The sequence below is a fragment of the Plectropomus leopardus genome, chromosome 2, assembly GCF_008729295.1.
Source record: "Plectropomus leopardus isolate mb chromosome 2, YSFRI_Pleo_2.0, whole genome shotgun sequence".
NCBI classification, from domain to species: domain Eukaryota; kingdom Metazoa; phylum Chordata; class Actinopteri; order Perciformes; family Serranidae; genus Plectropomus; species Plectropomus leopardus.
Genome location: NC_056464.1, coordinates 9116257 through 9400343, shown reverse-complemented (window position 1 = coordinate 9400343; position 284087 = coordinate 9116257). Strand labels below are relative to the sequence as shown.

Genomic DNA, 284087 nt, shown 5'->3' with positions numbered 1-284087 from the left:
CCATTTCCAAATAAACCTTTTCACTGTCAGACCAACATGTAGTGATAGTTTCCTTTGCAGCTGAGGAGAAAACATATAAACATTACATAAACTGCATGGCACGTGGCGCATCTATAGCTAATAAAGAAGGATGTAAACTGGGTCAAGCAGGCATCTAAATCTGGACGGAGCTGACTGTCAGCTTCTCATTGACATAGCGTACCCATGCGCAAAAAAGCGCGTGGGGGCGCACATGGGCACACATGCAGTAGATACACATGCACAAAAATTAAATAAAGAAAGCATGACTACTCTGCAAACACATCTAGACTAGGCTATATTTACGATGAAAGACCGCAGATTTGCGAACTAGCTCTCTGTATGACATCTATGACAAACTGCTCCTAAGAGAGGCAAGATCTCAAACAAACAAGGAGAATCTCATTACTTTGAATATTAATATACAAACCTTATGTTGTCGTCACCCCAACAGTGACCTGACCACTCCTGCCCAGACAGACTCGCGCAGTCCCGCTTCGTTCATGCTCCCGCATACCGTTCCCATGACGACCGTGCATGCTCCCGCACAATGTTTATAGTTGCCATAACAACCGCACCGAGGGGAAACAAGACGCTCCTGCAGGTCTATGAAAAATCCTGCCACCTTTAGTCATGCGTTAAAGAAAGTGGATCACTTAATCTGACGCTATCAGTTGCAGTGTGGTTTACACGTTTAGGCGTCGCGCACGAGCGCAATTAAACCTGCAGCGATACACTTGTGCGCGGACGCATCCGACTGCAATATGAACTCAGTGCTTGGACAGCGCCAACTGTCTGTAGAGCAACCTGCTGAGATAAATCCAATTAAATGTTTGTTGCAGGTGGAGAGGCTGATATTTATTTTTACTTTTTGATGGACAGAGTTCATGCTGAGGTCAATGTAAGGTTGCTCAGTTTAATATTTTTGCTTCCTTTTCACCACAGCCGACCATCAGCAGAGGTTACACAACCTCTGCTGATGGTCTACTTGTCCTTCGTTTTCAATAATCAGCCTACACGTGTTGCTGTCACCCTGTGAGACGTGCACATGGGATTTATGTCATGTACATGGATTATCGCAAACATGCAGCATATACTGCTTTGCGCAATGCTTTACCTCCCCACAAGGTGGTGCCCAAGGCCTTCTAGTGTGATCTACTGTGCACGACAGGCTCAATAATGTCAATGTTCTTTCTTTTTGATTGTGTTCTCACTGCTCACCTTTGCAATCATGTTGTACCACTGAAGACTATATCTTATTTCCATGTATTTATTAGATAATCTACAGGATAAATGACCCATACCATATATATTGTATCAACACTGATGTTACACACAGGCCTTTTCCAAGAACTACAGTATACTGTACTGTACTTAAGTACAATTTGAGGTAGTAATAAAAGGTAATATATACTATGTATCAACTCTGATGTTACACACAGGCCTTTTCCAAGAACTACAGTATTCTGTACTGTACTTAAGTACAATTTGAGGTAGTAATATATTACATTATATTTTTTACTTTTAAAAGCAGGAGAAATGATACTTGTAGTAGAGTTTTTATTTAGGGCTGGGCAATAAATCAGTGTTTTATCAATATCGTGATATGAGATTGGGTATTGTCTAGATTTTGCATATCTTTCTATTTTTAGTGTTGCCTTTTCCTGGTTTTAAAGGCTGCATAACAGTAAAATTATGTCATTTTATGAATTTAACAAACTGGACTAGTTTTTATAATTATTTACCCTTACGCACTTAGTAATCCACATTACTGATGATTATTTCTCATAAATTCTATTTTGTAAATATTTTGTGAAAGCACCAATAGTCAACCCTACTATTTCATCGCAGTATCAACGTTGAGGTTTCTGGTGTATGTGTATATATATATATATACTGATTTTTATTGATTGATTTTTATTTTTATTTTTTCCCCACATCACCCAGCCTTATTTACTACTTATGTAGCCTATAAGCACTTCTTTCAACACCACTTCTTTCCACAAAAGAAAATAAATAAGTGAAGAAAAACACATAAAGAACATATAAAGTTTTGTCAGCATGTATTATTCATTTTTTGAGTTTTATAGCTGTGTGGATATAGAGTGTAGTATGTTAAAAAAACAAAAAACTGCTGAACATTTTCTGTGCACAATGGTCCTGCACTTTTTAGCAGCTGAAATATGAGAAGCTGCCAAACTGGACATTATATAGCGTGACGTAGCTCTATAGGCTTATAATAGTCTTGGCTTGTGTTGGGTAGCAGCAGTGCGTCGCAGCCCGTTGTGCGCCTCTGCGCTCTGATTGGCTGAGGCTGCAGTGATGCTCTCTGCATCCTGCTCCCACAGCCAGGACAGGAGGGAGGGGAGCTGGAAGCGCGGCCGGGAAAATCATCATAACACGGGGGGCACAAAATTTATCCTTTCTACCGTTTACCTCATCTGGGGAGGAGATGTTTACTCTCATCATGTCTGCGGAAACAGAAATAGTTGTTAGCAACTCGTGACTGCTTTTTCAAAACGTCTAGCGCTGAGAGGCTCGTCAGCCCCCTGAGAAAGTATCACCTGTGCGCTCCGTGAACACTGAGCAGGGTAACCCAACGGCCACGAGCATGCCAGTCAACGACCCCGAGGGCATACTGAGCTACCAGGTAAAGTGCCCTTTAAATGTCTAATGCATGGCGCGTTGCTTTGACACAATGGGATGGTAAAGACCAGGCTGCACACAGGCGCCTACAACTGTAGTTTGAAATACTCTTTAAGAAATGCATCATTTGCAGCTGAAACGATGGACTGTGCAATATATCAGGGACTATTTAATGACAACAGTTCTTTGCCACTGTTGTATTTCCTCGTGCATGTTCCAGCTTGCTGCAGTGTTGTAAATTTATCTTTTCTTTGCACGTTTAAGCAGACTCGGTGAATGTTCTCCCTAGATGCTATAAGTTGCATTAGGTCTCTTGCCCTGCAGAGTGATGCTGTATGCGCAGGGTGTTGTTGATATTGTCATTCCGAGGTACCAACACGTGTAGTAATTCCGGGGAGCGTTTCACATTGCGATGCACTCAGAAATCACAGTCATCTCTGAACTGCTCCTCAAGCACACGTGAAGGTGTCCTGGCCACATTCATGGGAGATTGCAGCATTATTGATACATTTAAAAACACGTTAAAATGTCAACTGATCGTCCTAAAGTAGTGCGAGGAACAACAGCAGCGGGACAGTTCGCTGTGTTTTCAGATGCTGCTTAGACGGCGTGTTGTTTTCTCCGTTACCCTGAAATGACCTTGACGCCATCCTTACACCGTGCACTGAGCTTCTACATGTGCGTTATTAGCCAATCATGGCAGCGGGGGGGAGGGCAGCCTGTGGTCAAGTGAGGTTTGAAGGGGAAAAAGGCATGATCTTGTTGATATGTGATCCATTATCAGATCCTGGGTCAGCTGATGAGATGGAGGTAAAGGAGGAAGCAGTAAGGACAAATGGACCATTCAGCTCATGTTTCTTCAAGCTGACATGCAGTAATGTTTGATTATGACCACCATGGTGTATCATTGCTTAAATGACGTAACTCAACAGAGTCATGTCATGGTGATTTATAATAACATCTCATCAGAGGGCAGGAGACAGATGGAGAAGGACCAGAGGTGAGCTGGGAAGTCTCTTATATGATTAGGCAGCTGTCAGACAGGCAGGGGAAGTTGCCCGGAGACTCACTCTTCAGACATTAGGGTGATGCCAGTTTACTGTCACTACAAAAAACTTGTAAGTTTGTCTCTCCAACATTTCTGTGGCAGTCAGCATGGACTGGGATCTTTGCAATTCTCCCACTAGAAATCAGTTGAAATGTTTGCCAAAGTGCTGCTGAGGTGTCCAAAGTAGTTAGAAAGGCAATCAGATCATTTGCTGGAGGAAAAACACCAATATGACGATGTAAAAATATGCAGTTAGCCTACGAATAAAAGTTCTGTGTTCAAAAATCCACTATATTGCTTTTGATATGCAAAAGTACAGAGACCGACAAAGGCAAAAATGGCCCAAAATATTTCCATTTGAAAAAAACGTGCTGCAGCTCCAGAAACAATGTTAATTTAAAAAAAACAAAACAAAAAAAACAACCTAAACGTGCCACAAATACAGAAATGATGCAATGTAAAAAAACACAAAAAATCCCAAAACAAGTGCAGCACAAAAACACAGCACATCCAGTCAACATCAGAAGGTCTCCAGGCCTCTAGGGGGAGTGCTAAGTGGAACAGCTTGACTTAAAAATTATGTGCGTCATTCTATATTACCTCTTTACTTCAATTTTTTTGTGTTTCCATTATAGTGTATACGTTTTGGATTTCTGCACTTGTCTTTGAATTGGCATTGTGTCTGAAGTTGCAGCACGTGTCTCCTAATGCAAGGGTTTTTGGCAATTGGAGCTTGTTTGCAAGTGATAGAAATGGCCCTCAGCTTTCATAATAACTACAGACACATTAGTCGGGCAACATCATTAATTCTTTTGACGATAATATTCTCAAATTATTGTATGCGCTATACAATGTCTGAAATCACTTAAAAATGGCCGTAACAAACTCTTCGATCTAACGCTGTTGTCTTTGAACAACTGACCGAACCATATTGTTTGTGTTTGTAATGTGTTTGTAAAGAAGTACAGTCATAAAAGTGCCCAAAAAGACTTCAACTGATTTGTGCATCATTCCTGAATGCACAGTTGGACATTTTTTGCAACACATCAGTTATGTTTTGTAACAAAATTGTTTTTGAGAGCAATTCGCTTCTTACAGTGTTTTCTATTCCACGCATGAGTATCACTGTGCACTTATGTGCTTGAAAAAAAAATCTGTTTCTGTGCTCAAAATGTGCGATTGTACACTTAGTATTGAAGCACAACTATAACTCCATAAAAAAGCAGGTCCTCTGCTTTGCTTTTAAGTTAAGTAAATACTCATTCATTTTAACTTTTAGTGTTAAGAGCTGCTCAGTGGCCAGCAGTATAGAAAACAAGGTTAACATAAGCATGCCCGAGGTGCAGGTGAATGAAAACACATAAGCAGCCCTTCACTGGCAAATACATAATTGGTAACAAAACACAGAATTGTTAGTAATTACCAATAAACTTATCTTTTTGATTCTGCAAATGTATGCAGAATTTGTAGACGAGAAGACTCAGAAGTTTTCTGGTATCAAGTTGTAGTCTGTTTGTAGTTCGAGTAGCATTGACCAAACATGTTTGAACAGCAGGCGGAGAGGCGGAGAGGCGGAACACACTGGTCGAAATTCAACCTCAAAACTCATCAGCTATATTCTGATGAGGATTGAGCTTTAGGCTATATTAGCTTTTTTAAAAAAAAATATGCATTCATATGCACATACCTGTTTCCACAAATTACCCAAATTGACCGTCACTAGAAAGAGCAAGTCTTGTCCAGGATATCTGCTGACTACACCGGATTAGCCCAGAATATATTCCCAATTGGGAACAACCTGATAATTAATGAAAGTTAATAAGCATAGTTCCCGAGTAACTCTAATCGAGGACTATATGTCTGATAATAATGACTTACTAGAGAACAGGCTGGAAGATACTGAATAATGATTCATTAGGTAACGATTAGTTCATGAATATCTGTGAATCAACATGCTTACCACTATGAATCAGCCACTGAGCAGCTCAAAAATGAGTAGTGACTCATTAATTACTCGTTACTTGATCAGCAATTACTCTTTATGTTCATCTCGCTGTACAGCAGTACATCATACTGAGTGGTTACATCTTACATAGTACTGCGAGTGCCATCAAAGAGGAGCAGATGTATAAAGCAAACCCTAAGACTAACACTGTATTCTCTCTAGTGCAGGTACACAATTAGGTGCAGAACAACAGCGTCTTCATTTTCAGTGGGTATTGAACACTTTTTAGTGCCATTGTTGCATATTGCATACCTGCACCACAGAGGAGAACTGTATTAATAGAGGACCTCCCTCTTCAATCGCAAAACCTATTCTCTGCACTTTTATAACCATGCAGAGAGGCCTAGGAATCAATAAGTAAAAATAAACAAAAACAAGCAAAGAGACACAATCTCACTGCAGTGCAATGCAATAGTGTGATACAAAATACTACTTCTGTTGGCGTCACTATCAGCCCCCAAACAGCAAGAGTGCAACTCTAATTTTGTAATAATTTATGACACTGACTTTATGACACACACATCAGAAATTTTCCCCTCAACACAATATCGTCACAGTTCCCGGTTTTCAGCCCTTTCACATTAGCTATTTGGCATCTCTCCCAAGCTTTCATTTTAATCAGTTTGGAGTCCATTTCCTGAGAGTGATCCATAGTCGCCTATCAGGCGAATGAAAGCATATTTTAAAGAGCAACACTGTAGTTTTGTACAAATCTGAAGGAAAAAGTCCATCTAATTCAATCAGTTTGACTTCTCAATCTGCGCATAGAGTCTCAAAACTCTCAGTTGGATGTTTGAAAGTAGTCAGTGCAACCACACCGTGTTTGAAAACTATTACAGTAATGCGGCATATGCCCAAAGCCACCATTTAATGGGTTCATTTAGTTTGAAAGCACACTCATTAGAGTGAGAGATCCACAGAGGTTTGAACTCCCAACCACTTTTCAAGCAGCAGGTCCAATAGCAACTCACACAGGTACTTAAAGGCATCAAAAATCAACCCACAATTGACAATTGGGTCCCATGAATCTTTGTCATTTTTTGAGGATATTATTTAACCTTCTGTGTCTTAAACTGACATATTCTGCATGGCGTCACTGCAGAAATCTTCAGCTTTAATTTGAGATTAACGTAACTGAGGCTGAGGCAGCAAAGAAAACAATTAGTGAGCGAGGGCTGTGGAGAGGCTGAATTGTATGTGTGGTATTGAAAAAGGTGTGTATGACTCATGCTGCCCGTGGGCTGAAGCAGTCAAAACAACCGCCCCTTTCATCCCATCTCCTGCAGCTCTCTCCACTCCTGTCTCCCATTTTCACCATTACCTCACCCTTTCATCCATTCATGTTAACCCTCTCCTCTCCTTAATATGTCTCTACAGGAGATCGTTGAAGCTGCAGTGCCATGAAGGCACTGTGGCTTTGGCACTGAGCGTCCTACCCTGCCTCTCAGACATGAAGCCTGATCTGGAAGTGACAGGCCCAGTTGTCTGAGTCAGGATCTGTGTCGCTGCTGTCAGTTCAGGGTGCTTGTGGGAAGGGAGGAAAGACGGGTCAGCTCCCAAAAAGGAGGGGGAGGTTTTTGTCGGACAGAATCACAATCGAGAGAAGTGGCGGACGTTGAGTTCAGAGAAATGCCCAACAAGTGTTTTTTTTAGAGGGAAAGAGATGATCGTAACGATCAGTTGAGTCAACAGTGACAGACATCTCGAAAGACCGGAAAGCCCACGCTGTGCTGCTGAATCATGGATGTACTTTTATGAATCTACCATTCACTGTCCTGCTGTGTTCACTGTTGATTATTGTATTCAGACAGAGAGAAAATCTTCTGCTCTTACAAAAATATGAGCTCACTCAAATATAGTTTCTGCTGCTTTCTCATGAGAAACTAGCCAGTGTCTGATGTGTCTTGTCAGTTATCCCTCTGGATTTCAAGCCACTTCATAGTAACCAGTAAGCCTTGTTCCTCTAAAGCTCCCCTCACAGCTCCCTCCCAATCCATGGAGAGCAAGGCCTTTTTAGCGTGGCACATTGATTGCCCCTCTCCGTCCAGAGACTGGGATGCAAATCATTGCTGCTCTATTTGTTTAGGGCAACGACCAGTTTATAGTGTTTCACTGCATGTTCCTCTGATTTTGCCTTAAGTTGTTGCCAACAAAAAAACAGTCTTACCTTAGAGAAATTTTGAAATGCAAGAACTACAAAAGACCTCTAACCGCTCAGTGACAACACAGCCTCGATGGGTTTTCTCAACAGCAAAGTCATGAAGTTTCAGGACAAATGTTTAATACCATTAGTTTGAGGAGCTATGTTGATTTCTCTTCTTTGTATGCTATCGTACAGATACTTTTACCTTACAGTGTATACATTAAAACCAATATGAAGATGTTTCACTTCACTTTCTGCATCAATGAGAGGGTTATCAGCATCATAAGTAGGACACTCTGTGTGACTGCAGTATCATATTCTGCTCTGTGAATCTCAAATCTTTCTGGGACAATCTGCCCTGCCAGAAAATTAATCTTGTATTTATTTGGTAATCAAACATAGGCGAGTGATTGTATCTGTCTATTTTTTGCTTCGACAACGACATAAAACATTTTTTTCCCTTCTTTTAAATGCATGTGTGCCTTTGTATCATTCTGTATCCCCTCTACAACTTCTGAAGATTTTGTGGGTCTGTGAATGCAGCACAGGCGGGCTCTCCATGAGTTCTTTTTCTTTTCTTCCTCAGCAGCAGTTTGTGAGTTATGGTTTGGATGATTGATCTGTCAGTCTGTTCACATCTGATTAGACTAGATTTATGGGTTAGAGGAGCAGCTGCTGCAAATGAATTCAAACTTTTAGATCCAGTAAAAAAATGAACAGTTAAATTTCACTTCAAATGTGCATGATGTTTTGCTTCTCTGTCTGTGTCCAGGGTGCGTTCTGCGCTCCAAGAGTGTGCAGTGAATAACCAAACAATATATTTTAACAGCACTCCTAATGAAGCTCCAAATCTAGAAAAAACTATATGTGATGATGGATGTTTTAATCAAAGACTTGAAAAATGTGAACCTATCCCTTATAACCTTTATGATAACAATCTGGAGAGCCAATATGAATCTTTCGGGCTGTAAATACTTTAGCACTAAAGGTGTAATGTTTATTTTTTTGCCCTTTGTAAATTCCCACAACAGTGTTCTCAGGTCATTTGATTTGGCACTATCCTGTTCCTCTTTTCTCCTATCCAGCCACAAGGCAGCTCCAGTGTGTTTCCCATGGGTGGTTACCACTGATATGCTCATAAAGGATGGAAACTCAAGGACAGGCAGCCATTTTGGGGCCAGCTGTGGGCCGCCTCAGTGGTGCAGTGGCAGTAATCTGTGTGGAAAATTATTTTTGAGTCATAAACCCTCCCAAGCACTGTGACTGATGCGAAGCTAGAGGACAAGAGCGGAGAGAAAAAAGGGACAGTTGCCAGGAGATAGAAACAGGCTGCAAAACACAAATTATGTGCGCTGTCAGTGGAAAATCACGCACACGTGCATGCTTTGGGGGTCACAGATGTGCTCACCTACACAGAGAGCGCAAACAAAACTTGAAGTGCCATGTGAGCTTTTAATTAGCTGAAGCACATAATGTGACACAAGGGAGGTGAGTTGTGAATGACAGGGAACCATTAACCTGTTGAAATAACAAATACCTGCATGAGTTTGCTATTAAGTGGGTGCTCTGGGGGAACTGTGACTCCGGGCTGTGAGTCATATTGTGTTATATGAACACGGACACAGGAGAAGGAACAGCATGATCCCAACATGGATATTAAGTAGTGATGTCATCCACAAAAGACGATCTAACAGAGTATATATTTCTGTCATGTCGTCCTCTAAAACACAATTTCACCCACTCAGTAGTTACAGTTACAGTTATTGAATGAGCCTCAGGAGAAAGATCTTTTGTGTGTGTGTGTGTGTGTGTGTGTGTGTGTGTGTGTGTGTTTGTGCACACAAAATGGATCTAAACTAATTGATGATCTGATGTTCTCCCGTCCTTTCTGGGACAAAGAGCTTTTAGAGTCTCCCTCTCTCACCCATTCTCTCTTGTTGTGTGTCTATATGTTTGATAAAGCTCCAGTTCTAATGGAGCCGGCTGCCTCCAGCCTGAGCCCAAACCCACACACTGCATAGCAGCTGTAATTCACCAGCCACAGCTGCACTCACTGATAACACTGTGTGTGTGTGTGTGTGTGTGTGTGTGTGTGTGTGTGTGTGTGTGTGTGTGTGTGTGTGTGTGTGCGTGCATGTGTGTCAGGGTTACATGTGTGAGCAGGGAGAGAATCACCAAGTAGATGTGCATCTACACAGGATTGTTTTCTTTATAAATGGCTGTAATTGATGCATTAAAATACACATGTATCAAATAACGATGACGTGAAAACAATGTGACAATGTGAGAGGCATCAATTGTAGTGATGTGCAGGGAATTATCACCTAAATCTGCAGCTCCCCTTAGCTTTATAGTTAGTTTCAGCCCGATGTTTATCTGTCCAGCCGGCAACCTTATTGTTTTGGTTCACTCTCACTGCTCTTAAAACATCATTTACAGCTGAAGATGGCAGCAATTTTCGGTGAGAAGATTAGATTTTAAAAACCCACTGTACACTACCTGCTCAGCATGAATTGGCAGACAGACAAAGTTAATAGCTAGCTGGTGAATATTTAGGACTCAAAAGGTTGTGGTATAAATGTATAAGTGTAATTAAATCACAGCTAAAGAGTGTTGTTCATGAAGGGCTGACAACCCCCTTAGCTGACACAAAACAGTTACCAAGTATGGCCATATAAAAGTTACAGACACATTCCAATTAACTGTTTTTATTAACATGTGCATAAAGCATTTATAAAGCATTGTTTTCACCAAGCAATAGGCCCACCTAGCTGTCTGCATACAGTTCAATCCAATTGCTATGAGACATACTTTGTTCACTAGCTCCCCTGGAGAATTGAGAATAAGCTGGGGCAGCTCAAAAGGTTGAGCAATGATAAGAAGATTGGCTTTTTGATCCCCAGCTTCCCCACTCCAATGTCCAAGTATGCTTGGCCATGATACTGAGCCCCAAATTGCCCCAGATGGTTGTGACATATGTGTGGGGGCGTGTAAATGGTTAACTTACTCAACCTCGGCCACCAGAATGTGTGTGTGAATAGGTGAATGTGGCAGGTAGAGTAAAAGTGCTTTGAGTGATTGAAAGATGCTATACAAATGCAAATCCATTTGTCTGTTTTAAGTAATCTTCTAATATTGACGTGTGATGAACTGCTGTGTCAAGTCATTTCTTTTCACAACAACGTGATATGTTACATGCTATGTTTTTGAGGACACTCCAGGGACCAACCGACCAAATCCTTTTTCTGTATCTCTGCATGTTGCATGTTTTATTTTGGGGGATTTTTTCTTCGGAGATATGCACTGTTCAATTTACTCCTTCATAGTTATCTCACTATGGAGGTCGAATTTGGCCCTCCTTCACTGTTTCCATTTTGTAGCATTATGTTAGCTAGCTAACTAGTTTGTTAGGCCAACTATTTCCCCTTATCACACGCAGAATGACACTGAATTGTGAAAGGAATTAGATATCATTGTTGTTATTACATTACGTCTACCAATCAGCCAATCATGATTTGAGCTATTCGTATTATAGTATGGAGTATTTTGCAGGGCGTCAGACATTTCGCCCTGCACTTGGCTGAGACCAAAAACAGAGCTAAAAGATAGTCAATACTGGACTTATGTTCATCTATTTAAATAAAAACTAAAACGTTAGGGATTATGTTGCTTCTGCTGGATGTGTTAATACACAACTGGAGTGGGTGATGATTCTTAGTAAGAAAGATGAAAAAGATGCTCTTATGTCATGTAGTATGATTTATAGTTTTACTTCTAGGAGCAGCAGTACAAACACAATTGTAGCTGCTCTTAGTGAACGAGTATCTCTACTCAACCAAGCGCTGGTTTAGGGCCATGCTTAGAGGCACTTTGACAGGAAGAGGAATGTAAATACACATCCAAAAGTCTTTTCTTCTGTCACTGCACTTCCATCCCTTACATAAACGTAATTATACAAATGCGAGTCACATGCAGTGTTTGGCTTGAGCATGTATTCCTAATTAAGTGGCCTTATACTTTACAAGGACAGAATTGTCTCGGGATAAAGAAGTGCTCAGTCATGGAAAGAGAAAGAAATCCCACTGCACTGATACGGTGGTGAGGGTGTGAAAAGAGGCAGAAAGGCAACGTCAGGCCACCCACACCTGTGAATTAAGAGGATGTCTTGGGATCCCAAAGCTGTTTTAAACTGTTGTGTGAATTATAAGTGGCCGTTTGCACTGATATTAGAACAGTTACTGTTGAAAAAAATTACAGAGCTTTTTGGAGTCTAATTTTTTTGCTTCTAATCAGGTAAGAGATTTATCTGTCTGCATTTTAATTAGTTTTTTTCTTATCCCAATCTTGTGTTAATATGCTTAGCTGCTCAGTTTTAGAAGCATCAAGAGGCTAAATGAATGAGCAGAAGATTTAAAAAAAAAAAAAAAAAAAAAAGCTTAGGGATTTTAGTGTGGGTGTAAATACAGTCCGAGATAAAGATAATACACACACACTCACACACACATACATACAGCACCATCCCCATTTATCACATTTCATAACTGCAGGCGGAAACAAGCATGATTCAAAAGTGGGTTTTTTTGTCAATAAACTGTGCGTGGTGTTTTATCAGCCAAATCCCAGGAGAAGTAAGAAAAATCACTGCTCGCTCTCGCTCCATACACACAGTCATACACACACACACACACACATACGCAGTGTGCTTTAATGTAGCTATATATCCTGGAAAACTTTAATAAAGGGGACCAATCACTCTTATTAAAGGGACACATGGTTAAATATTTCTCATAAACCAAACTGCAATGTTTTGTTTTTTTTATGACCAGAATAGATACTGCTCTTCTGCTGCTCTGACAGACAGGAATATTTTCATTTCCTACTCCACGGATACAAATTCTTAGTTTCCTCCAACAGTGCTTCAGGAGGACAAATTGCAATTATTTTTTCCTCCTTGGCCGTCATGCAGCAGCCTGAGCCGCAGTGTGTGCTACGTTCACTGCTTGCTGGATACTGGACTGACCAATTACAGTAAAAGACTGCATGGCAGAGACTGTAGATTGTCAGTTTTCCTCTCAGTTTCACCCGTAAGGGGAGACTTATTGAATGGGCTGTTATCATTCACACATCCATCTTTTGATAAACACCCAGGCTAACACACATACATATATATATACACGCAGTACATTCAACATGCATGTGAGCATTGGTGTCAATTATGAGTTTCAGTGCTGAACAGATGTATAATGTACAATATATATCCTTTAAAAATCATTGTGATGTCAACTTGAACAGTAGACACATCAGATGACTGCAATACTGTAAAAATGCCCTTTAAAATGCAAATATTTGCAATTTTCAAAGAACTTTGGCAATAATTTAATCTTTTTTCATTATTATTTGTATTACTAATTCATTTTTTTGTTGTTTCTCATATCATGCAGTCCTATTTTGTCCTCTTTTGCAACAATTTTCTGTATCTATTAATTTGATCATCATAAATATTTCATTTCCAAACGAATTCCTTTTTTTTTTTTTGAGAAGTTTAACACTCTGCACAGTTAATCATTATTTAAGAGTGGGTGTCAGCTTTGCCGAATGGCAGATATCAGCATATTCTGTATTCACCACCCTAACACACTCTTAGAAACACATCAGATCATGTGTTCATATTGAGTGGGTGGAAACATCCATTATGTCGAGAACTTCGTTTCTATACCAGTGTGCCTGCATGTGTCTCCGTCAACCATTTATTTATAGATTTTAGCTATTGATCCAAACAACTGTAGCCAGCTTTTACATACTGTGCTCACATACAGTAGGTTCACAGGGGTAATGTAGCGTACAGCTGTGTGTCTGTCATCCTGCCTGGGTCAAAGGTTACATTAACATTTTGGAAATTAAGTTATGGTTTTCACAGGGTGCCACTGTGGTACACACTCTAACAGCATGTGGGAGGTCGTCAGAGATTAGAATTTAAAGATTTACTGTTGCATGCACTTGAGTAATGAAGAGAGATTGTGGAAACAGAGACACTGCAGCAGCACAGACCTCCAGAGCCTATGTAGAGGTTCCTGCATCACTCTGCCCTCATTATCATAGGACTGCTACATGACCACGGAGATCACTCGCCACTGCACTCGAGCAAACAGCGCTGTTTCTGATAATAAAACACAGTGACATCCTGCAGCAGCCTGACCACAGCTTCAACCCTGATGGATGTGGCTTTCAGCTAATTTGATTTGATTTCCCCTCGATAGTAGAGCCTAGCACATTCTCCAACTGACTCATGCTCTGTTTACCTCTGGCATGTGTGTGTGTTAAATATGGACGTGTGCGCGTGTCGGGCGGCCTGTCCTTCTCTGTGTATCTGTGCCAGACGGTCTGAGAATAGACTGTCTGGAATTTGATGCGCATTGTTGAAAAGCTGTTGCCAGTTTGGCCAATTAGTGGCTCTGTTACAGTGGGAGCCGTTTGTCTTTAACAGGACAATTCTGGATGTAATGACCTTTTCAGGTTTCTTTTCACGGACTGATCTTGAATGGCTTAAGGTGTTCTACAAAGTTAAACTTTTCCATGAGGACAATATGACTGCTGGAAATGAAAGGGCATTGCAAAAAAAAGAAGTGTAATTTGCACTGAATATCACTGAAAAAAACAGTAACATTATTGTGACATGTGTTTTGTCCATCAGAGGCCAGATGAGGAGGTGGTGGTGGACCAGGGAGGGACCAGCTCAGTGCTTAACATCCACTATGAGAAGGAGGAACTAGAAGGTGAGTAGCATGCAGATGAAAAACGTAACTGAAACCGCCTACCCAGGCATGTTATAGAGTATGTAAACCTAGGACTAATGGTTTTCCCTTGACACGTTCTCATCACAAGTCGTCACATATTGCCACTTTGCAATGTACTTCCGCATCTTCTGCGTCTGCTGTTGACGTTCTGGGATGGCGCTACCATGATGTCAACAAATCCACATGATGCTGCACATGCTTCTGTTGAGGCAACACAAGCACAGGGCAACCAATGCCAGGATGTCAACAAAAGCACGTGCTGGCACGGATGGTTAAGTTTAGGTATTAAGACACTTGGTAAGGTGAAGGAAACAAAAAAAATCACACTCAGACAGTAAGCCTCCCACATGAAAGTCCAGGATTTGTTTGATCATGCACCTCCCCTCCTTATATTATGTCGTTATCAGCAGCATTTCAATGTAGCGCTGTCCGGTGGCATATCATGTGGACGTGACAGGTTCTGCCGGGCTGCATTCTCAACTGACACCGACTGTCCACCCATCATGCGGACACAACACGTGCTGTCTGGCCATCCACTGGCATACAGTAACACCAGAACGGTTTTGTCCTGCCACATTCTCAGCTGGTGCCGTCCAGCAGCATATCATGCAGACCTAAAAGGTAGCTTTTGGTGTCTGGATCTTATGCTAAAAGCACAGCAAAAGCAGTGGCATTTGACAACTTCCAAAAGAGAACAGGCTGTTTCCCCATATAAAAAAGAAAAAAAAAAGGTATAAACTCCTGATATGGGGCCTGAAGCAGATCTGCTCTTTCGCCCTCTTTGAAAGGGGTAATCTGGCCTTGTGCCGTGCCCACCACTGCTGCTTATGCTAGGCTTCGTTTTCGTTTTCCGCTTTCTCCAGTGTTTGTGTGGGGCTAAAACCCAGCAGCAACCTTTGAGGCTGAAAGCCAAAGCAGAAGTGCAAAAAAGACGCAGTTCCTCTAATGGTCATTTGATGCTGGCCCTAAAAGTTAGTCCGCCCCCATAAACCATCAGGTTAAAATGCCAAAATGTAGTATCAATCAAAAATAAACATGTTCACAAGTTTTCGTCTCAATAGCTAACTTTCCTCTCCATGAGTTCAATAGATGTTTTGCATGAAAAACTAAAATTTGTAATGTAACTGCATTTATCAGATTGCATAAAAAAGTAGCGTAAAAAAATGCATGAATGTATTTTCCTCTGAAATGTAGTGGAGCAGAAGTATGGCACCTTAAACAGAGAAGTTCTTACACTTTTATCGTTGTACTTGATGAGGGACAGTATACTCTACAGTTAATTACCTTACATGACCTCACATAGACGACAGCAGATCTACATGTATAATTTACGAGACTATAAATATGATGGAGAAAAATTTCCAACGTGATTGAGTCATTTCAATTATTCTTCTGGGGAATGTGTGTGTGTGTGTGTGTGTGTGTGTGTGTGTGTGTGTGTGTGTGTAGCTAGCTTACAATATGAGTTGACTTTAGAACACAGGGATGTTATTTTGTCTCTTTGTCAGGTGGAGATGAATTGAACAAATAATAATGAATCCTCCATCTATCTGAAGGAGGCTTGAGGGTTGATCTGACATCAGTGGATGGAGACAGGTGTGTGTGTGGGTCATTCAGGCTATTTTTTTTTTCTGAAAGGGATGATGATGAACACATTCAGAGATGGAACACTCAGCTTCAGCTTGGTAGCTTTGTATCCTTGTTGCACCCCAAAACATATTTGCACAAACACAAACACAAACACCTCTTGTTCTATTTTACTTACAACAATTTTCCAAACCAATTCCATAAATTGCTTGATTATTTCAGCTGTTAGGTCTTTAATTTTAGATGGCTTTGCTTTGATATTTGCATAAAACTCTATTATCGTCATTGTCATGTGCAGTCAGTCTCTTATCACAGTGCGTCACATTCGACATTGAATGCGCTGATGATAATTACAGGTGGCAGAGGTTAACAGTAGTGTGGGACAGAGAATTGACGACCTTACCCTCACTTTCAGTTACTTCAACCATGTGAGCTGAGAGACTACAGTGTCCCTCAATCAACTCTGCATTAGCAGCCGTTACATCTCCTTCTGGAAAACAGGAAAATGCCAAATTTATCCAGAGCTACTTAGGACTTAATATTATCTTATGATAAAGTCTGAATTGAAATGTCTGAATTGAAATGCACTTATGCATTTATAGAAAGTGAAAAAAAATTACACAAACACCACAACCCAATGGCAGGAAAGTGATACAGACTAAACACAATTCCAATATGCGCTACAGTATTTTTCAGCTTTAAAAGAGGTGCAATAATTGACAGACAGCTTTCAGAGTGTATAGGACAGACTGCAGTCATATGGTTTAAACATTAAAAATTAACTGCCAAATTAATAGACAGTAAACAACATAGCAACAAAGAGAGTACAAATTTAGAAGACAGATCAGATTCATAGGTAACAAAAATGCAGAAGTAAAAATTGGAACACCCTCTCTTAAAAATGACCTGTGATTGGCCAAAGTCTGCCTCTTTTAGAATTTCTTAAGCCTGAAAACAGAGCCAAGAGGAGGCGCTGAAATCTACTTTTCTCCCGGTCCTATTTAATTACAGTATGAGAAAGGTTAACAGATTTTTTTGTATAATGACACCAAAATAAAAACTTCAAGTTGCAACCTTCTGCAATACAACTTGCCAAGACTTTTTGGTTTTGCAAGACTTCCTTATCATATAGACAGTTTGGGAAGGCCCGAGGCTCATCTCAAATTAAGATAAAAATTAAGATAACATAAAGATAAAGATAAGATAAGATACTCCTTTATTAGTCCCACAGTGGGGAAATTTGCATTGTTACAGCAGATATGAGGTACAGGATAAGCAGTAAAAGAACAGTACAATAGTAAAAAAAAAAAAGCTTCATTCCATATCAGATTCCTTATCAATACTCTTTATTTATCTACTCTGTTTTCTCCTAGTTGCAATCACTGAACACTGCAAAATCTTTCAAGGCATTAGTATCACCTTGATATTTTTTTCCTTTCAATGATCTGTTGAACAGTAATTTAATTGCACTTAAATGATTCAAATGTTTCTGTATTTATATTACAGTAAATCATGACACTACGTATGTTTATAAAAGCATAATAGGCCACTGGTGTGAATACTGGAGTCAGAATGCAATTTTTTTTTAACATGAAAACATGAGACAAGCAACATGCTTCCTTCTCTTATTTTTGCCAGAAATTATTCAGCGATATTTCAGTACTTTACACTGTATTTTCCTCTGTACACTTCTTGCCATAAACCCATTACCAGGTCACATAATCACAACGTAACCAAAACAGTGCAAACAGAACACACAGTGCACTCTCTGTGTTGCAATAAAATCAATTGTGCCAGTCATTACGGGGGGCAACTAGTGGGCTGAATTTAGTGCTGTTATAGCTAAAGGGAAAGGACTTTTTTTCAGTCTGGAGGTGCAAACATAGAAGGCCTTTTAATGTCTGCCAGGTGGAAGGAGTTCAAACAGACGGTGGAATGGCTGTGTGGGGTCCCTACAGATGCTGGTGGCTTTTCTGAGGCAGTGTGTGCTGCGGATCTCCTCCAGGGATTAGACCTGTATCCCAGTGATCTTCTATGCTCTGGAGACGACCCGCTGATGAGCCTTCCTATCGGCTGCTGTGCCTCTGAGATACCACAGAGAGATGCAGGATGTTAAGATGCTCTCTGTGTTATAAAAGGTCACCAGCATCTGTTTAGGCAGACCAGCTGTTTTTCCAACATCCTCATAAAAAACTTTCTTTCCTGTGCTTTTTTTGACCGAAGCAGTGTGTGTCCGCCCAGAAATCTAAAGCTGGACACACTCCATGCTGTCCTGAGTGTACTCCTCATTCTGTGAACTGTCAGCATTGATGATTAGCATCTTCGTCTTTGTTGCATTGATGAACAGGTGTCGCCGGGTTCTGCATCTCCGCTCTGTAGGCTGTATTATCGCTGTTGGAGATCAGCCTGATCTCTGTTGTTTCATCTGCAAAATAAATGATGGTGTTAATTGGGGATGCAGGAACACAATCATGTGTGAAGAGGGATTAAAAGATAGGGCTCTAAACTTTAGTGTCCTCAATTAAAAATAAAACATATTTTCTCCAAGTTCCTTTGGTCTACTTCTTAGAGCTTTAAAAGAATACTTCACCCACAAAATAACCATTTATACATCAGTTAATCACCCAATGTTATGCTGAATTCATGAGGTTAGTTTTTCCCACATGCCTGCACTGCACGACTTAGAAATTGGGTCTAAATTGTGCTGGAGCACACAAACTTCATTAGAAACATTAGTCCCCTAATGAAGTTTGTTGTTTCAAGTCCACATGCTCCAGTGTACTTTGGACTGAATCTCTGAAGTCTCCTGATACAAGATTGCCCACCTTTGAGAGCACTGGATACACCTGTTATTTCGTGTGAGGTGCTTGAAGCGCTTTAAACCTCTTCCCTCATTCAGACCACCTGGGATGTTTTGATTTAGTTGTTAAATGCAGCTCTCTTTGACTCTATTTCGACAAGGATAGTCCTCGTTTTTGGGTTCTTTGTTCACCATGGAGGTGTGAAAAAATAACAAAGTGTTCTTCAAGAACACAACGTAACATGGGGTGAGTAAATGATATACAAATGATAATTTTGTGGGAAAGCATTCCTTTACTAAGTGCAATGTTAGCAAATAAGATTGCTGAAAGAATGGCTTACACTAACCCATGTTGAATACTAATCTGATAGCAAAATGGAAAAAGATAATCATTAAATACCACAGCTGGCAGGAGCAATTACACCCCTAAACTTCAATGAAAAAACAGGAACTCACACAGCTCCTCTGTACCAATATACACATAAAAGCTGCAGAAAATATACAAAGGTAAATCACATAATGTGACCACACACTGCTTACAAAAGCATGACTAAAATCTCCTTCTCTCGCCTTTTTCTCAGGTCACAGGACTCTGTTTGTGGGGGTTCGGATGCCCAGGCAGAGCCACCGTCACCACAAGGCCCACGGCTCTCGCCATCGCAAGAGAGACAGAAGGGCAGGAAGCATCGCAACACAACAAAGCGGGGAAAGTGAGACAACCACCTCCATTCATGGTAACACACACACACACACACACACACACACACACACACAGAACCTCTGCTCAGGATTCTTTTGAAATGAAAGTATTTTTTAGGCTCATCTAAGCATTTATCGGTCACAGAGAGAGAGATGGTAAGAAAAACAGACAATTGGTCACGGCTCAGTGGAGAACATGCATGGATACTTGCAAACCTGATTCCCAGAGAGGAGGGAGTAGTTGTCAAACAGAGCTCATCAATACAGGGGGCACTTCACACACGTGCACACACACATACATCACTTCAGGCTAAAATTGACAAGCCCGCTAATTAGCATCCAAAGAGCAAGAACTAGTCAGCATGCTGTATGTGTGTGCATGGATTTGTGTGTGTGTGTGTGTGTGTGTGTGTGTGTGTGTGTGTGTGTGTGTGTATGGACTCAGAAGTCTTTAAAAAGACATGTTCTGACAAAGGAAGCAGTGTTGTGTATGCTGGTGAAAGTCCTTTGAGAAGCACAGCTCACCTCTCATTCCTCCCTCACATCCTCTCGCCTCATCAGACACGCCATCCCAACGGGTCCAGTTCATCCTGGGCACAGAGGAGGATGCCGAACATGTGGCCCACGAGCTGTTCACTGAGCTGGATGAAATCTGCGTGAAGGATGGCAAGGATGCTGAGTGGAAGGAAACAGCCAGGTCAGGATCTCCTCTGGGAGCTGTTGGCAACAATGCTTGGCAATAAAGCTTCTGACAGCCCGGCAGCTCTACAGCTGAATTGTTCCGACGAGAGAGTGGTAGTTACATTTAAAGCTTAGTGGATCATTTTTTGGTCGGTTTGCTCAAAGGCTCTGAAGAGAGGAGTGACACGAAAACACTGCTCTGATCTCATTCATGCTGCCAGGTTCACTTTCTTAATGTCTTCCCTCATGTTACACGGTTGATATTCACGTTAAAAGCATCCTCCCTGAGAGGAAATGGTGTAAACCACAGTGTCAAAGATCTAACGCTGATGTTTGTGTGGGATGGGAGACATCTTTCCTTTTAAGGTTTAATGCTCCCCTTCTTCCTGTCTGCACTGAGCTGATGTGGCTCTGCATCGATCAGACCTTTAACAATTACACTAAAGACACAGTATGGGAGTAAAATGTTCTCCACTTAGTGTAAAGAATAAGACATGTTCATCAAGCAAAACACCTTAACCTACAGCGAATCATAGAATAACACTTTAGGAACAACATATGGTTTAGCTACAGTGGCTGCAGAGAGCCGAAACAAATACACAAACAGCAAACATGCTACAAATGCAGAAACACTGCAAAGTCAAAAACACAGACACCTTATAAAGAGCTACATAAATCTGTTGCTCTTTATAATATTGTAAAGACTAAAGACAAATATGGAAAAGAATACATACCATTTTTTGTCAAGTTTATCCAGTTATGACACCTCTTTACTCCACTTTTCTTTCCGTTTCAAAAACAAACACTCATCTGGTCTCTTGGGTCAAAATTGAGCTGTTCCACGTAGCGCTCCTCCTAGAGGCCTGGAGAACCTCTGTTGTGTTGGCTACATATGCAGTGTTTTTCTGTTGCGTTTGTTCTTTGAGGGTTTTGTGTTTTTGTCTTTACATTGTTTCTGTATTTGCTGTGTGTTTTCTGTTTATGTATTTTTTGGCTGTCTGCAGCAGGCTTTTTCAATTGCAGCACGTTTCTGTTATATTTTTTGTGGATTTCCTTTTTTTTTTAAAAAAAAAAAAAAAGAGTTGGCATCGTTTCTGAAATCTGAAAAACATTTCTCCTGATGGAATTTGTTTTGGGCAGTTGTAGCACATTTGCCAATGTTGGCCAGCATACTAATCACATGTAGGAATAACCCCATCAGAGACAAGGATTTATGCTAAATCTCCCATATTGTTAGTTCTTTTTGTTAGTCTGCAAAGAATACAACTTGAATTCTTTTCTCCAATGGCATTTAACATGTGAGACAACAATCTCACATATTTGTTATGTAATCATAGTAATTCATTAATGAGGACTGAATCATAGAAAAAATGGCTATAATAGAAATAAACTGTGATTTTTTTAAATATTAAAGATAAAATATGAATGCCTTACAGTTACTTCTTAATTACAAACTTTTTGTCCATCCTCACATCTCAGGTGGCTGAAGTTTGAGGAAGACGTGGAGGATGGAGGGGAGAGGTGGAGCAAGCCCTACGTTGCTACTCTCTCCCTCCACAGCCTGTTTGAGCTCCGCAGCTGCATCATCAATGGCAGCGTGTTGCTTGACATGCGTGCCGACAGCATTGAGGAGATAGCAGGTGAGAATCTTTCCAACTGACACATATTAATATCTCAGTACCAGAGCGCTATCTATTCCTGGAGAAAAAAAAGACAAGCTCTGCCTGAATGATTTTTCATAAAGTCACTGTGAGAAATCAGTTTTTATCATTGCTGTAAGTGACTGCTGTCGCTTCTTCAAATGGATATATGATACCACAATTTCCCGCCTTTGTATTTCCTTCCCTATAAAGTCTCTTCTTGTTGCTGTCCTTCAGTAAATATTACATCCACTGATATAAAACAGGCTGTATATCTCAGCCGAGATGCCCGCTGGATGTCTGCTATAAATCGATTTATCCTCCTGAGAGGAGAAACACGGACAGCACAGGCCTGCAGGGGAGCATCATCATTGAGCTGGATGCAGAATCACACAAGCAGTTATCTATTGCAGAAAACTCTAAATGACTTTATTTAGATGTAACGAGCTCAACAGAAAGGCTCGGTTTGTGCCATTGAGCTGCGTGGCTGCTAAACTTCTGCTGAATCTGATTTGCATTCAAATCCATAATTACATAAAGCTGCTTCTCATTTGCATGTACGCAATTAACTACGCACCTGTAATTTGCATGCAAGCACATGATTGGATAAGTACAGACCACGTAGGTCCATGAGTGAGTGCATGACCACATTTTTAAATCTGCCTGATAAATAAATGATGTATACAAATTCAAACAAACAATCACACACACAAACATACTGGTTTCAGCACACTCCTCGCCACTGCCTAGTTGCTCCAAGTTGCTCCATCAGTCAACCTTCCTCTTGGTCACATTATGACAGGTTTACACCCTGACTGGCCTTGTTGCCTGCCTCCCTCTTCTTAAGCTCTCCACTGCTCCTCTCACTTCCCTCTCCTCTCCATGTGATTCCTGCCAGCAACACCTGGACTCCAAACAGGAGCCAAGATGATAGAAAAAACAGACAAAAAAAAAAAAAAACTCCTTCATTCTTTAAGTGTTTATTTTTGGAAGTATGGCAAACTGACACCAAGAGAATGTAACACAAAAAGCTTCAAGTTGCATAAAAAGCATAACTAATAATCCATGCACTAGTTCTTTGAACATGACAGATATTACTGAATGTATCTCATTGTGACATGAGTAACTGATGGCTACCAGTCAAGTGATAGCGGAAGAAGAGGAGGCGGAGCTGTTGCTGCAGTCTTAAATTAGAAGGAACGCGATCCGTCTCAAGTCTATAGAGTGCGAGTGGAGGCTGTGTTAGATGTGCCATTTGTGGGTTTGATTTAATTTCAGCCATTTCTCTTGTCGCTGTCCTCATTAACATTGCTGATTATAATGGCACTGAGCTCGACACATTGGCGCTGGCCTTGAAGTGTGCTCAGAATGAATGCAGCCACTGCAGTGTGTGTGTGCGTGTTTGTGTGTGTGTGTGTGTCCAGCAGACACTTTGACTGACCGTGGAGGATGGAAGGAAATAAATAAGGAAGGAAAGATCCCATGCTGACTCAGCAAGTCAGTTAAAAAAGAAAAGACTGGGAGAGGGAGGAAAGGAGTGAGAGAGATAAAGAGATGGGGATTATTCTCTGCAGTCCCACACGGCCTGATATGTTGGACACTTATTGACCAACCAATGCCAACACACGCTTTCTGCTCAGCACTGTGCTAGGGTTGTTTTGTGTGTGTGTGTGTGTGTGTGTGTGTGTGTGTGTGTGTGTGTGTGTGTGTGTGTGTATTTGTGTAGAGCTTATTGATTATAAATGGATTATGACTGTGGTTAGAATGACACAAAATAAATACATACGGCACAAATAAAAGCTGTCTGATGCATGTGCGCATGTTCTTTGCCGTGTTGCAGACATGGTGCTGGACCACCAGGAGGCGTCCAAAGAGCTTGACGACATTGTGAGAGTGAAGGTGCGAGAGGCTCTGCTGAAGAGACACCACCACCAGAACGAGAAGAAAAAGAACCTGATCCCCATCGTGCGCTCCATCGCTGAGGGAACCCGCAAACAGTCAGAGCCCCATCTGACCGGTGGGTTTTAAGTTACAACAAACACACATTAAATTTAGCATTAATACATCTTGGTATGAATGGAATGCAGAAATACATTGTCTAGGGACAGACTTAGTTTACAGAAATACTTTACCCTCAAATCCATCATTTTTATATCAATGACTCACATCGTGCTACCTTGAATTTGTAAGGAAACTTCTCACATGCCTCCATGGTGAACGAAGAATCCAAAAATGGAGAAAAGTAACAGTTTACATTTAATAGCAAGAAACTATATCAAAACTTTAGAATACAAATTTTCACACAACTCATGCAGTATAATCCAGATTTTATTTATCCAGTGGTATGCTCAGTACTTCCCAAACACATAATAAAAAAAAAAACACCCCTGCATAAGAAGCACAAGTGTTTTAGCAAAAATACATGTGTTTGGGAAGAACTGAGCATACCACTGGATAAACGAGACTTGGTATGTCAGGAGTTATGTGAGAGTGTGTAAATGCATGTCTTGATATAGTTTTGCTGTCGCTAATTATTGCCCACAATATCAAGAGATTTCTCCCTTTTTGGATTCTTTGTTCATTGTGGAGGCATGTGAGATAAACAAAGTGTTTTTCTTACATTCAGTGTAACATGGGGTGAGCAACTGGCACACAAATGATCCTTTTGGAGGTGAAATATTCCTTTAAGGTCTGAAGAAATATGAGTTGAATTATAACATCTTTAGTCAAAGACAGCTCTTCTTGAAAATAAGATTACTATTCATTTTTCGATCAGAATGATTGGTGGAGAAACACTGGGGAATTAAAGTAGGCAGGAGGAGACTAAAAGCAACAAGATTAAGTAACAGACAGACCCGTAGACAAGCTTGATCTCTGAGCAGTGGCACTTATGCTTTCAGGGACAGACTGCCAAAAACGGTTCCAAGCAAATGGGCTATATTGGCAGCTAAGCATTTCTGCCATCATAGATTTTTAGATATATGCACTAACCCTGATTCTCTCTCTTTCAAACACACATACACACACATATGCCCACCCACATTTTTGCTGTCTAACAGGGTCAGCCACATCTCCACAGCCTCCTCCAGCTGTAGAGCCCGCTAAGAATGGTGGCGGACAGGACAGCACCCAAGTCGACCTCAGCAAGGTAAACAAGCAGTTTTCCCTTTATTAAATGTGTGCAGTTTCTCAGTGCACACTGTTTACTCACATGGATTGGCGCTGTGAAGACAATAGACTATGACTTTCCGAAAGGGTAGATATAAATAACACATCTGACAGCTTAAGATCTTTTTTTGGTTGTACGGGGACATCAGCTCTGCGCATGATGTTCTGTAGCATCCCGCTAAGATCTGTAATCAATGTCTGGTGTGCTGTCAACGTCATCAACTAGGTCACAGAGTGCCCCCTGTGAAATAACAGGAGAACTACACTTGTTCAAAGTGCATCCCGCAGCAGCAGCACATCACTGCAAAGACTGATAAGAAGAGCCACACAGGACACAGATAAAAGCTTCCATTTAGCCATTAATTCCACCAGAGATTTCGAGTGGATATAATACCCCAAGCACTGAAATGCTAGCTCCGGTTCTCTGGCATTAGGCTGCACCTGTGGTGGGCGAAGGCATTTCCGTTAGCACTGTTAGTTCTAAAGTTACAGAATGCTAAAAAAAATATAATAATTGCCTCTGTAGGTATGAAGTATTTTTTAATGTATTTTTAACTGACCTTGACTTTTGATTTGTTTCACCAGGTGGACATGCACTTCATGAAGAAGATTCCAGAAGGTGCAGAGGCCTCTAATGTACTGGTAGGAGAACTGGACTTCCTAGAAAGGCCAATTGTGGCCTTTGTCCGCCTCTCTCCGGCTGTGTTGCTCACCGGACTCACTGAGGTCCCCATACCAACCAGGTAGACGGCAACACAAACAATGGTTTAGTCATAACATCTAATTATGTGGAGTCTATAATCACAGGATGATTTACATATTCTAAATCATCTGCTGACAAATGTCAGGTTCCTCTTCATTCTCCTGGGCCCAGATGGAAAAGCTCAGCAATACCACGAAATTGGACGCTCTATGGCGACCATCATGACGGATGAGGTACAAATGCTCTGTTAATTAAAATCTTTTTGTTTTTCTTTATTTGGTTTCACTTACTAGCAACAGTCACACAGTCATCGTCAGTTAAGTGCATTTACAGAGTGAACCGTTTTTCTTCCCTGTCTTTTTTTTTATAACCAGGTAGAAACACAAATAGAACAAACATAGAACATGGGGTGCTTTGAATTTGACATAAATCAAAATGCAATTAAAGCGCTTATTTTAACAAAGGAAGGCCATATAGGGGAATATACATTTTTCACTTTTTCCAAATTTGCTAAAATTCCCGAAGCCTCTTTAAAAAGCAATTCTTTCCATTGCAAAGATTTTTATAAATGATATCATACCAGATCTCTATAGATGGGGCATCTGGCTGAAGCTATTTCCTTGAAATTGCTTTTCTAGCAGTTAAACTCAGTATTCCAATTAAGTATTTGGTTTTAATATTTGTAGGCGTTGAAAGTAAAAGTCCAAAAAGGAGCTCATCCCACTTAAATTTAACTGTTGTCACCAAAATAGTCGCTAATCCTAAATAAATCTTTTGCAAAAAGGCATTTACTTTTGGACATGCCCAAAACAAATGGTACTGGTTAGCTTCCTGAAACTGTGCTAAGACTTATTAGCAGGTGTGATCAATTTTTTTTTATTAGCTTTGTTGATTAAAGTTTAATTTCATAAACCTTCACTGAACAAATAAAATCTCTGGATCTGTGGTGCAAAGCCAGGTGGTTAAGTTTCCTCTGTCCCTCACTTTTGTCTGGACCAGATCTTCCATGATGTAGCTTATAAGGCAAAGGACAGAGGTGACCTGCTGGCTGGGATAGATGAATTCCTGGACCAGGTGACGGTCCTACCGCCAGGAGAGTGGGACCCCTCGATCCGCATCGAGCCCCCAAAGAATGTCCCCTCTCAGGTACACAGCTATGATGTCACAGAAATTTATTTTTTGGGTTTGAATTTTAGCTACAACTTTGATTAGGTGCAGTTTAACCAAGATGGGTGTCTGTTGTCTGTTCTTGAACTGTTATTGGGTGTCTACAGGAGAAAAGAAAGATGCCAGGAGTCCCTAATGGCACAGTCTGCCAAGTAGAGGAAGAACTACATGCAGAGCACCACGGGCCGGAGCTGCAGAGAACTGGAAGGTAATTCAGACTGATTGTACAAGCTTGTTGCCTCAGTATCGGCGTCTTTAATACATGGAAAAAATATAGAGGCTAAATTTAGGTGTCAAAAACAAAGATGTTATCACCCACAAAATGTGAATATGATGATATGCTGTCATAAAAAAAAAAAAAAAAAACTTCTCTGAAAAAAAAAGATTAAGCGAGGGGCAGAGCCAGATGTAAAGATTCAGCCCAAACTTTGGAAGGTATGGAGTCATGCTCCCCTGGGGAGATTTCTTTCCCATTTATGGCAGCTTTATGCACTATTCTGAGATAATAGAATGTCTGTATTTCATTTGCGGGAAAACATGACAGTTTCCAAAAAAATCATCCCGTAAAGCCTACATCCTATTTGGGGTTCATTCATAAATTTAATCTGATGCTCTATAGTTAAATAAGAGAGCTGTTGTTTAAAAAAAAAAACAAGGAGCGTTCTATGGTACATTCCAACAGTGCTCTAAGTTTGTGCCAGAGAGCGCTTCGGCACTCTGAACACACCCTTAGTATCTCATTGTTCTCTTAATTATTCTGAAACACAACACAACAAACATTATGGATGACTAAATTCTATACTTGCCACTTAGAGAGGCAAAGTGGTCTGATGTTACTATTTTTAAGTAACATAACAGGGGAGGGGTAGAAATTTGGCATACACAGCATTACTTAAACACACATATACATTAACCTATTTTGCTTTAATGCGCTGTGTGAGATGCAGAGCTGGTTGACCCAAATGCAGAGACTGCAGTTCACAGGGAACTTAAAAGACCACTTTTTATGTCAATGAAACTGCAACTGAACATCACACAACCAAGTCAAGGCTCCAACAAAAACTGAACTGAAAACCAGGGCTTAAATACAAGTCTTCCAAGTGAAGACAAAGACAAACTAATGACGGCAACTGAAATAAGTCTCAACACTTAGTCCAGTCTTCCCAAAGGTCTCAAAGCATCAGGACACAGCAGACTGTGACAGCTGGAGTAGAGTTCATGTTTATGTGATACATCTTATCAATATAAAAAGGTCCCATATTGTAAGAGTCAGACTTCCATAATTTCTTTCTTTATAAAAGGTACAGAGTGCCCCAGCAAAGATGTTTTTTCTGTAGGCCAACCCAGAAGCTTACGTCGCCCTGCTTCCCTCATCAAAAAGCCTATGGGATTTTTACTTTGGAGTTTGAATCATTGCAGAAAATAAGACAACAAACAAACATTTATGATACTTATTTTTTTTAAGCCTAAATCTAATCACCAGATGTAAAAGGCTATTTCTAGGTTAAAATGAACTACACTACAGTTGTGTCACCACCGCTAAGAGAATGTAAAGCCGTGTTCAGCACAGCTAGGCTTGATGACGTGTCATTTAGCCACTTGTTAGCAACTGTCTTTTTCAAGACAAATAAAAGCTTTAAAGTTTGCAAGTGTAGTACTTACTGACGTATTTTATGTCGTAGAACAAAATGTGAAAATCTCTTAAGCTAATGTTAACCACAGATCTAATTTAAAGCTTGTAACCAAAAACCCATTCAAAAAATCCATTGACTTTGAGATCCAGGAACTGGAGGTGCTGAAATGAAACAGATTTTAGGACTCATTACTGAGGTTCTCTATAGGTGCTTTATAAATACTGTGAGAAGTGTAAAAACCACTCAATCCAAAGAGGAATGCACACAATCAGTATTCAGAAACTGACTTTAAATGAGCCGTCAGGATTTACAGGAAGTTGTGATGTCGCAGTTCTATATAAAACAGAAACTGCTGCTACAGTGTTGTGACAGTCATTCCAAGCTGTAATGATGGCGCAAAGACATCGAGAGCGCAGATGTGAAAGAGCCGGAAATGCTGAGCAATGAAAGCAGACTGGGTTTTCAGGAGTGGGGAACTTAAAGAGACAGGCACTGAAATAGAGTGTTTCAGAGGGTAAAACAGAGAGCAGGTATATTCAGAGAGTGTGAGAAAAAAATATGTCTTTTGGAAAATGTAATTATGTTCTAGTAGAAAGCCCACATATAAATATGAGCCTGCAAATTAGCATGACATGGGACCTTTAAATCCATGCCATAATAATCTGAGCTGCTCTGACTGTGAATTGAAGATCTCCAATGATGCCCAGCAAATATGGTCTTCAATACTCTGAATTGAATTTTAGGTCAGCAAAAGAATATCTATCCACTTATATAGATGTCCTAGCGAAATAACACAGTAGGATAAACAATGTCTGCATAGGTTATTATGTGAATGAAACAAAGTTGAAGGTATTTTAAAAACCTAAAAGACTTGTCAAAATATTGAGGGCTAGAGCCCCAGAGCCCTCCACCCTGTACACTGGCCTTAGTTTTAGCACTTGTTATGCTCACTGCAGGGATGTGTGAAAGCCTGAGGCTAAGATAGCACTGTCCACCGTGTTTGACAGTTCCTGGGGCAATCAAATCTAAATTTGGATTAGTGAGGAGCTGAGGTGAGACAAGCAAGTGACAGCCCAAATGTGATTGCCTGAAAGACAAACACACCAAAACCAAGTAACATTCCCTGAAAAAAATGTTTTTCAGACTTCCTGTGGTTTAACTTTTCACCATGATGAAGTGATGTAGAAATGTACTTCTGGATACTGTGACATCACTGATAGGTGTAAATACAGGTGCAACAGAGAACTCTATCAAACACACCGATCTGTGGTTTTACGATGTATCAATTCAAAATCTCTTAACCAAATTGTGTTCTGAACTTTGGGCACCTATCTTCTTTTGTTGTGTGCTGTGACCAGGTTGTTTGGCGGACTTATATTGGACATCAAGAGGAAAGCTCCGTTCTATCTGAGTGACTTTAAGGATGGTCTAAGCCTCCAGTGTGTGGCCTCCTTCCTCTTCCTCTACTGTGCCTGCATGTCTCCTGTCATTACCTTTGGAGGACTGCTGGGGGAGGCGACAGAGGGACGCATTGTAAGAGCACACACACACGCAGACAAAGTCACATACTGCATTATAATTACACTATGAACAGTGCAGATGCTACTGCATACAAGACATACACTGTTTCCACTATGTGTTGTAGAGTGCCATAGAGTCTTTACTCGGTGCATCTATGACTGGAGTAGCCTACTCTGTGTTTGCTGGTCAACCCCTCACCATTCTGGGCAGCACAGGTCCTGTGCTGGTTTTTGAGAAAATCCTCTTCAAGTTCTGCAAGTACGTATTACAACAACGGTGACATTTTCATTATCAGCACCGCAGTCCTTTGCTGACAGATTATATTATCCCCGTCATTCGTCTCCTTTCCCTTCACATCAGGGACTACGGCCTGTCCTATCTGTCGCTGAGGACTTGCATTGGACTGTGGACGGCCCTGCTGTGTTTGGTGTTGGTTGCCACTGATGCTAGCTCTCTGGTGTGCTACATCACTCGGTTCACAGAGGAGGCCTTTGCAGCCCTTATCTGCCTGATTTTTATCTACGAGGCCTTGGAGAAGCTCTTCCACCTGGGAGAAGTCTACCCCTTCAATGCACACAGCGATCTGGACAAACTCACAATGGCGTAGTGAGTAACCAAATGTTCATTCTGCTGGCTCACCTGGTAGATTTTTCATTGTTCATTGTTTTTTTCTGTGCATTGTTCTTCTCTAACCACTGGATTCCAGTGGGACAGCTTCCGCATTACAGCTGCAACATAGTTGCTGGATCTAATCAGAGTTACTGTAGACAATGTTTGTGATTCCACCAGACAGACTGCAGCACGTTTCAAAAGCTTCTCAGAAAAGTCTTTAGACTCTGCTCCATTGAAAATTATAGACAAAGTTTATTTCTGATGGAGTTGCAATATGTTGCCTAGGGCAAATCCTTCCAAGCAAGAAGTGGAACTGCATCTTCTGGTCAATTTTCAAAATAAACAATAAACAGAGAACAATTATGAGGATGAATGTATTTTAACAACTAAAAGACAACAACAAATCTTTGATGCATGTCATTCAGTACTAGACTTTTAACTTGGCTACAGCAAAACAAAGTATGAAATAAAAACAATGAATTGAAACAGAAAGAGAAAAAAGTAATTAACTACAGATCAATCAATAACTTTTGTGAAATGTGATCCCATCAGCTTCATAACTTGTGCACTGTAATGTAGTCTTTAGTTGTGTCTTCTTACATTGTTGGCTGCTGCTTTATAATTGTCCATGATTCCTCATGGGTCTGGTGATCAATGACCTCTGGTTGGGTAATGATTTAACTGTCACCACATCCGGACCTCAACATGTTGGCCATATGGTTGCTCTTCCGAATAAAGTCTTTGAACAGCATATAGCAATGACCCACAGCAGGAACAGGACAGCACCTCACATTCCAACCGAGACACCAGTCCTTATTTACTGCAAAGCACATACCTCCTTCTCCTGCTCTCACTAGAGTCCTCTGCTCTCCTAGGTCAGTATATATAGAGAGAGTCATCAGGTTGAATGTCGCTGGTTCCCATTAATTCTCAGTCTTTCCTCGATGTTTACTGTTGTTTACAGTGGAAAGCCTCCACCTGGTTAGCTAGCAGCTGGCTATCTAGAAGTCGGCAAAGGAGAGTTTACAGACTGGTGAGTTGAATTCCTCATGCTGATGAGCAAATCACAGCTACACCCTTCCAGCGTCCAAAGCCAACAACAAAAAGCAACATCAAAACTTGCAAAATAGACACAAGGGCCTTAATTTAATACAAGTTTAGCGAAGCTGACAGAGAGGCAGCTGGAAACACTTGTGCACATCATGACATAGCCTACTTATTTATGGTACAAGCACATATATATCAAGGTAAAATGACTATATCAACAAAATTTGCAGGTCTACAAAATCGGGTAGGCAAAACACTCTGCTTCTGAAATGCTCCCTGTGTGGTATGACACTGTGCTGAAGGCAGGACAAAAGCAGGTCACAGTGGTTACACCGTGCTGCTAAGCTGGGGGAATCCATGGCTAATACTATATAACCATCGTTATTTCTTGAAGCATCTCCTCTCTTTCTGGCTTCGCCCTTGTTGTCTCCTCTTTTCTGCTCTCCTCTGCAAGCCTTCAGATCACATCCTTGCGTGCAGCTGTCTTTATGTCTGGCCTTATCTAAGTGAGCATGCAAGCCCATCATTTTAATGTAAGTTATTTTGTAAGAAAAAAAATACAGATTTTTCATGTGTTGTGCTGTCTGTGTAGCTGTAGGTGTGCAGAGCCTGATAACCCCAGTAACAAAACCTTAGAACTGTGGAGCGAGAAAAACATCACACCCTCTGCTGTACCCTGGACCAACCTTACTGTCAAGGTAACGTAACTATGTGGAAACACACACACACACACACACACACACACACACACACACGCTTTCACGCCTAATCTCAGTGTGACTTCCACATGAGAGGACACACTGCATTTGCTCCGACGTGTTTACTTTTGTTAACATTCAACTAACCCCCTCACCTTCCCTTGAGCAGCTAACCTCTCTTAAGGACCTTTGCAAACACTGACAAGGACACTCAATCGATTAACCTTTTACTGCTGTGTGTGTGTGACTGAGGACACCAAAGGCTCCTCATTTCTTCTGTACTGTGTTTTTTCTTTAAGCTTTGTAGACTCTGTTGTCTGTCAGATCATTTAGATAAAACATTCTTTAGATCTATTTTTTCTTGAGTCAACTGAGACAAATTTGTTCTTATGTAACCTCTGTGAATCTCTGCAGGAGTGTATCAGTCTGCAGGGCCACTTCGTTGGGACGGCTTGTGGCCACCATGGCCCCTACACCCCAGATGTTCTCTTCTGGTCTACCATCTTGTTCTTCTCGACCTTCTTTATGTCTGCCTTTCTCAAACAATTCAAGACAAGTCGTTATTTCCCGACCAAGGTAATCAACCAGTATGACTTAGCAAAGGTGTCACCAGACATTGTGAAACTCAACAGAGGGAATTTTTCATTTGGGTGGCCAGTTTTGGGGCCAGTGAAAATTTTGAGTGACAACAAACCAAAAGTCATGAATTACAGGGGTTGCTATGCTGTAGTATACAGGCTAGTTGAAAACTATGTCAGTATAGAGAGTGAAGCAATAGTTCACTGACATACTTTGTTTTTTTAATTTTACAGTTAATATCACTAATTATCTGATGTGCATAGATTAATACCAGTACAGTACAGTAACATTTTGAGTTTAAAAGCAGTTTTTACTTAATGGTCAATTGTGTAGGATTTAGGGGGATATATTGGCAGAAATTGAGAATAATATTCATATCTTTGTTTTCATTAGTGTAGTCACCTGAAAAGACGAATTGTAGCGTTTTTCATGAGCTTTGAATGAGCTGTTTATTTATTCCACCTCAACAGAGTCCACCTTGTTGTTTCTACAGTAGCCTAGATTGAACCTGATACTGGCTCTAGACAGGGCCAATTGCAGTCTTTCGTCGGCCATGATAGTACTCCTACATGCTGAGAGAAGTTTCAGATGTAATCTACGACATCAGTGCTTGATGCCACTAAATCCTACACACAGGACCCTTAATGTGTTATGTTTCTATACATGTTTTGCCGTTCACTGTTTGCCAAATAGGCTTGTCCTTCTTCCTTAAAAAGACAAATATACAGCTGTAATTTGAAGCAATACATTGATTGGAAGGAACAAATAATTTACTGGGAATAAGCCCACTCAAGTTTAGGGGAGACTCGGGGAGACCCGTGGGTACCCACAGAACTCATTTTTATTCACATATCTAGAGATAAGAGCTTAAGAGATGCCTTTGAAAATGACCATGCCAGTTTATTCATTTGCCAAAATATAGTATAATTTTGGAGTGTAATTTACACCCCCTCCCCTTTCTTCAAAGCTATGCAAACATGATTGCCACCAACCCATGCCTTAGGCTGTCTAGTTTCACCAGATTTAATTTTTTTTAGCTTAAAACATGAGCGTGCCACAGCCTTACAGGCAGGATGGTCAGCCTTCAGATATTTCTGCCACAAGGATCCAGCAATTGCACCATGGTTACCATGGCTCCCTTGGCCCTCCTGTCCCACCCTTGGTAGCGCCAGCCCTTAACATACCACATTGGTAACCACTGAGCTCTGTTTGTTCCTTGTCTCCCATGTCAAGGTGAGGTCCATGATCAGTGACTTTGCAGTGTTCCTCACCATTGCCGTCATGGTTCTGCTCGACTATGCCATTGGAGTGCCCTCCCAGAAGTTAAAGGTGCCCAGCAAATTCAAGGTATAGAGGAATTTCTGATTAGAACCTTGCTATAAAATGCCACATGGTTTAGATATGGACTAACTCTTTTTAATATGATCCCGCAGCCGACCAGAGATGACCGAGGTTGGTTTATCAGTCCAATAGGACGCAACCCATGGTGGACAGTCCTGGCTGCAGCTATTCCTGCTCTTCTCTGCACCATCCTCATCTTCATGGACCAACAAATTACTGCCGTCATCATCAACCGCAAAGAGCACAAACTGCTGGTTAGAAAAAATACAGCTGACCTATGAACCTGTATCAATGCACTGTTCCCTCCAGCTGCAGACCATAGCTCATGTAACAATCTGTCCTCATCTCTATTATACAGAAGGGCTGTGGGTATCACCTGGACCTGCTCATGGTTGGGGTGATGCTGGCAGTGTGCTCCATAATGGGCTTGCCCTGGTTCGTAGCAGCCACGGTCCTGTCCATCTCTCATGTCAACAGCCTGAAGCTGGAGTCAGAGAGCTCGGCTCCAGGAGAGCAGCCTCGCTTCCTGGGCATCAGAGAGCAGAGGCTCACCGGCTTGGTCATCTTCCTGCTCATGGGCTGCTCTGTATTCATGACTGGAGCCCTGCAGGTCAGTCAGACAAGCTCCGCAATGCTGCCCTCCTCTGGCTGGAATATTTTTGATCTTGTTACTCATCAGAGGTCACTGGTGTATGTTTTTTTCCCCCTCCAGTTCATTCCTATGCCAGTACTGTATGGTGTTTTCCTTTACATGGGAGCCTCTTCCTTAAAAGGCATTCAGGTAATAAATGACATCTGTGAATATGACACAGGAAAATTACCCTCCATGGTGATGATGATTCACAGTAAAGCCACTATGAGTACAATTTCAAAATGTCTGATTTTAGCATCCTCTAGTTTTAGTGTCAGTGAGTGTCTATTATTTACAGTCTAAAATCTATGAATAATTTGCAAGATGCTATAATCACACCATCATGTGAACAGGTGTATTCAACTTTTTATATATTAATAGTTATTATTAAGAGTAATTTAAGCACAAAATGCCCCGAGTTGTTCTTTGGCCCTCTCCATCCCAACCTCTTATTAATGTGGCTGTCCCTGTGATGCCTTCTCCTGATCCAATTAATTCCGGCACAATTCAATGAGGCCTGACAGTTAATTGTCAGACTAATCTAACTAAATTTGTCATTCATAATCACTTTCTCTCTCTTGTCATATTCGCCATCTGCCTCCCTGCTCTGCTCTCATTAATTCGTCTCTCTCCTTTACCCTCTCTGTCTCTAACGTCCCCCACCACCTGCATTCACTCCTCAGTTCTTCGACCGTCTAAAGTTGTTCGGCATGCCGGCGAAACACCAGCCTGACTTCATCTACCTGCGCCACGTCCCCTTGAGGAAGGTGCACCTGTTCACTGTCACCCAGCTCACTTGTCTGGTGCTGCTCTGGGTCATTAAGACCTCACCTGCTGCTATCATCTTCCCAATGATGGTGAGTTGACCACCACTATCATCCCTTTTCTCTTATCACTACACTGGAAATGTCCACACATATGTTAAATTTGTACAATCCATATATGTTGGACATGTTTTCCTTTATGTTTCACATTTCAAACATGGCTGGTCATGTCTCAAACTCTTGTTAAAAAAATACCTAGTTTTGTGGCTACAAACTGTTCAACTCAGTTCAGAATGAGGAACCAAATGCAGAACAGCAGGTAGATCGTTAACAAGACGCAAGTTTTAATGCTTGTAACAGCTCCAAAACAGGCAGGCAAAAAAACTTTAAGTACAAAGGAAAGAGGAGCCAAACTAAACTGAAAACCGACCAGGATGACATGACAAACAAGGGAAAAAGTTGGGAAAGAAATCCAAAACTGAAGACAAGAGACGAGGCAGGAAACGGAGCATTACACAACGGCATAAACATAGGGATAATCACAATGAAGAACACAGAGAAACTTACAGGGATACAGGTATTTATATACAAGGACCTAAACACAAGAACAAGACACAGCTGGGGTAGGTAGACATGGGCAAAAGGAGGGGGAAACAGAGTTTGGCTAACAACAAAGATGTGGCAGGGAACACTAGGGTGGAGCAAACCAGACTGACACAGAACAGGTGTGCAGGTGAGACTCCGGGAACAGGGAAAGACTAACAAGACTGATAGAAGACAGATGAGTCAGAAAACAAGTGAGAAACAGACAAAGGCAGGAAGTAACACAAGACATGAGATATAAGGAGCTTGACTTTTAAAGTAAAACACGTTATAAATTACAACAAAACCTAAGATCATGACACAAACACAGCTGGAAAAGTCCCGAACTCTAATTATAAAATATCCAATGCAACCAGGACTATACATGTCCCAATCTCTTGTTAAAGAATACCCAGTTGGTTGCTGCACCATGCAGCTGGACATGTCCTGAACTCTAGTAAAAACAAAAAACAAACACTTTTGTTGCTACAAACACACTTGGACATGTACCAAGCCCTTAAAAAATACCCAGTTTAGTCACTACAAGCTAAAATATCATGATTGTTCATTAAAAAATAGCCAGTCTGGTCGCTATAAACATGTACATGTCCCAACCTCTTGTTAATAATACTCGCTTTTTATGCTACAAACATGGCTGGTCATGTTCTAAACTCTTGTTTAAAAAACTACTTGCTTTAGTCACTACAGACATAAAAAGGACACTTCCCAAATTCTTGTACAAAAAGAATTGCTTTTGTCGGTACAAATACAGATGGGCATGTCCCAAACTATTGTTAAAAAATACCTGGTTTGGTTGCTGCAAACATGGTTAGAAATGTCAAGACCTCTTGTCACACCATCTACTGTCCCCTCAGCTCAAGTACATGAGATCTGAACTATGTCATACAAACAAAACATACAAATGTCACATATTTGTGGTCTGGCATTGGTACAATGCCGACATTTTAATCTGGTGACTCGACTGTCCATTTAAATAACAGATTTTTTTCCCTCCTGTGCCTGAAGGTGCTGGCTCTGGTTTTCGTCCGCAAACTGCTGGACTGGTGTTTCTCCAAGCGAGAGCTAAGTTACCTGGATGACTTAATGCCTGAGTGGAAGAAAAAAAACCTGGATGATGCCTCCAAAACAATAGAAGAGGTAGTCTAAATGAAATCTTAAAATACAAAGATGAACATAAATAAATGTGCACTTAAGCACTTATGACAGGATATGTTTGTGGCACGGTCTTGTAGGAATCGCAGGTTATGCTCAGCTCAAAGAAAGAAGATACAACTGTTGTTCAGATTCCCATGGAGAGCAGCAAGCCTGTTCAGACCCCCAAAGCACATGACCCCAGGTGAGCACACACACATGCACCTACACACACTCTAAAGTGGACCAGATGGACATCAGATGACTGGAGTGGTGAGATTATGAGAGATGCTCCACCTTCATGTTTATCTATTGGCATGCTTGTCTTGTTTGGTGTGTGATATTCTGTTTTTCGAGTGCCCCCTGTGAATAATAACACACTGTGACCTCCCCCTAAGCCTCAGCTCACTCCCTATACTATCTTCTTTCTCCTCTTACCCTCCTTTTCCTCTCCCTGTTCCTCAGGTGTGATCCCTCTGATATTAATATATCTGATGAAATGTCTAAAACCACCGTGTGGAAATCCCTCAACTCCAATCAAAAGGACACTCGTCCTGTGGTTGCTAAGAAGGCAAGGCCATACCCTCTTTTTCCTCCCCCCCTGCTGTCATATGGAAATATTCCTGCTTCACATTATGGCCACTCGCTTCTTTTGTGCCTTGTGATTGTTGCCCCTACTGGTGGTTGTAAATCTGGAGCAGCCAAACTTTTTTTCTGTGCTGTGTTAATTTAGAGTTTCTTTGTTTTTCTTTATAGGACTGAAGGGATCGCGTTCATAGACGAGTAAAGGATGTTTGCAGTCCTGACAGACTGTAGCTCTGGACCACAGGACGCTGCAATTTGGCTGCTTTGACTGTCAGCCACTTCAGTGCTTAGAGAAACAAGTCTGGATGATTTCTACCAGCTAACCGCATCACACTACTGTCTGCAAACATACAAGCAAAGAGAAGGAAGTACACTTTCACGCTCATAGACATACACATGCACTTCTATCTTAGTGAGGACTGCAAATATTTATAAGATCTTATTTCCCTAAAACAAAAACCAGTGCTAACCTAATACAAACTCTGACCCCTGAACCATCTAAACTAGTTAACAAGTAAATCTCAACCATCATTATCTTTCTACTCTCAGCCTTCTACTAAACCAGACAGGGAAGAAGGTCCTTTGTGTTACACTGCCACTGGCTTTCCATCGTAATTGCGAGGTTGAAGGATGACAAAGGATGAAACTTGGGGCATTTTCTCCTGTAGCAGCATCCACTAGTGAAAATTCAATAGTATCGAATATCTCAGCTTTAATTAATTTGTGGCTGATAATGTAATCTAGAGACACATCCTGGAGCTGCTTCCTGCACGCTGACAGTAAATAATGGAGGACACCGTGACAGCTGCTGGCAGACCTGGAGATTTCACTGAGATATGGAGACATTTTCTAATTCACACTTGAAAGGCGTCCATTTATTTCAAACTCATTTACACGTGACATCTCAAACAGCCTCACAACACACCAGTTAGTCAGTCAGTCAGTCAGTCAGTAATTCACAGTGTCACTGGTCTGTCTCCTAAAATGTCAGCCAAAAAGTCTGCATGGTTTGTTTTTAGCTCGTGGTGACACAGCTGCTGTTTGTCTATAAATATCGACTTTACTGCCAAACATCAACGAAATAGCTGTAGTAAATTCTTTTCATTTAATACTAGAATAAACTGATCCCTAGCACAGATATAAACTAGGAATATGCCCAGTTGTCATTTTAAGTGCATCTAGCTAAAACTGATGCAGCCTAATGCAACTGCCCTGCAATAAATCATACCCTCATCAAGGTTATAATGTCCTGTTCTTATTTAAACTATTTAAAAAAAAAAAGTGATGATTCAACTTTGTAATCATTTTGGAGAATGAAATATGTGGCAATGTTTAATTGTAGTGTGTTTTAATTAATGTTTTTATTATTTTGTCCACCTTATTATAATGAATGAGGACTAACAACTGCATTAGTTTAAATGTGCCTATTAAATCTTACTACTGTTTAAAAATGCATAATATTTTAAAAAAAATTTTGGCCACTTGAGGGAACCAAAAATAATATATAAACCCAATATGGACATATTATCACATTTTAAATTAATATTGCAAACTTATCAGCAAATAATTGCTTATTTACACATCACAGATTCAGAGCAACATTATCATTCATCCGATGTTTCTGGCTCCCCTATGAATGAAAGTCAAATATTTACTCCGCTTTTAGCTCTGTTTTTGGTCTCTACCAACTCCTAGAGGATATATCTGTCTATTTAGCTGCTAAATGCTACACTGTGCTTACCAGCTAGTAGCTAACTTAATTTTTAGCAGTTTGGTGGTGAGCAGTTACTCAAGCTTTTAGAGCTCTTTTGCTAAAAATCTACTGGATACAGCTAAAAACATAGAAGTGAAACAAACTAGTAAAGCTAGACTGAAAAAAAGCTGTAAAGCTCCCTGCTGAGGGGGAGTGCAGAGTTGGATGATAATTTATTGTCAATACATCACAAGTGATCCCTTCCAAATACAAGTCTTTTGATCCACTTTTGATATAAGAATATTAAGTATCCGTGTTAAAGGAGCTGCATACAACATTCAGAGCATATCTATGATTCAGAGTGTGATTCAGGTTGTGTGCACATGGTTTTCAACATGGTAGTGGCTGAGCCAGCATCTAGCAACAACGGTGCTAGTAGCTAATGGTGCTAACAGCGATTAACAACAGCGACAATGCTAAGAGTGCTAGCAAACCTAAGGAATTGCTGCTTTTGGGTCGAGATGGTGTTATAAACATTAACTGATATATGAAGATGGCGACAGTGATTAGCTAGCCAGGGATACACACACAGTAACTCACTTGCACTAACATGCATGCACGGCTGGACCTTCAACTACAACAACTAACGGAGGAACTTGGACTTAAAACACACAGAGGGAGCGTGACTTAATTTTCTGCTCAGGACACCATTACTCCACGATATTCTTACATAGGAAGTAGCGGTTTGCTTCTATATTAATGCTCTAAATGAGATATTGAGCTCCTTTAAGGACATTTGATCCTCACAAAGATAGAGGTGCACACAAACATACACACACAAACATGCATATAACAGCAACAACCTCTCTTCTCCCCTTTGTTCATCAGAAACAACACCCAAGTTTCACCTCTCCACTGTACACTTAGCTGGGCTATATGATGGAGAGTAAATGCTCCTTTAAAACCAAACCAGGTTCTTTTAATTAATGTAAGTGGGTTTATCAATCACCATTCCTTAAATCAACTAAATGTCTTTTTAATTAATGTGCCATGAGTGTGTTCTTTTTCTAATAGTGATGATGTGGTTGATTTTTTTTGGTAGATTTTAACAATACATTGCAGGTTGAGTAACACATGGACAAATCCTCTTTGGGAGCATAAAACTTTGTGTCAGTTTTGTGTGATGATGTGAACTGAAAATTGTAAATGTTAGAAGACCCACTTCAGCTGAAGCAGCGGCATTAATAGTGTGTTTTTTGAGGTGTTGTCTTTTTCCCTTTATGGATGTTTGTCTTTGAACTGATGATTGTGCAGGATGGCGGTCGTTCTACAGCATATTCGTCATGTGTTCGTACAGTGACTTATTTCTTTACCTCAGACAAGTAATGAATGCTCCTGCAAGGCACTTTGAATGGGGTCAGGTGAGAAGAAACCAGAGCAGCGAGATGGTGTGTTGTGTGTATATGTATGTGTTTGTTCAGCATAGTGAGGACTGATGATTTTTACCGACAAAGTCAGGACAGTTTTGGAAAGCGGGGACATTCTGACTAGCCCTCACTTCTTCAAAGGCCTGTTTGAGGGTTATGACTTGGTTTTAAGGTTCATCTTACAATTAGGTCTAGGTTAGGCATTCAGTGGTGCTGTTTAAAGTTATGGTACGGGGCTAGAGAATGCCTTATGTAAATAAGGGTCCCCACAAAGGCAGAAGTACAGAATGTGTGTATATTTGTGTGTGCGTGCCTGTGTGTGTGTGTGTGTGTGTGTGTGTGAGAGAGAGAGAGAGAGAATGAGAGAGAGACAGAGGGAGAAAGAGAGAGAGACAGTGAGTGTGTGTGGCCCTTTAAGTATCAGATAAAGTAATAATTATTTCATTATTTTTGAGGTGGTTGATGTACTTTCTTTTAAGCAATAATTTACCCAAAATCCAACCCCAAATCACCTTACTACAGCTGTTTATTTATTAAGGTCAAGGTTGCCAATGCAACTTTTCTTTTTTTATCCATCCCTGTTTTAAATAGAGGCATTTCAGGAAAATGCAACATCTGAAGCCTAAAACACTTTTGCATGTGCCAAAAAAGTACAAAATTCCACACTCAATTAAAAGGATACATTTTGACATTATCACACGTTCCTTCATTATGTGGATTCCTGAGACATGTCAGTTCAGATAAACACAGTTTTGTAACGTGTGCACTCTTCTTTTCGATTATCAGAGTCAAATCTTTACTTACTTTAGGACAAGACTCTTCTTGTTGAGTTTCACACACACCAGTGTCACCTCAAAGCTCGGAGAGCCAAAGGGAGCAGAGATTGTGGTGTGAAGGAATGACCTCCAATAATACTTTATTTGTAGTTGCACTTTCTGTAGATAAAGAATTTGATATATTTTCTTTTAAAGACGTCTATTAAGCAATTAAATGATTTTACAATCATTTATTAAAGTTATTTATTTTTAGATATGAAATTCCAATGTGTTCTCTTTACTTTCTGTATATATTGTAATAAGCAAGATGAACTAAGAAAAATAAACGCTTATAGGAATGAATCCAATAAAATATATTTAATGGTTATCAAAGGGAGCAAAGAGCTGTGATGGGAGACATCAGGGGTTTGTCCAATAAACAGTGATTGTCCCTCTTTTGTCCTCGATGGAGGAGCCTTGAAACTGCTCATAAATCAATGATTGATACATTATTGGAAAATAGAAGGAAAGACTAATGAGAGACTCAATACAAAATAGATAAATAAATCTATGAAAATGATCCGTTTAAAATATTGGATGCATTAATTAAAAAGATTACAGTAGTCATGTTTAAAATCTAGAAAGTCCTTGTTTGACTGTCCAATTAAATATCAATCCATGAGTTGTTTTATTAGGATTTTCAAGGCTATTTTCTCCAAATTTCCCTTCATTTTTATTCAAGTGACTTCAGAGCAAAGTGCACAAGTACAGTAATCTATCACTGTAACACCACATGCAGTAATACCTCCTCCAAGACGCGTATGAAAGTTTTGTACATCGTGTTGCCGTCATGTACTCCTGCTTTGACTTTTGAATGTGAATAGTCTTGTGTGTCCAAGGACCCATCACTAAACTAATTAAATGGCATGACTAAATATTATTCATTGTGTAAATATATATATTCTAAATAACATGAGTGAGTGCAAATTAACTGTGTAAATTGAGAAAAGCATTTTTAAACATCCAATGACTGTAGAAGTGCTCAAACAAAAGAACTGAACTAGCAATTGTTGAAGTGATTTTAATAAGCATCATGTGTCTTAAACTTGATTTTCAAATCATTAATGTATATGTGAATGTATGGTAAGCATACTGTTATACTGTAGGTTTACTGCATATACGTGTGACCGAGAAGGTCATACACATTTCGATGGATGTGAGTATAAATATACGTGCAGTATGTGTGTGCCTGTCATAGAATACATAACCACTTCCTGTTGTGCTGTCATTTCTGACTCTTACATCCAACCAAAAACAGAAAAGCCATTAATGAGGTGCAGGCTGTCTTGAAAACTTCAATGTCACGGTGTCCCCATTTTGTACAGTTTCCTCGTCACATAAAAATACAGCTAGAGACTCTGTTTCAATTTCTCTCCTGCCAGAAGACTTCATTTTTACATGTAGATAAAAGTGAAGACTGTGCACTGTGTGAGGCTATGATCTATTGAATATAAGACTTAACTTGTGTCTTTTTCAAGGACAAAGTCAGGGTGACAGGAGAAGAAAAGGATGAAAGAGACAGATAGAAAAGCAGGAGGCTTTCAGGGAGAAGAGAGCCTGTTTTGCAGTAACCTTAATCTCATAGTCTTGGAGCCATAGACAGAGCGATACCTTGTCTCTGCAACCACTGAATGATTAGTCTGGAGCAAAATTATTCTACATGTTTTATATGTATATGTAATTTAATTTTTGACGATGGAAAAATAAATAATTCCAGTTGAAATGAAACAAACTCTTGTTTTACTTATTGCTTCGTGTCTTTTTGGTTAAATAGTCCGATTGGGCAGTCAGAGATGCATGTGTTTACATGTTTGAGCTTTTATATATATTCAGTACACTGCTGTATTTAAGGACTTGTCCCACTAGGAGGCAGCAGAGTAACAATCCTTTCAAGTATATTCTTCATTGAGGACTTTGCCCTCCTTACATCAGTTTAAACTGAAGTTACATAATTTGAAGAAAGACAAACGTTGGTCCCATCACTGTATCCTGAACATGAAGGTTCTAAAGCTCCTTCCTCCCAAACTCTTGGAGCTGTTTCCATTTTCATTACGCTGTCCTCTCCCTCTTTGTGCCGCACCCCTCCCCTGTTTTTTTTTTTTTTTTTCATCCTGAGGTGAGAACACAGTGTGCACATCTGGAGGTGATCCTGGCTGCAAAGGAGTAGCCTTTGGGAAGGGGTGTGAGGTTAAAGATGCACTGCACTGTGTATGTATATATCAATGTGTGCATGTGTGCCTTGAGGGCGTCATGTGATCCTGACTCCCAAATGCTCCTGATTACAAACAGCTGGCGGGCTTTGGCCTCGACCAATTGGATGAGCTGTTAGCTGTGACATCAGGTGGAAGGAGGGAGGTGGAATAAATAATTTAGGTTTTTTTCTTTAACCTCATGAATTCAGTCAGCAACATCAGACTGATCCGTTAAGCTGTGTTGAAACCCCCACACAGCGTTTGAATGTTGTCATCATATTTATCCATTATGTACTTTGAGCATGTCTGTTCTGTGTACTGATTATTATCATGTGGGTCCAGCATCATTATGGCCCATGGCCAGCACAGGGCCAATCAGCTGAGAGACCCTGGCGGTAATGTCTCTGTCCTAAGACTTAAGCATTCAAAGAAGTCCTTTGTGCTCATGTGAAGGTCCTGTGGTTTTTGTCAAGGAAATCTAAAGAGCCAACGGGAGCTGGAATGCAGACAGGAATGCATTTTGCCACTGCCACAAAATGCTTAATGATTAGCAGTCATTAGTGGGTATTAATTATGTTTAAAATAGTCTGTAATGTCTTTCATTTGCCATGGAGCATCTGAGCTAAATAAAGATTGCATGTGAGTTATCCTGTGCAGTAAGAGGTTTCCACAGCAGTACAAGCACAGGTGTAACCAATAACATTAATGATTCTGTTTCCATGTAGGTTTGCCACTAAGGCATGAAAGTGAGTCTAATGCAAAATATCTGAAAGTGAAACACCTGAATGGAATGGGGTTTTATACAGCTGTGTTTGACACTCATACTCATTGGAAATATGGTTTGAAATAGTGGGAAATATGTATATTCGCATGGTAACACTTTGGTTCAGGTGGTAAAATTGTGAGTTGCTCCTCAGCAGCAAATGAGGAATAAAAGCTATTTGTCCTCTTGCCAAAAGTTAGATGAGAAGACTGATACCAATTTCATGTTGGTAAACACACTCAAATGAATTATTTGTTCTATTGTCAGGATTATGTATTACAATTACATATAAAATACCATTTATGTAATTGAATTTAAAAAACAACAGGTTAATAGACTATGAGATTTTATTAATAGAATTTACTAGGGCTGTTAATTTTTTTTATCACAGAATTTCAATACTTTTCATGATTCATCGCATTTTGTAATCAAATGATTTCAAATCCATTATTTTGCATTTCAAACAGTTTTGAAGTGCATATTGACAAGGTGAAGTAATTCTTATCAGACTGTCTTGATTAGGAATCAAAAAACAGCAAAAAACTTCATAGGACTAGCAAAAAGTGGGCATGTCTGTAAAGAGGAGACTCATGGGTGCCCATAGAACCTATTTTCATTCAGATATCTTGAGGTCAGAGGTCAAGGGAGCCCTGTGAAGTGGCCATGCCGGTTTTCAATTGCCAGAATTTATCCTAACTTTGGAGCGTTATTTAGCCTCCTTCCTGAGAAGATCGCATGACATGGTTGAGTACCACCAGATTTCTTCCGTCTTCTAGTTTCAGGTGATATCAGTGTCATCACTCTAGTTCAGAAACTTAGCCCAGTACGTTCTCTTTAATACAAGAATGTTGGCCAGCAATTACTAAAATTATTTTTTGTTTTTTTGTTTTTTTTTTAATTGTGCATTGTGTACGTATATTAACACATTAATGCGGAACGCCCTAGAATTTACTTTATACAATAAAGTAAATGTTACTACTGCTAATAAATTTGAAATTCATAGAATTTACCAATATTAATTTCATTAAAACTATTACAGTAAATTAGGTCAAATATATTAGCTAAACTAACATATATTCTCATAGTCTATTCAGTCTCTGTTTTATTTAATTATAGTAATTTTTGGTCTACTTGACTTAATTAGATGGAAGTTTTATATGTAATTGAAATATGTAAATCTACTCTAAATAATTTGAGTATATTAAGCTACAACCAGCAACTGGTTAGCTTAGGAGAAAAAGACCAGCTTGGCTCTGCCTAGAGGAAACACAATCTATCTACATGTTGTTTACACACTTGGGGGGTTTGTACGCATTAAACAAATGAGATGTAACTTTTTAATTAATGAGCTTTAGAGGTGCTAGTAGAGGGATCGTTCGGGCAGAGCCTGGCTAGCTGTTTCCAGTCTTTATGCTAAGCTTAGCTTATTGGCTGCTGGAAAGAGGTTGGATTCTGAACAAGAAAACTCATGAACTAACAAGGGCATTTCCCACAATGTGCAACTGTTCCATTTGGAAAGAAAAAAAATCTTAGTTCTGCTTATGGTTCCTATTTGGTCAGCATTAGCTCAGTTTTGTTTTTGTTTTTTGTTTTTTTTTTTTACATTTTGACAAGAACTGGTATCACAATTAAACTTAATTATTGCTAGATTCCATTTAGCTGCTTCAGTTTCAGTTCGCTGTCAGCTTACAGCTTACTGGGACAACTGAATACAAGAGCCATAATGATAATGTTGTTGTCATTAAATATTATTTAATGTCAACACCAACTCCTACTATGACCAGGCAAAATACCTGCCATGAAGGCCTGTTTCTTTTGCTGCTCCTTAAAGTGTCATTTGTAAGTATTCAACATATTGAGTATGAACAAAATAAAATGATAAACAATATTTTTTGAGGTACCTTTTGTGGTTACAACAGCTTAAAATATAAAAGAGTATGCCTCCTACAACCTCAAGGACAACATTGTGATCATGTGTTGGATCCAACCAAAACAATCCTTTCTGTTTTTTTTCTCTTTTCTGCTTCCATTTGAGTCACTAAGCTGTTGTCCTCTTTTCTCACTGAACAGAGGCGGCTCTCGACTCGTCCCTCCCCTCCATCAATCTCTGTCATAAATCTGTCAAGCGGAGAGAAAGGGAACTGCTGAATACAGATTTGTCAGCAATTAATCTAACCTCTATTACTAGACTTGGATATTGTGTTCTCTATACCAGAGAACAATAAGCCACTCTAACATGGAGCACAGCGCTGCATCTGTGTGTGCTGTGAAATCATATGTGTGTGTGTGTGTGTGTGTGTGTGTGTGTGTGTGTGTGTGTGTGTGTGTGTGTGTGACTGTGAGAGGAGAGTGCATGTGTGTGCGTGCATGCAGAACCCCTTCACTGGGTGGTGGTTCAACTGTTTTGTCGATTGAAATTAATCAAAATCCTCTTTAGTCCACAATGTCTTGCTAGGTGTTATTCTTTATGCTTTACTGCTTGTATAAATAAAATTACACATCAGTTAGAGATTCTGGCAGAGAGTTACCTGCCATTTAACCTTGAAGAGACATACAGTATGATAAATGTGAGGCTGGTTAATTGACATTCTGCACTTGATTAGAGGAGAGGACACATGATATTAGTGTGTGCATACGCATGTGCATGTGTGTGTGTGTGTGTGTGCGTGTGTGTACCAATGTGCTTTTCTGCTCTGTCATATTGATTTTCTTAAGGATATGGATTAGAGTCAATATCATGTTTCCCAGACATGGCGACCATGACAATAAAAATTCAACGAAAACATTAGCATTAGTAATATTAATAGCATAATGTCTGTATAGTCCTCTCCAGTTTCTATACATTAAAAAATGCTTGTTTATAATAAATTTTAACAAATTAATCAGAATCAGAATCAGAATGTAATGAAAAGACCAAAACCAACAATGCATCAGTTTCTGACCTTCCTAACCTGCTGCACTCACCCAAGTGCATTTGCTCTTACGAAAGAAGTAAATCTTTCAAATCATTTCATGCACATGTAGTTAGATTTTTCTAAAAACAGCAGAGAACATGAGATGGATTACTGAACAGGCCTACCAGACACAGGCCCAGGGGCCATAAATGTCAGCGGCCCCCTGGCCTTCACCTGAAAAATGTCACTCAAACGTACCAGCCAGGAAGAAATTCAAAATGTCCACAAAGATATGCAAAGGAATTTCAAAGAGACACAAAATAACAGCAAATAGGGGCAAAACAACCACAAAACAACACACAACGACAAAATGTCACTAAATTACCTCGAAGAAATACAAAACACACAAAACAATGGCCATAAAATGAGGCTTAACAACTATAAAGTGTGTGTTTTGCTACTGTGTAGGAGAGGTGGGGGTGGGGGGGCATGTTGCACTCTTTGCCCAGGGACCCATAGCCTAATAATCGGCCCCGGCTGAGAGCTGTATTTTGCAGCAAATGTAATTCAGACAGGAGTAAACAGTGTATTTGTGTGGATTAGTGCAAGTGTGGTGTTTCCTGCACATGTATATGCAATTGATTGAACATAAATTACAGTACCAAGTGCCAACCTCTGGAGCTGAAAAAAAAAAAAAAAGCCAACGCAGAAGTGCCAAAAACAGTAGTTCTTTGAACAGACACAACTGAGTCAATCCCTACAGACCCCCATGTTAAAACTTTACAGCAAAAATAAACATGGTTCCTGCCCGATGCAAAAAAAAAAAACAGTTCTGGTCTCTATAGTAATAATTTCAAAATTCATGACAGCTGTGAGGGGGTTGAATTTTTATTTAACTCACCCGTATTAAGGCTTTAAAGTACACACAATTAATGGTGCGGCCACTTTGAGTGACAGGCTGTCTGCTATTAGTGTCCTCTGCTTCTCAGTCAGATCCACCCCTCACTCCTCTACAGCTCCAGCCTCTCGTACAAATATGGTCACTTCTAGCTCAAAAAAAAGAGAAGAAAAGAAAAATAAGGAAGCCAAAACGCCAAACTCGATGCTTCAACAAAAGGGAGTCCGTAAAGTAATATGTGACCTCGCGGTCGCTACTTCAGTTATTTACACTCTATGAATAAGATCCACCCATCTCTCCTTCACAGCCCCACCAACTTGTCTAAGTATGTTCACTTCTGATTCCAAAAAAACAAGATGGCGACGACTAAAACGCCCAACTCAAGGGTCTATGTACAGTACCCATGTTTGTTTTAAAGAAGGAATATATCAACCAGTGCAACAGTGTGACTCACTAACATATTTTAATACCTTTTGACCAACAGTGGTGTAAGGTAGTTACCATGGGCCCTGGTGCACGCTATAGTTGCTAGTTATAAAGGAAACAGACACATATACATGCAAACAGGCGCACACCATTAGGCATATACTGTATAACCTAAACTAGCTACCATATATCATATTGTCTAAAATAGAGACTTGACATTGGACAACACCAACATACATTTTACCCAGCAGTCGTTGCATATGCATATATGACAAAAATACCAAAGAAAATGTATTGAATAGTTATGGATTATTTAAGAATGTTGAATAAGTATATAATTTTTACTATAGACTGCTACTATGTTACAGAAGACAACAACCGTGACAATGATAGATTTGCCTTTTCAAGGACAAATATAGCAAATTGGACCATTATAAATCTGAAGTGAGTTCTGTAAACACAGGTGTATTAACACGTTGGGGATATAAATCACTCACAAGGGTCTGTTGTACACCCAAAACATTGTCAAATGCCCTGCTCTCTCCACAGCCTTCACCCTACAGGCTCCAGTGCAGCCGCATTGCCTGTTCCGTCTATAAATATGCCCCTCATTGGAGCTCAAAGCACAGGCAATATTTGTTAGTAGAATCAAATCATCATTAGTTTTGGTCTTGTCTGTGGTTGATAGTTGGAAAAATATAAAATATCACAGGACTTATCCATTAAATACAAGCGCAGTACTTTGCTGACACTAACATTGCCTGTGGGAGACAATACACACATTTCCTGTTCTTTTCCCAAATATTTCCTGTTCCTGTTTTGCCCTCTATCTCGCTCTCTCGGCCGCTCTCTCGGCACCATAATTCACCCCTCAAATCATGTATGTGAACATGCTTAGGCATGTGGAAATAAAGGTTGTACTCCAGCTATTTAACTCTGAAGCAACACCAGCAGTCCAGCTTTTGAAGGCGTGGACACATTTTCATCATTAACCCCATTCACTCTATACACACACTCACACACACACACACACACACACACACACACACACACACACACAATTATCATTACTGGGACAGTTCAGTGGAGCAGTGGGTCAGTGCTCAGCTGCTTGAGACAGAATTAGAGTGGCAAACAGCTGAGCTTCTCTGGGGTGCTATCATGTGACCTATCCCACCCACAGGGCAAAAGGGACCCACGTTTAGAGTTACCATGTCCAATTTCCAGCATAGGCGTCATGTGCATGTGTAGTTAAATGTGCCTTCATGTGTGTTATATCTGTTCGAGTAGTTAAGTCATGAGTGGAATTTCTATCCTCTGTCTCTGCCAGTAAACTTGCTTTCCAACCTGCTGATAGCCGCACCTTTCTGTCCTCCTGACGTTAGCACACACTCTGCCCTTTGTCCCTCCGCCTGTCTCAGTGACCTGCTCAGGGCCGCACAGCTACATTTAGGTGTTCCTGACGTAACAGGAGACCACATCTGGGGCGCTTTGCCTCGACAGTGAGAATGTATCAAACAGCCAACCTTATCTCTGATGAAAAGAAAAGCCCCCGCAGCACATTTGGGATTGTTTAGATGTATTGTTTCCTCGCCTGCAAAATCACAGCGTGGCTTTTTTTTTTTTCAGTGTCTGTCAGCAAAGCAGGTAAGGGGGTAAAAAAGCTGAGCGCTGCACTAGCCATTACTCCTCACCTGATGAAAGGTCTTGTAACAAGCCTCCGCCTCCACTGCCATTATTGGAAACAATCATGGTACTAACAGATTATAGTCCACTTATGGCTCACAAGTACTCTATCTTCATAAATCAAAAGGATTGCTATCAACAGCCTCTTTTACACTGCCTGCTCAGAAACGGGCAGCAATATCCTCCTTCTGTATAAAAGGTACAATTGCGTAATGGGGGACAGAGTTGTCTTGACTTTGAGTTGGCAATGGAGGTAATAACAGCGCCAAAGCTGTTGCCCTTTTTACGCAGAGATCGCACTTTAGGGGCGCCACTAAATCCCTTCTATATGGCGTTTTTGCATTTGTATATAAAACCAAATGACAGCAGCATTATGCCACTCCAGTGTGTGATTTTAAATAGCATCCGGTATTGTGGAAACAAATGAGGCGTGACAGGCATGATGTTAACACAACAGCGTCAGCATCTCATGTGTCAGATAACATATGATTGTTGTTAAACACTAACAATGGGATTAACATGGGGATTACACTCATTTACTGTACCTGTCATATGGCATCTGATCTCTTCCTCTGCTCAGAGGGTAAGGAGGACATGAATTCCATTGTTTTCCCAATTTGTAGTTGTTACAGCTGATGTTCTTCGTTGAGTTAGCTGCTAACTGCTTCTAGCTGATTTGTAAATCCATTGTTGGTCTCACACATAACATGCCTTCAAAACATCACACCTGTGCCACCCATGATCCCATCCTGCCAGCTGATCCGTTTTCACAGGTTTCTGTGCTGTTATTACCTAGCGTGGCGAGACAACTCTGTCCCCAATTCCGAAGCTGTACATTATGTATAGAATGGCAAGGCAGTATAACGGCACAACATCCCCCCCTTGAACAGGCAGTGTAAAAGTGGCTAGTGTCTGTGTAAATGGGGCAACCAGCAGGATAGGACCATTGTGGGATGTTTTGACAATGTATTATGTGTGTGACCCATGGCAGGAGATTTAAAAAGCAGTTATTAACAATAAGCAGCTATCTCAAAGAAGAGGAATATCAGCCGTAAATGTCCACAATTTGAGAAAAAAAAAAAGGTCAGGGAGCTCCTTATCCTCAGAGCTGAGGATGAGATCAGCCACCACATATTTGGCCATTGTTATTGTCTATAAAGTGCTGCTGAGGCATATACTGTCACACTAAAGGCAGATGCTGCTGTGGTAAACGTCACACCTGTCATGCCACTTTTGCTTCCGCAATGCTGACATGCTGTCTAAAATCACACACTGGAGTTGCATGATGCCACTGTTGTGTGTATAAAGAAAGGACTTAGTAGCAGCCCTGTAGCACAATCTCTGTGTAAAAAGGGCTTACCACTTTTACCGACGCTTACCGACTGTTTATTATTTGGTCTTAGAAAATTAAATTACAAAGGAAAGGTATAGTTTGAGCTGTGAATGACCGCCCTCTGAAACACGGCTCACACATGTCAACCATGTGGCCGTATGTGTGTGTGTTTGGAATAGGGCCCAAAGCAAAAGGAGTGTGTCCTGCAGGGCCTTGAGTGTTTACAGCAGAGAAACATGAGGAGCGGACTAGCTTGTCCCGCCTCCTCCATAACTCTAAATGCAGAACCACAGCTGTGTTTCTATGCATGAGGGACTGGGGAGCAAAATAGGGACAAGAGGGAAAGAGTTAAATAAGTTCTTGCAAAGAAAATAATATAAAAGCAGTGTGAGTTTATATTAGAATATTAGACACTGATACATTTCAGGTGAAGAAAATTTTAACCATTTTGTTGGTCAAAGGTTTGAGGCCAATGTGGAGGTCATCTGCTGCATCCATACATGCGCAGGCTAGTGTGTATGTGGGGTGGTACCGCAGGAATTAGGTAGTATTGACATGGTTGTTTCAACTCCACCCTCCCAACACCGCTAAGATCAATGTACCAGATCAATAGAAGTCATTGACAATAACTGAACTTCCCATGTGGTCAGCGAAGGAGAAAATTCACTATTTTTCAGTGGCGTGTGATGCTCATTCATCAAACCGAAGGTCTACAATCAAAAAACTTGCAGTGCACACACTTGCAAATTAGATCACACACAAAAATCCATGCACACACACAGCAGCAAGGGGAAACGGGCTCTTCTCTGACACTGCATGATTGGTCACTTTTTCCCTCTCTCTCCCTTCCTGCTGAAATAGTTTTAACAAAAGAGAGGGAGAAGGAGGAGGGGGAGGGGTGGCGTAGTTGGGGGAGGGGATGTATGTGCTGCTCTGTTGTCACTGGGCGAGGGAGAGAGGGGGGAGGGAGAAGGGAGCTGGAGGGCGAGCGAGGGAGTGTAGGAGAGAAGGATAGGGTCCCACAAGAGAGAACAAGCCTCACACACACAAATACACATTCACATCGGCTACCCAGTTGTACTTTTTGGAATAGTGGATTACTTTTCAAACTGACGCATTCATCGAGCACATCCAGGCATGATCAGGTCAGTACTCACTTGTTGGAATAGATTTTGCCTTAATCTCCTTTCAGCAGAAATGACAATGTTTCTGCTGCTTCTTGCACATTCCTGTCATTTTCAGTGCTCTATATTGTCTCTTTTTGTGTAATATGCCCTCTTTTACTTGCTGGTGACTCAACTGTGCATGCTATAGTTTCGTTAAACATGTGTGTGACATTCTCACTAGTTTGTCCTCTGTATGTCAAATAAGATTACATGTCCATGCACTCTCCTGTTCCACCCTCATTCTTCATTTTTTCCCCCCTCTTGTATTCCATGTTAGAAGTGATAGTTTCCTGCTCTGCAGTGTACAAAATTTCTTTCTGCTGTTGTGGTTTGTAGTGTTTGCGTTCAAAGAATTAGAAACTTGTGTGCGCTGGCCGTGTGGTTTCGTGGTCAGAGGGTAAAAGCCCCCTCTCTGTCAAGATTTAGCGTTCAAAGTCTGTCTTGTTCGGTCGCTCACACACGTGCAAGCACATAAACAGACTGAAAAAAAAAACTGCAGAAAACAAAAGTGAGTGCATGACAAACTTATTTCAAGTCAGTATCAGTTCCTGCTTTTCAAGTATATCCTAAAAGTTATTTTCACAGTATTTTTAATAGGACTAACTTAACAAGCAAGTAAATAAGGGCACTTTTTAATTATTTGTATTTTACAAAGTTGTTGATTTCTTAAAAAAAATCTCTGCAATTTGGGTTGCTGTGATCAAAACAAACCCTCTCGTCTTCTTCACTGCATCTTATGGTTCTGACACTGGCATCTGTGTGCTCTTCAGGTGGCAGCGTGTCGGAGCGGAGTTGAACTGTGAAATGAACCATGGAGGGGTCCGGGAGGCCAGTCACTAGCCGAGCCAACAGCCGCACAACCACTACCAACAGCAGCAGCAGCAGGAGAAGCAGCAGCCCGGGGAGGCCCCGCAGCATGCAGCTGGGCCCCCAATAGCACCAAGTGGACCCGGTCCTCTCCTCTTCACCTGGGGCCAGGGCTGCAGAATGCTCAGTCCTGTCACCCCATACAGTATGTCTCCACTTCTTTTATTTCTTTTTAAATATATGTACTTAGGGTTAACCCATCATTGGTCAGGTCCCATGCTGGCTCTGTACAATGTGACCCAGATTGGTCTGAGTCTGTTTTTCTGTACAGCTTCTTCTTCTGGCTCCTCTTTTGTCCATCTCCTGTGGCTCAGCAGAGGGAGGCGAGGGGCTGGGGGGGGGGGGTCTCTGAGAAGTCATTTTGAGAAGGCAGATATGCTAATGGCTTTAACAGCTGAGTCTCCGGGCTTTGCATTGAGGAATTTCACAAAAAGCGTTCGGTCGATGTTTTTTCAGCCCCTCCATGTGAATAAAGTATAGTAGCAATTTGTTTAGACAGATGGCAGCTAAAGCCCCACTGTCTAAGGAGCAGCATGAACATAGTCAAGCAGCTGACTGTATACAGAGCTGGTCTTAAAGTATTTAAAGTACATTAAATGATGGTTATAATTATTTTTAAACAATGATAGTGCCATTACACATGGGGACCCCCTTGCTGTATGTTTATTTAAGGTAGAAATAGCCTTTTCAATATTTAAACCATGATGATGGTGTTCAACTTGGTAACATTTTTTCCCAGTGTTATCAGAGTGGATTGATATATTTTCCATTTGCAACATAAAAGCTGATTAAATCCCACAAACCTCTGTGACACATCACATCACAGGCCTCACTTGCATATGTGCTAATCACGAGAGGTTGCTATCCATGCTGATGAATATGCTTATATTGATTGACTGGGTTATTGATTAGGCCAAGCTTTAACAGGATTACATCGCTAACCTGATTGGAATAATGCAACAGGGATTTACTACGAGGTTTTTTATATTCTAAAGAGCTATGCACAGAGATTTAAAAAAAAAAAAAAAAAGCGGAAAACTGCTAAGGAGAAGGAAGGAGTTTTCTGAGCTGACAGTTTCTAGTAACGTACATGTGTCACATTCCACCCTCAAAACGACTCACAGTGTCATGTTAGATTTCTTCGCACAGACACTTCGACGACACACAATCCTATGGTGGCTTTTTTTTCTTTAACAACTACAAATTTCATAATCAATTCTTGTCCATTTGCACAGATACACACACAAACAAGTAAATATACAATCACTCACACCTCATTATGAACCCTGTCCATACTAATTATTAGAGGTTTTAGCCCTTTTTAGCTGCCAGTTACTAGGGTGAAGCGATTCTGTGAATGAAAGCCAGATCGTTAGTAAGCTAGTGTCACCAGCTCCTCATTAGTCCTGAATAGAAAGGCAAATAAACATCAGCCTCCATTCACACACACACACACACACACATTATCCCTCCATCATGAAAGCTTGTTAAGGCAAATTGCAGCACACCTTCAATTCTCATTAGCTGTTAAAAGTAAAGGACCTGTGCTGGTGCTAGTGGTGGTAAAATGACAGAGAAAGAGCAAAGTGAAGGGCAGATGGAGGGGACGAGAGGACGGACTGGTCAGCTGCAGCCTGATATATGAGTGGACACAATAAGCAAAGAGGGGCCAGGCCAGCCTCTGCCACATGTGTGTGTGAGCTAAAGGAGTGGGGGAGGGGGAAACTGACCACACAGGCTCGGACACACGGGCCTGTCTTTACTACTGCACGAAGAGAAGGAGGGAGGCCTGACAGAGTAAAGACTTGGGGGCAAAATCAGAGTCAAGGGAAAGTAAATAACATAAAATAGGCAGAAAAGGAACTAGTTTTTCAGTAGTGCTCTGAGATAAATCTATGTGATTGATTGTGTCTAAGTGAGAAGAGCCACATTCTTGAGTTAAATTGTTACATGATTTGTCGTAAGAAACGAACTGTAGGTTAGAGATGTGTAAAAGCTGAATCAGATATGGTACAGTAGTTGATTGGCTGACAGCAGTGTGGCCTGGTGGACTGTGCAGGCCTGGAGTAAAAGGGGGAAGGGGAATAGAGGAGGGAGAGGGAGGGTTTTCTTCCTCAGCAGATCCTCCTGCACGCTGGCTGCAGCGTCTCACACTATGGTCATTCTTACATAACAATCTAGCCTTCATGTTTGCAAGGAGGGCAAAGAGCCGTGTGGTGTGGGTAGTCCATTGTCCATTGCCACATGCTTGATGACTATTCATATGCCATTCCCCCTCTCATGTGCTCTGTATTGATCTTACAAGCAGTGGTGTGAATTAACCCGAATGCAAACAGCTGATCGGGTCATTTATCAGCACTGTAAGTAAGCATGTTCTTTCCCTCCCTGCTTCCTTCAGCCTGAGAGTGGACAGTGCGTGTTGAGCGTATGGAGAGGATATGTGCTTTGTAAATAGATCTCAGGTTGGATTCCTGAAATTCCAGCCGCCTGACTCATCCGATAGATGACCAAGGAGCTCCTCTGCCTGTTGGCCAGCTGAGGCTAAACACTAAAAAAAACACAATATAGCAAGTTTGCCTCTGTGTGCATCTTGGTGTGTGTATTTTCAGAGAGTCTGTCCATCCTCAGGAAATGTAAGGCTTTTGTTTATTGTGAGTGGACTAAAGAGCCCTAACAGAGGACCTTTCAGATCCAAAAAGATTTTTGTTTCCACTCCACATCTTGCTGCACTAGCAAGCCGCCCTCTGATGCCTCGCAACCCCCAAATCCCCATTCCAGTCTGCCCCTTCCCCCAAGCGTACTTTCATCTAATTAACCCCTAATTACTCATACTGACCATGCAGTGGACCACGAGTCGAGCTTGCCTCCACTGACGTGCAGAAAGCAACCATGACTTGCATTATTGTGCTTCCTTTAAGAGATTTGGTGATGTTGTTACATATCGATGACAACACTTATCAATAAGTAATGGTTAGAGCACTGAAACCGGTTTTAGTTGGGGTTGTTGACAGCCGGTAAGAGAACTGGGAGAGTCATTTCATCTATTTATTGGCTGAATCAAGCTCCTACCTACAAGCCCTCTACTCTCTCTCTGCTTTTGTTTGTACATGCACTGCATATTTTGTTGTTTAGTGAACCCTAATGCCATGTAACATCCATGTGTAAAGGTCTTGATGAGGAGAGATGAGAAAGAGTTTCCACAATGCTGTAATTTTACCTCGCTTTATGCTCTGGGTAGATCAAAGGAGACTAATGTGCTTGTGCTGGGCCGATTAATTACGCGCACACTTAAAGCAGATTTGAGTGTGTGTGCCATGGCCGCTACACTGTCGGTGACTGTGGCATTTTTTTGGTTCACAGAGGATTTCGATGCAGCTTCTAACCACATGTATATAGCTACATGGTGTACATGGTAGTACATAGTGTCTGCAGGATTGCTCTGCTTGGGATATTTCCCTCCAACTTGCTTGATCCCCTCCTGCCCCAACACGTTCAGAGCTCCCACAGGCTATCTCCTGGTCTGATGTAATCTCGCTCCTTTTAATAATGCTACACAAATTGGTTATTTTTCATAAAGAAATGCCATTTTGAGGCTGAAGCATTCTCTGAAGTTCAACTGTTATGTAAGAGAAGAAACTGAAGTTAGGGTAAACATAACTGTTTGGATTCAGAACAATGCCTAACAGCAACAGTAGTCTACAGTGACTCACCAACCTTGTTACTCACGCACGCATAACTAGGGTTGATATGATATGAGGTTTCCACGGTACAAAGCAGTCAAAGAAAATAACATGGTTTCATGGTCTTACAGAATTATTAATATTATCAGTTACAAGGATCTTTTAATGAACTAAAACAGAAGGCTTTTTAGATGAGAACATTTACACGGTATCACAACCGTCCATTTTGTACCACAGTATACCTTGAAACCAGCATATTGCTGCAACCCTAATCATAACAGAATTTGGAGTATCTGAGCCATTGCAGGCAGCTAGCAGGCAAGAGGTGGCTGCTCAGATTATCATTCAGATTTATTGCTGAGCGAAAAGTTTCTTCCTTAAGTTATCAGCTTCTAGTTACAATTATCTCCTTAAACATGTCACCTGAGATAGGTGTCCAAGTTGTCTGCGGAGGTACAGTATAAATAATATGTCTACATTCAGACCAACATTACTAATGTGTCAAAAAACACAGCAGGCAAGAAAATTCAGGATGCACCATGCTGTTGATATACACTGCTTCTTGCAAAAATCACAACTGTCATCTGAGCATGGAGCATTACACAAGCAGTACAACCATATTTGATGAAGACATTTCAGTATGTTTGAAACATTGAACATTGAATTCGGGTACCACAGTACCAATACCCTTAAAGTGATACTGATACCACAAGAGTACTACTATCACATTTTATGCATTTCTTATTATCAGACACCACAGGCATGTAGCATAGCCATACTTTAAACATTTTCGTTAAATAAAATAAATTGACTGGTGAAGTTTTGATACTTCTTGGTACTGTGTTATAACGGCCAATACCTCAGTATAGAAATGTTGTGTGAAAACGTCCATGGATGTTTTGATGGCTTTCTTCTGTATTAACATGTCACCATTGGGCATTCAGTACAATGTATGTTGCACTGTTACAGTGGCGTTTGACTATAGTGTGTCTCTAAATTCAAGGTCACTTAACATTAAAAGTGACACTGTTGAATCAGCTCTGTAAATGCTTAGAGCCTACACAAATTTATAAACAATATGACGTAGACACACATAGGAACTGTATAGTGACAGCACAACATATATAATACGTAAACATTTTTTTAAGTTCATAAATCAACTGGTCTAATTGATTTCAACATTCTCTCATGTTCTTGTTTCAATAGTTTCTCACTCCTGAAAGCTTTCGCTTCATCTGATGTGTCCAGTAGCTAAACTACAGCAGGACAAAGAGGCAACACTTGTGGTGGTCGACACTGTGGTAATCACAATGATTAAGGAAAGCTGTCATAGTAGCAAGCCGGCTTAGCACTCATCTTGTCTCTTGTTAAGCCAAGCATGGCCAAGAATGGCGAGGTGTATCCAAGCCTCTAGCCAACATGATGTGCAAGATTAGGGTTAGGGGGTCCCTCACCCATCCCTCCCAATACCCAGACCCCTCTCCCTAATATCCTCACTCCCACACAGATGTCCGATGCTACAGCCCTACATAGTACAAGGTTTTAATCTGTCAAAGGAAATCACGTTTCATCTTCCTACCAAGTAGCCATGGTTAAAAAATAACTGCAACCATCTTACTGAGTACAAAGAGTGAAATTTTGAAGGAACTTAAGCTACAAGAAATATTATGTTAATGTAACTGAATGCATAATATTGGCATTTTCTTTTCTCTGTTCTTCTTTTGTTTGTTTTCATTAAAATGAAATCCTGTGATTATCATTCATTTAAAGACATTTCCCAAGACCGGTTGGATGCTCCAACTCTATGTTTCTGTCAAATGTGTTACAGATGTGGCTGCCATTCGTACTTTTTTTTTTTTCCAGAAATGACAGGCACAATTTTCATAAAAATGTATGTAAGAACACCTTCAAACATTTATAGGAACTTATTTCAGCAGTACCAGTAGCTGCATTGTCAGAATTGCTAGCTGCACTGGCAAAGCAGGTGTTGTCAAAGTCTGTTCCCTCATTGAATAATGTTTTCCTCCTGTTAAAATGAGTTAGCACTGCCCTCATTAGTTAAACAAAGGAAAAGGTTTGGTTTAGATTTAGTAACATGGAAAACACATTCATGGGGAAACCATCTTCGATACAACACCTGCATGCCGTTTGCCGTGGATCATCAAGTGCAGTAAAACACACAGTGCTTAAGCATTGTTAATGGTCACGAGAGTGAGAGTTCTTGTTCATAAGTTTCAAAGGAATATGTTCAGATCATTTCCCAAAAATATGATCATGTTCAGTGAACGCACATGAACTACACTGAATATTGGTAAGTTGATAGAGATCAACGTTGTTTATGTAGGGACACTAACAAACTGTAGTCTCAACTGGTGCTTTATTATAATTATAGATATTATTAAGTAGATCTAGTGTAAAATGGCATGTGCCTACAGAAAGAAATAAACCATTTTTCTTTCAAAAATAAAGAAATAGGTGGAAATTTGACAGTGGAATGACTACTAGCTTTAAAGCAGAAGTCACTACAGCGTTGAAACAGTTTTAGTTTATAGCTTCATATTTGTCACAGCCTACTCAAAATCTCAAAAAAAAAAATAATAATTTTGAGTTGCACAATATTGATGCATTGCCTTGGAATAAAGCCTTCCAAAGTTACAGGCTTACAGCTAACATAAGGAGTAAGCTCAGCAGTGGTGATGCCTCTTTAATTCTTGTCCACGACTGTCAGATTGTGACAGAGCACCAACAGTCCCATAAGCTTTGTGTGCTTTAATCCTTCTTTAGTCTGGTTTCCTCAGGCTGGTCCTTAACCCATCCAGACCCTCCAGTTTTCACATTCCTCTGCTTCATTTTGATGAAAATTCCAGACACATTAGATTACTGCGCTCTAATACGTCTTGGATAGATTATATACCATCGGGTGAAGATGGGGTGACACGAGTAGATTGAAGGCGAAGCAGAATGATTGGCTCATGTCGGCATTCAGTATGGTACAGTGAGTATCAGCTTGATGACCCTGTATGTGTGTGTACATATGCATGACACCAGGATTGGAATGAGTGTTTTAACGCTGCAACAAGGTCACAGATTTATTCCACCTCATAGTTTTTGATTCTTCGTATACTGATGGACTTTACATCATAGATTAATGTTCTGTAATTTTGCAAGATGTTTGTATTTATTTAAGTGTTTTAATGAAATTAATATGTATTAAGCATCTGGCTGAAGTCTGCAAAGAGCTGCAGACAGATTCTCAGTGGGATCAGCAGAACAAACAAACTTTTCAAATACAGGGAGGAATGCACTGTAGCTTCAGAAAAAACTGTGCACTGTTAAGTTGTTAAAAGATATTTTTTTATTTACAAAACGTACTTACTTCTTGGACTTATGCGGGCAAAATGCCACAAAACCTTTCACTAATTTCACTGGTGTCCTTAAATTCAGATGTCGGATAAAATCATTGAGGTCTTACTAGAGTTGTGGTGCACCCCTGTGATCTTGATTGTTTGGGGGTTAAGTGGTTATTAAATGTAGTCTGCACTGTCTTAAATCGGTTTTCTCATCTTGACGTTCTGATAAATCAAAAATGTTTAATATTAACAAAAGTTTTCAATTTTGGCTCACGAAAATTGTGAAGTTCAATAACTTTAGAACATTATCAACAACCGATAGGTACGCTTTCTCCAGCACAAAACAAAGCACCAAACAGGGAAAACAGTAAACACGGAGGAGCTATCTTCATAAATGAATATAAATCCTCTATGAAAACTTATAAACAATACAATCGTATGTATCATATGATTAAAGCGAGAATACTTCAACTGAAACGTGCGGTTAGCTTGTAGACTTACAGTAAACTTTCCAGTAGCTTACGTTAGCTTGCAAGTAGCCCCTTTGGATATAGTGGTTAGCTAGCTAGCTTTAGCATATAGCACACTCAATGGGAATTCCAAGGGCTTCAAATTTGTGAATCCTAGGATAGTGGAGGAATGACCTGCTTTAGTCTTCCTATGGGTGGCTAGTACTTGTCTGGATTAGTTGGGTTTAGGCAAGAGAAGTGGACTAGTTTGGGATAGCAAAAAAATGTCAGGGTAAGCCAATCAGAGCCAGAGTAAGCCAGAGCAAAGTAGTCCATTTCTTTGCCATCCAAGGATTCGCATATTCGCTCGAGGGCTGCAGTTTTTTCTCTCGACTTTTTCCACTGTCCAAGCTTTCAATTTTGCGTATAGTGATCCTGCAAGATACCCAGTCTTTGCAAACTCTTACAGTCAGTGATTATAAACTCTGGCATGTGATTCTTACTCTTTAGATCTAAGAGGCTGTCAGACTTAAGTCTTTTAAAATAATTTAAATCCATCAGCGTATGGTAGGCATTACAGTGTTACCCTTAGATACACTAAGGTGGCAGAGAAGATGATGTTCATCTTGTCATCACAATATCCAAAGCTGAATGCGTACACTTTAGCTAAAACTGGGGAGGTAACAAAGAAGAGCTATTTGAAAGGGTTTTTCAGCTGGATGCCTGGAATAAGGTCTGTTGTTAACACAAGCTGAAGGGACTTTCACAATTTGTCCTTCAACATAAAATATGTCAGTAAATACCCCACTCATCAACTCTGAAGCTTTTAGCTGTCTTAAAAAAGGTGGTTGCTAACAAGTGGCTAAATGAAACAATAGAGCATTATCTGGTCAAACTGCGCCAGATGCGGCTTTACAGCTTGTTTTGGTGGGAATGTCAAGCAACCGTAGTATAGCCCAAAAATAGCCTTTTTACATCTGGCCATTGTATTTAGGCTTCAAAAGTCATAAAAGTGGTGTTTATTTGTGAAGATTATCTTGCTGGACAAAACATGTATCAAGAACATTTGCTCACGGCAGAGCTTTTTTTCTGCAATAATCTATAGTCCAATGGAAAAATCCCATGTGCTTTTTGATAAGGGAAATTAGGGCTACATGTTCACTGGCAGGAAATACTCAATCAAGTTTTTTCACAATTTTGTCCCAAAGAGCTTTATAGCCTGCTCAGTAAATACACACCCTATTATTGTAGACTCTTAATTCAGAGGAAGAAAGCTGTGTCAGTACAGACAAAAAAGCCTCAACAATTCCAGAAAATGTAAAGAGATAATGGCTTCCTCTGAAGATACTATGATGGCTTTTTCCTTGTGAACATTTAGTTTACTTATTTGAGTTTTTCAGAAGGGCTTTTTGTGGGCTCTGATATTGACATGAATGACTGAACCTTTTGGCTCTGTACTAAAAAATGTTAATAACAGTCGCTTCATAGCAGGCACTGTGGTTAAGGGTTAGGGGGCTTAGAGGCTCCCTAACCCTGTGCCCAGTAGACCCATCCAATAATCCAGCCTTGATCTGTAGATTACTGTGAAATACAATGATTCAACACCCTCTGTTCGGGGTTAAGTATTTTCCTGGGTCATAATATATAGTGATTTTACTTCTAAATGACAAAAGTATCTCACATCTTCCTTACTTTTGAGTTTTTTTGTGGCAATATGTTTGCTCAGGTATAAATGTATGTTGTTGGGAGTATAAGCCGTTTTTCCGCCCTGTGCCAATTATGTTTTTGTGCCCGAGATGAGCACCGTGACCAGTCAGAATTCCCAGAAGAATAGGGATTTCCCCGATGCAGGGTGGAGCTTGTGCTGGTCGAGAGCGCTGCGATCCCTGGATTGGATGAGTGGGATTATTGGGCTGAAGGCTCATTTAATTTAGGGATCAACATGTGGCCCGTTTGAGGCCCATCTGGTGGTCTTCGTGGACATGTGACACAACCTGACATAATCCACAGTTTCAGACCAGACATGTGAGTAAGTGCGCATATAAACAACTACCAATGCTACTATTATTCCCTGCTTTTTTACATTTTTCTTTATAAAGTCATAGTCAGGGTCGATTCATTACGTTGACAACCTGGATGGAGAGGGGCTAGAATAGAGTTTAAAAAGCGGGTTACCTGAACAACCAATTTTGATTATTCTCATTTTTCAAACACAACTACCAGACATTTTCTGTGTCCAACCTCTCCAAAGGAAGAATTCACTGTTTTCCTTTGTTCCATAGACTCGTAAATTGAACATCTTTTGGTTTCAGAAAGTTATGAGAGGTTTTAATGAGCCTTTTCTACTGTTTTCTTACCTTTTGTTTATCAAAAATTATTTATCAGTAAGTCAAAAGAAAAACTGGCAGATTTATCAACGACAAAAGTAATTGTTAGTCACAACCCTATCCTGAAAAACTAAGCCAGACCATCACAGTACACTTCCCATGATTGCAAGACGATTATCTATGGTGTACATACTGTTATCTGTCAAACTGAAGAGAAAAACATTCCTCAAAATCGGAACAAAAAGAAAAGAAACAATTAATGAATATACCTCATTTACTTAAAAGCTATGATGATGGTGTGTTAAAAACTGCAGAGTCTGATCCATAGAAGGCACATGACCAGAAATCCAAACACAAAAGATAAATTTATACCCAAATATTGCAAAAGAATGCACCACGATTTTGGTGCCAATTTATTGATAACATATGAGGCACTAACTTTTTTCTCTGTCCAGTGCTGTTGTAGGGAAGCCTCAGGCCTGGGGTCAGGACAGTTTAATAATACTCTGCAATGCCTGGAATGTCAGCCTAATGCCAGTTCAAAAAGACAAGCCAATCAAAGCCCATGACCGCTAAACCAGCGGATTACTATGTTTGTGTAAATGTGCATGTATAATCACACATGGCACATGAAAATCTGACTTTTTGGACTGCTTTATCAATCAGTGTACTTGTAACTGAAAAGATGAAAGATGTACTGGTCTATACTGCAGTATGATGAACAACTACTGTGACCCCCCCCCCCCCTCCTCGGCCCTCCTTGTCACTCCCCCCACCCTCTATCCCCCCTTTTCAGCAGACCCCTGAGGTTTGGGCCGAATTAGATCACACGCTCGGTGGGGGTGGCTCTGTGGACTAAGAGAGTCACTGAGACAACAATGGCCCTAATGTGAGAGAGGCAAAGGCAGCGGGCAGCTCGCAGGCCGATAGAGGCTTATCGCCGTGGAGACCAGGCTGGGGGCTATGTTGCCGGCTTCACATAAAGATTAGAACAGTTGTCCCCTGCCTGGATGAAACTGTGTAGAAGAGCACAGGCTAAGCATTGACATGATTCTGGAAAAGGGTCAGTGAGCTGATGTGATTATGAGGGTGGATATTCATGAAGCCAGGCTCTAGCTTGCTTGTGAGTTTTGGAAGACAGCAGAAGTAACCACAAGGGATGCTCTTTTAAATCAGAGATTCAAATCATCAATCGGAGCCCCTCAGTTGACTAAGATTACTTCATGTCGAGCAGTCTTTATTTTCCTAGTTAGTGTGCTGTGCAGTGTACCTCTGGAGACATTTTGGTCTCCAGTGAATGCTCTACTTTCACACCACTCTTTGGTTCAAGCACTTGCACTGCGGACATGCAATTGGTGCCACTTAGGAGATACTTGGCACGGCGGGAGAAAGAGACTTCTCTTCTGTTTAGGAGTGGTGGGATTACAGCTCACAGCAAGTTAAGACGTTGCAGTCTCTTGCTTTTGTTTCATATCTAGTGTTGGCAAAAAATGTTGCCGTTGTTAGCACTGTTGGCTTGTTTTTATATTACATGGCTGCCACTGTCACACTGAACACCTGGCTGAGCCCGCTCACACTTCAATGCCAAATCAGATTTGGTTGACAAACACCTCAAATATCTGATCTGGACAAAATACTGCTTATAAGTACTGCTAATTTAAAACACATTTTAGCTGACACATCAATTTATGATTACGTGGACTAATCCAGCTTCTTGCTTCTGTCAGGTCTGTTGAAGATGCACTGGTCCCCGGAGCACGCTGCCCCCTTATCTCAGTGGCCTGAGCAGCACCTAGATGTCACCTCGACCACCTCACCGCCGTCGGCTCACAAACACGACCCCTACACTACAGCTGCTCGCCGCAGCTATGCCCCTGCAGGTTACCCTTGGGCCAGTGATGATATATCGGCCCTTACTGCGTCTTCTCTGCTCAAACGCTATGCTGAGAAGTACTCAGGCTTGGAGCTGTCCTATGAACGCCCTCCGACAGCCGCTTACTCAGAGCCTGGAACTTTTCTGAAAACTGAGTCTGAGCCGTGGGCTCTGGGTCAGGGCATGGAGTGTTACCCTGGACTGGAGGCATTAACTGGCACCAAGGTCGGCTCTGCATCCGTGGGCATCCCGGCCACAGGAAGTGTGACAGTGGTGAGCAGTAACTTGGCCTCTGAGGCAGGCTACAGTGGCGCTGGCTCCTGCAATGCCCCGTCATCTCAGGAATATCCTCCTTCCTACAACAGCACCTACCTGTCCTCAGGATACTGCCCTCAGCCCAGCGCAGCACTTCCCCCTGCCCCGCTACACTCTTTGCAGGCTGCACCCACTTTAGTGCCCAGCTACAGCGCCAGCACACCTGTCTACAATTACCCTCCAGGGTGCTACCCCCAAACCAGCCTGTCCTCTGGATACAGCCACCCCAGTGCCTCCTACCTTCCTCCTGGGATCAGTGCACCCACTCCTCTGGCCCCCAGGGCCACCATGGTGGGGGGCAGTTACAGTTACCCCTCTCACAGCCTTGGAGGGAGCTCCGAGGGAGGGGTGCCACTGAAACGTAAGGCCTTTGAGATGTCAGAGGAGGGACAGGAGGGAGCGGAGGTGGAGGGCTCACGCTACAGAAAGTATGGCAACGGCCATGGAAACAGTCATAGCAAAGGGCACGGCAACGGGCACGGCAATGGCTACGATATGAGCGGCTCGGCCTCAGACCCACAGGCCTACAAACCTGGAAAGCCCATGATGTCACCCCCTTATGGCGGGGCAGGGGACTACAGCCCACCGTCAGGCCTAGCAGGAGAGAGCGTGTCCGGGGAGCACAACTTTTCTCAGCAACAGAGAATGTCTATGAAGATACCTGCATCGCACACACGATCCGAGGACCCCACTGCAGGGCACTGACAACACTGGTCAGCATTTAAGAGGATTCTCTTGCTTTTTGAAACCAACCAGGGTTCTTAAACCAGACAGACTTGGGGGGAACAAAATTGGATTTGCCAATGAAAGGTTTCATTTCACAAGCAGACACATGAAGGCACAAGACTGGGACTTCTTGTGCATTTTTTTACATTTTTCATCATTCATGTTTTCCCAAAGATTCACTGGGGCCTTTTGCCCTGTAACATTGAGGTAAGTCTTAGGGGTTAAGGTTAAGGCATTCTCTACATAGATAGCGTTAAGACAGTCGTGTCTGTTTCTCTCAGGATCCTATTTATTTCCATTCTGCTACTGCGGCAGCAGCACTGCAACGTTGCTGTTTTAGAAGTTGGTGTAATTATTTTGTGGCCATTATGTATGCAAAAGGCCTTTGACTGCAATACGTTTTACCACATAAATCATTACCGACCAAAAAGTAAGGAGAGCAATAACTGAAATGGTGAGGTTGCCATACTACTTCAGCACAATCACTGCTACTTTACACAGCTGACTCCGAGGCTCGGTTTGTCACCTGGCCTCGAGAAATGAATGTTTCCCTGCTCATCCCTCGCTTTCCCCTGACCTTTACTCATTTTTTATTTGTTTTTCAGTTTCCTTAACCCCTTCTTGTCATGTACTTTATCTTATTATATCCTGGTGTCCTGTTTCTTGTTCTCAACCCTTTTTCATAGCTGAACAAGTTTTTATTTTTGTCCAGTTTATACAGAAGCTGCTTTTCGAATGATAACATAGTATCCATGAAGCCGCCCTCTAAATTTTTTTGATGTGAAGAACGAGTGGGGAAATAAGATTTTGTGTTCATTTAAAAAATGTATTTAGCATCCACACAATGACAGCATAAGTATATGCAGATCGTCTTCAAAGCGTGTTGTTTACTTGCAGATCTCTGCTGACCATAAAACAAACAGGTATATTTTCAAAAGAATCTGCAAATAGCAGTGCAACTTACACCTTTAACATTCAAACTTTAACAGGAAACAATCACTATACAAATCTCTAAAACAACCATGCTTAAGTTTGCATACTGCAAAAATTCACTCAGAGCAAACAGTTTGAAGGTGTTTAAGCTTGACTGTTATTCTGTTTGGATGCACTGCGCTGACTGAGAGGCATGTGGGTCTCATTGGAGGACAAATGCATCTGAGTGCCTCTAACAACTGCTCAACATTACATTCTTTATGAAGACCTACCTGCTTGTCTGCAATAGGATTTGCTTTTTTTATATATATATGCATTCTCTTTACTTTTGCCTCTCAAAAGGATGATTTATAGTCGTGTTATTGAATACTCAGGAAGATTATTGTTACCTCAGAATGATAAAATAAGAATGTATGTTATTACCTTAGGGTGTTTGTAGGGAGCTTTATGGAGCGAGAAGAAAACGGAGCCATGGCTTTTATTAAGAGAGAAACATACTCTGAACACTTCAGGGAAACAATGAACTTACAAGGCCTTTGATACTAAGTAGAAGATGCACATACACACACATGCATGCACACACAAACACACACAGACACACACACCATCCACATGGCTTGGTAGCTCTGGGAAAATTAAACTTGAGGTTTTTGTACCAAGGCCTGAAATGTTGAATGTAATTCAGATATTTTTTTTAAAAAGGACAATACATGCCATAATGTACATCAATGATGTTTTTAGATATATGAAACATATTTTCTTCATGTATAGATGTAATTCTCTTATAGGTTTTGGTGGAGAAATGAATGACATGTTAAGTGTTAGTGTAGTTAGCAGTGGGGAAAACGGTTTTTGTGGACAAACTGTCAAAACAAAGCACTCCTGATAAACAACTTTCTACATATCAAGACGTACACATGCTACAGTTTATGCTCTATAATAGTTTAATAATGTCTTAATAACATGTCCAATTTCCATTTTCCCATATCAGTATTTTAAAACTGTTGACACAGCGTCACCACTCAATCAGCTCATTCTGAGCTCTAACATGAACTGACGCTATGAAGAAGGGAGAAGTTAAACATTTACCAAGTACGTGCACTGTCAGAAAATATGTACAGTTACAAGTGTAAACCTTAAGTTTTTCGCCAAGTTGTAGCTTTGTTGCTCGGCTATGTGATCCCTTCATAAGTTGTGCCATACTGACATTTTAATAAAGTTAAACAAAGTCGATCTCTTGCCTAAAAGCATGCCCATACAGTGAATCCCCTTTAATAGTAAGATTTAGGCTGAAATGCAGCTTCAGATTTAGTCGGGAATTAAATGTGATTAAAAAGTATTTTAATTTGGAAATATAAACGTATTCATAAAATTGAGCGTACTCAGAATGTGGTTGAGTGTGGAAAAAACCTCACGCAAAGATTTAGCTTCAAAATATGCTGGAGGGGAAAAAAAACAAATTAATAAAAAGGTGTTTTGCAAATAATAATAATGTATTGTTACCCCCTGATTTTAAAAGTATTTAAGCGCTTAGCTACAACAATTAAATGCTCTTCAATGCCACACAAAGGATGTGCTTGATATAAACCTACACACTGAACAGCAGTGTTTGCTGTTTTTTTGGTGTCACTGATTCATTGAAGTAAATGAGAGTTAAATTTGTCCAACTGATGGAAAATGGCATTTCAGTGTTATCTCTGCAATTCAGTTGTACTTTTGTTGTATCTTGTACATTCTCTGTAACCATTTCTACCTCATTTTGAAGACATTGTACATGGAAATATTTATTTCATGTCATTTCACATGCCAGTTAAAGGAGCATCGTTTCTAATTCTTGACCTGTTATAGTCTACCTCACTAAAGACTGTTGTGTCATGGAAATGAAGATATCACCAAAAATAGTTTGTCTTTTTGTCTGTGTAATTCAAACATGTCTGAGCATCCTTATCGTTCACTAAAATATACTGTTGTCTATATACAAAACTACTGACACAGTTGATGGCTGCACAATATGCAAAAAAAAAAATAATAATCATAATAATGCATTTATTTTGACAGATATTACAAGTGCGCTATGAGTTGCAGTTTTAGTGGGAATGGTCATTTTTGCATTCCATTGAAAAAAAGGATAAAAATGATGATGTGATTATTTCTGGGGTCTTTACCAAACAAGCATGTTCTCATATGTCTGGAATATGGTTTGTAGGCATCTCGCTAACAAAGCAATGCTTCATTTATAATTTTACCTTTATCAAAAAAATGCAGCTACTGAGTTTTGGATATTGCACTTGGCCATCCTGCGCTTTCAATAATATGTTGATTAACTGTGCAGCTCTAACTAGGTCCAATTGCGTAATGCAGGGTGACTGTAACATATAAGGTGAAGGAACTGCACCTGGTGTTGCAACATCAATGCGACACTGACAAAACTGTTTGCTGCATCAGTTTCCTGTTGACATCAGTATTATTTTGTTTGTAGGTGGACTCTGCAACACTATGCCACATAGTGCACTATTTGTATTTACTCTGATCCATTCCACCAGTGAAAATTCTGAAAATGCCATACTGCAAATCTTGGTATTTTATATTACTGGTTTATATATTCATGGCAACTTCCTAATAATTTCCCAAGAAGCTTCTTGGAAAGAACCATGTAATTTGGCACTAATTACATTCAGATGGCACATTAACCGATTAATTAACCTAGAGGCTTTTAGTCAGTAGACAGATGATCAGCTTAAAATGCAGAAAGTAAGCAAATTGTCTACAGGCTGACATTTCTACAGAAGCATAGTGGATTCACTTTAAAAAAAAAAATCTGCTCTGTTTTCTGTATTAATGAGGTCATTATCTCATTAATTCAGAAAACCAAGAGACTTTTTTCACTAAAACATTTCTCACAATTTTGAGATAATAATCTCGGTAATGAAGAACAACAGGGAAAAGTTTTTTGTCTAAAGTCAATGCAATACACTTATTAATTATATGAAGAGTAAAGTTCCCCTGAATAAATGAAAGACAGAGTTTTTCTTTCTTTTTTTGAGGCTTTAAATTGAGCAGTTCTGTCAAGAAGACTTTTCTTGGAAGCAATTTGTGCTTTAAAACTCAACAAGGTAAACTAATTAAACTACCAGACTCTTTCCCTATATTACACAAACCCTTCTTGAGAAATTATTGAGAAATAATGGAACAGTAAAATCACATGTATCCTGAAAATCAAACTTATTTTGAGTCAAAGTTGTAAAACTGGTGAGGAACCACGGGGCTATTTGTGTTATGTAAAGACCCATAAGAAGCTCAAGTGAGCGTAGAGAAAAGGACAGGAAGAGTGAAGAAGATCCTGACCCCCTTCCCCTGGACACCACCCCCCATCCACAGCTTTATTGTCTGGAGGGCGGAGGGCATGCGCTGGCGTGTGACAGATGTCTAAAACTTTTGTCCCTCCATCCAAAGTGAATTTAACCCTGCTGCAATGTCCGAGAAAAACCCTCTTAACCCCAAACCGTTTTATATGAAACTTATGTTTAACTATAATGACCATTAGAATCAATCACCAACAATACTTCATCATAAACACACCTCAAACCACAATTATGACACTGACTGCAAGAAATCAAAGCAGCCATCCTCACTCACACCTTTCGATAAGAGCAATCTATTAACCTCAGTTCAGCAGCCTCACACGCCCAGCATCAGCTCTTATTCTGAGCAACCAGCTCTGCAAACAGTCCAAAAAGTAGCTGTATTAAATTGTAAAGTTCATTTATGTCATTTGTGTAACAGATAGATGCCAAAATGCATCTCTGCCTGTCGAATCATATCAATTTCCTGCCCAACCAACACAAACAACAGCAGCTGCACAAGTGCCAGATAACAAGTGTAACAGTGACACCTACAGGTGCTTATCAAGAAGTACATCATTGTACCAAATAACTGAGAAAACAGCAAGAATAACTGATAGACAACTAAAGAGAAAAGTGCATGAAAGTCATTCCAAAAATATAGTGAAGATGGAAATAAATATAAATAGCATATATTCAAGCACCTACTGATGAAGTTGTGATACATTTTATAAACTGTCAGCACAGACAGTTAGAAGCAACATACGCAAGTGAACGAAATATGACTTACAGTTTCCAGGCTCAGTTTGTTCTTTGCTCTTCAATTTCTGTCTTTTGCCGCTTTCTTCTTGTCATTTCTGGGCTGGGTTTGGATCCACGTTTAGAGTGTTTGCTCTCCCAAAATACACTTGCTCTCCAAAAGTAGGCGCAGTTTGAACTGAAGGTATATTAAAAGAAAAAGAGTCAGGATAAAAATAGCATAATATGACTGGTATCTACTTTAATATACAGTGGACTATGCACTACACATGGCCATGTTCATTCATTAAGTCCACACTGTTACCCTGATGTTTCAGGATCTTACCGAGTGGTGACACTGTATTGTTGCTGGCTGCTGTGCAGACCTCCTCCTTCAGGCTGAGGTGAAACATCAGTGTGTCCTGCACTGAGGTGGATGGGACTGCATAGTCTGTAGAACACAGTAATATTTGTTTCCACGAGTTCTTGAATCAAAAATGTACAAACTTACTAAGAAGATCAAACTTAAAAGGGAGAGAGGAAGTACTCAGATCCATTAAGTCAAATTAGAAAAAATAGGTTTCAAAATCACTCTATTACCTGTAAAAGTCCTTCCATTCAAAATTCACTTAGCAATAGTATGAAAGAATTAATAGAAGATGTTCTAGAAACATTCAAAGTAATTATAGTCATTATGCAAACATAGTGGCCTCTGTAAAGTGCTCCAGGGACGATGTTTTTCTGTAGGTCAGAGTTTCCCAAATCTCTCCTTGAGAACCACATGTCCTGCATGTTTTAGACCTGTCCCTGCTGCAGCACAGCTGAATTAAACCATCAGCTTGTTATCAAGCTGCTTCAGGAGATCATAACTAGTGTGATCATTTGAATCAGCTGTGCTGGAGCAGGGAGGCATGCAAAACACCCATGGAGCGGTTGGTTAACACCAAGCAGGCCAATGCAGAAGTTTGCATCATCCTGGTTCCCTTGTCGAAGAGCCTATGGGATTTTCCATTGGATTTTGAATTATAGCAGAAAATTAACTCTGTGGCATACAAATGTTTGTGATACTTACACGTTCTGTTTAGAAAGATAATCTAAACACTTTTAAAATAGTTGAAGCCTAAATGTAATTGGTAGAAGTAAAATGCCTATGTTCCTAACCACAGATGCATGCATCACAACCAAAACAAGGCTGTAAAGCAACCACCTTTTTAAGACACCGAAAAGCTTTAAAATTCGTGACTGGGGTATTTACACATTTTATGACATAGACAAAAACATGAAAGTCTCTTAAACTTGTGTTAACCACTGACCTCACTTCAGGCATCTGTTGTCAACTGGAAAAAAACCCATTGACTTCCAGATGAGGGAGAGTGCAAAAATGCAAACTCATTTCCAAGTTTTAGGAATCATCCATGCAGCACTCTATTGTAGTTGAGACCTAAAAAGTCTATTTACACCTATCAGTATTATAGTATCACATTATTGGTGTACTGTCACTCACATATTAACATGAATCTGTCAACTTTAAATATTGTTGCAATAGTTTAAAATTATCTGTGAAGTAGCAATTATGGATGCTTAGGTAGTGAAATTTAATATAACTCGTGGTTATACTCAAGCGTAAGTAGCAGAATACTTAAATACAAATCTTTTAAGTAGATTTATTGGTGAAAGCAGTCAATATCAAGAAAGGCATGACCTCATCTACCTTGGCCATGCTTTAACAAACATATACAGCAGCACATGTTATGGTTGGTTTTAAGTTATATGCATAAACAAACCTTTCTGTCGCATTTGAATTAGCTAAAATGTTCCTCTTGACTATATTATACTCGGGGTACATTTAAGCAATGCCTCCAGTATTTCACAAGTACTCCTCATTACTCGCAGTGATGTGTAAAAAGTTAGGCTCCATCAGGCAGACTCACTGTAGCGGGGAGCTGTGGATGTTAGCTGAAGCTAACACCAGAGGCGAGCTGGGGACTCCCTGCTCTGAACTGGAAGCACCTGTGACAATACACACATGTACCAATAAACACATTTTCGGTCAAAAATAAGCTTTGTCAGTTTTTAGTGGTAATGTTGTGACTACATAAAGTTGTTCGTACCATTTGAAGCTGTCATTTCAAACCACTCAAGGCCGGAGATGGGGTCTGTAACATCGGGTACCTGAGGAGCAGGAGAAGGAGGTGGTGGGCCGCGAGTCTGCCTCAGAAACCGACAAGCGGGTGAGCTGTGAAGGTTTGGTAATGCAAGTCGACTTGTGTCCATTTAAAAGTAGTCTATCTGTATTGTTTAACTACTGTCTATTCAGTCTAACAGGCCTGTTCACTGAAGCAACACGGGAGGCGAGGAGCGGTTCATCTTTTAAACAGGGCGGTCTAGTTTTGACGTTTGGACGGTTTTTGTGAGCCCTCAAATTTGTCTTACAGGTTAACAGGTTAAGAAGGTTCCAACTTCAGGTTATTTTATCTTTCAGGATATTTTGAACCAATAAAAGCTCATGTATTTTAATCAGTCTGTTTGAATTCATCCATTTTAGTTTGTCTTTTAATTCATTTTTTAATGTATTCTTTTATTCTGTTTCGATCGTGTTTAATTCTATTATTAGTACTATATTTTTTATGTTTACTGCTTATATTCTCTGAATTGTATTTCCTTTTTTTGGTATGGGTTGTTGTTATTTTTGTTTTGTTGGTCTCTTGTATAATTCTACCCCTAAATTCCTTAGTTGGCCTTAGTTTGGCATTATTGCTATGTTGCCTCTGCAAGGAACCCTTCTTGCTTCTGCTTTGCCATGTTTGTCAAAGCACTTTGTAAACTTGTTTTTAAAGGTGCTATAAAAATAAAGTTATTATTATTATTATTATTATTATTATTATTATTATTATTATTATTATTATTGAAGTTTTCTGCAACCTTACTGCTAGATATCACGAAATCCTACACACTAGATTTAAGATTACATTTAAGTAGTAGGTTGAGTAAAGTTAGGTGAAACCAAGTGAGTTTTGCCTGTGAACCCATCGCAAAATACTTGGATTAGGCCCCATTTGCCTAATAGCTGTTGCACCTAATATTCATACATCATACACTATACCACCACCACCTTGTGACCACAAATCTGAATCATCCCCCTAAAATATGGCAGTGACACAGTTGTCTCGAGTTACTCCCTCCGAGTCCCACTAGAGGGTGTTAGATAGCTGTAAGAAGTCATTTGAGGCACTTCACTAATATCTGCTGGAGGGGTTTCAGCAATACACACAGTAGATAAAGGCTGTGATCTCTGCAGACACTTTCAGGGGCATGGAAGAAAAACACAAATCCCATACCAACAGGAGCACACAGGGCTATGCTCTATGATGGATGAGGCTGTGGCGACACAGAGCAACAAACAAGGGATAAATCAGCATAAATCTATCACATCTTTTATTCCATTTTAGCTAAAGGAATTAATTTAAATTCCTCTTAGCTAGGGTAATAGAAACTATGTGGAAAGCGCTGAACTCAAGACAATAGGCCCTTGTCATCGTGCATCTTCTCTTAAACTGAGTGAAACTGGATTTATGTAAATAAATATTTGATCTATGCAACCTCTGCAGTGTAGCAAACATGACACGGAAATAGAAAAATATGAACAACCATTGCCTCACTCATGCACTTGATCACAGCAACACTGCATATTACATGTTATTGATTCCTGGAGGACAACCTATCTCCCTCTTTCTGTATCCCTTACACACACTTCCTTCCCTCAGTCTCCCTCCCTCCTTCACACAAACTTGCTCAGACAGATCACACCAACGTCCTACTTAATCCATGTCCCACCTCTGCAAGTCCTGCTGTTCAGATGGACGCAAGGAGGACAGAAACCTAAAGGGAACAAAAACAAGACAAAGCACGTGCACAGCTCAGGCATATGTGACATTTTGATGCCGTCTGTGGAGGAAAACCACACATTTAGACAATTAAAAGGATGAAAACAACCATTTTTTCCACATAAATTATATATAATAAACAGTTCAATTTGTCAGAATTATCCAAAATGGATCATTTCAGAGCACTAAAATACTGATAATCCTATTTTCCAATAACCCAGCATAAGACGCTGCATCAAACTGTACAAAATAATGTGCTGCATTCCAAACGCATGCAGCACTGCAGGTAGGAGGTGAAGGATAAATCCATAGCAACAGACTAGCCTTTCTACTGTGTGTGCCTCTGTTCATTGTTCTCATTTACTTTTCATCTTCCTGCTGTAACTCTCTCTCCCTCTGCTCACTTGCCGTGGGTAAGGAGGTGCTATACAGTGCACTGTACAGTCTGAGCCTATTGGGAACATGCTGCTGACTCAGCCCAGGCCACTGCATTCATCTATCTGCACTGCAGTGCTGTCTCTGCTTACTCCCCCCTCCCCTCCCTGCTCCTTCCCTCATTCAGTGCGCCACCTTACACACACACACACACACACACACACACACACACACACACACACACACAGACAGAGGAGGGGGAAGGAAGGAAAGAAAAACACATTCACGCGCACACACACCAACCTGCTTTTATAGTCATTTCAGTGCTGTTGCACCATGACACACCCAAACACATCAACTCCAACAATAATCTTTGTAAAATATTGTTAAACATGAACAATGTTTTTTAGGGCATTTCTGAAGTGAGTTTCCAAATCCAAACAGTTTTCTCTTGCTGCTCTGTCTCTTTCCCTCCCTGTCCTGTGTGGCAAATATTTTCTCGGCCATGTTTGCAACCATGGGCGTATTATGAGACGATGGGCCCCTGGGCACAGACATGCAGGAGGCCAAGCACTTCTCCTACATGGGAGCAAGTCACACAGACTTTGTGGTGATTTTGCTGCATTTTTGTTGTTGTTTCTTTGCATCTGTCTGGTCATTTTGTGTTTCTTTTCGGTTATTTTGTGTTTCTTTTCGGTTATTTTGTGTATTTTTTGGTAGTTTTGTGTAACTTTGTAGATGTCTTGTGTCTCTTTGAGGCTGTTTAGTGTCTTCTTATGGTTGTTTTGTGTCTATTTCTAGTTGTTTTTTTTCTCTCTTTGAGGTAATTTGCAAAATCTTTTGTTCGTTTGTGTCTTTTTGTGGTTGTTCCGTGACTATTTGTGGTCATTTTGTGTCTCTTTTGAGTTGCTTTGTGTGTCTGAGATAACTATGTGTCTTCTTGTGGTTGTTTTGTGTCACTATCTAGATATTTTTTGTCTTTTGAGGTAATTATGTGTCTTTTATGGTCACATTGTGTCTGTGGTTCTTTTGCCCCTTTTTTGTAATTATTTCGCATATCTTTACAGTTCATTTGCATCTACTTGTTTTCTTTTTGTGTCCCATGTAGTAATTTAAGTCTTGCTGGTCAGTGCATGTTTTTGAGTGACATTTGGCAGGTGAAGGCTGGGGGGCCCTGACGCTGTGCCTGTGCCCAGTAGTTTCCAAGTTTTTTCCATATATACAAGCAATTTTCATGATTTTTAGCATAAAAATGCCAAAAACATAAAGAAAACCCCACAAACAAAATTGTTTCATCATAGCATCAATGGCACTTACAAAAAAATATCTCACATTTACATTCTCATAGTCAATGAGATGGTTAAAGAGCAACAAAAACATACATTGCCAGACATGTTGAAACATTTTCTGCGTGACAGAGTGACATTCATTAAAGTTATATCCAAAAATGACACCAGCCAGAGGTATAACTGGAAGGCTGCTTTATTGTTTGGAAATAGATTCGTGCTCAAATGAAGATATTCTTTCACTGATTCTCACTTAATCGTCCCATGTTGTTGTGCAACACACGTCCTCTCTCTGACTGTATTAGTGGCAAGAGATAATGACAGTCAAAAGATTTTTTTTTTTCTTTTTTTCTCAGTTAGCCTATTTTCAGGAAAGAAAAGAAATTTATCTCAGTCATGCTACAAAAGAATGGCCTCATATACCAATTGGTAAAACCAACATTTTGGAAATGAACAGAAGTGTAAAACAGAAGGCAAGCTGTTCCCTTACTAGCCCAAGAGCCGGTAAACAGAACACACAGAGAGAGCACTTGTACTACATGACTCTACAAGATGTTAGTCCAGACAGTCTAATCTAGGTGGTGAGTTTTTCAGTTTACACGTTAATTTTGAACTCAATACATCATTTCTATCGTGCTCCGTTTTGATTCACTCCCATGGGTTTTGAGATCCACGTTGCTGATTTTATTGACAGACTAAATAGGAAGCTAAAAAGGCACGTGCCGTTAAGAGATATTGCACCATAAACAAACACACAGACAGTTAAGACAACTAACCTTTAAATCATTAGATATATCATATTGAAAGTGACAGCAAAAAAACATTAAAGATCAACTCCAAACTGCAGCAGTGTGTTTAGGGGAAACATGGAGGAGGGTTAGAGCCGAAACGAGCAAAACGTTGCCACACAAAGTGAGCTCATACTGGGCCACGCTGGTTAACCAGCGGTTGCCTGCAAAAGGCTATGAGTGTGTAAGTGTGTGTTTGTGAGTATGTGTCTGCATCTGTATCATTTTTGTGTGTACAATATAGGAAACTAGGGGCAAGACATCTTCACACATGTACAAAAGGGTATGCTGGTAGTGCAATCCTCTCACCAAGGCAGGCTCCACAATTCTCAGCAAGCAGCCAGTACAACACCATGCATTGTACGCAGGTACCCAGTATGCAGAAGTCCTGGGCAGGCCAGAGTTTTGGTTAGTCTCTGAACATACCACACAAAGAAAGAAGCATGATCAGTTACACTCTGTGGTTCTGGTATCACCTCAATGCAAGGAGTGGACGGGAGAGTATATATACTATATATATATATATGGTAGAATATATATGTAATATATCTCTGTATACTGTATGTATGTATTGATTTATACAGTTTTAAATATGCTTTTTAATATAGATTCTTTTTGGCTTACTCCCCTTTTTTTGTGAAAAGTGACTCAAAAAAATCTACTCCATCTAACAAAATATGTCACAGCCTAATGAGTGTGACAAGGGTGTCAGCTGAAAGCCATTCTATTTACGGTTATTAATATTTAGTGTTAGATTAATAGCTGTAGTTTTTTAAGTAATCCTGTATTTACAAAAAACTACACATGCCGTTAAAATAAAATAATATATTACATTATTTATAGTTTCTTAAAAAGTCCATTCTTCATTTTTGCAGTTTGTGCCGTATAGAACATAGCCTGAACTGTATTTTTTTTTCCCCAAATGGATGTATGTGTGTCTATTTTTTTCTCTTTTTTTTTTTTTTTTTTTTTTTTTTTTTTTAATGTTTCATTTGTAATACGCAACTGTATACCCATGGTGATCTTGGAGAAAATGGACGGCGGTAGCTGTTATGCTTATCATTCAGAGTTTTATTTGGTTCAAGGTAACACCCACACTGATTTCGGAGATCTCATGCAGCAACTGGACCATAGAACTTGAGAACGGATGAGGGAGTTATTCATAAACAGGAAGTGACATCACTGCACAACAGGAAGTGCAAAAGCTGTGGTGTGGTGCTTAGGCTCACAGTACCATTTAGAATGCATCCAGTGCTCTGTTGGTTATTTGGTATTTGTTATGCAATAGAGCAATATGAGGAAAAAAATGGCAAATGAGAGGCTCAGAGCACGTGTTGTTGTTGTTAAAATCTGGGGCCTATCCACCGAGCAAGCCACTTCTGCTTCGGAACGTGTGCTGCTCAAACCAACATATCCCAATTCACTCTCATGACATCTCCTCACAGTGTTTCCTATATCTGTGATTGCAATGGGGGGGGGTTGGGCGGTGAACATTATTATTTTGTTTAATCGAACTTAATTGAAACCAGACTACAGTCCATAATGACTTAACCACAAATGCAATCTGCTATCAATATAAACGCCGCCATTACAAGCGAGCGAAATGTTGCTGTTTCACTGAGATGCTTCTAGCCCTATAATTCTACGCGTCATAAGCAGGAAGCGCCAAACTGGCCCCTGACCGGGCGGCTGCCCATTTATGGCGAGCCAGCCGAGATCATTGTCCATCAACATGGCATAAAACACAAAAAAGAGTAAAACATGATTTCATAAATACTCCCATCACATTCACTTGCATTTTGTTGCAGAGCTCATAATAGTACATCTATAATATCTCCTGAGAAAAAGGGATGAATTTTTCAAGCATTGCATACATTTCTAGGGTCTCTCTGTCAAAGAATGACAGCGAAAAAACTGAATGGGCAGGGCACACTTCACCCAATCCCACTCCATGGACAAAGGGCAACAAGGGATAACAAGGCAGATCTCTTTGGCTTCTCCACACACAATGTTCTCATCACCCATTCATCGTTTCTCGTTAAAATAGGATACTAACAACGCCCGACATTTTCCAGCACAAGACCCTCGACATCGTCTTAGATGTGGCTTATTATATAAGTGTGTAAAATAAGACTCATTAGCCACCAAAACATAACAATCACAACAGGGAATCAAACAATTAAACATAAATAAGCTACATGACATTAAATGATTTAAACTGAACGATAAAACTCTTCTCAGCCCCTCCAGAAAGGTCTCACCACCCACAGAGAAACATCAGAAATAGAAAGCCGTACCTGTGAAATCCCCACAAACCACTTAGAAACCAACAGTTGGACTCCCAAAATGCCCGCTCACACGAAACTAAAGGCAGATGGTATGGAACATTACATAGGTGCATACAAATTATAAATATAAGCATTTCTTTTTAGTTTCAAAGTGTTTGCGCCCTTGAAAATATTTCAGTCCAAATTAACAAACATTTTCAGTCCCATGAAACACACAACATCCGTTTCCACATCTTACACACTCAAAATCCCCAGAGCAGCAAATAATTGTTTGGATTTCACCCACTAATCCATCAACGCACTCCACTCTCCTGTCGAACGAGGCAACAATTTAAACATTTGAAATGTGTCGAGAGATGAGATTTAGAAATTCGGATCCGTGTCAGATTGTCAACCCCAATATCACTTATCTTTGTTAAACAAATGACTCTGAACTCTGAGCTTTCAAATTTTTAGACAATGTCTCAATCTTACAGTCGAGCCACTGTTGTGGTCTGAGTATTAGTGTCTTGTGGACTATGATAATTCATGCAAGATTTCTGATCAAAACATGCCATCATGCAAGTCATTTCTATGCATTGAACAAGCACAATTATTTATGTATTTGTTTGGAAATCTTTCTGAGTAAATGTAAGCCCTTGGCCCGAGTTGACCCCATAATAAACAGACCCTTAACCAATTGGTGTGAAAGCCCATGTAAAAAAAGCGTTTTTCGATGTGGGTATAACAAAGATAAAATGAGTAGAAGAGTTAAGTGACATGGGCAAAATGTTGAATATTGTTCTTTTTTTTTGTCTGTTTGCATTTTTGCTGCTCAAATGAACAATTTCTAGCTTTAATAAAACAGAAAAGTACTTCCAACGCTCTGTCATTTGTGTCTTTCACTCACCAGTCATCCTTCTGTTTGCTCTCGTGTCATATTTGCTCCTCTAATACATTTCAGTACTAAATGACACAGAAGCCCTCGTTGGCTGCTTTAAGAGGACAATTCTTCAGCATCAAGCAGCATCCTTGTTTTTCCTTCACAACACTGTCTTCCATAGGAATCCATTACTTGCGTCCAGGCGCTGGATTCCTTTAGTGTTTTTTTTTTCATTCCACCTCTTGGTGTAGAGTTACTTGTCTTAATCTGTAGACCAGTGGTAAAGTGAGCAATCTGCCTTTCAGCAGACACAGACATTTCCTTGTCTGTTTCATTCCCTTTTGTTAAGATCAGAAGTCTAGATACAACAATGTCACACAGTATGCTGATTATGTTTGGTTTTGACTGAAGTTCAAGAGTCTTCAAGCTGTAACAGACCAAGCTGCTTCCCTCCGCATCAATATAAGAATGAAGTCTGTAAACAAAATTATTGAGTAGTATTTTTTTCTGACTTGCAAATGAAATAATCTGTACATCTGTGTGGGTGAGTTTCCTCTCGCTTTGCTTGAAGTTACATTATTATAATTTTTATTGTTATTACTGTGATTATTATTCCAATGCTCTAACATTTAGATTCCCTGATGTCTTTTTGGTTTCTTCCTTTCTCTTTCCTCCCTCCCTTGCCCTCATTGTTGTCATCCTGTTTCTCCTTGTCAGGTTTGGTTACACTGTCATAAGAGGGCAGGGAGGCAGTTGAGGGGGTGCCCTCCTTCTTTTCTTGTTCTGCATTGTTCCCGCCGTTCTCCACTTTGTTATTGGCTGGTTTGCGCTTACAGACGAAACCCCGCCTGGCCAGGTAGGAGCGGTAGGCCCTCTGAATGATTCTGGCTGAAACATCCTCCTGCTTGCGCCTCAGGGTGGTGGTGATTGGCTCGTATGAGACCTTGGAGGGATTGGCGGCCACAAAACGCTCCTCCATTTGTTGCCTCAACATGTCCAACTCGCCGCTGTCTCCCAGCACACGCTTAGTGAAGGCAAACAGGATGTCCAGGCAGTGGATGCGGTCGCCGCTCACCATAGGCATGTCCATGGCGATCAGTTCAATGGTGTTTGGCTTGGGGACTCGGAGTGGGTGTTCAAGTGCGTCAGCAAAGTCAGAAAGCTTGGCGTAGGTGATGAATTGAGACGCATCGGGGTCAAACTTCTCCCAAATCTCATAAAAGGTCTCAAAGTCATCCTCGCTGAGTGGGTCTGCACTCTCCTCTGTGGCCACGCTGAAGTTCTCCAGGATGATGGCGATGTACATGTTGACCACAATGAGGAAAGAAATGATGATATACATGACAAAGAAGAAGATGCCCACAGAAGGGTTGCCACAGTCTCCCGTAGCGGGGGTGCCAGCGTTCTCCAGATAAGGGTCACAGTCTGGAGGGTAGTTGAGAATGGGCAGCAGCAGGCCGTCCCAGCCAGCTGACGTGGTGATCATAAACAGAATGATCATGCTGTTGCCGAAGGTCTCAAAGTTGTACATGTCATCGATCCCAGCCCCGTGTTTCACATAGCCAAAGTTGGACATGCCAAAGATGGAGAAAATGAACATAACCAGGAAAAGCAGGAGGCCAATGTTGAACAAGGCGGGAAGTGACATCATCAGGGCAAACAGCAGAGTTCTGATTCCTTTGGCCCCCTTGATGAGACGTAGGATCCTGCCGATACGAGCCAGACGAATCACCCTGAAGAGTGTTGGTGACACAAAGTACTTCTCGATCAGGTCAGCCAGAAACATTCCTGAAGTTGAAAGGAAAGAAAAAATAACACAACGTACATACATTTGGTTAAAATTTTGTTACAGAAATGCTGACCATTGACTGCTTTATTTAAAGGAACATTTCACCCTAAAATCAAAATATGCTCAAAATTTCCTCTTACCTGTACGGCTATTTATCAATCTAGATTAGATCAAATCTTTTTTGGTTTGAGTTGCCAAGTGTTGAAGATATTGACCATAGAGATGTCCTACTACACCCTCCAACTGTATCACCACCCAGAAGGTAACACTAGCTCACCACGCACCACTGAGCTAGCTAACATTACAGCTCAGCAGAAGAAGATGCCATTAATGTTTACACCTTGTGTTTTTAGGAGCATGAGCCTCTCTTCCATGAGTAGATGCACACTTCCTTCTGCAAGGTGATATGGTTGGCAGGTGTAGTTCAGTAGAAATAAAGTAGTTCCTACAGAAAACTGGTCTGTGGATTATCTTGAGTAACCTGGTCGTTTCTGGAAAGAGACATTGCTGTTGAGTTTTCCAAATATATTTTTTGACACTTTGAGCACCACAAACCGAGTGCCATTTAGTTCATGATATTGGAGAGACGGTAGACATCTCTACGTCCAATATCCCCAGCACTCTACAACTCACATCAGAACAGATAAAAAGCACTACAGGTAAGAGGAAAAATATGTATTTTTGATTTGGGGGTGACCTGTCCCTTTAATACACATTACATTATTATGCCTACAAGCCAGAACAGCACCTTCATAATTTTGTACAAACTGCAGAAGATATTAAGAGAACCAAAGAACCATTTTTAACACATCATATTGGGGGTTAGTTATTTTCTGTAGAGAGTATTGAAATAAAAACTGTTCACAATGAAGTGAACAGAGCAGTAGAGTAATGGAGGACATATATGGATAACATATTGTGGAACATGGAGCCCCAAAAAGGTCAAAAAGCAGTACAACATTACCAGACAAATCAAAAATATAGCTGAATATGTCCACAAATACTACTGTCTTTTTAAAAGCATAAAATAGCATAAAAAATGATATATATATATATATACATATTTTAATTTATTTATTTTATTTTTTATTTTTTTTATTTTATTTTTTTTTTAAATTTATTTATTTATTTTTTTTTTTTTTTTATTTTTATTTATTTTATTTTTTTTTTTACATCAAAAACACCAATCATTTGGAAAAAATGGACTATCTTTCACTAGTTCATTTTATTTATTTCTTTCATTGTCTTTGTTGTTTTTTTTAGCTTTTTAGTTCAGTGTTTTTGTCTAAGTACATGGCTAATTATTTATCCTTTTTTAACTGATATATTCTGTTACGATAATTTGACTTGTCTATCACTTTTTACTGCCTTTTGTCTGATTTGGAGATCCATACACTATTAAAGTTTTATGGGGGGAGAAGCAGAAACTCATATTTTAAAACTACAATGACCTGCATGGTTTGAGGAAAGTGACAAAGTATCAAAAAGTGGCCCTTTAATCTGTCTGTGCCACCAAAACCCATTTATATGGGCAACATCTGAGCTATTTCCAATCAAGCAGACTCACACTTGTTTTACAGTTCATAAATAAGTCTTTGAATACTTGCCCACAATTGAAAGGATGACCACAACCACATCAAAGATGTTCCAACCGTTGGTGAAGTAGTAGTGCCGCAGTGCGAAGAGCTTCAATAAAAACTCGCCAGTGAAGACCACGATAAAGATGAAGTTGACCCAGTAAAGCACTAGTTCCGTGTCCTCCGTCTGATCGTCTGTCTCCACCATCATGGTGACCATGTTGAGGCAAATGAGGATCATGATGGAGATGTCAAACACCTGCTGCGTCACAAAGTCAAACACCATGCCCTGGATGTTGTTCTGAGGAGAAGTAGAGGGAAAGGAAGGAGGCATGTTTGGAGTCATTTTTTTGATCTCTAGAAATGAACAAATACATACCTGCTCAGCGATAAAGTTGAAGAGTGAAATATTTACCTGAGGCCTGGGGATTGGTTTTTGTGGCTTCTTTGACCCTAGTTTCTTCATGGCATTGTAATATTTCTTCTGCTCTTCCGTCATGAAGATATCCTGACCTCCAAAGTAAAGGGGCAAAAACAATTTGGTTACAATTTGCAAGGATTTAGACCTCCAATTACAGTAGTTATCCAAATACAGTCTAACATTTCAAACTGACTTTGTGTGTAATAAAAACAATGCCCCTTGTATTTGTTTACAATGTTCAGATTTTGAGCTTAAAGTAATATTTTGAAATTTCTTGCTTATTGTTAGACCACTCAGTACTTTCATATCTCTACAGTAAATATGAAACTATCACCAGTGGCCAGGTAGCTTAGCTTAGCACAAAGATTGGAAACAGGGAAATATTTAGCCTGGCTTCATCTAAAATAATTCAGTTACAAAAAAAAATAGTTACAATACCCTCCTACGAGCTCCTCTAAAACTCATGAAAAAAATACTTACCATTTGTATATCAAATACTCATCTTGTATCATCTTAAATTCTTGAAGAAAACTGCTTTTCTAGCATGAATGCAAAGAGAGACTATTTGCTCTCTTATAGAGGTTGAGAGTTTGAGCGAGGTTTGGTGGGATCTTTAGGGTGACAGCAATATTCATGAAATATAGTGAACAAACAAAGTTAGCCCTTTGAGCTAATGTATAGTAACTTGATAACAATGGATCAGAAATGAGCAACACTTTTTGCCAACACCAGATATCAAACAAAAGCTAGAGACTGAATTCTATTAAATCGCAGTGAGCTGTACAGCAAAACAGAACATTAGCGGCTTCTACGCAGAAAGCAGAGGTAACGTTATCTCGGAGCCCGACAAGGCAGCTGCCTCCATTTGGGTCTGCAGCCTACTGATGCAATTTGCTCACCTTGAAGAATCTCAGACCACTGAGAGGTATCTGACTGATGATTTGAATCTTTCCCTTTCAGAGAATGGATTTAGCGAAAATGCGTGTTTGGAAAGAACTGAGCAGAAGAGTGGATAAATGAGACTTGGATTATACTGCACAAGTTGTGTGACACAATTTGCTCAGTTTTGAGATTCTTAAAGAAAGATAAACCAAGATTTCTTTTTTAATTCAATCAAACTACAGAGTAACTGATATACAAATCATCACTGGGAGTAAAGTATTCTTTCAGTTAACATTTCCCCTCTCTCTTCCAGTCATTATGACAAGCTAAGGTACCTGGTTGCTGGCAGTGGTTTCATATTTATTGAACAGAAATCAGAATGGTATTCTATATTCTCATACAACTGGCATCTAGAAATCGGATAAACATATTTTCCAAAAATATCACTTCAAAAAATCTGCAAAGCAGCTTATTCTCAGAAGATGAAAGTGAGGAAAATTAGTCTTATCTTTTTCTTTTGTTGATTGAAGTTATCAATGATGACACCGATGAAGAGGTTTAAAGTGAAGAACGATCCAAAGATGATGAAGATGACAAAGTAGATGTACATGTACAAGTTGTCCTCATAGACAGGCTGGTCCTCCACCTGTCAAGTGGCAAAAGTGGAAATTGGTACAAAAATGCACTACTACACAATCCAGAACTCTGTCTTTAAAACGGCAAAGAGCGTACCTTTCTAGAATCTATTGCTGCATACATGATGTCCATCCACCCTTTAAATGTTGCCTGTTCAGTGGGCAGACACAGTGTGAGACATTGTAAGAAAACAGATTAAACACATGATATCAGAGGAAAGAAGCAAATGTGAGGTGACAACAAAGGTTTCTCACCACTTGCAGGAGCGCCAGGTATCCTGCACCAACATTGTCAAAATTGATCTTGACGTTTTTCCATCTGACTTCAGTATAGTTTGCATTAATGAATGCAAAACACTCCGTTTTATTGTTGACGACATGGGGGAGGAAGTTCTCCTCAGCTGTCTCGTTGTAACAGTAGTAATACTTTCCAGCAAACAGGTTGACACCCATGATGCTGAAGATGAGCCAGAAGATGAGACACACCAGCAGCACATTCATGATGGAGGGGATAGCACCCACCAAGGCGTTCACCACCACCTGAAAAGGACAGTAAGGAGACAAGGGGCGCTGTGACTCAGCTATCACAGACCAACTGCACAGAGATGTTCACACATAAACGTCAACACACACACATACATAGAAATGCACATTCTCTCCCTCCATTAGAAGTGTGTTATCTGACTTCCTGGGACAAGGTGAAGTCATGACAATAAAATACTTGGGACGTAACAATATTGTCAGTTCATGGTAAGGCACAACACAATTCAGAGTCATGGTTTGTTGCACTCATGATATTTTGTTGTCGGAGTTAAGTTGGAGTAAAAACAAAATATGAGCATCCAAGCGAGACTACTGTTTTCTTAAAATCAGGGATGAACACGACTAATGTTACTGAACGGTTATTGGCGGGTTAAATGAAAGGACAAGTCGTCAAGTGTTACTTTGTTGGGACAGTTAAACGGCTCATGTTAACCAACTAGACGTTGAACTGACAAAAAGGGATGCGGCTTTTTACTCCAGAGAAAGTCCTTCAGCAACGAACTTATCTAATGGCAGCAACAGAAAGTTTGCAGAGTTTTTGGTTTGATAGGCAAATTAAAACCTGTTGTTCAATAAATTAAATTCAAATTGCACTTGTTTTGCGTTGTTGGCTAATCTACATTTCTATGCTTATGTTAGACCTTTTTTTTTGTTTGTTTTTGTGAGTATTTGAGTACCCTTTTAATAATTACATATGAGTACTTGAATAATATGAATATATAACTTAAAATGCCCATCCCTACTTTCAATGTGTTGCTCTTAAAACATTATTTCTTATAAGTTTGGTTAAAAAAAATAATAAATAAATACAATCCATTTTCAGCATCCATATCATCTAATTTTTGTATAGCAAAGTATTGTGCCGCCATAAATTGTTACACCCCCAAATAAAATGCAATTATTCTTTACCTAAATGTCCAAATACTGTACCTACGATTGTTTGGATATATTATGTAACTGTATACAATCATGTCACTGTAGCAGTCAGTGACTCTTATGCTGAGTTATATCTGCAAAGCTAATATGATTAATAATGCATTTGAAGACCAGTGAATTTTCATTAAAACTTTGGGCTGGGCAATATATTGATAATATTTCCATATTGTGATATGACACCAAATCATGTCTAAGACTTTGGATATTGTAAGCGTTGTCTTTTCGTAAAGGCTGCATTACAGTAAAGTGATGTAAATTTCTGAACTTACCAGCCTTTTCTAGCTGTTCTATTATTTGCTTTGCGTCATTATATCCACATTACTGCTGAGTATATACAAAATACCCATTGTGTAAATGTTTTGTGAAAACACCAATAGTCAACCCTACAGTATCATTGCAGTATCAATATTGATATATTTAGTCAGACGTATCATGATATTTGATTTTCTATATATTGTTCAGCCCTGATTCAATGTAAAGAAAATATTGCTGAGCATCCCCCAATAATGACTGTCCCTAAATAGGGTTACATATATTGCCAATTGAGCATATGAATGTGATTTATATAAACTACTCTGCTCTGAAGCAGTGTATGCATGTTAGAGGAGATAAGATAAAGTTTAAGATTAAGGAGGACCCCATATGAATGTGCATTTCTAAACACAGAGGTGCCATGGTAACAGAAAGCTAAATAAACCAAAACTTAACAAGCAGACATCAAATATCAAAACTCTCTAGGTTTTCTTTTCATTTCAGAGTTCTGTGTAATAATATAGAAACAAAGCATCCACATGATCAGTTCTTATTACTACTGCAAAATGGAGATCATGAAAATCATGGTGGTGACATTCACTGAGGAGTGGTGAGCGAGGATGGCGAGGGAGGGGGATATGCAACCAGAAGTTTGTTAATCTTCCAGTGTGACAATGCCAAAGCCAAACTGTGATAGAATCAGATAACAGGACACTTGAGGCAGAGCAACAGTCAGAGGATGCTGAGCTTAGACACTGACAAGATTTCTTTTTTAAGTTTTTTTTGCCCAGCAACAACCAGATGTTGATCAAACCCATCACACAACAAAATGATCAGAAGAACCCAATTAGCATTGCAGAAAGAAAATGTCTTTCTTTTTAGTACAGAGCCCTCCAGGGGCCACATGGTATCAAAGTGACTAATGTAGAAACTGTGCACACGCTCAAGGATTAATCAAGAGTGTGCATACTGTAAAATAAATGTGCACACACAGATTTATTGACCATCTGCACTCATTTCTATGTCAATTTGTTTGTCAATCAAATGACAACTGGGGGGCTCTGTAGCTAAGAAACCCTTCAGTTGGTTTACTTCACTGGACTGCATGACTTCACTTCACATTAACCCTGTCCTGTGACTCGGTTTTGTGTGATGGTCCATGCCAACCTCTAGTTGTTCTCTCAGCTGATCACTTCAGAGCTCAGGAATTATTAAACGTGTTGCATCATTCAGGTCAAAATCGCTGCTATTGTTTAGTGTTTCATAAGGCATAGGTGAGAATTTTTAGGTGTTTTGTTAATATTCTTAATGGGTAAATCACCGCATATTGCCTTAACATAGCACTTAATTTATATGAAATGAAATATGATAAATCAAATCAGATGTATTATGACCATCTGAGATGATCTGCATCCATGCAAAAAAAGCTTCTCACTGATAAAAGCTTTTAGCTAAAAAAAATTTCCCTTTAGCAACATTTTTGAAAATCTGCTATATTGCCATTTCTAGCATGCGTTGATGCTTTTATTTAATCGGCATGCAGAAGGACCAGCTGTCCAGTATCTTAGGTCTTACCCTCATCCCTTCAAAACGTGACAGGGCCCTGAGGGGTCTCAAGGCCCTCAGTGTCCTGAGTGATTTAATCGGGCCTAGATCGGAGTAGCCCAACGCATTAGCTATAAGGCTGACTATAGACACCTACACAGATAGGGACAGAAGGAGAGGGAAAGACAGAGGCAAAGGAAGAGAGGACCCACAAAGTTAGAGGGGACATAGAGAGAAAGGTGGGCCCTTAAATATACTGTCAGGATGGCTGAATGGTTATATACAGATATATATAAGTACATATATAGTTTATATATGTGTAAATATATGTATCTATATGACATACGGTTAAACAGGGGTTATTACAATAGACAAAGGTCAATAAATATGTGACCCAAGTTTTCTTTGTTGTTTTTTTTTTGTGTTTGTTTGCTTATGTTTGGTTTAGTTTGGCAAGCCAGTCTAGCGTGATAACCAGCTTAACAGCACAGTAAGCACACCTGGAAAGAAACTTGTGGTTGACACAGTGAGAGGGAGAGAAGATAAAGAGTCAAACAAAGGGAAAAAATTAGAGGAGAGATGTATTCACAAACACTAAATCAATGTGACACAATAATATACACACAGTACACAGTACAGAACAGTACAGTTTCCACACCAGAGAGCGTCTTATTTAAAGAGGGGGAGAGAAAAACGCAGAAGGTTGAGGACAACTTTCAGGGTTAGAAGAGAGAGGATAACCTGTGAAAGTAGGAGTCCCAACACAGCACACAAACCTTACCCTGGACCCTCAAACATCGACCCCCTCAGTCCCTCTCGACAGCTGCACAATGTCTCTCTTAACTTAAAGAGAGACACAGTTAGAGGCACCTGCTGTGAGAGAAAGGACAGGTCAATATTAGGGGGGAGATTTGCATGGAAAGGCAGGAGAAGTCATCTGTACAGCACAGAGGTTAATTCAAAATATAAGGAGATGTCTGCATATTGGAAGTTGTCTATTGGAGAATCAGTTGGGGGTTTGACAAGCACTGGATCCCGCCAAAAACATCTGAAGAACTTGACTCGTCTCTCCATCATCACAAGCTATAGCCATCTGGTCTTCTAACAATAAATCAAAGAAATAAGATGGGAAAATATTACTTTTTCAAATACAACAGGTGGACAAATTAACAGAATTGTTGTACAATATAATACATTTCAATACAAGACCATAGACTTAAATGTGAGGCATCGCCACTGAGTTGGATTCACACCTCTATTGTAAGATTCACAGAGGTTCCCTTGACAAAAAGCCAGGGATTTTCACACTGGATTTGGGATAATTGTAGAAAAAAAGCTCTGGCAAACCAACACTTACGATATTTACATGTTTCTTAAGTTAGATTGTCTAAACACTATTTTCATGATTTTGAGGCATAATGCAATAGCTAGAAGTAAAAAGCTCAGGTTAGGCTATGAACGAACTACGTCAAGGTCACGTAACTTTAACGTTGCCACCACAACAAGGCTGTAAAGTCGTGTTGACCGTGGTGTTGTCACGCAGTGTCATTTAGCAATATGTTAACTACTGCTTTTTTAAAAACACATGGGCGCTTCAAGACTCACTAGTGGGATCTAGTATTTTATGCCACAGAAAAAAAAGTTAAAGCCTCAAAAGCTTGTGTTAACCACAGATCTTATTTCAGGCATCTGACCCAAAACCCATTTAAAAAACACACTGACTGTGAGACAAGTGAACTATACTATAACTAGTACTATAACGCTGGGTGCACACTGGATGCAGAAGCGCCCCGGTATGTTAATTGTGGCACAGCCACGCTTCAGCAGTCACATGGCCATTCACACCAGGAGTGCATCCCTCTGCGCTGGTCAGCGAGCAATTCTCCCTCTTTGCTCCTTTCAATTACAGGGAGAGCTCTGTCCCTGTTTGCTGATGTACCTCTGGCTGTGTATCTGTCTGTGTGTGTCTGCTTGTCTCTCTCTTTCTGTTTAGACACAACTGACAAGCATTGTGGAGGCATATTATAGAATTTATCATAATAATCAGATAATTCATATCATATCGAATATATATAATTTGTATTGTTTAAAATAGATTATTCAGTATGATTTCCTGATAGATTTGCTCATGAAAAAATAGAGCAGACATCAAAAATTGGCTCAGAGCCATGGCGCATCCAGTGTGACTTGTCTGATTGCTCAACATAGGTGCAAAGTAGTTTCAATCAGTTATTTGATGCTATAAAAAGTGGGTTTGATGTCATGATTGACAGCTGTGTGTGCCAATCGGTGTGCATGACAAATAATGCTGCTTGCAATTTGGTTGGGCGAATTGGCGGGAATTCAGTATCACTGCTTCACTTCCCAATTGCTACTACACAGACTCTGACTATAAAAGTGCAAGACAGTAGCACCTTTATTTGCGTTATTTGACTTCATTTTTGTACAGTGGGAGGAAGCAGAGACGCACTGTCCGTCTTTTTATATAGTCTATGGTCATTGCATTGAATTGCATTCATCTTTATGTTCTGTCTAAGTCTTCGTAAATTTAAATAAATGAAATTCTAGACAGAATCCATCTTATTTTCAGCCAGGCTGTAACAGTGGACAACTTCAGCTTCTATGATATGGATAAGAAATGGGAACTCTGGCTCATTATCCAGTCTTCTGGATAAACCAAAACTAATGAAACAGTGACAAACACGCACACTTGCACAATACATTTTCACCTGAGGGTCTGAGGATGGCATTGTCATTTGGGTCGGCCCTCTGTTCTTCCCAAACCTTGGTACAGAACAGGATATCTTGAGACTTTCTACTGCCTGAAATTTGTTACCCGTTGTTATCCACAGTCCCCAGATTTTTGCTGATCTCCTGACCTTTTGCTTAGCACCCCCAGTAGTTGAAAATGGTAACTTTATTCCATGAAAGGTTTTATTTCAATAAAAAAATTATACTCATTCACCATGTTCCCCCAAGGGTGAATCTAAATGTTTTTAGGACATCTGACAATAGTTCTAGTGCTTCTAGTTGTCACTTGTTATCATCAAAGACAAAATTCTACCGAGCAGTTGTGGTCAAATCTACTAGGCACATTCACATTCCCCAAAGGATAAACCTTTTCAGTTTTTGAAGTATCATGAGCTGCCACCATGAGGCCACATCATTATCAACACAATCTCATAATCTAACTGCTGGTTCAACTCTGCTGAACATACACATGTTCTCAGGAGTATAAACCCTTATCAATTTTAATGACCCAATTTCATTTCTACAGTACTTCCAAAAGGAAAACAAGTATTTTCAGGCCAAGGTAGTGGGCAAGTGTGTACCATGTTTGAAAAAAGCCAGCCCATACTTTATGCACTTGATTCTCCTAGTTTCATGTTGGTCTAGTGTATTCCAAAATTCTTCATGGTTTACTGCACAATACCAGTTCAGTTGTTGGCAGAAATGCAACTTTAAAGAGAAACAGTATTGTTTAACCTGGACCATATTTGTTTGCGGTGTCTCTATATCTAAGTGACTAATGGAGACAACTATTTTTTAGATTCATCCAGTATTGAGAGAGTGCATACAGAGTGCGGCGAAACAGGCTGCACTGTAATACCACAAGTGTGGGAACTGGGCAAACCCAAAATCATGTTTGGCAAACCAAGAGGAAATACAAGAGGAAATACAACATACAGTACACTAGTGCATCCTTCTCATGTGACAAAGGATGTTAATATTAAATCACAGACACATGGGTACATGACAGTCAACGATGGTGGAAAACTGGTGGTGAAGGCACAACATTAAACACATCATCAAATACATGTAGGAGGATTAGGACGAGAAAAATATGAGTTCTCAGATTCATTTCAATATTTTAAATTATAGGAAAAAGTCAGAGGCTGTATTTAAAACTGTTAACTGATCGTTTAAAAACATTTTGGGCTTTGCTTCGGACATGCACGATGCATAATAGCAGCTCCAGAAGTACTTGGTTAGTAACCATTGCTTCGTCGCTACTTTTTACTTTATGCATGGTGGCATATGAGTCTAGTGCATAGTAGGGTACAAGTTGCATGGGGATTTAAACATTAAAAAGTAGCAGACACACAGAGTAGTGGACTATGTTGTATATTTTATCATATCATTTCTGACACCATATGACCCTTTCCTCCAAAGTCTGACTTTTGTTTTCAAGAATTCCGAGATAAGTCTCTGAACATGTATATTTTTCTTTATAGTCCTATTCCTCTTCAGTCTATGTAAACACCATAACATTTAGTGACACCATCAAAGGACGCCATAAAGTTCCCAAAAAAGTGTGACTGTCTGGAAAGCAGTAAACATTTCACGTTGAGCTCAACATGCACCTATGAACAGGTGCTCACCAACTTCCTTTCTCTCCTTACTGACATCCCCTTGGCTTTGCGGTAACACTTATCTTACGCTTTATGTCCCACCTCAACATCCTGTTTTAACAGGATATACATCACATTAAAGGTACAACCAGACAGAACATGGCAAAGCTGCCAGGCACCACAAACACCTCCTACAATCAGCTGCTTGTGGAAAGATCAATCATGCTCTCACTCAAAATGCAGTCCAGATCTTCCTACTGAAGTTGTTACAGTTTAGTTTCACAGATGACACAAATCCAAACAGAAGCTATGTCTGATGTGACTCTGCAGTAAAATAAGCTCTATTTAATGAACACCAAATGTGATTGGTTACAGCTCAACTATTTTCTACCACTTTCAGGTCACAGGTCATACTGTATATTAGAGCTTAGTGAGCCATATTGCCTGCATATCCCTTGCCACCTGTTATCCCGCTGTGCCTTGCTTGGAATTCTTCAGTAATTTGCTTAGCTTGCCATGTTCGGTCTGGCTACATTTTAGGGAACACCATTTCATGGGGACTTTAAAGGGGAACACCACCTAAATTAAGAATTCCAGTATGTTATTTCCATGGCCTAGGAATGTTAAATCAATGTCTGTGAACATGAGCTACTCTCTCTCAGAGCCAGAAACCAGAGAAACAAAGTCTTGTGATGTCTTTGGGTATACATTCTGGAGCTGCCCCATAGACAATGAATGGCCAATGAAATTTCTTTTTTATACCCAAATGAGCTTTATTATATTGTGTTCTCAGTCCTGAAAGAGAAACTGTACCCATACTCAGAACACTTCCCTGGATGCTCACAGTGTCATAAATTCATTGTCTAAGGAGCAGCTCCAGACTTTATACATGATGATGTCACAAAACTTTTAGCACCCTAGTTTTTGTTTATTAATATTTTTGTACTGTCTTAGACAATAGGAATAACTGTAAGTATGAATTTTGAAAATGGGCATAGTTCCCCTTTAAGCATACCATGTAATGTATATTTTCCATTTTCAAATAGACACAGGAAGAAATTCAAGTGAGAGAAAATCATCACGCACAAACAACAGAAAAGGACGAACCACACTGTGTGCAATAGTAATTGTCAAGTGGGAAAACACTGAATGACTCAGCAGTCCAAAGCTAGACAGGAGCTCTGAAACACACCCGGGTTTATAGATATTTACTGTGTCAGGGCTGCTGTTGTGTGCTACCCTGTTAACGGTAGGCTGTGACACTGACACAGAGCACTGTGAGGAAAACATAGCCCTCTTATCAGTTTACCAGTAATATCACATTATATGTCCTCTTTTGCTGTCTAAATTTCTGTAAACACTGGTGTTTTTTTGTTTTGTTTTTACATAATACTGACTCCATACCAATGTCTCCCACTTGCAACAGTAACATTTAAAGTTGCAGCATTTTGCTGACCGTGAATATGGCCCACAAAGCACTGCAGCAAAGCCCTGATATAACATAGAAAATAGATACAACTTGTGTCTCAAGCTGTGACCCATCAATACTTTGATAATTAACATTATAGCCTAATATTGACTCAAAAGGTTCTCAAAACAGTACATACTAGTATATCAGAACTGCTGAGATCTCCAAGGTTTAATCAAGAAACAGACCAAGTTTTTGAGTTCCTGAGCTACTTGGTCCATTTCTGTAGTAAGAACATTAGGGCTGTTAAAACCTGGTCGGTTGGTGAACATGCTCTTATCCAACTAAAATCTCACTGGTCAGACAAATGCTGGTGTTACTTTCGTTGGGCCATTTGTCCACCAAAGCGTTTCTTTTCCCGGCAGAAAACGACAGTTGTTGTTCAGCAATCGTATTTATCCTCTGTGACAGTTGGTCTCACTGGTATTTGGTTCCACTGTGATTGGACGGCTGGTGTTAGTGACGAGTGCAAAAATACAAAAATAGAGTCCGCACACTAGATAAACCATGGGAGGACTTTTGTTCTGTCCAGCACCTTTTATTTAACTGCTTTTGAATGTGCGTGCAGCTAGACTTTCTTCCCCATAAGTGACGAGTTCAGCATCAGAGCATGGATAAATTATCACAGAAGAGATTCAGTTTCAGACTTATCACTATGGATATACTGCATTTTACTAACTCTCCAAAACTACTTTTAGTTCAAGGCTGTATTATAAAGCTTCAGAAATGGATGCAATCATACCAGAGCCCTTGTTTGAGCAAAAGGATTGCTAACATCAGCTTCTGGACTAAAAATTAAGTCTCCCTCTCTCTTGCGTGCAGAGTTACAGAGATATTTAATGTTAGTAACATTATGCTGTCTATGACATTGTCATCTGCAGAGTTAAATTCTGGAGTGTCCAGTATGTCAGATTTTTCTCATCAGTCCTGTTTAACACTTAGTGGTGAGATGGACTCGTCCTGGGCATGTGTTTAAGTCAAGCCCTGTGGCAGGAAAAGAAATTCTTTGGTGGACACACAATTCTACCAGGTAGAGTACCCTCAATGTACTGTGGAGATTATAATGTGCTGATTTTTTCTCCCATCTACCAATCGATTGGTTGAAGAGTGTATATAATTTCAGTCGACCAAGATTTTTTTTGGTTGATTACAGCCCTAATGAGAATATAGACAGTCCTGCTTCATGTTTAGGTTAACCAATGAGCTCTGAGACTCCATGCCATACTATGATGGGTTACTATCTTAAAATATCATCATGAGAAGTTGATCCAAATGACTTGTATAAAAGTTGCACTATTACTTTACTATTCAAAAAAATGGTATGCAAATATACTTACATCCACAATGAAAAAGTCTAACCAACACCAGGCATTAGTGAAGTACTTGACAAAGCCGTAGGCCACCCATTTCAGCAACATCTCCAGGATGAAGATGTAGGTGAAAACCCGATCAGCGTACTCCAGAATGATGCGGATTGTCTTCCTCTGCTCAATGTACACATCCTCGAAGGCCTGAAGAGCAGCAGAGAATCATCACATGAGCAATAGCTTCACTGATCTCTTTCAACATTGATAAATTACACGTGCTGATGTTGCAAATAAGTAAATTGTTTAAAGAGGACCAATTTTGCTTTCCCTTTTTTCTGTCATATGATGTTGCTATGTCAGGTTATCATATTAAATGTGACCAGTGCTTCAAATAATGGGGTAAGTGTGTGTAAATGCAATTCCTGTGAACAAAAACCTCAGGTTTCAGACCATTTTGAATATTCTGTTTTGTTTTGTTTATCTGCTCCAGTCACGCTGCTGCAAGTGTTTGCATTATAAACCCTACACTGCTACATTGATTAAATGATTGATTCACTGATTTGTCTTATTTTCGTGTCATGCACACTATGTCATTCCCTGGCTGCAAGTACAATGCTACACAAAGCTGCATGCTAACATCAGGGAAATATGTTATTTTGGTTGCAGAAAAAAAACTAATCTCCCCACTCACATAATCTCATATTCCTGCTGGAGCATGTCCAATTGTATTTAAAAGCTTTAATTGCTGTTTTTAATGAGAGAAAATGCTAATATACAACGACGGTGCATAGATGCTGAGATATGGGAGACCCGGAAATGCTGAACAATGAGAGTTGACTGGGCTTAAAGAGACAGATACTACTGTACATGGAGTCTTCTTGTTTTGTTTTTTTTATGATTATTTTAGTATGAGGACTGTTTTTTGAACATCAGAGTATGTAAACATGTGGTAGAAATCTAGTAGAAAATTGGCATAATAGGTCCTCTTTAATGTTTGATTTTGACAAAACTGATAAAAATGACAAGAAAAATAGCATGAAATCTTTACAATACAATTATCTATTCAGCATGCTTCTGAATTTCACTGAAGAATGGCAGACCTAGGTTTTTACTGCAGCTGATATGCTGTCAACCTTTTCAGTAAATTAATTGTTCAACTAATGAAGCTGATGAAGGAAATTTGTCACCAACTCAAACTAGACTGATCAGCCCCTCAGCTCTTCCATTCTCAACTGCCAGCATCCATTCTTCAGCAATATTTTGATAAAGCTACAGACTTAAGCTGGATTCTACTGGTTGAAAGGTTGGTGCATTACAGCAATTTGCTTTCTATTAGCAACAATAATATCAAGGGCAGTTACAGAAGAAAAGCAAGAGACAGTCTTACCTGCACACATTATGAAACTGCTTTCTCTAAATGAACACATTATTTTATTTATTCTGTGAATTTCTATTCTTTGTCAGCTCTTACATTTATCATAATGTTGTAGTATTGTATTTACTTTGTTTTGTTATGTGCTTTATAATTATAATTAGAAGCACTAGTTGTGGCATAAATATGATGTTTATGAGTTAATACAAAAGTGGGCACATCTGTACTTGTGTGCATGCATGCATGTGTGCTCTTACCAAGGCTCCACTGCTGAGCAGGATCATGAAGATGATGAGGGTTTCAAACCAGTTATGTTCTACAATCAGGTAGCAGGTCTTCCTCAGGAACCACCAGCTCTTCCCCCAGCCGTGAGTGATGGGAACGTCACAGCATTTGTATTTGGCTACACACTCTGTTTGAGAAATTTAAAAAAAAAACCAGATAGATGCATAATACCTCCAAGGGCATAATGTATGATGTATTAGGGCCGGACAATATATTGATATTATATCAGTATCTTGATATGAGATTAGATATCGTCTCAGATTATGAATATTGTAATATTTTTAAGTTTTGTTTTTGTCTGTGTTTTGGGGGTTACATTACAGGAAAATAATGTATTTTTATTAACTAACCATACTGTTCTATTATTTGCCTTGACCCACTTCATCATTATATATCATATAATGAATATGATATATAATGTCATATCATGCCATTATATCCACATTACTGATGATTATCTATCATAAATCTCATCATGTAAATATTTTATGAAAGCATCAAAAGTCAGCCCTACAATGTTGTCTCAATATTTATATTTTTTTTTACAAAAAAAATGTGATATTTAATATATTGCACAGCCCCACCCCAACCATTTCACTTACCATAATTCCTTCTTTTTATATTTTGCATATCAGCAAGTACATGACTATATCTGTATTAACCCCCACCCTCTTAACCCATGCATCATTTTATGTTAAATTGCTTTTTCTCTTTATCACCCAGCCCTAGTACAAGGTTAGGTCAGGTACAATGTAAAAAATCAGATTAATGTTATTTTTTACTGACCATTCAGATATTATGAGAATACTTGTTGTCACTGTTGTCGTATTTTAATGGTTACTAATTTATCCTTTTGTTTTTATTTATTTGATTTTTTTTCCCTATTTTCTTGTCGTTTTTGTTTATTTTTGCCGTGGACTTTAAATTAAGTCATATATTTGTTTTATATTATGACGTAATGTTTTCTTATGTAGACCTCAGGAGGAGTAGTTGCAACCCTAGTTGTGGCTAATGGGGATCCAAAAATATAAATTTACTACAAAGTCGAATAATAAACACCACCTACCGTCTGTCCAGCAGGGGTCTGGGTCAACATACTCCTCCACTACCTCCACCACTGCAACCTCCTCCACATCAGGCTTGATGTCTATCGTGCTGCCCTCAGACGAACTGGTGTCATCCAGCTGGGACAAACAGAGGACCAAAGAGATCAGTTCAACCTCTAAACATCACAGGCTCAACAGTGAGATGTCGAAATCGCATGGATACGGCACAGTGCCAGCACAACCATTACATTAATGCCCTTTTGGGTTTATATACATGACATGATTTATTGCTAGAGATAAACATGCATGTGGTAGCTATGTGGTAAAGTTTCCTCTGCCAATGCCTATCCTGCAGAGTTTTGAATACATACACAAGGAGGTAAATAAACTTGACCAGTGATTGATTGCACTGGTAATGATGGTCGTTGTTATACATGCATAAATATAGATTTCCTTAGTGAGGAAGGGCATATTCATCTGTGAAGAAGAATGTTAAACATCAGAGTTGATCAATGTGATGACCAAAAACAAAACCTGTTGTGATGAAAAATACAATAAATACATCCAGTTTATGACAAGTATATTTTTGGATGCCTATAGCTGTGTTGCTGATGTGTTAGAATAACTAGTAGAAATCAGCTTGGTGAAGTTCACCGTACTGATAAATCATGTCATATTTTAACAATAGGTCATGGTGAGGCAGGGCAAACTAGTGAAACACCAGCATAACAGCAGTCTTATTGCAATAAAGTATAAACACACTTGTGCACATGCAGAAACACAACCTATTCAATTCACTAGAGAATGATACTGCACTTTACAATCTTAAGTTGTCAGCAAAGGACCGCAGTTGCACTCTCTCCTGCTGCCTCTCTGTTCTCTCTCTTTCTACCAAACAGCCAGATGGATCCCTGCTTTTCTGATTGGCTGTTAGTAGCTCTGTCTGTGTCTGCTCCCTGCAGTGTACCCCGTGGCTGGCTGTGGTGCAGGGAAGAGTGTTGCGTGGTTGGTTGAGGGAGCCCAGTGGAATATGAACCTGGTGCAGGTACAGTAGTGATGCTGCTGCATTATCTCCTTTCCTCCTACTACAAATCAGGTCAAGGTGACCCATGCATCAGACTTCCCTACAAGCATTGGGTCTGCCTCACCCTTATCCCACATTCATATTATACAGTAGACAGTATGTTTGCGTGTCTGTCATCTCGTCAGAACTGCCTTTATCTGTCTGCAGTGTCAGCACTCAGTGTTACAGCTCTCATGTCTAAATGAATGTTCTGATATGTCAAGTGAACTAAATGTCTTCAGTGTGGCAGCTCAGGCCAGTTCTGCTTAATGGATCAAAAGATGCCACATGGGCACAATGCCAAACAAACACACTCATTTACTCACGTGCACTCTGACTTATTGCATCCCCTTATATTACATGATTAAGTCACCATTTTGGTAAACATAACTGTACTGTTGCATTTGTTTGGACCATGCTGAATTAAGAAGATACATTCCTAAACTTGTAAATAAGTTATTAAAGGCTTTCTTCACTGCATATAACAACCGCAAAATTATATCAAAACATCTGTTTACAAACTCTCACACAACCTGTGCAGCATAAACCAAGTCTCACCTGTCCAGTCTTATGCTCAGTACTTCCCAAGTGCAAGCATTTTCTTCAAATCATAGTATTTAAAATGGAACAGAAAGTTGAAATTATCTATGCTCTGATCAAAGCCAGTCTCCTGCCAGTCTGAGAGGGCTGTCTGTTTAGGAAGTACTGAGTGTACGACTGGATACATGAGACTTGGATTATACTGCAGGACTTGTGTGAGAGTTTGTAGGCAGATATTTTGATATGGTTTTGCTGTTGTCAAACACAGCAACACAACATGACTTCAGTTCCTCAAGATTTTTTCCAGTTTTTGGATCTTCATTCACAATGGAAGCATGTGAGAAAAACAAAGGTTTCTTCACAAATCTGACATAATACGAAGTGAGTCATCGATATACAAATGTTCATTTGGCTGATGGGTGATATTCCTTCAAACACAAGAACATCACAGCTATGGTAAATCTCGAACAGATCCAGATCTCCAACTAACAGTGTCAAAATGAAAATCACCACATAATCCCACTCCATCAAGCAATAATATACCTAAACTATCAACAAACTCTTAAGTGAGAACATAACAGCTGCCCATCTCTCTGCAAACATTTCCTCTTATGGAGCATGTCCACAAGCAAGTTCAGTTCAGTATGGTATGCATATTTTTGCATTTCCATTTTTGGTAAACTCTCTGTACGGGGTGACTAGCACACAGATCCGGTAAAAAGTGGAGCTAGAAACACCGCCGTCTGTTGATTGGTCAGTGGAGAATCAACACTCAGAGCTGAGCTGTGGGTGGTTTAACCCTGAGTTTTTCATACATTAGTAAACTAAACCAAAAGTCTTTGATGAAAATGTAGCTTTACTCACATCTTTACTGTTCTCCACATCCGATTCACTGCTGAAATCTTCCGTGTTCAGGTTTTCAAAGTCCGACTCACCAACAGCGATAGGAACGCAGACCGTGAGGTTGGGGTTGTGGATGAAGGACATGTAGTCCTCATCAATCATGTACTTTCCCACACTGCTCCCAATGCCACTGGTGGTGCCATTGCCATTTTTAGCGTAGTCTAATTCACGGTTGATGTCCACTGTGTGGTTTGCAATGCAGTTGAGCTTCTTCTCGTACATTTCATCCAGAGGCTTCTGTTCATCCTCTATTGGTTGCTTTCCAGAGTGAAAAAAAGTAACAAACAAAAAAGTTTACTAGAAAAAAAAGACTGCAATCATAGAAGTCTCTAAGACACACATTATATAACAACATTTATTGTTTTTCAACAACCATGAATTTTTTATTGATTTATTGGTCATGCATATCAATGTTAAACTATATGGTACCTTCTTGAGCACTGTGGCTATGAAGAGCCTCATGTTAATCTTGAACCAGGCAATCCCTTTCTTAATACGGGCGACTGCAAGCTGGAGGTTGTTGGGCTCGCCATCGTCATCTGTGGCAGCGAGGTTGTCTGCACTGAATGAGCTCAGCAACAAGGCCAGGAACAGGTTCAGCACCTCAGAAAAAAACACCACAAAAGCTGGAACCCATGCACTCACAGTAAATGAATGCTTTACTGTCATCCAATAGTGTCTACGTTATCTTTGTTTATTTCTTACCACCAGGTTTCCGATGACCATGACCATCATAAAGACGATGAGGCACATGCTTTGTCCTGCCACCTCCATACAGTCCCACATAGTTTCAATCCACTCCCCACACAACACTCTGAACACAATCAGGAAGGAGTGGAAGAAGTCATTCATGTGCCAGCGGGGCAGTTCACAGGACTGGGCGATCTTGCACACACAATCCTTGTAGCTTTTGCCAAACAGCTGCATGCCCACCACGGCAAAGATGAAGACGATGATGGCCAGCACCAGGGTCAGATTACCCAGAGCTCCCACTGAGTTACCGATGATCTTGATCAGCATGTTGAGGGTGGGCCATGATTTGGCTAGTTTGAACACTCTTAACTAGGAGACAAACAGGAAAAGGGTTATTCAACAGTTATTCATATTAGGACCATGACTAGCTCCAAGTTGTTGGATTTGGACTGCGTCATGTTTTTTAATTTCATATTACTGTCAACATGTGTGTGCCATTTGGTCCAGCTCAAATACAAGATATAGCCATAATGAGGGTTTACACTTTTACACAATTCGAAACGGATACACTGAAGTTCTGGGCCAAAACCTGTGTTGTTTATTTAGTTTTTATTGTAATTTTTTCCACCCTTTAGGGTCAGGAAAAACAAAGAAATATTAATCATAAAAAAATTAGCTTTTTATTGCTTTTAAAAAATCAATAAATATCTCCATCAAACAAATGTTTCTCTTCAAGTCGCTTGCCAAAACCTAAGATTTACAAAACTGTATTTGAATACATTGGTAAAAATGAGTATTGGGCCAAGGTAAAGTAGAATAATTTCATGAATACAGCTTAAATGTATCATAATGTAGCTCTATGCAACCTCCATTAGCTGTTAGTTCTGGCCACTGTCTGCTAACACATATCTCTAACTAGCTTCCCTTTTGCTGATTTCAACGTGCATTTATTGTTCACAATGTAGCATTATCAGGGAAAAAATAGGGTGCGTCCTCTGACGTGTGATAGTGAGATTACTGCTTCCTTTCATCTCTGTTCAACCCAATAATGTTATGTAATGTCTCCAGGATGCTGTCGGTCTGGAGCTTTGCTTTTTAGCCTCAACAGAATTGATGTGAAACTGAAAAACATCAGTGCATTTGGTGAATGTCACCTTTTTGCAAATAGGCCCATGGCAGTCCATCAGGGAAATGTCAGCTGATACTGACTGAATCTGATCTGAACCCTGATACCAATGTTCGGCTAATAAATTTGTGTATCTATAAGATATAACGATGGTTTACTAATTACAGAAGCACTTTCGCAACTTAAACTCGGTCTTGATTTGGAGCATTAGAGAGAGAAATTTGATGATAACAAAGAAAATCAGCATTGCACAAAGTGTGACTGTTAAAAGACGAATATCCTTTTTTATAATCAATCTTTTCAGCCTGTGCATGCCGACCAGAAAAAATGTTAAACAAATGCAAACATTCCTGTCTCTCTTCCACTTACCAATCGGAATGACCTGAGCACTGACAGACCCTCCACATCTTGCAGCCCCAGCTCAACTAAACTCAGCGTCACAATGAAGCCATCAAAGCAGTTCCAGCCTTCCTGGAAGTAGTAGTAGGGATCCATGGCAATCAGCTTGGCAAACATCTCCCCAGCAAAGATGCCTGTGAACACCTGTGGACCCACACACAATATTGCATAAAGGTTATCATTTACGGGATGCACTTCAAAGTAACTCTATAAATTACAGTTTTCCCATAAATCAAACATAAGTGCCATTAAATTTTGTGACGTACTTCATGGTGACCAGGATGATAATGTAGGATGTGCACAGGTAGCGATTTCAGTGGGATTTAGGATTGCTTTATTTTTACTCAACCTACTAGTGCAGCATGACATTACCACAAAAGATACAATGATTTCCAGAAATGATGCAGATTTGTTTCATGAGACTGTGGCTTTGTTAAATCGGACTTTTATATTTGACAAAAAATTTAAAATCTTTAATTACTTAATAATTACGTCTTAAAGGCACTACAAGCAAACATAAAACCGGCAAAATTTCAAATCCTTTCCTCATTCTAGGAGTCTTGAGGGAAGATTGAGTGCAGAACGGAAAAAACTGGCTTGCTTACACTGCGTTTTATTGGATGTAGTGCTGATTAAAAATGGATTGGGATTTGCTTAGAGTGAGGACTCCTCTGACAGGGCAAGGTCACAGAGCAGCGGCTCCAGCAGAACTTGTATGAAGCTTCAGTGTTTTAGCCTGTTTAATACTGTCCACCCAGCAGCTTATCATGTGGCCCATCAGTGCTGCAGAGAACACCCAATGATTCATACTGCACCATCCATCATGCTGGTTCCTCTGACTTCAGTTCCTGTTTTACTCCTGACAGCATGCCAATCCCTATGACCTCATTTCCTGTCTTAGTACTGACACTGTGCCAATACTGCTGCCCTCAGACAGCTGTGCTACGGTGGTATCTGATGGCAAGGGGAGAGCACAGACAAATCAAAATGTCTGCTGTACATTTGTTTAATATGAACTTGTTAATATGTACTCTGCCAAACCAGTCCAGGACAGATCAGTGGCAAGCCTTATTACATGACTGTTATTTTGTGTGTGTGTGTGTGTGTGTGTGTGTGTGTGTATGTGTGTGTGTATGTGTGTGTGTGTGTGAGAGAGAGAGAGAGAGAGAGAGAGAGAGAGAGAGAGTTAGAGTTGAGTAGAGTTGAGGTAAGCAGGATGCAACGGAAGCAGGAGAGTGACCTGAGTGGGGGTGATGAGAGTTTGGGGAGCAGGCTGGCTGGCTACATTAAAGTGGGACTAAATCTTTAATGAGACCCCATCAGAGTCCTATATACGCTATGTGTGTGTGTGTGTATTCTTAAGTGCACATACCAAATGATGCATTGATGTATTGGTTTGAGGTTATGTAGTTAGGCCAAACTGAACCTGCAATGCTGCTGTAACTCCTGGGAGAGATAATGAGGTCCGGGCAGGCATAAAAAAAAAGTTATTGAGACAAATGGCCATGGCACAAGACGGGACAAAAGAAAGAACTGCAGTTTCTTACCAGGTTGCCGACAGACAGGACCCCCTCAAAATGTTCAGTCATGGGGTAGTGCTCCATGGCCATGAAGAGGGTGTTGAGGACGATACAGATGGTGATGGCCAGGTCAACAAATGGGTCCATGACGATCAAGTAGACAATGTGCTTGATCTTCAGCCACATGGGAAAGCATTCCCAGATGAGGAAGACATTGGCAAACTTGTACCAACAAGGAGGACACTTCCTCTGAGACTCCTCCAACTCTGCACAAAGATGTAAAGAAAAAAAAGACTGAGAAAAACAGTTAGGAGGGAGTCCCTTTAAGGGAAAGTTCATATTTTTTTGAAGTGGGCTTTTAGTCAGTTTATTACCTATAGTAATAGGCAGTCTGCATGTCCCTAGTTTGGAGAGGCAGACAGGACTACCACCACGAAAACTAAATAATAGATGTGGGCCAGCTGCAAAACATATTTTAGTCAACTAAAAAAAATTCAATATCAGTTTAAGTGTAGGCTATATTGAGAGTATTTTCACTGCTTTGAGGGGCTTCCCCTAAAGTCAGAGCCTCATATTATCAGTTGGAGACCCACAGTTGATTGAGACAGCTTCAAGTCAAGCAGTCGCTTTTTTTATGTGCAGTGTACTTCTAGGGACATTTTGGTCCCCAAATTTTGCTGAGTGCTCTTGACTTTCATGCTACTCTTTGCAGCTGCAGACGTGCAGGCAGCAGCACAGAGAGAGAGAACGCACCATGAGGTGAAGAAGTGGTGAATTTGCAGCTCACAGCAAGTTAATAGGATACAGTCTCTGGCTTTTGTTGATATCTATCTGTGTCAGCAAAAAATGTTGTTGCGCATTTGCGATCTGTTGTTAGTGCTGTTAGCTTGTTTACTTGATGATGTGAATGCCACTGTCACGCCAAATGTCCCGCTGAGCCCTGATTAAACATTAAAACTTTAAATGGAAAAACAAACAAATCATCAAATATTTGATTGACTAGCCAAAACTAAAAAGATCTGACATATACCCCAAATATATATACATGTTTTCAATTTTATTGTAGTGACTTAAAATTTCCTGGCGAGTAAAAGACAGCATCTGTATCTAAATGCCTTGTCTGCATAAAGATAATGCTGACTAACACCAGACTGCCTTCCTCCTAATTTCCATATCTAGATCTAATGCAGACAGTATGCATATGAGTCACAAATACACATATTTAAGTACAGGTGTAAATGCAGTGCTCAGTGGATGTTTTAATCTGAATAATACAGATTATATTTTGGTACAAAAATCTTCAGAGGAAAAAGGAAACGTGTGCATTGTTTGTACCCTCTAAGAGTGTGTTGGTGACTACGCTCATCTGACTGTTGGCACGGTCTTTTCCTTTGAAGGAGGAGTTGAGCTGATCCACAGATACCATGAGAGAGCCAGAGTGCTTCTTCTTAATCTCCACGTCAGTAGTCTGTACTCAGAGAAAGACACAATGTCAGTCAGAGTCAGTACTCACATGAAACAATGTGCAGTAAGATTCATGCTTTTAAGCTATCTTAACCTTGAATGATGCCATAGGTAAGCCTAACATGGTTAATTCAGCTTTTCACATCAGATCTTACTGTATGATTCCCCCAAATTTCCTTTTTTGTTCAATTTAAGCATTCCCTGCAGCATATCAAACAATAGTCTTCAAATTCATACTGTCAATTCTCAAATGGTTGCCTTAATTTACCACAACTGAGAGGAGGACCAGGCACTCAGTGACACAAACTATTTTGTTAAATAGGACTTTATATTAGTGTATGTATAACATACTTATTATTAGGCTTTTATTTGAGAATTTACGGTACCATTTCTTGATCCTTCATCATTTACTGTGCACATAGCTACAAACCCTAAGTAAACAACATTAAACTGCATGCAATGACATGCATGTCAAGAACCAAGGGGAATTCAAGACATCATTTTGCTGTGACACCATGCTACATTTTAAGAAAGGTCAAAAGGTAAAAGCAGGTCAATTGGTTGAGAATAAAAGAGGGGGTCTATACCATGCTAGCTAGACTGAGGAGAAATATCACTATAGAAAAAGTTTCAGATTTGTTCTTGCACCATCCAGTGGCTTGGGAGTGGAAGATAAATGAGAACAAGGAGGAAAGAGAGTAAGGTGGACAGAGACATAAATAAAGGGGTAGGTAAAACAGTGTGGACTTGGATGGGGAATGCCCCTTAGAATTTCAAAAGTTGTTGTTTTTCCTGTTAAATATTCTAATAGTCTTGCTTTTTATGAATGACAGTGACTGAATGAGTAAGCTGGATGACAGAACTGTTAGGGGAACTAAGAGGGGCTGATATCATATCACATTACTGTTAGATATTAATCAATGAAATGATCGTCATGATGCTTGTAAGGCAGAGGGATACTGTTTCAGCTGGTTAGTGTCTTCTAGAGCTGTTAAAAACAGAGCAGCAGAAAAGGGGCATTAGATCAGGGTGGGAGTGTAAATGTCAAATGAAATAATAAGACAGAATCTAGATATTCAGGGGAGAAAAAGGGATCGATTGAGTTCAGGGAACAGAGGATCAAGAGCCAAGGGGAATAGGTTGTGAAGCTGCAGAAACTGGGGCCACCACCATCATGCCTAAACTGTATTGGTGTCCCACGGACGTCCTTACACTGTCATCAGTGGCTGCCTTATCTATTTTCACCTCAGGCAGAAGCCGTCTGCCGGGCCCAGGGCCGATGAGAGACACCACGCCATTGCAGTCCACCGTGCTGTTCCTCTTCCCTCCAGAGTGGGGTGCCAGCGGGTGGATGCGTGATGAGCCTTGGCTGTAGCCACTGTAGCTGTTGCGGCGGTAGGGGATAAACAGGGAGCCTCGACGGTCTTCACTCTCCTCTACCGTACTGTGCTCATCGTCTGCAAACTCGTTCTCTGAGCCCATGTCCTTGGAACGGCCTTTGAAGCTGAAGATGCTGCTGCGACTGTTGTGGCGCGACATGAAGGGAGAGCCTGGGATGCTGAGTAGTGACTGAGAAGAGAGGGACAGGTGTAGAGGGGAAGAATTGAAGAGTTATTAAAAAACAGCAGGAGACAGTCGATGTGTAAATAAAAGGGGCAGACAAGGTGAACAAGGCAAAGGGGGCACAAAGTTAAAGTTGTCACTGGAGTTTCCTCGTTTGTCACAAAATTAGTGATGCAACAATGATAAGTAAATGGAGAGCTTTTGTTGCAATTATGCCCTATCACTGATATAAGAGATGAAATGAGATCTGCATCATAACACTATACAATAAGATGGCAATGAAGTTATACAAAATTATAGTTCATATGATTTGATTAATCCATTGTCTTTCCTTTATGCTATTTTTCTCATTGTTCTGTAAAGACCACAGACACAGGAACCCAGTAGTTATAATTGTGGGACTATCACATGATTTAACCAATAAACTGACCATAAATTATAAGAAAAACTTTTTTTTTTCATTTAATCTTAGTATTCTGGCTACTACTGCTGACTCATAAGGAACAGAACAAAACTGCAGCCCAATGCATGCTTTTAAGTTTTGATCTGACACATTCCCAGTTGTTTTCTTCTATTATCTGGAAAATATTACAATGCAATTTAGTTTTGTTTAAAAGCTTGCCTTTTATGATTCTACTGAGAGCATTCATAATAATTAAAGTATTTTTAATTACATACAGTTTACCAAAAAAATTTGAATTCCCATCTTGGAGTTGGATGCCTCCGCTAAACAGTCAAGTTACAGTTTACATCCATGTCTTTCCAGAATCATAATTAGCCATAGCATTAGGCAATGCTTTAAAAATGTAAGCTTCTAAAACAAGGATGATCCACACACATCTTCAATCTGGCAGCACAGAATATTAATACAATCATCACAGATTCAAAGTGGACACCCAAGTTTAGTGTCACTAATTCAGTATCTGATAAAATGTCGCCCTTCTGTTCCTGAGTTATGACCTTGAGTAATGGCCAGAAAAGTGTTTTTCCAGAACATTATGATGTCACAGAGAAGTTGATTATTAACATTTTAAACATAAAATGTCAAATAAAATTAGACATTGGTGTGAAATTTTGTCATAATTAGTGGATGCATTCTTGAGTTATGATTGAAAGGGTGTTTTGCAAGGTCACAGTGACCTTGACCTTTGACCACTAAATTCCAATCAGTTCATCATTCAGTCCAAGTGAAAGTTTGAGGAAATTCCCTCAAGGCATTCTTGAAATATAGTGTCCACAAGAATGGGATATACATATGAGCGACCCCAAAACATAATGCTTTCTGCCATGGCTGTTGCTGGTACAGAGGCACAAGGTTGACATTTGTGTCGACACATACAAAACCTATTAACTTTATCATTTCCTTGTCTGAATCTGTCAAAAAAATCCTCTTGCTGTAGCTGAGGCCACATGGAAGATTGTTAGGATGAAGTGTCAGGAAAAAACTTGTGTAGGACAAGGTACTGGTCAGTGAGTGTAGGCAAGGTAGTTGGAGAGAAAGGTGCAGCCCAACCTTGAGCTATAGCGTACAAAACGCTAAGCATTGAGTCACAAGACAGCTGTGGCTCTAGACAGAGCCAAGGGGAAGACATAGCTAACATGCCTTTAGGATAGAGGCTGAGGACAATGTTAACCTGACACATCTGATGATTACAGGAATCACTGATGATGGGTCAAGAAGCAATTAGGGTTTTTTGTACAAAGGAAAGCTGACCATTCGGTGGTGACCAGGAAAGTCTGGTTGACAATCATGACACCATGACAGTGATTGCTCGGAGAGACTTCTCCTGTAGTAGAAGAGGTTGGTAACCCAGTCTGCCTCTGCAAGGAGGAGACCAAAACTAAGCTGCAGGGAATCTCATGGAAACATACCTCCAAGGGAGGCTAAAAGGTGAGAATGAGCAGTCCAGTCGGAGGAACAAGTGATGCCTATATGACAAGATTTACAAGAACAAGGCTCTTTTTTTCCCGAAGATCTATCAGACTAGAACAAAGGTCCTGGTGGGAGCAGAAACAAGACAACCCATATCGCTATCACTTTGTTTTCTCTGGCAATGAACGTAATTGCCAAGTCAGCAAAGCCAGAATACAGAAGGCCATAGACCAAATTTGGCCAATGCCAACCACAAAGGGCTCTTATGGAGGACCTGACAGTCATCACACATCCTCTACTAGGATCTTGATGGATTCTACAGGGATTCAAGGAGATAAGGTGGTGCCCAGATTAGACTGAAAACAGCAAAATCAGGATCTCTGGTGTTGAAGACAAGTTTCATGTTCTTCACCATCACAAACACCATGATTGAACCAGCACAGATAATCCAATGAAAAGCATAGGTGTTTGACAGCACCTCACATGATCTAAAATCTGTCTGATCAACCTGCACTGAAGCAGAAGCCTCGCTTAAATAAAAGGACTAGTCAAGATGTGGCTGTACCAATGTGGGATTCTTCCGTGGCCATTCCTGGTGTGCAAAATGTCATACTCAACCACTTAAGCCTTGGAGAGCTTCCTTGGAGTCTGAACAGCATTACACTCGATGTGCACAGCAACATGCTGCAGCTACAACTCAAATCTTTGAAGGGGGAATTAGAGGACCAAAGAACTGCTGGGATGCCATCAGTCAGCATAACCTAAAGGTGACAAAAGCTGGCATTGAGATGAAGACTGAAAGAAAGTGCCAAGCAGAGGAGATGTCCCAGTGAAAGTGGTTACCCAAAGCAGAGACAGACTTGGGTCCTTCCCAACCTCAAGTGTCAGCAACAGAGAAGCATCTCAAAGTCCAGCAGAAGTAAGAGTGATGCACTGAAACAAACAGGGGGCCTAGTCAAGATGGAGAAATGCTCTTGAAAGAAAGGGGAGCTTGGTTAAGCTGCAACAGGGCTACCTCCACCTGATCAAGTTCTTTGTTCAGGGACTGTATGATGTGTTTCCCAATCAAACAAACATCAACATAAAGGGCAAAGAGAAGTCACCAGCATGTCAATTGTGTACGGAAAAGGGGATCCTGGAACACATCTTAGGTTGCTGCTCCAAAGCCCTGGCAGAGGGACCATACCTCTGGCATTATGACCACCATGACCAAGTGTTGAAGGTCATTACCTAAGCCAAACACCAAACATCTAGGGAGAAAAATTCCACTAAAATCCTGGCCTGGAAGTTGTGTGTAGACCTGGAGAGGTAGCTGAAGAACATTGCCACCACTGCGAGACCAGATATTGATCTCCAACCGAGCAATCAAACAATTCATCCAGCTGGAGCGGACAATCCGTTTTTGCTTTGATGAGGTCTTTGAGAAGAAACTCGCATAGTGTAAAGAACTAAGCGACTGGTGCAGGTGGTGGTTGGTGGTGATTGGAGCGCAAGAACTGCCTTTTGAAGTTGGATGCCCGGAGCTTGCAGTCCAATCTCCTGCCAAACCACACAACCAGCGTTGTAGTACTTAAGATTGGTATTGGTCTAAAGACCACTTTTGTAAGGTCTCGGCCTTGTCTTGGACTCTGGCTTCAAGATGGCCCTCAGTCTTTACTTGGTCTTAATCCCTCAAAAGTCTTTGTATTGTCGCAGTCTCAATACACTATGATCGTGGTTATGACTTAGTTTGGGTTTAAGTGGTCTTCTTGTCTATAAAACAACTTACAACACACTAACAATCTTAAAGAGAGCAAGGTGAAAAAGAGCCATCAGCAATAACACTGAATTGGCAGGAAGAGCCTTAGGATGGCTGTGGCTCTGGAGAGAAGAGCCTTGTGAAGGTCACTGATAGTTTGCCTTCTGGACACAAGTTGAGGTCTAATCTACCTCAATTGGGTCATGTGAGGAAGGCTGTATGGTAAAAAGATCTGAAAACACCCCACAATTCCTTTATCATCACTAGTTATGTGTTAAGAAGCATAAGTAGATGTATTTGCACATGCTAAGTCAAACAGCAGGCTGCATTTAATTTAATGCTTTTCTCGCAAACTTCACCTGGTTCATAATGGACGTCTTTCTCCCAAGCCGGCTTCCTGGGAAACGAATGGTGCTTTTCTTGCTGCCATCGTCTGACTCAGACTTAACAACCTTCTCACTGTCTCCTTTCTCTTTCTCCTGCTCTTTCTGACGCCATTTCTTCTTGCGATTGCGGCGCTCCTTGGCACTCTTGGAGCTCAGCTTGGAGACCTCAGAGGAGCTGCGGGACAAGTGCCCTCCTCCTTCATCCTCTAACGCAGCCTCTGACACCGTGCCTGCAGATGTTGCCATGGCAGCAGCCTGAAGGAAAAAAAAGACACATGAAAACCACAAAATATGAAAAATATGTAAAGATGTCTGTGTGTGAGACAGAGAGTGAGACCAACCTGGGTTTCCTCCTGCTGCTTCTTGAGCTGCTCCAGCATGGCCTTGAATTCAGCTTCTTTCTGTTCCGCCTCCTCAATAGTGGCCTGGTTCTGCTCCTCATAAGCCATGGCCACCACAGCCAAGATGAGATTCACCAGGTAGAAGGAGCCCACAAAGATGACCAGCACAAAGAAGATCATGTAGGTCTTCCCTGCGGCTCGTAGAGTCTGATTGATACACACGGACAAAGCAATAAGATTTATAGGGACTTAACATAGAAAATAATGCAAACTATTGTCCTATTGATATAAATGGAATGCACTCTTACTAAAACAGATGCTATACAATAATGATTTTTTTTTCTGCAGTACTTTCTTATTCTGTTAGAGTTACAGTATGTATATGTGTGTTTGTTCAGCATTGCTGCTGCTTCTATAGTGGGGTTTAAGTTTTTCCCAGGAAAACCTCCAGACAGGAAAGAAGCCTTAGAGTGCAGGAATTCCCAATTTTAAATTCACACACACACACGCACACGCACACGCACACACACACACACACACACACACACACACACACACACACACACACACACACTGACTGGCCTATTTGCCAAATGAAGTGAATCTATTATGGCTGCGGTGGTGCAGGTCTGGAGGAGAAGGAAAGAAATACTTAGCTGCTACTGCAGTCTCATGGTAGTTCGGTAGCATGGTAGTTAACATTAGAGATATCTTTTCACGTTTCATATTATGAACATGCATGCGTGTCTCTCAGAACAACCAAAAGTCGAAAGAATAAAGAAAGCAGAGATGTCATACTGCTTTAGTGACCTTTGAAAAAATAAATTTAGCACAGAAAATGACTGCTGTAAAGGTCATTTATCAAAAATTAATTCACTTTTATTCAGTGTTTCATTACAAATGCAAATAAAGAAATTCTTTTCTCCCTGCATGAAAGACAAACACGATTATACTGGTCACACACTGCTAGCCACAGTATTTCTGATCAGCTGTCCTTCCTTCCCTCTTATTCAGAGGGCAAATGAACTGATGGGTAAGAGCTGCTGAGAGGCACTTTTGCTGATTCATCCAGGTATTAAGATGATGATATATATTTTTTTTTATGATGAAGAGAGGACAAAATCATTAGTACTGCTTAAGGGGTGTTTTACTTGTCTAGGTAAGACTAGAGATGCTTTAAATATACTGTAGTTCTCTAAAACAGGTGCAAGAAGGGTCAAAGATTTCATCTATAGGTCATACTGTGACAAAATATGCAGTCGTACTTTCTGCTTTTTCTGGAGATTAATGTGTCAATTTGAGACTATGGAGAAAAGACAGAGGAGTTTCGGAAAACACGGTCTCACCAGCATGTAGAGATTTTCCCAGAAGTCTTGAGTCATGAGACGAAAGAGGGTGAGGAAAGCCCACCCGAAGCTGTCAAAGCTGGTGTAACCATAGTTGGGGTTCCTTCCGGCTTTCATACATGTGAAGCCTTCTGGACATCGCCTGAAGGAACACAAATGAATACAAAAACGGTTATGTTCAACTTTAGCTTCAACACAGTTGGGCATCACTGGCAGCCTCAGATAAAGCAAAACTTTGAAAATGGGCATGTAAAAAAGTCTTTCTTGATTTTTCATTGTATACTTGTGCGTGTGTGCCTTTTTGTGTATGGTGAAATTCAGGGACAGCCCTAGATTTTTGGAGGTCCTAAACAGGCTTTGTTTTAAGCCCCCTCCACCTCATTTTGACACGTTGCCACTTTACATGATACTGGGTCAACTTATTTTGTAAAAATTGCTTTAAGCACACATGATGCATAAAAAAATATGTAAAGACTAAAGTGGGACCTATTAGCAGCAACACTTGACACGAGTATTTATCTGTTATCCCCAAACCCTATTAATAGTCCTTGTCAGGGCCTTTGGCTAGAATTGGTTATGATGTATATTTTAGTCTTTATGTTTCATTGAAAAGGGCTGAATCTCACCTGTCTTCATGTGTTAGATGTTTGAATGTAAAAGGGAAATGGCACAATCAAAAAGATAGGATGCACAAAGTGTGCAAGTCCGTTATAGTGATCAAATGGGAAATAAAGACAAATGGAGCACTGCTTAAACAAAACATTAAAATAAAATGGCCCACAAAAAGGAATCAAGATATACAATGTCCATGTTCCTCTGTCTCTGGGCTTATTCTTTGTCAGTATTTGTAAGCAAAAATGGAAAAAAATGCTATCAGCTTAGAGGTTCAATTTTTATTTTCGTTTCTGTTTCATGAACATTAAAAAATCTTTTCCAGGGCCCCCCCAGAGACAAGGGAGCCCTAAGTAACTGCTTGTATCACTCAACGGGTAGGGCCTGCTCTGGTAAAGAATTGCCTGATCATAGATTGTTTAAATAATGGATGTAGCGACTGTGACGTCACCCATTTGTTTGTGGACTCTCATTTTGAAGTATTTCAAAGTTTGGCATTTCAGCCGTCTGCCGTTTTTTGAAGCCTGGTGCGACTATATTTGGGTAAGAGTCTGGCGCTGTGGAGGAGCAAGGGTTGAATCTGACTGAAAAGTCGAGCACACTATTGGCAGACAGCCTGTCACTCAGTTACATAAAAAAGCATCCCCCTGGGAAGATTAATGCAACAAAAATGATAGTTTTGCCACGCTTTCTTTACCTTTTTCAGTCAATTCCATGTTACATTGCTAAGACATACTTCAAACAACTAGACTCAATAGTAATACTCTTCATTTGGAACTATAAGGCTGTCAGAATATCTAAAAAACACTTATCCAAGTCGAAAGGGGCTGGTGGTTTACGGAATTTTCAACTGTATTATTGGGCTGCTCATTTGTCTGTTATTGCATGGTGGAAAAGAGGCCCCCCATCTTCCTCTGGTGCATGCCCTGCATGGTCAGCAATAGAACAGCTGTTCTGTAAGAAGACCTCTCTTATGGCTCTTATTAATTGTCCCACTACCACCAGGGACTTATATTTTTGTGGTGCAGTTTTGTTGTAGGCAATACTTTAAAAATTTGGAACAGTTGTACATTAAAGCTCCGAAAATATATGTGGATGCCCCAATTTGGCAAAATCACTAATTTGTACCAGGTCTTAACGACGCAGCTTTTCTCACCTGGATTCAAAAAGGGATTTGCAGAATTAGTGATCTGTATATAAATGAGAACATTGCACCATTTGCACAATTAAAAACTTTGCACAATTGACTTACATCCAGTTTTTTTTAGATATCTTCAAATCTGTGACTACATTCAAAAACATTTTTCCAACTTTGAAACTATGATACACATACTTTTTGGTCATGTAGTAAACTCATCATTCTGGAAAGGTATTTTTCATTGTTTTTCTGTTTCTGTTTCTGTAGCCATCCTCGGAGCTACAAACCCCTTAATTGCTGCTAACAAATATGAGGAAAAAAGCTGTTTTATTCAGTAAAATTAAAATTATTCTGAGGGTGTGGAAGATGGACTTTGTACCGACTTACAATCTATGGTTGGGCGAAATGGCAAACACTACATCTGGAAAGACTAAGACTGTATAATGAGGACAGGAGGAGTCTGTTTGACATGATTTGGGACCCTTTACTGAAGTATTTTTATGGTAAAAATAAATGTGTGTTTGCATTTATTGCCAGCCTCAATTGGCCATTCAAAGAACTCCAAAGGCTCTGTTTTCAGGCCCAGAGGTTGCCGCTTGGACCTGGAGATCTATCAGGTCAAAATCAGATGCTTGAGGGCGGTATGGTTACATCACTGTTGATGTGTCCAAGTTCGGTGGAGAGTAAATATGACAGCATGCATTTAGAGAGTGACGCTCTAACTTACCCTGAGTCAGAGCTGTTTCCACATAGTAGAGCATCAAGCTGACCAGGGAGGATGTAGAAATTAGCTATAAAGAAAACAGAAAATAGTGACTTGGGTTAGCTGTTCTCTTTAATTTTTTATATCAGCAAGATAAAAAAATAAATCCCCAAAACAGCACCAAAAGAAAAGATTTACCAAGAGGCACACACTTCCTGTTGACTCCCAATTATGTAATCAAGTGCATGTAGTTAAATCAGGGTCGAGGCAATCACTCACTGTCATTCATGATGTATTCGCCCCAGTCAAAGCCCCTGCTGCCATTTGCCAGGTACTGCTCAGTCATGTTGATGGGCCAGATTACACACTTCTGCCGCAGGTTCCCCATAAAGAGCTGCAGTCCAATCAGAGCAAACACGCTGAGACAGAAGACGGTCAGGATCATCACATCCGACAGCTTCTTCACAGACTGGATCAGAGCACCCACAATGGTCTTCAGGCCTGCCGATTAATATACAATAAACACACACGCGCACACACACACAAATGTGCACACATGCACATACATGAAAAACAGACAAACTCAGAAACACACGCAAGCCAGCGTACAAATGCAAATGCACACACGCACACACACAAACACACAGATAGACACAAATAAAAAGAATTGCAACTTTTGGCACTGCAAGAGTGCACAAGCTGAGTTTGTATTTTTTTTTAGCTGCAATTCAGAGCTGACTCAAGTCAAGCATGGAAAAACTTAGGTTAGGTAATGTATATCTAATCCTGTGTTTAACCCTGTGCTGGGCAACCTCTTACATAAATCTAAACTTGGCAGGCATCAGAATTATTTCTCAGGCACCTACACCCACGCTGCCAAGCCTCAACAGCAGAAATTGACTCGGTGTGTCATGTGCATCCTCTAGAGTATAAAACCTGTGTGTAGACAGTGCTTCTTGTTCTTTTTCCTGTCATTCCTGCCTGGATCGAAATTTGTAGTTCAGGCTGTTGTCTTTTAAATTAATTATTTAGATAGTTGCTAGCTACGTGGGTATTAAATTACTTGACCAATGACTTAAAGGAACAGTTCACCCCAAAATCAAAACTACTTGTTTTTCCTGTTACCCACAGTGCTATTTAACATTCTAGATTGTTTTGAAGCGAGTTGCAGAGTGTTGGAGATATCGGCTGGAGAGATGTCTGCCTTCTCTCCAATATAATGGAATTAGATGGCATTCGGCTTGTGGTTTTCAAAGTACCACAATGTACATTTGAAAAAAAAAACATGTCTCTTTCTATTAATCCTGACCCGGTTACTCAAGATAATCCACAGACCTTGTTGAGACCAGTTTCATGTAGGAACTATTTTCTTTCTACCAAACTACACCCAACGACAGTATAACCGTATGGAAGGTAGCAAGCATCTACTCATGGATTAGAGGCTTGTACTTGTGACAATGCGAGATGTGAACATTAATGACGTTCTCCTCAGCTAAGCTGTAATGTTAGAAAATATGTAATGTTATTTCAGGGTATACTGTCCTGTTAAAGGCCCTAATAACCTTTTTCCTTCAATCAGCTTATCATTATAAATGTTCAGGTTGTACATAAATGCATAGTTTTCTGCCAACATTGCAACCGTTTTGGTTATCCCACTCCAGAAATGTCAATATTTTTGTTTTTGTCTCAACTATTCTAACTGGTTTAAAGGGGGCTGAGTTGGAAAACATAATGTTACATTAATCCCTCCACCAATCAGGATTTAGCAACATCTGGCTCTCAGTCTGATGACAGTTGCTGGATAGTTTGCTCATGTTTAATTCAATTGTCACTTATTAAGTCATAACTATTTTTAGTTGAAAATTCGGTAGGCTTTGAAGCCAAGCTTTCAGAGACTTTATGCCTGTAGCTGAATGCCCCAACTACAAATATGTGAGCATTTTATTTTAGAAAAAACTCACTCCGTAAGTCTTCTACAAAAGGTAGCATATGTCTGGATGAAATAATGTGCATAGAATGTGCATTAAGTCACTTCAAAATGTATCCAAACTCTAACTGGCAGCTTGTTATCACCTGAGCAGATGTGAATATTATGATAATACTTTTGCAGTGTCCCTCGAATTCAAACATTGGGTGGGTCGATGTCTTTACTGCAGATTTCTATCTTTATCAAAAACATGATAATACTAGAAACATTCAATCAAATCAAATACATGACAATCTTGTATGTAATAACAGCAAACTGATGATGGGGCATTTAAGTGGAACCACAGACATAAAGGTCACATTCCATTTTTTATAAAACACTGAACACCACAACAAACACTGCAGCTGTATGTGATGTTACCATCAGAGGGACACATTTTCATTTTCACCCTTTTACAGTAACTATCCCATGTAAGTAAACAGTTCCCATTGAGAAAGAACAGACAGCACTACAACAGGATTTAGGGTCCATGTGGAGAGGAGAAATTGTATCATCCCTTCCCTCCTTGTGTCCATCTATGGGAACATCCCTGACTAGCTGCAGTTAATTCATATGTAGCATCCAACAAATCAACTGAACGCAGCAGCACCACAAACAGCAAACAGCGCTCAGTCAAAGAAGCAGGAGGTGGAGAGGGGAAAGAAAGGACAGGCGAGGAAGAGACGGTAGCTGAAGGGGAGGGAGGGGGCGATGAGAGGTGGCATGCAGGTCATTTAAACGCCAAGGCTGAAGGAATTGATTCGGTGTCAGCATCACCTTGTCTGTAAACCGTGATGGTGACCTTGCCTTAACCGAAGAACCGTTCCCATCCCAGGCACCCTTTTCTCCCACTCTTGCAGCGCTGGGCGAGCCCTCGGGCCGCAGTAGCCCAGAGCAGAGCCGAGTGAGCACTATGTGCTGAAGGCTGAGCTTACTGTACATGGAACAGTGTGTTGTGTGTGTGCATGTATGGTATATGGGCACGTGTTTATGTGCTGAAATACTTATGTATTATATGTGTCATTGTCATATTATAATTCAAGCATTTTAAGTGATGTATGTTAATGTATAGACAAGCATTACTGTGTGTTCTCTAAGGAGAAAAGGTCATATTGGATCCAACACATATGCAGAAAATTTGCTTATTGATGGTATTTATTTACTGTTAATATTCCCCTTTAACTCCCAGGATGGACAAAGATCTTCAAAAAGAAAAAAAAGACAAAAAAAATCTGAAGCCTGAGTCAAATAACTCTTACAACTAAAAGAGAACAAAACCCAAAAGAAAAGCTCTTTTAAAGCCAAACTCGTAAAAGCATGTGTCTCAAAGCTTCATGCAGCATTAATGTGTTATCAAATTAGGCTTGGCAGTCTTAGGGAATCAAAGTCTTTAGAAACAAGAAGGCAGTGTAATAGATTGCGAATCAATGTATGTAATATAATTAATGTAATATCAAATTTGGATCAATGTATGAAATAAAACTGAACACATACCAGATGTGCAAAGAGGTCACAGATTTAAACTACATTATGTTGTTTTCTTCCCTCAAAATAGCATCCTAAAAGTCCTTGGAAAAAGCATCTCCATTATTTTCCTATATTTTCACATTGTTTTGGACATTAATTTCTTTTTTCATTTGAGGTAAAAAATGTACATGATTTGCTGCATAAGCCCAGCTGTCCATAGGGGACACATGAGCCCACAAGACTGCCAATAGACTGCTAAGCCTATCAAAAATGTATTGCTACCATTTTTGATTGTCATAAAACAAACTTAAAACAAAGAAAAAAGAAGAAACTCTAAAACATCCTCTTTTTAAAAAGAAAAAAAACATAAAAGTTATAGAAATAAAGACAGATAATAGATAAACTCAGCCTTAGTGTTTAAATGGGAGTCTCACCTGGAATGACAGAAATTGTTTTCAAAGCTCGGAGAACCCTGAACGTTCTCAGCGCCGACACATTCCCAAGGTCCACAAACTCTGTTATATATCTGTAACAAGGTAGGATGACACACAGAACAGAACCCCATGACACACAACAACAAACACGATAACTACAACACACACACACACACACACACACACACACGCATGTACGCGCAAGAGCACGACACCAGCACCACCATCGAGGACCAGGAAGGGACACCACGGTGAGAGAGAGAGCGCCTGTCCGACCAGTGGGAAGAGAGCGCAGGAGGAAGAGGAAGAGGAAGAGGGGACTGAAACAAAACCACACCTAACATCAACCCCGGGACTCGCCCACCCGCAAACACAAACACCTGGACTGTCTTACCTGGGATAACTGATATTGTTTTCAAAGCCCTCAGAACCCTGAACGTACGCAGAGCTGACACATTGCCTAGGTTTACAAACTCTGTTATATACCTGCAAGGTGGATCAGATACAATTATTCAGCAGCCATCCCAAACAGAGGAAAGAAAGATTAGACTGTTATTGACACAATATTTTAATGGGCATTATCAGCGTGGCAATATGGACTGATGTAGATGAAGGTGCTGTGGGCAGTTTTCTTTAGAACCTGTTTTAGCTAAATTCTACTTTCATCTGAACCACAAATCATTAAAAAAAGAAAACACTTAAAAGTGCCATGGAACATTTTTCGGCCACTCCAAAATCTCTCAAGTCTTAAAGGAATACTTCACCCTCAAATTGATCGTTTGTATATCAAGTGCTCACCCTGTGTTATGTGTGATTTGTTAAAAAAAAGATTCCTGCATTTATCCAAAATGAATGAAGAATCCAAAAACTGAGAACATTCAAAATGAATTGAAGTCTTGATAAACTCTCAAACAACCGCCTGTGCCAGTGCGTGCATTTGAGCTTTGCTTGTGCTTTCTACTGATATGCCCAGGCCTACAACTCATGCTTGTGTGAGACTGTTTATGCAGAACTCCTTTAAACAGTAAGGTTAGTGTAAATACATTGTTTGATATAGTATCGCTGTTGTTAAAAGCAGCCTTCTTTTACTTGTTTTTGGATTTTCTGCTCACTGTGGAGGCATGTGGAAAAAAAAAGTTTTCTTTGTAAATTCTAAATAACACAGGGTGAGTAAATGATACAAAAAATGATTATTTTGTGGATACAGTATTACTTTAATAACCAGTTAGGAGAGCCAACATGCAGAACTCAGTCTAGTCTTTACAAGCCTGCAAACAGCAGCAGGGAAACAAATCCATGGCCACAGTGAAGGTGATATGAACCAAACATACTGGCCCTGAATTATATTTACATACAGATTATAATGTGTTTTTTGAGACCCAAACTTAGTAACTACTAAACAGATATCACAAAGTTTTTCCAAGTGTATAAAGTATGAAATTTAAAAAAGACTGCCTAAAATATTTTTGCCCTATACTAGTAGAGTAAAGTTTGGACAGAAAATTGCCATAACACAGTTTGTTCAAGGTAATGGCTACATTTGCTGACTTTTATTTTTTTTCAGGTTTTTGGGGATTTTTGTTCATATGGATTTCTTACTTCTATTTTCAAGTTCGGCAAAGGCCCATCAATAAATATATAAAATAACCACTATATTGTTCATTTTTAGAAACCACTCCAGCTGACTGCAAAAACTGCTGTTTGTTGTTAAAAGTTTTAAAGCCTGACAGATGTGTGTTATGATACCCAAACAATGATGACATCTTTAAGTTAATTCTCAAATTCTAATTCTAAAATGTTTACATTTTTGCACCAAAATTTAAATATTTGTTTGGGATGTCTTATAAGCCATACCAGTGAGCCAGCGTGCATATTGTTATTCTGCTGGAATCCCCTTTGTGGTGTTTTGTTACACTTGATAGTAGTTGCTATATGTAGCTTTTACTTTTTTTCTTTTTAATAATTGTGAGTTTTAATACTTACGCCATTGAGATGACCATGAAATCCAGCCAGTTCCATGGGTCTCGGAGAAAGGTGAACCCATCTATAGCGAAGCCTCGGGCAACAATTTTTGTGAGCGACTCAAACGTATAGATACCTGTGAAGGTATACCTTAAAAACAAAGAGAGAAGAGAGTAAAACAATGGCAGGTCCATGAAACTAGGATATGATTGCTTTGGGAAAATATTAGGGCTGGGTATTTTTTTTTTAAATGTGATTACCAGTATATAACTTGATAAAAATGTTTTCTTTGATACCTTGTTTTTACAACTTCATTCAATACCCATCATGTGAATAGAAGCATTCAGATGTTTAAAATGCCACCAAACTTTAATGTTTTGGTGGCATCTCTGTCAAATACAACTTCATCACACCACCCGTAATGGGCCAATCACAGGTTGCATTATATTTGCAGTGATTGGCTGTAAGCAAAACCAGAAATATACAAAGAGTCTTTTTTTTGTCTAGATCTGTGTACAACAAGGATCAAATACAGGTATCATTTTACTGGAGAAGCTTCAATTACTTTGCTTGATACCTTAAAGGCATCAACCAAAAAGAAAGGTACAAAAAAGGTACTATATCATTATTGGTATCACTTTTAAGGGTACTGTTTCGATACCTAAATGTATAAATTACTGATACCCAGCCCTAAGAACTATGGACTTGTACTTACTCTACTTGTTTGGACCACTCTGGGGGGTCACTAAATGTCATGAATATACAGTTGGTCAAAATCGTACACATGATGATCATGCTGAATAACGTGGGAAGATACGAGTTAAGGAAAGTTCTAGCCATAACACCCCATACATTATAATTCAAGGACTGAAATCCAACTTAAGTATTGATGTAAAGCTCAAGGAACACTGATTTAAAGTTGGCAGTGAATCAGTTTTCCTGACTTTCTACTGACGACTTGTGACATCAGCAGAAAAACCCAACATGTTTCAAAACTAGACTAAAACTAAAACGTGCATTCATTCACCGTAAAGCACAAAAAAAGGAATCACTTGAAAGGATATGAATGTATCAAAATCTTAATAGCTATTCGCCTAAATAAATTAAAAGGGCTTAAGATGTACAAGGAGGGCGTGGCACTGAAGCGGAAGATTGTTTTCCCTTTGTTGATGACTATAAATGTCTGTGGAGAGAGAGAGAGAGACAAAGAAAGAGACAACAAAAGAGTTAGAACATTTCCAGAACAAATGATATGACACATACTGTTCAGCACATGGTCTACAAGACTTTTTTTGCGCTATCTTACTTTAAAAAAAGAAAAAGGAAAAAAATGACTATAGCTTGACTGAGTAGCTGATGTGAGTCCTGAGCTCACCTCTGAGTCATGGGGCAGCACTGCATTGGCTTCCACTCTGACTACAGGGCTGATCTGAGCACAGCATTTTGAAGAGTGCTCACAGTGTTGTTACTTTACTCATTTTGAAATCTTTACCCTGTGAACAATGTAATGTCCTAAAGCACACGGGATAAACACAGTATAGTGAAAAGACAAAGGTATAGAAAAGGGCACGTAGTCAGTAGGACAAGGACACCAGGCTGTGTTTTACTCTGCTGACATCACGCCCTCTGTGGCCAGTCACCCGAGAGCCAGCGTTACAGTTAACACCTCTGCCCAGGTTACATCAGACCGAGCCTCTGTCCTGGCGAGCTTTTCACTACGACAGTCAGCAGACAGGTGCATGAGAGGCTCTCCCCTCTTTGTGGCCAAACGACTCTCTTCGCCCCAAGTTTAAAGCTCTTACTGGAAGAGAACCGCAAATGCTGTCATCGATCAGGGGCAGATCTGCTGACTCTGAGGCTCTCAACAACCACTCCCCACCCATAAACAGCACTGGGCCAAGTGGGGCTGTGCACTGGGGTGAGGCAGCAATGTGTGTGTTTCAGCAGCATGTGTTTGTTTGTGTGTGTACCTGTGTGTGGTTTGTGGATGTTTGTGCCCAGTTTTGGATAATGTGGGGTCTGACTGAAAGGTATGAGCATTATTTACAAACAAATGGACTACTGGGAGACTTTACAAATGTGTGGTTTGGATGAGAATCTGTGAGTTATGAATGCGTACACGGCAAGGTTTTTTTCCTTCTTCACCACATCCCCTCATGTGTATTTATGACACCACTGACAGTGCTGCCTGTCAGTATTTACAGAAAACACAGCATGTTGTGTGTGTGTAACCAGCGTTGAAGAACAATGAAGACATAAACATTGATCGATCCAAAGTCGCACCTCCACCCCGATGTTACTGTTGCTAGGTCGGACAAGCTTTACAAAAAGAAACATGGCAACGGTGGTTCCATTTAGCGGGATGCCACTTCAAGAAGCCTACAGCAAAGACTACAACATGCAATGGAGGGATTAGTTCATGGCGTTGGCTTTTATGAACAAGGCATAACCGCACAAACTAAAGCTTATGGTCTTGACAAAAAAGGGAAAAGACACACATGCTTTGCATACCGAGACGATCAGTGCGTCTCCTTTTCCCCTTCTGGGGATCTGTAAAGTATCTTTTACTTATCTTATTACTGACTAAAGACTATTTGGTGACCTAGTCTCTCTTTACTGTACAAAGTGACTTCAAAGCAGCATGTAGCTTTACAGAGATAATATGCGTAAAAGGACTGTTAGCCCTGATCTTTGCTGGCTAACTATAATTCAAGACATCTTGAAAATATGTCAGCAACCAACCTGTCTGTCCTTTTCCATTTAGGGTTACCACAGAAATAAGGAGAAAGAAAAGCTGACTGACATACGTGATCTGATATTAACTGCTCTTGATGTACTTAGCTACTTAGTTAACATCTTAAGATGTGTCTTTAATGTGAAGACTGTGACAGTCCCCCCGCCACATCTTTTAACCATCTTCAAACTTTGCTTTCCTTTTCAACATAGGCGAGCCAGCCATACAACATGTCAAAGTATTCTCAAAGTCAACTCCTGGCCTGTTGTTGCTTCAGGACCAATGATGTGGGGAAAGATCACTTGTACTGCTGTTTGCAGCAGTGCAGAAAACTACTTGAAAAAGCAGCAAATTAAGATTGTTTTTGCCATTAAATCAACAATTTAACATGTCAAAGAGCTGCTGGAGGACTGGATATACAACTGACAAAACACATTTAAGTATCCAGTTTTATATCATACCGGCTGAGGAATGTCTGCAATATACACTTCATCACAGGTGACAAGAATGCACAAATCTCTTCCTAATAAGCTGTATAATAATGGTATGATAAAGATACTCTGAGTCTGTGTGTCTTGGAGTTTGGTGGATGACAGATCCAGGTTTGGCCAGTTTAAAGTACTTTACTTGTATTTGTATGAATTAATCATTTTAAAAGTAGTAGTATGATGTAAGACAACCTAGGGCATGATTGAGGGCTACTTTTCCCCCTTATCTCGATTTAGATCACCATAAAGGGCTTTAATATTGTTAAAACAATATCAAAATGTAACTCAAGGTTGTGAAATTAACCAGAAAGGATGAAAAAAAAACGAAACTTACTAATTGTGTAAATGCAGTCTACAGCTTCTGTAAACTGGACAAAAATATCAAAACTAAATTTCAATTTACAAATAAAGTTTTAAAAATAGTGTGCACAAGATTACATGTATTCAACCTCAGCTCTTTATTACTTGCACTTACATTCAGGTAATATTCACTGCACTCACAGTGATGACGATAACAATATGTGACAATTCCTATACGTGTATATTAGAGGCATTTGGTCATTAGTATGTATATGGTACCAGCAACTAGCAAACACACACATCATGAGTTCATGGATCACACCATGGGAAACACTGGGAAGAAACAGGGAGGCGACCAGAAGTGTCCTGAGACAAGTGGTGTCCTGAAATCTAATTAAATTAAAAATAGCGTCCACAGTCTGGGGAAAGACAAAATGTGTTCTCTGCATCAGAAGACTCCTCTCTCCCTCCCTTCCCCTCTCCTGTTCCTTTTTTGCCTATAGTGCATCTGCACTCCTTCAAATATCCTCTCACATGGAGAAAAGAATCAAACACGAACACACAAGACCTACAGTCATGTTCAAAGGGTAAATCTTTCTCTTAGAGGTCAACTCAAGTGTGTTGCTGACTAAGCAAACACAGTGTGTGGATGGGAGGAGAGGTTACAGAATGAGCAATGTCTCATTAACAGTTTACCGATGCCCAGCATGCAGAGCTATGTGCCATATGTTCATGAATGTAAAACATAATAAATTCCATGGATTTGGAGAGGGTTTTGGAAACTTGATGAGAAAATTTGAAGAGACAAACATCTTATTGTTATTGTTAAGTCTGAGCTTTGTGTAGGTCATCCTCAAAACGGCATAAGGATATTCAGAAATTCTTTTATTTGGTGCATTTTTGGCTTTATTAAATAGGACAGAAGATTGATAGCATGAAAGGGGGAGAGAGAGGGGATGACATGTAGCAAAGGGCCGCGAGCTGGAATCAAACCCGCGACTGCTGCGGCAAGGACACTGTCTTCATATATGGAGCGCCTGCTTTATCCACTGAGCCATCGGACGTCCTGATATTCAGAAATTCTTACAGAAATTCACAATCCAACTATAAAGAGATTTCAGTTACTCAGTGAACAGTGTCGATTTGGAGACAGAAAAATCTGCTGTTGATGCAAACTTCCCAACCTGGCACGATTACAATAAAGGATGCAAATGTCAGGCAATTTCCTTAATTGACTGTGCCACATTGATCGATATCTGATCAATCACTAAAGGTTATAAAATCTATGATTTTCTATGAAAGCTTCCATTGTGATGGGATATGTTTACAGCACAATTTAAACACAATGAACATAAGTTAATTATTTAAATCATAAATGGACTAAAATGTAATGATGCCAAAAATATATATGACTAAACAGAATAACTCTGTATAATATAAAAGGCCTTACTGGAGGAAATAAAGAGGATAAGACTACATGCAGGGCACAAAGCAAAGACTAAACCATTCTTATGTCGATAAAAAGAGTCGTAGCCTACTGATGCCTACACCCTGTGGTTGAGTGGAGGGTATATACTCAAGTTTACCGGGTATGTCCACCTCTTTTTCTGTCCGTTTACTCAAGTATCAGTCAAATAACTATTGGAATATATATACCCAACTACCTATAATATACTCAACTTATCATCTACTATTACACCACTGCCTACACCGAGCAGAAAAATAAAATCTCCTGCCAACATACTCTAATGTCTCACTTTTTAAAAATTTAAATCAGTTTAATGAAATTTAATGAAAATGTTCTGGTACAGGATGTAGAAATCCTCCGTACCAGACTCTACAACTACAATAAACAAACTATACAACAAATCAATTCTACAATATATAATAATTTAGGAATATGGGCAAAACTATGTGGTCATAGATTATTCATGTGAGCAGTCTGTTACTGGTGTTGTCTTTGAGGTATAGCTCTGCACAGGAGGAACAGTAGAATAGGAGGTGGCTACAGTCAACTGGACAAATGAAAATATATAGGTAACAGATGTAGCACCACTGTGCTTGATATATTCTTGATTGTTTCAGCAGTCATTCATTGACTGATTAATCACTCATCTCCTCAGTTTAATTAATTTCCACAAACTCTGTAAAGTAGGTTGACAGAAAGTGAATTGGAGACGCTGAATTTGTCATCATTGGATTGAAGGTTTTGCTCTCCACTACAAATGGAAACAACATATCAACCGTGTAGTGCAGTAGTAGGCTTAGTGCACTACATCTGTTCACATGGATAAACATAGAGTGACTAAGGTGGTGGACAGGCAGTATGGATCCTAAAACACTGGCTATGTAACACAATGCATGGTAAAGTCTTACACATACACACACAAATCACTAAAACATTGATCTGCCTACATAATTACATGATTAAATATACATCCACACCTACTTGGGCATATGCATACATGCATAAACACACAACTCAGCAGCCTCAGCTTCACTGTTAAAAGGACTTATTTGCTGCAAAGCTGGTGAAATGTTCCTAATTCTCCACAGAGCGTACAAGAAAAAGGCACATATGCAAGAATCAGGAGGCAGAATGCAGCTGCAAGGACAGTGTGTGTGTTCCTGTGTGTGTGTGTGTGTGTGTGTGTGTGTGTGTGTGTGTGTGTGTGTGTGTGTGTGTGTGTGTGTGTGTGAGAGTGAGGAGGAGGAGGAGGAGGAATAGTGGAGCAGGGATATGGAGAGGGGCTTGCAGGGGTATGGGACAGCAGCAAAGAGAACTGAAGAGAGAGACAGAGAGAGAGAGAGATGAGGGGGTGGAGGGGGAGTGATGCAGAACAGAAAGCCAGAGATCTGCAGAGGGGAGAGAGCCAAACCTGAGATGGATGGGTAGACGGAGGGGGGAGGAGGAGGAGGAGGAGGAGGAGGAGGAGGACTGGGTAGGCATGCAGCAGAGAGGGAGAGAGAGAAACTGAGACTGAGATGAGGAGGGGGAGACAGAGAAATAAAGAGAGAGAGCTGGGTGAGATCCAAGCAGGGAAACAATAGAGACTAAATCACGGGGAGGGGGAGTTGTGCTTCTCTTAATCATCCCAGGACCCCCAGCCTGACACTGACTGCTCTGTTACTACACAAAACTGACTGTAGATTTGGACTGTAGACCTGTCAGAAGTTGGCAATAAACTTAGCAACAAAATTATTAATAAAAATAATCATTAGACGTGTAATCCAACAAAATTCATCATTTAAGATATAAATAGGGATTTCTTTTTTTTTGGTCCTCATCCTGATACGAGTCATTTAATATTGAATATCTGCCGATACAGAGTCCTGATTCGATACTTCCATTTTCTCAGATAGTAAAGCTGCTCAGTGCACTGAAATGACTTCAAAGTTATTCAAATGCATCCAATGTATAGCCTATGCTTAATAGTTCAAAAGCTCTGCAATGCAATGACAATTAAATCCCTGCACCCAAGCTGTACCCTGTTTTTTGTTTTTTAATTTATCAGTTTTTACAAAAATATACCAATCTTTGAGATAAGACTAGGACATCCCTAAAAAGGCCCAAAATGTGCTGTTTCCTGCCTCTTTTCCATGTTTGATATCATTGCAAATCAAGTACCTCAGGGTTTCAAAACATCATCTAGAGCTTAGGGAAACTGCATTAATCATTATTATATAAGATAAACAATTCATCAATTGAAAGAATTTGAATAATTGTTTGCTGGGGCCCTAAATGACCTTCATAAACAGTAACATACTGCAGACTTTTTGAGGTTTCATGAGCAGACTGGAAAGAGAACATGGCACACATACACTATCAGCTGGATTTTAGCCCGTTCTGTAACGAGCACCTGGTATTGACTAAGTGCATCTTGATTCAATTTGCAGAGGAGCAAAAAATATCAACAGTACATTCACTTTCACAGTGAGCATGGTGAAACTTTGTAATAAAAAAAGCTTAAATCTCATAAGGAACTATAATCTATTATCAATTAGCATCATATCCTCAAATATGTGCTTCTGACTGAGCTCACTGCAGTAATGTCTCATCAAACAGTGAATGACTGCAAACTCATTTCCCTGCATATTATACCATATGAAAAAAATGCGTCACCCCACTTCTTTACCTGTGTGCTGTGCTGCAAAACCCCACTTTCCCCCTCCTTACCCCACCCTCCTTCTTTATACCACCCTGGCTAGCAGTGGAAGCACACTCAACTTCCCCCTCGCCCCCACCACCACCACCCCATCCCTTCCTCACTCAGCCCAGTACAGGAGGATGCTGTGTCATCAGAGACGGAGGACTCAGACAGCACTAAAGCCTGGCTCTCTCTCTAATTTACTACACCCTGAAAAAAAAAAAAAGAATGCTGGCAAGGAGGCAGCGTATGGGAAAGGGGAAAACGGAGAGTAATGGAAGGAGACATACACACAGACATGGTGGGACATAATGTAATGGTGTGTACATTGCTACATGCTGAGACTCGGAGGTTGCTGCTTTAGCCATGAGTTCCCTTTGTGCGCTCAGTAGTCGCTGCAGAAGCCCAAACGGGAATGACTGGTCTGCTGCACACTCCTGTTATAAGACGCTCACCAAAATGCCTCAGTGAGGAGAGTGAAACCTCTGCATCAACCTGAAAGCTGTTCTTTATGCCTATACTGTGCAGCAAAGCAATTCAAGCTGAATCATCTCAACTGCATGTATATCGAACCCCCCCTCCCACACACACACACACACACACACACACACACACGTAAACACAGATGTGTGCACGTGCAAGCTAAAACAGCAGTATGCCCTCCATCCAGCCCGTCCTGCTCTTCCTGTACGACCACGGCAGCTTTAACGTTGCCTAATCACATCAGACATTTGAAAAGCCCAGGCAGTCCTCTCCCCATCACAGGGGAAAACAAGAACTGCAACGCTGCATTTCTCTTCCTCGCCACTGCCCCCTCTTCCTCTCTTTGATGCATGAGTGCTGTGATCAGGTTTCCTGCAGCTGACGGTAACACACACACACACACACACACACACACTTAGACACACTCATTGACATACAGTGCAATGGTGAGCGATAGGATGACCGTCGGTCGAGTAGAGGAGACGAGCAGCCTGGAAAGGTGAGGACAGGAACAGCGGAGCGAGAATGGACTCTAACCATGAATAGAGGCACTTCCTCAGGTGTGATAAAGGACAAACGCATTAGTGGAATAGGAAAATGATTGATGTGAATGATAGTAAAATGGAGAGGGGAGATGAGGTCTTAACCTGTGAAGCTTATTGAACTTGCTGACACAGCACACAGATAGGTATGATGAGTTAGCAGATCTAGACTTAGCTGTATGAGGAGAAGTCAGAGGCTGTATTGATACACATGTTTGTGTTAAGTAGTAGCCTATAGATGAACTATCTAGCAGTCTAAATGCCCACAACCCAATGCCTGCCTTTGGAAATTCCCTAAAAGCTTGCCCTTTAGCAAGGCACCATGACTGCACCAGTGGAGCTGCTTGGAAGCCAGAAAATAAAGGGCTTTGGCCGTGATGGGTGTATAACATGGATGTATTATTAGATCCAGGGGTGTAATGTGACAAAGTAATAATCATTTCTTACAGTACTTAAGTATCTTTTGGGAGAATCTGTACTTAACTTGTGTCAATTTTTACTTTTACTCCACTATATTTTCCCTAAGCATTTTAGTTAGTTACTACAAAATAGGGAGAGAGGGAGGGACAGATGGATGAACGACAGAATGGGAGGGAAGGGAAAGTGTATTTGGTTCTTTAAATCCTTTAAGTTGTAAAAAAAAGACCAGTTTTTGTTCAAGTGTAATGCACGTTCCATTTTTAAGGTGGTGCATGTTATGAAGAAATAAAACTTGAATTAATTCTCAGGATTCTGACCGCTTGTTTTGTTGTTAATATAATTTACTTGTACCTTTAATCTCAATACTTAAGTACATTAAATATTATAAAATTCCTTTTGATACTTAAGCACAGTAAATATCAGATACTTTTAGACCTTTACTTGAGTAATATTTTAATATGTGACTTTAAGTTTTCACAAAAACATTTTCTGTTAAGAAATCTGAACTTTTCTATAGCTTTCAGGTACTTCATCCACCATTGACTAGATCCGGGTACAGGACCTTAAGATGGCACCTATAAAGTCCGATGAGATTTGCTAGTCTAACGCATATGCCAATTAAGTTTCTAGCTTCCGGGTTTACTTTATTTATGCGCAGTGGTGTCTCTCCCTCTTATTCTGATGATGTCACAGATTTCTGAATCCCTTTTCTTAGCTTGAGGCAAGCTTTACAAACATAAAACCTCCACTGATCGAAATTTTGCAAACAGGAAGAGTCAAAATTGACCTTGTTTACAGATGTCTCCTTTAGAGCAGTGTTCTATGGGGAAGATGCTTTTTAGGCCGCAGGAGATTTTTTCCACTGCAATACTGCAAGTAGCAACGGGGGGAAATGGTAAGTAGGGCTGAGCTCAACTACCTTCCAAGGTCATGAATATATTTCTTTAAAATCCAAAACATTTTTTGATAATTATTGGGGGAAGCACATTCGTATCCTAATGGATCTCACCCTGAAGGGCTGTTCACACTGAGAACAATTATGCCCTTTTCCACCAAAACATTTGTGCATGTAGGTGGTATTTTAAAACACGGGAAAACCACTAAAACTAGGCAACAAACTCCTTTCCTATTGCCTGTAGGCCAGTGTACAGGGCTCTGCAGTTGACGAGTATACCTCTGTGTGTGTGTGTGTGTGTGTGTGTGTGTGTGTGTGTGTTTTTTGTTTTTGTTTTTGTTTTTTTTGCCTGGTGTGTCGGTGAGGGTGTGACACTGGTTACTTTTTAAAGAAAATCTCTTTCTCATTTGGTGCCGACTAATTTTGAACAATATTCAAGTGCTGCTTAGACAGAAACAGGCAAAACTCTAATCTAATCTAAAATGAAGGTGTTTACCCAGATGTTATATTCCCATCACTGGTGGTGGACTCAGCCATCCACTTGAGATAGAAGGATTTTTAAAATAATATATTTTTAGTTATTCTGATAGTTACCCTTTTTCTTGTGGATGGCCCTTAACACTCATTAGGCATGTTGGCATAACATCCTCAAGTGTACCTGCAGAAATCATTAATTATCCAACAATCATGCCACTGGGATATTGTAACAGCGAAAGGAATAATCTCTCCAATGGCACTTAATACTGGCTAAAATCATTTGGAAATAACATTCACTTCATAAATGACCTCTTTTTTTGTTTTGAGGGTGACCCTGTCAAACTGCTAATATATTTCAAATTATATTATTATATCATATTTCACAACTCTTGCCAAAAACCATTAGCAAAAAATATAAATTGGGATTCCATTTGGGATTCCAAGGTTCTGAACAATTAGGTTATGTAAATTTATATAATATATATGACTGACTTTATGATAAAAAAAAAACTTTTTTAAAACAAATGATTTATCAATACTACCATACCCTAATTGAGGAAGAGAGGCACATTCAGGATTTCTGGGGGTTTAACATTGTGATGGATGTCATGTCCGGTTAATTGCATTGTTGCTTACATGAAGTATAAAAAATAGTGCTTTGAAGCTTTGTGCAAAAAGGCAGCATTTATACACTAAAAATATGATGTAAAACTTTGAGACTCTTTATCATAATTTACTGTGTTTACTCATCTGAATGAGATTTCATCTAAGTGTTTGTACATAGAGCCTTGGAAGCCAATCTGTTTTGCTCGAATCACAATGCATCCTCATACCTAAAACTACAGAATAGGTTTGTTGCCAATGAGTCCCAAGAACAGCATATACGACTGTCCAATATTGCCTGTTGGCGCACATACAGTCTTACTTTTCAGCCTGTGGTTAATGATGTGAAGCAGCTGCAGTTAACACAACAAAAATTACATGTTTAGGTTAAGGAAAATGATCATGGTTTGGGTCAAACTTAATATGTTTGTTACACTTACTTTTGGTTTTACACAGGACACTAACACCAGTCTCCTGGGTGAAAGTCCTTTGTTTATGGTTAGGGGGTTAGGGTTAGACTTCCCTGAGTTTCTTCTTTGCTCCTGTCATAATTACTATGGTTGCTAGAGGCTGCCGCCTAACAACAAACATGGATATGGGTGGTAATAAGTTGCTTGCACAGATGACTTTAAAGGCTGGAAGAATAATAAGACAAGAATGCATCTCTCCCTGTGGCCACCACAGAACCAGGGCTTTGGATCAATAGCTCACAAAAGGCACATACATTTGATATTTTCATCCGCCCTTCGTGGGAGTGCTGCTGGCTGAGATTGCCAGTCCTGCTGACTGGGCTTCTCGCTGCTGTACAGGCTGCAGATTCTCTTACACATTATCACTGCCACCACACAGGAGACTGGCTACTCCACATGTCTGCACAGCTGGAGACATTACAGCATACTCCTGCCCTTTTCTCTCCACTTCCTGTCCTCTCCTGCCGTCTTCTGCCTTCACTCGTCAGTCTTCTTTCGCTAGTGCAGAGCTATAATGTAAGGGTACAGCCAAGCTAGAGTTTGAGTGGCGTGGGACTGAGGCCTTACATGCCTTGAAGTCTCTGACTAATAAAATGCATAATTTGGAAAGAAAATAGCATGATTGGGGTTTATGGCACCTGAAAAAAATATCTGACTGCGTGACATGTCTGAGGTGAGCAATCGCAATATGATCTTGAATAATAACACTGATTTGACCTTCAACGCTGTTATGTAATAACATTTTGAGATGTGATTTTTGGATGTGCTTATCTCTCTTAAATCTCCCAATAACACTGTGAAAAAACGAATTTGAAATATGGAAAACACTGGAAGATTAGGTCTGATAAAAACAGGGTTGCCGCATATAAAAAGGTTGAGAGAAATAACACAGATTGCCATGTTGCAGGAAATTTTTCAAAATACACATACAATGTTGCTCTGTCATAAGCTTAGCTGTGGTTTAAGGTGTGGGATGGGTTCAAATCTGAGATGTCTGTCAAAGTCACATGATCATTTAAACCCCACTCCTTTACTCTAAGAAGCAGCAATTTAAACTGCACTGGTGTAGTTTAATCACTGTGTCTCAGGTTTAACTAAAACCTGCTGGAGACATAATTTAGCTCAGGTTTAAGGTCATAATGTTCAATATAAGGACAGATACAAAATAAAATTTCAAATATTTTACTGTGTTTTTTTAAGTGGCAAACTTATACAATTGTGCAATTACTTTTAAAAAGGTGTTGCTTCTTCATTTCATTGTTGATGCCAGAAAAAAAGGTTCATGTTTATCTGATAAACAGAAGTCATTAGTTACCGTAACAGAGGGCCACAAGTGTAGCGCCCCCAGTGACGACATGTGATCAGTGTACCAGGAATGCATAGGTCACAGAAACAAATAATCATGTATGTGTATTTGTCTCATATTTGCAGGGAGATAGCGTCTTAATGTTATTCCTAGGTAAAATTGGTCAAGGATGAGAGTTTCAATAATTGCGCATCAGTCGCATAAAATGTTGTTGTTGTTGTTGTTGTTTTGAACAAAAACAATTTAAATTCCTTTGGAATAATAAACCTGGTGAGATTAAAGGACAATACATATATAACTTACATGATAATGATGGATTAAATCTAAAACCCATCGCAACAATGAATTTATCCCAACAAGCATCCTGGATGAATTATATTTGCCATAAAAGTCTCTGGATTACAAGTCAAAACGCATCTTCTGATACTTGGTCCTTGACAGCACACTCTTCCCCTTTTATCAGCTAAAATCTCACCACTGTGAATGGCTGTTTAAAGTAATATTAGTGAATCTCTCCCTATTTTAAAGATGCATTGAAGGCTTGGTTGAGATTCCAGTATTCCAGTATTATTCAGACACCTCAGAAGATATCCAAAATCAAGTACTCTGGATGAACTTAGGGCTGTTAACATATGGGAAGCCCTTCAGAGAAATGGAATTGTTTTTAGAAACAGTCCATACAAAACAGCATGTGTGATTTCTCCTTACCTTGCTTATCTTGGAGAAATTATCCCACTGAATGTGTGAAGTGAATTACTTTATTATTTATGACGACTGAATCGCCAGGTAAAATCATAATTCAAAATAACAAAGATCAAAACCAGACATTAGCTTAGAAAGTGTCAACCTCTAAAGTCTGTCCGGACAAATCAGCAACTGCAACTTAAGTAATAATAATAAGTTTTATGAATGTACTTCCCAATGTATTATCCACATTTGTCTTCTTAAACACTTAGTGTTTTTGGTTATAAAAACTTAGCTCTTAGTTCTTTACCTTGTTGGTCGTGTATCCCACCACACAGCAGCTTTTGGGCATTTCTCAGTTGTTTGTGAGCAGACCAAAGTGACAAAGATGCAATTATTTTCCCCTCCAGTGTGGGTGGGGCTTATTTTCACTCTCTCTCTGAAAGTTGCAAGTTTGGGCCAACAGGTCAAACTTTGCCACTGAACATTTTTTTAAACTTACACTTTGAAGTATAATATAGCGGGTTCTGGCTAAAAACTGTCCCACAGTCATAAATGCAATAATTCTGTTAGATAGATCATTGTTTTTATCTGCTCAGTCAAAAAATAAATCTGAATATAAATTTCCTTAAAAAATTGCAAAGGCAATCACTTATAGAAAAATGAATTGCTCAAAATCACAACAAAGTAGGACAACATGACATGAAATGGGAAAAAATGTTCTAGTAAAGAGAGGGAGTACAGAAAACTCTGAATATGCTTGACCTGTCATAAGTATATTACAGTTTTTAAATGCACAGGTACAACCGACTAAATTATCTAAACTAATTGAGGGGATCCTATTTAACTTATTTTGCCTTTTCCAATTTATTTTCTTTTTGGTTTATTTTTGTCATTTCATTGCTGTAAAAAGCAATATATCACATAATATTGCAGCAATACAGATAAAATGATGATAACAATGATAATTACACTGCCCCAGTGCATGCTGGGACATAGCACCAGTGATCTGAAAGTATATTTTGTCACAATAGAATTGAATTAGCTGTAGTATCGATGGCACATAAACATCACGGTTTATATGTCCTCTCCTCCTGCTGTTGCATCATCTTTACCGTGCATTAACACAGATCATAATCAACACTGCAGAAACCTTTGAGAACCACCACTGCCACAGCACTGCATTTCACAACAACCCTGCAGTGTTGCAGGAGCAGAGCCACTACGTCCCTCTGCCTCTGCTTCGTTTGTACAGGTTTACTAAAAAAAAATCACAGGCCCTGTATGATTTAATAATGCAGCGACTGTCTCTAGGCCCCTGCAGCAGCGACTAAAAAGTGCTCAAAAGCTCTTAAATGTCTCAAGGTCATCTTTGCTATTATTATATGCTGATCTCAGTAGCAAATACAATAACTTACACTCTGAATTAATTGCTATGAAACCTGAATCTGTAATGACAGTGAATTTCATGTGTAAGTTTAGTATACAAGGCAATTACACATGAGAAAAAAAACAAAGACCAAGCTCATTTAAAGGTTCAACTCAACAGCTGATAATATTACATCTCACTATCTGTAAACCTTAAACTACCTAAAGCAAATTCTCCTTCATTTGAGTATTTGGGTGAAAAGTGGGTGGAGCATTTGGCCTGTGTGACAAACTCACTTTCGTGTTTAGGTAGTATGGATCCAAATCCTCCAGCGGTGTGCCCGACATTCCATCAGGAACATCGCCGTAGATGAACGGCAGGCTCTTCCCAGCCTCCAGGTCACTGTTGGGCTTGGGTTCATTCTCGTCGGACGTGTCGCGGTGACTACTGTCCGATCTGGGCTTGGGTGGCTTCTTGTTCTTCTCGTCATTGATGCGCTTCTCGATGTTAGCGAGCGACTCCGGGGTGAATTTCTTGAAGCTGTCAGGTCCTGGGGGTGCAATAAGGGGTGCGGCCATGTTTTCATCCTGCAGCTATTTCCTCTTTATTTGTTTTCCATCCCAGACATCCAGCTCTGAGAGGGAGAGAGGGACACAGAGAGAGAACGTAAAGAAGAGTGGGCATAAGGTGCTGATCTAAGAGGAAAGTCATGGATGAAATGAAATGAAAAAAAGAAGAAACACATTTTAATATAATGTCTATTTTTTTTTAATTATCAGTGTGATTTTATGGAAAACAAAGGGTTGTGGTTAAACTGGTTAACATATTGATATATCAGACCAGTTGTTTTGCATCCCTCCTCAGTGCCAGTGTTTCTTAAAGCCTTGCAGATGGAATTTTCTAGTTCTGCCAGGGAACGCAAACAAAGCAAAATAAAGCTGAAAAAGTGCACACATTTGGAACGTGGGCCAGTAGGCACTATTTCTGCTCTCTCCATCAACCTTAATGACTAAAGCACTGATCCTGGATCCCTGAGAGCTAGACTCAGGTACCCAGCACAAACAAGAAACAGCACTGAAGTCCCTTCTGCGCTCACCTTTGTGACCCCAACAACAAGGAAATGTGACATGTTGCTGTTTGTGTGTTATTGCTCAGAAATGATGGACTCTTAATCCCACCAGAAAGTCATCTGCCTGACTTTTCCCTTCACAGATTTCTTTCTCAGGACATTCTCTTTGTATCTAACCATTGCAAAATGCAGCATTTGGAGTTCTGGTGATGATATTAAGAATGAATGAATGTGATGTGAATGTAGCATTGCTGGTCTCCCTGTGAAAAGACATTTAGGTCTGCAGCAGCTTTGAGCACGTTACTTTAGCTTGGATGTCTCTCTGATTGAGTCCAAACTGCTCTCATCGACAATACATATAAAATAGTGGTAAAGTGGCTACCAGCACCCACCGTCACACAAGCCTATTACATGCTACAGAACCTGATCTGTGCAAAAGGACAAGGAGCCAAACAATCTTAATGCCAACCAAATAAAAACAATACAAAACACAGCAAGAGGCCTTGATATACATATAACTTCTCATGAAGTTCTTATATTGAATATGCAACACTAGACTCTGCACTGTCACATACATGTATCACTTACGTCTGTTTGGTTCGAGTTAACTTCTGCCATGTACTTATCATTGATCTAAAGTACTGATAAAGTAAGTAATATGAGACCAAATATATTTGATTTATCATAATATCGTAAGTGCCTTCTTTCCCTGTTTTAAAAGGCTACATGGCTACATTGCAGAATGGGGATGTAATTTTCTGAACTTAACAGACTGTTTTACCTGTTCTACTATTTGCCTTTTCCCATTCAGTCTATATTTTGTGAAAGCACCGATAATCAATCCTACAAATTTCATCACAATATCAATATTGAGGTATTTGGTCAAAAAAGATTATGATATTTGATTTTCTCCATATCAACCAGCCCATAATGTGGGGGGGAGGAATGGGTTCAGTATATTGCATAATCATGTTGTTATGTTATTTCATTTATTTTCTGTGACATATCCATCCACCTGCTCACTTTTTGGATTTGAGGAAAATTCAAACCTTTTAGAAAAAATTGTCACCTGTCCCATGTCTGTCTTATGTAACAGGCCACAGTGTTCATGTCCTACACCCTTTAACTGATAATTAAGCATTCCAAACTGTCCAAAGTGCCGTGAGAAAGTCCAGACTAGAAATTATTCAACCTCTGGGGCTCTGACTCGCTGTTTAAATAGTAAGGTTGTAATAACATTATCAGCTGCATCTCTCTCCTACAACAGATACATTTTTCCCCTCTCCGATTGGCTCGTTGCCATGCTGTTTGACACAACATTTTGACAGTCAAGTCACAGTTCAGGCTATCAAAGACAAAATCAGACAGTTTGTGCAAAATTCATGGAGACAACGACAAAGGGTACAGACCTGGAAATAAATCAGAAATAAATCAGTAGAAATCCACAGGCGGATATAGATCCAACAAGCCAGTATCTTGGAGGAAATAAAAAAAAAAAGCACAGCCAACCAGGAGAGGGATGAAGTCCGATTCAAGTAACTCAACCTCGGCACAACCTCCAAGTCTCCTTCCACCAATGCTACATCAATTGATCTGCCGTCAAGGTGATTCAAACCGGGATGCAATAGCATGACCAGCAGTGCATGTGCACATGTTATACACGACGCGGAGATGATCCTGAACACAGGCAAACTGCAGGGCGACCGCGGGAAACTGCCCGAAAATGCTGCAGATGATGCTCAGTGGTGTCCTGTAACTCACTAGGTCATATGTGAAACACGATCAGAAACGCAACACGTTTTAATTCATTTTGTTAAAAAAAAAACTGCTCGGATCACTTTTTAAATCAATTCTATATGCGCACAATAGGCACCAAAATGCGCGCAGCCTCTCTCGGTTCTGTTAAATCCGTTATGAGTCAAGTGAGTCCGGAAATTGACGGATGACAGTAAAAATTAAAAACTCCTGTAGCCTCGTTTGCCTCCCAAGAAAACGAAAATCTCGTTTCGTCCGGCTCAGCGGCGTTTAGCAAATGCTCCTACGCTGCGTCCTCTGCGCGGAGCAAAGACATCCAAACGCACCAAAGCCTCCGTCCCGTCACCTGGAAAAAGCTTAATATTGCGCTCTCTGCACTGTGATAATGACCTGACATCTGATGGAGCAAACCGGACACGGCGGCGACACAGTGCGAGTGAGGAGGAGGCGCACGGGGCACTTGCATCTAAGTCACATGAGCCGGTAAAAAAAAGATACCTTCCACATCCCTTATTTCCTGCAGTGATGTCTAAATGTTGCCTGTCACTAAATGTAAGTCCAAATCCACAGCATCACTGAGGATAGGTGTGCCCAACAGGCCCAAGTCCAGCATTTCTGGGAGGATAACTTGGCAGCCAAATAGTAAGGAGGCCCCTCATATCCTGTACGGGTGGGGGCCACTTCATGTCTGAGCTGAGACAATTTCAGGTAAAGTTATGACGTCCTGACTGGAAATTTTGATGAGTTATAATAATTCAGGTTTTAAAAAAGAAAAAAACACCTCAAAAGGACGGATGAGGGATACGTAAAGACGTGAATTATGAGGCACGGGACGTTGGGCCACTGTGAGATAAACAGAAAAAGACAACCTCTAGTCGGAGAACTTTCTCCCTGTGTGGGATGAAGACCCCCCCCCCCCCGCTCCCCTTCACATTGCATGTCTTATGTGAGCGCCATTCATCGCCTGAGAGTGCATTTTAGCCTGTGTAGTCTCCAGAGAAGTCCACTGTTTAAACACCGAGGCGCGCCGTTTGTCCTATAGGGCCAAAGCCTAAAATGCTGCAGTGTGGGTTATTGCTGCTATAGGCTCGAACTAACAAACTCAGAGTGGGTCAGTTGAATGCACGAGCCGTGTCCCGACAACAACACATCCCTGGCCTCAACTCAAAGCAGACCCGCAGCATCCGCATCATATCACATGTTAAAAAAAATGATTTATTTACAGCAAAAAGAGAGAGAGAGAGAGAGAGAGAGAGAGAGAGGGAGAGAAACTAAAACGGCCTTAAGGCTGTACCACACCCGTATAATATCTCGGCGACAGACTTCTTATGGTGCAGGTTTATAAGCTGCAGAATAACAACATGATGGGGAAATTTGGGGGAGACTGCGCGAAAAGACCAGAAAAGGGTGCCGCGGCCCCTTTGAGGACTGCCAAACTAAAGACGCACCTTCCTCCTCACGCAATACAGTCTCCAAAGAGATTGCAAGAGGGAGGGGGGCGCAGAGGTGGTGTGGGGGGGTGGGGGTAGTGGTGTGGGGGGGATAAAACTATCACAGTTATAAAATACTGATAGCGAGGAGATTGCAACCTAAAATGATTCTGCAAGCGACGCATTTTTTTCGTGCACTTGGAGCATGCAGGCGAGTTATTGTGGGCACTCAGAGAAGTTTGACGTGATCTCACTTGTGTATCCCATATGCGTATGTTTCACATTCTGACACAGTGAAATGTCATCCCATCCAGCGGCAGGCCAACACCCCAAATAACCTGCCGTCTCCCTGTTTTCTACCGCGCCGCGTCACAATTCCGTGATTACCCCTTCCAAAAAAAAAAAAAAATCACATCTCATCTTCCTCGATAACCGGCACCTCGCTTACATATCTGTCCATGTACTGGCAAGGAGCCCTCCACAGACTGCTCGGAAAAGATGCTGAGAGAGGGACCGCTCTGCGGCACTGGGATGCAGTCAGTCGACAAAGTAGGACTGCGATCCATCCCGCGACACGAAATACCAGACAAAGCAGAAAACAGATTGTCTACTTACTTTTTCTCGCATTAACAGAAATCCAGACAGCTGTCACTGATCTGCAGATGTAGAAAAGAGTCGAGAGTAACTGCGGCTGTCGCCATATTGTTGCTGCTATCTTCCTTCCCAGTGCGTGCGGCTACCCTGCATAATTGATGACTCTCAGCAAATTGTTAGGGAGCGTCGGTAAATGCCTTTAGTTTCAATAACGGACAAGAGACCGCAGCATCGTAAGCAGAAAAAAAAAAACACTGTTCATGTAACAGCAGTCCGTGATATTCTGGATGGGAATGGTATTGCGATTGGCAACATATTTGTTTTCATCTGGATGTGCTATGAGAACAACGTAGGTGCGTAATAGATATTATTAGGAGAATCAGACCTGGAAGTTCTAAGACATATTTAAAACAACTGAGCTTTTTCATAAGAGTTTATTTATGGCACCTTAACATCTTGACCCATTCTTGCAATACCTTTACTTAAGTTAGATGCGAGATTTCTGAGATTTTGTGTCAAAATAATAATAATTTGACACCAGAGCTCCAAGTGTAGTATCAAAAATAATTAATTCAAAAGTTATTTTTATTTATAATATAAACCAGTGAGGCAGTTTAGTCAAGATGCATTGTTTATTCTTGATTAAAACCACCAGAGTTAAGTGGACCTATAATCAATACCAATGTGGGACGGTTAAGGTAAACCAATTGTGAACCATGTACACCTACATTTTTATCTTGCCTTAACTTTAATGGCTGCATTTGTTACACAGATTTGTGTAAAATTGATTGTTTATATGCCGTTCTTCCAGGAGACAGTTTGATTTACCAGAGTGGGAAAAGCAGGTGTTAGTAATATAATTATGGTTTTGTTCTATCAAGTGTCAGAGTAAGCCATGATAGTGTGATAGTGCACCAGTGTCCAGCATAACACCAAGATCCGCAAACTGAAGCCTAAATGGAATTTGCTAATCATTCATTGTAATTTATAAAATGTATTGTTCCAGTCCTTAATTATGATTGGCTGAGCTATGTTTATAGCCGTTGTAAAATATTCTATAAACATGTGGCTGTAATTAGGTTACATTACAGTTTCAGTATTACTGCGCCAAATAGTCACCTATTGTCATATGGGACACAAAGGTTAAGAGGGCAACTGCCAACTGATGAACCATTGACCATCTACCAGGACGACAACGGTCAGAAGTACACAACATTATCATTAAATGAATGCACACAAAAAAAGGTGCAGTTAGGGAAAGAGCCAAGGGGGGTTTATGTTTGAGCAATTGGAGAACCTACTGTGTCACTAATTTGTAAGATAAATACTTGTGTGTGTGTGTGTGTGTGTGTGTATATATAAATATTGCTGTGCAGTCCACTGACCTTTTATGAACCAAACCAATGATCTATCTAAGTTAACAGTGTAACTTAAACTAGCCAGTTGCACATTTTTATTTGTACCCTATTATTTTTACTTTTCTTTAGCTATTCTGTCATTAGCTTGTGGTGTTATTTTTGTTACAGTGTAGCCTGGTTACACAACAACTAACTGGGCGATTGAAAGTTAGCGTATTAGTTGCCAATGATTGTTATGTAATTGATTTTTACTAGGGCTGAGTATCGGTACTCGATACCTTTAAAGTATGGACCAAAATAACTCAGTACCAAGTAATACTGAAAATTCTTAAGTTAAGCGATACCTGCATTTAATCCTTTTGCGCCAAGGATCTTATCCCACATCATCGTGACTCCCCGCCAGATCGACAAACTTTCTGTTGCTGCAGTGTCCAGAGCTGCTGTTCACAAGGAATGGCCAATTCAATGTCTGAAATGAAAAATTAAACAAAGAGGTGTTCATGAGAGCAGCTATGTCCAAGTATTCTCTTCCTGTTTACAACAGCTGTAGACGTATGCAACTGACAGAACTACATTTCTTGGCAGAAGAACGATTATTTTCTATCAATAACTTATTGTATTTTCAGTTACTGTATTTTTATTTTATGAAACATTGCCAGATATAGGTGGTAATCATTTTTAGACAGCATTAAGCCCCTTATGGCCGTGGTTTATTACTTAAAACCACAGCGTCTTGTCACGTATTGCTTAAATCTACACCTGTGCTCATTTTTTCTCTGTAAATCCAGCAACCAAAATTTTAACTTCTTCTGCATGCATATTAAAAGCATCATATACTAAAACCCCTGTGGACAACAAATTAAGATAAAAATATTCTGGTACTTTTCTGAAGCATTATGATGGTTGTGGACCCAATTCTATAAATGCATGTCCTACATGCATGCACTTATGTTCACACCATGTGGGCCTTAAACAGACAGACATAAAGATTTGTATATGGGTCACTCAGCAGACGGTGTGTGACTGTATGTACATTATAGAGTGGTTTTTGTATTATAAATGTTATATAATGCCGTGTGCAGCAGGAGAAAGCTCTCTGTGTTTGTTTGCAGTTTTTAGAGTACAAACGTGCACACACTGCTCACAGTCTGTAATATAGTCCCCAGACTGATCAGGCGGACCTCTCTGTCAGCGGCTTGCATGCGCGCGCCCGAGCAAGCATCTGACGGGAGCGAGCGCTCACCTCGGGTCACAGCTGCAAGAGTCAACATCCCAAACGGACTTTCTGGGGTTACCTGGCATGTGTCTACAGGCATTGATAGACCAGGTCAAGATACCTGATAGCACGCAGGCCTACATATATATTTTGTAATCCCAACTGTGTTAATTAACATCCCCGTGTTGTTAATTGGAGGCGTGTTACTGTCCTGTTAAAGCACAATCAAGCCGCAGGCAGCCTTTGATGTTGATATTTGGTATTAAGGTGATGTTGATATGCTGTAGGGGTCGACTCATAGTGGTTATATATGGCCAATACCAATACCGATTATTAGTAGTTAATGAAACCAATAACCGTTATTTGGAACTGATATGCATTTACAATAAAAAATAAAATATTTCTGTCAATATTTAGAATTTGGAATATAACAAACTCCAACACAAAACCTTTGTTTAAATGCCTTTAGTAAATGTTTAATGAAAACTAAAACGTTCAGGTTCCCAGCAATTTTTTTTTTTTTTTTTTTATAAAGTCAAGTGAAAATCTAAATTTTAAAAAAATGAATACATCCAAATAGCTCCCTGAGGTTTTACAAAGGAAAAGTTCCTCCCATGCTGACTCTTTTTTTGCATTTTTTAATTAATCAGTTTTATCACCCATCATTACAATGACAAGCCGATACAGATAATCGGCAAAATGCCAAATATCGGCCCCAATAATCGTCCGGGCAGATAATCTGTTGACCCCTAACTTGCTGTATATTATTGATAATGAAAGTCATATTTGGTTCGTAACACGTGTATCAACAGGACCTTTAATGACTACTGTTGCCTGAAGTTTTCCTTTGTTAGCAATGATAGTATCGTAACTGAAATTTCCATCACTGGTGAGGACTGTATACATTATCAGCAATACTGACCTGATGTATGCATATTTCATTTCCTATGTCTTTCAGACCACACACCTATCCGTGATATATGCTATAATTGGGTGTACTGTATTACTGTGCTGTATCAACGAAAAATCTTTCACTAAAGAGTTAAATCTACATCCTGTCTCTTGTCTGTCCTGTCTGTGGCCCTTTGTCTAAAGCCTTTACGCTTCAGAGTGCAGAGTTGGAGGATTTTATAGGGGTGTTTTAAATCTGACCCAACAATGTCTCTATCTGGTGGACATTTTAAGAACTGCAGCTTCAGGTCTGCAGGAAATCAAAAGGCTGGCATTGTTTTTTCAGCTACTTTGCATTTTAGTATTTTAGTGCATTTCAGTACAAACAATGAACATACTTAAGATTATGACCCCATTTCCATTCATCTTTAGGCCTACATAGTGTGCTGTAGAGTGGACAAAGAAACATCAGACTCAATGTAAGACTATAGACACAGACTGTAGCCTGAAACTGTCTCTGGATTGCCCAAATCTGACTTTAGGGGACAAGGTTTCTATGCTTCTTTGCATACAGCATTGCATCAACACGCCCTGGACCCTGATAGGCGATTAAAAATGGATGTAAAAAATTCTGAAACAATATGTTTTATGTCTACAAGACAAAGGGATTGAGGCTGAGATCTAACTGCTGACTTTGCCAAATGTACCTCAAATGAACTTTCCCACTTTGATTAGAGAGAAGTGCACAGGACTGGTTTAAAGTACAGTAGAAGTACATAGCACCAGGTAAATAGTAATACAGTGACATTTTTTTTGTTTTGTTTTTGGCTCTGTACTAATTTATTAGTCCAGCTAATTGTGTTTGAAATGAAAATAAAACTGAAATAAGTGGATCCTGAGATTCTTTTTAAAAAACAGTTGTTTCAAAGGGTCAGGAATGAACTGTCACACTCAACTTTTAAACCCACATGGACAAGGACTCACAGAATAATTGCAGAAACATCTACAGTTAAATGACAAATGAGCAAACTTTGTTCTTAGATGAAGACCGTAAAGTCGAAATCTCCAGAACAACCGAGTAAATTGACCTTGAGTTGAGATTGTTTATCATATGATTATGAGGCCTGAGTGCCAACTTTATTGGCACTCAGGCCTTTATTGGCAACTTTATTTATTATTAAATAATAAACATGTGGTCATGTGGGTACTCGGTCTGGGTGCTGACCATGACACACACAGATTGTGTCCAATCCAGCTGTCCCTCAGATGCTCGATTGGACTGGAATCTCGGGGTATTGGAGGCAAGGTCGACACCTTGAGCTGTTTGTCACGCTCCTATTTTTTCACATTTTGGCTTATCTTGGATCCAGCACCCACTACTGGATGTGCGTTTTTTTTTAAAAATCTCTTCACACTCCTTGGGCCATTCATAAAAAAGTGACATGGCGCTTGTCTTGCTGCAAGGGCCACTGCCATCGATGAGTGCCATTGCCATGAAGCAGGGTCTGTTTGGGTGGGTGGTGCATGTCGAGTGGTATCCACATAAATGCCAGAGTTTCCCAGCAGAACATTACATCGGTTTTAATGTTGTGGCTGATCGACAACGTGCTCCCGTAAGAGTGGTTAGCATGTCGATCCATTTCTGCTGGCCCAAATTGTTTGCTAATCTGTTAGCCGCAATGATAATTTATAATAATTAATTTGAATAATTAATAATTGGAGCTTCGATGAACATTGAAAGTCATGAACCTTATATTCACCATTTAAGTGTATTTGTAATTTAATACACAACAAACTGTTGACCCAAAGTAACTTAATGGCTCTTTTTCACAGCAGACATGTTGACTTGTCAAAGTAGGAAAGCATAGGTGAAACTGATAATACTAATGATGGCTCAGTTCCCTTTAAGTGTGGCAAAAAGCTATTTCATTGAGGCAGCATGCACAACACCAGGTCCTCCCCTAAACGCAGCTGTCACTCATTTTATAGAATGGGCTTTTCCTGCTATGACATGTCAAAATGTCATCTGTGCAAAGGGTCGATGTTACTTAACCCTAACCAGACTGACTCATTATGTTAAATTCAGGCAGCCAGCTTAGTTAAAGACTAGATAAGCCTCAGGGGCTAAACATTAGTTGAACTTCTTCCAATGACCCTAAAAAAGAAAATCATTTGTCCTTTACTCGTCACCTGTAATGTTAGGCTTGAAAGGCGGCCTTAAAAAGTTTGTAGTTTGATCGTGTTTTCAACTATGGTTGTTAATATTGGTCAGTTTGAGCTTTTACACAAAGTTTAACTTCAGGCGAGCGAAGCCGTCTAAATGGGATGCAGCTGTCATTAACCTTTATCAAATACACCTGTGCTTTTCCCTCTATGGCACAAAAGTTAGCTAGCTTAGCTAAAAGGTTAAACTAGCTGAACACTCAGAGGCCAAAAGTTAGCCAAATTTAGGCTATAGACATGACACTAAAATACCAAAATCCTGTGTCTCCAGTACTCACTGCCTGCAATGTTAGGCTTGAGAGATGGTGTTTAAAAGTTTAGTCCACTTTCCAACAACAGCTTTTAACATTTTTCAGTTTGCACTTAGAGCTTCAAAACAGCGCGCAACTTTTACTTTGAAGCTAAAGCATGTTGCTCTGGACTTTGTGGTTCAATTTCCACTTGAGAAACAAACTTCAACCGTTATTATCAAAGAATGGCTAGTTATGTTTCTACATCTATGGCTTCAGTGTTCATTCGACCGTAAAGCTTTCTCACGGCAGACGCACGTTGACATGTCAATGTAACACAGGTGCATTTAATGACGTTAATGACAGCTGCACCCCGTTTAGAAGATGTCCTGTTGTTGTGCATGCTGGCTCACTGGAATAACTTATTACACACTTAATGGAACTAAGCCAATGTAAACAATTTCACCTGTACTTTTCCTACTATGAGAAGGAGGAGGGGGAGGGGTGGAATACCCTTTTCCTACTTTTTATACAAAAATACAAATACAAATCACATATTCATAAAGACATATACAGTGCAACTACAATAACACCAAGCCAAGGGGTACAGGTAGGAAAATAGCCAAGGTTAACAAGGCTTCCATAGACTAAATCTGAAACTTAATTTAAAACTTCAGTCAAAGTTGCTCCAACATCAGTCCTGCGAGGCCACAGTCCTCATAGCGATTGAATTCTTTGAAAACTAAAAAAATATATATTTAATAATAATATTAAAAATCAGGTAATTTTATTGTATTTTTCACAGATTTCTTCTTCTGTTTTTGAAAAACAAGAAAGGCAATTTGCCCAATGGGATTATATTTCCTAATCTTTGCTGAGCAACTGTTTTGTGTGAGAGGAATTAAAAGCCTGCCCAATATAGGCGCCTGTCCAAAATACAAGCCTTTTTATTTTAATTATTTAAGCAAATAATGTCCCAGGCGATTAACTGACGTTTTACGACATATAGGCCTATTACTCTACATTTATACTTGTCGACTTTTATTTTCAAAACTTGACCGGGCTTCCTGTTTCGTCACGCTGTTATTATTATACAGCTACGCCTGTAACGTTAGCTTGAAAGTGTGTTGTTGACACTGCGGGTGCCACGAAGGTCAGCTTCAGGAAGAAAAATGTCTCTCCTAATGAAATGTTGCACTTTAATCGTCAAAGTGTTGTGCCTGCCCCTCCACCTGATCGAAGCGGTCGGCCTGTATGCAATATACAAACGTGTCTTCCCTTTCTGTGTGTACCGGATTTCTATAACGTACAACAAGAAGATGCACGACAAGAAGAAGGAGCTGTTTCGCAGTCTCCCCGAGTTCTGTAAGCCCGGGGGGCGGCTCACTATTTTGGAGATCGGCTGCGGCTCCGGTACTAATTTTCAGTTTTACCCGCCTGGCAGCAAGGTGATCTGCACCGACCCCAACCCTCATTTTCAGAAATATCTGAAGAAAAGCATGGACGAGAACGACTGCCTCACCTATGAGAAATTTGTGGTGGCTTCAGGGGAGGACATGGGGTCAGTTGAGAGCGAGTCGGTGGACGTTGTTGTCTGCACCCTGGTGCTCTGCTCCGTCACAGACACGGCGCAGACTCTGCGGGAGGCGCGCCGCATGCTCAAACCAGTAAGTCATCTGTGACTCCTCTAATAAACAATCATTTCAAGTAAATTCACTGAAAAGAAAATACTGATTTGCAGCTTCAGACATCATTTTTATTGAGGCTGTTTGTTGCAGTTGCAAATGCAAATGCAGTGCAACTACTGGATTAATAATTTACCAGTGGAAATTGATAACCATCCTACTAAACAAGCAAGAAAGTATACTTAAATGATTTTAATTTAACATGTTGATACCAAACATGCGAAACAGAGAAATGACACCACGCATAGGCACCAGCCAAAGTAACCTAGTATATATTTCATTTAGATTTTTTACTTTGGACTGCAAACAGGCTCTTATTAATCATACACCACTGCTGTGACCTTTGACCTGTATGTGTGCCAAGATTACCCATATGAAAGGAGATGGTTCCAGTTTGGTGTCATTTAAGTACAATATATTTAGACTTTCATCCTATGACTAAGTTAACTCAATATTAAAACTCAAGCAGTAAGTCTTTGTATTTTACCAAAGGATCCATAAATCGAAATATTCCATTATAAACCTATATCTTCCACACAGGGGCGTATTATCAGAGAGTGGGCCCCTGGGCACAGATATGCAAAAGGCCCCCCACCTCTCCGACAAAAGAGCAACACACACACACACACACACACACACACACACAAATTACATTTGTTGGCCCTTTTTGTGTCATTCTTTTGCATGTCTTTGTAGTTGTAATGCACATTTTGTGGTTTTGTGACTCTATGTTGTCCATCTTTCTGTCTATATGCTGTCCATCCATCTTTTTTTTAGGTCATTTTGTGCCTGTTTTGGTCATTTTGCCCACTTATGTTGTTATTTTGTGTCTCTTTAATGTCCAAATGCATAATTTTTGTGGTTTTGTGTCTCTGTGTCACTTTGTAGTTGTTTAATGTCTCTTAGGTCACTTTGTGCCTTTCTTGGTCAGTTTGTGTCTCTCTGTGTTTGTTTTGTCCCTTTTTGGAGTTTTTGTCTTTGCATGCATTTATTTTGTGGTTTTATTTCTCTGGGGTTATTTTGTGACCTTTTTGTGGTTGTTTTGCGTCTCTTTGTGGTTGTTTTACCTCTTTTTGTAGTTATTGTGTGTCTCTTTGTTGTTGTAATGCATTTTTGGTGGTTTGCATCTCTTCATGTCAATTTGTGTCTCTTTGAGGTAATTGTTTGTCTTTTAGGTCATCTTATGTGTGGTTGTTTCCCCTTTCTTTTGTTGGTGTTCTGTCTCTTTGTAGTTGGAATGCAGTTTTTTTGTCGTTATGTGTCTGTTTTGTAGTCGTTGTGTGTCTGTTTTGTAGTCGTTTTGTGTCTCTTTGAGGTAATTTTGTGTCATTTTTGTTATTTTGTGTGCGTTTGTGGTTGTTTTGCCCTTTTTGTAGTTATTTTCTGTCTTTTTGTAGCTGTAATGCATTTTCTGTGGGGGATTTTGTTGTTATTGATTTTGTTGCATATTAGGCTCCTGGGCCTGTGCCCCGCAGGCCCACTCAGTAATCCTTCCATTGTTCTATGGATGAAAGTAGCCAACATGCAGGTTGAATGGATTCATTTTAAAGTTTGCACTGTAACAAATATTTGCTTTGCAGGGCGGAGCCTTCTTTTTCCTCGAGCATGTTGTCGCAGACCCCTCCACTTGGTCCTACTTCTTCCAGCATGTTCTGCAGCCTGCATGGTACTACTTTGGCGATGGATGCGAGGTCACCCGGGAAACATGGAAACATCTGGAGGCTGCTGGATTCTCTGAGCTCAAGCTGAGACACATCCAAGCACCGCTCATGTTCATGATCAAACCCCACATCTACGGCTATGCTGTGAAATAAATTCTGTCTCCTTAGTTTTGCAGCAAGCTACCCTCACAACCAGAGTATGAATATGCCAAACACTTAATGCCTCCGCTCTCCTTTCTGATATGATTGATCACCAGTGATGGAGATAATGCCAATCACTTTGATACTAATTTTATTTTTGTATGGAAATAGTCTGTGTATTGTAAAGACATTTTTAACACATGGAATAAAAACATTAGCACACTACTAATTTTATACGCAGTGTAAGTGAAAAGTATGTTTAATCTTCTATTTGTCCTTTCCTTCTCCAAGTTGCTTACTGATTAATCAATATACTGCCATAGATGATCAGAGATCATGTGCTGCTGGATTTGACATGAGTTTGTTGTATCCCTAAAATATATATATTTTTGCTGTTATCTGATTGTGATGTGTCTGAAAGTTGGTGATTAAAGAGTTTAACTCTTATGCATGATTATCGATTTATTAAATTAATACTGATATGATATAAGCAGGAAAGGAAAATGGGGGGGGGGACTTTGATTTGGGTTCACGTTTGTCCCTCATGTAGATTACAGTGTATTTGCGCCGCCGTGTGGTAACAGTGCAACATTGTCTTCTTGGTATTAGGCGACTTTAGAGATCAAAAGATTATGCTCTGTCTTAACATGCCCCCAGCTACACTTTTTCCACCGCAGAATAAAATGAAGACGCGTCTTATGAAATTATGCAGATTTCTTTGCTTAGCGCTCACTTTCCCCTTACATCTACTGGAGATCACAGGTCTGTACGCTGCGTACAAACGCGTTTTCCCCTTGCTTGCCTACAATATAACATTTTCATACAACGACAAAATGCACAAAGCCAAGAGGGACCTTTTTCGAAACCTGGGCAAATTTGCGAACAGCGACGGAACTCTCCGGCTGCTGGAGATCGGCTGCGGCAGCGGGGCAAACTTCAAGTTTTACCCACACGGCTGCACGGTGACCTGCACCGACCCAAACCCGCACTTCGAGAAGTACCTGCGGATGAGCATGGACGCCAACAAGCATTTGACTTATGACACGTTCATGGTGGTCTCTGGAGAGGACATGCACGACGTGAAGGACGGGTCGGTGGACGTTGTTGTGTGCACCCTGGTTCTCTGCTCGGTCAGCAGCGTGCAGCGGGTGCTGCAGGAGGTCCGACGCGTCCTCAAGACAGTGAGTCCTAAAATGCTGCCTTCAAGTGCAGTCGCGCAGTGCAGTAATAAGATAGGTTGCAGGGCTGGATTAACCTGTTAGTGGCACTAAACAGACACAACCAACCACCACTATATTTTAAATAATGCATTGTAACCTGCTATATGCTGTATAGCAGTGATATTCATTAAAGCATTTTCATTATTTTTTTTAAGGACTAGGGGGATGCCTACAACTTTAAATGGCTGTATTTTGCATTCATTTTACCACTGATTTTTTTTTTTTTTTAAGAAAACATGCCTTCCAAATAAAACTTTTAAAATTGCAGCATTTATCACAGCCAGAAACTGTAAACACAGAATTTATCACTGGATTTTTAAATTTCAGATGATCCTCTATCATTCGCGACTAAAAAATGTCTGAGCTTAAATAGTGATATTTCATCAAAATCACCATTTTATGTGTCATTTAAAACTTTGGCCAGGAGTGAATTGTTTGCACAAACTAACCAGCATTTATGACAAGAGACAAAACAAGACTTTTCTCAACTCCAGGATTTCATCTTCAACTTTTAACTCTCAAACATCAAAGGGTTAGTTTTAAAAAATCGAATTACTAATTCATGGTGGACGGAGGGTCATGCATTTTCCCCATATCAGTCATGGAGGATCCAAGAGAAAAAAAAATTGTAGGTCAAAAAACAAAGAGGGAGCCACACCCTTGTCAGAGCTTGAGTCAGATTAAGCAATGTCTAAATAAAGAGTAATAATGTTTGCAGTTAAACCCACCACGCACACGATAAACTAACAAGAAAGAAGCTTGCATGCACTGCTGCTCCATGTGATGATCAGAGTGACTGAAAAGGTGTGCAGGGTTTATGTATGAGTGAAAAGGTGAGCTCTATCAGGTTAATGAGGAGTAAGCCAAGAGTGGAAGGAACCAATCAATGCTGAGGAAAGGGGGAGGACAGGAAGTGAGGAAAAGAAGTGTCAAAATAAAGGGAAAAAAGGATGGATCAGTGATACTAAGTTCACAGGCCGTGGGCCAGATCTGACCTGCGATAAGGTGCCAGGTGGCCCACAGTCCATTTTTTAATTCACAATGAAAATAATTCATTTACACTGTTTTTTTTTTTTTTACACTTTTCATGTTACTGAGGTGTCAGTGTGCATAAAAAAAACATCAAAATAGAACTTGTTTATAAAAAAAGTACCAGAGGAGGATCCCCCAGACCCTCCCACAGAAGTCCAGGCTAAGCACATCAAAAGCTAATCAAAAGGCAATTAATATGTTATACATACTGAAACATATTATAATTTTAATTATATGCCCCCCTGGTCTTCTGTGGTATCCAAGCACAACAGATCGATTATCCTGGCCCATTCGTCCTCTGAAATAATACCACCTGATGTCTGGTTTACAGTGTGTACCTTTGTATGCGGAAATAAGTAAGCTAAAACTAGATTTTCACAGGGCCCTTCTACAAGACAAGGTTACAAGATCTGCTAATAATGCAGGAACCGCCACAGTTAAAACTGCACCGATGCAAATCCCAGACTCTAAACAACCGTTGATGTGCAGTGAATCTAGCTTTATATGGGACCCTCTGAGGGTCTGAGGTCACTTGGTAATCCAGTCTAGGACATGAGGTGGCATGCAGAACGTGTGAAGTCAAATTTAAGACTCCCTATCAGCATTACCTAAGTCTGATTCATTTTAAAAAATAACATTCTACCAGCATAATAACACATTTGCACTCTTTTCTTGTCTATTTTAAACACGTTACATTAGGAGGCTGCACAGTTTGTTTTTACCGTCAGAAATTTGAATAATCAGCACAGTCACTTCAGAAAAGTCAACTTAAATCTATTGTTCCCTCCCTCTTCTCAGTCCTAACAAACAACCGGGAGGCAAATTACAAAACCGGTTTTGATTAAACACACTGTTAAATGTTTCTGTTGTCTGTCTTTCTCTCACACAGGGTGGAGCTTTCTACTTTTTGGAGCACGTCGTCTCAGATCCCTCTTCCTGGACACACTTCATCCAGCAGGTGTTTGAGCCTCTGTGGTACTACCTTGGAGATGGCTGCACGGTTACCAGAGCAACATGGAGAGATTTAGAGGCAGCTGGTTTTTCTGAGCTTCACCTCAGACACATGGAGGCCCCAGAGGTTTCTCTCATGATAAGACCACACATCATGGGATACTCTGTCAAATGACTGCAGGGGGGACTGGGCAGATTTCAGTGTGCCTCTCATGGGTTTCAGAGGGTATATCATATTTTCACTCTTAGCCCGGTCATTAGTCACTACAAAGAATATTTTACTGGCGGCTAACCCAGTTATATTCTGATCATTTTACAGTTTGTCTCCATAGACTTCTTCTGCAAACACTTTCACAGGGCTGCCACTGACAGAATAGCAAAACCAGTCCAATTAAACACAAATACATTAACCCTGCTGCATTTACTGAGTGAAAATATATTTATTTACTTACAGAATCAGCAACATTTTCATACACTGTTTGTTCTTGTTCCCCAACCCTCCCAAGATGTACATAATAAATATTACCTGGACACTGTGCTTTTTCCCTGATTGTCTAAGTAACTGCTGAGAAACAACCCAACAAACCTCACTCAAGGTTATCTTTTCTGTTACCCTTTATGTTCCATTGCACAAAAATAAGGAATGACAATTGTAACATTTCCTTATAGGGAAATGGGGGGATAATTGCTGGTTCACAAAATAAACAGGAATTATGTCTGTGTGGTATTTGTACAGTCAAAATTCTGAAAATGCTGTCAGAATATAAAAAAAAGGATAATAATCCGACAGCAACATTTTAAAAAACACAAGAAAAAAAAGGAAAGGGATGCATTTACAAACTGAGACTCAAAGTTAAAGCTCACAATTTCAAACCTCCCAGTATTAAAAATGTACACAACTATAAATGTTATAGCATTAGCAAATTTTTAAAAAACAGGTGGAAAAATGGCCAATTTCTTTTTTTTTTCTTTGTCGAGTACATCTTACTGCCATCACAAGTCACTTTTATCTATCAAACAGAGTAAAAAAAAAAAGAGGATCTCAGCCTGAAATGAAGTGTTCCCAGAAACCGCGTTCATGTCCAACCAGCTGAGCTGTGCTGCTCCCACATTCTGTCCCGATCCTCGACCTCTAACCAAACAGGTTATCCTGTTTTCACACAATAAAGGTCCTTTAATGTTTTGAGTTCTTCGATAAGGGTCTTGTTTTGGTTTTCAAGAACTGCTACGCGGTTTTCCAGGCATTTAACATACTCCTTTTTCTTCCGTCGACATTCACGAGCTGCCTCTCTGAAAGAGACAAATTGTGCTGTTAGTCCGACTGAAAGATTAAGCAACGGCTGCGCCTGCAGTGCATCATAATGTACAGTTGTAAAAGCTATAACAGTAAATATGGACAAGTAACAAATGTAGTAGAGTTGGGCTGGTTTCCGGTTTTGCCAGTCTGGTCCTGTGGATGAAGCTTAAACTGGTTTGATCTTATGTAAACCAACTGAACTGGAATTTTGCATCATGCCACATTCAGGGCAAATTAAAAAGTAGTGTACATCAGTGACCTGTGCCGAGCGTCACAGCATTAAATCAAACTTTTATTGAATTAGTAATGAGAAATGAGACAACGCAATTAACATAAAGTGACATTTATGAACGGACCAATGGAGCCACAGAGCCACCGTGAGCCGAGCACGGCAACATGGAGGAGATCAAAGAAAAGTCATGTGTTTTTTTGGGGTGACAAGAACAGACAGCAGTTAGTGTCTCAAGAAAAGTAAAACTTCCCCTATATGGCAACATTTTGAATTTGAGGAAGTGTCCTAACTAACAGCAGGCGATGCAGAGCGCAGTGTAGAGCTGAAGTTTTGTAGATGCCCTCTTTCTATTTATTCCTGACACTTGCTTTGAAAGTGTTGTGATTGATAAGGAATGGCGGACTAATACATGTAAATGAGGAATTATGTATACAGTTCCATCATACTTAACTACATAAAACATAAAGTGACAGCTGGCTGGAGGGAGATCGCCAGGCAGCCAAAAGATTCTGGTAAATGACCGTTGCTCATAGCAACCTCTGTGCTGTTGGCTTTGTTATTTGTCATTATTTGCCAGTAAAAAATCACAACATGTAATAGAACAAAGGTAATATACAATCCATGAGTAATCTATCTAGTAATCCATCTCAGCTCTACATCATTATTGTAATGGAGGCACTGCAAAACTTACTAGCATATAAAAAATAAACTGTTCAATTACCTGTTTTTTGCAAGCCTGATTTCCCTCTTCATTGTCGGGTCGTCACTCTTGCCCTGAGATAGCCCCACAGGAGACGTCATAACTACAGTCTGCGGCAGGGAGCTGGATGTGGTCGCTGTGCGGATCTGATATGTTTGCACCTCTCCTCCTGCACCTGAGGGAAACACAACAGTCAAAAGAAGGTAGCAGATGTTGCTTCAAGTCCAGCAGTCGTGTTTTTTTTTTTTGCTAGTCAGTGTGCTGTGCAATGTACTTCTGGGGACATTTTGGACCCTAGATTTTGCTGCAGTAAGCACTCTTGACTATTATGATACTCTATGATACAAGCTGCAGCTGATGCGCTGCAGCTGACACAATGACTCTGTAGCAAAAGGCTCTGAGACAGCGTTGTCTTCTCTCTTCTGCTTAGAAATGCTGAATTTACAGCTCACAGCAACTTATTAAGATACAATCTCTGACTTTTGTTTGATATCTAGTGTTGTTAGCGCCCTTGGCTTGTTTACTAAATTAAGTGAATGCCACCACCACACAGAATGTCCCGCTGAGTCCATTCAAACTTTATATGAAAAAAAAACAACAACAACAACAAAAAGAACAGAATTGTCAAATATTTATATTAAACAGCCAAATCTGATTCAACTTGTAAAATTCTCAGTCGGGTACGGCCCCTAATGAAAAACCAGGAACTAGTTTACCCAAGGACAGGCTTCTAAAATGTCCAACCTTGATTTTGATTACACTCTTATCGTCCTGTTAGCGGTAATGCACCTTAAAGTAAAGCCCCATTTCAACCGTAATAGCACTACAAACTATGACTCCAGCTGGAAGGCTTATCAGTCACAAAGACACCGCACAGCAGTTTATAGTACACTTTATACTGCAGGATTTTACTACTTTGGAAGGTTGTCCTGACAGTAAGTGTTGCTCCGTCTCCATGCCTGTGAGGTAAACAGCACAGCTAGTAGCAGCCTGCCTCTCTAACTAAAATAAATGTGGAGCCTGAATATTTTAACTCAAATGACCACCTGCTGGAATCTCCGTGTAAAAGGTGACAACATCAGCAGATACAACTGGCCTAGACACTTACAAATTCAGATACATTTTCTTAGAGTATGCCACGTTTTGCTCACCTTGTACAACAACCTGGTTGCTAGGCACCAGTATCTGCTGGCCGTCAGGCGTCTGGGCATACTGAAGGATGGTCGTGCCTTGCTGGGCTCCACCAGAGTTGGCCATGGTGACAGCTTGTAGCCCCTGAATACCTTCAGACCCTGGGGTTGCCAGCTGGATTGTGCCATTAGCAGCTATGGTGACTAAAGTAATCACACAAATGGCATCAACATTAGGGAGAGCACATGTAAAAATCATATTTCAGTTGGCTATGTTAATGTTTTAGGGTACTGCAGATTAAACTTTGGGGAATATTGCCTATTAGCCTAAAAGAAGTTTAGTTTCTGGTACACAGACTCTGTCAGGTGAGCCTACTAATACTAAACATACAATAAGTACTATTATTACAATGGCAGTTGCAAAAATCCCATCTGTGTACATGTGTTTTTTTTTTTTTAAAATTCATGGCCCAAAAATGAATAACATTCTCCATTTCAGAGGCTCACTGACCCTGCTCTGTGGCTCACTTTTTTATGCAGGTACTGAGGAATGGAGGATTTCTTACTGTACTGGCCGGTGTTGGTCTGGTAGATTTGGGGGGTGGTTGCTGTGACACCTGTCACTGCTGTGGATGCCGGGCTGTGAGCCTTTCCCTCGATGTGTGTCACTTCCTCAGATGAAAGTTCATTTAGGATTTTTCTAGAAGATGAGAGGAGAAGGGTGACTTGAGTTCATCTCACAAGACTGTTTCTGTGTAGTGTCTCTTGTGTTTTTTTTTTTTTATATATATACCTGTATGAAGGCCGTCTTGCAAGTATTTCTCTGGTCTTTTGGGCTGCAGCTCCACTGTCTGATGAATCCTGTGAATCATCACTATCTGAATCCAGGGCCTTGAGAGAGGGAGGTGGATTAATAAAGCGCATATGAGTACTTGAATAAAATGGCATATTGATGGTTTTTGAAAAGAAACTAGGGCGATTTATTAAACATAGGCTGTCATTTAGAAACAATGATTAGTGTTGAGAAAAGCAGATAGTCTCACCTGTGCAGTCTGTGCCGGAGGGGACTGAATGACTGATTGTGCAGACTGGATCACTCCTTGAACCTGAAACTGACCCCCCGGCAGCTGTACAACGGCCACAGAACCACCACCCAGTGACATCTACAAAAACACAATTTGAATTACCATCAATTTGTGTGCACCAAAAAAGTGAGTTCAAAAAGTCACAAAGACTTTTACATAAAAAATACTTAAACTTAAAAATACTACTTATCTAGCCATGAAGATGATTTTGGCTTTATGTGCCTTGGATTGAGATATCTAGTACTGACTGCACCAATGCGATTAAATGTTAGTGAAAGGAAGTCCACGTATGTTCCTCTGAGTTGCCATGGTTACTATCGTTGATTTACAGACCTCACTGTAAAAGGTTTCCACAGAAGTCTCTATGAAAACTTCCGGTGACGGCTGTGTTTTATCTTGAGTAACAGAGACATTACTTTCGCAAAAAACAGTTAATAGCAAGTTTTTCCAAACACAATCCTTTTCTCTTTTTTTCCGTGCAATTTATTCATCAATGGAGTGGGCTGTTGCTGGCTGAGATATTCAAACCAAAACTATCTGCATCATGACTAAATATCACAAGGGATGAATGGAAAATGTGTAATTTAACTGCTCATTTAAAATCCCCTTTTAAAAACCTACTCACTGTTACACTTCATCTAAGTGAACACATGATGAGTCTCGACACAATATGATTAAGCGTGTGTTCGTTTACTCTTATTTACAGTTTTTAAGCACACTCTGTGACACTAAAAGTGGAGAGCCACTTACTTATCAGGTGCTATGAACTCAAACAGGAACTTAAGGCCCTTCAGGGACGGATCATTTACGACTTAAAAGTAAAAGTAAGACAGCAATAGAGGAGCTAGACTCCAGTAAACAGACTAGTTTTTATGAATTGCAGAGTCAGTAATCCCTATCATTAGAGTATGTTGATAAGTAGTTTTATCAAAGGAATACTTTGCCTTCCAAATGACCAGTTGAATATCAATGAATCCCCCTGTATCACATTATATTCATGAAGAAAACTGAGTTTTTACTCACATATCTCCACAGCGGACAAAGAATCCAAAAATGGGGGAAATTCTTGATGAACTTAAGTAAAAGATGGCTGAGTCTAACAACAGCAAAATGATATCAACACATAGGTTTACAAACTCTTGGGCAACTACTGCAGTGTAATCTAAGTCTCAATTTTCAAGCTGTATGCTTCCTACGTGCATTTTCACGAAAACATTACGATTTACGACTTGAATTTTACTTCAGGTGTTGTCTGAGAGTTTGTAAACGGATGTGTTGATATGGTTTTGTTGTTTGTAAATGCAAGCCTTTATGACTTCAAATCAAGTATTTTCTCCACTTTTGGAATTTACATTCACCGTAAAGGTATGTGACAAAAAAAAGTTTTCTTCACGAATTCAGTTCAAATGGTCAATTTTTGACTGAAGTATTCCTGTAAAGACTTCATATATACCGAGCAGAGAGAATAAGCACTATAAATATGGCAAATGTGAGTGTGATTACTTTAAGTATGTTTTGAGCACTGCATATTTTGGAGATATGGTTTCTATTCCAATAGTCTATCTCCAATAAGAGCTATGTTGTTTTTTTAGATCATGATCAGCATGGCAGTCTCCTTGGATTTATGTTACATGTTAATCTGTGTTTCAAGAGTTCACAACGTTGCCATATAAAGACATCTGAAAACGTAGCTGTATTAATAAGCTCATCTAAAGACCTTGAAGTGTTCTTTCAGCATGGCATTCATAAACAAAGTGGACTGTTTCAAGCACAAGAGCTGCGGTGGTGTTATGAGCTTTTTAATTGTATTTTGAAAGGGATCTATTAGTTACCTGTTGGGCTATCTGAGAGAACTGAGAGGTTGTGATGGTGGTGGGAATGCTGGCAGTCTGTAACTCAGTGCCATTGCTGCCCTGCTGCACTTCTTCCATAGTAACTGGGAACAAATAAATCAATATTACCGTTTTACAATGGCGCTAATGTAACACAATGACGGTCTGCGGCATGAATGCCTGCATGTAATGTGCCGTACTCCGCTGTGGCCTGGGCGCTATTTGTTGATAGAATAAACAAGTCTTAGCGGCAAAAGTTAAGCAGATCAGGGCGATACCGATTCAGTTTCTTACTTTAGCTAACTGGCCGTTTCTTCAAAAGTAAAACACGTGAGTTTAAGACAACTAACACTGGACTTCCTCTTTGGTTCAATCGTGTTAGCCAATGCAACTAACGTTAACATGGAGTTACGGAACATAGCTAGGCCCGACAGTCAACAATGTTAACTTTTTTTTACCCCCATGGTGTAAATGCTACATTTAACAAAGTGAGCCACTTCATCCAAAGCAAACGTTTACGGCTGAAACGTTCAGTTATCCTCTCAGTCATTAACTGCTAGAATGTTCGAGCTCAGCAACATTGTCGTTGCTAGTTAACGGGAGCTAACGTTCAGTTAAACGGACGTTAACCACTTAAAAACATTCAAAACAACCGTTTCGAAGCCACAAACGGGTCAAGTTTTGTTACTCTGGTTCACAGGATGGATGAGCTTTTGTCTCAATGAGCAAATATGTGTAACTCTGTCACTGGCACGCAAGTTAGCGCGTCAATAGACGTCAGCGATACGGGGAGCCATTAAGCTAACTACACCTTCCCTTTTCGTAAAACGGCGAGGAGTTGACGAAGCAACAGCCGCCATTACCGCCACAGCGGAGCAGACAGACAGACGAGCACAAAACTACCGCTCAGCCAGCCAAAATTTACCTTTTCAAGGTCCCCGTAACTGCTCTCGTTCACAGCGTGGACTTCGTGCTATTCGTGTGTGTACTTTGACACAAGAAATACCTTGAAAAGTTACTTAGCAGCAATGGCTAACGGCTAAAAATACAAAGATGTCAGCTAAAAAAATAGCTGACCACTTTTTTTTCCCAAAGAAATGGGCGGTGCTACTTGGCAAAGACGCATTACGTAATAGTTTCTTTAAGCTTTGTGATTGGTGAAAAGAGTTTAAGCGACTGGCAGTTAGAGGACGGCACAGTGGAAAACCCCCATTTGATGCATTTAATACAGAGCGCTACTCATTTCATGCTACTTTAAACTTCACAACCAAGGCGGAACTGCGCCCATTTTCAAACTCCAATGGATGTATTCTTATGGCCTAAAGAAGATCCAAAAATATCAGAAAACATGAAAAACTCTCTCCCAAATCCAATAACTCCAGTGCTGAAACTCAAATATATGATGTCACGCTGTGCTTTTTGGCCACTTTTGCAAGCAAGCATTAATAATAATTATCAATATAGACCTTGATATACGTCTGTATAGGCCTGCGTCTGTCAGTCCTGTCAGTTACTCCTCCTGAGGTTCCTATCATTTTCCCCTAATAAAAGCTTTTCTGGGGGGAGTGTTTTTCCTTAGACGATGTGAGGGTCTAAGGACAGATGGATGTCGTATGCTGTAAAGCCCTCTGAGGCAAACTGTGTTTTGTGATAATGGGCTTTATAGATAAAATGAACTTGACTTGACTATAAAAATCAAATTGATTTTCAAATTGAAAATTGAAATCAGATATAAATTACTATTTGTTCAGCTCTGAGGAGCATGCTTTGTGTTTGGGCTACAATGAACTTTGACTTATCTCTAAAGCACTTTGGGTGTGACATGTGCTATACAAATACATTTGCCTTGCCTATATAATGAATAAATTGCCTGTAGTCAAACTTTCGACACCCATCTTTGCTTTTCAAGTCCAGTCACAGCAGCCCTGAACAGTGACCTAGTTGTACCACTGTGTCTACATAATTTAAAGAAAATACTAATAAATGAATTACTAATTACTTTTATTTGTGGTGTTTTCACATTGTGATAGTAAGTATTTCCACTGATTCTGTGATCACAGACTGTGCCTGCTTTTGTCTGGTCATCTCTTCTTGAAACAAGATCAATAAAGTGCTGAATTGTACAGCATATAATTAATTTTAAAATTTGACTACTGCTCCCATCTGTCAGGAAGCTGTTGGTTTCCATTAATTTCTGAATAGTATGAAAATTGATTTGCAAAAGTTGGGCCTCCTCTCTTTACTACAAAGGAGAGTTATTTCACAATATGTTGGCCTTATTTTGCAACAAAAAGTGTCTTTCCTGTCAGTTATTACAATTTCAAAACATGCTGTCACTGTAAGGATGCAAGCCGTGTGATAACCCAAAGAATCCAAGGTCAATTTCAGTCACCGATACATCATTTCTAAACTCATGAATATCAGGACATCTGAAATGATTAAATGCTTTTCTTTATTCTGTATTACTTTTACATAAAGTATAAAACAAAGTACAACAAACCAAAATAGAAAATAAGTGAGAAGAATGGGAAGGGGGGGGGGGGTGTACCACTTCGATTTCTTAACTAGTATACGAGTTAAAACCTCCCTAACATTAAAGATTCATCAGTGGATCACACCCTCATGGAGCAGTTTAGAATTCACCAAATAATTAATATACAACATACTAAGAGTGCATACACAAAATATTGATAGAACAACTCAAGAGAGATTAATACAGTCTTAAGTACACTACTGGTTGAATTTAATCAGTCCTCTGTAATTAGTTATTACAAAATGTTTTAAGCATCATGTTTATTTCACCAGACTGTGCAAGCTTTGAAATTAAATTGCACTGTCATTGAGATTGCATAGTGTGTAGGAACTGGAGAAAAAGAGCAGAAACCAAAGGAAGCCCTTGAAGACTTCACAGCAAAGCAGGTAGATGGTAGATGGACACCAGTAACCCCTCTTTTTGCTCATTAGGTCTGCCTTAATTACAAGGAGTTTGATTTTGGACAAACGTCTACATTTTATGGGTATTATTCACACATTGCACCAAGGGACCGCCTGGTCCATCCCTGTGTTATTAGTTTTGTTCCCTGAATATACAATTTCATACATATATACTGAATCTCCTCCACTTGTGCCTCAAGATGAGATGTGCCTCAAGCTGATTTCTTCTTGTGCTCGGCTGAGTCATGCAAACATTCTGCTGCAAACCAAGGATGCAATGTTAAAGCTAAAATGAAGTGCTGTTAGTCTTTCCTCTAGGTGGACTTTAAAGGGATAGTTTTGATTTTTTTGAAGCGGGGTTGTATGGGGTACTTATTCACAGTCGGTGCATCACAAGCAATAGATGTCAGTCTGCACATCTCCAGTTTGGAGAAGCAGGCCAGAGTTCGACAAAGAAGCTAAGCTATCTACTGCTGTGGATGCGATAAGCAACAAAATGTATTTTAGCCACCTAAAAAAGTCCCACATAATAAAATCAATGTCAGTTTAAGTCTCCGCTGTATTTAAAATAATTTCAATGCTTCACCTTAATGTCAGACACTGATTTCCATAAGGGAAATGGCACTCTCTTCAAAGCCAGACTCCACAAAACAACAATTTAACACTGCCGATTTTGGGGAGCTGCTGGTCTGCCACTGCCTCGATCAGCTCGTTTGTTCATGTTTTTTTGGGGAACTTGGCATCTAAAAGGGTTAGTTTGGATTCACCAAAGCCTCACAATCACACAAACTAGTTGACTGACAGCAGTGATAAACCAGCCAACCCAACCTGTGTTCATTGGACTAAAATTACCATTTTTATCATTGGAGTCTGGTGGCACTGACAAGAGCATAGATGAAGAACTAAAGTTGTTTACTGTTTCCCTGTCCAAACAGGCTGTCTGACGTTACAGTAAAGTTGTGAAATTACACTAAATATAGCATACATTTAAACTGATATTGTTGTTTTAAGATGGGATATTTTTTTAGGAGGTTAAAATACATTTTGTTGCTGACCCCATCTACAGAGGGAGATTGCTTAGCTTCTACGACGGACTCCAGCCTCCTGCTTCTCTGAACTAGAAGCATGCCAACTGACATCTACTGTGTATTATATACTGTCTATGGATAAGTACCTCATAGAACCCCATTTAAAAAAAACAGAACTGTACTTTTTTTTTTTGCAAAAGCAAATGTTAGGCAATATCTTTCTGAAATGAGTAACACAATGACTAACAATGGAACGGGGATAGTTAGTCCACACAGTTTACTGTAAGTACCACCAGTGCAAAGTGCATTAGTTCAGTGGATCATATTCCTGTTTATCTTGAAATGATTCTTTCTTGTGTTTGGCATGAGTGAATGCTATACTGGAAGAACCACAAAAGTCCAAAAACAAAAAAAAAACAAAAACTATTTACATGTTGACATTAAGTGTTCATCACTGAAATACAGTATAATCCAGTACAAAGAAGCTATAAATTATGGCAAGGAGCACAAGGAAAGCACGAGATACAGGAAACCAAATACATTTTTGCAAAAACATCTTAATGCAATTTTTTTTTCATACACCCTTGTTTCATACATTAACTTGCCAATGGAGGATGTTTTCAGATGCGGCTCAGCTTTGCAACTGCATTCACAAGTGCTTTTAAATCCAGTGACTGAACACAGAAAATAATCCAGATAGATGATGACTTGCCTCTGTTTTCTACAGACTTAAAAATCTTGCTGGAATTCAAAATAATTCTTTACAAAGTAGCACAATGAGACAAAACACAGTTTGAGTGTGACGGGAAGAGGGACGGGGGCTTTCTCTATTATGCAATACAAAAGTGAGGGGGGTATGACTGTTTAGCAATACAAAGTACACTGGCAATGAGAATTACATGAACAAATGTGGGCCTTTTTTTCTTAAACCTTTTTACAAAATAACCCGATAGCCTGAAAATAGTCATGAGATTGGTTTTTAGCCAACTTTTTTTTTTCTCCAATAGCCGGGGAAGTTCCCTGGCATTAACAGTGATAGCCCTCCCGGTAACTCTCCTCACAATAATATATGCTCCTGAACCGTTGGTTATAATGCCTCATTGTTATAATAAAATAGACATTTTTTTTATTGAGAAAGTGCAGTGTTACATCTATCCTGACTAACAATGCTTTAATTATCCTTACCCTCCATTATACAACTAGTGTTGCGTTTCAAAAGTCAAAACTGTTAAATCTTATTTACAATCCTCTCTCTGCTACAATTATCATCCCTCAGCTGGGTTAACTATCCCTAAACCATCAACTGAGAGAGACAAGCATTTATACATTTATACAATTAAAAATATCTATACAGTAACGTACAGTATCTAAAATACAACAGGCCTTTATAGGTACAGTACAGAATATGGCCTCTTTCCTCTTTTATTTTGATCCCTCTGGGTATCTGTCAGGATTTCCACTACTTGTCAAAAACCAAAGGGAGAATAAGCAGCCATTAATAACAGATTCATTAAAAATTAATATAGGAATGTATGGCTGAAGTTTTATAAGGCAGGAAATATATCAGGGCAGGAAAGTTGTGAAATGTTTTTGGCTTCATTATTATGGGATAAAATGAGATTTCAAAATAATGTGCACAGACTGACTGACATGTTTTATGATTTTTTTTTCTTCAATCTGCCCTCTTTTATTTATCCGAGTGAGGAATGACAAGGGCTCAGCGCATGCGTGTGTGCGTTTGTTTGAAAGCTGCATGTAAAAAACATTTCAAGTTGAATTAGTAGCTCTTGGAATCTGTGTAAACACAGAAGGGAAAGTGTTTTAAGAGGTTTGTGGTAGAATAAGACGATGGATTTTCACAAAGACATTAATATTCAAAAGTGGTCCTGTTTTGTGTGTTTTTTTCACCCTTTCCCTATAAAAGTGCAACTGGGGCTTTTATTTTTCCTTTGCTATATGCAGTACACGTTGCCTCTGTCCCATTTTGCAAAATGCTAGCTATAAAACACAGTGAAGAACTCCAAACATGGCAGGTCCAATCACAGACATGCAGTGGCCGAGATATGCTGGTGTCACGCAGAGCTGGGTGGCAGTACACGTGGTTCATGCTTTTTCCTTTTCACCCTCTGCCAAAGCTGTAGTCGAGTGCTGAGGTGACGGTGCGGGAGCATCCAGACTGTGGACGATGGCTAAACAAGCCCAGATCGCCACGACCTCCTTACATGTTGTAAGCGACATAGATGGGGTCCAGCTGGTCGGCGAGGAAAGAGTCACGAAGGTGCATGCGTTGCTTCTCTCCCCTGGAGTTGATGGGTATGACCCCGGGGTCCACAATCACCACCACGCCCACGATGAGGTGGTGCTCCTCCAGCACCACGTTGGTTATCAGAGGCACCAGGTCCAGCGCGTCCTGCTCTGAACCACACAGCTCCGACACCACCACCAGCAGGTTGGTCCATGTAAACACAGCACTGTGAAGAGTGAAAACCCATCAGCAGTGTTAATGGGACAGTTCACCCCAAAATAAAATAATATTTTTCCTGTTAACTGTAGTGCTATTCTGTAGCTGGGTGTGAGATGCAGATGTTGGAGATATCAGCCGCAGAGATGTCGGCCTTCTCTCAAATATAATGGAACTAGATGGCACTGTGCCAAAAAATACATTTGGAAAAACTCATCAGCAATGTCAGTTAGTCATTTTCTGTAACCACTTCTGTCCTCGTAAGGGTCGTGGGGGGGCTGGAGCCAATCCCAGCTGTCATCGGGCGGAAGGCGGGGTACACCCTGGACAGGTCGCCAGACTATCGCAGGGCTGACACATATAGACAGACAACCATACACACTCACAATGACACCTAAGGGAAATTTAGAGTCACCAACCAACCTGAGCTGCATGTCTTTGAACTGTGGGAGGACACGGGGAGAACATGCAAACTCCGCACAGAAGGGCCCCCGCCCATGGACCGAACCCCGTTCCAACCGGGTTTCGAACCAGGGACACTCTTACTGTGAGGCAACAGCAATGTCTCTTTCTGGAAATCATGACCTGGTTACTCAAGACAATCCACAGAGCTTGTTGTGAGCAGTTTCATGTGGGAACTGTTTACTTTCTACTGAACTACACCTGCCAACTGTTTACCACACAGATGGAAGTGTGCATCTTCTGCTAGCTCACCTAGCATCACAGAGCTAGCTAACGTTACAGCTCAACCAAGGAGGACGCTATTAAAGTTTACATCTCATGCTGTCATGAATACGAGCCACACATCCATAGATGCACGCTTCCTTCTACGCGGTGATACGGTTGGCGGTAGTTTGGTTTGAAAGAAAATAGTTCCTACTCGAAACTGCTCACAACAAGCACTATGGATTATCTTGAGTAAGCGGGTCATGATTTCTGGAAAGAGAGATTGCTGTTGAGTATTTTTTTGACTTTTGAGCATCACAAGCCGAGTGCCATCTGGTTCCATTATTGGGAGAGAGGGCAGACATCTCTATGGCCGATATTTCCAAAACTCTGCACCTCACACCAAAACTATCTAGACTGATAAATAGCACTACAGGTAAGAGGGAAAATATGTACTTTTGACTCTGGTGTGAGCGGTCCCTTTAAATGAATCAGTTGAGCTTTTTAGGAAACACATTAATTCACTTTCCTTATAGTGTTATTAAATATATGAATCACAATATGTTGTCTTTTGCCACTGAAGCGGTTTGCATTTTTTTTTGGGTATTACTAGCTAATATATATTTTCCTAAAAACATTAACGAGGTGTGCGTGTCAGAGCCATTCTCACCTCTCAGCTATACTGCGGTGAGCCCGGGACACTGAGGTTTCAATGTCAATTGGGTGGTAGCGCAGCCCTCTAAGCTCCAAGGTCTCATCCAGTGAACCCACCACAAAGAGAGCATCGTGCCGATCTGAACAGAGAAAAACAGGCGATTTATTCCACCAAGAAAAGTATGAAGACAAAGTAAAAGAATGTGTGTAAGCAGGTTGGAGTGTGCCTTTTGTTTAAAAGTTGCAACCTATCTCATAATAAACTCAACAGTCCAGTTGATTTTGTTTTAAATCTAGACTTCAGCTCCATCAGGCTCTACTTACCTCCGTTGGCCTCCAACAATTCAGTCCTTTTTACAAAACCCAGGTATCCCGTCCTGGCCCATAAGGTCTGCGGGTCTCCAAAGCTGAGTTTGGTGTTGAAGTGGTTGGCCTGAAGGCTCTCCTCTCCGTAGATGGTGTAGTAGCCGCTGGCACTGTGAGGACTGTTCACCCAGATCTGAGAGACAGAAGCACACACTGGGTCACAGCTTGGCTTCAGAAGGAAGATGTTTTTAACTATGACTCTGTCATGATGCTGTCACGTTGTACAAAATATACATCTCACCTCTCCAAGATGAGAATCACCAAGTGGACCTCTGGTCTCTGGATTTACAATTATTACCCGAACACCTGGCAGGATCTGTAGATGAAAAAAAAGATACACTGTCAATGCGCACCACTTTTGACTTGAAGTTTCCTTCCAGACACATTTTAAAGTATGTAAAAACACTGCTATGATTGATCTTTTATTTAACATGGTTTTACGGCATGAAAAGTTAAGACAAAACACTCGAAAAGGAGCTGGAAGTTGATCTACTCCTAGACCTGGCCTCTCACCCTGCCTGCCTCCACTGCCTATGCTAAGTAGACCGGTGAGAGAGCAGAACACAACAACATGGTTAGCACAACAGGAAACTTCGGAAAGATTCAGCCGTACACGTTTGAGCCTCAGTCAGACCCAGACTCAGATGAGGAGTCTGTTGTGCACCAAAATCTGCGACTAGTTGATGTATCAGAATGGTAAGTGTCTTCAGCATCTTTCAAGTTGTTTGTCTGTTACAATGGCTGATGCAGCATTAGTGGTTATAAAGCATACAATAATACCTACTATGATGTTAAAGTGTGTTTACATTTTAACATTATTATTATTATATCCCAGAGGACTAATTCAAATTTTCTCAAAGATGAATTCATCTGGCTCAGATATTTATGTTACATTTAATAAGACTGCTCTGCTCCGGAGGTTTTCCGGTTTCTCAGACAGCCATTGGCGTTTGAATCTGTGACGTTCCTAATATGGCTCGTTACATCTGAATCTCAGGTTTTACTGAAGTGCACACACAGAGCGCCCCCTTCAGCAGAGGAATGTGAAAACACCTCTCTAGTAACAGACTTTGCACAGGTACAAGTCAGTATAGTCAGGATCAGACCTTTTAGGGAGCATAAACATAAGAGAACACACTTTGAGTGGAGGGAATTTACTTTGTGACTTTATTAATTCCTTAATTAAATATGTTCAATAGGTTTACATAGGTAGCATCTCACCTTGCCAGACTCCATTAGAGGAAGACTCTGAGGGGCTCCTCTCTCCACCAGCCTCACTCTGTAGATGATAAGCAGACATTTACAATCAAATCTTTTATCCATAGTCGATCTCTGAAACATCAGCTAAGACCCAAACTCCTATACATATACTGTAAACAGCAGGCCTGACATACTCTTTAAATTCAGAGAGCTCAGTTTAGGACACTAAAGACTTGTCGTCCCAGGTGCAATGATCCATATGGTCTTACCTGTCATGTCGGAGGGACTTCATGTCCACATAAACCGTACAGGGATCAGGACCAGTGGTGCCCTGTAACATTCACAGGGCAGTCACAAACAGGTCTGACTGATTATCATCTGGGTGTAGAAAACTAAAAAAAACTCTCTGTGCCGCGATAAGTTGGCTGGTGTACCTGCAGGCAGATGGCCAGGTTTACCCTGGAACCAAAAGCAGTGCTGACAGCTCTGGACGAAAGCCCGATGTCCTTAAACAGCTTGGAGAAGGAGTGTGAGAGAGCGAGTCGAGGGCGTTCCTCCGCTATCACCACACAGCTCCGCACACACGACAGGTTCACACCACGGGCCTGAAACACACCCATACAAAATGATCAAATCACTGAGAAATACAACTCATCTGTCATACATGATTCTCTCTATATATGCTTAGAGTCCTCCTCACCTTTAGTAACTCAGTCTGAGTGCCCAGTCCTTTAGTGCACAGCTCCATGACGGAGTACGAGCAGAAGGTGTCTCTGATGCGGTACTGACTGAGCGTGCTCAGCCACAGAGACAAGCAGCTCTCCAACTCAAAGGGAGGAATCAGGATGGACTGGTGACCTGAGTAAACACTGAAAGACATACAGGAGAAAGAGTGGACAAATGGAGGATGAAAAACAGAAAAAAGCATGGCTCATGGCACAGGGTTCCTGCAGCTTATTGCAAAGTAGATTTAAGACTTTTAAAGACTTTTTTAATGCTACTTGGAATTAAGTTTAAGACCAATTTTCTAATCAAAATTGAGGAGGGACAATTTTCTTTTGCCAAAATGTCCATTCTTACATAAAGCTTGACTTTTTTGTTTGGTAAAAAAGTGAGATAATCTATGTTAAATGTTGGAAATACAATATTTTTTTAAAGTGGAACACATGAAAGACAATGAATATATTATATTATCATAAATGTATCTTTTTGGTTTATCAACAGAAGTGGAAAATATCTGGCATTTCTGGCCTGATTTCTGGCCGATTTTGTGTTTCGCACTTTGCATGTGAGATTCCACAGCTTGGGTTTCCATCATGACGAGTTTAAGAAAAGGAATTTTATTAAATTACTTAAGAAAAAAAAAGACAATAAATGAATTCAATGCCTTGTGAGACTTTTTAAGGATCCACAGGAACCCTGATGGCATGTATGTATTGTAGATTTACTGAACCTTGCGAGGCACCACAAGACGAAGCCCAGACCGCAGTAAGGATCCAGGCAGATGGCTATTTGGCGTGAGGAGTACAGCTCACACTGCAGCTTTATGGAGCGACACAGAGCACTGACCGCTGCATGAGATATCTGCAACAAACAAGAGTACACATTAGAAATAAACTCAAAGGAGAAAACCACTTTTACTGTCAGCTCACTATTTTTACTTCACTCCGTGTTGTCCTGCAAATGTCAGCAGGCATTAGCTTGGGACAGAAGTAGGCTTCACAATAACTGATTGACTGATTTCTACCAATCATCAACAATAACCTTTCCTACTCACAACTCTGCTCTCTTGCTCTCCAGGAATCCCCCAACAACACGGGTAACTTTTTACCTTTTCGGGTATTTTCTCCTTTGCTCAGTGTCACTTCAGATTTCCATTAAGTTGATTGAAACTACTTAATAACAGACTTTTTGTTTTCCTCCAGCAGACATTTATGTTGGGAAACTTTATGTAACATAAATTTAAGTATCTACAGCAAGTCTGAATAGGTCTATTTTTATGTAAATGGCCTCTCACTGTTCAAACACACCATTTGCTGGGCAGTCACTGATCTTTTCTATTTGTTTTTAAGAAAAAAAACACATGACTGAAGCAATTCAGGATTCGTTATCTGCTCAATACTTACACCATTTCTCACAGGCCATGCAGCTGCAGAATCATGTTTAATTTGATGTCTCTACACAAAATCAGACTGTGGTTCACAAGGTATGAGAGTTTTCAGTGGCATAGGTCATAACATCACTTAATCATGCTAAAGATAAAGAGGTCCATCTGTCGGGTCTGACTGATTTTTAATGGATGTTTTCTGCTCTGCTAGTGTTAGTTATTAGGGAACATTAGGATCCTTTTGTTGTATTTCTGGCCGACTAATGACTAATATTCATTCCTTTAGCTCTATTTTTGGTCTCCACCAACTCCCGAAGGAAATATCTCTATGTGTATCTTAAGCTGCTGACTGCTACGGTAAAGTATGTTCACCAGCTAGTTGCTAAATATGTTTTCCTGCCGTGCGGTGCTGAGCAGGGAAGCAAAACTTTTTCACTGAAGACAGTGGCCTACTTTTGAGTTAACAAAAGTGCAGCACGAGTGGACCAGAACATTAAAGTCATTAATTGGACAGATTAACAATAAGTTGAAACTCACTTTATAGCTCCATAAAGCAGAGGGGAGCTGCAGATTCAGGTGATATATCACTGTAGGTTCATCATTTGATAAACTGTTATGCTAAAAATATCAATTACAGCCACTTCAAAATGTGGAGACCCACCAAAGGAGAGAGACACGTAGGAGCTGAGCAGCTATACACATAATAGCATGCAGGTATTGGGTTGTGATCAAGAGTATCAAGAGAGCACTGCAGTGTTTGAAAGTGAAGCTCATGTGTCTCACCTTAACCCCAGTCAGCATGCCTGTGGTTGACACACTGAAGTCCAGATAAGCAATCATCTCTGCTGTGGGCGGCTTATAGATCTGTGGAGGCCGGCGGCGAGGAAGGTCATCTGCAAACACGGAACGGTGCATGTTTTACAGAGAACAAAGTAAATATTAAATTATATTGAACAATTACACAAAAAATGAACCATAAACAGATGCATTCTATACTGTTGATTACTATCGCTCTTGTGTACTGGTACTAGTTTCAGCAACTCTTTCAAATTCAAATGTTGCAGAATGTCATAACCGTATACTGAAAGGGAAACAGATATACACAGTGTGCACTGAACACTTATCTACCCACAAGTTTGTAGTTTGTATAGTGACTGAGCAATTGTAGTAACTGGAGAGACCACTGTCCTTCTTCCGGTCCACAATAAATGACACAAGTGTTTCTGACAGAACTGCGCACTTTATACACAACTAACTCTACAGTCACTGTGATGACTACTACTCGCAACTGACAAACCTTTACTGTGTTGAATTTCGGCCCTTTACATTACAAATACTTAGCCACAACAAAGTGAGGATAAAGACTTATGTAAAATTAATTCTACTATCTATTTATTTGTTTTCTAACCATCTTGTCATGAAACGCTGCACACCTAATGTGGTTTAAAGGGTTAAATTTGAACTTTGGACTGAAGGTGGCACCAAAGAAGTTGTGTTGTTTTTTTGGGTTCACATCATTTGCAACATTTCAGAGTATTAAAATTCCTATTGATAAATGACTTAATGATAAGACATTTTCACATATGGTGAAGTTTTGCCTGAGCATGACAAATAAGAGGCCAATTTCATGGAGAACATTTTGACATTTCACAGTGGGAAAAGCAAAGGTGGAAATATAATTCCATGTAGGTGCTTGAGTCATTTTGTCGTGGCTCACTGGGACACTTCAGAACAGAGTTATTGTTAATGTTATCAGAAACTCATGCCAACTTGGACGAGTCAAAATGTCTGCTGGAAAAAAAGGCCTATCTTGTGGTATCTTACCTGTGTCAATGATTGTTGGCCACGTTTTAATGTTTACAGAAGCAGCAGCCTCTTTGGAGCGCAGAGTCCTCATGAGATTTTGAGTGGTAAGGATACACGCAGCTTTACTGACCTGGTAACAGAACACAAGCACGATTCGTCTGAACAGGAGAAGCTGCTAAAAACTGCAAAAAAAACAGCCAGAATCACACATAAACACCATCTATCCTCTTGAAGCCCAACTGGACTGTTGAGGCCAATATATTAATTTTTGAGAACTTATCAGCAGTATCAGCTGATTTCTTTTTACTTTTACATAAAAAATACCATACATTACTATTTTGATAAAGTTCCATTAATTTGCTCTTTTTTAAGACATTTAGACATTTAACAGTTAGAAAACATAAAAAAAAAAAACTTGTAGCAGGACATAGCTGACAAATAGTGTATGCAGGACTGCCTTAAACTGGATGCCCTTATTTTCACTTTTAGTCATTTTAATGAATTTTGGGGCACTGCATTTTTTGTTCTAGAAGGTCTAAACTAGTAGAGAAATTCTCATGTTTTTTCTTAGATAACAGAGGCATCATAGGTGGCTCAGTGTCCATTGTCTCCAGGTTATTAATTAAAATATGTACATTACAGGTAGGCCAAAACTAAAAGAACATTGATGGAAAGAAAGAACAGACATGTACAGTATATGTATGTATACACAAACCCATGAGCACCCAATGAGACATGAGCATGTGCAAAACAGCACCCACACTTACATCAATAATCATGCGAACAGTGGGAAGCGTGGCTGCCAGGTTCTGAGGGTGTGGAGGTCTGACGTTCACAGGAACAACTCCGGCGTAGAGACAGCCATAAAAGGCAGCAATCAAATCAATGCCTGAGAGAGAGAGAGAGAGATGCAGGACCAGGGTGGGTTAAAAAAATGCGAGATAACTCACTAAAATTAAAGAAATACTTCACCCACAAAATAACAATTTGTATGTAAGTTACTCATTGCATGTGACCCTGATTTTGTGAAGAAAACGGTGAAACGGTTTACCTCCACAGTGAACGAAAAATTAAAATTATTGAAATAAATGAGAAAATTAAAGCTCTCCTCAAAGACAGTCTCCATTGACAAAAAAGTAATTTAACCTCACTGATCACGAGAGCTGCTCGTTTACCCCTGCTTTGATCAGTCAATTTGTTTGTGTTATTGTGTGACTTTAGTGTTATAAAGAGTTTGTGTGGATTCAGTAACATCACACAATAACTAAGTGAGGCAGCAGCAGACCAGCATCTCCTGTGTTCAGTGAAGTAAAATGTTTTTATTAAGAAAGGACTGTCTGTGTGGGAAGTACAGAACGTTATGATTGGAGAAATGAGACTTGAATTACACTGCACGAGTAGTGTGAGCGTTTGTAAACAGATGTTTTGATATAGTTTTGCTGTTGTAACACGTGGACCCCTTTTACTTCAATTCATCAATTATTTTTTCTGTTTTCATATTCTTTGTTCACCATGTAGACGTGCATGAAAAACACAGTTTTCTTCATGAATTCAAGCCAACACAGGATGAGTAATTGATTAACACATGATCATTTGTGAGGAATTCCTTTAATCTCCGTGGGAGTAAAAATCATAGTAACACACATGCAGAGGCAGAACCCACCGGGAGGATAAAGCAGCACGACGTTCTCTCCAGTGTTGATGCTGCCTTTCTCACTGAGCGCTGCGGCTATCTTCTCTGCTCGCTTGTGAAGCTGGACGCAGGTGGCTGTGCTCACTGTCACACCCTAAAGGAGCAGAATAATGCGCAGAGGAAAAGACAAAAGGTCATCAGAAAAACACAGAATAATTTATGTAGCAATATCATGAATCTTGTGCTTCACAGTCACAGCAGACAAGCTGTGTTTTGCAGCATATGAACGAGTCAGTTTGATACCTTTGCGTTAAGGAGAACAAAGAGGACGTGGTCTGCATCTGTCTGTGCCCTCCACTGCAGAGCCTCTGTCAAATACTGGTGCTGAAATAAAAAGAAATCATAATTAGCTTACTGTGTATATGAGGAAGTGCTTTAATACTCTTATACATTATTACAAAAACAACCACATTGGGCTTATACAGGGAGGAGATTTGTGCTGATGGAGGAACTCAATTTAATACACCTATAAGGAGGCGCTCAGAGACTGCATAACTCATCCGGCTAGCATAAATGATGTCATGCCAACGCGCAAACAATTAACACCACAGACTCTGAGCCAATCCAGCTCTTAAAATAATGAACAATAACTTAGGATGTGAAGGGCTTGCAGTAAAACAAGGGGGAGCTACAGAAGGTGCGCATCTCGTGACACAGATATAAAATAAACATGCACGTTTTTTTGCTCGTGTCACATTTTAACGCAAGAACACACAATAAAACCACAAAACAATATAGATTAGAGCATGACAGGAGGGAGAGATGTTAGCAGAGAAGGGGGGGGCATGATTCTTACCATCACAGTGGGCCACATACAGAGCTACATCCAGAGAGAGACGAGAGCAGAAGGAGAGAAGTGTCTAGGTTTTTACAACCATAAAACTGTGGCTGAGCCTGGACCATTGTGACACTGGAAAGGCTTCAAACTAGAGGTTGACTGATTTGCCTGTGCCGATTGGCCGATGTATCTGTGCCAGTAGGACATTTTACGAACTATAGTTATCAGCAGAACTTGGCTCTGATTGTAGTCTCCACCTGTAAAAACAGGGGCGACGTCCCCAAGGAGGGTGGCAGCTGGATCAGTGGATTCAGCCACAGAGGCCATGCTTGATGTGTTTCTGACAATATTTTTAATGCAAAATTGAACCATACAGTTGCAGAATCTGTCTTTTTTTTAACCATTACTTTAAAAGATTTTCAGGAGTTTTCAGAGGTGTCAGGTCACACTGGATGTCCCTGATTTGCATAAAGCGGCCTGGAATCAAAGAGATGAGGAGTGGACGCCCCATCTGTCACAGTGCAACGCGGCGCTACCAGAATGCATTGCGCAGCTGCTTACACAGGCAATGAATGGAAAGCACTGAAATAACAGATCCTGTGGACACATACCTTAAGTGTTTTGTTCTTCATTTTAACATCTGTTTACATGAATGTGACTGAGTAAATGCTGCCACTTCCTTTTAAAATAAAAGATGATAAAAATAAAAAACATTCCTACGTAGATTTTGGTTAGTCGCATGTTCTGTTACAGATTTATATATCATTTATTTATCACTTCGTCTTAGATGTTCAGTTCAACAACTATACAGTTTAAATACAGGTATAGATTGCTGATTTCCAGCACTGTCAAACCTTTCCGCAGTAGGTGGGGAGTTGATATCTTTTGATTAATCAGCTGTTGACTTTCTCCTCTTCCAAATGAACATTAATGAAACAGCCTTTAATAATCCAATATCAGTCGACCTCTACTTTAAACCTAACTATGTATATCATTATAACACACTGAACTTTGCATAATTACCCTGCTGATTCTGAAGGGACATGCACATCGTTCTTTTGAAAACAAGAGTGTAGTTAAAAAGTTATGAGACACAGAGATAACGGCTGAGAGAAAGTGGACAGGTCATGATACCTTTCGGACAAGATCCTGGTCTTCGATCATGCCAAGGTCTCTGCCTGCAGCCTGTGCAATCCTCTTCCCTGCCACCAGGTTTCCCACCATCACAGACGCAGGACCTACACCAACTTCAAGAGCAACAGAGTGTGAGAAAGACAGAGGAAAAAGAGAGAGAGAAAGAGAACAAGATAGTAGGAGGAGAAAGCATATTTCCCATTAAATTCACGTTTTATCCGCAGAAAGATTAATACCTGTCACCTCAACAGTAATCCCGTCAGAATCAGCCACGACTTTAAGTCTTACTTCATTGAAAGAAAACCTCCTGAACTGCATCACTATTTTGGGAAACACCAATGTCACAAAACAAACACAACTAATCCAGTGTGAAAACGAATGGTGCACGTGGCTGTGTTCAAGTGCGCTGATTGCGTGACATTTCCTGAACTTTGCCACAGCCAGGGGCCAATGTGGCAGAAACATCGCTTTCCTAAATTCAGAAACTGTTATGTGTGCGTTATGTAACACTACCGACCATGCTCTTATTTTACAAAACACTTTATAAGCCTGACTGACTCTCACATGCCGGACAAGCAACGATTCCTCTCATCGTTGGGGGATACTGTCCGCAGACACAGGACGCTTTGCTTACCGGGCTGCTTCTGGCGGGGCTTGGGCAGGTTGGTGACACACGTATGGGGACACATCAGGATGTTGCAGGGGTGCAGGTTGCCGTCTAAGAAGAACTGCTTGGTGTCAGAGATGTGGATGCCACCAAGGGGTGTTTTGGGTAAGGTGTTGGCCGGAACCAGAGCCAGACAGTAGAGGCCCACCTGGTGGATGCTGTCGATCGCCTGCAGATGAAGTTAAGATGAAGCAGTGAAGATGGTTAGAAAATAACTTGCTAGACAAAAAACTTTTCTTTTTTTTTGGACTGGTCTTTTGAAATTCTACACTATAAACTTCTTCCAAATGTCGTACCATGAATTTTTTCAATATCTGGAAAGACAACTTTTTTTGACCCTCTTTTTCACATGCTATAGCATGACTTTTTTCAACATTTTAATTGTTGACTTTATTGTTGAAGGGGATAGAAGGGGATATAACATGCAGCAAAGCATGCAAGCCGGTCTCAAACATGTCACTGCATCAGGCCTTAGGCGTGTGGGGTGCACGCTCGACCTGATGAGCTTAAGGCTGTCCTGATCTTTCAACACTTTTAATATTCCCTTTGTGGACCCTTTCTTCCACATTTTAAAGAGAGTGAAGGTGAATAAAACCGTGGTTAACAGAAAAGTGATTTTGTTTCTATATTGCAAACTGGATGAAAGCTAAAAATCATATAATGTTACTACCACTAGTAAGAGATTTACGGTGCTTGTTTTGGACCTTATTAAGTTTCTGGTCCCCCTGGGGACATTGTTCTTTAGGGTTGTGATTTTTTAATAATTTTCACTGTTTTCATGCATACTTGGGAAGGCTGTCAGCTCTTATAATAAGTCTATAATATGCTGTTAAATCAAAAGTGTTCTTCTTGTCCACTTAGAGGATATTTTTGTCCCATACACTCCCAGCAAAACTGAACTTTTTGATCCTACTGACATTTAAGGATGGAACGCCTTTTTTTTTTTTTTGGTTTCGATCCTGCAGTCCTGACTTCAAAGTTGTTTAAACTTGGTTACTGATGTTGTTCACTTCCCCCCTAATTTCAGATCATATTCCTGTTGGAACTTGTCCTGTTACATTGAGAAGCTTTGATTGTTTTGGTGGTTTTTTTATAGGTAAAAAGTGCTGCTATACTCCCATTATAAGATCGAGAAACACTGACCAGTCAAAGCAGACTGGGCTTTTTTGGGGTGGGGACTCAAAATGGAGTGCCTCAGACAGTGTGAAAACAGATAATATGAGGAAAATAAAATGTTATATGTCATCAAAGCATGAAACTCAAAACAAGTGTGAACCTAAAAATGAGCAGCATAGGACCCCTTTAACCAAAGCTGCTCCAGACTTTGGAATTTGAGAAATGATGATGGGGTGATGCACCTGAAGCACTCGGCTCATCCACTGGAAGCTGTCCTCCTCGCTGGCATCTGGCCTCTGCTCTGCAACAATCACCACCCTCTCATCATAAAACACTGTGACTGAGAACACAGCGATCCTGACACACACACAAACACAGACACACACAGACAAATATATTAATTTATTCAGGGGGAGTTGAAGTCAGTAATCTTTACGCATTATTAACGCTACATGCAGTCGTGAACCATTTTGAACATGCCGTGCTACTTTTGTACCACCAGATGTCAGTAGTGATCAATTAAATTTCCCACAGAGGCGCTCACCATCTTTCTACACACAGACCTTGCATTAAGAAAAATTAAGTGGTCTCCTCACCTCCCACGGTATACAGTCTTGACCGGCTCCACGGCAAGAGCGGTGGCCACCAGGTCGTCTGCATTGTGTCTCCGCCCGCTCACCATCAGCAGACCCTCAATCTTCCCCACCACAAAGATCAGACTGCCCTGCACGGAGCAGGAGGACACACAGCGGGGTCATTATAGTTCAACTATACAGACCAATTCAAAGATGGAGAGAGAGGGGGACGGTTGCCAGGGCAGCTCAAATTACAACAGATGTTTTACTGTAATGAAACGCTCCTACTTACTGGGCCAACGAACCCCAGGAGGCCTGACCGCACAAATGGAATCTCTCCAATGGGAACTCCATTAGCATTAACTGGAATTACCTGAACACAACCACACAGAGAGGGCAGAAATATACCAAAGAAAGAAACCAATTAACTGTCTGACGGTATCAGCACAGGAATGCTGTGAATTCGGATTTCATACCTCAAAAGTGTTTTTTGTGACTCCAGGCAGGCCGTAGTACATGTTGCCTCCGGCGCGGGAATTGATTATTATCTCACCTATCTCATCTGTTTTACACAACTGAGGAGGCCCGTCTGGCTTCACAATGCACATCAGAGCTGCAGACACATAAAAGGAACATTCAGACAAATACAGACTTTACATAATTAAGGAATCAAACAAAAACACTTTAGCCATTTCATTCTTTTTTTCTTTTTTTGACCACACAACTTTTTCCCTCTACGTTAACATATTTATTTTCCTAGAAGCCAAAGATCTTTAGTTTCACATTGAAAAACTGGTATACTTCCTCTTGTTTTTGAGAGTGGCGGACTCAAAAGAATTAAGAAAGAACGTATTTTGTGGAAAGGGAGTCTCATTTTCCTCTGTATTGTATAATTAATGCTACTGTGGTGACCCACAAAGAGATATTATAGAGACATTCACCAGGGACTGCTGCTCTTTCAAGAAGCAGAGTTCAGAGTTGACAGAAAGGGATTCTGGAAAATAGAGTTTTAGTGCTTTCTTGTAGTCTTCCTGCTTGTGGACTGTGTGCATGTGTTGTTGCTGTTTTGAAGTGAGAGTAAACAGACTCTACTTGACTCAGTCTCTTACCGCAATACCTTATCTTACTGAGCCATTACTAACCATACATATACGCACCTTTTAGCCTGCTGTGGAACAGTAACTCCAAACACGTTAATCCAGCTCGAGCCACCTCACTAGCATTAGCTAAACCTGCTTTTGTCATCATCATCATCATCATCATCATCATCATCATCATCTGTATTAACCTCCAGTGCTAATATGTTTTGCAGACAGTGAGAGTAATGACAAAAACACTGCTGACACATGCTTTAGTAAAGTTGTGAGGAGCAGCTTTTGTCACACAACAAACAGCTCCTAAAACGCTGGCTCAGATTTCCAATGAGGTGTTTCTTTGAATTACTCACATAATGGGAATTGAAATGCTCACTTTCTAACCTGAAAAACTATTAAAAATTAGTAACAGCTTTTATCTTTGAGTTAAAAAAAAGAGCTTTTCGGCAAATAAAGATGATAAAGCTGGCGATGCTAAGTAAAGTCATCACAATTGCGCTCTAAAATTGAAGAGCACAAAATAACAATGTGGACCTGCCTTAGTTCAGGCAAAGAATAAGATGAATAAGTGTCAATATTTCTATACAAACTAGTAAAAAACAGCGATAAAATACTGCATCATCAGCATATAAATAATAATTTTACATTAATTTGGAATTGTTTTGCAAACCAAAAGTTATCTCATCATCTTGTGTTCATGCAGCTGAGAGTATTTTCTTGTTGATAAATTAAAGCGTTGGCTGCAAAACACTTCAAATAAATCTTTTCCACAACATTCATATTTGTTTATTGGGCTTAAATTTCTGACAGACTGTAGTTAATAAATGTGTTTTTTGGCAGCTCTTTCCACAAGCACCTATCTGTCATTTGTTATTTTTGCCAAGGAGTGCGGTTCAGGTTGGGGTTCAGTTTGTTTGTCAGCAGCATTACGGAAAAACTACTTGCCTGATTTTAATCAAACTTGCTGGAAAGTTGTAGCAAGTGCCCAGGAAGAACGTATTAAATTTTTGAAGCGTATAGGAATCACAGGGCCTTATTTACAAAATGATTTTTCACTTTTGTTAACATTGCAAGATGCCTTGGTGTGGTCTAGGTCTGGGCTCTCTGAGTGCCCTTCCAGTTTTTCATGTCTTCCTTTTGACTCATTTATCTTTCCCTCCATCCTCACCTCCAGGCATGACGTGTCCCACATCTTGTACAGTCAGGGCGGAGTTCTTGTCCTCTGTGTTGACCCTGATGACACCGTGGCTCAGGCCGCCCATGGAAAGGATGGCACGGGCGGGGAGGGGTGCACCCGGTACTCCCGGCCTGCACAGGGGAGAGTTTGATTAAACATGAATGTTTCCATCCATCGCATCTGTTCTTACAGCTAGCCATCTGCACACCCACCCATGTGCACAGCCACATACAACAGACTACACCCTCAACCACCATAAAAAATCAAAATTTAACCTTAAGGGAAGCAGTGTGTATTGTTTCTTCGGGTGTGAGGGTGGGAAGAAGGAAGAAGGAAGAAATGGGAGGGGGGTGAAAATAAAGCAGTTTTTATCTTCTTTTTTGTTTGTTTTTTCCCTCTTGTATCGTCCTTTTTGTCCCTCTAAAGCAATCCAACAAAAAAGGAATTATGGGTCAGTGACATACCTGCGTATAGCCACAGTCATAGCCTCAGGAGAGGTGGCGCAGGGACAGATGACCTCAGGTTTCAGCCCGTGGGACTGAAAGACGTTCAGAAAGGCATCACAGGAAGACACCGACCCTGGACAGAAAGAGGCAGGGGATTCAGCGTATTACATCTCATTTGTGTCGTTTGAATTGACCTAGTTTCACAAAGCTTGGGGTCATGAAGCACTCACAGGGGTTAGCACCATCAGCAACAATCAGCATCCTTAATGAAGCCAGGCTAGTGTCTCTCTGGTCCCGATGAGCCATCATGGCCCAGTGTAGATCACGGCACTTCACCAAAGCAACACGAGCTGCACGAGAACAAAAGTGACACGTCATCTTATGTTATTTCCTTATTTTCTGTCAGATATATATATATAATTTTATAATGTTAGATGTGTTTGTATAAACATGGCCAAAGTTTAAAATAATGGGATTAAAGATCGTGAATGTAATTCCTGCAAGCAAAAAACCTCAGGCTTTACACTGTTCTGAACACTGATATGTTTTTTTTTCCACTTTTTAGACGAGCTGACACTAGCTTGTGACGAATTTCTTTATATGGCCATCTGCTCCAGGCACACTACTGACATTTCAAAGCCCACACTGCTACATGTAGCTACATGCTAACATTGGTGATTCATTTAAACTTTGTTGCTGGTGTGGTTAATTTCTCCCGGACTTTGAATCATATTCCCACAGGAACATGTCTGGTTGTGTTTAGAAGCTTTGATTGATGATTTTTCACGGTAGAAGGTGCTGCTATTCTTGCCTACAGTCATTCCGCGGCTGCATTGATGGTGCAGAGACACTGAGACTGGGAAGAACCAAAAATGCTGACCAATTAGAGCAGACTGGGTTTTCCAGGAGACGGGCTTAAAGAGACAGACACTAAAACAGAGCGTCTCAGACAGAGGCTAAAAACAAGTGTTCCAGTGCAGACAGTATGTGGAAAATTAAGTCATTTTTTACCATTAAAGCATGTAAACATGTTCTAGTAAAAAAAACAAAATACATGTATCAACCTGAAAATGAGCATAATGAGTACTCTTTAAGCATTTTTTTACATTATCCTTTGATATGGCATTATTCAAGCTTAGAGAGCAGTGTTACCTTTGTGGATGTGAACCCGCTGTACCCAAGAGAGAGGACATGCCTTCATTACTGCATAGGGAACACTGATAGTGTGTATTCTGTTCATCACAGCCTGGAAACAAAAAAAAAAAAACAAACCTGTTATAGCAGCTAATATCATATATAAATATCATACAATGTATTTATTTTTTTCCATTGCGACACAATCCCTACATTGCTGCATTCTACTAAATTTTGTTCTTAAATGAAAAAAAATGAAAACAAAACAAAATGCACAGACATATACTTACTGTGAGAACTCCATGCCACAGGCCCATATCCTTTTTAAAGTCCAGGACATTCACCAAAGTTTCCCCTTAAAGTAAAGAAAGACAAAAGTGACTTCACACTCATGATAAGTGTCTTGATGAAGAAACTTGCACTCATGATGGATGGTGGTGTCACTCTGCTTCCTTACTCACCTTCACAGTAGTTGCAGGCCTGCGTCAGTGCTTGGCAGTGGGTCAACATGGCTACTTTAGACACAGCCACTCCCACCACTGTACCCTCTTTACTCGCCTTGTACTAGACAGAGCGGAAACATGAGCGGAAAATGTGAATACAAACCACAACATGATTTTCTTTTCATATTACATCAGGATGCAAGTCAGGTTTTAAAGGAACAGTTCATACCCAAAATCAAAAATGTATATTTTTCCCTCTTACCTGCAGTCCTATCTATCATCATCAACATCTAGATTGTTTTGGTGTGAGCAACAGAGTTTAAGAGATATCAGCTGTAGAGATGTTTGCCTTCTTTCCATTTTAATGGAACTAGATGACACTCGGCTTGTGGTGCTCAAAGCGCCAAAAAATGACATTTGAAAAACTCGACAGCAATGTCTCATTCCAGAAATCATGACATAGTTACTCAAAATGATCCACAGACCAGTTTCAAAAAGGAACTGTTTTCTCCCGCAAACCGTATCACCATGTAGAAGAAGTGTGCATCTTTTGCTACCTCACCTTGCACCATGGAACTAGCTAACGTAATAGCTCAGCCGAGGAGAGCGCCATTAATGTTTACACCTAGTGAGCAATCCATGAGTAGCTGCAAGCTTCCTTTTGCGTGGTGATTCAGTTGGTGGATGTAGAAAGAAAACAGTTCCTACATGAAACTGCTCACAACAAGGTCTGTGGATTATTTTGAGTCACTGGATCATGATATCTTGACAGAGAAAATACTGTTCACTTTTTAAAATGAATTTCAGCTGAGTGCCATCTAGTTCCATTATATTGGAGAGAAGGAAGACATCTCTGTGGCCGATATCTCCGACACTTGGCAACTGACAACAAAACAATCTAGGCTGATAAAGAGCACTATAGGTAAGAGGAAAAATGTGATTTTGATTTTGGGGTGTACTGTCCCCTTAAAAGCAAGCAATAACAGAGTCAGCTGACACAGCAGTGAGCAGCTCTGTTACCTCTATATATGCAGGGTCAGTGTTGGCAGTGGGGATATGCGGCTGCCAGTCTTTGGAAGGCTTGGTCAGGTATTTTGAGTCTGTCACCACCCACTTGAGTCGAGGCCAGCCTATCAGGGAGAGGCATCAGCAAAGTCAAGACAAATCAATGGGGCATTATACTATGTATTACGGAATATAATAAATGGGAGTCATTTCAAAACGTTACACAACCATTTCGAGTACACTGATGCCTCAATTCATCTTCACTTCTTCATTAAAGCACAAAAGTACATTTGATCCCAAACAGTCTGAATGTGAACTGGTTTTTAGCCATGACATGTTTTACAGCAACATTTCATAAGAGAGTACTTTTTTTTTTTTTTTTAAATGATCAAGATTGATAAAAAGATAATTACTGAATAAAGTTCAATATTGTCAGAAAGCTCTTACTGACCTTTGAACTGCATTATTTCCCCAGTGGGTGTTTTGGGTAAACCCTTCAAACAGATCTCGCTGGTCAGAGCCAGACCAACACCACAGCTACCGAGCAGAAACCCCACCTGGCTGATACCTGCATCCTAAAAACACCACACACAAAAACACATTCATTGTTAAACAGAAAAAAAATAATTTTGTACTCACATGGACACGTTGGATGGTTTTCTTACTTTGCGAGACAGTGGTACTTCAATAGGTACGGGTATGACTTCAGCCAGGAGGCAGCCGTAGAAGGCCACCCAGAACATACCGGGGTCACTGTTGGGGTACACCAGCGCCACCTAACAAGACATTAAACTTAACATTCAGGACCATTTCATGTTAGCTCATACGGAATAAAAAGTTTGTCTAAACTGATGCTGTGAGGCTGTACACAGGCACAGAGCTACACTGAGCTAAATATTACCATCAGCATGGTAATGGGCACAATGGCAATGCTCACATTTTTACCACCACGTTCGTTACATTGTTAGTTTTTTCAATGTTCTGTGTTTAAATGCTATGACATCAGTGTCTTGCACAAAGGCACACCAAAAAGTTCAAATAGTGTATGTTAAGTCACTATCTTTTGCCAAATGAGGTAACTGAGCCTATGGGCAACTGATGAAAGTACAGCAAAATTTGTATATCAGCAATATTATGAACTGGGTGTGGAGGGTGAGATTTGTGGGAAAAAATCTGTATTAAGTTACTGCTAATGCAAACCAAACAATTCCAACAGCTCCAGCTTCACATGAAAAGCATAAAATTGGAAAAACATGAGCTGACTTTTTATTAAAACAGTGACAGGAAAAGTTTTTCAGTGAGCTTAGTGCAGCCTCAATCGCTCATCAAAAATTGGTCTACAATACATATTACATTAAAAAAAGGGAAATAACTGTGTTCCCTTTTAAATTTTTTCTTCTTCTCCTTTTTATTATATATTTTTTATTTTATTTTTGTTTTTGAAATCTCATCTTTTTCCTCCACTAGCATGGGTATATACAGTCCACCAACAATATCTCATTTGAGATGAGCCCGTAGCTCTCACTGTTTTTTCTGTCAGTTAATATGACACAGAATTTTTACAGTATGTGGTATTGTCGGCTTCTTTTTCTGATTTCATCACATTTGTAACTTTTCTCTATTCCTCTGTGACTGGTGTGCCTGGGCTTACACTGGACTACTATCTAGATTAATATGGACTTTATTTAATTCTTGCTGACCTGCTGGTGCTGTCTCTGATGATCTCCTTCCCCTTCTTGGGTGTAATAAAAAAGTAACCCTTCACGTAAGATCTAACTATTAAGTTTTATTTTAAATATCCTCTGTGACCTGACAGTTCTCTCCTGTTTTTCTTTAAGTGTATCTTAAAAATATTAAATATCTTTGGAAAAAAACCCTAAACCTAAAAAATAAAGTATAAAAAAGAAAACAAATGGTCTAAAAACCATAACAATGGTCATTTCTGACATTTTTTTGACAACTGATCAGTTTGCAATAAGGAACAATAAGGTACAGCTGCAGTGAGCTATTACATTAAGAGCGGCAGGTGACAGCTGCACACCTTAAACATGGTGAGGTAACTAACACCTGTCACTGTGCCCTGCTATCTGCAGACTACAGCATAAAATCAGATCAAAGCTGCTTACAGAATGATGGACAAAGACCAATTATTGCCTGACTCCTCTATTCAAATGACAAGTGACTGAGATCTGTAGCATGACACCATGTATGTTACCATCAGTAACTACAGGCGTCACCAAATCAACCAGGACTGAAATCTCTGACATTGCACTCCATCCATGCAGAAAATACTGCAAATTGTTGCATTCCTCTGTGCTAAATGAATCTGTCAGGATGACACTACCTGGGTTTGTTTGTTGTGTGTATTGTGTTTCGTGTCTCTCACCCTGTCGCCAGGTTTGAGGATTTGCTCGTTCTTTGCGCCCAGCTTGTTCAGGAGGGTGTACGCCAACTTCACACTGCGACTCCACAGTTTCCCTAACAGACAGAAGGTGGAGGACGGTCAGTAACATGTCTTACCACTGCCAAAAAGCTCTCATGTCACAGAGTACTTTCATCTCTTTATTATCACAGTGAACTCCTGAACTCTAAACAGGAATATCTCTCAACCTGTATTTGTATGTTACTGCCACTGATCTCACTCTATAAAGGTTCTTCCAGTCTTTCATAGAATTAACAGACTAGAGTCTCACCATAAGTCAGCGTGTAGAGAGGTTTGCCCGTGATGTCAAGGGCAGTGAGGGCAGGGCTCTTCCCCTGAGTGGCCCCCCAACGGGCCAGCGCTGCCTGCAGAGCTGGGGGCCAGTTACTGACCACGCCCAAAGGCTCCCCTTTCACTGGGATGATCTGACGGCCCTCCGGCTTGGGTGTGTTGGGGTCCAGCTGGGGCACTGTGACAGAGACAACAGAACACTTTTGTGTGAACTATTTAACCCGTAAGTCTTCAAATCACAACAAACTGTACTAATGAGCATTGTAAACATCAATATTTTTTTATTTCAAATTGTCACTTGGATCTCAAGTCACCAAAAATTGGTTCAATGCTCTAATAAGGCACTCTTTGTACACTGTGTGCTTTATTATTGGATTATTGGTTAATAATGCTTTATAGATCAGTTATAAGCCATTAATAACACCATGTTTTGAAACATGCCTTAGACTGTTTTCTATTAATCTGGACTAAATTCCATTTATTAACAACTTATCAACATTTACGACTCAAATGTATCTATCAGTTACCTAACTACATTTATACTAGATTATTACTATAGGGAGAGGATAAACACTAGCCAAAGGGATTTTTTACAAGCTGGCAACCAAAAAGGTTGCTCTTGATTTTGGCTTATCATTGATCTATAAAGCATTGGTAAATTATTTATGTTACAGTTAATAATGCCATTAGTTACAATTAATAAATACTTGTTTACCGAATATGGTTTTCCCTTTTTTTTTTTTTTACCTTAAACATAGAACAATGTCTTGACAAGCTATTCAAACTCTGAGTCTAAATACTGTCAATGATGTAGTACATTTTTGGTAAATTAAAAAAAACACCTTCTAAAGCACTTAAAGGTGCAATGTGTGAGATATGGCCAGAATTTTAGTTGAAAATATTAAAATAATGAAAAAGAAATTAGAAAAAGTAGAACTGCCCCAAGTACTTTTCACTACGGGTTAGGTGATTTGAGGGATATTTTGGCTATCTTGAATAAATCTTGGAGGGGGTCAATTTTTGTCATTTTATTATGCATGTTGAAGAAAAACAGCGTGTAAAGCCAGCGTAATTGCACATTCATTAATCAAACCTGAGGTAGTGATTGTTGAACAGTGAACAGACTAATCGAGACAATTTAGTGTGTTCCTTTTTGTTTCTGCTCAGTTTGAATGAAGTGTGTTATGCATCGAGTTAACAAGGCAATAAGGCTAGTCTCAGTTCAGTGAAAGAGAGAAACTTGAATTTAAAAGCTGCAAAGTTGGGTTTTTTCTATTAAGTAAAAAAAGGAGTAAGAACATTTCCTTACTTGAAATTCGGTGAGTTTATTTAGATTTTTTATTAGACTAAAAAGTTAAGAGAGCTTGTATTAGTTGGCTTGGCAGTATAGTGTGTTGCACACTCATCAGGATGGATTAGCAGTTTGATCCTCGGCACGTTGAAGTATCCTTGGGCAAGATACTGAACCCCAAATTGCGAGTGTGTGTGAATCTTTAAACTGCGTAGCTGGTAGCACGTTGTACAGTACAAAGTAGCCTTGGCCACAAGTGTGTGAATGTGTGTGTAAATGGGTGATTATGATATGTTGTGTAAAAGTGCTTTGAGCGGTCAAACTAGAAGTTAAGTCCATTTACTAAATGCTGCGCTCCATTAGTTTGGAGCATGCACATTGCATGCATTGTACCTTTAAGTAGAAATGTAAGGGGCCTGTTGGGAATACGGTGGTCTTGGTGTTTAACAAAGCAGCGTACCTTCTACGATCTCCTCTGAGTCGTCGGTGAAGAACTCGCTGAGTGGAGGCCTCTTGGGCCTCTTCAGGGTATTGAGCAGCTGCTGGATCTTAGTGGACACTCTGCTGTTTACAGGAACTCCTACAAGGTAGAGGGAGGTGGAGAGGGGCAGTGGCACGACAAACACAGTCACGCACACACAGTGGCTCAAACACCCGGTGACAAAACACTCTGTCTGACCTTCTCACCATCTCACAGTCTGCTGCTCTTTATCCCAGAACACAATAGACTGTATTATTTAGTAGACTGAATTGATGATAACATCTTTAATATCTTTTTGGGAATGAAAAGCAGCAAATGTAGGTGGCAAAAACACGAGGAAAACACAGTGAGAACTGGGGTAAAGCTTGTTTGGTTTGGGATCACACGTGAGGATTCATTCTGTGCATGGATGTTTCTGTGGAATTGATTTTTTTTTTTTAACCATTCAGTAAAAACAGGAGGGAGAGTAAGGGTACAACACAGAAGGCTACGGACATTATACATTTAAAAGTTTCCTTACTCTGGATATTACCTCTCGCTATCAGCCAGTCAAAATAAACATGTGACAGGGCGGACAGAGATCAAGAAGAAAAGAAAGCAGTAAAGTCTGATTAATGACGATATCATGGTAAGAGATCAACATTTATTTGGAAGAGAGAAGAGATTTGTGGGTGAAATCAGATACAAGCCCCTGCAAAGACACACAGACAGATATTAGGTGTCATGTGGTGTAGTCATTACCGTCCGCAGTCTCCATCATGCTCGAGCGGCTCTGCCCTCGGCTCATCCCTCGGACCACGGCGTTGGGCAGGTCGACCCGCGGGCCTCTGGATGGAGGGGCCACAGCTGTCACATCTGGAGGGGGGGCGCTGTTCTCTGAGGGGGCTGCAGGTGAAGCAAAGACATCCTAAAGTTTCAGCTTGCTTTGTAATTACAATACAATAATTACGCAAAATTATTGCTGCTACGCCAGAAAAAAAATCATAAAACAGTATCTTGTTACAAGATATGTTCTTGTTCAAAGAAGAAACTTCTCATGTTACATTGTGATAAGTTAACATATTGTTATAATGCAAAACTCATGTTAAATTGAGGAAAAGGTGTTGGAGATTGGCTAAATTGAGGAATATCTCATCCACGGGACTCGATAAAGTTCTGCTTCTTGCTTTGGTTGAATGAAATAAAGCAAGATTTTGCTGTTAATGAGCATGCTGGATCATATTGTGATATGTATGCATACTGTAGGCCTACACTAAGAAGGATTTCAATGATTCTCTTAAAATCAGCTGGAAGAGGCACGTGTAGAAACAACTGTGCCTGAACAATGCTTAAATTAGCTTCTGATTTGCAGCTTCTGATTCATCAGTTAAGGGGAGAGTTAAGGGAAATGTGACATACACTGCTAAGCAAACAATCCTCTGCTTTTTGCATCTTTTCATGTAGTAAAAGCATGTAAAACATTTAAGGTAAAGCCTTGACACAGTCTGAAACCCACTTTCACATATGTAAATATTTTATTCTATTTGTGAAAATGCAGAAAAAAGGGATAGTTCATTGGGCCAGGTCCAGATGAAAAAAACACTATACTTAGGCGGGTCAAAGGTCAAAGGTTATTTAAAACACTGTTTCAGATATGTGAAATCTTTAATCTATTTGTGAAAATGTGAAAAAAGATTTGACTGTTTTTTTCATGTGTTCTTCACAGCTGTTTTTATACGTTTCTCTCCCAGCTGATTTTAACAGCAAATCGTTAAAATCCTTCTCAGTAAAGGCCCACGGTATACACATACATATCATCCACTGCGCTCAATAACAGCAAAATCTTGCCATATTTCAACCAAAGCATGATGAGCTCATCTAGAAACAAGAAACCTTTCTTGTTCTAACAAGATACTGATTTTTATGATAATATATAATAGCAGAAATATGAAGATGGTTTTTTTTTTGAGATCTAAATCCTTTCGGTGGAACTGCTGCTACATCTGTTATCAATAATAACAGCAGTGGTGTCAGCGAATGTTTTAGTCATAAATCAGCTCACCAATGCGACTGTGAGCCAGCATGTCCATCACAGCTGCGGTATGAGCTGAGGGCTGAGGCTGATGCTGAGGCTGAGGCTGAGGCTGATGCTGATGCTGATGCTGATGCTGATGCTGGTACTGAGGCTGATACAGAGGTTGGTACTGCGGCTTGTACTGGGGCTGAGGCTGAGGCTTAGGCTGGCTCTGAGGCTGTGGTTTGGCCTCTCCATGGGACAAGGTGGAGGAGGCCGAGGAGGAGGTGGAGGATCCTTGGACGGTGCGGTTGATCCAAGAGTCTGGGCTCTGTAGGTTGGGATTGACCACAGGTGGAGCGGTGACCACCGATGACTGCCTGCGCACGGACGTCTCATCTTCAGAACCAGATGAAGAGTCTGAGAGCAAGAGAAAGCACAAAGTTTGAGTATCCAGCTTTGTGTTCTCTTTGGTAAAGGTAGATCAATCGGGACTTTGACGGACGACAACGGCTTTGAGAAATAAAATTTTAAAGCGTGGTTCTATCTCAAAGCTACCTGACATTGCAGCTCAACTGTTTATAACGGGGGGATGACTGGCTCACTGTACCCAGCAAAATGTTAAAGTGTCAGCATGTAATTATAAGTTTTCATCATATTTGACACTGTAATTTACTTTCATGAAATTAAGTCTGAATTGCTAGACCTGTACATGTCTTAGGAGTGATGCAAACTGCTCATATGATATCAAATTGACCTGTAGAGCAGTGGTTCCCAACTGGTCTAGCCGCAGGGTCCAGATTTTATCCTTAGTCATAAGTTCAAGGTCAACACATAAGACAGATTACTACATATTCAATTTTACTTCACAAAATGTAAACAACACATCACCTGAGAACACTGTGAAATAAAACATATTGCAAGAATAGAGTTTGATTACATAAAACTTTGTACTGTAAAAATTGTACTGCAACAAAAAAAAAATGCATATTATTGCGTCAAGATCAGTGACAGAAAATTGCTGCAAGTAAACAGCATGTTTATAGGCCAAATATTACCAAGAACAGGGCAATAATATAGTAGCTGAACAGAAGGAAACATCAAAATAAAAGCCCTTTGCCAGAAATTCCAAACTGGACATGTTTGAGAGTCACTTGGTGGCCCATTCAGAATGGACCCGCAACCCACTTTTGGACCGTGAACCACAAGTTGGAAACCACTGCCCAGAGCAAATGTCACAGGTCATGTAAGGGGACAAACTGCTGCCTAAAAGTTCAGAAGAAGAGAAGTAGACATTGTACGAGTTGAAGTGTTTTGCAGACGCCGTAGCGTCGCCTCTAACACCACTGCTAAAAGTCCCTCTATCACAGAGTCGGAGCAGGAGGAAAGTCCTTTTTCGTGTCCAAACCTGGTGGTGTGCGGGTTTCGATGGGAGACTGGACGTAAGTGGAGCGTCGTTTGGTAGGCATGGGCAGCGCCATCTTCTCCTCCTTGTGTTTAGCCAGGGCCGCTTGTACCGCCTCAGAATGGATATCTGCACAGACAGAAAACAACACACACTCTGAGTGAGGGATGGCAGCTGTGGATTCAAAGCAAAGAAACAATGAAGGAAACATTGAAAACAGCTTTTAAAACTGAGTCATCCGGAGCCAATGTGCCCACAACACAAGTCAAACTCTTGTTTTCCTGACTAAACCTTTTCCTTCTCTGTATATTCACTTATTCAGTGGCTTTAAAAAATGTATAATTTCCCTGACTGATGCTTGTGTGTTGTAATTGTTTTATTTTAATTGTGTTGTGAGTTAGGGCAGAGCGATGAATCATTTTATTTTTTTTATTTTTATTTCGGCTTCCAACAAATGTGAGAACAAGATAATCAAGATAATTACTGTGCTGCATTCATTTCACAATGATGTTCTTGTTTTATCTTGTGATATAAATCCAGCGCACCCCCTCTTCCCTTTACAGTGGTGCGTTCAGTGTTGTCAAATTTAGATTTAGTGACCCTTTAGACCCCCTTAGCGACTTTATTATTATTATTATTATTATTATTATTATTGTTAATGGTGACAATTTTAGTAACTTATTCAGACAATCAGGGAAAAGTAAGAAATATAGTCAAATCAATAATATTCTGATTTATTCCCATGCACCCTGCTATTTTAGTTATTCACAGTCCACGCCTCTTCTGCCAAAAGCACAGGGTCTCTCCCTCTCTTCATGTGCCATGTTAACACTCCTCTATATATTATATATTACTTATTTTAGATGTTCATCAATTTTTTTATGCTCATTTTTTCATTTTTTGTTTTTTCAATTACATTTAAAGTTCAAGAAAATCTTTTGTTAACAAAGAAATGCCTTTTTTAAAAGCTCAATAAAGGTTGCAGAGCTGAAACTGCTGTGTGCCAAACGTGGAGTAGAACTACAGTGCCTGACGCAAAAATGCGAATGACCTTATGTATAGTCAGTGTTTGGTTTGTCCATTCTGGGCTACTGTAGAAACAACATGGCAGATTCAGTGGAAGAGGACCCACTCCATATGTAGATATAAACAGCTCATTCTAAGGTAACAAAAACACAAAAGATTCCTGTAGAGGTGATTACAATATCATGAAAACATAGCTATGGATATTAAATAACAATTCTGCCAATCCACACAATAGACCTTTAAATAATCGCAATATCAATATTGACCAAAATAAATTTGATTATGATATTAGCCATAAACAGCCCTACTGTGAGTCCTCAGGTCAGCGTGTCCCAACCGCGGGGATCTACCATCCCATAAGCCTCGATGCCAAAATAAAGTGAGGACAAAAACCACGGCCTGCGAATTTAGTTTACATCCTGGTTCCTCAATCTAAAAGGATGGCAAAGAATCCTGCATCCCTACAAATATTCTGGAGGTGTAAAAAAGTTCCTGTTGTGTAAAATAGGGTAAAAAGATGCAGAGAATAGCTGGAATGATGCAATGATGTTGACTATTTGTGCAATTATTTTGTGATGTTGAAAAACATTGGATCCGTTTTATTTTGCCACAGAATAGGTGGTGAGAAAGAGGTGCCAGGTTCTGAGAAAAATAAATATCTGCTGAACAAAATTGTTTATCTTTGTTTAAAAACATATTCGAATGAAACAGTCTGAGAAGGGGAAATCACTGGTTATTCAGCTCCCAGTTTACGACACATTCAACCAGCGACCACTTGAAGAGACACATCATTTTGTTTTAAACGATCACAGGATCAATGTGTTTTAAACACCGCTTCACTTGTTTCCAGTTGTTTTTGACAGTTTTATTTCAGTGACGCGAACAGCTCATGAAACGCTCAGGAGAAATTCCTGAGAGGACGACTGTGTTTTCCCACTGAAACAGGAAACCACGACAAGAGGAGAGCAAAGCCCACACACTTGCCCACATGCAGTAATAAATGCAGAGATACTTTCACATGATGACACCCACAGGCACATTAAAAAAAAAAAAAGGGCCACGTGAGCAGCCACACATTCAGACTGCGTAACAAAACATGTGCAACAAAAGCCCACTCAATGACAAATCACATCTATTAACTCAGGGGACAAACATCAACACATTTAAATAAATCATCGAGCACAGCTCATCACACGGCAGCAGCGGGGACCATAATTACATAACCGGCATTCTGCTGAACAGATTGCTCCGGGCTAAATCATCTTCTCTCATAATGTGCCATCGTCCACCCTCACACAGGGGCGTCAGGAGAGGCTGACTCCTTACACATGTCTGGGAGGATGAGGGCTGTCTCCGTGGTGATAAGCACGGTTGGGTGTGTGGAGGCCAGCGGTGTGTGTTACACGAGCGCCAATTAACAGTGAGATGGATGATCTGGTATTATCTTTTAAGTGCTGCGGTTTAGTATTACGCATTTAACTCAGTGGAATCATTTGCAGTGGTGGAATAAGGACATCTACTCAAGTACTGTAATTCAGTATGAATTCCAGGAACTTGTACTCTACTTGAGTATTTTTTTTCATGCTACTTTATACTTTTATTCCACTACATTTCAGAAAGACATACTGTACTTTTTTACCTCACTACATTTATCTGACAGCTTTAGTTACTTCACAAATTAAGATTCTTTGCATAAAAAAACATAGGAAGGGTTTATAAAACATGATGTTTTTTTTTTTTTATAAATTAGCAAATGGTTTATGCAAGTACATCTGCAACGATTAGTTGATTAATACATCAATTTACAAAATATTACTTGCAACTATTTTTAGAAACATTTAATTCTTTCCTTTTTTTAATAACTGAGTTTGGAGGGGTGTTATTTTCATTTCAGTTTCATTTTGTTTATAATTATAATTTTTTGGGTGTTTTTTTTATTTTTTAAATTTTCTGAGGGGGGTGTGTTTTTAAGTTTGGAGTAAAACTAAATCATTTTGATTATTTGGATGTTTTTTTTCTTCATTTTATAACAACTTTGAGTTTCTGGAGTGTTTTTTTTCAATCTTTTTTATAATTTTGAGGTTTAAGTATTTTTGTATTCTTTTTTTAATAATTTGGGGGATTGTTTTTTTTTTTTAATTTTGAGGTTTCTTTTGAGTGGGCTCTTTTTTTGTTGGTTTTTTTTTTTGAGGATTTTTGCATTGCGTACTTTTACTTTTTGTACTAAAGAACATTTTCCTGATCATGCTTACTTAGCATTACTTAAGTACCATCTTCATAGCAGGACTTTTACTTGTACCAAGGTATTTTTGCAATGTGGTATAAGTACTTTTACTTTTATTAGTATAGGATCTGAATACTTCTTCCACCACTGATCATTTGCATATGTGTGTAACTGCAGAGGCAACCTCTAACCAGTCAATACTGTAAATGCAGTACTGACAGGTCGTAATTCAATTCCTGCTGCACTTTCTCTGCAGCCCATTAAATGATGAGCACTTTAATTTCTTCAGTGTCTCATTGCTGCAGTGTTTGGGCACTTCTTTTTCTCATTAGTTAACACTGTGTCTATTTTAAATATTTTTATCGTCAAGCCATGCTAGCAGCATAGCTCTAGGGGGGCATTGCTTGACTGTCTGTCTGTCAGTCTGTCTAGGCCAAAATATCTCATCAACTTTTAGAACTGTGCCATGACATTTTGTACAAATATTTTATAGTTCCTAAAGGAAGAAATTTACAGATTTCTGTGGTCCCCTGACCCCTGGTAGTGTGTCTATGTTCCCTCACTCAAAATTATTTTCCGTCATCCCTGTTCCCTAAAACCTACATTTAACCAGTTCTATGTTCTCTAAACTGTATATTCCATGTATTCCACTGACCCTGTGTTACCTCAACCCTGTTTCTTTAGCCCTATGTTCCCTCAACCTTATGTTCTCTTGGCCCTATGTTTCCTCAACCCTTTTCTATCAAATCAGTGTTCCCTCAACCCTAAGTTCCTTCAGCCCTATGTTCTCTCAGTGTTATGTTCCCTCAACTCTGCCCAGCCCAATGTTCCATCAGTCTCATGTTCCTTTGGTCTAATGTTCCCTCAACCCTGTTGCCTCAAACCTATGTTCCCTCAATTCTATGATCCCTTAGCCACGATTCCTCTGCTTGAAGTTCCCTAAAACCTATGTCCCCTCATTCTAACATCCCCTTGACCCTATGTTTAACCAACCCTCTGTTCCCCTCAACCCTATGTTCCCTCAACACTGTGTTTAACCAACCACATGCTCCCTGAACCTTGTGTACCCTCACCCCTATGTTCCCGTAACCCTGTTACCTCAAATCTATGTTCCCTCAACACTGTGTTTAACCAACCACATGTTCCCTCCTTCCTATGTTCCCTCAATCCCGAGTTCCCTCATTCCTATGGTTCCTCAGATCAGCATGCCTGTAATAACATGGGCAACCCTAACCCAGTTATGAAAAGGCCGGCTCTGATGCTGAGGGAACATGGAGCAAACCCCAGAGCAGCCTGACAGAGCTGCTAGCACGAGTCTTAGTGTTGTAGCCTGCTGGTTTATACAAGCTGGTGGTTTTAACTGCCAGCTGAACCTGGTTGTGCCCAAAATCATTCCCCATTGGCAAGCTAGTGCACTACTTTCTGCCATCTTATTTAGTGTCCAAAATACATATTGCAGGTTTAAAAGATAAACTAAAACAAACAGTCCTGAAAAATACACACTTCGACGTTACGATTTCGTCAAAACTGTTTTAGAGAGGTGTTGCTTCAAGTGTATAATCATTTTGGAGGATGTAGTTTGTGGTTCTGTTGAACTGTATTATTGTTATGCCGATAGGCGTTAATTTGTGCACCCCATTTTTATCAGTTAGCTACAGCTAAATAATACACCTATCCCTAATAAAGTGTCTAATATCTAATAAAGTGAGTGTAAATCTACTGAAAATGTACAGTTTGTGATATATAAAAAGCACCCTCCTGCAAAAGAACAAATTTGTAATTCATGACATATGTCAAATACTACAATGAAATCCATCGCCTTTGATAGAAGTGAAAAATGCAGCTACGCAGCTGTGGTTCAGGAGGTAAAGCTGCACGGATTTGGTCCATTTACAACAGCTTTAAGAGATGCAGCAAAAATGATGATTCTTCATATTGCTGTTGTAAGGCACAAACCTTGTATCTCCACATTTCACTATTTCCATTTTTTTTCATAAATTAATTCTACTAGTCCCCCTCTACGTCTATCAGTGGGTTTTACCATTTCTCAACCAATGAAATGTATTTTTAAAAAAAGCTTGTCTAAACCTCCTATCTCCATTGGATCCTTTTAAAAACACAGCATTTTTTTAAGTTCTTGAAAAATAGCAGTTTTGGAGAAAGGAGGTTTGCGCCTGACAGCAGCAATGTGTGTGTGAAATCTAACTTTGCGACTCACCACAGAGTAAAGTATTGATCGCATCAGGAGAAATGAATGAGTGAGGGACTTCAGACACTTCACTGACAACAACAGGCCGCCCTGCTCCCTTTCAAAGCAGCGCAGTGCAAATGTATCAGAGCACTTTCACTGCACTTGAAACAGCACTACATTGTGAACAGAGTAAAATGGATGCCTCATTATACAGCAAAAGATTCATCATCCCTCCCATCCTCGGTCTATGTTTTTCTCCTCCGGGCCGTTTCTTTCAACCCATCAGTCCTGCAAAACTTTGAGTCAACATTGCACTTTCAAAGCCCAAAACAAAGCTGCACTACTTTCCCACAGTCCATTTAATTTACACTCATTCCTCTTCTTGATATATTGTGGCTCTATTTTCCAGCTCTAATCCTCTCTGTCGATCCTCCTCTCCTTCTGAATCCTTCAATAAGATAAAAAAAAATTCTGTTGCTGGTCAGATTTTCTACGAAGCATCCACCAAATTCCAGCCTAAAAGACTTTAGATTAGTCAGTATTTAGCACACTGGAGTGTGCGGGTGTTTCACACGAGAGGCAGAATTGTTGAGCAGGAGGAGAGACTTAAGAAAAAAACAGCAGGGTAGAGGCCGCTCTGGAGGGAGGATGCTTTTACAGTCTGAACAGACATGCTAAACATCCTCTACTCTAGTGCCCTGTTTTTCCTTTATCCTCGTCTGAGTCAGGTTTTCCCCTCCAGATCAGTATCCCCCCTGTTCTCCTCACAGACTCCTCACACATAGCCAGGCAGTGACATCACTCTGCTTTCACAGACTGGGGGTCCTCACTAAGGGGCTTCCCAGCTGCAGGGCGGCACTGGCGTCTCTCTCTCTCTCTCTCTCTCTCTCTCTCTCTCTCTCTCTCACACACACACACACACACACACACACACACACACACACACACACACACAAACACTTCTTTAATTGGTCCCTTTGAAACAGCCCACAGTCTGAGCTTCAAAACAGGCTGGCTCAACAAGTGAAGCGGATGTAGGCTATTTTGAAATTTCAGAGTTATCTGAGGAAACTGTGTATGTCCTCAGAGCATCTGGGGTCTTTCACTTTTTGTGGGAAATAGTGAAGTTGAATGTATTTTTTTTTATGTCCTTACCTGATCTGTAGCGGTCATCCCTGGTTCCTCCATTGCGATGTGTTCTGCGGGAGCGACGTTCACGGTAACGGGATGAGCTGGAGGGGGGATGGGCATGGCTGGAGGATGAACTGGGAGCAGGCTGCACATCATTCTGACGGGGCGGCTCTACTGTCAAATAAACACAACAAACTTATTATTTAATTGTGTTATTAACGCACGAGAATTTATCTTATTGTCTTGCTTCTCCTATTGTGTCGTCTAAGTTGCTGCCTTAAAGGTAAACTAACTATGGTATTTTTTAACATTGACCCAATTTTCTCATGTTTTTATATCTAAATGACTGATGTTGACATTTTTTTAAGCCAGTCTATTATAAAGCAAGAGCGCTGCAGTTGACAGCCACAAAACGAGTTGCAATGTAACCACTCGGGTAACAGTGCACCGTCAATATATGTCCACTAAAAGAGCTTGTTTTTGGGTTCAGATTGTTATTTCAAGTATCTGACAGAGAATTAATTATTGTTATTGTCTTCATGCAACAACTCAACTCTTGTGATACTTTAGAACAAGACTTCTCTTTGAGCAAAACTTGGTTAGACACAATAACAAACAAAGCAGATCAAGTGAAAGTCAAAGGAAAACCTTTTTCGTCTCTGTAGGCATCATTTCCATAATATTTGCAAATATAAATCTGAACCTGTCTGTGCCAAAAATTGGCACACTTAATGGATGTACACTGACAGTGCACAATTGCTCCAAACAATCTCATTGCAGCCTGTATTACTGCTGCAGGCTGCTGTCTCTCAATGCTGGAACAATTCCGTCAACTGTACTTACCTTTTAAGAGATAAGAGCTAAGATTCATCATTTTGCCTCTCAGAAGCAAAATGATGGATAGACTGTTCACAGACAAAGTGATGGAATTTCCTGGTTGCTAAAAGAGAGGAAAACATCTGCATACTTCGTGCAATTTTCAGGAGAAAAATAACATACCTTTACAGGATATCTAATACAGTACAGGGAAGTGGATAATGTTTTGATATGAATTATAATGAACTACATTTAATTAATTTAATTTAGGCTGTGCTGCACATTTTAATAATTGTCTTTCTACAGTCCCTGTCCTCATGATTAATACTATTATTATTATTATTATTATTATTATTATCATTGTAGTTTTGTATATGCTCTCTTTTCTTTGTCTTTCCTCTACATATTTCAAGGATATACTATCATATTAACACATCGCAGGTCTGCATAGAAGATCAGGTCAATGCTGAGAGTGATGCAGGGGTTATAAACTTCACTTGTAATTTTTATCTATCACAAGAAAACTGTCTCACTCAGTCTACTCGATCAGCTTGATGAGCAACAGGAAACTATTTATATCCATTTGCCACGAGCTAACTGGTTTACCAACCAACTAACCAACATGTTCTTAGAGTAGCAACGGAGCCTCCAGCAAGTTAAAACATTTTGCATGCAGCTAACAATTTATCATAATGTGTGCTCCACCATCAGTGGGACGAAGGGAGATTAGCCAAGACAAGATACCACTGAGAGGCAACAGTGAGCTTTTTAAGGTCGTAATGTACATTTTCTGCAATCTATATCTATACTACATACCTGCATCTATTCTGCGATGCAGTTACATATTCAACATTTAGTGAGCGTGAGACCCGGGTTGAAATAATTGGTTCTAAAACAGAAGCATGTAAATTAAAAAAAAAAAAATTAAAAAAGAAATGTAGAGGACAATTTCCATGAAAATAAGCATGACAAGACATGTTGTTTTCTTTTGGGGTAATAACCAGAGAAGCCAGTTAAAGAGACATACAGTAGGTGATACACAGTTACTAGTCACAGTTATGCTTTCCCAGGAAAAAGAGGTTTGTACCTGGAGTATGGATGATGTAGGGAGCCAGGAGTTTGGTCCGTTTTTTCTCGTAGCCCTTCTGTGTGATGTCACCTGTAAAAGATCACAATAGAAGAAGAATGTCATGATGAGATTATCATTATCAAGTCAGATCAGCTTATATTGTTAAATAGGAATAAACTTCAGTTAATTCACATTGTCAACAGCACTAACATTCAACATCACAGTGACTGTCTGTTTCCATTCTGCGCTACATATATTCTTGACAAAATGTGTCATTTTAGGAGTAAAAATGACTCTAAAACATTATCCGATTGCTTGGCAAGGGCCAAGTGACATCAGTTTCATAGTTTGATAAGTGAACACTTCTGGATCAATCTATGTTCTACCTGTGCACCTGTGAGACACACAGACGGGTAAAATAAAAACAAAACTTTATAAAGGAGGAGATGAAAACACAGATGGATGCACTCGGTTGTTACAGTAATCTCCAGAGATGGCTGAGGGCCTGAAAGATATGGCTCATTTCCAGCCTCAAGTACGACACTAAGGGAAAAACAAAACAGGACTAAATTTGGAAACGTACGGAAGCGTGGGCGAGAGATGGGATGATTCAGAGACGCAGTGAAAGAAAACAGAGCTGAGGATGAGAGAGGTGGGAGGCACAGAGATAAAACGAGACCAAGAGGTGAGTGACGGTGCATCCAGAGGACAGAAGAGGAGGAATGTCCCATCAGAAAAGTGGTAGAGGAGCGAAATGTCCCTCCCATCCTCCCTGCTGACAGCCCATCTGCATCTTCCTCCACCCCACCAGACACAACACAGGCCAACTGAGCCTCTCCGCAGGCCCTGAAGCAATGCAGCTACTCTGCCAAACTCCTCTGTGGGCAAAGCTGTCAGATTTTCAGACATATACTAAAAATCCATCTGAAGAGCCTGCACTCACTTTTGTCCAAACTGAGCTGAGCATTGATGATTCATTCAGTGTGTCCGCCAGTGGCTGCCCTGACCACCCTCAAACCGCCTCTTCGTCATGAAGACTGACTTAATAACACAGTGGCTTGAGCCTTGTTCACACAAAGTTCCCGGGAAATTACTGGGACAACCTTTCAGGCGCTGCTAGTGATTTTCACTATCCACGCAGGCACTACATTCAGGACATTTTTGTCTTTTTGTCTTACGTCATGTACGTGGCCGAAGACGTCTCTTATTATTTTTAAGAACACGGCTGACGAGAAGCTGTTTCTGTGTGGTGCTGATGTTCTTGGAATGTATTAAATACTGAACAAGTTTGTAGCTCAGTTGGCGCCCCGTATGCAGAGGCTACGTCCTTGCCACAGCGGCTGCGGGTTCGATTCAAGCTTCAGCCATCTGCTGCGTGTCATCCTCTCTCTCTTCCCCTTTCACGCTTAAGCTGTCCTATCAAATATAGCTTAGAAAACTTAGAAAAAAAAAAAAAATGTTTGCAAGACACGCAACTAAACCTTGAAAGCACTGGCATAAAGTAGAGATAACCCTGACCTTTGAACACTTAGATCTAATCAGTTCATTGCTGACTTTAAGTGGACGTTTGTGCCAAAATTGAAGAAATGTCCTCAAAGCGTTCTTGAGATATTACGTTAACGAGAATGGACGGATGTACAGATGGACAGACAGACATATGTACAAGGAAGTATGGACAGACAGCGTGACGACCCAAAACAAAAAGCTTCCAGCCACGGCTATCACCGTCGCGGAGGCATATAAAGTCACAGATTCAAATACATCATCAGCAGAGTCTTGTGACTGGTTCTTTTGCTCCACATGAAAGCAATTTTGTCACATAGACGTAACCCTTTATGTGCTTGACCCCATTCATTTACAACACAGCCGTACCAGTATCTTTCTTGAAATGTTACAAGGAAAATGGTACAGATAACCCTGCATATTGATTCCCCTCTCCCATTCGTTCATGACCCCATGCAAGAAATGTTTCATTTTAGGGACAGACTGCACATGTGAAAGTGGCTGGTTACAGTAAGAAAGTCCCGTTTAAAAAGTCAAAACAGAAAACTCAATAAACACTGTGTGTGAGCAATAACCCTGGGTTGTTTCCAGTCTATGTGACATTAGCTGGTCTGACAGGTGATCCCATTTTGTGACCAGCAGCGACTCCTCTGCAGTTGTAATATCTCCTGGAGCTCTGACAGTTAATCCCTGATTAAAAAATTAGGCTGCTGAGACGCACAGTGATGAAAGGTTGAAGCTGTCTGACACTGATGTCGACTGTTCCCAGCTACACCACAGAGGACAATAGAGCCTGGATCATGACATACAGAGTGCCATCATACAGAGAAAATACAAAAAGATTTAAAATTTCAAAGCAACTGAACAAACTGCAGAAGAAAATCTTGTGAATTTCCTGTGATATGATTGAAAGCTACAGAACAGCTACTAAATGGTTCTTGTGATGAGACTGTGTTGACAGCTTTTTAGCCAGATGATCCTAACCACTTTATATGGAGATTAAACCAAGACAAATTTCCCCTGCGGGGACAATTAAGTGTATCGTATCGTACCGCATCATATCGTATCGTATCGTATCGTATCGTATCGTATCGTATCGCATCGCATCGCATCGTATCATAAAAACCAAATTCAACATACACTCAGTGTCTGATAATATCTTATTGCACAACACATGGCAACTTTAAACCAAAAGTTTGTTCTGTAAACTGTGATGGTTGTTTACAGCAGACTGTTCGGGGTAATAACATCACTATTTGCCTTTTTTCTCCTCCAGATAAAACTGGAGTTTACTTTAAACCTGCGCGATTGTCTTCCCACTTGTGTTTCTCATCATTCTGTACTTCTTTTTTAGCAAACTGTATTGCCACATCTCAGCAATCACATTGATGAGTGCAATTTATTGTTATTAATAAGACTGATGGTCAAAACTAAAAAAATAAGACCCACGAACAACAGAATCATGTTTTATTTTGAGCATGTACATTCAGTACATGGCAAATATATATGATAATCTTCATACAAGTCACAAAACTCATTTTGTTGTTTTTAATTTAATTTTTAGTTTTTACTTTTGGACACCAGAAATTGTAAAACGATAACATATCATCATATGATCTTGATACAAAGACAAAACACTAGGGCGGCAACCAACAATCTTCATTATAAAAAATGTCATTATCTTATAATCTGCCCATTATTTTCAAATTGTTAAGGTAATGAAATGTCAAAAAAAAGTGAAATGTAATTATTACAATTTCCCAGAGCCTGTTGTGAGTCTTCAAATTGCTTCTTTTGTCCAACTAACAGTCCAAAGCCTAAAGACTGTTCATCTACAACCATAAATTACAGAGAAAAAAATGCAAATTCTCATATTTAAGAAAAAAAGGACTGAATTGGTTAACTAAGTATCAAAATAGTGAGCGATTCATTTTTTGTTTCAATCAACTTAACGATTAACCAACTATTTGCTGCAGCTCTACAAACACTGATCTAAATAATTCCTGACTGATCATCTAAGCTTAAACTATATCATCTATCTCAGATCTTTAGCACAGCAGAACTCAACAATACTTCAGCAAATTGACAAAAATCAAAGTGCTCATGTTAAGAGGATATCGCCTGAGAGCTCACTCCAACACAATATCTACTCAGGGTTTTTTTTCCTGAGGAAAAAAAAGGGAAGAAAAAAGAAAACACTTCCATAAGTAATGCATGAACGGTACAGTTGGCCTCGCTCAGTCACATGATTTATTTTTAGCTCATGTGAACAGGCAGTTTAGCTGCAGAAAGACACATGGAGAGGGGGAGAGGGGGAGAGAGAGAGAGAGAGAGAGATACTAATCTTATCCTCAGCTGTGTTGTTTTCCCATTTTTGCAATGCTGTTTATCATAATTGTACGGTTTGTATTTACATGCTTCAGCATTATATTGTACACAGTCATGCCAATAATACTTTAATTTAAACTGAACTGAGAGGAAAGTGGGGGGGGACGGAGGCGCTGATGGGGGAGCGGCTTGCGTGGCATTAAATGAATTGCAAAGTAATCACTCTTCCATCTGGATGATTTGAAATTCATCTGGTTTTTTTTTGGTTTTGTTTTTTAATGGTTGTATCATCATCAGATCCAGGCTCCAGCAGCAGGAGCTGAGGGGTTAATTTTTATAATATAATAATTTATACTACTATTATTACTACTACTACTACTACTACTACTACTAATACTACTACTACTACTACTAATAATAATAATAATAATAATAATAATAATAAAATGTCTATATATAAATATAAATTTTTTATTTATATAGCACCTTTCAAAACCTAGGTTACAAAGTGCTGTACAAAAAAAAACAAGGACAAGGACCAAAAAAACCAAGACATTACCATTATTTATCCATCTGTCGTCTTTCAAAACTCTTACATGCCACTATAGTGAACAAAGAATCCAAAATTATGAAAATCTTAATGAATTTATATAAAAGGGGTCCACGTTGAACAACAGCAAAACAATTTCAAAACATACAAATTCTAAACACAACAAGCGTTAAAAAATCCAAGTCTCATTTATCCTGCTGTACGCTCAGCACTTCCCACACATGTACATTTTCACTAAAACCTTGATATTTAAACACTAAGCACACTGGGGCAAGCGTGAGCATTTGAATATGTTTTAAATAGTGAGCTTGAACAAAAATGCATGTGTTTGGGAATCACTGGAAAAATGAGACTTGGATAATACTGCACGAGTTGTGTGAGAGTTTGTAATCCGATGGTTTGATATTGTTTTGCTGTTGTTAAATGCGGCCCTCTTTTACTCAAATTCATCAAAAACTTTATCCTCTTTTGGAATCCTCATTCATCGTGATGACATGCGAGATAAACTACGTTTTCTTCACGTATTCAGCGCAACATGAGGTGAGTAATTAAAGCACAAATGATCATTTTGTGGGTGAAGTTTTTCCTCAGAGAGGTGCATCTGATCACGACAGCTGAGCAGAGCTGCAAGATATCAGACAGGAAATGAAAATGTGGCAAAACTGGAAACTGGAATATGAGCAATGATATTGACAGATATTACAATGAGTTATAGTAATATCTGTTTCTTTGTATCCAGCACATGTTGAGCTGTATCTTGTGTATGAAAAGTGCTTCACAAATAATAACTTATTTTTTTGCCGTGACTTATTACAAACCTCTGACGAGAATCTGCTCCTGTCTGCTCACAATTTACACTCAGTCAAAGAGATCTGCTTAAGAGGCAAAGCACGGCCCCGCTGAGGTGACGAGGGCCTCCCTCGTTAACCCACTTTCTCACAGTGACCCAGTCATGTCTGTCCTGATGGTCGAGGTCACAATCAAACCATTTCAGCAACGAGTGCAACAGCCAGGCTTTGCACGAAGCTGCCCACAGCTCTCGTCTTTCGTCTCGGTTTGACAAATGCATCGGTGAGGAAGACATTCACCTCGGAGCGTATGTTTTATTTTTCCACAATGTGCAGAGAGAAACATCAAAGCTGCGCCTTCTCCACAGCCCCGAACACTCTCACACTCACTACAGCCTCGGATTATTTGAATTGCAGCGAGACTGCTCTCTCCTTCGACTCCACAGGCACTCTGTCTGAATAGTAATTAGCTACCGACCTCTATTCTCTCTCCCTGCTTTTCCCCTCTCCCTCATCACATCTCACTCAGTCTCTTTCTTGGGATAAGATGTTAAAATGCATGTCGACAACTGCTCCCTGAAAATGATCCAAGCATGATAAAATATTACAAATATTACAAAAAAAAAAAAAAACAGGTTATCTAATGCGCTGTAAACCCATCTTATCTTAGTAATTGAACCCTTTGAAACCTGGGTGGACATACATTTTGTCGCGCTGCCTTCAAATGCCTCTCACAGGTTTTACAACCTTTGAACCCTGAGCAAACTGGGGGGCGAAATCAGTAGATTTAGAAAAAAAAGGTCAGGGATTTTTTTTCCAAAAAACTACAGTTACAATTATCACAAAGACATATTTGAAATAATGTAACAGAATTATTAAAACTTTAAGCACTTTTTTCTGGTCATTTTTATGTTTTGTTTTAATTTTATGTCTTTTTTGTTGCAATTTAAAAAAAAAAAAAAAAAAAAAAAAAAAAAAATGTCTTAATTTATATATATGTCATTCAAGTTACAACAACTCAAGAGAAAAAGGCCTAAAAAAGACATTTATACATATGAAATGTCTTTTTTAGGCCTTTTTCTCTTGAGTTGTTGTAACTTGAATGACAAGTTTAATTTCATCAGTATTTCTAAGTTTTAGCGACTGCATTTGTTGCCATGAGCTCAAGTGTGTTATTTTAATGACCGGCGGAAGGTTTGTTTATTTGTCAAATCAACCTTCCTGAAGCCTATAGATACAGTACAATTTCATCAGTAGATAGAACAAACACGCTACTGAAATCTCCCAGCTGCCTCCTCTTACCAGCAGGCCGAGCATCTCCCTTAGCCAAAGATCACCCACTCACTGTGCGTCCACACACACACCAGTCTGACCACAGCTACAGGACACACGACATGATTTACTGTTTAACTTTAGACAACATAATGCTGCATAAGTTAGTGTGGGTAACATCTCCCGCACTCTGTTTCTCTTTCACAAACATTCATGTTTCCTGTAAGGGAGGATGATCTCATGTTCTGCAGTATTCAATCTTACCTCCTCTGACAGTAAGACTCTCTGAGTTTTCCTGCTGAGCATGCAAAACTAAATCCAGCTGTATTTCTTTTTTTTTGTTAGGAAAGTTAGAGTCGACCACCATCATATAACAAACTGCAGCTGCAGTGAAGGTCATTGTCTTGCATGAAGTCCAAGTGAAAAATGGTTTGACAATCCTCATTCATAACTACTCATCTACACACGTGGAATGACAGTTGTGTGTCTGTGCATATGTGTACATGCTGTCTGCTTTTATTCGAGCAAAAATCTCAAGGGAGGAGCCGACAGGTTAAAGCACATGTCAATACAAGAGTACAAGAGGTAGACAGGTAAATGTGCAGCCAGTAGATGAATTAACTAAGAATATTTACTCAAGTTCTGCACTTAAGTACAATCTGTTGACTATTGAACTCAACATCAAAACAAATATGCCTCTCCCTTTCTTGCTCTGATGTTACTTACATTTCTATCCTGGTGTAGCTCCGTTCCTCGTAAGCGAGGACGTGGAAGAAGGAGAGTAGCCAGCAAAGTGTTGTGTAGCTTGGTCTGCTCCACTTTGTTTATTTCCCATTCACAGAGCCGTGAACTGTGGGGAGATGTTCGCTGAATTTATCCAAAAAAGTTTTGATGCAGCTTCTTTTGTGCCGTTACTTTTGTGCCGTTACCGTGATATTTTGAATACAGGACTTTTACTAGTCACAGAGTATTTCCGTACTGTATTGCTATATTTTCTGAAGTAAAACATCTGAGTGCTTCCTCCAACACTGTGTGTGACTGACATTTAGGGTGACTAAGTGAAGGCAATCAAAACTTGTTACATCTTTATTTACCCTTTTAGAACTCCTATTCCTATTTCCCTTTAGTGTAGTTTTAAAGCTAGAGTTGCTAACTTTTATGTTAATAACGTTTGTCATATTTGCTAAAACTGCCACTATATCATGAAAGAAGTACATGAGACAAATAATCTGTGAAAAAAAATCATGCCCCTTCTCCTCTCCCTGCTGCTTCTATAGCATTCACTAAAATCAGACCGCGGCACGGTCAGCAATAACCAATCAGAGCTAAGGAGTCTGTGACGGGGCTGTCAAACATGTCAAACGCTCTGTGAACTGTGATCATACTTTCGAGCATGCAGCACCGGTCAAATGAATCATGATTCTGTTACTGCTTTACCTATTTCTCACCTCAGATGGTTTCAGAAACATATTTTAGTGTACTGTTTAGCTGAAAAATGAGAGAGTAGTCTGGCTGGTGGTCTGTATTCTGTTTTATGTACCTTTGTACCTTTATGTACATTCCTGATTCACAGTAAGCGCCGTTTATGTGACAGTGATGTGAAACGGAAAAGTGAAAGAACAACAAAAAGAAATGTCTCCACAAATTCAGGTAAAGAAGGGACTGTTTGTAAAATGCACGATTCTTTCACTGTGCATTAGGGTTCATTAGGAGAAGCTATACGTGCATCTACAGTGACTCAGACCAAAAAACTGGTATTACAGGGATTGGTGAGTGAAAGAAGTGTTTAAAAAAAGCCTAAAGCCCTAACGCAAACACGCACACACACACACACACACACACACACACACACACACAAACATTTTCTCCGCAGGTCCCAAGTGCTTCTCTCCCTCTGGAGTAGCAAGCAGGGTGCGGCCAACTCAGGTAACAGAGTGATTCATGTTTCACTCTGCACGCTCGTTAAACTCAACTCTGACATCACACACACACACACACACACACACACACACACACACACACACACACACATTAGCCTTAAGGCCAGTAGAAGTAATGACAGGGGTTACAAAGCAAACTAGCAAAGAAGTGCAGCGAATTAACTGAAAAGAAGAAGTGACTCAGACAGCGACTCCCTTCCTCCTCCTGCTGTTGAATTATTCCTTTCTGTTTGTGCACAGCAGACAGAGTGAAAGAGGAGGGCGTGGCCGACACACCCGACACACTACACTACACTATATACACACTCCAACACTTAGTGGCAAAGCTGTTACGAATGAAACATAACACCAACAGGAGCATATTCTCCTGTGGGATTTACACACAGGTATCAAACACTGGGAGTTGGCCAATATGTAAACCAAATTATGTCTCTGAAGCACCGGAACATTAGGTGGATATTTTTTTTTTTTTTACTATCATCTAAAAATACTGCGACTGTTGTAGTTGTGTGGAAAAATGTGTAAAATTCTGCTTGTAAAGTTCAAAAGACCTTCTTAGTAGCTGTCACTTGATATGATCTGGTGAGCAGATGCTTTATAGGCCCACAAGGACGACGGTTCCTGCTCAACTACTCTAAAAAGACAAGAGGAAAGCAACTTCAAAAACACCACAGCACATGTGGTGGAAGAAACATCAAGAGAGGAAATTCAAGAGGAGATCCCTCGTCCTCAAAAAGTGGTGGAACTAACTGCAGCAAAGAATGAATGAAAAGCTTTGACAGTAGTACAGAAACTAAACACAGCAGCCCTTTGGTACAATCTGTGTGTAAAAAGGGAGCAGATAGCCTGTCCCTCAGGTGTGCTCGCCCTTATTTATGCATAAGTTCAAGTCTTAATAAACATGTGACTTATATAAAAAATTCACTCCTCGTACAGTTGCCATGGAGAAATAGCTGGAGACCGGGGGGGGGGGGGGTGTAAACATGTTAATTTCTGCGATACAGTTTGGCATTTTAACAAGGGGGTCTATGGGATTATTTCTTTTTTGGAGCCAACCTCAAGTTGCCATTAGAGGAACTGCAGTTTTTGGCACAATTGAGCATTGGCTTTATGTTTCTGCCCCAGAGGTTGTCACTTGATAAAATCATTGAGTGGCAACGTTCATCACCAGGACGGATGACTTTAGTGGCTTTTATTATAACTTGTTCAATACACAGCTGAGACGAGCACTCTTTGCTTTATGGGATACTGAGGTGCTGCCAAGGATACACAGGTTGTATCCTCAGCTACACTTCACTACATTTGGGGCAGTCTTTGGAACTGCACTGCAGGTCCACGACTTATGATGGGGTGGCAGAAACCTCATGTTTCCTCTTTAATGGTTTTAACAGCTTAGCAGAACATTCAATTGTGTCACTGAACGTGCGGCTCCAACATATGGCCGTTCTAATCTGGAGAGGCTTTATGGAGAATTCACGTTTAAGTATGTGTGTGTGTGTGTGTGTGTGTGTGTGTGTGTGTGTATGAAAGGGGTGAGGGTGGTGGGGGATGATGTGAGGGGCACCACATAGGCCGTGTCCATAGCAACCAGTTCCATGTGATGCTGCATGAGGGAGCAAGAGATGTAACACCATTGTGATGATACGAGCCTTAGAAAACAACTGAGAAATGAAGAGTTAGATTAAATAAATTAACAGAAGGGAGCTGTGTCAATTTACTGATAATTAATCAACAACAAATCATAAAAGTCATTTATAAATGCAAACCATTCATTGGTTTCAGCTTCTTATATTTAAGGATTCACACTTTTCTCATTGTTAACTGAATATATTTGGCTTTTGGACAGTTGGTCAGATAACACAACCAGCCTCAATGGCCAAGTATTTATTTTTATATTCATTAAGTTTGCAACTAGGTTTGCAACAGTATGAAAAGGTGGTATCATGGTATTATAAGTGTCTCATAAATTATTGCAGTTTCACTGTTTCACTATTCTGCTGCAACCCTAGCAGCAACAAACAATTACATTTCTATCATTTGATTAATCTAATTTATTTGAGCGTTTAAATGAAAAAATACTGGAAGATGTCCTTCACAGATGTCCTTCCAAGAGCACAAGGTGAAGTCATCAAATGCATAATTTGTTTGATAAGCAATCTAAAACCACAAAATATTCAATTTACAATGATAAAAAAAAAAAAAAAAACTTTGAATCTTTGACATTGTCATTTGGTAAAAGGATTTAACCCTTTGAAACCTAAGCAACCTGGCTTGATTTCTTTTGAAAAACATGAAGGCATGAATGACAAAAAAAAGACCCAAAAATAAGCAAGAAATTTTACCTGAAAATTACCTGAAAACTGTCATTAAAAAAAAAGGGGGGGGGCAAACATAAAGTTTAAAACAAACAAACAAACAAACAGGGAAATGACCCGATTAAAAATTATAATAATTTAATATATAATCATTATTATTATAATCAAATCTGTTTGATTATAATAATCATGCACACAGTTTTTTTCTAAAGCATTTTCCCTAGCCCTTAAAAAAATAATTTTCCAAATTTACTAATTTCTTCTTACCAAGTTGCTGATTACCTTTTTCCCCCAATGTTTTTTTAAAAGAAATTGCACCAATTTGCGCAGGGTTCAAACGGTTTTTAAAACTTGTGAAAGGTATCTGAACACAGCACAAGAAAAGTCATGTCGCTCCAGGATTCAAAGGGTTAAATGATAATCAAAATAGTTGATTATCAATCAACTCGTTCTCTCAGCGACATTATATAATGAAATATTAGTAATCATTACTTGGACCTTTCTTCATTTGCACAGCTCACAGAACAAATAACAGTATCAGTGAGCTCAGTCTGTTGACAGAAAGTAGAAAGTCACATGTCAGCTAAAGCAGATAGAAACTTGGATCAAATGGCAGCAGACTCACTGGTGTGCAGTCTGAGGCACGTGCTGCAGGCAGTCTGACTGCAGCTTCTTCCACTTGGCATTTTTTAATAATTCAGTGAACAGCACAGTGAACTGACCACTACTTACTCCTCTGCCTCCACCACTGTCATTTCTTTGGCATTGTTACTTTCAGATACAAGCTGCAGATCTAAGCGCACAAACAGATGAGAGGAAGGTTGATTCAAAACACCAGACGGTTTGTAGTGAAGCAGAGCTTTAAAACAAGCAGAGGCCCACCTGCAGTTCACTGTGAACTTGAAAGTGAGGTGCTTCAGCTACCCAGCTGGCAGTGCGTGTCTGTGTGGAGGTGTGCGCTCGCGTCTCATCTAAATTATTCAGTTTTTTCTGTAGACAAGGCTTCGATGCATCCTCAGTGTTTATGTGTGTGGGGGTGTGCGCGCAGGGTGAAATTACACACACATAGGGTGTTATATAATACTCGTAATTCATTTCCAAAAACATTAGAAAAAAATAATTGAATCCTGTTTTTGTGTTTCAGTGGTGGCAGATGAGTGCTTCTTTTCTGTGGTGTAAGTCTGTGTCCTGGAGCGCTGGCTGGAGATCAGAGTACAGCTCCTCTGCAACAGTTAATGAGCTTTTAAACAGATAAATCAGCTTCCTTCCTGTCGCTGTCAATGCTGTGTGTAAACACATGCATGAAGAACTGCTCGCGTAAGTGTGGCGACACATGTGTGCTGCACACATAGAGCCAGGGTCTTCCAGCCCAACAGGAAACATTTGGTGATATTTTACATGTTTCTTACTGTGAACAAATTCCATGAAATGATCATAAATCAGCAATGAACTGATTCCACTGACAAGCACTGTCATTGTCCAAAGCAGATACTCTTTTTCGACCACATACCTTGATACCGATATTTTGACTGTATTGTAGGGTTGACTACTGCTCCTTTCACAGAACATTTACACAATGACATTTTTGATAAACATTCATCAGCAATGTGGATATAATGACTGAGTGGGCAAATAATAGAACAGCTGGACCACTCTGCCAATTCAGTTCAGTTCAGTTAAGTTCAGTTCAATTCGATTCAGTTCAATTTGATTCAATTCAATTCGATTCAAATCGATTCAATTCAATTCAATTCTAATTTCAATTTAATTCTAATTTCAATTCAATGCAATTCAATACTTTATTAAGGACTCAAGATCATATCAACAAATAAAATGAAATAAGGTCATTCCACAGTGAATCAGGCTTTTACATACAGACATGAACGCCAGTGGCTCCAAATTCCAGACACCTCCTACTCAGTTTAACATTCATACGCACTCACACATCAATGGAACAGCCATCAGGAGCAATCTGAGGCCCAGTATGACATGCAAACTCGAGGAGCCAATCTTTCGATGAGTGGAGGACCCGCTCTACCTGCCGAGCCACAGCCACCTTATTTCTCAAGGTTTCCAAAATTCAAAAACAATTAATTTATAATCATATATGAAAAACACAAGCATTCAATTCTCACAATGCAAAAGCAGAAATTTATAGTTTATCAAATTGGTTGACGATTAATTTTCTGTTGACTGAGTAACCGAATGGTTTCAACTCTATTTCACACATACACAATTGAGCTGCCAAAAATATTCACTTGTACACTGATTATTACCTTTCCCAAGGAGGTTATGGTTTTTTTGTACAGTTTGACTGCGGAAAAACCAAGGGCACGATTTTCATGAAATATAGTGGAAGGATGTAACATGGATCAAGGCAGAACCCAATAAATTCTGAGTGGATCCGAATCACGAGGCAGATACAAGAAATTATTACTCACTTTTGTTGACATTGCAATATGGCCTTGGTGGAGGTCTGCACTCTCAGAGGACCCTTCTTGTTCATCAAACAGTGCATTTGCTTCTTTCAAATGCACTATTTACTCTTCTTTATGTAATCTTTGCTAGTAACTTAAGAGGCCGGCTGTTTAAGTAAAAAACTATGTATTTGTGGACCTTTTAAAAACACGAACATTTCCGGGACAAATGGGCTTGGGGCTGTGTGCCGCAGATGAAGTTGTGACAATAACTGTATTCGAAAAGACAGACTAATGCATTGTTGATTTTGGTCTTTTCATGGAATTGTTCTCAGTAAGTAAAGCACTGACTAACAGACAGAGAGAAGGCAGTGGTGTTGTGTCGGTGGGGAGAGAGAGATCCCCAGCAGCGGTCCTGGCCCAGTGTGACTCACAGGCTAAATGAGCCAGGCGTGTTGCCCCCTGATGCTCTGTGACCTAGATTGAGAGACGCAGGCAGGACCGTAATCTCTCATTTCTCTCCCTCTCTCTCTCTCAGTATAGAACAGGCTGCCGAGATGAAAACCTGCCTCTCCGCAGCCGCAGCAACAGCAGCAGCAGCAGCAGCAGCAAAAGTAGCAGCCGCAGCAGCAGCAGCCCAGACAGGCGGCGGGATGGACGCTAGTCACTAGAAAATCCACACATCCACTTATCAGCCCGAGCAGCTACAGCAGAGAACGAGACAGCAATCAAATTAAGCAGTGCGGAAAATCACTACACAGAGCTGTACAAACCGTCTGTTTTACTGGACACGTGATCTATATATAGGCATATACAGGGACTCTGCAGATGGCACGTGTTACAGGTTATGAGTAGAGTTTTTGAAATGTATCGATACAATGCCAATATGACATCTGAGTTTGAACACGTTTTTAGTCATGCCAGTGGCAGAGCTCTGAGGACAGCGAGGACAGACGCTCTGTCGGTCTATCTGTTAACTACTACAGGACAGATTACCTTAAAATTTGGTACAGATGTTCGTGTCCCGCTTGGGATGAATTTTAAAAACTTTAGTTATTCTCTGAGCTGCTCTCTAGCGCCACCATCAGGTTAAAATTTTAATACATCCAATACTTACGATTATGAACTAAATCTACGAAATATCTGCAATATCTGCAAAATTAATCACACTCCCATCAGCCTCGTGTTTACTTTGTGTGTTGTGCATGTTAGCAAACTTGACCACCGTAAAAACTTAAACTGCTAATCATCTGCATGTTAGCATGCTGACTTTAGCAGAGCAGTGCTGTGCCAAAGTACAGCCTCAGGGCTTATACACAAGCCATGTAGCACGGCGCAACCATCACATACTGTATCACTTGTACACCGCAATGGCGCTGCTCTCGCTTTTGCTTGTGCTTTCTGCACATCTACATTGGATCCAATCATGGATTTAAGGGTGCAAAAAATGTTGCATGTGTGTGGGCCCTAACTGAGACACATGCGATTTTTTTTTGTGTGTGCCTGATTTATTCAATATATCAATATATTTTATTAAACGTTTTTATATATTTTATCACCACTGCTTTGACAGAGAGTGTGACTGTTACACAACAAAAAAGCAATGCCACAAATGAAGGCGGAATGAACATCACAACTTCACAACAGTCGCGGACCTGTTGCAACTGTAGCATATTCGCATCATCATCATGTTGTTTATTTGTCACGCCTCTGGTGTGTAAAGGCTTAAGTCATAGCAGTATGTATTTCCAAGTAAAACCTTAAAAAATTCAATATTTTTCTACAAGATGCTGCTTTAATTGAAAACAAATAAGCCAAACATCTCAAATTTTAAATGCTGTCTAAACACAGGCAGCCATACAATAACTTCGCCTGGGTAAAACAGTCTAAGGTTGGTAAGAGTGCGAGTCAAATCAGTACATATCTGACTAAAGAATAAGTAAACAATACTACCAATCTGACATTTGATGCCAACTGTCGGTACTTTGTATGACAGACACTTTTGAGATCACTGCTGTGCACTGCATGACATCTTGTGTACAGCTTTTGTACAAAGCAAATTGTCTTGGGTCATATTCACATTCTGTCGCTGTCACACACACTCACATAAACAATATAAATACCAGAGCTGCAAACAACACAATGCCCACACACTCCCAAGCTGAGCAGCTTATACACTTGTAGTTTAGCGCTCTACATTCCAGTTCGGCTCAATCACCAAGTCTTTGATCCCCTCAATGGCTTTCTTTGTGTCCTTACAGTCACGGAGGTTAAAGTAGGTGGAGTTGCTCTCTTTCTCTCTCTCTCTCTCACACACACACACACAAGCTAGCACATAAATACAAATACACACGCACACACTGCAGCCCACAACTGCTGCTGTGAAAAAAAAACTGCTGATGCATATTTTCTACTGTTTGTTGCTAGGAGAGTCCCATGTATCAGGACAACAATGGGGTGATTGTTGCCATGTAAAAGATATCCATGAGAAGCTTTCGGAGTCGTTGGTGGCCAGCTGCTGCTCGCCTTGTCCCGTCTGCGTTGAGCAGACGGCCAACGCACTTCACCGAGCTAGAAGACGTGGATACAGGAGCGGGACATCTGGATAGCACCGGGCCTTTTCAACAGCAAGAGTCAGCTCTGATCTAAAGTTACAAATGATGGAGCCGGATGTCACCTTCAACATTTACTCACACTTCAGCCCTCAAAACACCACGACTGTCACAGGTGACTCTGACTGTACTCAAAGATGTCTGATTGTTTTGTCATTTGGCCATCAGACCAAAGCAAAGCAGCTGCAGTCTCTAAACTGTAAGAAAAACACTGAAGACTGTAAACAGATGAGGAGGAGACTCAAGTCACAACTTCAACTCAATCCTGACTCCTGTCAGTTTTATTACATTGACACCTGATAGATATATGTATAAAAGTACGTGCCTTGAATTTGACATGGCTTTGCTTCTCAGCAGGGTTGAGACAATTGATCCATTCAACAGAAAATGAATGGTTAATTTCTTTCTGTTCTGGACTGTTCTTTGGGCAAAACAGCAATTTTAAGACAGGACCTTCAGGTCTTTGAACTAAAGACCACTAAACTTAACTTAAGTTCAACGGGATATTTGTTTTAAGTCTATCATAATAACATGCAACTGACAAGGTGACTCTCAACACAATGGCCAGATTTTGGCAGAATATTGGCGTTATAGGTTTCTACAAACCATGAATATATAAGATTTAAACATTATTATTTGTGTTTCTACAATGCTTTGGTTAAGGTGTGATTATGTTTAGGCTTAAACTCACTTGGTTATGGTTAAGAAAATATAATATTTTGGCTTAAAATACCCATTTTTGGTGCATCACCACTGCTGGAAATGCTCCCGATGTCTCGCTAAAAAACAGCTTGCTTCTTGTTTGTTCTAAAAAAAGGTCTGCAGCTTGGCATAACACCATCCACCATCCCCTTCACTTCCTGATGACAGTCAGCCCGTATATGTAATCAGAAGAACATCACTTTAGAAATGCTGATATGATATGAATGAAAGTTTGCAGCAATGTACAATGCCAGCATTTTCTGTTGGCGACTGGGCTGTGTATCTACTTGTTTTGTTCCAGACATTAAATTGGCTCTGCACTGTTCAAACCATACTTTATTCTGACCACATCTGTTATTCTACATTTTCACAATAGAGTCCTGAAGTAATGAGTCCTAAAACACGGAAGTTTGTTAGCCTTTTAGCACTTCTGGTTCCCTTGTCTTAAAGTCTCTGGGTTTTTTTAATTGTTTTTTGGTAAAATGCCTTAAATAAGGTCTGTGGTTAACACATGCTAAAGAGTTTTGGACGTTTTGTTCTGCGATTTTTGAACTTTTAAGATTTCACTCATCTTAAAAAAGGCGGTTGCTAATAAGTGGCTAAATGGGACTACAGTGTTTGTTGAGGACGTTAGGCGTCATCACAACGGACACAGAAACTCATCAAACCCACTTGTCTGCATTTACAGCTCTACAGAGTCGCATTCTAAATTTCAGATTTATCTGTTTATGATATTTTTCGATTGTGTTTTAACATATTTTTACAGTGTTTGTAGTGCTGGCGTTTAAGTTGTGCGACCGCGATGTAGTTCTTGTATAGCCTAACAATAGCTTTTTGCTTCTGGTAATTTAATTTATGCTTCAAAACACACAAAAGTGGTGTTCATCTGTGAAGATTATCATGCTGAACAAAACATGTGAGTCTCATAAACTCGTGTTGCTAACTTCCTGTTTGGCCTACAAAAATACGTCATCCCTTCACAACTCTATAGACTTGATACAGAACTTGTATCTAAAGACTTGTGACAAAGGGGACTCATGCAAACCGTTTCACGATCAATTTGCTCACAATGGCACTTACATTAAGCCCAGTTACAAAATAAGAGCTTTTGTAATCATACTACAGTGCTCAAACAACATTTCACACAGCAGGTTAATGATCTGTCAGTACAGCTGCCTTACATCCTTGACAAAAGAGTGAAATACAGTCTTGTAGGATAAATACTGCTGTCATTAATGTACAATTACTGTATTTATGTTGTTCACTTGATTACACACTGATTTCCCATCATCCACTGCCTCATGCTAAGTGAGTTGAGCACAGGGTGAACATCCCCTCCTCCATTACCCAGCCTCATTATCTCACAGTAAATTGATGTCTATTATTAACCAGAACACACACTCAACTCCGCAGTAGCTCAGGTCAAAGCATGCTGTGGTCCCACCCTGTGACACCTGTTAATTTGATTGATAAATGAAATAGAACGAATGAAATGCAGTCAAAAGTAAATAGCAAATGATAGGTAGGATATTGCTTTGTTCAATAACATAGTATTGCATCTTGTAGTTTATGCATCAAAGGCCCGAGCATGGTCGTACTAAGATCAGAATCAGGGTTGTTAAAAGCATACAGAATTATAGAGTGGAAATAGGTACCAGTGCAAAGTTTGTAAAAAAAAAAAAAAGAAAAAGAAATACAGTAAGAATAAATACAATTAGCACTAACACTTAAATAATTAAAATGTATAAATATGTCTAGTGTGCTGAATATGTGAAGTGTGTAAAAATATAAAACAGAAACAGAAATAAGGTCATAAAAAACAATTTGCACTAAATAAGAAAATAATAATAACAAAAATCGGAAATATGTACGATGTGCTGTGTGGATAAAGTATGTAAAATTATAAAATGGAAATGCAGAAATAATAACAATAAGCAATATTATGTGAATAATTTAAAATTGTTAATATGCATAATCTGCTGAATGTGTAAAAAATTTAATATAAAAATACTGTAATAATAAGAAATGATTAGCACTTGTATGTAAATATATGATGTTCTGAGTGTGTAAAATTATAAAACTACATGCCTTACTCTACAGTACAATAAATAAAACTAGTATGTAAAGTTATAAATGTGAAATATGCACGTGATGCTACAATGTACAATATATACATGAGTAAGAAGGACAATAAGAATATATACAAAACATACAATATGTGTAACATGTTAAATATTACCTACATTTAAGAGTTGACAGAATATTGCACATTTAAATAATAGCAAAGAGGATTGCTGTAGTTGAATTATTGCCCCGATTGTTGCAGTTAAGACAGAGTATAAAGAATCACCGAACCTTAAAATTTTTTTTACAATAAATTATTGGAATTATAATTGAAGATGGGTGAATTAAGTCCAAGAAAGATACTAACAAGTGACCAGGAAAATCTTTAAGATGGAGCACCAGTTGTGCAGCTATTGCCCGCTAGTTTGTCTATTCAAATCTTCAGACACATATCCTAAAATATTTGTTGCCCTATCATGATTGAGAGAAAAATATCCTAGCCACTGACTCTGTTACTATAACTAAAATAAAAAAGCACAGTAATGGTGGCCGGTTCCACCATAGTTTCTGATGTCAGGTGAAGTTTCACCTGTTCAGCCTACATGGGCAGGACAACTCCAGCTATGTGTGTATCTGTGGTACAAGAGGAGACTTAGGCATCATTAGTGGCCCATACATCCCCCCTGCTTGGCTCTTCATGTGAAACATAACATTACTCATCCACCCCCGGGCACCTGAGAGCTGCACAGCACCAATCAAGCTGCTGCACTGTGATTCACAGTGTGAGGAGGAGACTTGCATAACAGCCATATTTCCATTTCCCACAGTCACTCTTATAACACAAATAACCCTCCTAACATATCTGCTGCAGTTTCAGGGTTCAGACTGTGAAAGCAGCTGAGTGTTGGACGGTACACAGCATCATTTGGTGTTCACCAAGGCTGCGCGCACGCACGCGCGCGCGCGCACACACACACACACACACACACACACACACACACACACACACACACACATACACAGAGGGCCTCCGGGATGACAAACTTGACCCATTTTCCTTGGAGTGTGTATGCACTATGGCTGTGATGATGAGCAATATATGACACGCTGTATATGCAGGCAGATAACGTGGATCAACACAAGAACACAGAGGGAAAAAAAGACTAAAAATATGCCATTTTGCTAACATAAACAGTATTGTTCACAGCGAACTATGCACACAAACGCCTGTGAGCACAATAAAAGCAGCAAGGGTAAGTTGATGGAGAAATGACAGCTTGGAAAGGAGGTCAGTGTGTTTTTATCATTTTCAGTCGTGCCCGGATCCACTGCAGCAGCTCTGAGTCTCCCCCAGTTGAAACAGGACGACTGTTTGTAACCGAATTCATGTAAACAAGCTCAAGATCCACACTTTAACTTCCCTTTGCATTGATTAACCCCGCAGCTTAAACTACTAAAGCCCGTGTATGGAAACATTACCTTCGGATAGCTCCAGATCCAACTCCGCCAGCTGGTCCCTGACCTCTTTAGGCAGAGCCGACAGATCAACGCTGCGGTCGGCCATCGTTGGAAGCACAGCAGCCAGCGGGATGTTTGCGATATTTCGGGTGACGGCAGCTACAGTCCGGCATGAAGCAAAGAGCTAAAACAAAATCAAGATGTTGTAGTGGTGGTGTTTACTCCATCTTCGCGACTCCCCGACACCGCCATGACTGTGGGAGATGGGAACAACTCAGGAGAGGAGTCTGTCAGTCACATGACCGGGGCTGACGGTGCTGCTGTGACAGGACGGTGGGATGAAGCGGACTCTCTGCTCCCTCTGCTGTTGTGTTTTTACAGCTGGGAGGAGAAACGACACTCCTCCAGATCCAGCTCACCTGCTGCCACCCTGTCCGCAGGAAGAGGCTAGCCCCAGTTTGTCCCTGTCATTAGCTGCCATTACCGCGGAGCTATGGAGCTAACAGTTAGCATCCAATTTTCCGAAAAATAACCGCAGCGTGAACTTTAAAATAATCCTTAAAGTCGTCGAACAACCCTCATGGCTGCTCTGGGGGTGTTTCCAGAATCTATGAAACACTCTGTTAACCACCCGGTTGAAAAACATTCAGTCTGCTGCACAGTAAAATGTGCAATAAAAGATTTTAAACCTTATCTCCAGTTGCCCTGCTGAAGTCCAATCAAACCAAGATGGCCACCGGAAATGACCAAAGTGCTCAATCTGCAGGCCCTACCACAGGGGTGTCCGAATTTTTTGAATGGTGTGTGTGTGTGTGTGTGTGTGTGTGTGTGGGGGGGGGGGGGGGGGGGGGTTGTAACTTTAACTTTAACTGTTAACTTTACGCTCCTTTGCTGTGGTCATGGCTGCTGCCGATAGGAAGCGTCTGCTCTTAGGTTATGGTTTGTTTGTTTACGGTCTCTATATGTGCGACAGTGCGGCCATCATAAGGTGAAGGGAAAAAATGCAAAGTGACTTTGCTTGATTGAGCAATATTGTTTTGAGGGCCATATATAGTATACTTTGAAAGTTAAGCCAAGGGCCGTTTAAAATTGGTCACGTTTGGCCCCCAAGCCAAACTTTTGACATTGCCGACATCATTTTATATTTCTATTTCATGGTGTTTTTATATATAAAATAACATGATATATTTTTTATATAATATTTTATTTCTCTGTGTAGTAGAAAATACTTGGCAAATTCTTCCTGTAGAAAAACAATCCCACTTCAGTGGAAAAACTACAGTTGAAAGCTTCAGTTAAATGGCTTAAAAAATATACCTTTATTCATGAAAGACATATTGACTTGTCATTGTCAGTGGTGCCCCCAGAAATCTTTCAAAGGAGTGGAAAGATTGGGCCACTGCAACACCAAGGAAGAGAAAGTCTCAGCCTGGACTTGCTACTGTACAGGATCTCCCAAAATAGGGGCTCTGTGCCCCTGAAAGCCTGTCAGTTTCATATCCCTTCATATTTTGCAGTTAATGTTATTTTTCTCATGTGTATAGATTGATACTCATACAGTTAACATTTTGAATTCCACAAAAACCCTATTTTAAGATGTTATACATATGTTCTAATTGTTCTTCAAATTGGCAATTTGCTCTCTTCCTTAAGAAATAACAAATATATAGTTTTATTTTAAAGGAGTATATTGTTTGTAAGAAAAAAAGTTGAATGGGAACAGGCCTACTCATGTCTAAAAACACATCTTTTCTAAACCAACAGCCTCAAATTACTTTTTATTATTTTTGCAAGGGGGGCAACAGAAATATTCGTGTGGCTGTGGCTCCCCTGACCACCACTTGGGGGCGCCACTGGTCATAGAAGGAAAGCCTATATTTCTAAAAACACTAATTACGACTCTGTTCTATTCAAGTTTTGCAGTGAGAGTGACAGTGAGCCTGCATGCACACTACCAGGACCCTGAAATCCAAGCAGCGAATGGATTTTGGCAATCAATTATGTTATTTACACCTGCGTATTCCCTACTGTGGCAATGCAGCAGACTGTTTTTCTTTTTTTGTCCAGACGGTTAGAGGGGTCTTTAACTTTTGTTAGAATCAATTAGACTAAAACAAAACAATAAAAATGGAGAGGTAAAACCAAAACTATGATATTAAATGTAAAACCCCCTAAAGAGCTGGTATAAGTGGAAACATGCAGATGAATGCTTCTTTGTCATTAATTTATTTTATTATTTGCCCGAGACAACTTATTCATTAGTTGAGACTATACACAAGTATTTTTTCCCATCTTGAAGCCTGAGTATTTGACAAACTCTCCACACAGATATCTTCGAGCCTTTTTTTTTCATGTGGTTCAACCTGTGTTAAACACATAAAAGACATTTATGCTCTTTAACAAAATAACGGGACATACTAATCACATGATGGAAAAAATAAACATCTCAAAACAATGACATTGTTAAAAAAAACAGTGAGGAGGGGGGAAAAAACAGAAAGTCTTGGAAGTACACTGCTGTATAAAATAATCTGCAATTCAAAATTTCAAAAGAAGCACCTTGCACAAGTATTGAAGTCTACTTCATGATACAAGACAGTTTTTCATAACGCTGGACTAGGACATCTGTAACTCTCGACAGATGTGCGCTAATCACCCATCGCATTCATTTAAGAATACTCATCTTCACATTTTCTCTGGTCACCTCTTCTCTTTAGCTTTCTACTGAAATAGACCGAACCCTTCTCAGCGGCTGGGCTAAACACGACAAATAAATGCAAGAACATTGATATTCAATAGAAAAATATATTGCACTACTCTTTCCTCAACTGAAATGCCAGGGTAAATGATTTAAAATCTATTCTGTTTGATTATCATTTAAAGGCCTTCTAAAGCTAACCATTTCAAGTGTGTTACATTAGGACTGAGGATGGAATCCTTACATAACAAGGACAATTTTTGCATCAGTAATTTGATGTTTTAAAACAGAAAACAAAAGCAGATCAAACAACAGTGATATAGTATGATGAAGCACAAACAAACAGTGGTATTCTTCAGCCTTGAGTAATCCATGCAGTCAATAGGGTTTGATACATTTACGACTAATGTAATGACATCCATTCTGAATGGGTTAAAACTGATGGTAAAAAAAAGTCAGGCACACACTCACAGGGTAAACTGTGTACACATTTATAATTTGGTTTGTTAAATATGCTCTTGGCTGACTAAACCGTCATGTGTATTTAAGGAGAAAAAAAAGTCAACAGGAAAACAAAGACAGAAAACTAAAGGACAGGTTGAAAAGTAAACATAAAAAGAGCAAAAGAAAAACTCTCCAGGCTGCCTTTTTTTTAAACTGAAATCAGCCAGCCAATCTCTCACCGTACTTTCATTGCATCAGCAAACATCACGTCGACACAGCCATAAAAATCTTCTCATATGAATGAAAAATACAAGTTAAAACTGTCAGCCTGGAAAGCAACCAACCTCATCACATCCAGCGTGTGGGACTGAAGTTTGACTGAAGCTGCATTTTGTTTAAGAGAAATGACAAATGATTTTGACATAAAAAGTTTTCATTCATACTTTTCAAATTAAAATCTTTTCCAACGACCGAACAAGAAATGACCCCAGACCCTGCAGAGTGAGTGTCCGACGTATTATTCATATTTACATACAGAGAGTGATGAAGCGTCTCTGAACAGGGAGCCTGCTGGGACAGGAGGGTTGACGGAGGCACTGTGCCGTGTCTTTGTGTGATTATCATTGGCTGTGAGGGGTCGGGAGTATCTTAGTCTCGGGGATGGGGGGGTTGAGTCCCTCTTTTAAAACGCTTTGCACCAGTCCGGCCTCCAAATGCCACTAAAGTTCATACTGGCTACCTGCGTCAGCACATCATCTTGACTGTGACTGCGTTGCCATGACGACCCCTCCCGGCTGGCCCGATCCCATGCCGGCCAGGACCGACATGGCCACGGCCTCTGCAGCGCGGACGCTCAGCCCGTTGATGGTGGCCCCCGGACTGGAGGCAGGGGCGGGCGGTGACGGACCATGCTGGATAACTGCCGCCGGGGAGCCGATGGGTTCACTGGAAGAGTCCCTGGAGGTTTCCTCTCCTCCTGCAGCTAGAGACAGAGACAGAAACATTCACCCTTAGAGAGGTGAGCGAGTAAAAAGAATGCATTAGATGGATGAGATGATGGATGGATCCTGACAAAAGATGTGACACGGTGCAGGGAGCTCAATGGTTACCTAAGAAAGCGGCTTTCTTCTGCATGACGGTGACCGGACAGTCTTTATGGGCCAGGAGGAGCTGCTTCAGCTGCGCCACCTCGTTCCTCAGGAGGGTTACTTCATTCTAAACATGGCACAGATAACATACAGCACCCACATTTCATTTTCATTTATTTTATCGAACGGCAACACACATTAATCAACATTTCTGTGCATGTGCCAGTGTTTGCCATCTGGATAAAATTTAAGACTTTTTAAGACCTTTTTAATACCACCTAGAATTAAATTCAGTGCCAACTTCAAGGCCATACTGGCAAATGTCTACAGGATATAATGCAAAATCAGTGTCGATTTTTAGCTCTATAAATAATTACTTGCAAAATAACTGAATTTAGTAAAATATGTTAATATTCACTTTCATATATGATTTATGTAGCTTTGTGAGTCTGTACTCTGATAACATTAAACATTACAATTAAAATATGTAAGACCTTTGTAAACAACATTTAAGGCTTTTTGTCACAAATTTAGGAGTTTTTAAGGCCTTATATTTGAGAATATTAAAATCAAGGCTTTTTAAGACTTTTCAGACCTGTGGGTACCCCCCTGTCAAATACACCAATCTGTGTTGCAAGTATAAATTAGTTACCATGCTGCAGTGCAAGGAGAAACGGAGGACTCACCGTCAGGGACACATTCATATTGGCAAGATCATCTGCCTTCTTCTCCAAAGAGTTCACCCACAGTTTCCGTTTTTGCCTACAGCGGGAGGCGGCCGCCCGGTTTCTCTCCAGAAAACGCTGCCTCCTCTCGTCGGGGTCCATCTCTGAAGCTCGCCGCCGCCGGCCTCCGGTAGGCTGAGCAGGGGACACCTGAGGAAAGACGAGGGGGGGGAGAGGGTGAATACTTGCAGGCTACATACACACTAATATGTTTTAAAGCTGCTACATTTATGCCAGAGTCCACACTAATCAGCGGTATTTGAACACCTAAAAAGGAGACCTCTGAAAATGCTGTTGACCCTGATTTAGTTCAATAATTCTGAGGGGAAAAGGAAAAGGGAGACTTTTGAAAACGAAGAAACAAATGTTCCCCTCTTGATCAGGTCTTGTCAGTCCTGACATATCAAGCCAAAACATTGTAGCTAGTTGAATATTCGTTTTGTAATTTCATCTATCTTGTGTGGGTATTTGCTTGCTGTTGCCATGACTTCCTTCAGCAATGAATACTGCTTGCGGTGCCGCTCCAAAATGTTGCCGTTTTTGTTTTGCAATGACTCCTGATCTGTTTTCCGCTGCCTTGAGTGCCTTAGACTCCTGCTACTGAAAGAAACAGTTCCACCTCGTCATCGGTCCGTGCAAAGACGTGGTTTCACTTCACGCATATTCTGTAGTATCTTCTGTTACTAAGCAACCAACCGCAGAGTAGACAAGCTGGTTCCTGTTTACACCGGGAGATGTATGGCCAGTGTATTTGAATAATCGTGTGATCTGGTTTTCAGGCGTTAGTATGGACGGAGCTTATTTCTGAAACGGTGCTGACACATTTGCGTGTACAGAGATCGTTTTCATTTTAAAACACTATTTTTAATTGAAAACCTATTGTGGATGCAGCCAAAGGTTCCATGTATGTCCTGAGTTTTGCATCTGTCGAATTTAAGTTTTGCTTTTTCTCAAAAAACCCCCCCCAAAAAACACGAGAAGGCAAAAGCAAAATAAGTGCTAGACAAAGAGACACCATGTAGAGGCTGAAAGGCGAGCGTCATTTAGAAATGATCCAACATTCTCTGTATTACTGTGTCAAACTTAAGCATTCAAGACTAAAACACTAAATGTCAAACTCACCTTTGATACTAAAATATCAACTTAAGCGCAAAAACTATTGGATCATGATTCCCCAGGGCACTATCTACTTATGTCAATATATGTGAGTTGGCTCAGAAACTTGTAAAGGAGCACAAAATATGAATGTACTTAAGTTCTTAATTAACAGCTTTGTGGCTTGAGAAAGTCAAAGCTTTTGTGCAAGCAAAACTACACTTGAAACAAAGACCAGTAAAGAACCCAAGAAAATCCAAAAATGTAATACAGTGTAGACCAGTACTTTTTTAAATAACTTTTTATAAACTTTTCCAAGGAAAATGATCAGATCCACCTTCACATAATCGCTGCTGTCAATTTAATGTATCTGCTCAGCATGTTAGAAAATGCTCTTTGTTAAGGCTCAGGAGGTGAGTGTTTTGTATTTCAGACAGATTTCAGGTACTCATGTTGTTGTTTACATTCTTGTTAATAAACAAATCCCCATACAATGTCGGCACTTATGAGTCTGATGCTGGTTAGGATCTGTATGTAAGCATATGCTGCAGGTGTATTACCTGAGGCTGGGCAGGTGATGGTGCATCGGAGTTTTGAGTGGGTTGTTGGCTCTGTTCCTGTCGCTGGGGAACAGCAGGGATGGATCCTGCCCCCCCACCAGCACCATCTTGTGCTCCTGGGCCCTGATGAGTGAGAGCTGCCTTCAGCCTCTACAAAGAGAGACACACACACACACACACACACACACAAAACACTGCATGTAGGTCGCTTCACACTGAGCGCACAAAAAGAGCTATTTTAGAAATATATATTTTTAAAAAAAGTTTATATAAATAAACACTGTTTTTCAGAGCCTGCAGTGTATAAAATGAAGCCAATATGACTGATGATCTCACCATCTTTGTCTCTGAGTGCAGACTATATCCAGACGGGGAGGATGACCCACTGCTGGCCCCACCAACTGGAGGTCCTGGAATCCCAGGGATGTTAGGCACTGAGTTCACTGGCCTCGCGAGCTTCGCATCACAACAAATAAACAAAAGAGAGAACGGCCAAAAACAAGGTAAATTTAAAGAAAAATAATTTGAGTTATTAACTTAAGTTTATTAAGTTAATTTAAGTTTAATTTCTTATATATTTTTTTTCTGGGTTTTGAAAATGCCTTACAGATATGACTGAGGTCATCTGCACAGGACTGGGCAGGAGAGGGACTGTCTGCCCGTTGGGGAGGTGCCTCACCAGTGGATAAGCGCTTGTTGGGGAGCTGGTGATGAAATCAGAAATTTGTAAATGGCTGCTCTTCCAATCTCTGCCCACTGATTAAATACAGATCGAGAGCCAGGTTGACAAAGTAGAGAGAGCAAACGCGAGCGCAAGAGAGTGAGAGAGATGTAGAGCTCCACGGTCTGCCACAAATAAAACTCTAGTTGTTCCATCACCAAGCAGAAGGTGACAGAGAAATTAAGAAACTACATCTCAACCAACCTCAATATTGGTGACCTGACATCTAGAGGTATACTTTCTTAAAAATGCTTTCTATGTCTTCAGTGACTCGGTTTCTGGAACAATAAACTCAGAAAAAAAAATACTGGGAGGTAAAAAATCTAAACACAGATGAGAAAAAAATACAATTCAGAATCGAATTAAAAAACAAGTGGGCATGTGGGTATTCATGTCGTAGTAATCTGAAGCAACATGTAAGCTCAAAAATAATATTTTTAGGTGGATGTAAAGCATGAGGAGCTAAAGCAGGAACAGCTGCGTCACACAGCTTTGCATTGATTACTGTCAAACGGTAGCCTCGGTCATTATGGGATACAGGATTCATGAAGGAAACATGACCACCTACAATAATACCATGTGTTCACAAATGCATCTTCTGACCACACCTCTTGATAATGCAGTCAGTTTATCTGAACGGGTTTATATCAACAACTATCCAGGAGCCCTGTGATAGTCATGGTTCTATTTTTCGCTTGCAAGATCTTGAAGTTTTGGACGACGGTTTGAATTTACACAAAGTAGCTAATAATTTTTCCAACAGGAGACTGAAATCTTTCCACTTAATCTGAGGTTTAGGGTCAACCCATATTGGTTTTTCAGGGCCGATACCAATAACAATCATTAGTAGCTAATGAGACCAATAACTGATATTTGGAACCGATATGCATTTGAAATAAAAAAGAAAATCTTGCTGTCAATATTTATAATTTGAATATAACAAACTTCAAAACAAAACTTTGTTTAAATGCCTTTAGCAAATGTTTGATCGAAACTTAAACGTTCAACATCATATACAGTAAGTTCCAAACAACTATTTTTTTATAAAGTCCAGCGAAATTTTAAATAAAAAATAAATAAATAAAAATGGCTCCCTGAGGTTTTACACAGTAAAGATTCCTCCCACGCTGACACTTTCTTTTCACTTTTTAATCAATTAATTTTATTGGTGATTATTAAAATAAAATGCTGATACAGAGAATCAGCAAAATACCAAATATTGGTCGCAATAATGGGCCAGGCTGATAATCTGACGACCCCTACTGAGGTTACTTTTCCCAGAAAACTTCAAACCAATCACAAACACCTACTCAAGACTGACATTTTTACTGTGTACATTTTTCCAGGAACTACTTCAGTTTTCAGTTTTTAGTTTTGCGACTACCTCTAAAGAAATGCAGAGAGGAAAATCACGCTGTAGTTTACCCGAGCTGTCTGTTGGAGGGCGGCGCTTGTGTGATGACAGATGTTGGAGAAGGCAGAGTTGGGTGTAGTGCGTCGTTGCTCAGGTGAAGGGGAAGAGAACCTGGACGCACAATGGTTGGAGTGGGGGCAGAGCTTGCAGTGGGCTTTGTGAGAATCTCCTGTTTAAGACAAAAGCATATATTTCCATTCAAAAATGTATTTTATCTGCCTGAAGAGGGAACCAATTATTGATGTTCAAATGGCAGGTCATATGCACGAGTAAATCTGTTAACAAGCTTTTTAGTCATAATTTGTGGCATTGCATTGCACATTGCCTCTCACCCTTGAGTCTCGGCTGTTGTCTGACATGCTGGAGGAGGAATCTGGACTTCCAGGAGAGGACGAATCAACTTGTAAAGGACCCTCATCCTCATCTTTTGCTTCAGACGGCGTTTGTAAAGGTGCAGCCTGAGCACAGATTAGAAGATGAATAACGCTTTCATCATCTAGAATGGTGATATTATTGTTTTCTGATAACCCAAGGAAACCAACAGTGTGCAAACAATTCAACACGTGCGTTCATTCTTTTTCTCACCGGGTGTTTTGTCCTGTGGTCGTCCTCATGTGCTTTGGAAAACTCCTGTTCAAAGGAGCTGGCTAGCTCATTGAATAGCCCAACCTCCTCACAGTTCTTCAGGAAACGTGTGGGTGTGGGTGTCTGGTCTGCAAAAACAAAGTAGCAAAATATGTTAAGTTAGTCGGGAGGATAACAAGACAGAAATATCTCCTTTCCATCAGACATCACAGCAGTATATCAAGACAGATCTTCCGAGCATTGACAGTTTTATTACTGTTTAAACTAACCACATTAAACGAACACTAATGTCAATGGTAATGTCATTACCTGCAATGATAACAGAGTCTGTTCTGGCAGGACCAAATTTTAATGTCATTTCATGTTTGTGTTTGTGGACTGACAGGTGGTCTTCATTTGTGAATCTCTGTAAAAAAATAAAAATAAATAACAGCAGATAAGAGAAAAATAATGAGATGCATCAGTGTGTCTACTGTGTTAATGTCAAATGACAGAGAATTCATTACAAGAACTTTTTGAATTTATGAATGATGTGAGATGAACAAGAAGACCTGCTTTCTGTGTAGGTGTGGACAGTAAGGTAGGGCTTTCTTATTAGTTTTTGGCATTTTTATAGTACTGTAACTGCAAAGATATCTGTAAGCTAAATTGCAGTGAGCCCATGTAGCTCTGGGCGATATGGACAAATCAGATATTGCACTATTTTTGACCAAATACTTAGATATCGGTGTTGCCACAATATTGTGGGCTTGAATATTGTTACTTTCACAAAATATATACAGTGGGATTTTTGATAAATATTCATCAGTAAATATAATGACTAAGTGGGAACAGGTAAATAATTGAACAGCGAAAACAGTCTAAATTCAGAATTATAAACATAAATTCATTACATAATTTTACTGTAATCCAGCCTTTAAAATCAGGAAAAGACAACACTTACAATATTATGATATCCAAAATTTAAGATGTTATCTAGTTTGATGTCATACCATCAATCTACTTATAACCCAACCCTGAGCCCATGTAATAAGAATAAAGAGGTGAGAGTTAGTGTTAGATTTCTGGAGTGGATTCTCAAAGGTGTGCAATTAAAAGAGAGAGAGGGAGAGAGAGTGTTATGAAGGGATGCATAGGACTTAATATGTTCACATATCATACCTGCCCACATCCAGGGGCAGTGCATACAAAAGGTCGATCATCCCCCATCTCAGACAAATGTTCTGCAAAATAGAGCAAAACAAAACCCACACCAATCTGTTATCTACAGTATTCATTTATGCATATGAAGGCAATCAAACAGCTGATGCTTAAGTTTCTAAAACATACTATTTTTCTGGTAACGGCAGGAGCCTAATGAATGTTTTAATAGTATAACTTTGCTATTGATCTGTGCCAGCTTTAGACCATTGCATAAAGAACACCCAGATGCAATTGGCTGATCAGAGAATACTTGCATGTCACCATCTTTTATTTTTGAATGTTTGCTTGTTTTGACTTGCTAATGAATCAACATTAAGCATCAGTCCGCATAACACGAGTGCCATGCACCTGTTGAGATCTACATTCTGTTTAGCGCCATTAATTGTCCTCGGCTGTCACCAAGAACGCAGACAAATATCCTGGTGACAGGTGCTTAGGAGGTAAATAGGCCGAAGACTGTCGGCCTGCTTGGGAGTATTTGGTCTCGGTTAACCGGGGACTGTCGTTAAACGGGAGCAATGAAGCAGCAGAGCCAAATCAAGCTACCGCGCAACCAACCCCAGTGTCATCAAGTCATTGGCGGTAGCTGGCTATCACTGTCGAGGTCGTTCGGCTGTGTAGCTAGCTAGGTGGCTTAGGTTACGGTCAGTGGATAGGTTAGTGCCAAATCTTTGGCTAGTTCTGACTTTATGAAAGATGGGCCTTTGGCTAGCTTAAGCTTATCGCTGAAAACGCCAACATATTTTGTCTCCGAAAGCTGACAGCCGTGTCATTAAAACGAATGTGGAAGGTAATATCATGGTAACTAATAACTAATAAAAGACAACCGGCTACGGCTCGCAAAACGCAAATGTTGGTGTAGCTACCTGTCACAACACAGCTAGCTGAGCTAATGCTACTCGAAGCCTCGTTAGCTTACCTTGTGTTCACACCAACAGCTCCGCCAAGTTAGGAGCTAAACGTTAGCACGCTAATGCTAACGAAAGCTGTGCTCATAAACTAACATACAGTCACACGGAAACATCTCGTTTCGTTAACATTGACTCGGTACACTTCGTAGAATGCAACATCTTATGTTAGATGATCCGAAAAGTGACTGAACTCACCCGAGGTTTCAACAGCCACTTGACTCCCCCCTCCCTGCTCCGGACAGTGCTGCTGTGCTGCTGCTGCCTGGCCGTTGTTGACACTCTGACACTTCCATTAACAAAACAACGCGAGAACTGGAGCGAGGCAGTGTTACGTAACAGGATTGACGTCTTGAAAACGTGAACATGATGCCAAATGCGTTGGTATTTTGACCCAGTCTTTATATATTCTCCGAGTTTAGCGTTAATACCAGCTCCAATTCACATTTGTACAATTAAAAGTCCCTTTTGCTGGCGTCACGCATCACTGAAATCTCCCGGACGTACACAATGAAGATTCGGAGCTAAATAAGCCTAAAACAGTTACATAATGTTTAAGGTTATTTCCGGATAGTTACTTGGCAGATGACATGTAAAAATCCGTCAACAAATCCTCTCTAGTGTGGCAGGGCCTTTTCACTGCGCATGTTCGTCACTGTGGCTCCTGTTAAAACGAACCCTAGGTTTAGATATAAGAAAATCAACAAATCATACATTAAAATTCACATGTGAAGCTGCAACTGCATCAGACGCATTAACATTTAATCCAAAGAAAACACAAAGTGTAAGAAGCAGGTGTTTAAAAATAAATCTTTATTTTCATACTTCAAGCTCAGCAATAAAATATTCACTTAATAAACCAGTGTGTACTGACGAAAACTGCAATCTCATGTTTGATTGTGAGTTATAAGCAGGATTTACATGTAAGACTGGAATTGCATTGACAAGCTAACAAAATAAATTGTATCACATACACATGATGGACAAACAAGCATGCACACATACACACACACACACACACACACACACACACAATTAAGCTGCACTCCATCCAGCACCAGCTCTGCGGTTGCACCCACAGTAAAGTGAGATGCAGGATCTAGTGTCTCCCAGCATCATAAACTATTATTGTTGGATTCTGAAAACCAACTAACCAGCCTTGTTTAGTGTGACAAATTGATGTGCTCACACTTCTAGCAGTCTTTATACTGAAATGATACACTGTTAGAGGCACTGCAGTTTTGGTTTGAGATTATAGTTTCACATAGCATGAAGAAGAAGCAATCAATCTGTCTCACACACGTTTACAGACATACACACACAAGTGACATCTTAATTACTGATTACAAGATACAAATTACTGTACACTGCAGTCAAGTCTTTCAGTGGAGGAAACAAAGCGAAAAGTTTTATCCCCCCCGATTTTGAAAATCTAATTTATTTTCACTATTTATTTTTTTGTTAATTTCCATTTGAAACATCCTAGACTATTCAGATGAAAGAAAACATTTGAGCTCAAGCCGAACATTTCTGTTCACATTTCGTACTTCAGAAATGATTAAAAGCCTTGAGATTATAAAAGGATAGTGCATTTCAATTCAAATCACTACAGTTACAGGCATGCTCTGCTCATTGCTGAGCCATTAGGGGCTGATCAGTATTGAATTCAGTTGTCAACAGCCAAGCATCTTTTCTCAGATCCATTACACACTCATTTTCTAATTTGACACACACCTTGAACCATGAGAAGAAAAACTGTGATAGAAAATGAAACTCATCTACAGCAAGAAAAAACAAGAACATTAACAACCCAGATGAAAAATAATCTGTATATACACACGCTCACGAAAAGCTACAACATATCAACATTTACAAAATCAATCTCAAAAGTGGTTTTATGCAAAAAAAAAAAAAAAAAAAAGACTACAATTGTCTGAGGACTTATGTATGCGATCTAAACGAATGATGCAGGCAATCAATGTTACTAAATAAAGTTAAAACACTGGCCACCGTCAAAAAGCTGCGTTCATTAGGAAGGAGCCACACGTTTCTGTGGTGGAGGAAAATTTCAAATTTCTCCTCTTTAGTTCCCTCAGGTCATCTGATATGTTTTAGCAATTCACATACAGATACTAGTCATTAATTAAGGACAACTTATTCTCCAAGATCTACCACCATACTCTACAAAAATGTCCTGAAACTGAAAATACAACAATATCCATATCATAAGCCAGACATGAACCCAAAGATAGCCATTAAACCCATTAATCTCGCTATCTGAGAAATACCAGCAGTATTGTCTGTCATCTGATAAAACATGAAGTTTTTCTGCTCCTGCTTACGTCATCGGCATCGGCAGCTTATTTGGCTAACAACTAACGTTCAAGTATTCATGCTCTACATTTTTTACAAGATGTACTGATTTACACAGGAGTTAAATCACTGATGCTACCCTGCAAAAAACAAAAAGATAAAGCACATCTGCTCTGGTGAAAATAGACAGCATTAGTAGCACTGATCTGATATCTGCATCACAACGACAACTGCTGTAAAAACACTCAACAATTATAATCATTACACAATGCAATGTTCTGAATCCATGACATTTAGTATTCACCAGCATCCTTTGTAGATCTTATCTACATTAATGATGTCATTTCTTCAAACATTGCAAGCCAAAGCTCAAACTCTTCGTTAATCCCACATCCCGCTGTTTCTATTACCCTGCCATGGATTTAACATCTTCCATTTAATCAATAATCGTATGTTCTTGATTTGAAAGCAAAACTACTTTGACAAAAAGCTCAAGATGAATCACATGCCAACAATAACCGCCCAGAAAGAAATCTAATGTCCGTCATTCTTCATTTTGGATGCTTGGAAAAGGTTTGACTACCTTATAATAAGGTAACAAGATCCCTCTCCCTCCCTTCAACACTCAAAGATAAAGACAAACACACACACACACACACACACACACACACACACACACTACAGATTTAGCCCATTTCTGGGGGCATCTTTTGAGATTATGGTGATATTACTTTAAGCAGAGTATGCTTTATCACCCCCAAAAGTCTGCAATTCTGTCCACAGACTATACACGTTTTCCTTTTAAAAAAAAAAGGATTTTTACATTGTTTTTCTAAATAATTTCAGGTCTGCAACAATATTACATTTCTTTGCAAAAGTCTGTCAAATGAAATATATTCATCTGTCTATTAACATATATTATATATTTACATATATTGTTTTTATCTGCTTTTCAGTTCATGTTTTATAGATTCCTCTTTCTGGAGTCATTTTGGTGACCTCGGGGGAATGTTCTGTTCTTTGCCACTGTGTCTGGCTCCCCTGTGTGGGGAAAACGGTTTGCCAGCATTCAGGCCTCTCTGATGCTCCCGAGCCTTCAATCCTCCAGATCGGACTTGGCCATTTGCTCCTCTGAAGGAGCGTGACGGTTGACGGGGGGGCCGACCGTCTCCGCGTTTCTCCTGTTTGTGTGTAGCGCGCGTGGAGTTGGGCCGAGGCTCCTCAACCCCGTTGACCTTGAGCTCCTGCAGGGGTTGGCTGGCTGAGGAGGGGGGAGGAGGAGGGGGAGAGGGGGTCTGTGCTGGTGGCGGGTCCTTGGCCAGCCTCTGGCAAACCTCTGCATAGCTGAGCTTTCTTGATCCCTGAAAACAGAATAATGGTCAGATCAAATCAACATGTAAAATAAATGATAAAGAAACAAAAAAAAAAGTCACAACACACACAACTGCTACTAAAAACCGCTCAGAGACCATATGATCCAATAAATATTAAAACGCTGTCATTAACAGTAACCATTAGTGGCAACAAAGTGGATTGTGCTGCAGCAGTAGTTTGAGAAGTTGCTTTGGATGTTTTCATACATTTACCTTGTTTCCAGCTTCTACTCTAAGCTATAATTAAATCAGCTGAAAAATCTCTCAATCCCAGCTACAACTGCCATTTTCCACTAGAAGAGCAAGCCAAGTTTTATATTAATATTTTTTGGCTCCATGTAGTTTGCTACAATAAACAAAGCACAGTCTGATGCCAAGTTCACACTAAATGACTTTCAAAGTTGTTAGATTGCCGTACTGTTCACACTTCACAACGTGTTTTTTTGTAATCTGGGAGTCTTGAATTATTTGTGGTTTTCACACTACATGACTTACAGGGGGTACCACATAAGGTCTTTCATTAGGAGGAATCTGCCATGAGTATGTCTGATTTCCGAACTACATTTTGTCACAGTAACACACATGAGAAGTGACATGGGAAATGACATAATGCCATGTGCCAGACAGGTTCATAAAATAGACTTGTTTTCACACATCTTCATTCTTTAGCCTGTTTCCTTTGGGTGCAACAACTTTGGTTCATGTAGCAGATCTAACATGTTCAGTAATGTTCCTATTGTTAGGGGCAATCCCTCCCCCAGGTTTCCCCTCATCAGCTATGTTTGCCGACAGGTCCCTAGAAAGCATCAGATATTAAGCACGCCAGATATCTGGGGAGTGTCTACAACGCATTGGCAAGCCTCTCGGCTAACACAGGTTTACACATAGCACTCAAGGAGCCAACGCCGATTTGCCTCTGATCTGGGGCTTTTGTTTGGGAGCTCAAAAACAGGCCAGTGAGGTTAAAAGTCAGGGCTTAAGTTGTGTAGTGTGAACTAGGCATGAGGCAGTCTTGGAAAAACCTATGAGCTGCTGTTGCTGTGAACTACTCTATAAGAGAAGGCAGACTTTACCGGCTCTGATGCCGGAGATGTTGGAGTTGGTTGAGATGGCGAAAGTTGTTCTGTAGAAACAGACTGGCTGTAGGTTGAGGAAGCAGCTTCAGAGGCCGTTGGTGAGGCAGCCTCCGTGGATGAGGAGATTGTTCCACTTAGAATACAAGATTCAGCTTTATCCTCTTCCTTCTCTGGTGGACAAACACTAGACACAGAGAAGAGAAAAAGATAAGTTATTTTCTATGTATATGGCATCTTTTATTCACATACAGTGCATTTGTTTGAAGCAAACTTTACCTTAAGACCGGTGGTGTGAGCCGTGTCACAGGTGCAGGTGTAGCAACCGGGCTCACAGTATCAGGTTTGCTCACAGCATCTTCTGAGATGTTTGCGTGTCGAGTTTCAGTAACCTCTTGACTCACAGCCTGAAATAATCAAGAATTTAAAATGTGCGTTGACTCAACTGTAACTTAAACGATGCTCACACGAGTCTCCAGAGGAAAATGTATCAAAGATTTTTACCTTGTTGGTCACCTTTAGGCCACGCACAACATCAGACAGGCGCATCTCTGGCGTAGTTTCTCCCCTCATACTGACCACGGATCCCGGTAAAGGAGGAAAATTGGAAGTTGCCAGGTCAAACTTTGGTGGTGGTGGTACCTTGGCCTCCATCAGGGGGACAGGCCTCTGAAATTTCCATTATAGTTGAAGTCAGTTGTGAGATAAGCAACATTTTGTGAATCTTGCCACAAAAAAACTACACAAACAGACAACCATTTGGTCTACACAGGAAAACAATGCTTTGTTTAAAAATAAGTAAAACAGGAAGTATGCTGACCGTGTTATGTTCATCTTCTCTTTTCCTCCTCATGCCTCTGTGGCTACCTCTCCTACAATGAAGACAGATTATTTTACATTGGATGATTTCAAATATTAAAGTTATATTTACAAGTAAAAACACAACAAAAGAAAAACAATAATTCAAAGAACTGGCTGCATTTCCCTGGAACTTAATGCAAAAGCCCAAAACATGTTTTATTTCTTATTTGTTTTAACTAACTGTGTAAATTACTCACAATACATTACACACGCCTCAATGTCCATTAGCCTGGCACAGTTTGGTATAAATCATCATCTCCACAGTGTTAATAAGCAGGAAAATATTCACTCACCTGCCGCGTGTGGCTCCGCTCAGATATCCAGTGGGTATGATGGCCTGTGGAGAAGTGTCTTTGAGGCTGAAGGAGGGCAGAGAGGTTGTTGCTGAAGTGGTGCCAGTCGGCATCCCTGACGTCTTGAGGGGCTGTGGACTCAGGGGAGCAGACAGGCCGTCCATCAGAGGTGGCGGAGCCAAAGGAGAAGAAGGGGTCGCGTCTCCTGGCCGAGGCTGACCCTTCACATGGTTTCTGGACATAATAAAAGGTCACACGTTTCTTACCACTAAATGTCAAATCTACCATGAAAAGTCACGTTTTGATACTTCAAGCAAACTATTGTGCTATTATATATGCTATTTGATGACAGAGAGTAAATCAAGACTGGGCAGCACGTTTATAAAAAAGACACAAAAGACATGTCATTGTGACTTGCACCTACCGGTTCCTGCTTTGGGGTCGATGGGTGTTGATGGAGCTTGAGTTTGCTTTGTAGTTCCCAGGACTGCTGTAACCATTCATGAATCCGCTGTGTGGGAAAGGTGCCTGGATATCACAACAACATTTGGAAATCTAATTAGACAATGTGCTTCATGAAAATATCTCAATATATTTGTACATGGCCTGAAGCTGAGAATATCACATCAAAAGCAACAGACACTACCATGAGCACCTTAACACAATTTAATTTTGTCATTTTGTAATTTCCCTCATTATAAATGCTTCTGAACAATACAAGAAGCCATACATTTCTATTGTTTTTTGTAAACATTGTCCCAAAGAATGAAAGCCAACCCCAGCTCTGTCTGCTTTGCATTTTGTCTTGTTTTAATATGCGTTTTTTTTTCATTTCCATGTCTACAATTTTCATAGCTTCCTCTTGGATGCGGGCTGCTTACTATCTGGAACACTATTGCTACCTATTAAAAAGGCCCAACCTCACCTGTGCACTCTGCCTAGGAACATCACCCAACATAGCAAAATAAGAAGTAAATACAAAAATACATGCAGAGGGCAGGGTCGCTGCAGATAAATACACCGCCACACACTGAGAGTGACAGCTGAGAGAGATTTCTTTTGTGTGACTCTATACATTGTTCTTTAGGAAAAATCCTTCAAAAATATATCTTTAGCAAACATTTTGGACAAGACAATCAGGTTCTCACCAGTGGTGTTTCAAAGTAAGGCATGACTGAAGGGCTCCAGGAGGGAGAAACCACAGGGTATACCGGGTACTGCTGCTGAGGGCTGTACACCTGCTGCATGTAGACTGGGGGGCCGTACTGAGCCTGCGGTTGGGCGTGCTGGTTGTACACACTTGCATCCACGCTGCGGAAGCCGTTCTTACCAAAGAATGTGTTAATGGCTTTAATGCGAGCCTGGCGTGAGAGGAGAGAAAGAAAGATCATCAGGTATGTCTGCTAGGCGTGAAGATGTGACAAACCTCACTGTAGCTATGAGTAGCATTGTAGCTGTGTCTACCGTCCTTCAGTCCCCTCAGATCTCATAATCCACGGTCATTAGGTCATACAACACTGCACCGACTAGGGGAAAGAAGGGGGAGGGAGTGAGGGGGAGAGTGACAGTAACAGGATGAGGGAGAGGAGAGGTATAGCATAGAGGTAGAAACAGGAGATTGATAAGGAGCTACAGATGAAAAATTCCTCCCAGCCAGCCACAGTGCATATGGGTCCTTCGAAGCGCGATACTGATCATCACTGGGGTTTAGACAGGACCATTAACATGTCACAGCCTGGTTTGTTTTATCAGGCGCTCACAAGGTCAAGCCAAAGTCCAACTGAAAAAGGATGTACTTGGTACCTGAAAAGCAAAGGTAAATGTCACGCCGTGATAAGGAGGGATATCAAACTGTCTGGAGATAGAGGTGTGTGCAACAGTTTTTGACAAACACCTCCTTGCTTATCAAGTCTCTGTGCACACAAATCCCAAGGTCAGTCCTGAGGCTACGGCTTAGCCAGACAGTAGTGACGTGACAGCTGACAACACAACTTGTCTTGTGTAACACAAGGCTTGCTGGGCTCCATACCACTGTCTAAAATAGAACCAATACTAAGCAGTGATCCAGCCGAAATAAAAAAGGTACTTTGTAGTGTACTAAATAAAGCAAATTCATGCTTGTGCATTTTAGTAACAGAACTCACCATGATTGGTTTTCCCTGGAACGTTTTCACTTCCTCTCTTAAGTACTTGTACGCCTGAGGAGGAAAAAGAAAAAAGGCTAAATATTTACAGTATAATACTGTAAACATTTGTGTTGCCCTTTAAATACAAGAACTTAAAGCTGTCCCAGCTTGTTTAATGTTTAAAATATATCTAATTTAGGTAGAAGTAATACTTTTCCAAGATTCTCAGCATGTGTTTATCTAAGGAATACATCTGCTTTACTTCATCATCAATGCTGTTTCATTTTGCTAAAATATTTTAAATTTAGTCAAAAAAGTGTTTCCTCTTCCAATTGCTGCACACAAAGGGAGCAGCAATCTAAAATACTAAAAATAATTCATAATTTGTTTTTCTTCAATTCAAACTAGGCAACTGGCAGGTGAAATGTAAGTTCTTTTTTTTTCTTTTTAACTCAAATTACATTTATTCCTTAAAGAATGTTTAGTGAAAAAGGACAAATTTATTTAAGCATTTTACTCAAACTGACGATTGTGTTTGAGGTTGTTTTTTTGTTTTTGTTGATGATTTTGCAAAATATGCTCAGATATTCAAAACTTAATTTTGAAAACTTAAAAACTTAACACATTTTGCACATCCCTGGTGGTAATATTTGACATGTTGATGGAACATCATATACAGCATAATAATGATAAAAAAATATAAAATAAGCACTCAACTGAAAATGTAACTGTATTCTAACTTTAAATTACACAGCAAGTTGGTCAAAAACAAGCCAGAAGTTTATCAACGAGGAGACGAACCTGTTGTGCGTCCATATCCGACTGAAACGTTATGTACCAGTTGCTGTTGTGTGCAAACTCAACACTCAGCACTTTTGGACAGTTCTCACTCTTAAAAAGAGCCTCCACGTCCTGTGAGAGAGACAAAACGTACATTTACATATTATACATTTCTGCCTCCTACACTGAACTCATTCAACATCTTTACTGCACAGCAGAATGGGAGGAGTTGTGGAGGACTTTTTTAGTATGGAACTTTCTTTACCTCCACTGGCGTAGTCTCTGGCACCTCTCTCAGAATAATGATGCAGCGACTGTGGTTTGGCCGAACCTTCTCTCCAGTTTCATCAACTTGCACCATGGGAGAGGCTGTGACAAAGACACCACCTTAATAAAAGTGTTTTCACCATCTGGAAGTAACTTAAAGGCCTCTGGTTCACCTTCATAGTGTTTGAGTATTTACATCTCTCTCTGGCATACATCTGCACAATTTTTTATGTATTTTCTGTCAGGATTTAAAAACAAAAAAAAACTATAAACACTGTGTGTAAATACTGGCAAGTTTCAACAGTGCCCTTATCAGCTCAAACAAACCTTATTCAGGAGACTGTTAAAACATGTATGGAAAACAGTTAGAAACTGGTAGAGCTGGGTATCGTTTAAAAAAATTACAATACCAGTACGCTTAAAGTGATATTGATAAAGTACTTCAATTAATATCTTTTTTCTCTACTTCATTCAAAACCCATTATATGAATGGAAAAATGGCTGCTGTAGTGGTCAGTCAATGGCACGCTGCATTAAATTAAAGAACAGCAGCAGTGATTGGCTGCAAGAAAAAACATACAAATACTAGTTTTTTAAAAAATCTAGGTCAGGATACAAAGAAGTTCTGCTACTATTTGGTACAGGGTTATTTCAATAGATACCTTAAAAAGGATATCAAGTAATGATAGCCAGCCCAATAAGATACACAAACCCTCTGAGGTTTTCTTCTTGGATAAACGGTTGGCAGAAATGGTAAGCATTACAGGCAAGAACAAACTCTTTGCTCCATACAGTCACCATAGACACAATGACCCAAAACACCAGCACCCATCAGCAGAAGCACGCTGTGGTGGCAACATCATGTTGTGTGGACACTGCATTCAATTGTTACTGGTGACTCTGGTGGATCATTACACCATCTCCTCTGTTGTGAACATTTTACTAGGTGACTGCCCTAACAAAAGCTTGTATTATGTGTATGGCTTTTATGGTTTGACATATTGTCCCGTGTTAATACTCTCAGTTAAGGTGGTCACTTATTAAACTTGGGCAAGGAACCACCACAAATAAGAGACCCTTTACTTCTATATCCATTGTTCACCCTCTTCCAATTAGTTTAAGATTTAGATTAAAGTTCTTAAAATGTCGGTACATTCATTTTAAAGTCTTCTGTCTATATATATAATATTCTGTCTGTAAAATGAAGTGTTAAGCATTTCTCACAAACAAAGACAGCACTGGTACCTCGCAGTACATCCAGAATGAGGTCCATGTCAGTGGTCAGCGCTTTGATGTCCTCCATACAAGCGATGGCCCAGATGGGAACGAACTGATCACTGTCCATCTGGGATATCAGGTACAGGTCCTTAGACAGGTTCTCTCTGCAAACACCCAAAACAACATTAACAAAATCATCCAAAATGTCTACTAATACTAATATACTCTTAGAGGAATCAGCTGTTTTGTTTGGGGTTTTTCGCAGTTATGAAACAAGGCATTTGAATTATTTATTACTGATGTTGTTTTTGTAGCTACATAAACCAGCAAAGGGATAAAGGTGAAGCTGAAGATAACTTGACAAAACAGGAATTAACAATACACTTTTATTTTGTGGTAAAAAAGAAAGAGGATTTGTACTGACCTTGAAAAGCAGAACTCGAGCTGTTTCTTCAGAGACGCTCTAAGGCTCTCCTCAGATATTGGTTGTTCCTTTGAAGCATCAGCATCTACTGCTGACTCGCGTTGTGGGTCAAAGACATACATCATGTCAGGGTGGTCAGTGCCATTCACAACGCCCTCTGTGGGTACAGGGGCATAGTCAGCAGTGCTGTCCAGATACTCAGCGTCATATCCTTTTCCCCCTGAAGAGGAAACATCTGAGTAACCTGAGGTAGAAGAGGCAAGAGGGAACAAAATGCTTGTGAAATAACTGTCATGTTTGGACAACAGGATCTAATGTTCAAACAAACTTTGTCATGCTTTGTCTTTGCCACATAACCCAAGGACAAACGTTACAACAACAAATACCATGTGTTTCTTCAATTATCTTGATCAATAAATATTATGCATGTCTATACTGGTAACACACTGGGTTCCTGCAGATTAAGGCAAGTAAGAATTAGGACTTTTAAAGACATTTTTAATGCCACTCAGAGTTGAGTACAAGACCAATTTTCTAATAACCAAAACTGAAGAGGGACAATTTTGTTTTGCCCAAATGTTTATTCTAACATAAAATAACTTTTTTTGTCTGGTGAAAAAGTTAGATTATCTATGTTAAATGCCATAAAAACAACCCTTTTTAGAGTGGAACACATAGAAGACATTGAACATATTATATTATCATAAAGGTATCCATTTGGTTTATCGACAGAAGTGGAAAATATCTGGCATTTCTGGCCTGTTTTCTCAACAATTTTGTGTTTCCCACTCCGCATGTGAGATTCCACAGATTGGATTTCCATCATGACCAGTTTTAGAAAAGGAAATGTATTAAAACTAGTTAACAAACAAAAACAAGATGTTACCAATTAATTTTAAACTTTATAATGCAACATCAGAAAAAATGAATAAAATCCAACTCCCCAACTTCCCATGTCTGAGCATTTTTTAATACTTTTGAAAGATAATTTTAAGTCAATTCAATACTAATAAAAGGCCTGAATCCTGATCACACATAGTCTATCCCCATAGTGCTGTTCCAGTGCAGGGAGTAGAGGGGTTTGGTTTACACTGAAGACCAATTTACATGAGGGGAAGATGGATATAACCAGATGTTTTCAGCAAACAGAATTGAATAAGCTCTTACCGTTTGTCATCTCATCGGGAGGAGGGGAGGTCAGCATCCATGGAGATTCCTCCGTCCCCTCTGGGATGTTATTCTGGTGGTCAGGGATCTCCTGCCACACTTTAGCATTTGGGTTCAAACCTGCTCCCTTTGTGGTAACCTGCAGGATTAAAAGAATATGAGTTACAGAAAATAGTTTTGGGTACATAACTATAGTGTTACGAGAGACAAAATAGACACTGTCAGACACTCAGATGTGTGGAGTTTTCTGCCCCGCAACTGATTTCAGACATGCGTGTTCAAAAATTGGCTTTCAAACTGTTTTGGCTTCCAAAAATGGAGCACGGACTTGGAAGCAGATTGGTAGGATTGTGGAGAGCCAACAATGTTTTATATGTTTTATGTATTTTTTGTTCTTTCATTCATATGAATTCAAATGTATTATCCTCTTCTAATGGTCTGATTTTAGTATGTACTTAATTTTAGCATTTTTTTAATCAGTTCTGACTGACATCTTGTCTTTGTATCTCTTATTAGTTTATTCTTCATCTTAACCATTATTTTACAAGTTTATACTTTAATTCTAATGGAACTGTTTCACTTTTATGGTCAGTTGACGGCTTTGTTGCGTGTCTGCAACTTGTACCTCACACTTGTACCTCAGCACATTGTGCTTTCACCTGAAATTAAATGTGCTTGCTTGTTGGACTTTTTGAAAAACATGGATCATGTGAACACAGTCGTAACGTATGAAATTTCTGAGTTTTGTATCAACTGCTAATAGGCAATTTGAGCATCTTTACCAAAGCGCCTCACTACTACATAGAGCAAAATCAAATCAGATCAAATTTTAGATAAGTTGTTTGTCAGTCACTCAAAACCCAAGTAACATGTAACGGATCCATGTCATTTAAGAGAACTCAAGAAAAGGTCAGCCATTGAGAAATATTACTTTTCATCATACCTCAAAATAACAGCACTACACCCCCACAACATTCAAACCCGTGTCCCTTACTCCGATTTATCATAGCCAATCCAATGAATGAAGCCAGTTCATCCAGTTTGGCGTCTTTGAACGGTCTCAGCTCCTCTGCCCTACTCTCACAAACAAACCCTGTGACTTAGTTGAATTTTCATTGGTTACCTTATCACTGTAACCCCGCCTCGCAAACGGTCACATGTTACCATACATGGCGCGAGACCGCCTCTGAGCTGCAGCGTGACTTAGAACAAGGCATTTTGACCTGTCATCCATTGCAAAACCTTGAGTGTGCTTCGGTCATTGATGCTGAACCAAAACACGAATCATTCCCGCGACCGTCCAGTCTAAACTGTATGTTTTCGAAAGTGTGGTTACTATTGAGCGGCTCTGGGTTTGCACTTAAGCACCGCAACGTTACTCTGGGGTTCTGGAAGAAAGAGCACATGGTGCCGACGTTCCCACACAACCATATGCAACAATATTCAAATAGTTTCAATTTCGACCCGATAAAATGGAGCGGATTCTGGATTGATGTATTTATTGTTACTAGATTACTCAATCATCCCAGCAATTCTCCCTTTTCAAATTCGCCGTCTCCGCGGTGTACTGCTATGACCTTTATCACGGAACTCTGATAGCTATTTAGCTAACCTAACAGTTGTGTAACAGCTAACATTTAACACAAATCACGTGTAGTCGCTACACACGAAACGCAAATGAATTAAACTATACATTTACACCAACTTGCAATAAAGCAAACTCCGAGTTTTCACTAATTCATAACGTTATGTAAAAAAGCACGTGTATGTGGGGTAAGCTTGTTTGGCGTCTCGCCGTCTACCATATTGTAAGGAGTGACTCCATAAATACCTGCTTTAGCTAACTAGCTTAAGTTTACTAGCAAACCAGTTGGAACCGGCCGACCTCTCTTTACACTCCTAACCTAAGCTAATTTGTTTGACAGGTTGACAGTGACACATATTGACTTACTTTGTAAATATACATAAGTAATATTTCGTACGAACGCATATTAAAAGCCAAAGTGTAAAGTTACCAAAGCGGTGAAAAACTGTCTGGTCGAGCTACAGACAGCACGAGTCAAACGTGAGGGGAGGACGCAAACAGGTTGTCGCATGTTAGCTAGCGTGTCCTCTCCCAGGCCCAAAACTCACCATGCTGCTTCGGTCCTCGACTTCTTGTGCTCTCCTCAGCTCCGGCGGATTTAATTTGCCCTGTAGGTTTTATTCTTTGCGAAAGCTTGAACTCAAAAACTGTTGGCCGCACGAATTTAGAGTGTCCCGTCGTCGTTAACTACCGTCTCCCCGGTAACGTAATTCAAACGACCGAACGTGCTCCAGTCCAAACAGTGCGTCCGCGCGGACAACAACTTTAAAAGCTTGTAGTGACCACAGTAACTGTTTAGATGGTGTGTAGCTTAAAAAGCGCCCCCCATTTGACGAAATATGTTGTTTAAGTCCAGCTCCTCATTCCGTAGGTCAGCTCCGAGGCACCGCTTCTCCAGCATGTGACAGCTGCGTCCTCTGCCTCTGCGACGGTCCGTCCCAGCAGGCTGTACTCCGCCTCTACCGCCCCGGCGAGGCGTCATGGAGCTGAGTCCATGCTCTTCTGAGCAGGGGTGTAGCCGTGGGGGGAAAGTGGGACTTGGGAGGGCACCAATAGGAGGTGGGCTTGAATGGCCTGGAATGTAAAAGTTTTGGTTTGCAATTTTAAAAAAAATTTCTATGTAATTAGTGCCATAGCAAAATAAGATAAGCCAAATAAATCGACTGAAATAAGGTGGTCAAATAATGGTTTAGTCATACCAGCTTGTGATTGTCACTCTAGCTGGTTTATCCATTAAAGTTCTTATAACACTGAAACCAAATCAATGTTCTTGTGTATGGAGAAATAACAGTGTAATGAGGGTGAAGTATGAAAAGCAAAGGGCAGAAATCAGTTAAGTCTACTGCCATGGGATATGCAAAAAGATAAATGTCCACATCTTGACAGGCTGGTCACACCCACTATCTTCAACTATAATTATAATAATCAGAATTTTATACTCTGAATCTGCAAAGTAACTTACAAAATACATGTAGTGGAGTACAAAATGCAGTATTTTCCACCAAAATATAGTAGAGTAGAAGTATGAAGTAGCATAAAATGTAAATACTCAAGCATGACTACCTCAAAATTTCACTTAAGTACAGTAGGGTACCTGAGTAAATGTACTTAGATCCCACCATTTTATTTTACCTGACAATGTAAACAATATTACCGGCTGCTCCCTGTTAAGTATTAATTCCCAAGCTGAGTGAATAGGACATGGCCTGATGCAAAGTTTGTAAGTGATATGGGCACTGGCAAACTTCCGTCCCTCAACAGCAGCTTGAGTCCACAACCGAGAAGTATTTCTTTAAACTTTTCTTTCCACAGTTTAACTCATTTAAAGAGTCTGACGTGATACAAATCAGAATGTGAGATATTGTCATTACGTGTTTTCCTCATATCTTCACACCATGGATAGTGTGGAATTGATCTTTTATGAATTTTTGCACTGACAGTTTAAAATTTATGAAGTCATTGGGTGAAAAAAAACGTATTTGTTAACAGTAAAACAAAAGTGTGTGATGAGGTTCCTGTTTATTTTAAGCCTACTTTCAGAGAGGCTGAGCAAATGCATTGTTTTTAGATTTGTTTTCACATAACTGGAATCCAGATAATTTGGCTGCATATCAGTTTGTCAGTTGCTGTATTAAGTAACATTGCTTAACCAATGATCTATTAAGTGTGAGCTAATCACATTAAGTTGACACATTAAGTGACTTTTTGTTAAAAATGACGGAAATTCATTGAACTTCCTGCATTATTCTCATGAGTCATGCATCAGTTATGCGATATGTATCCATACAGTTATTTTTACTGTTATTATAGCGTTACAAAAAATGCAGAACCACTCAGTGCTGATAAAATACCATAACTACGACTAATACACGCAGTTAAGATCTTTAAAGGATCAAGTCAATTTTAATCCATTCAAACCTTTTAAAATTTTGACATGACCCACACAGTGTAAGAAAATGGAATTTCCTTAAGATGTATGAAGGTTTCGTTTTAACTTTATACAAGAAAATGGCAGCATGAAAGGCTAATGCTACTGTGTTGAACATGTAATGAGCATGTTTTGATAGAAACAGTTGTTGGATTATATTGTGCCAAAATACATTTGCAATTAATTATGTCTTTTCTCACTAAGCAAGTTATATTCTCCTCCGCAGTCTCATACCATCACTTGAAGGCCCCGTACAATTATGGTAAAGCCTTTACATTTGCTCTGATTAGACCTCCTCTCAGGATTGAATGGATGTGTGCAGACCGACAGATGGAGTCTTGTGACGACATGTAATTCAAGCTCCTCTTCCTACAAGCTGAGCACTCTAATTAACCTGAACAAGCGAAAAAAAAAACCACCTGTGTACATCTGCAGGGCCTTAAAAGTCGTGTTGAAGATACTGTTTACATACACAAAAATGTTCACAAAATATGATAAAAAAAAGTTCTTGGTAGTGGACCCCCACTACTGAAAACCCAAGAATAAGAAAAAACAATGTTCCTTGAATGCACAAGAACCTCTTTAATTATGTGAACAAATCAGACGCCCAATTGAATTGACCTAAAATTGACAAAGTAAACATGATTGCTTTACTGTGACGATAGCCGACTAATTTACTGACAACAGGGTTTGTGCACTTAAAGCAGAACGGGACAAAAACAAATCTTTGCTGTTCAGTATTTAACATGGCTTCATTAGATTAGTGGAGGGCACTTCTTGTCCTACAACAGCAGATGTGAGATGTTTGCACACAAACTTAAAAAAAAAAAAAAAGCCTCAAGAGTTTAACATGAGGAGATCTAACAGGTGTTCTCTTTAAGCCTTGGTGGGCCCGACCATCTGTGACGCCTGCTGGCTCTGCTGTAGCTGCTGGATCTTCACGTTCATTACTTCAATCACAGCTGCAACAAAGAACACAACGGAAGAAGTCAGTAGGTGTGAAACATGTTCTGAGCTAATAGACAAGCTTATACTTGACTGTCTCTGAAATAAATCATAATTAACATTTTCCACTCAAAACCTCTTAAGACGTTGTTTATGGTAGCACTTGTTTACTGTGGCACACACATTAGTTAATTTGTTTTCTTTGTACTGTGAAATATCTGTATTGTTAACCCTCGTGCACTGTTTCAATTTTCTGACTAATTACACATTTGGCACAAAAAATGTACCCTGTTAAAAAGTGCCATAGAAATGCCATGTATAAATATTTTTTCACTGCATTACATTTGTCAACCAACATCAGTCCTGACAATAACTAACAAATGTTTATTCATTTTCAAGATGTTAACCCCTTAAATACCAGTTTATTTACATAATGCCACTGATTTTTTAAAATTAAAAAAACCAAAGCACTAAAAAGTGGTTATTTTCCATATACTTATGATATTTTTGTTGTTGTTGCTTATCACAGTCTCTTGTAGGTCAATGATTTGTAACAATATTGGGTTTTTTTTCATTAATATTTAAAAAAACTTCACTCTTAACATGTTTGGAACACAAAAAATGTACCCTGTCAAAAAGTACAATAAAAACACGATATATAAATATTTTACATTTGTCAGCATCAGTCTAGACATCAGTCTTGATAATAACTACCAAATATTCATTCATTTTTAGGATTTTTTAAAATACAGGTAAATTGCCCAATCTGGTAAAAAAAAAAAAAGTAAAATTTACAAAAACACATCCAGGACAACAGAATGAAAGCCTGATATTATGGGATGCATGCTTTTATGCTGGAATAACAGTGTGATTAAAAAAAAAGTAGTTTTAACGGGTTTTAATGGTACAAAAAATGTACCAATAGTGTTTAAAGGGAGTTTTTCATTTATACAGTGTATTATAGACATATTATATAAACTGAGGCTGGAATCTAAAGGAGAGAAAGAAACACACTTGCATGTTTTCTCCTCTCTCCTGTTAAAGGTTAACTCTTAACTTAAATTTTTCAACCTGGATTTTACAATCCAATATTTTTTTACATCGAAGTGACGAATGAGAAATGGAATTGGTCCACTTTTTGAGTGTGTGTGTGTGTGTGTGTGTGTGCACAGTCAGTTTACATCCCATAAAAGCTGCTTCTTTTTACCACTCTCAGGCTTGGATTATTATTATTATCATTATTATTATGAGTGTCTGACAACATTATGGAAAGGATCTGTACAGAGACAGACCTTTTTATTTAAGAGTGATCTTTTTTTGTAAAAAAAAAAAAAAAAAAAAAAACAGCCCTGAGGTCACTATCGCCAAACTCACCAGACCACCGTTTAGATAGTCATTTTATCTTTGTAATAAAACACACTTTATTCAAAGTTGACAGGAACAAAACGGAACTCACAAAAAACATCTTGGTTCATCTTTTCGCTGTCTCAACTGAGACAGGTTATGTTGAAATAAACCCTGAATTCACCTGGTTAAGCCCGCTATACATTGTGCAATTTTGAGTTTTTTTGGACGAAAAATAACCATCGTGACAGAAATGTGGGGATATATCTTGGTTGTGGCTCTAAATCTGTACACAATGAGAAAAGTTTAATATGGTCATTGTCACAGTTTTGTGATCAAAGACAGCCTGGGATACAAAATTCTGACAGTATCAGGAATTTGGGATGAGAATCTCACTGTGTGACCGCTGTTAAGACCTATGAACCAACCAACAGAAACGCAGCGTGAAAATGACGTGATCAGCGCGACACTGCTAAATGCTTGTAGATGCTCTTAATTACTTTGCGCTCTTGTTGTAAAATTGGCAAAGTTGGCCACTTTTCCCATCCACGACCACACCCACATTATCCCTCTCCTCCTCCTCTTCTTCAGACATTTTTGACACATATAAATGCCTGACGTCGTAGCCTGTGATTCAGTAGGCGATCGTAAAATCTGCATACTTCAAACTTGATGTTGTCCCCAAGTTTATTAGGATCCATGTCGCACAGTGTAGCTCACACTAAACTTAGAGGACTGCAACAATCTCACAGTCTGCAGAAGGTTTTAGGTGTGAAAATATAATGGCTCTGTACACACTACAGCTAGTGTTTATTCTGGTGGGTTTTACAATAGTGATTTTGGCGCTGTTTCTGATAAAACAACAATGTTTTTCTCCATTGGCTTCCTTTACTTAATGTCGTCAGACACTTAAAATGACAGCTTGTCGATGGAAAAAAAAGCGCTTTTCCAGGTAGCAATTTGACAGTAAATAATAAGGGACATTTAGCATTAACATGTGGCTTTGAATTGGAAAATTTGATTAAAATGTATAATATGATAAGGAGGAAATAGATATCTATAAATGTGTAAAAAAAAAAAAAAAAAAAAAACAAAAAACAAAAAAGAAACAAAAAAAAGAAGCAGCTTACCTTGTTTCATGGCATGTTTTTCCTGAAGGGCTGGCTGAATTTTCTCTATCTGCTTTGTGAGGAAATCTATTTTGCGTTTGAAGAAAGCCTTTGAGTCTTCCACTTTCTGCAGAGATATACAAATATAAAGTATAAAAACAATTTACATAACACATTTTAGGATAAAGGTTAAACTATGTGTGTAAAATATTAAATTACTTGCCTTTTCAACATAGTATCCTGTCCCCACATCCACTAACACATTTTCCACGTCATGTAATGTTCCCGGGACGTACATCTGAGAGGACAAAATGTCAAGGACAAGTATGCATGTCTCAACAGACACGTGACTTCACTTAAACCAGCAAGACATGGGATGCTGGTTGTTACATTTTTAAAAAGGATACGGAGCTCGTAAGTGGAACAAGCAATTCTTTTCCTGTGTGAAAGAGAAGAGAAAGGAGGAACAATTAAGAGGCTAGCATTCATTTTCATTTCAAATTAAGAACCTCTGTTGTGCTACATATGCTTTTATGAATTATTCCACTAAAACTGTTAAATGCTTGGCGGGATACGCTCGTCACTCACCTTTGTTGTTTTCGTTCAGGACGTTCAAACTGTCTTTCGCTTCAACATATTTTGTCTGGACAACTTTGAGCTGACCAATTGAAGACGTCAAGAACTCAATCTCCTGCAAAAACACAACGAGCAAGAGAGGAAAGTCAAGAAAAGATAGGAAGAGGGGTGTGAACCTTACATTTTAACAACATTGTTAAAATATTTCTTACTTGTATCATCATAATGAAACATGATAAATTTAAGGGTAAAATTGTGAGTGATGTGAGCTACAGATTAATACAAAAACTTCTTTGAATTATTTATTTATTGATTTATGTATTCAAACTTTGAAAATGTATTATTGTTTTTATGTTTTGTGTAGAATGTCCAATATTTGTGCTCTCATGTAAGTCTGTGTTCTTATTTGCCTGACATATTTTGTTTAATAATGCTTTCTGGGAGTGGGGGCATTAAAGTGTACAAACGTTAGTGTCAATACACAAAGCGACCATACCTGTCAGTTATTTGAATCCAACAAATACGGAAGAAACAACAAAATGTTCCAACAATAAACATTTCAATGCATTTTTTTCGGAAATGCGTAAAACAGATCATGCTAACGTGTTAGCTGTCTGACAGGTGTAGCAGTAGGTCTATTTACGCGAGACTACACGCTCCGGTTCTCGTTAGCACCGTTAGCTTTAGATGTGCTAGCTTTGGCTACCTCACCACTCACCCCCTCCGACCCTCATAAAAGCCCTTATTGATATTGAAAACGCAGTGAGAACCGAAATGCACTAAAGATTTTTACAGTACCTGGTCTAGTTGGGTTTTTAGTCCCTCTAATTGAGGCAGGGAGAGGTCTGTGAGATTCACCGCCATGTTGGAAGCGTGATTGCAGATGACCCTTTGCGATGTGTTTCCGGGTGATGGAGCTGTGAGGTCATCAGTGTGAAACACCGCCCCCCTGTGGACGACACGCGGCCATGGATGCATTGCAGTGAAATCGTGCCTGCTGCTTGAAACTGTTATTGGTTCTCCGCCTGCTACATCAATATCTTCTTTTAAATTACTTAAACAAACAAACAAACAAACAAACAAACATATTTTTGTTTATCGAAAGCAATCCTATAATTTATTTTAAAATATTTTTTTTATTAATATTTCACCTTACTCCTGAAAGTTTTGATTTTAAATTAAATTATTGATTTTAAACTTTTCTTCGGTGTTGTATTTTTTGCTTTAATTTTCTTCCCTTGAGTGTTGTTCTTATATTTTTCTTTTGTGTAGTGTTATATTTCTTTCCTGTGTGTGTCTTTTGTGATTTTAAGTGTAAAGCACTTTGTAACGTTGGTTTTTATAAGTGCTATATAAATAACCTTTATTATTATTATTATTAAAAATACTATATATGCCTAAAAGTTGTGTGTGTGTGTGTGTATTTATTCCATAAATTGACCAAAAAAAAGGCAAAAAATGCTGCATAAAAATTAATCTAAATTAAGTGATGCTCAAAATTTTCCAACAGAGGACCCCCAACTTCGCCTTTCATATGCCCCCCCCCCCATGTTGATTGACACCTACATTCTTGGGTTCACGATATTAAGTCATTTGAGCAAATTATTTTATTTTCCATTGTGTGTATGTTTTGGGCTATGCAAATAAATAAAACTCACACATTTTGGTTGCATCATTACCACCAGAAACCACTGTCATTACCATCAATGAAATGGAAACAAAAAAAAAAAAAATCTGTCACAATACCTCTAAATATGTCTTTGTCAGTTGTATTTTCATTTCTAACTGCCACCTAAACTTGAAAATGTTAATTCATTCATTCACATTTATGTCCAGTTGGCACAGTACAAAAGCAATGACACACAGTAAACTGGTGTTATTTCATATGAGACGAAAACAGTATAAATTTAAAAGGTTAGAATACACACAGCACGTATATTAACTACTGTAAAAACATTTTTAAGCTTGACTCTTCACATAAATGTGATTATTACAAAGTAATTTTGACAATGCAGACACTGGTTGTATGTGACAGCACATTTATTCAAGAATTGTTGTTTAATCAACACATTAAAAGTGCATTAAACACATCATAAAATCATGCACACTAGTTAAATTGGTTTAAAAAATAGAAACAATGGTTTAAATAAAATTTAAAAAATGCAGAACTTTAATCTTCAAAACCTGCAAAAATCAAGAATTAACAACTTTTAAAAAGTTAAAGTCATGTCCTCCAGCTTGGTGCTGAAACAATAAAATGTAGATACTGTATAGACTGTTCACATCCTGTTTATTTTGAAAGAGTTTTGGTTTGGCAGCCCATCTACTGCAGGTGAACTGGTAAGCCGTAGACCACAGGTGCAGCTCCTATCACGTGTTTCAGGTGTGTGGCCTGACGTGATGAGCCCATATAATCCAGGAGAGAAGCTCCGGGCCCGGCAGAAAACCACGACTCCAACAAGGCTTTAGTGAAGCGATCAATATCCCTATCTGTGACATCCCACAGGTTTCCCAAAAAAAGGGGCTAAGAAGAAGGGAAAAAAAGAAATAGGAACATATTAAGAGGATATTATTAACAGATCTTTATTCTACAGGAAGTAAAGAGAGATATCTCACCAGCCTGCTATGAGGTAATTAAGGATGATGCCCTGTCCTTCCTGATTCCCGCGCACTGCCAGAGCAGCACTGCTGCAGCCAAAAAGCAGAGAGGCTACTCTCATCTGCCGCTTCAGGACCGCCTGGCTGTCGAGGAATCGAGCGCCTGCACCGTGACCCACGTAACTAAAAGAGGGACAGAGAGGACCAAATGAAAACAGATTGAATGAAAACCTTGAAAAATGAACTTATGAAGACAAAAACCCCAACAATTACACAAAAATAGTGTGTTTTAATCCTCTTGCTTATTTTAAAATTATAAAGACATCCTCTTCAGCTGCAGGGCTACATAACGGTTAATGTCCTTAGATTAATCTGGAGACTATTTTCTACTTAAAAGACTCAATTTTTTGGTCATTAAATTGTCATAAAATAGGAAAACATGTCCATCACAAGTCTGGAGTCCGAGATTACTCCTTCAAGTTGTTTATTTTCAACAGTCCAAAACCCAAAGATAATAAATTCACTGTGAGAGAGGGCCAGTAAATATACCAATAAACCAATATAATTTTAGGTTTCTGCTTTCTGCTTGAAAAGAATGACAGTCATCAAAACTGTTTCCTGTCAACTGACTAACTGAATAATCCACTAATTATTTCACCTCTGATCAGCAACAAACTTCTAGATGATTTTGAATGAATTTTTATTATAACATTATTGATATTATCTGGCAGTGTTGTGAACTGTAACTGTTTCCTCTTCCTTCAGGAGGATATTTAAAATCACAAACTCACATGTATAGATCTTTTGTAGCGACAGCTTCTTCCAGCCGACCCGAGTCAGGAGCAACTCCACACACACCGTCCCAGTCCAGTTTACTTTAATGAGAATGGCAATAAAATAAGATAATCCTTTATTAGTGCCACAACTGGGAAATCTTCATTATTACAGCAGCAAAGCGAGGTTTGTACTAGATAAATAAAGCAAAAAAAAAGTACAGTACAAACAAGACAGAAAACTCACTTAAAAATAATGAAAGTGCATGAATTTTCAGCCCATTTGGTGTGTGTGTGTGTGTGTGTGTGTGTGTGTGTGTGTGTGTGTGTGTGTGTGTGTGTGTGTGTGTGTGTGTGGTAAAGTTGTAAATGGGAAGAACACATGACAATGGCACAAGACACACAGATGAATCAAACCGTCATGAGAACTGGTCTTACCTGCTAAACCATTCCTTGAAGCGGTCTTGCGAGTTTCCTAAATTGGCATCAGGGTCAAGCACATAAAACACCTGCCTGCATCCACACCTTGCTTCAGGATGGACCGAGAGTCAGTCTAAAGAGGGAAAATAATTTACATAACAATGTTCATAACCACCAGTGAACTCAAGTGTCATGAAGTATCTGCACAACAGGCCGTGTCTCCACAGTCCTGGAGCTCAATCTGACCTCTTTCTGAATGCTCAGTCCAATCAGTGAGTGCAGAGACGGCATCCGGCTGACGGAGCGAGACTTCAGGATGGAGATGCTCTCCCACGGCAGCTTCTGAAGGTACTGCAAAGGAAACACAACACGAGGTGATGCCTCTACATCAGGGGTGTCCAAACCTTTCTAAGTGCGGGCCAGATTATGTAATGTGAAAATACTTGGGGGAAAGCCGCTTCTCACATTAAATGATGATGCAAAAAAAAGTATAATCAAGAAAAACAACCTTTCAACTCTTAGTGATGTGATCAACTTTACACCCCTCCCGAGAGAGCAGCAGTCCTCACTGTTCTTAACGGTGGCATGTCTGGTACGTGGCAGGAAATGTTTGGTAACTGTTGAGTTTGCTTGTTTACTGTCTGTTTATGAAAACACATTAGTTTCTACTTGATGGATGTCTGCAAGCTGTGTTACAGTCCTGCCGTTGTGAGGTGAAGGCAAAAATGCAAAGTGCTCATGCTTAATTCACCAATATTGTGTGGCAGGCAATATACTTTTAAAGTCAAATCAAGGGCCATTTAAAACTGGTCCGAGGGCCACGATTGGCCCTCTGGCCTGGACTTTGGACATGCCTGCTCTACATTTTAGAATGATCCTTCCTCAGACAGGACATGTTGTAACAGGAGCCATTTTCCACCTTCAGAAAGCACTTCTGTGTTTAAATGAGACTACAGGTAAATTCAGTATTTAACAGAGATGATGAAACCAACCTTGTCCAGGATGAGAACCACATGACCGCGGGGTTCGTCTCTGTCAGCGAGCTGGGATACTGCTGTGTGGAGAAGTTGGTAACACTCTGCGTCCCACTGTGGAGACACTCCCAGAGCAAATCTCTGCAGGTCTTCTTGGGAGAGCACAGGAGAGGCAGAAAGCACAGCCTGAAACACAGAAGGCACAGGTGTCAGCGGTTAGTTTTGTTTCGTTTCTTGTCTTGCTGCTTTCATGGTTTCCACACATTTTCATGGACAAAATGGAAAGATTTTACAAGACTCTTCAAGTACCCATGATAAAATTTCTATTTTGGAAATGCTTCACTGTGTCCGTAGCACTTGCCGGCCTGGTTACTTTTCTACACAGTTTGCCGTACTGGACATCGCACGTCCTTTTATGCAACTATCAGATGCATATTAGAACTGTTAAGTCAACAGCTCACTTACACAAAATACATTTGCCATTATGTTTATTCCGTGGAAGGTTATCCCCAAAAGATTACTGTAACAATTAATTTTATTCACATAAAATTCCAAGCCAGTTCCATGACTCTTCCAGACCTGGAAAATGAGATTTTGAGATTTCATGACCTTCGCAGATTTTTCATGATGGTGGAAACCCTGTGCTTTTGAAACAAAGACAGAATGAAAGGTCAGATGCTAATGCTAAAGGTCATTGGAGCCAAAAAACCTACACACCTTCAACATTTCCTCACTGATTGTCATTGTCACTCCCTTTGCAGACAAGGACTTGCAAAGGTGCTGAGCCTCTTTGGAGAGTGCAGGATCCAATGAAAGAGGTAAAAGAAGGCTCCTCCAGCAGCCCAGCAATGCCTCCATCTCCTTCAACAGGCGCTGAAAGAAAGATAGGAGGTCATTTAGAAAAAAAAATTGTTTCTGTGTCCTGTTAATTGGTCTACATGTCCTAGTGGAAGTGTCGCTTCATAACTTACCTCTACTCGAGAGTCGAGCGCCCTGCGGCCCTCCCACCACTTGGCTTTCTCAGAGACACAGCTCACGGCTTTCTGCTCCACCTGAATTCTGTCTATCTCCTGCACCAGCCAGCTGATGGGTGCTGCACAACAGGGAGGCAAAGACAGAGGCAAAGACAGAGGCAAAGACAGAGACAAAGACAGAGGCAAAGACAGAGGCAAAGACAGAGGCAAAGACAGAGGCAAAGACAGAGGCAAAGACAGAGACAAAGACAGAGGCAAAGACAGAGGCAAAGACAGAGGCAAAGACAGAGGCAAAGACAGAGGCAAAGACAGAGACAAAGACAGAGGCAAAGACAGAGACAGAGGCAAAGACAGAGGCAAAGACAGAGGCAAAGTTAGAACCTGGGATGTAAATTTTTGTCTGTTTTTTTTAAAGTAGGGCTGTATGAGATACTTAAACCAGGGTTCCCAAACATTTTTATGGATAAAATTCAAGACCTTTTCCATGACTTTAAGGACAAAATGTTATTTTTTTCCTTTTCCTCCCTGGCCATTTTTTAACATACCACATTCATATTCTATTGATGTAATTTCAGATATTTGGCATACATGAAGGGTGAGATGGAAAGTGAGGAGAAAATAAACATCACACAGACGCATGTTAAAGCTACGTTATGTTCTTGTTCTTGTGTTATTTCGTGGAAGGTTATCCACAGAAGACTACTGTAACACATTCATTACAAATAAAATTTCCATGATTTCTACAAAACTTAATATTTTTTACTAATTCCATGACATTTCCAGGCCTGGAAAATGTGACACGAGTAATGGCACAGAAGTTAAACAATGAACTGCTGTGGACAGGACCTAAACATATTTTAGTCACATAAAACATGTCCCAAAAAAAGCCCTATATGTAGAATATTCTCACTGCTCTACCTTTTCATTAGTTAGCAATTTCCCAAGGAGGAATGAACTGACAGTGAAACTTATCTATATATTAACTTCCAAAGTAACTGCTGCCACACACAGCAGTACATTGCTCAGCTTCTATGGCAGTATTTCTGTCTGCTTCTCCAAACTGGGGGTTTACTGACAACCATCTACTCTGTGTAATACACTGACGATAGACAATACAACCCCGCTTCAAAAAATTCAAACTATCTCTTTAAAATACTTCTTATACATAACAGTATTTTACTGCTCAGCAGTTTTTTGTTACAAAATCGCTTACTGACACAATGAAAGCAGTTCCTGTGACTATCCTATGATATAAACCTCTTAATTTTGATAGATGACTTTATAGATGTACTCAGTTAAAGTAGATGTAAAAGTTATTTTCTCTTTGGTAAAGGCTATTTGATATTCCTGGTAAAGGATGGGGGAGTCAGCATTGTAAGATTTTAAGGTCAGCTGTGTCACCAAATTGCTAAAGCAGAAGGCATTTATGATACAATTATCTGGTTTCATTCACCTTCCTCACCTGTTGTTTAGAGGTTGGGATGTGAACAGTGACAGGGGTAGACCCCTTCTCAAGACGTGACAGTATGATGCTGTCACCCATCTCCGCAGGCCTCACTCCAAGCACAGACATCACACACACTGTCACCCCTGTGCAGGAAAGAGAGGGATGCACAGAGAGAAAGAGTATCATACATAAGTACAATACATTTTACACAACCACCGAAACATCCAGTAATCTGAATTCTATCGCACTATAGACAAGACAAAAAAGTGGATACTAAATATAGTAACAGTCGTAAAAGGAATGACATATTAGAAGTCAGACTATGTAAACCTGAGATCTCTGAACTCTGAGATCAAAATCCACAGAATTATCAGTTTCCAAAATTTTGCTATAACCTGTCATAATGCATTGTTGACACATGTGAAGCACATCTTTATAGAATCAAACATGAAAATGTTCCCATTTTGCTACTGAGAACGAGACAGTATTTCATAGTTTACCTGGAGGAAGGTGTTGAATTTGCTGGATAAACTCTTGACAGTGGCTCCTGGGGAAGGTAGAGGGGTCAGCCGTTGGGAAAGAGAAGATGTTCTCCAGCTGTGACAGCTTCTGTTCTGTAGACTTTTTGGACTCGTTTGGATGGAGCTCATCCAGACTCAGCGCATCCATCTTGTCTGCCAGCTCACTGGACGCCTTTCTCAACTTTCTGTTTGAGTGACACATTAAAGACGGGAATTAAACTATTTGGAATTTTTTTTTCTAACAGAGTCTAAGATATCTTGATAAGAAGACCTAAATGTTGGTAAGAGCAAAATCAAGTTGACACCATACATTCAACAAACAGGCTTACTTGAGACAACCGGCTAAATGTCTGATTGTGCGATGACGACTCGTGATGCCCAAGGACTGGGCATGCAGCATTGCTGTAGTTATGGGGTCTTGCTGTCCCTGAGTCAAAGCCAGAAGACCACAGAGAGTCGGGTAGATGGTGGGGGAGGGGAAGTGCTGGAGGTCCAACCAGGCTGAGCGGAGCAATGACTCAACATCCTCCAGAGAAAGATTGTCTGAGGATAAAAAAATAAAGTAAAACTGGATCAAGAGTTAAGAAGGTACAAGGACTAAATTTAAGACCTTTAAAGAAATGCCTCTTTTATAATGGCACAGCAGGTAACACATCAGATTCTGACTTCCGCATGAACCATGAAGATACAGCATCACTGCAGACCACCTGCAGCAGTGCAAAGACTCACCGGGCCTGGTGTCTGAATGAGAGATGTGCGTTTGTGGACCTTCTCTCAGATGACCTGCGCTCCTCAGTTCAGACAAGTCGTCTCTCTCCAGATCACAACACAGATCCCTCCGCAGCACCTCGAAATCTATGTCTACAGAGAGTCAAGGAACAGATTACAACTTTGGCCTGTATACAAATTTTGTGAGATACTGTAATGACAAGAATTGCAAATGTTGGTCTTATTTCCTGGTATTCAACACATTACATACTCTCTAGTTGTCATACTGCTCAATAGCATGCCAAAATCCACGTTTTTTTCTCAAACATATTGTTAAAATTTCAGTGAGATATTAGGACATTTGGGATTTCAGGAACTCCATCATTAAATAAAATGTTTACGTATATATACACGCACATATATATATATACATACATACATATACACACACACACACACACACACACATATATATATATATATATATATATATATATATATATATATATATATATATATATATATATATATATATATATATATATATATATATATATATATATATATATACACACACACACACACATACATACACATTACAATATGATATGAATGGAATGAATAAAGTTATCATGGTGCATGGTTATTTTGCGTGAATGCTAGGTAAGTATAATTAAGTTATATATTCTAATTACAGGGATGATTCAGATTTTTTCTATGTGGGGTTGAATGAGGTATTGATCAGTTGTTAGTGTATTGCAAACAGGAGGTGTTAGTTTCTAGACGCAAACAGAAGTTCTGCCATGGAAGCTAAGGATGCTATATTTAGAATATTTTCACTGCTTTATCTTGAAGTCAGACAGCCCTTTTACGATGGGGAACTGAAGCATTTCCCAACTTGTTAATGCCAGAATCTATTCACATAACAGTAATTTTACTTTGCTGAATATGGATTATCAGTTATTATGTGACTTTTGTGTTTCAAAGGGTTAGTTCGAATCCACCAGTGACAAAATAGCTCAACACACACACACACACACACACACACACACACACACACACACACACACACACACACACACACACACACACACACACACACACACACACACACACACACACACACACACACACACACACACACAAAACTCCAACTAATCAAGGCAGTGGTAGACCAGCAAAACTCCTTTTTTTGCTAGATATTGGTTAATGGAGTCTGGTGGCTTTGAAGAGACCACAGATGAATATAACTGCTTTAGTTCCCCATTGGAAAAGGCTGTCTGACAACAAGGTAAAGCAGTGAAAATTATCTAGATATAGCATACATTTAAACTGATATTGATTTTTTTTTTTTAAGGTGGCTCATAATGTTTTCTCTCCTGTTCACAGCAGTACATTGCTTAGCTTCCACGACGGTATTCCTGCCGCTTCTCCAAACTGGAGGCGTGCCAACCGTCTGCTGTATGACTGTGGATACCTCACACAAACCTACTTCAAAAAAATTCAAATTATATCTTTAATGGAAAATTGAACCATGTTTACAAAATACACACCATTCTCTTTACTTGAAGCAGGATTGTCTTCAGCCTCAGTGTCTGACGTCCTGAGCTGCTCAATGCTGATGTCCAGAACTTCAGTAGTTTCTTCTTCAATGGTTCTCATCTTGTCTGGCTCCTCCATTGAATCTGCCTCTGCCCTGGCCAGCTCCCGCCTGGTTCTTCCTCTTCTTGTTGTGGCTGGCTGACAGACTAAAGCCTCGTCATCCTCAGAAGAAGTTCCTCGAGGTGCCGCAGTGGTTTTCTTACCCCTGGCCTGCCTCTTGGGTAGGACCCTCTCTGCAGGTGGATCTGAAGTTGCTTTACTGTTTTGGGTGGCTCTTCTAGTAGTGGTTCTCTTTTTAGGGACATCTGTTTTTTCTTTGGGCTCTGCCTGGGTGGCTTCTGTGTCACTTTCATCGCTAAACTCCAACTGTATTAGAAATATTTTGGAAGATCATTTTCATAGAAACATAAAAAGCAGTACATTTTTGTAACAATAAAACCTCTACTTTAATCAGACACCCACCTTGAAACGCGATTTCTTTGTGCGTTTGGGGGCAGCGGGCACAGGTTGGGCTTTGTCTTGAACAGGTGACAACTCTTCATACACATGAAACTGTAGCTTCGGGGCCGTCCTCGGCGCTTTCAGCACTGAGGCAGGGGCTTTTACTCTCTGAGCAGGAGTACAGGCCAACGTTGGTACCGATGTGTTAAAGTCAAAAGCGCTAAGCTCCCCAGAAGACGGCTTGGACTTTACGACCACTGGTGTCATGGGAACCAGCCCCTTTCCTTTGCTTGAGGCACCAATCACTTGAATCCTGGGCTTGACAACTTTGACCTTTTTTACGTCCTTTGTTTTGTCAGGAAGATCTGAGTCTCTGATGGACTCTTTAGGCTTCTTATGTGACGATGATGGAGGCCCTGCTTTCTGTTCTGATTTTAGCTCTTTTGGTGAATTCCAAGTCCAAGCATTTGAGAAAAGCTCCTCTGGGCTGCAGCCCTTTTTTGCAGCCAAGTGAACCAATGACACGATAGCTTTGGTTGCCATAAGGCCGGCTCTGACAGGTCTTAGCACAGGAGAAGGTTTGGAATCAACAAACGTCAAGCCGGCTTCCAGTACCTTCCATATACTGCAGACCTTATTAAGCCTTGGTTCCAGCCCACACAGGGCCATGCGAAGGTACACACGGCCCATCACATCCTGCATCAGAGAGGGTTTCGAGGAGCCTTTGGCAGGACCACGGGGAGGGAAGAGTTTAGCCAATTTTGCACCAAGTTTGGCAGCAACACTCTTACAGCGAGCTAATGTTAATGTTTGAAGTTTCAAAGTGACTTTGGCTTCATTGGGATCGAGCTGGAGGACCAGATCAGCCCGTGTGGCCGCCCAGCGAGCGGTGGCACGGCCAAGACAGGGCTCAGAGCAGCACGGGCAGTGGCAGTCAGATTGGTGAGCCAGAGAGGAGAGCCAGCGGCGAGGCTGGGCTTTGAGAGGCGGGGAACTGGCCAGATCCCCCACCACAGGTTCTTTGCCAATCCACCGAGTACTCAGGATGCCTGTAAGATCATCCTCCAAGGCAGGAAGGGGAGACTGAGGTTTCTGCGCGGGACGACCTTTTCTAGGTTTGATTTTCACTTCTGCCTTCTGCACCTGATCAGAAAAATCTGAGGAAAAGAAATACAAACAAGTTCATTAACTAGTTCAAGGCAACCGACATGACGTCTAATGTGAGGCTGTTGCATTACAGAAGACAATAGTCCTAATACATAAAACAGAAACTGCAATCAATTATTTTGCAAGTTTACTTGGAATTATTAACATGGACAACACAATTTTTCAAAATACAATAACATCCTGCAATAAATTATCACAATACAGTTTTACTAAAGTCAAACAATAATATTCAACCAAGGTCCAGTCTTATTTAAACTGAGAACATTTTGAATTTTACAGACCTGTGCAAAGCTCCAGCAGGTTTCTAACTTTATCTAAATCAATTCCACATTCCTCTCTCTCCCCCTGCATTAACTCCAACTCAGCTTTCATCACCAGCAGCTCAGCACATCTATAATGACAAAAAAAGGGTCAAGAAAACAGTAAATTCCAACAAAATCCATTGTAGTGTGACCACATTGGCTCTTCTGTAAAGTGCATATCTATTTGTGCTGTATTGTGGCCCTTTTGTAAAGTATAGTACTACTAAGCATGTACTGATGCTGAACAAATTCATACAGTTATCATACTGTGTTCTTTTAGGTATATATCCAACATAGCTCATCTACACCACCATAAAGTAAGTGCGCCCTATTACAGTTGAATCAGCACCTCTATGGCAGCCTTAAAACAATCCATAAGAAGCTATTTAAAATTAAGATTAATTGCAGGGCTGTTGATTTTTCCAGCAGCGGTGCTGTTTTTGAAGCCCTGACGAAGACTGGTGTTTCGTCGAAACATGTTGGCTTTTTTAACGATTTAGCCACTAAAATAAAGGCTTTTTAATGTAATAACTCCTCGTTTTTCACATTCTCAAACTCTTGGAGGCCCTCAAAGTCCCTCTTGTTTCATCCTGTTGTTTCCCGTCTTCCATGAGCACCCGATACTATTTCGTGACCTACACTTGATTGTGATCCACAGAGCAAACCATCGTCATCATCATATTCATCTCTCTTTGTTTCCAGATGGAAGAAATTTAGCGCGCCAGCTGACACGAGAAGGGCTTTGGAGACATAGTTGTACACAGTTATGGATGTCAAAATTACTTTAAATAAATGCTTTCAGTACCCAATATGCTGTAGCAATTGCTTCTGCATGTGGAGTTTAGATGAACATTTGACATCTAGTGTTACAGAAGCATTAAATGCCCTGTGTGTGTGTGTGTGTGTGTGTGGTAAGTGAGGAGAGATGAGGTGTCTGCACTGGGAACAGGCAGATGAGATGTACGTCAGGTTAGCAGTAAACCGTGGCTGTTCAGTGTGAGCTACAGTTCATCAGAACTGCCAGACTTGTGAAGCTGTTTTAGCAGTGCACAGAGAAAAATGTCTCGCATGTTTTGCGTAATGTGATTGGCCTTCAAACTATTAAGGACGGGACTGATAATGATCAGCGGCTGATCAATCAGTACACCATTACATGGAGATATGGGTGGTGGGGGCTTGATTTATAATCTTTGCCTGTCCTATATCAAGGAAACAGAAAACACTATTTAAGAAAGTCTAGTACAAAGTGATAATATAAGTGCACAAGCTATCTTTTGGACCAATCTTCACCATTAGCATTTTTTTTAACCATGCACAAAAACTTACTGGCTGAGTGCTTGCAGCTTGATGGCTAGTTTCAGAGCTTCAAGACATTGGAGCCTGGCATCATTGACGGCCCCGCAGCTGCTCCTCACAGCCACCACCTTCACAGAGCAGTTTAACAGCTCTGAGAGCAGCTGCCACTTCAGCACCAAGTTATCTCCTGTTCATTGATCAAAAGACAGAGAGGGAGAGGATAAACATGGCAGACAGCACTAAAAGAAACATCAATAAGGTAGTAGCACATGTTTTGTCAGTCTATGTGTGGGACAAACGTACCTTGGTCAATGAATTGCACTTCTGAGCTGCTGCCTTTCGTCCCATACAGGCCCTTCCCGACTAAAGTGACCAGCAGGCTGCAGAGAAGCTTCAGACTTTCATACAGAGCCGTGTCCGGGCTATTTATACCTGACACACAATCATAGAGGCTTACTTATTTAAAGCTGCAAACCTCTAGATTCTCACAATGCAAAATTAAAACCATTTTAAGTGTAGCAAATGCTTTAGCTAACCATGCTGCGTGATCTGGCTTCGCTGGGCTTGTGGCAGTGCAGCTGTGTCCAAACTCAGATAGGAGCTGCAGGTCTGGAGCATCTGAGCACGCAGCAGGTACCAGCTCTTTGACTGCCTCTGCTCGGTCACTTCTTTGAGCACCTCATACAGATAAGGTACTCCCTGATCCACCTGAAACATGGTCACACAGGAAAGAGGTTGATTAAAGTTGATTAAAAAAAACAACACCGATTCCAGTCAAAAATAACACAATAATATGAGGTATACTGCTAGCAGACAATGTTAGCTACCTGTCCTGTGCTGTAGCAGTACTGAGCTTTCAACAGAACGGCCAGCATAGAAAGAGAAGAGGGTCCGTCAGCTGCGGCAACAGAGGTGAGACACTTTTCTGCGTGCTCTAACTGGGCCTACAAAAAACACAATAAACAAAGTGTGAAAAAGCACATGAAGTGAGACGTGGTATGTTTGCTGTGGATAAGTATTTCAAAACAGCATTACCAAAGCCAGTTCAGGGGTACCCAAATCCAGGAGGAGGCTGGCTGATTGACAGAGGGACTTGGCACATCCGTGGGCATCAGCGAGATGACGTGAAAGTCCAATCGCAAGTTGGTAAGCTTCTAAAGCCTTTAGAGGCTGCATGAGAGAACGAGAAGGTTTGATAAATACCCAACCCCAGAATACACCGTAAAATACCCCTTACACACCGGAGTCTTTATTTTCCAAAGTTCTTAAACCAATTATTTCTGAAATATTGTTATTTTTTGCATTATCATACTCCCATCTAAGTTAAATCCACAGGAAAATGTAGTCAATTTAACCTTAAAATATTTGGAGAAAAACTCATAATGCTTATCTCTGATTTATGTAATGCTTTATGAATTGTGTGACGTGTTTACTTATTTGCAGAAGCTTAAAATCTAGTTGGTATTAAAAAGAGAAACTGCAAATAACCATAAGCACAGCCTGCACGATGATTTTGACCACGCTCTGTGTCGTTACCTTTCCCATGAGTTTGAAGAGAGCCGCAGCCACAGTGATGGAGCTGCAGGTCTGTTTGGGGTTTCGGACAGAAGGCAGGACTTGACCGTGCAGAAGAGCGGACCACTCATCCAGCGCTCTTTCCAAAGGCTTGCACAACTCTAAAAGGAAATTAATAATGATGTCTATTAATCTCCCACTGAGACGGGAAGAAATGAAAGTGCCTATTTTTGATTAGACCCTTTAATAGTATTTAGCGGATTATAATCCAACGTCATATTATCTACAGTAGGCTGACTTAAGATATGAAAACAGGGGTTGTTACTGTTCTCTGCAGCCAGGTTGAAATGCAGGCCTTCATAGACCTGGATGCTGTCTTGTGTCTTCTGCCTGTCCTCATAGTCAAAATCATTGGTTCCGATGGGATTGGCTGCACACCGTGTCTGCTCACGCAACTCTCGCCGTTTTTGGTCCCTTTCGATGGCCTAACGAAAAAAACAAAACAAAACACACAATCATTATTTATTGATCACAAGACACTTGGTCAGTGTATTAAACTAATGTAAGTGTGAAAAAGGGATATGTTAATAAAATGGTGTAAGCACAGGTTCAAACATACTGTAATGCTGCTTAGGAAAAGAAAACCGAGAGGCTAAGAGAAACCAGACGCTCTTATACAAATTCACTTTTTTAAAGTAGTAGTGTCTCTACTTTTGTAAAGAATGTCCCAGTGTATCCTACACAAAAGGGGGTAAGAGAGGCAGCACTAAAGCACCTTTCCTTAGCTTTTAGAGATTTTGAACAGCTCTTATCATGGCTGCCACTTCAGGTCATTTTACTCACTTAAGAACTTTTTTGGGCAAAAAGACTATTTGACCGCAGCCTAAGACTTAAATCCAGATAAATGTTCATTAGTCATACAGTCCAATTTGGATTCTTACAGTAGTTCTATGTGAGAAAAACTGTGACCATGTATACTAACATGCTAATTTCAGTTTCACTCACTGTTATTTTGGAGCAGAAGTTATTAAAAATGCACAATATTGTGACAGATCCAATGACGCTCACCTCCTGGAGATTCTTCTCCAGAGTGCAGATATAGAGCCAAAGTAAAACATGGGCCTTGTCATCCTTCAGTCTGTCAGCATTCTCTGGAGTCTCTGGTTCCTCTTCAAGGAGCTGTAAAGCTTCGTGGGTAAAATCAACTGCCGTGCTGTGTAGTTAGAAATTAACACAATGAACACTGAGACGATAGACTGCAGTCCATGTTAGTTCAGCACGTGGCTCCAGACTTACATGGTGCTAAGAACATTTTCAAGCACACAAAACAGCATATTTGTATTGATCAAGTAGCAGCGCTCATTAGATGATGCAAATAAAAAGCTCATACCAGTCAGTCTGTTCACTGAAATCCTGGTAACACACAACTTGGGCCATTTCACAGAGGTAGACGGCACGTAGATGTGTGTGGGGGCTTTCCTCATGGCAGATATCCAACAGATCACACAGTGTGTTGTAACGCTCCTGAGCCGTGTCTCCTGCCACCTCCTTATAGGCACGCAGCTCTTCCTCCAAAAGGCAAAGCATTACTTGCTCATCTGGGACGTCAGGACCAAAACCATCATGTAATGTCCTGTTAGAGGATGAGATAGTTGTAAACTTGCTTTCTATTAACATTCCATATCTCTGAGAACCTAAATTTTATCATAAATCACAACAAGTCTCTTTCTAGAAGCTGTCTGTACCTGAGACGGATGTCCTCCTCTGAGTTACGGGCAGCGTCAGTCTTGGTTTTCACCCACAGAGAAACCGGTTCAGCCATATGAGTAGTGATGTTGTCTCCCAGAGCCTTCAGCCACAGGATCACCCAGTCTAGCGCACGCTCCAGATGCCCAGCCCGCCGAGACGTCTGCACAGCCAGCATGAAGAGCCGGCTCAACTAAATAGTAAAAAAAAACATGTTAATAACACAGATGACCACAAAAATGAACATGTAAACAATTTTCCCCAGCATCATTAGGGTTTCCTATCTACACATCCTATTTAAAATAAGGAAATCTGACAATATATATAGTGTCTAAAACAGAGACAATGTGATGCATTATCAAACAAAACACATGGAAAGAGCGTACCCTATCGACAGAGAGCGAAGCAGGGCCATTCTTGCACAGATCCCTGCAGAGGATCTCAACTAGTGTGAAGGCCTGGTCATAGAGACGCCGGTTGTAAAATCCACAAGCTAAGTTGCTCACAGCAATCACTGCAAGACACAGACAAAATAAACAAAACGCTTTAATGATATAATAAATGGTAAGGGATAGAGTTCCTACACATTTTTTATTTCATAATTCAAGATCGATTTTTTCTGGCCATATCTGACAACCAAGTACAACAAGCTTGATGTTTGTTATGTAAATAAATTTAAAATCCAACCTTAAACATGTATGATACATTAGATTATTGCCAGTGGTTTTATATATTGACTAAACAATATTTTTATTTCCTCTATACTTTTAAGCCCCTTTTATAAATAAAAGCCAAAAAAAAGAGAAAAAGTTGAAAAAAGTTATAATATATATAATTCTGCATCTGTGCAGCCTTGGTTATGTATTGTCTCCATAAAAACGACAATGAACACAGCCATAAAGGAACGGTTTCCTTTTTCATAAAAGATAGTTGTTTACTTTTCTGAAAATTACATCTTTGCAAAACTCATAAATGTTAAGACAAGCTTAATATTTGGTTATGGTATATAAAGATAGCCTACAGCTGCATTCTTTTTTCTGAATTGTATTTTTTAGAAAACAGAATAGAAAATAAAATAAATATTTTCCACACTTATCCAGTCACAGAAAGTACAAAAATCAATTTCCATATTATGTAGGATCCATGTATATCATAATAATATATGAGATGTTCGAGATTCTTTAAGCATTTTAGGTGACCTGACAACATTAATAATGTGAGAATATAATCACCTGCTTTGATGAGAAGGCTTTCGCTTGACAGTTTACGCAGTGCACTCATCATCAGTCCAGCTGTGGCCTGGCAATACAACAGCACTCTGTCCAGTGTGTCACTGTCCTCCAGCTGAGAACAACAAAATCACACTCAGTACTAAAAGAGTACAATTACAACTGCAGCAAAATGCAACTGCCTGATTTGTCTCATTTTAAGTTTTCCCATTAGTATCGTCTTCGTAAAACTTGACAGCAGAGGAGGAGCCTCACCTGTGACGCGAGCATGCTCTCATAAGCAAACACGAAGCCTTGGTAAATACTGAAACAAAAAGCCTGTTGCAGTCTGTTGTCCTCAGCCTGGCATGTTGAATTCTGTAAATAAAGCAAAAACTTGGTTAGTTATCTCAAGAAAATAAATATAATCTCTGAACACTTTTATGGTTGTAACGTAGAAGAAAACCCAACAGTACTCTAATTTTAGAGAATTATTTCCCTCTAGCACACACACAATCAGAAGAGAACTCATTTTTCTGGTTGGTAACAGCACTCACCTTCTTTAAAATCTTTAATATTTGTTCCTGATGCTCCTCGAGAAAAGAAAACCAAGCCAGCAACACAGTTCCACTTAATGCCTTGATGTGGCCACTTTCGACAGCCCATACTACCAGACCACAACCTTCCAGCACTGCATGAGCTTCTCTGTCCCCCAGGTCAGCTGAAAGAGACCTCAAGACCCTGGCACACTCTGTCAACGCCTGGCCACTCTCCCTGCCAGCCTTCATCGCAGAATGAATCTTTACTGCCCATTTGCCAAGTGCCAGAGCTGTACAATGACAGTCACAATCTCTGAACTTTCCCTCCATTTCATTCAAGAAGGTGGAGGCCAGATCATAGTGGCCGGCTTTACAGAGCACCTTTGCTGCAGTAAGCATTATTTCAGAAAGCGCATATAAACTCGATGTCTCAATGGACTGCTTGGACCTGTCACCCTCACAGCCTCGACCACCAGTCCAACAACTGCTGAAAAGTGAGTGCATTTCCCGGAGAAGAAAGGAAGCATCATCCTTGGTCACTGTTTCACAGCCACTCTCAAATTCATTGATTGCATCCTCTGTGTATACAGGAGCTTTGGAAAAAGAGGGGGTTGCACTTTCTATGTCCAACAACAGTAGGAAGCTCAGAGCTTGCATCTGAAAATGAAATTTGTCGTGGTGGTTCAGGATTTTCTTGTCCTTGGTGGCAGATAGTCCGTTCCAGAGCACTGAGAAGCAGCTCCGCACAAGAATGCAGTAGTCCTCACCCTGTGGACCATACAACAGCGCTAACATTGTTAAAACTGACATTGAAAAAGTGATCATGCAGGGCAGATGTGGAATATACAACACATGTAAATTATCTATCAATATAAAATGACACATACCTGTTGGGCTGGGGTAAGCCTGCTGTAAAGCAACCCAGCAACATGGCTACACAGACTGTGAGCTTCTAAGGAGCTGAGCTTCTTGGCAATGTGGAAAATGATCTTTTCCATGTACAGCAGGCTGCTCTGACCAACAAGAGCTGCAGAAATATCATAGCCCTGAAGGGACACCTCCACCAACTGTACCAGCTGACTGACATGGTCAACATTAGGGGATCCAGCTCCAAGCTGATGGTTACAGGCTCTAACGACCCTGTCAAACAGCGTGCGACCCTGAAGGCCTGGTTGATTCTTCACATAATGCTGGAAAATATTTGTAAAAAGAACTTCAGATTATCTTGTAGAAGTAAATTAATAGTGCACTGTAAGGTGTTTTGTATCTGAAACACATCTTATTTTAATAGAGCAGACACAATTGGCTCATTTGAAGGCGTTAGGGTTAATGTTTTAATCTAATTTAAGCAGGGTTGTTTTTAACATACAGTTTTTAGATATTCATGGTTGTTCTAATAAAATATTTTGTTATTTTATGTTGCACTGCTGTGGGCTGGGATAACAGCATTTCGTCTTTTTTTATGTATGCAGATACGTATGAAAAATGACAAATTAAATCTTGCATCTGAAATCTTTTTTTACACTAACGTTAGAAAAAAATACCTTGTAACGTTACCAGGAATAAACTTGTGGTTTTGCTAACCTGTAGTTCCTCAAGTAAAAGTTTCGTCTCTGTTACAGAAGCAGTCCGCTTGATGTACTCATCCACTTTCAAACACTTCATTTTTGCAGCTGTAAAAAAAAAAAAAACACGTTATTTAAGAGTAACTTGTGTTGATTTTACACCTTGAAAAAGCGAACTTAGCTTAGCTAACGTTAGCATCACGCGTAACGTTTAACACAACACGACGCTGTACATTAACGTCTGCTAACTTAACCAAGAGAGTGACTTACTTCCAACAGGACACCCCGGTAGCAACACGTTTATTCACGACAGGCTATTGTCCATAATGATATATAATGAATACTCTTAATATATAATGAAGCAGCGGTTCTGCTGCTGCTAAAGTAACCAAAGTATAGAGATTCAAATCTTCAATAATCATGGAAACTACGCCGTCACCCCGCGCACTGTTTTTGAAAGGTGTTCGGTAACCAATCCGACACCACATCCGCCTCTACCCGGAAATACACAGACTTATGGGTTTTGTAGTTTTATAGTCATACTCAAACAGCCAATACATAAAAAAATAAGAGAAGAGTAACTTTCAATAGTTTGACTTATCAAAACAATAAAAACATAAGTAAATGTTTCGTTTTATTAATGGCATGGATTTAAAAACATTTTTTAAAAAAGAGTGAGTAGAGTGATAAATAAAGATTTTTGGTTGTGAACATATCCACCAGAGGGCACAGGTCCACTCTTGACCCACTGCAGATAACCTTTGTACTATATTCAGTTGGTTGTAGGTTAAGAAAGATTTAAAAATCATAGCATTCTGTTTTTATTTGCCTCTTAAAGGTGTAGAAACGCCAGCAACACTTGCAATTTTTAAAAAAACTTTATTAAAAGATCAACGTGTTTTGCCTTGTGGCCCTCATCAGGTCACACTATACTACAAGTGTTGCTGGAGTTTCCATGCCTTTGATTTATCTCCCTTCTCTGTGCACCTTGGAAGTATGTGAATTTTACATAGTGTCCTAAACCTTTTTAGAATTGGTATTGTAAAATAACTAGGTTGACTTTTGGTTTCACACGCGAAATAAACACTGGTCTCCCAGGTGAGAGTGCAGTTTATTGAACCCACCCTGTGCAGACCTTCCTGTCTCTATAGTACTGCAGTTGCTTCAGTGTCAAAAAAAAAAAAAAAATGCCACTGCCTGTTGCATGTCATACTGCTGCTAAAGGGTGCCTCAGTGCATTGGTGTCACTATTTGAGGGACGTAACAGTAAAGTGGTCAATTAAATGTAGTAGATCCTCTAAATAGCATTGATGTAGCCCAATACAAGACAATTCACACTAGAAAAGACTAATGTATGGTAAATTCCAGCATTGAGAATATCAGTGTTGTGTTACTGCTGATCATTTCATTGTCATATTCTGTCAGTTATTACTGGACGAATACAGCTCTGACTGTGTTGTAATGATCTCAGGTTTAAAATCATGCAATCTTGTATGCGATGGACAAATTCCTGTGTAGTTTGCAGGAAAGATCGAGTGTTGTAACTCCAGACTGGCCTCACAGAGGCTTTGCGGTTACAAGTGACACATGACATTTGTATCCAATCATTCAATAAATGAGGATCAAATTGTTGTCATTTGCTGAATAAAAGTATAGATAAAATTTAAAATTGTGTTAGACACATCTTTTTTCTCACATTAGTGCTCTACAGTGAGTCGACATCCCCATCTACTGGTGAAAGGGTCAGAAGGCCAAACCCTCAACAACTGATACACTACTCGGTTGAAGGCAAGGCAAGTTTATCTCCACAGCAAAAACAAGGCAATTCAGAGTGCTTTACATGAGACAGAAAAGTAAGAAAATACATGAATACTAAAGTCTATGAATGATCATTAATATTACTGTCAGTAAAGTAGCATTTAAATTTAGATGTTTTGCGTCACTGTAAGTCTGAACAGTCCTTATCTTAACTGTTTTATCACCTATTCCGCTGCTACATTTAGTGTGTGTTACACCCTCCAACATTCCCACCCGGAAAGTGTGTGTGTGCTTTGCTGCCTCCCACAGATAGCCTTGCAAATGGAAAGTAGGGAGGGTGAATCTCTCACAATTCACCATATAAATAAACACAGTCTGACTGATACAAGGTTTTTAGAAGTTAATAAACTTCACATATATTTTTTGTCTGAAGATTTTGGACAGATCAACATTAAGTGTTGTTCCACCACCATGAGTCTCCTGAGCAGCTTCAGTGCACCTCAGCATAATGTTGCTTCAGTGTTTTGATAATGATGGTTGAGAGCTTTGTTGAACACCTTTCTTCAAAGTATCTCAAAGGTGTTTAGTTTGGTTGAGATCTGGTGGCTGTTAAGGTAGTATAATACAAATAATGGCATTTTCATACACATCAAACCATTCGGCGAGACCTCACTCTATTTAGTAGTTATGTTCTACCTTTCATTTTTTTCAGGTTTCCCTTTAATGGTTCAGTATGTAGGATTAAGGGGGATGTATTGGCAGAAATGGAATATAATACACTATCTTTAGTGTATAATCCTCTGAAAATAAGAATTGTATTTTCTTTGACTCAGAGCCGTTCAATTCTATGTAGCAGGTCCTCGTCCATGTAAGTACAATATCCACTCTCCTTTGTTTTGGTCTACACCAAATCCTGAAGAAAGATATCAAACATGAGCAGCTAAATGCTCCACTGTGTTACCAGCCATTTTCTAACTTTATACACAGTACTGACTGAAAGCCACCCAAAACACAACTATGATTGTCCTATCTTTATTAAAATTGTGACTTTTTAAAGGGTTAATACACCACTTGTGTCCCCGTCTTTGGTCCTATGTTGCTGTGACATTTTTGCACTGTGACTGCTGATCAGTGTGTCCACTGAAATTCATTAAATGTAATTAGAATTTGAACGTAATGAGGTTACACACATCTTCATTTATCTCCAGAAGTCAAAACTGGCTCTTATCGTCCACTGTGTTTTGCGGGATTGGACAATTTGTTAAGGAAACTGCCATTGCAGCAGTGACAGTGGTCTACTCTGGGTGGCCTCTTTTCCTCTCTGCTGAAACCCAACCACATCCGGCTATTGAGTAGCGTCCCACACATTAGGGTGTGTTCTAGGCTTATCTGCCCAACTTCAAAGGGTTATCAAGACAACTAAATATATGTGATGAGGTCCCAATGTAACATGAGAACAACCAGACCTCTGGTCACATTATTCTGCTAACGCCTAAAACAGGTTTACAGGTTTTCACCACATCTATCACACTGCATCTTTACTGCACAGTTTCCACAGTGAAGGACAAACACTTGCATCCTCAGGGTATTTTAAACAGTATATTTCAGAAGAAAATCCACTTATATTAAGAATGTATAAGAGCAGAGTTTCTCTAAAATGACAGAAACATATCTGCAGTTTCAAGGTTTTGGTCTTACTCAAAAACCACCAGCAGCGACAGGAAGATGTCAGGAAATGACAACTGATGAAGTAAAAAGAGTGAGAAAGTCAGTGCTGGGAAGAAGTCGAGGTGGATGGATGGCTTAAACAAACATAGGGCTTTCACCCAGAAGATGTCTGTTTGTGTCCCTTGTGAAGCCAAAAGTCAACGTCTTTTTAACCAAAACTACGATCTTCTGTACTTCTGTTGTCAAAACCCTACTTTTAAGATAGAAAAGACACTGTATGCATGTAACGAGCAGAAACTGACTACTAAACTATTGCCAGAGGCTCTAGGTACTCTAGACAACTGGACTTGCTTGTGTACCTCTTGACGTACCTCTTGAACTGAAGAAGCCGCTTGGATGAGAGGTAAAACATTTTCAAGAAACCCAAGCAAGTCCAGTTGCCTATGATATAGCACTTAGAATTACCATGACCTGGATAACTGACAATCTACACCAACATATTGCGAGAGGAGCACCAAGAACATCATAGTTTTGAGTGTATGACTACTGACAAAGCCGCCGTATTTGCTGAGTTGGGTATCAGAGTGTATTGGTAATCTCTGTACATAAATAGAGGGCTTATAGTGATTTACAGCATATGTTATCTGATATTACCTTACCTGCCAGTCAGTGTTGTCAGTTTGATACTGATGGCAAGAATAACAAGTTAAAAGGTAAGTAAAGTAAAGGTAAAGTAAAGTAAAGGTAAAACCTGCAACATAGTTCTATTTGGTTTATTTATTACAAAACTATCTCTGCCTTCACAGAGCAACATCAGTAAAACTCTAATAAAAGCACATCAGTGCAAAGGCAATGAAATGAAAGTGATCCGTGACCCTGAAGCTGAGCATGCAGGCTGGCCGCCTTTGATCTTAAATGGAGATTATTTTCTTACTGGTAAACGGTGAAGAGGCTTGCAGCTTGAGCACTTTGGTGTAGAGAAATCCAGCAGGTTTCACCTCAAAGCTGAACCTCCACACGTCACTGCTTCAGACAGTATGCCTACTGGACTAAACATCACACCTCCCACATGAATGATCCTATAAATAATCAGTCAGTAAGTTAGTTAGGTCAGTATACGAACAGTAGGTAGGTAGTTATGTGTTAAATGGAGCATGTTGTTATCATGTTTGTTACTTCTATGGCTTAGTGCAAAGCTGTTTCCCACCTGTAGAGAAACATCATTGATGCTTTTGCCCTGGCACTTGTATAACACTATTCCTAAACTTGCCCTATAGCTACCTGCTGGCACCTGAACAGTCCTTAATATCTAATCAGCTTTTTCTGGTCTAGCTCTTCCGTTATATCCCAGCTCCTCTGAGTACTTCCCTACAAAGCTTATATAGCTGTCCTTGTTAATGTTAATACTGCTACCACCATTTTTAAACACTGCTTCCAAGGAGATTGATGGAAGAGCTGCATCAAAGCCTTTTTTACTTTACCCAATAATTTAGTGCTACTTTTGCAGCCTCAGCGAAGCCTCCGCCATTTCCACCAGCAGCGCCAGGATTGGCATTGTCTGTAACGCCCCAGTGCACAACTTTAGAGCCCTGGCCTGAACAACATCCAACTTTGCCAATACGTTCACGCTGAGTACGCTGAACCACATGCCAAGCATTCATAATCAAAGATTGCTCTTATCATAGCCTTATATATCATCCACCCCTGAAGAACATCCAGTCAAGCATCTATTATATAAAAAACCTTCTCACAATTACTTAGCATTTATCCAGAAGTGCACTGTATGTCTATTTTTCATCTAAACACACACCTGCAAACTTTAAGACACTAACTTTTTAAAGGGCTCTCCATTTACCCTGAGCTCGTGCCCATCCAATTTCTGCCAAACATCACGTATTTTGTCTTTACCAACTTTATACAACAGTTATCAGCATGTGCCTGCACCCAATCCAATCCATCTGTTTCATCAAATGTCCAACATTATGGCCTGTCTTCCATATTGCCTTTTCATCTGAAAAAAGACATTTATCTCCCACTTCATCCAACATATAATATACCATTTTATTAAACCAGACAGGATCGATACCCTATGTACGCTCTGATTGGCAAGGATGGAAATACAATGCTAATATTAGGCCATTTTCCTGTGTAATGTAGTGACACTCTGCCACAAAATACCATCTCCAAGCAGCACTCATACATCATTCGAAATTAGTCAGTATCAAGTTTAAAAGAGAGACTGAGTAAGAAACAGACATAGAAAACAACTAACCAACTGTTTTTAAAATTTTATTTGGAAGGTGTCTTCACTATCTGTATGTGTCATTGTTTGTCTCCCTTGACTGTTTCTATGTTATTTTACTTCTTTTCACTTGTTTTGCTGTCACAGCAGTTCACAATAAAAAAGAAAATAAATTAATAAAAACAAGTCACCAGAAAGAACCAAGTCACTGGCCTCCATGCTGCTTTCATTTGTTTACTAATCCTGTTTTCTGCCAAACGCAGAAAGCAGGATTGATTTGGTTTGATATATTTTGTATTATTCTAGACACATTACATCACATAGCATAATGTTTTGCGAACTTTGGAATCTACATTAGATTTGAAAAATACAGTTATGTGGTTACAAATAATATTTGGATGCACAATACTGGTCTTCTGGTAAGTCATAGCTTAAAGGGTTTTATGTAGGGGAACTGTTGGTTCGTTAATAATAAAACAAACGGAAATAGTTTGTAATCCATATTGTATGTATACAACCCTCTTCACTCTATATGCTTTTCATCTTCTCAATCAATCCCTCCAGTCAATTCTTTAAAGTCTTTTTGATCATTGTCCTATCAGTGTTTGTTTTTCTTTTTAAATTAAATATTCCAATTTTCTTTTGCTTGAAGAATCCATTGCATTTACATTTGTCATTGCTCAGTTTGCACAGGTATCAAAAAATACTTCTTTAAAAAAAGTGCAGACAGTTTGATGTATGTAGCAGGAGAAGTCTATATGGAGCTAACAATGACACTTTCACACCAAGTGTTCCGTACCAGTGAGCCATCATGCATAATACTACTGGTACTGGTGCAAGTTAAAGGAATGCAGTTTATTTTTTCCCCTTATATTATACTTCAAAATGTCAACAGTAAAAGAGTGTTAGTTTTTTTTCCTACTTTGAAATATTTTAAGCCGCAATCTGTTTAAAGAAGCTCACAAGTATCAATTATGCCTATATACTTTATCAGTCGCGTTACAGGTAGATTACAGGAATTGTAACCTTAGCAAAACCTGAACCTTGGAATTACATTAGAATTTTATAATTATGTCTGAAGCAATGCGTGTCGCAGTATAGGGGCCCTTGGCTCAGTAGTACCCTAAGACTTTCCTTGTGGTAGCCTCAGTGGGCTGCATGTTGACAATAGAGGGCAGCAGACTGTACCAATCCACCAGCCAAAGTACTGTATGTTGTTGAAAGAATGTTCACTTGCACAATACACTTGCGTAACCTGTCTGAGCGTCAGCACATCAAAAGCATGCCTACATTTTCCATTCCAGCACATGTGAGCACAAACACATTCCCATTCTTCTCACGGGGGTTTCCTCACTGACACAGCACTGATTCCATACAACTGTTGTGTTCAATCTCATTTCCACTATAATAATGTGTCAGTCCAAGCTATTAGTGGATGGTTATCAAGTAGACTCTGTGTGAAATCATGAGTCAGCCTTTCCATGGATAGACATGATGTGTTTCTTCCAAAGCAGATGACTCCCTCTGTGACAGCAACACCAGGCCTTGTCAGAGGCTCCAGTTAAATGATGCCTTTGATTTTTCTGATTACACACCATTCATCTTTGACTCCGGCTAATCACAGAGATACGAGTCCTCTTTTATCATGCTGCACCAGTCTGCGAGGCCTGTGTGTGCTGAACAAAACCCAATGAGAAATCAAAGAGCTCCTGTTTGCGTAAGATCCTCATTTTGTTTACCATGCTGCGTACCTTGCAATTGTCGGCACATTTACGATTAGTCAGAGTCTTGCCAGGTTGAAAGTGTTGTTCCTTGATGTGACATGCAGCGTCTCATTTTGATTAATTCTTCTTTTTCATAACTGCAGTCATAATGAAATGTTATTTCAAGTGATAGAGTATTTTTCTTGGATAGGCCCTTTATGGAAAAAGTCCTCTTAATTATACAATATATTTTGAAAGGTACACAGATCAAAAAATACAATTATAAAAAAAAGCATGAAAGATTGGATTTGCATTTCTGTTTGAAAAACAAACACTAAACTGCAGCATGAGGAGTTAGATTCATGGGATTGAATATTTTTTTCATGCATCTGCCAATAGGAATAACAAAAAATAACAAATAAATTAAAAACAAAGAAAATCAGCACAGTCTCAGATTCTCAACATTCACAGGGAATCTGGATACGTTTAGGTAAATTGATACTAATAATAATAATTATTATTACTTATTCTGAATGTAGCATTTTCCCAGTATGATGTGTTTAGCTGTAAAATGAACATTTTGCGCTGGCTCATGGGCAGTGCTGAGTTTTTGACATGCTTGACATGATGGCTGGGTCACAGACTTTCTCATTTTACAACTAAACTGTACATTAAAATATGTTTCCATAGCAATACAGTAACATAGAAAGTAACTTAATAGCCTTAAGGGGTGATGATTGCGATGGGATTTTCAAGGTATGGATATCCACCATCACTTAACAGGAAATAGTCAGGTGGTGGACAGAGGGCATCAACATAAATGAGGCTATTTTTAGAATGTATATGTCATGTACTGAATTAGGATATCCAACAAATATGTTCAAAAACGGTCCTGATGCGTTACATATTGCTTGCATTCGACTTGGATTTGTGGTGGCATTCTTGGCACCAACTCATTGAGTCGCGATACATCTTGCGTTCTCACGCGAGTGAAGTTTCTGCGGGCTTAGTCTGCAGGTCCGGAGGGTGGACATTGACATTCAGCCTTCAGGATTTACCGTCTGTAGATAACAGAATGCAAACAGCAATGTTCGGTGTTGAAGTCATATGTTTTTTTGACCCAACACCTCTACTCTGACTTCTTCCCTCAAAACTTTTAGCACTATAACAATAACTTGCTGCATTTGTCTTTGCTCCTGGCAAATTTGAGTCACAATTCACGCAACTGTGAGAAATCCTTGTTTGCTAAACATAAAATGTAGCCATTTTAACAGTCATTTTTGTCTCCTTTGTTTTAGCTTTGTCAGTAGTCTAAACTGATGGATGTTATGACAGACAAAAAGATAGGAAAGATTTTGTTCACCCAATTCAAAATCATAACAGAAATTAAGAAAACCAAAAAGTCATAATAGAAGCAATGCAACTTATAGCATTCTTGTACCAAGAGCCAATAAATTAAATTAAAACTTTCCGAGGGGTTTGTGCCACATGAAAATTCCATGATGACACAACAACATGTAAAACCCTGTCTGTGAAGTCGTTTGGTATCATGTGAACCAAGAGGAATGAGTGCCAATACATTATGTACATGGATATATGACCAGAGGAAGAGAGAAACTTTCCATCACATACCAAGCACTGACTTTCCCTACGGCACTGTCAGTAGAAAGAAGGCAGAAGACTTGAAAGCTCACTTCATCATTCCTTAACATACTTGTTTCCGGCCTTCAGGGAACCTGACTGACATGTAGCTTATCATTGTTTGGTTCTTTTTTTTTTTTTTTTTACATGCACAAGATTGATCAAAAGAACAGTCTATTATAAAATTTTCCATATGAATCGATTCAGTTTTCCAGGAGATCCACAGTTATAGGTATGTCCAGTATGTACCTTATACTATTAATTGAATATTTAATTTTGGGCTTAATTTGTATCTGACTGCTTATTTACAAAGGTTTAAACGGACAGTTTACTCCAAAATCAGAACTATATTTTTTTTCCCTTTACCTGTAGTGCTTTATATTACATTGCAGCAGTTATCCATGTGAGCACTACACAACAATTTTTCCCCGCGGTCATCACAACTTTTCAATCATTAAACTCACCTCCCTGTTACTGGTTTTGAAGATGCAGACATGCGCGACATGAAAATCTCACATTTACTAACAAAAATAACAGCTAAAGGCAACTGCAAGGCAATTCCCTGATGTTCTGCAGAAAAGTGGGGTATAAATCACAAAGTGATTGAGGCCTGCTTGCCTTTTTGTGTGACAAACACAGTGTGTGTGTGTGTGTGTGTGTGTGTGTGTGTGTGTGTGTGTGTGTGTGTTACAATGTTTAAACATGGTGTGCACGCTTAAGAAAATTGAACCTAAATTTGCATTCCTTTGTAACCCCTCAAACAAAAAGCATGTACTGATGTTTATCAGAATGCAGTCATTTTAATGTCGTGACTGTAGGGCCATGCGTTGTCGATGAAGGACTGGCGAAAACTGCATTCCACTTTAGTGGCTTGACAGGTCATTTTCAACCCCCCCTCTGCTTCACACAGCCCTGAGTTTCTCCCCTTGGCTAAGTGAGAAAAATTACTTTCCTCCAACTCTGAAATGTTTTGCTTCCCAGGTTCACTGAAGAGTAACTGCCTTGTACAAGCTGCCGTACAGAAACATTAGGAAGTGAGCACCACCATTTATATCCACAGTGGTTTGTGACGAGGACATTAACTTTGTCAAATGACTCTAGAAGAGCGAGAGATCTCAGAGCAACAAGAGATATCTTATTGTAATTGTGCTGTAGTGTCCAACTGTTGTAGAGATAAAATGTGCCTGACCTGAGCCTGATTGCTGAGGAGCAAACCTGCACTGTACCCATATAGGTCAGTGCATTGCATCAAACGAAATGTCTGC

The 284087-nt window shown here is 40.0% G+C and overlaps 11 protein-coding genes across 14 annotated transcripts; 4 read left to right on the top strand and 7 right to left on the bottom strand.

Moving 5' to 3' along the window:
• Nucleotides 1-2444: 2444 nt before the first annotated feature.
• On the top strand, nucleotides 2445-39491 carry slc4a8 (solute carrier family 4 member 8). Its single transcript, XM_042499838.1, has 25 exons — nucleotides 2445-2668; nucleotides 14552-14633; nucleotides 19623-19775; nucleotides 20302-20437; nucleotides 21901-22061; nucleotides 23902-24078; nucleotides 25121-25209; nucleotides 25815-25972; nucleotides 26078-26165; nucleotides 26932-27078; nucleotides 27207-27307; nucleotides 30092-30266; nucleotides 30379-30512; nucleotides 30615-30860; nucleotides 32506-32611; nucleotides 33026-33187; nucleotides 34424-34537; nucleotides 34624-34785; nucleotides 34890-35141; nucleotides 35244-35312; nucleotides 35846-36019; nucleotides 37535-37666; nucleotides 37762-37865; nucleotides 38126-38231; nucleotides 38417-39491. The coding sequence occupies exons 1-25, from the start codon at nucleotides 2630-2632 to the stop codon at nucleotides 38420-38422; spliced, it is 3273 nt and encodes a 1090-aa protein (XP_042355772.1). The 5' UTR covers nucleotides 2445-2629; the 3' UTR covers nucleotides 38423-39491.
• A 13907-nt stretch (nucleotides 39492-53398) lies between these two features.
• LOC121952925 (fidgetin-like) lies at nucleotides 53399-69945 on the top strand. Its single transcript, XM_042499811.1, has 3 exons — nucleotides 53399-53517; nucleotides 54309-54550; nucleotides 65939-69945. The coding sequence occupies exons 2-3, from the start codon at nucleotides 54526-54528 to the stop codon at nucleotides 67102-67104; spliced, it is 1191 nt and encodes a 396-aa protein (XP_042355745.1). The 5' UTR covers nucleotides 53399-53517; nucleotides 54309-54525; the 3' UTR covers nucleotides 67105-69945.
• An 11420-nt stretch (nucleotides 69946-81365) lies between these two features.
• On the bottom strand, nucleotides 81366-143176 carry scn8ab (sodium channel, voltage gated, type VIII, alpha subunit b). 2 transcript variants are annotated; one of them, XM_042499790.1, is made up of 28 exons: nucleotides 143056-143176; nucleotides 138483-138820; nucleotides 124332-124450; nucleotides 123983-124072; nucleotides 123289-123417; nucleotides 121306-121397; nucleotides 117718-117939; nucleotides 117463-117526; nucleotides 114986-115127; nucleotides 113640-113846; nucleotides 113272-113553; nucleotides 108984-109307; nucleotides 107610-107742; nucleotides 106302-106540; nucleotides 104725-104898; nucleotides 103242-103598; nucleotides 102966-103139; nucleotides 102498-102794; nucleotides 100051-100168; nucleotides 98957-99111; nucleotides 97358-97531; nucleotides 90231-90353; nucleotides 87180-87464; nucleotides 87022-87075; nucleotides 86798-86935; nucleotides 85402-85506; nucleotides 85017-85287; nucleotides 81366-83408 (listed from the first exon to the last, which is right to left on the bottom strand). In XM_042499790.1, exons 2-28 carry the CDS (start codon nucleotides 138762-138764, stop codon nucleotides 82243-82245), a joined length of 5916 nt encoding a protein of 1971 aa, XP_042355724.1. In that variant the 5' UTR covers nucleotides 138765-138820; nucleotides 143056-143176; the 3' UTR covers nucleotides 81366-82242. The 2 variants fall into 2 exon arrangements, with proteins under 2 accessions (XP_042355724.1, XP_042355732.1); XM_042499798.1 differs by lacking the exon at nucleotides 143056-143176 and adding an exon at nucleotides 140665-140693.
• Nucleotides 143177-150042: 6866 nt separating this feature from the next.
• On the top strand, nucleotides 150043-152886 carry LOC121951028 (methyltransferase-like protein 7A). Its single transcript, XM_042497201.1, has 2 exons — nucleotides 150043-150619; nucleotides 152218-152886. The coding sequence occupies exons 1-2, from the start codon at nucleotides 150125-150127 to the stop codon at nucleotides 152449-152451; spliced, it is 729 nt and encodes a 242-aa protein (XP_042353135.1). The 5' UTR covers nucleotides 150043-150124; the 3' UTR covers nucleotides 152452-152886.
• An 81-nt stretch (nucleotides 152887-152967) lies between these two features.
• LOC121952894 (methyltransferase-like protein 7A) lies at nucleotides 152968-156845 on the top strand. The gene is made up of 2 exons (XM_042499765.1): nucleotides 152968-153620; nucleotides 155581-156845. Exons 1-2 carry the CDS (start codon nucleotides 153072-153074, stop codon nucleotides 155815-155817), a joined length of 786 nt encoding a protein of 261 aa, XP_042355699.1. The 5' UTR covers nucleotides 152968-153071; the 3' UTR covers nucleotides 155818-156845.
• atf1 (activating transcription factor 1) lies at nucleotides 156045-163022 on the bottom strand. Of its 2 annotated transcripts, XM_042499743.1 has the most exons (8): nucleotides 162844-163022; nucleotides 161919-162022; nucleotides 160045-160164; nucleotides 159795-159892; nucleotides 159568-159701; nucleotides 159023-159205; nucleotides 157893-158046; nucleotides 156045-156932 (listed from the first exon to the last, which is right to left on the bottom strand). In XM_042499743.1, exons 2-8 carry the CDS (start codon nucleotides 162015-162017, stop codon nucleotides 156788-156790), a joined length of 933 nt encoding a protein of 310 aa, XP_042355677.1. In that variant the 5' UTR covers nucleotides 162018-162022; nucleotides 162844-163022; the 3' UTR covers nucleotides 156045-156787. The 2 variants fall into 2 exon arrangements, with proteins under 2 accessions (XP_042355677.1, XP_042355687.1); XM_042499753.1 differs by lacking the exon at nucleotides 161919-162022.
• A 3118-nt stretch (nucleotides 163023-166140) lies between these two features.
• LOC121952865 (disco-interacting protein 2 homolog B-A-like) lies at nucleotides 166141-223048 on the bottom strand. 2 transcript variants are annotated; one of them, XM_042499725.1, is made up of 40 exons: nucleotides 222713-223048; nucleotides 202761-202832; nucleotides 200882-201031; nucleotides 194289-194414; nucleotides 192929-193300; nucleotides 191629-191772; nucleotides 191408-191425; nucleotides 190867-190986; nucleotides 189096-189293; nucleotides 188789-188880; nucleotides 187068-187178; nucleotides 186854-186977; nucleotides 186418-186527; nucleotides 185416-185518; nucleotides 185245-185309; nucleotides 184973-185066; nucleotides 184051-184170; nucleotides 183839-183953; nucleotides 183366-183505; nucleotides 181580-181716; nucleotides 181396-181476; nucleotides 181125-181252; nucleotides 180771-180885; nucleotides 179380-179581; nucleotides 178746-178858; nucleotides 177630-177653; nucleotides 177077-177157; nucleotides 176804-176927; nucleotides 175908-176029; nucleotides 175159-175270; nucleotides 174118-174227; nucleotides 172681-172811; nucleotides 171928-172096; nucleotides 171662-171832; nucleotides 171497-171558; nucleotides 171249-171306; nucleotides 170269-170343; nucleotides 169986-170160; nucleotides 169678-169801; nucleotides 166141-168351 (listed from the first exon to the last, which is right to left on the bottom strand). In XM_042499725.1, exons 1-40 carry the CDS (start codon nucleotides 222795-222797, stop codon nucleotides 168099-168101), a joined length of 4926 nt encoding a protein of 1641 aa, XP_042355659.1. In that variant the 5' UTR covers nucleotides 222798-223048; the 3' UTR covers nucleotides 166141-168098. The 2 variants fall into 2 exon arrangements, with proteins under 2 accessions (XP_042355659.1, XP_042355666.1); XM_042499732.1 differs by lacking the exons at nucleotides 177630-177653; nucleotides 191408-191425.
• Nucleotides 223049-224904: 1856 nt separating this feature from the next.
• On the bottom strand, nucleotides 224905-234428 carry LOC121952857 (cyclic AMP-dependent transcription factor ATF-7-like). Its single transcript, XM_042499712.1, is given in 13 exon segments — nucleotides 224905-226815; nucleotides 226943-227048; nucleotides 227608-227796; nucleotides 229302-229451; nucleotides 229638-229757; nucleotides 229909-230005; nucleotides 231448-231605; nucleotides 231769-231894; nucleotides 232022-232149; nucleotides 232331-232427; nucleotides 233183-233244; nucleotides 234331-234370; nucleotides 234372-234428. Coding segments are annotated over 13 exon segments (1560 nt in total). The 3' UTR covers nucleotides 224905-226585.
• Nucleotides 234429-234926: 498 nt separating this feature from the next.
• On the bottom strand, nucleotides 234927-248545 carry LOC121952847 (la-related protein 4-like). The gene is made up of 15 exons (XM_042499700.1): nucleotides 248161-248545; nucleotides 246028-246166; nucleotides 244861-245104; nucleotides 244464-244600; nucleotides 243217-243320; nucleotides 242973-243083; nucleotides 242190-242243; nucleotides 241194-241406; nucleotides 240470-240573; nucleotides 240046-240279; nucleotides 239712-239763; nucleotides 239396-239560; nucleotides 239171-239298; nucleotides 238892-239078; nucleotides 234927-237806 (listed from the first exon to the last, which is right to left on the bottom strand). Exons 1-15 carry the CDS (start codon nucleotides 248161-248163, stop codon nucleotides 237432-237434), a joined length of 2250 nt encoding a protein of 749 aa, XP_042355634.1. The 5' UTR covers nucleotides 248164-248545; the 3' UTR covers nucleotides 234927-237431.
• A 2057-nt stretch (nucleotides 248546-250602) lies between these two features.
• Nucleotides 250603-254892, bottom strand: pfdn5 (prefoldin 5). The gene is made up of 6 exons (XM_042497528.1): nucleotides 254813-254892; nucleotides 254027-254129; nucleotides 253846-253877; nucleotides 253662-253736; nucleotides 253460-253565; nucleotides 250603-251002 (listed from the first exon to the last, which is right to left on the bottom strand). The coding sequence occupies exons 1-6, from the start codon at nucleotides 254876-254878 to the stop codon at nucleotides 250917-250919; spliced, it is 468 nt and encodes a 155-aa protein (XP_042353462.1). The 5' UTR covers nucleotides 254879-254892; the 3' UTR covers nucleotides 250603-250916.
• Nucleotides 254893-256185: 1293 nt separating this feature from the next.
• Nucleotides 256186-274234, bottom strand: espl1 (extra spindle pole bodies like 1, separase). The gene is given in 34 exon segments (XM_042504556.1): nucleotides 256186-256531; nucleotides 256534-256538; nucleotides 256631-256795; nucleotides 257404-257487; nucleotides 257824-257902; nucleotides 257905-257938; nucleotides 258052-258156; nucleotides 258798-258965; nucleotides 259497-259652; nucleotides 259751-259875; nucleotides 261218-261343; nucleotides 261701-261906; nucleotides 262051-262264; nucleotides 262451-262582; nucleotides 263983-264397; nucleotides 264494-265629; nucleotides 265921-266030; nucleotides 267268-267424; nucleotides 267541-267669; nucleotides 267774-267945; nucleotides 268065-268181; nucleotides 268273-268407; nucleotides 268774-268913; nucleotides 269078-269237; nucleotides 269821-269965; nucleotides 270143-270385; nucleotides 270498-270691; nucleotides 270885-271012; nucleotides 271731-271842; nucleotides 271983-272084; nucleotides 272264-273013; nucleotides 273133-273435; nucleotides 273830-273918; nucleotides 274081-274234. Coding segments are annotated over 33 exon segments (6522 nt in total). The 5' UTR covers nucleotides 273911-273918; nucleotides 274081-274234; the 3' UTR covers nucleotides 256186-256337.
• Nucleotides 274235-284087: the final 9853 nt, after the last annotated feature.

What these genes read in the sequence shown, in the direction of transcription:
- slc4a8 (XM_042499838.1), top strand. Translation starts at nt 2,630, where the DNA reads ATGCCAGTCAACGACCCCGAGGGCATACTGAGCTACCAG. An exon ending in GTCAGAGCCCCATCTGACCG is followed by an intron (nt 24,079 to 25,120) that starts GTGGGTTTTAAG and finishes GCTGTCTAACAG; the next exon opens with GGTCAGCCACATCTCCACAG. An exon ending in GAGGTCCCCATACCAACCAG is followed by an intron (nt 25,973 to 26,077) that starts GTAGACGGCAAC and finishes GACAAATGTCAG; the next exon opens with GTTCCTCTTCATTCTCCTGG.
- LOC121952925 (XM_042499811.1), top strand. Translation starts at nt 54,526, where the DNA reads ATGCTCAGTCCTGTCACCCCATACA. An exon ending in CAGTCCTGTCACCCCATACA is followed by an intron (nt 54,551 to 65,938) that starts GTATGTCTCCAC and finishes TGCTTCTGTCAG; the next exon opens with GTCTGTTGAAGATGCACTGG.
- scn8ab (XM_042499790.1), bottom strand. Translation starts at nt 138,764, where the DNA reads ATGGCCGCACCCCTTATTGCACCCCCAGGACCTGACAGCTTCAAGAAA. An exon ending in ACCTGGCGCTCCTGCAAGTG is followed by an intron (nt 87,076 to 87,179) that starts GTGAGAAACCTT and finishes CCCACTGAACAG; the next exon opens with GCAACATTTAAAGGGTGGAT. An exon ending in GGTCATCCTTTCAATTGTGG is followed by an intron (nt 83,409 to 85,016) that starts GCAAGTATTCAA and finishes TTTCAACTTCAG; the next exon opens with GAATGTTTCTGGCTGACCTG.
- LOC121951028 (XM_042497201.1), top strand. Translation starts at nt 150,125, where the DNA reads ATGTCTCTCCTAATGAAATGTTGCACTTTAATCGTCAAAGTGTTGTGC. An exon ending in CGCGCCGCATGCTCAAACCA is followed by an intron (nt 150,620 to 152,217) that starts GTAAGTCATCTG and finishes TTTGCTTTGCAG; the next exon opens with GGCGGAGCCTTCTTTTTCCT.
- LOC121952894 (XM_042499765.1), top strand. Translation starts at nt 153,072, where the DNA reads ATGCTCTGTCTTAACATGCCCCCAGCTACACTTTTTCCACCGCAGAAT. An exon ending in TCCGACGCGTCCTCAAGACA is followed by an intron (nt 153,621 to 155,580) that starts GTGAGTCCTAAA and finishes TCTCTCACACAG; the next exon opens with GGTGGAGCTTTCTACTTTTT.
- atf1 (XM_042499743.1), bottom strand. Translation starts at nt 162,017, where the DNA reads ATGGAAGAAGTGCAGCAGGGCAGCAATGGCACTGAGTTACAGACTGCC. An exon ending in CTCCGGCACAGACTGCACAG is followed by an intron (nt 159,893 to 160,044) that starts GTGAGACTATCT and finishes CCCTCTCTCAAG; the next exon opens with GCCCTGGATTCAGATAGTGA. An exon ending in CAACCAGGTTGTTGTACAAG is followed by an intron (nt 158,047 to 159,022) that starts GTGAGCAAAACG and finishes TGTTTCCCTCAG; the next exon opens with GTGCAGGAGGAGAGGTGCAA.
- LOC121952865 (XM_042499725.1), bottom strand. Translation starts at nt 222,797, where the DNA reads ATGGCCGACCGCAGCGTTGATCTGTCGGCTCTGCCTAAAGAGGTCAGG. An exon ending in GGGACACGTCATGCCTGGAG is followed by an intron (nt 181,717 to 183,365) that starts GTGAGGATGGAG and finishes ATGTGTCTGCAG; the next exon opens with CTCTGATGTGCATTGTGAAG. An exon ending in CTGTTCGCATGATTATTGAT is followed by an intron (nt 175,271 to 175,907) that starts GTAAGTGTGGGT and finishes TTCTGTTACCAG; the next exon opens with GTCAGTAAAGCTGCGTGTAT.
- LOC121952847 (XM_042499700.1), bottom strand. An exon ending in CTCGAGTTCTGCTTTTCAAG is followed by an intron (nt 244,601 to 244,860) that starts GTCAGTACAAAT and finishes GGGTGTTTGCAG; the next exon opens with AGAGAACCTGTCTAAGGACC. An exon ending in CGGATATGGACGCACAACAG is followed by an intron (nt 242,244 to 242,972) that starts GTTCGTCTCCTC and finishes TTTCCTCCTCAG; the next exon opens with GCGTACAAGTACTTAAGAGA.
- pfdn5 (XM_042497528.1), bottom strand. Translation starts at nt 254,878, where the DNA reads ATGGCGGTGAATCTCACAGACCTCTCCCTGCCTCAATTAGAGGGACTA. An exon ending in CCTGAACGAAAACAACAAAG is followed by an intron (nt 253,878 to 254,026) that starts GTGAGTGACGAG and finishes TCTTTCACACAG; the next exon opens with GAAAAGAATTGCTTGTTCCA. An exon ending in TTGTTCCACTTACGAGCTCC is followed by an intron (nt 253,737 to 253,845) that starts GTATCCTTTTTA and finishes TTGTCCTCTCAG; the next exon opens with ATGTACGTCCCGGGAACATT.